Source organism: Myotis daubentonii, chromosome 10 (assembly GCF_963259705.1).
Source record: "Myotis daubentonii chromosome 10, mMyoDau2.1, whole genome shotgun sequence".
NCBI lineage: Eukaryota > Metazoa > Chordata > Mammalia > Chiroptera > Vespertilionidae > Myotis > Myotis daubentonii.
In genome coordinates, this window is record NC_081849.1 from 53,623,993 (window position 1) to 53,912,350 (window position 288,358).

General features: G+C 38.1%; 2 protein-coding genes, 1 long non-coding RNA gene and 1 pseudogene across 9 annotated transcripts; 2 read left to right on the plus strand and 2 right to left on the minus strand.

Annotated features, from left to right (window-relative positions):
• Positions 1-40,164: 40,164 nt before the first annotated feature.
• On the minus strand, positions 40,165-46,693 carry NDUFA4 (NDUFA4 mitochondrial complex associated). The gene is made up of 4 exons (XM_059712427.1): positions 46,534-46,693; positions 45,485-45,573; positions 44,727-44,787; positions 40,165-40,384 (listed from the first exon to the last, which is right to left on the minus strand). Exons 1-4 carry the CDS (start codon positions 46,573-46,575, stop codon positions 40,328-40,330), a joined length of 249 nt encoding a protein of 82 aa, XP_059568410.1. The 5' UTR covers positions 46,576-46,693; the 3' UTR covers positions 40,165-40,327.
• A 15,198-nt stretch (positions 46,694-61,891) lies between these two features.
• On the plus strand, positions 61,892-230,473 carry PHF14 (PHD finger protein 14). 7 transcript variants are annotated; one of them, XM_059712435.1, is made up of 19 exons: positions 61,892-62,382; positions 62,841-62,951; positions 70,844-71,625; positions 78,962-79,106; positions 93,339-93,498; positions 98,850-98,961; positions 99,457-99,594; positions 102,236-102,382; positions 103,021-103,291; positions 103,596-103,702; positions 104,792-104,887; positions 109,498-109,601; positions 112,304-112,435; positions 117,387-117,555; positions 132,642-132,692; positions 132,818-132,939; positions 172,760-172,789; positions 173,524-173,641; positions 214,148-214,349. In XM_059712435.1, coding segments are annotated over exons 1-19 (2,871 nt in total). In that variant the 5' UTR covers positions 61,892-62,381; the 3' UTR covers positions 214,223-214,349. The 7 variants fall into 7 exon arrangements, with proteins under 7 accessions (XP_059568418.1, XP_059568416.1, XP_059568417.1 ...); XM_059712429.1 differs by lacking the exons at positions 172,760-172,789; positions 214,148-214,349 and adding an exon at positions 229,971-230,473 and having other exon boundaries at positions 61,894-62,382; XM_059712428.1 differs by lacking the exon at positions 172,760-172,789 and having other exon boundaries at positions 61,894-62,382.
• LOC132211499 (uncharacterized) lies at positions 143,185-146,477 on the minus strand. Its single transcript, XR_009447461.1, has 2 exons — positions 146,107-146,477; positions 143,185-143,246 (listed from the first exon to the last, which is right to left on the minus strand). It is a non-coding gene; the product is annotated as an uncharacterized LOC132211499 (long non-coding RNA).
• On the plus strand, positions 143,290-145,553 carry LOC132211284 (pleckstrin homology domain-containing family G member 5-like; annotated as a pseudogene).
• Positions 230,474-288,358: the final 57,885 nt, after the last annotated feature.

Sequence of the window (288,358 nt, forward strand, 5' to 3'; positions counted from 1 at the left end):
TATTATAAGATAAAGTAGACTTTAAGAAAAAGAGTATTGTTGGCGTTGGTGGTATAGTGGTGAGCATAGCTGCCTTCCAAGAAAAAGAGTATTACCAGAAATAATGACAGATGATTCATAATGATAAAAGAGTAATTTAATTAAGTTCCTACTTAAGGCCCTTGCCTTTCAAGGAAGCCCATGCCCAGTCATAGTCTGATTGAGGCACAATGAAATTGAGAGGAATCAGGTTTACCTAAATTACAAAGCTGTTGTATTTCCTTTAATTCTCCCCTTCCTTTCATGCACTTGTCCATTAAGCCCTAATCAAATACTATTTAATGCATCATGTCTTATTATTCATTTTAATTAATACTATATTTTGTAGCAGACTAGGAATCTAGTCTCAGGAATCAGCTCTCCCCTAAGGATCCCATCAGTTAATCTATAACCTTTCAATACGCTGTCAGACCCATTTTATACCTGACCATTTTGTGGGACAACTAATATAAGTAGTTTTGCAAGTTCTTTGTACAACTCCTAATATTCTGGAACTATCTTGAATATTTCAGTTGGAATATCAGGATTATTCCAATTCCCTATATCAACCCTCCTATATTTTCACAGAAAAAGAAATATATCTCTATGTTGCATAGACATAGCTTAATAAGAGGAACGGAATACCTATATATGTCTATACAAATGATATCACATCAAGATCCCAGAAGGAGTTGCACACTAAATGTGGAATTCCTTTTCTTGGAGAGTGAGAAATGCTTTTATAAATGTGTTTCTCCGATTTTTTTCTTCAGCTACAAATCGCTAGTAGGCTGTTTTGTAAATGGATTCACCTCAAAAGAAAAATATGGCAAGTTGCTTTCTGCTGTATCCAACAAAAATGTTGCTAAAAGATAACAATATGCTCTGGGAGGAAGGAAAAAATGCATCCCTAAATTCTTATGAGTCATACCAAATTGTAACAAACTATTTTGGAAAGGAGAAAAACATCAAAGAGAGGTTATCAGAATAGAATACTGTTAGATGCTATATCCAGATTAGAAGATATCCACAGAAGATAAATAGATAAGTTTCTCTTCTGTTTGTTACAATTTAAAAGTAGTGAAATTTACACTATTATAGACATCAAATGAAAACTTATCTTTGCCACATCACTGGTTTCAAATCAATGTTTTTAGACCACCCTGTGTGCCTATAAGTATATATGTACACATATATGTATTTATATATACATGCATATATATATATATATATATATATATATATATATATATATATATATATATATATATAAGCCTAAGTGACCGTTAAGACCGAATGACCAGAACAACCAAAACGACCGGTTGACCAGTCGCTATGACATGCACTGACCACCAGGGGAAAACGCTCAATGCAGGAGCTGCCCCCTGGTGGTCAGTGCACTCCCACAGCCAACTTCCCATGGTCCCTCCCCCTGGCTGGTCCTTCCTCCCAGCCAGCCACCTAATCTGCCCCAAGCAGGGCTGGCCTGCCAACCTCCCACGGTCCGCCTCCCCTTACCCCCCGACCCCGCGTCCCTCTCCCAGGACTAGGCAAGATGGCCCCAATCGGCCCTGATTGCTGGCCAGACCTAGCGACCCCACCCATGCACAAATTCATGCACCGGGCCACTAGTATATATATAAACACACACAGGCATGCATTTCTCCCCTTAAAAGCATAAATATACACAATTAATCCATGTACATCCTCCATCATACATTTTCTACTTTCTCTGTCACGTAGTTTTCCACAAGGGACAGTGAAAATAAAACTTGAAATTTTCTGCTAAAACTTTGTTGGATTTCTTTTACATTCATATCAGTCCCAATGTTTCTAACTTTATTTCAGGGAATCAAATGTTTAAAACAATAAGCCATCCTGTTTTGCACATAAAAAGATAATTAGAATTGCCTAGCTGGTGTGACTCAGTAGTTGAGTATCCACCTATGAACCAGAAGGTCACGGTTCCATTCCCAGTCTTGGCATATCCCCAGGTTGTGGGCTTGATTCTCAGTGGGAGGCATGCAGGAGGCAACCATTAATGATTCTCTCTCACAATTGGTGTTTGTATCTCTCTCCGTTTCCCTATCCCTTCCTCTCTGAAAGCAATAAAAATATATTTTTTTAAAAGACAATTAGATTTAAGTGGAAGTGTCTACAAAAATAAGAAAAAGGACTTTCCCTTTATAATTATGCACCTCATTGTCAAATTGATTATTTAAAACACAGATAGCCTTAGCCAGTTTGGCTCAGTGGATAGAGTGTTGGCCTGTGGACTGAAAGGTCCCAGGTTCAATTCCAGTCAAGGTCACATGCCTGGGTTACAGGCTGGATCCCCAGTAGAGGAGGTAGCCCATCAATTATTCTATTTCATCACCGATGTTTCTCTCTCTCTCTCCCCCTCTCTCCCTTCCTTTCTGAAATCAATAAAAATATATTAATCTTTAAAAAAACCTGCGGTAAGGTGTACGATGCAGATTTGGCTATTCAAAACCCGTTCATTATGGTCACTTTCTCTAACAACTTAGCTAGTCCTGCAAGAATTAACATGGATCAGGGTTAAATTATTGAATCAAGGGGGTTCCAATCTATTTACTTCATCAATATAGCCAAAAGGAGTATGAATGAAAAAAAATGAAAAGGACAAAAATAATAGTTTCTGTTTTACTTCTTTTTGTTTCTTTGATTTCACTTGAGAAGAAACTTTGCTTGCTTTACAAAAAAAGAAAAAGTTGTGAGTCACAATTTACTTCATGTTCCTCAAAGGAAAGCAATCTACTAATAACCAAGATACAGTCTAAATGGATTATTATCTTGCTTCTTCATAACCAAAGACATCCACTGTAACTCATCACCACATGCAGAGTAAAACAGGTCCCTCCAACATGAAAGAGAAGAATATTCTTAAGGAACCAGATAGAAGCTATTAATGTTAGAAGTTCAAATAAAATGTACTGACTTGCTAGTTTTATGTTTAAACCACAAAAAGTGGGCTTTCTTGCAGTACTTACACACATTTGATCCTTAACACACACACACACACACACACACACACACACACACACACACAGTGCATGTGCGTGCACACCCTTTAAGCCAGTGGTTCTCAACCTTTGCTGCACATTAGAATCACCTGGGAATCTTTTTAAAATCCTGATTTCTGGGCCTCTTCCTCTGGAAATTCTGTTTCTTTGTTATGGGGTGAGGCCACAACATTAGTAAAAAAGTAACAGAATTTCCAGAGGATGAGGCCCAGAAATCAGGATTTTAAAAAGATTCCCAGGTGATTCTAATGTGCAGCCAAGGTTGAGAACCACTGCTTTAAGCACTTCACTTGCTCAAAGTGAGCAAGGGCACATTTCTATTCCCAAACACCAAGGAGAGTTTTAGGAAGTAAACTCTCAGCAGGTAATCTCTCCAGCTTACTTCTTTCCCCCCATTCATTCTAAAATATAAAAATGGTTCAACAACTATTTCTTGAATATCTATACATGCCAGCCATTGGAAAAGGCATTGGAGTCCATTGATCAATGTTTTCTGGTACTCATGAAGGTTGGGTACTCAGCAATCCTCCTTCTCTTTGCCATGTAAAATTATATACATATAAGCAGCATGACCATTTCAGCTCTCACCCTGTGCACTCCTTGATCCCATCTCAGTGCATAATACTCCCAAAATAAAACTCAAACTCAAAATGGAGATTTTTAATCAAATTCTTCTCAGAGCCCCATCAATCCCTGCTGGCTCTATTCCCCTCACTACCTTAACTGACACACTCAAAATCTCCTAGCTGATACCCTCTACTCGTCAAAACAAGAGCCCAACAGCACACAAAGCCTCAGTGGTTAGCCCAACTCTAAGTAAGTACTATTTTCCTTCCCCTAAAATAACGTCAATTATCTATACCTGTATGTCTGTATCATATCTATCTATATCTGTACCACATTTCTTCTAACACAGGCCACTGAACTGATGGCTCATGAGATCTTTTCAGCCTGTCATTTACTTGAGTATATGTGCACATGGTCAAAAATCCTTAATTTAGAAAGAGAATGTCTTCTTGAAAGCATAGAGCATGTCCAAGCTACATACAATCTTGGTTCCACTTTTCTGTTCAGCCTTAAACCAGTCCAAAGCAGAAGTCCAAAGTGGGGCACCAAAGTCAAAATTGTTTAGTTCCATTACCCAAACACACTGGGACTGCAAACAGACACGTCCACGGGTGCCTGTAGAGCCTCCTGTCCACATAAACCCTCCTAAGTCCACCCATTCTTCCTCCAACAACTCTTTCCTCAATCCAAAACCCTATCGGACTTGCCCAGCTGCATGTTCATTCTCTCTCCGAAGGATCCTATTCTTAGGTGCAGAATTAGGAGAAATAGAAGCTGAACAAGTAAGTGAAAAAGGGCAGGGGCATACTGCTTACTTGCCTGCAGAGGCAATTTCTTCTCACTTTTTCAAGTCATCAAAGATGAACATGTTAAGTTGATAAACAGCAGGTAAGTCCTCAATAAATATTCATTGCTGTTACAGTTGTTGTTGCTAATATTATTTCTATTTGTTCCTCTGTCAACCATGGGGAAAGATAGCCAAATCAAGTTCCTCTTAAAAAAAAAAAAAACAGACACTTGCACTACAAGCAAACTGGAAGGAAGAGTGACTATCCTTGCCAAGGACAAGTTTTAATTGATGACAGCTACAGCACTAATGAGGCTGCCTCCCATCGATATGGCTCCTGCTCCTAAGTACCCCTCTGAGGGGCAGCCGCGGAGACACAGAAACAACCCACTCTGTTGCCAGAACCTCCCATGTGGCAACATCAATAATCAGAGCAGCACTGATCCTCCTCCTTTAAACCTGTGTTGTTAGCTCAGAACATGCCTAGGAAACCAGACTATCCAAGAAAATACCAGTAAAAAAAAAAACAACTAGCTAGAGACTAACCCAGTGTTACTCTAAAGTGGTTCTCATGGTAGGTGACCAGTATGTTATTACTAGAAAGACTAGTGACATGTAAAACTTTTTTTCCAAATGTTCAATGTAAATTTAGCAATTTAAATAAAAACATGTCTGTGTAGTTTTAGTGTTCATGAAAACAAGATATTTTTAAAGGCAGATACTAACTTGGGAAAAATATATGAATAACTAAAAGTTTTGAACTTGATTAGAATAAAATTAAGGCAATTCACCCCCAGGAAACCTCAAATATCCAGTTACCGGAGATGATCTTTTCTTGTTACTTTACTATCTAGTTTGTTTTTTGAAAATGCCCATTTTAAGAGCATTTGAGATCTTGCTCAGTTTGGCTCAAATAAATGTTTCTAAGAAATAAAAACATTAAAATAAATTTATTTAGAGAATAATAGCTGCAATAGGTGAATTACCTTATTTATTAGTCACAACTTTCTAGACAGGTACAATTGCAAATGAGGAAGTTGAGAGAGAAGCAATATTTCAAAGTCACATAACTAGCATGTAATTGAACTAAGATTTAATCTATGCAGTCTAGTTTCTAAACTTGCTCTTATAGCCACTAACTTTGCTGCCTTCTTTTAATTTATATGCTCAAAATAGAGTTTACCAGATAAGTTTATGTCTAATTAAAAGTAGAAAGTCCAACACTTATAGACATTTTGTCATCTTTTTCGTATTTTCAAATGAAATCTAGACAATGTACATTTTAATATCACATAATTTTATTGCATTTTATATATCACAGGTCTCTGGGCAAAAAAAAAAATTGGATAGGCATAATGCTTTCTAAAACTCATAAATTTAGCCCAATAGTCCCATTTTATAAATAATTTTAAATTTTAAATTAAAGCTGAAAAACTTTTTTTATTTTCTTTATTGACTAAGGTATTACATATGTGTCCTTATCCCCCCATTACTCCCCACCCCACCCCCGCTCATGCCCTCACCCCCCTGGTGTCTGTGTCCATTGATTATGCTTATATGCATTCATACAAGTCCTGTGGTTGATCTCTCCCCCTTACCCCCACCCTCCCCTGCCTTCCTCTGAGGTTTGAAGTTCTGTTTGATGCTTCACTGTCTCTGGATCTGTTTTTGTTCATCAGTTTATGTTGTTCATTATATTCCACAAATGAGTGAGATCATGTGATATTTATCTTTCTCTGACTGACTTATTTCGCTTAGCATAATGCTCTCCAGGTCCATCCATGCTGTTGCAAATGGTAGGAGTTCCTTCCTTTTTACAGCAGTGCAGTATTCCATTGTGTAGATGTACCACAGTTTTTTAATCCACTCATCTGCTGGTGGGCACTTAGGCTGTTTCCAGATCTTAGCTATGGTGAATTGTGCTGCTATGAACATAGGAGTGCATATATTCTTTCTGATTGGTGTTTCTAGTTCTTGGGATATATTCCTAGAAGTGGGATTACTGGGTCAAATGGGAGTTCCATTTTTAGTTTTTTGAGGAAACTCCATACTGTTCCCCAGATTTGATTTAATGGAAAACTGAATAATAAATAGCTTTAAGCCACTAATGTTAAAAATACTAGAAGAATGAAAATTACTTTTACTAATTAAGGAACACACTGAACGTATACTGCATACCTTGCTTGTATGAGACACCCTAACTCATTTTTCTTTAATTAGACAACATTTGAACACCCTTTACTTAAGATTTACCCATGCAGTTAAAATATGTACCAAAAGTGACTGAATTATAACAATATTTGCTTAATAAAAGTTTAAAGCACTCTACAAAGAATAGCTCACCTGCCTTTTCTCTTATTTAGTAAAAATCTGCTACATTTAGTGGATTATAGCAAAGGGGAGACACCAAGTTCTTTTTTAAACGTAAGAAAATATGGTGTCTGTTACCTTTACCTTTTGAAAGTTGCCTGCTATCCCGTATTTGGCAAGACAAATAGAATTACATACTGTGAGTGACTCAGAACAGAACTTCACTATCAATCATCTGTCTGGCTCTGCACAAATTCTGTAGGGCATTCAGGACATTTTGATGCCTATGAATATTTTAGACAAGAAGGATCCCTGAAAGCTTCCTGATGGATTAATATGAGAAAGGAGGACGTTTTCATGTTTTATAGCTATTTGCTAAAGTACTATGGCCATTACTACACTCCAATGAAAAGATGCCTCTTTTAACAAAAAGAAGCAGCCCCATGGAAGAGTTCTGGCTCCCCTTATCATAAACTGATTTCAGGGTAATGAGATATAATATATAAATATTGCATGCACTCCTCTGCAGAAAATAAAGTGCTGTACTGGTGCCAATATCTCTACATCTAGCAGTAATAGTGGGAAAAAGAAAAGGACGAAAGAAAATGTATGAAAGCCATTGAAGAAAAGAAGTTTGGTCACGTACCTCTTTAGCATTGCCAATAAAATAAAAAGCAATTTATTACCTTCTCTATCATTCTATTGTGGGATTCACACCCATGAATAAACAACAGGTACCATTCTCAATAGCACTTCACAACTTCTCATATAACACTTATACTTTATTTTAAAAGCAACAGAAAATCTGGAAACCACAGGAAAATAAAACAAAGAAAAAAGTGTCGCTTGTGGGCCCATTACTATTAATATTTTAAAGTTTTCTTTCACTTTTTACATGTGTTTTTATATGTAGTATTCTGTATCTTACTTGTCCACTAATTTTTTTTAATATTTTCCCATGTTATTATAAAGTTTTCATAAATATTTTAATGGCTACATAACATTTCCTTAAGAATACGTAAGTAAGTTGATTTAACATTTGTCCATGTCATATATGAGGAAAGTACCCAATATTTACTCTTATAAATATCACTGTTCATTTTTTACTAAACATTTTTTGTCTAAATTAAGCAATATCTCTTCCATATAGAAATGGACAATGCACCCAACTCCCCAAGCACATAATAGGTCTTTCTTTTAACAGCTCTTCTATTACTAAGGACAATATATAGAAAGTATATATTTAGAGAATACATTAATGATTACCAATTATAATGTGCTTTACAATTTATTAACATTCTCATAACTACCTTGGGATGTGTAATTATCTCACTTTTTCAAATTAATAAATTGTAGACAAATGAGTTTAATTGCCCTACTCAAGTGCAGAATAATTAGTAAGCCACAGGGCTGATATTTTACTCCAGGCTTTTCCAACTTCAATGGCCACTCTCTTCTCAACATATTTGCTGGGCAGGAAGCTGGGAGGATGTACTGTGTAGTTGTTACACACATGAGCACTCAAATCCAACAACCCTGGCCCAGAACCCACCTCTGCCATTTATTCTCTATGTGATCCTGTATAAATTACTTATCTCCTCTGTGCCTTAGATTTCTAATCCTTTAAACTCTGATAGTTATGAAAATATCAAAGCTAGCAAATATTTATTCAAAAATTAAGTGAGAAAATTAAAATCTGCATTAGTTTTTTACCTGTTAGTTTAAGTTTTCCATACCTTTAATTAATAGAAACTTTAATTTGACATATAACCCATATTGCCACACTTTCAAATAAACAACATATACTTCACCTCCATTAATTAAAAATAAATATGAAACAAAGCCACACTTCAACATCATCACCCAGTGATCTAAAAAAATATATAAAACAGATTACTTTAATCAACCCATATTCAGATACATTGCTTACATTTGTTAAGGGTTCAGATTAACTAAGCTAGCTATATGTCCAATAAGGGTGCAGTACAAAAATATATTTTATATAGTTCAAATAAAATTGAGATTATCTTATTACTACAACTCTGGTACTACAACCTCACATGACTTTGTACAAGGTCATCAGCATAATGAGCTTTTAAAAAATAGTAGGTAAGCTATGATTATAGTTTTAGTGATGCTCAGAATGCACTAGAATCAGAACACTGAATAACCCTAAGAAAATTAATTTAGAGTTTTTGCCAATAATTGAAATCAACTTTATTTAGAATAAGATGTCTTAAATTTGCAAAAAAAAAAAATCATAGTAATTCATGACAAAGAATAAACAGCAAAGGAAAAGTTATCAGAACAAGTTTCACCATGAATAATTGAATCAGTATGGGTTCAACGAGGAAACAGGCCACCATGAGTTATGGGCCAAGAGATTTACTACAGGAGTTAGATCTCACACAATTAGAGAAAGGGCTGGGCAAGAGGAAGTTCAATAAGGAATTGGAAGCTGAGAGTTAAGAGTAACCAATCAGGCAATCTGAGAAGCGCATTCAACCACTGAACCAGGGCTGTGAAAGAAGAGTTCACAGTGAGGTCTGTGGGAAGTGGGCTCCTGTGCAGCTGCCGCTTCTGTGAGTCCACCACAGGGAGTCCAGGAGTGGGCCTGGAACCACTGTGGGTCAACAGGATCAGCAATCAGAAAGAAAGGCTGGATGCAAGGCCTAGCTGGAACCTGCGACACCTGCCTGCACTTCTGAATCTGCCACTGCATCTAACCATGTAGGCCTCCTAGGGAAATGGTTACTGCTTCACTTCTGCCTCCCAGATCTTTCATAAGGTCCTTTCCCCATCCCCACCCCCGCCCCTGCCAGTGCTAACCTAAAAGCACAAAGGGAGAAGCATTCTAACACACATGGTTCTAGCATAATTGACACACTAGAGCACGCCAGGAGAGCTTGGATATAAAGGACAGGTAATTAGCAATGTAATACAGCATGCCTCTTCTAACAACAGCTCTTGCTATTATAGAAAGAAAAATCATCAAGATGCTAATATCCAGGAAAATTGCAATATTAATGGGAGGGAAAAGCAAAAGCCTTCTTTTCACACCAAAACTTTGAGAGGTAAAATGGGAATAAGCAAGTAAAATTGTCTAATTTGCATGTCTGGGGAGAAATGCCTTAGTAAGATTATTCTTCTCAAATTAATAAGAAATTATTTCTTCATTAATCATCACCATCATTAGACAAGATTCAACTGGAATCTTTGTTGCTCATCTATTATAACTTAAAAAGACAATGAAAGACTTAAATGTTTTTCAAAATTTTTGAAGGGAAAAATAAAACTTAGGGGGTCAAACATAAAAAAGAAGAAGGCAAGAGAAGTGCTAAATGATTGCATTCCATCAATTTGAATGGGACTGATGGAATGTGAAATAAGTTCTAGGGAAAAAACATGCCATGAACAATAGGAAATGTCAAATATTATTTATTTGTTTAGCATTATAAGGCACAGGTAGAAAAGGAGAATTGGAAAGAAAAAGTTTTCTTTAAATAAAATATTTTGGGAACTGAAATGTGCTCTACATCCCTCAAATAAGAAAGGTAATGCCATTGTTATTTTGAAAAAAATACATATTTTACTAAAGAATAAATTATAATGATAAGTATGGAATATGACAGTGAGATTAGTTTACAAAAGCAAACTGAAATAATACATAATTTAGTCATAGAAAGATTGATGAAAATGATGAAAAATATTATCTGAATTACTCTAATCCATTGTTAAAACAACCAAAATCAATTATTTGTTATTACATACTAGAGGTCAGGTGCACAAAATTTGTGCATGACCTGGGGGAGTTCCTCAGCCTGGCCTGCACCCTCTCCAATTCGGGTCCCCTCAGGGGATGTCCAACTACCTCTCACAATCTGGGACCATTGGCTCCTAACTGCTCACCTGCCTGCCTGCCTGATCGCCCCTAAACCCTCTGCCTGATCGCCCCTAACCACCTCTGCCTCAACCCGCATTCTGGACCCAGGATTCCTTCCTCCGGCTGGTCACAGGCACCCAGGATCCGGGCTTCCCTCTCTCTGGCTGGCCACAGGCACCCAGGACCCAGGCCGGCTTCGCCTGAGCCAGCCGCAGCCGCAGGGGACCATGAGTGGGTGGCTTCACCCGGTTCGCAGCTGCAGGCACCCAGGACAGCAGCGCAGGTGGCTTGTCTCTCTCTGAGGTCGCAGCCACAGGCACTGGCACCCGGGACCGTGGGGCGGGCGGTTTGTCCCTCTCCTGGGCTGCAGGTGCAGACGCAGCCGCTGGCACCTGGGATCGCAGGGTAGGCGGCTTGTCCCTCTTCCAGGCCACAGCCTGGCTGGTCCCCATTCTTCTCTCGCGAGCTCATTTGTGCCTCGCTGGTCCCCATTCCTCTCTTGTGATCTCATTTGTCCTGGCTGGTTCCCATTCCTCTCTCCCCAATGTTGAGTGTCTGAGCCATTTTGGCATGATGGCGTGAGGGCATGATGACCATTTGCATATTAGCTCTTTATTATATAGAATGTGCTACTGCTCCTACTGAAGGTGCTAAGTAAACAAAGATGAATAAGTTACACGGGTGGAAATCTGCCATTTGGATTAATTTTCCAGAATCTGAACCTCTTTCTATGTTGTATGGAGGATCTGCACTCCATTATCTTGGTGGAAAGGCAAAAGCTTGTTCTTTCATAGGAGCTGAAAATATCAGACACTCATATTCCCAGTTATTCTTACAGATAGAGAATAATCTAGTGAGCAAGGTTGTAACCATATCTGACTCTGACTCAGCAACCCTGCCTACAGATGCAGTATCGGTAATGAAGGCTGCAGGGTCAAGGCACAGAAATGGCATGTGGTGGCAGCTGTGGTAAGTTGAGATGTCAGCACTAAAGAAGCAGCAGTACAGGTGTAGCACCTGGTCTTCTGTCATGGCTTCCACACTGACCACTTCTGACATAGGATTTGAGGATTGTTTCTAAAAACATTTTCTCATTCCTACTATTCTAGCCCAATATTAAGCCTGGGAGGTATCTTTTCAACAAACTTCATTGGAGTTAGTGCCTGCTGCCTCGAAATAAAACTTTGAGTGATATGATATGTATTCTAGCCTGCAAAAGTCCACAGTCTCTAAAGAGATATTAAATGATAACACAATATAAAGGCATATCTAATTAACAATCAGCATCTTCACTGTGAAGCCTCAAAAGTACTTTAAACTTAAAATGTCCAAAACTAGAACTCCAACTGGGCCTTCTGTCATTTTTCTCAGAGTCATTGGTTGGTACCATGCTTCTAGTTGTTCGTAACAGAAACCAGTAAGGACATTTTGCAATCACCCTCTTTCTTATTCTCAATATCCAGTACATCACCAAGTCTTATCAATCTTGCTCCTAAATATCTCTCTAATCATTCACTTCTCTGCAGTATCATTCCCCAATGTTTTTAATCTACATTTTATGGTGACCTCTAGCTTTTATATATCCTATATTTAAAACAAAGGCTGGCTTACTGGGTACTAACATTGATATCATAATAACTCATAAATTACCATTATATTCCAGGAAAATATAATCAAACAATAATCACTGAAATCTTTTACTATTTAATGTGTGCTAGTAACAAAAAATTCAGTTGACTGAAAAAATCATCATGTTTCATATATCAGGACAACTTTCAACATATAAAATTTCATCTACCAGGTGTAAATGTAAAATGATTCCCTATTTTCTAAAATTCCCATTGATCCATTGTATAATATATCATGCTTCATGCTGTTTTACATTATGTAAAATAAACAATGAATACAGACCCTGGGTTTTAACGCCTGAGGTGTGAAATTAGTTCTCTGCCAAGTGTGTTTTTGATGGCTAGAGATTTAAAACATTCCAAAGTGTGTCAGTCTAAGACAACATTTCTTCAGTTCACTTAAAAGAAATGGAAAAGTAATCTAGATAAATTAAAAGAAGAGAATGAGACTGTGTTATAGCGTGTGCTGGATTGTGCTTTTGTACACAGTCTTTGGTATTCATTAGATTTTATGCATACTACTATTTCAGGCAATAATAGGTCACAGATTCAGTTTCCCTAATTTTTCCTCTGAGACTCCTTTACATTGCAGCTATCACAAATCCTCCATTATAACAAGATCATCTTGTTTACAAAAGTATAATCTCAAAAAACATTTGCATATCTAATGTAATTAAGTACATGTTCACATGATAATGTGTCCTACCTAATCGTCTCTTTGAAATTTTCATATCTGCACAATGAATAGAAATACGTTTTCTGGATAATAAAAACCTTTGAGGACTTTTGAGCTAAGATGGTAGAATAAAACAGCTGCTCAAAATTTCCTTTCCCAATATCCAAGTCAATGAAATAAAAATAAAACCCAGGAAAAATTGAGCAGTAACAACTAAGTAATCCAATGCCAGGAAACGCAAGAAGTGGCAGCCAAGAGGGGGAAGAGAGTAGAGTGGGAGGTATTTTCTCATAAGGCACCCAATCTCTCACTCAGCCGTCTCCCTCAAAAGCCAGATAGTGAGTCCTTTCTGAATACCCCCAAATTAGGGAAAACAAACTGAGTGATGTTCTGATGGGAAATGGTGGAAAGAGCTACAGGGAAGAAACAAGTAAAGTTTGGGAAGTGAACAATGAAGCTAAGAAGCTGTAATGAAAGTAAAACCTCCAGGGCAACACATAATGATCAATTGCCCTGTTCCCTCAGTAAGGATAGAGCATGTATTCCAAGGAGTTTCAGGGAATCTTAGTGTGGGATGTTTGACAAAAACTCAGAATTGAGATCAGAGTCCAAATATTTGATCAAAGCCTGCACATAATGGAGCTCAACTCTCTTCCCAACTCCCCTCCCCACAGCCCTTCACTATGGAAGACAAGAAATATGCAGCCATCAGTCTGATCTCTGAATCTATGAGTCTCTTTCTATTGGGCTGGATGAAACGGGTGAAGGGATTAATAACTACAAATTGGTAGTTACAGAATAGTCAAGGGATATAAAATAGAGCATATGTAATATAGTCAATAATATTGTAATAACTATTAATGGTGCCAGGTAGGTACTGAAAATATTGGGGAGGACACTTGGTAAAGTGTATGATCATCTAACCACTATGTTGAACACATGAAACTAAATACAATATAATATTGAATGTAAACTGTAATTGAAAAATAAAATTGAAGCCTAACTAGTTTGGCTCAGTGGATAGAGTGTCAGCCTGCAGACTGAAGGGTCCCAGGTTCAATTCCAGTCAAGGGCATGTACCTTGGTTGCGGGCACATCCCCTGTAGGGGGTGTGCAGAAGGCAGCTGATCAATGTTTCTCATCGATGTTTCTAACTCTCTATCCTTCTCCCTTCCTCTCTGAAAAAAAATCAATAAAATCTAAAAAAGAAAAAGAAAATTAAAAAATAGTAAAATAAAAATATGTGCCGCCATGGATTGTAATTTGTTGAAGAAAATCATACTCTCTCATAGAATCAAAAATTCATCACCTCTGATTTTATTTGAGTCTCTTTTTTTCTTCGTAAATCTGACCAAAGGTTTGTCAATTTTGTTTATCTTTCTAAAAAAATCCTTAGTTTGGCTGATTTTTTCTATTGTTTTTCTATTCTCTGTTCATTTACTTCTGCTCTAATATATTTTTTATTATATTTTTATTGATTTCAAAGAGGAAGGAAGAGGGAGAGAGATAGAAACATCAATGATGAGAGAAAATCATTGATTGGCTGCCTCCCGCATGACCCACACTGGGGATTGAGCCCACAACCCAAGCATGTGCCCTGACCTGGAATCGAACCATGACCTCCTGGTTCATAGGTCAACACTCACTGAGCCACACAGGCCAGGCTTTACTCTACTCTTTATTATTGCCTTCCTTCTCCTAACTTTGGGCTTAGTTTTTTCCTTCTTTTTCTAGTTCCTTATGGTATAAAATTAGGTCATTTTTTTGAGATTTTTCTTTTTTTAAGGTAGGCATTCATTGTTATACATTTCCCTCAGTACTGCTTTTTTCAGCATCCCATAAGTTTCAGTATGTTGTCTCTATTTTCATTTGTCTCAGATTTTTTTTTATTTCCTTTTTTTATCCCTTCTTTGACCCATTAGTTGTTTAAGAATGTGTTGTTTAATTTTCCAATAACTGTAAATTTTGTAGTCTTCTGTCTGCTGTTGATTTCTAAGGTATGTGGAAAGATGCTCAATGTTACAAATCATCAGTGGAATGCAAATCAAAACAATCATGCATCATCTCCCATGTGTCAGGATGACTATTATAAAAACAAACAAACAAACAAGAAAGAGCACTTTGGCTCAGTGGATAGAGCATCGGCCTGCAGATTGAAGGGTCCCAGGTTCATTTCCAGTCAAGGGCACATGTCTGGGTTGCGGGCTCCATCCCCAGTAGGGGGTGTGCAGGAGGCAGCTGATCAATGATTTGCTCTCATCATTGATATTTCTATCTCTCTCTCCCTCTGCCTTCCTCTCTGAAATCAATAAAAAATATATTTTTTAAAAAAGCAAATAAACAAGTGTTAGCAAGGGTGTGGAAAAATTGGAACCCTTGCTCAGTTAGTGGGAATAAGCTAATGGTGCAGCCACTATGGAAAATAGTCTGAATTATTTAATTCAAAAAACTGAAAACAGAACTACTGTATGATCCATCAATGCCACTTTTGGGTAATTATTCAAAAGAATTTAAATGAATATCTTGAAGAGATATCTGCATTCTCATGTTCATCATAGCACTATTCACAACAGCCAAAATGTGGAAACAACCTAAATATTCATTGACAGGTGAATGAATAAAGAAAATGTGACACACACACACACACACACACACACACACACACACACACACACACACACTGGACTATTTTCCAGCCTGAAAAACATTTATGTAATATGTGACAACATGGATGGACCTTGAGGACACTACGCAAAGTGCAAAAAGCCAATCACAGAAGGGCAAATATTGCATGAGTCCACTTTACAAGGTCTCTAAAATAGTCAAATTCATGGGATCAAAGAGTAGACTGGTGGTTGACAGGGACTAGGAAACCTGCTCATGTGCTATTCAACTCAAGGTGTCTGGACTGTAGATGCTGACAACTTCCTTATGATGGGATGATGCATATAAGAAGAATAGGAAATTCTCTACAAGCAAAGTATATACATGAACACTTCCTCTTTGAGTTAAGAGAGGAATGCACACTAAGAAATAAATATTTAAATAAAATAGTTGGTTAATTATGCCCTGTTAACTCCTATTTTGACTTCAAAAATGGGGATACCATAAACTTACATTCTGATATTTTTCATTAGTTTGAAACTGAGAAGAATAGAAGGGAAAAGCAAATATCCTTCATGTTTCCTCCACTTTGGACTTGGAGCCTGATTTTACAGACCAGGACTCCACGGTTCAGACCCAGAAGAATTAAGATGAAAAGAGAGCAGTTATCCAGGCCAGATCTCTGCCATGCACTCACTCAATAGATGAGGCCAAGTCACAAGGGAACAGCTTTGTCCTCAGCCTAAATATTCTCTAAAAGAGAGCAGAACTTTTTTTTAATGAATTCATGAAATAGAGGCATAGTGAGTCATTTGAGTAAAGGTGGGGCTATTCTCCAAAAAAATGGGGGTATGTCAGCAAGGCCATTAAGAAAATTACTACAAAGAAATATAGCTGGAGTAATTGATCTGGATCACTAAGAGGGTCAAGTTGAACATATCAGTATTTTGTGATCCTATTAGTCAGTCAAAGATAAACACAGCACTTTAATCAAGGGTAACTGAATTATTGCTATAAGTCCAAGTCTTAATACCATAGCAAAATACCAGTTGAACCACAAAAATTCCCCTAAATATTTAGAACATCTTTAAAACCATTCTGTAAATTAAAATGAAATTATTTTCATGTTTATTCACAAATGTCTGTCAGAGTACTTATGGGTATGGTATATACCATATATAGAGAGAGAGGCTGAAAAATAATTTATGGATATTTATAAAGATAATATATGCATGATTTAGAAAAAATATATAGTCTGAAAAAATTATTTGTAAAAATGCACATACAGTCTGAAAAATTGTTTCCTCATTGTTCAACATAACAGAATTCCTTACTTTATGCTTTATAATTATGCTTATTTCAAATCTTTACAAATAGAAAATTTTACTGTAAAACAGCTTAATTTTCCTTTGTTTTTTAATTAAAGGTGAACAATAAAAAATCCATAGGAAAAATAAATTTTAGCCAGTTCTTTTATGTACACAACATATGTACATTTGTATATCTCCTTGATAAGTTTTAGAAGCCATTCACCTATAGTGTATGTAACACAATGAAGATAAAACATGGGTTACAGATGTTATTGTAATGTGACTTTCTCTTCTATGTTTCACATTGTTTGTCTTCCTTTCTCATAATACTTTTCTAGCAATTGTTAGCTGCTAATTGTAAATTTCGAAAAACTCCCAATCATCCAAATAGACATGTAGACACTGGTTTGTATTAAAATAGAATTTGTGCACTTTTGGCTTTAGTAATATAAATGTATAAAAATGATTGCTAATCTATTAATGTTTAAATTGTGTAGATTAATATGCTCCTGCTGTTACAACTCATGGGTGTTTTGAGAGGTAACCAAGTTGAATACACCATTCCTGCCAATGCAAGGATACTTTTATTACTGATGATAAACCAGACTTCTCTCTAAATATAAATAACATAATGATTTGAAAGAGTTAAAATTCTTTAAAAATGCAGTAATTAATACTACATAAATGACCTTCTAAATCCCTTTCTAAGCAAATGTTTAACTGTTTATGAGATACTGGAAATCAAGATATAGAAAAACTAACCTGCAAAATGGAACAACCTCACTCTAATTTGTGGATTACAGCTCCTTCCTGATCTATACCAACAGATTATTTTTAAAGAGCTCATCACTCATATGGGAAAAAAGCATGTATTGAAATGAAATTGTGTAGAAGAAAACCATCTTCATAAAATGAAAAAAGCACTGGCTTGCTAGAGAATGACACAGAATCTATCAGTAAAATAAAATACCTGTCTCGGAAAACAAAGATAAAAGCTGAATGCCTTCATAAAGTAAAAAAGGAGATGAAAAACCATGCTATGTTATTCAAACTCATGAGTCCTGGAGACAAAAGAAAGGTCATTGACAGATACTATACATCAGCTGTGGTGGAGGTAGTTATCCAGACTGAACACTGAGGTCCAGGGAGTCAACGTTGTCCTGAATGGTTTCAGTCCAAATGGCACCTGATCAGAGATGTTTCCTGGCCTCCCTCTCAACTCATTCGCCCAACCCAGTAGCAACATCCTCTATCCTTAGACCCTGTTAATTTCCTTCAATACACTTAGAACTTTACCATTTCCCCCACTGCTCCAGGAGAGCAGAGTTCACTTCAAATTTGTTCACTGCTATATTCCCTGCATCTACCATAGCGCCTAGCATATAGTAGCCATGCAAAAAAAAAAGAGTTACTAAATCAATTTACAAATGTTCTACTGCCACAGGGGAAATGCCTAGGCCGGACTGGCCCTAAAAAGATAGGGCTTAATTCCCTAAGGACAGATTCTTGATCTTTCACCTCATCATCACAGTGCTCATCTCAACTGACTTCACAGTATCACTGAACTCAACATTGTGGAAAATGTTAACAGACTTTTAACAGGATCACAAAATTAAACGCAATAGTTCTCCAAAAATAAAAAGCTGGCCTCAAATTCCAAGGAGAATATATGATTCTGTGAGACGGGTTTTCTGTATCATGGATATGCTAAGATATTATAATGTTATGGAAAGAAACATTCCTTTACTAATGAACTTCAGGTGTTTTATACTTATTGCAGAAACAAAAATAAATTGGGCTGCCATTTGTATTTCAAATACAGGTGTAATATTTTTTAAACTCCTATTAAGTATCTAAATCCTAATTAAATGTGATTAATTTATCAAAAAAAATCTGAAGAGAGACATGAATTAATGTACTGTCTCATTAAAATGTTTTATGCCTTTAGTAGTCAAAATTCCAACAATCCTACTTGGAATACTTATGTCCTAATATATTAGTCTAGGGTAGGCCATACGTAGTAATAATTATTATGAAATAAGAACATACTATCCACTAGGCATATAAATGTACACACACACACACACACACACACACACAATGTCATTAGAGTCTCATAATTTCATGAGATGACTGTTTAGAGCCCCGTTTTACATTTAAGAAACTTGACTCTGATGAGTTAAAAAAGAAAAAAGAAAACTTTGTCTAAGGCCAAGTGGCTTGTAAATGGTACTTCGCAGTTAAGCATGACTCTATGGAACACACCACAATGAAATGCTTTGATCAGCCAAGCAATAGTCTAATATCAGAAAAATATATATAGCCAGAAAAAATAAGGAAGAAAAATCATCAGTCATTTTTAGATACTGAACATATAGGTTCCACAAAGCAAAAAACATAATTCCTCCACACTTTGTGCCTCAGATAGCTTTGTTAAACTCAGCCTGAAACCTATCCCATACCTCTTTTCTTTGAAAAAAACATCTTTTCGAAGTTCTGACATCATATCTTAAACTGTGGCATTAAAAAATGTGAAAAAAAGATTGTAAGTGATTTTATTATTATCAATAAAACTCCAAATCCCAAAGGTGCACTGTGGACTACCCTGTTGTTGGGAGGTTGGCTGCACACCTATTAAGGCTATTACAGCCCACAGATAACCAGTATTGTGAAGGTAGATCCTGGAAAGTGGGAACAATTCATACAACATTTAATTTATTTTCTTTGTCCTCCCAACCTGCTTGGATTGAATGTAGGGTTTTTGTTAGTTTCTTTTTTCTTTTCCTTTTTTTTTTTTTTTTTTTTTTGGTGCCAATTTCATTGCTCTTTTAAACACATCAGCAAATAGACACTTCATATCCTGTAACCATTATACATTCATTGAAGCAGCTTTTTCTTGAGTCCAACAAAATGGTCTTTTTTTTCATTTACGATCTTACTTGTCTTGAATGAACATTGACTTTGTGTCCTTCCTAACAGATGACCATGAAGCCTGACACAGGTTGCTTAGCAACTGCCTTAAACCCAGAAGTAGAAATAACTCTTTGATATACTCACTATGTGTATTTCTCCTGATTTATTTCATTTGTGTTTAACATGGTAGATCAAACAGACTCATTAGAATTCTACTAACACCCCCAAGGGTAGCAGAATTCCTGGTACACTTTAAACTAAAGTACCCAGAGATCAAAACATCTTACAAGTCATCACAGAATGGTACTGCAGAGTAAAAGAACAATAAAATACACTGTGCCCATTACCAGGGACAAGGTGCATACATTCTCATCAGTGCTAGCACCATGATATTCTTTGAGACTTGAAAAGAATTCTCAAAATTGTTATTGTAACTCTCACTTTTTGCAAAATGATAAAGGACTCTATATTTCCCATTATGTTCTTTGCTAAAACGTCTTTGATATCCTGAAGGACAATCCATTGTTCTAAAGCATGATGTAGTGTAATTCATCATGCGGCAAGAACAATACTAATCACCCCTCTTGTTTGCATCAACCATCACTCTTCAGCCCTCATCGTTCCTGATCCGATCTAAATTCATTTATATTATTCGTGACTTGTTTACATAGAAAGAAGTCAACCAAATGTGCAGTGTACTATACCTCAGAACAAAAATCCATGCAGAAGGGTCCTAGATCTAAAATTCAAAAATTAAGAACTTAAAAGCTGGGTTAAAGTTGAATATTTTGGCACGACGGCTCCTACCTCAGCAAGCTGCGCATCACTTGCGCCCAGCCGGACCACCCGGGCATGTACACCGGCCTGGACGCCAACACCATGGCTGCGGCTTCCGCAGCCTCTTCCTCACCCTGGGGCCATACCCAGAGTCGCTAGGGCCACCCGTGGCCCCCTCGTCCTCAGCCATGAGGCTACTGTGGCCCGTGCTCATCCTGGGCACCCATCCTGGGCACGGCGCTCCTGTGATTCTGCCAATCCAAGAAGAAGCCGTGCACGCCTGTCCCCGCGCCCTCTGTGCCCACACACCGCAAACCAAACACTGCACACCAAACACCTGGGACCTCCAGAGACCGCGGCAGGAGCAAGGACCTGCCCCTGTCACCAGCCCTCCGGGGGTGTGTGAAGAGTTTAGGGCCCGGCGGCACCCCAGCACCTGCTGGGCCCTAGGTCAGCTGCCGGCCCCAAGCTTTACCCCAAACGCTACACGGACATACACGTGTGCACATACACGCACAAGCACACACACTCACACACAGTTGCACACACTGACATCTCACAGTCACACCTACACACCTGGAACTGTAGCTTCACGTATTTATCTTGTTAAACAAGAATATGTGCATCCTTTTTCTCTAAAAAATATAATATTTTGATTCAAATATGTAATTAATATTAGAATGTTAGAATGTAATGAATATTAAAACTTATAATATCAGTAAAAGTTAGAATTTTTTATTAAGGAAATCAGATTTTTATAAGCCTTCTGTTTTTAGCACAAGTTTAAAAATTTCAGTGTTCTGGAAACCTGCAAACTTTTTTATTACCAAAGTAAATAACAAGTGAAAAATCTTTTCAAATTGTAAAAAGTCAATTTAGAAACTATAAAGTTTTTAAAATAGAAATATCAAGGCAAAAAATTCACCCAGTCACAAGAAAATATTTAAGGGGCTATTTTATTTTAGACAATGATTTAAAAATCACCCAAATATTTATGAAATACAGACTAAATAAATATAGCTTGATAAATTTAACAATTATATAGCGGAATACTCTGCAGGAGTTTTTGTGTGTTTTTTTTTCCTTTTGTTAACGATGTAGATCTCTACTAACTGATATGAAGTCATTCCCAAAATGAACTGCAAAGCGAATTAAATGGGGATAGGGCATTGTGCTATTATATGTTACATTTGTGTTCAAAAGGGGAAGTTTCATATGTGTATGTTAGTGTAATTCTATATAATATATGTATGTTATGTATATATGATATAATCTACACTAATAAAAGAGAAAAATGGTAATTGGCGTACAACGCTACCCTTTTCATTGGCTAATCAGGGCTATATGCAAATTAACTGCCAACTAAGATTGGCAGTTAACTGCCAACAAGATGGTGGTTAATTTGCATATGCAGGCACAATGCAGGGAGAAGAAAGGGAAAGCAGGAAGAAGCCCCCTGCCACTGACAGTGATCGGAAACCCAGGGGGGAGCTAAGAGCTGGGGCGCAGGGCAAAGGCGGCCCTGGGGCCACCTTTGCCCTGCCCCCCAGCCATGATCCGAGAATCAGGCGCCTTTGCCGCCCTGGCCAGTGATAGCAGGAAGTAGGGGTGGAGCCAGCGATGGGAGCTGGGCACGGTCGAAGCTGGCAGTCCCAGGAGCTAGGGGTCCCTTGCCTGGGCCTAAAGCGAAGCCCACGATCGTGGGGCCGCTGCAGCTGCGGGTCCCCGCTGCCCGGGCCGGACGCCTAGGCCAGAGGCGTTAGGCCTGGGCAGGGGCGGAGCCTGCAACCGCGGGGAGCTGGGGGTCCCCTGCCCAGGCCTGACACCTCTGCCGGAGGCCTCAGGCCTGGTCAAGGGGCCGATCCGGTGATTGGTGATCGGAGGGTGATGAGGGTCAACTCCTCTGGCCGAGGCATCAGGCCTGGGTGGGGGGCTGAGCCGGGGATTGGGAGGATATGATGGTCCCCTTGCCCAGGCCTGAAGCCTGGGTCAGAGACGTCAGGCTTGGGTGGGGGGTGGAGCAAGCGATCAGAGGGAGATGGGGGTCCCCTGCCCAGGCATGATTCCTGGGCCAGAGGCCTCAGGCCTGGGCGGGGGCCAGAGCCAGTGATCGGGGGGAGATGGGGGTCCCCTGTCCAAGCCTGACACCTCTGGCAGAGGCGTCAGGCCTGGGCAAGGGGCCGATCAGGCGATCAGAGGGTGATGGGGGTCTACGCCTCTGGCCGAGGCATCAGGCCTGGGCAAGGGGCAAAGCCAGCAATCGGAGGGGCCTAGGGGTCCCCTGCCCAGGCCTGACGCCTGGGCCAGAGGCATCAGGCCTGGGCTGGGGGCAGAACCAGTGATGGGGGGAAATGAGGGTCCCCTGCCCAGGCCTGACGCCTCTGTCAGAGGCGTCAGGCCTGGGCAAGGGGCCGATCCTGCGACTGGAGGGTGATGGGGGTCAATGCCTGAGGGCTCCCAGTATGTGAGAAGGGGCAGGCTGGGCTGAGGGACACTCCCCCCCACACACACACCCAGTGCACGAATTTCGTGCACCGGGCCCCTAGTCCTATATAATAAAGAGCTAATATGCTAATGGTCGTGACACCCTCATGCTGTAATATGTAATGACCAATCAGCAGGAGGCTGCGTGCATGGCAGGCGCAGGTGGGTGGGGACTTGACCCTGTGTCCCCACCCAGTGCCGGCTGGGGACATGATGCTGCGTCCCCCACCGTGAGGCTTGATGGGGGTGGGGCCAGTGAGTCTGGGTGGGGCTGGCTGGGTCTGGGTCTCTTCCCTTTTAATGTGGACAAATTTTGTGTACTGGTCCACTAGTATATGTATAATATAATATCTCCAGTATATATACATAATCTATATATATAAAACCCTAAGCCACCAGACTACAGGATAACCACAGGACCAGCCAGTAGTTATGACATGCACTGACCACCAGGGGGCAGATGCTCAACACAGGAGCTTCCCCCTGGTGGTCAGTGCACTCCCACAGCAGGAGGGCCACTCAGCTGACCGAACAATGGGTGCCAGAGACCAGGCTCACAGCTGATGAGCACAGCTGCTGCAGTGCCAGCCTCTCCTGCAGATACTCCCTCCTGCTTGCCCCACCCCCCTCCACAAGCTGGTGGGTAAGGCAGGGCTGCGGCCGCACAGAGGTCCACTGATCCCTGCAGGCCAGGCTGCAGGACCCCACTGGTGCACGAATCTGTGAACCAGGCCTCTAGTAATAACAAAATATCTCTAGAAGAATATACAAGGGACTGGTAACAATTTTTGCCTTTGGGAACTAGAAATATGGATAAGACAAAAACTTATTTTTCACTATACATTCAGGGAAAACATTATTCCTCTTTTTGTTATGGTCATGTGAGATGTCAACGACAGAAAGGTGTACAATTTATTTTACTTATTGACAAAGAAACAGTACATAATACATAGTGCCCACTAGATCCCAAGAAATGCATGGGTTTATCAAGAAAAACACATTCACAGTAATAAAGCAAGGAGCCAAGGGAAAAAATTAGATTATGTCGTTTCCAGTCCAATCTTCTACTCACTAACCCAAATGCCAGCAAACAGAATTAATGAGATTTCAGAATATTAAAGAATAGTACTTTTCTATGAAGTATTATTTCTCTTGCAACTGAAACTTGGCTTTTCAGAACTCTAACAAAGGAGGACTTAATAAGGAATTATTCTAAATCAATGCAAAAGATCAAAATTTATTTTCAGTGAGCTAATTATCACATGTGGCTTGACTGGGAACTGAACCGTGACCTGCAGGCTCATAGGTCGACACTCAATCATTGAGCCATGCTGGCCGGGCTCAACACTTATTCTTGAAGGATGCTATAAAGAAAACAACATAAAGACATTACCTTGGAACTTATTTTCCAGGAAATATACAGAACTTAGTTCCTTGAATCTGTGACTGGAGATGTCACTTAAAGTTAGATTTGTTCAGTTAAATGTCATCTAAGAAAAAACAAAAGAGTAGTCAACCCAAATTTCTAGAATAATTTTTTGGATAAGTATGAACTTAACTTTATTCATTATCATAAGCTGTAATGATTAATCCTAAAGAAAAGGAACACCCAACATTGTAGATAGAGCACTGGACTGGTATCATTGTGACCCTAAGCAACTGATTGAATTACTTACCTAAAATTGAGAGAGGTAAGGAAAAGAAGTAGCTCCCCAGAGTGAGTCCATAGGAGTCCTGGAGCTTTTTTTCAATATTTTAAAACTATAATAGAATTAATGTATGTGCTCATAGTGAGTCTGCACTAAACAGTAGGATTTTTTTTATTTGGCTGAAATTTATCATCTCAGGATGGTATCATTGCTGAACTCATGCTAAAGAGAACAGCAGTTGTATGTGTTTCTCATTAATTTCAAATAATAAATCCAATTATAACTTTTTTTAATCCACATCTGAGGATATATTTTAGAGAGAGTGGAAGGGATGGGGAGAGACAAAGAAAGAGAAACATCAATGTGAGAGAGGCACATTGATTGGTTGCCTCCTGTATGTACCCTAACTAGGGCCAGGGATTGAGCCTGCAACCAAGATACATGCCCTTGACTAGGAATCGAATTTGAGCTCTATCCACTGATAGAGTTAGGGCTAAATCTAACTATAATTTAAGGAATGCTTTTGTTGGGGAAAATTAGACAAACTATTTCAAAATATTGAATCACTAGAGAAAAAATAATTCAAAGAGCTCTTGGCAATTGGGGAAAAAGGAGACATATGTAAGAAAATAAATAAAAAATAAAAAAAAGAACTTTTGGCAGTATACCACAGTGTTGATGATACATTTCCACTTTAAAAATCAGTTTAGCTATGCATCATTTTTAATATTTTTGAATTTTTGTATAAAATTAGATGAAAAGCAGATCAGATTTTATTTCTAAGCTGCTTTAAAGTTGCTTGACAATTTTAAATGTCTACATTTTCTTTCTACTCACAAGAGAGTAGGTTTTTAAAAATGCTCGTACTCTAATCACTATAAACACCCTCCTTAGATTTATCTACTTAGTAAATTTTTCCATAAAGGTATAAAGTTCAAACAAGAGTAACTTCTAATTTAAAATACAGTTACAAATAGATTTAAAAGAAATTTGAGCTGCCGAAACCGGTTTGGCTCAGTGGATAGAGCGTCAGCCTGCGGACTGAAAGGTCCCAGGTTCGATTCCGGTCAAGGGCATGTGCCTTGGTTGCGGGCACATCCCCAGTGGGAGATGTGCAGGAGGCAGCTGATCGATGTTCCTCTCTCATCGATGTTTCTAATTCTCTATCTCTCTCCCTTCCTCTCTGTAAAAAATCAATAAAATATATTTTTAAAAAAAGAAAGAAAGAAAGAAATTTGAGCCCTAGCTAATTTGGCTCAGTGGATAGAGTGTCGGCCTGTGTCTGAAGGGTCCCAGGTTCAATTCTGTTCAAATGCACTTACCTGGGTTGCAGGCTCCTTCCAGCCCAGGCCCTGGTCAGAGCTCATACAGGAGGCAACCAATCGATGTTTCACTCTGTCTTTCCCTCTCTTTTCCACTCTCTCTAAAAAATCAATGGAAAAATATCCTCAGCTGGAGGGGAAAGAAAAAGAAATTTGGGGAAAAAAAGGTCTGTAATCATACAGTGATAGGGAACAGGAGATGATAAACACTTTTACAATGTATTTAACATTATCTAATAATACTTTAGAATTCAAAAATATAAACTGATTTAAAAAATCAAAAATATCCCAAAGGTCCTTTAAAATTTTATTAACCCTATGACACTGTCAACATCTGAAGACTGTGAACTTCAGTGATTTTTGTGTGTGCATTGTTTTACAATTTCTTTAAAGATTTCACAAATATACACACCAGTTTATTTAAAACAGGATCAACACATCCTGGGAAACCTTGCTGCTTCTTTTTTTTTTTACATGAATGTGTGGTATGAAACTTCCAATAGTCTAGCTTCTGTTCCTCTAAGTACAAACAAGAAATGGTAGGATTGGAACACTCTCTGGCTATCAAATTAGGCAATTCAATAAGACCAAAGAAAGGAAAGACTGATTCTAGACTGTTCTCCCACTCTATCTACACAGTATAACTAGGATGGTTTTTATTAAACTAATCACCAAGTACTCTAGCCCTAGTATTTCAGATGTACTAGGTATCTTAAATCCTGCCCCCACAACTTACCCATAGAAATCAGAAGCCCAACAAAGGAAAGTGATCTGCTCACCAGTTAGAGCTAAATCTAGCTCTCAAGATACCTACCATAAGTTAGAAATAGTCTTACTAAAATGTTACCTCTTCCTATAGGTTCTTATGCCCCAACATCTACTCACCTGTTGCCCTCACATGCGGCTTCTTCCAACGGACTGTCTGCTCAGATGAAGTTAGAGCCATGTTGTCATGGGCTCTGACATCCTTGGTTCACATACAGACATCTTGCTTCCCTGATACATGCCCTTCAGACTTTACCACAACTTTAATTCTACCTTCTCCTTCAAATGGATAACCTGGTAACCCATGGTTTTTGGCTTAAACTTGGAGATTCTTCCTAGTCTTCATTTGTTTGATTCAATCCTCCAAAAGGTAAGTGCCTATTGAGTACCCAAGCCTTTTAGCACTCTTGTAACTTCTTTATTTTCTTGGCCTCTCAAGTTACTGAACAGATCTGTATTACAGACTTCTTGAACCCAATCTTCTGTCTCAATCCTGAACAGATGGCTCCTCAGGCCTGGGCAGAACCCCTTCAGCCTGTTCAAGATATTGCTTTTCTTGCCAGTTCCTGGCTTCTGCTGCCCTCTGGCAGCCATTGGTAGCATGGCAGAATTTGAAATAATAAAGTCATGGTTTTACTGAATTTAAATTACTCCATATGTTGTTTCAGCAGCATGTAAGTAAAAAAATTGACATATAATTGGTGCTACTGTTCTATGATGTCCCCACACCTAGGCCTGAGTAAGAACCTGGGCTATAACAAGGCTAATGACAATGTCTGCACATGCAATAGATTCTTTTACCTCAATTTCTTTGCCCACATCTGATGCCTTTCAAGAATCCAATTCTTTAATCCCTTCACCTGCTCAATTAAAATCCTGACACAAAAGCACTTCAAAGGAAGAAGTGACAAAAATAACCTAAATGTCCAAGAGTCAGGGATTACTTAAATAAATTTTGATAACTCTTACAATGGTATATTTGTGACTATTAAAAATTATTTTTAAAAAACTCCAAAACTATGGAATTTTTCACATATGTTAATAAATAATATGTTAAATGCAATAGCAAAACATTAAAAAATAGTTACACTAAGATTCCAATAATAGAGAAAGAAAAGAAGTGGTCTGAAATGCTAGTTGGTAGTTATTTTTGTATTATCCAATATGCCCGTGTAACATTTTATAATCATAAAAGCTGCACCCATGAGTGCTAAGCTGAGGGTCACTCATACCTGGCTGTAACACTGAATGAACCTCCAAAAATAACTGTGGCCTGTGTAGGTCACCATAGTGATGATAGCGGTATCATCATAGCCACGGACATGGATAGTATTAGTTACCTCATTTTTTAGTCTAGATTTTAAAACTGGGGTGGGGGCAAGAGGAGGGAAGCTACTAGATTTGAATGGACAATTTTTTTTATCTTTTTCTATCAACCGTACCAAAGTTTTCAACATTCCTAGGGAAAATTTAAGTCAAAACATCTTGTTAAATCATCTACTGGGATTTTTAAATGTTCTCTGAAAAAAATCATATGAAATTTCCATTTGAAAGAATAGAATTAATCTGAAGTAAAACTTTATTTTTTGTATTTTCTTTATTAGCCATATAGTTCTCCAAAATATTGTTAAATTAATATGAGAATATTATGGGAGGCAGAAGGAATAATAATAGCATAAGAATATGAGTCATGTAGTCAGAAGCACAGCGACTCACTCCAGCTTCACCAATATGCAATAAACCTAAATGAAGGAAAATATACAAACTTGTGTTTTTTTCCTTCTAAGTTTCATTCTGGTAAAGTTATACAACTTGAATCTCATTTTCTGTAACTCACATTAACATATCCTTGAAAATGATATCATAGTGTGATATAAATATAAATATATTTTTATATAAATATAAAAATGACTTTGCATTGTTAATATTTATGGGAAGCTCAAATTGTATTTCAGCTTGAAATTGATTTGTATAATATGACATTTCATTTTCATTTGCACACATTTTGTCTCTCACTGATTAAATAATTTCCCAAATCAGCTTGAATTTCTCATATCTGTTTATAGCTGAAGGTAACAAACAAATTGTTTTGGGACTAATTTACATAGTAAGTATAGTTGAATTTTTATCCTATATAAAGTATCAGATACAAACATAGTTTAACAAAATGCTAAAGAATTTAATAATGTAATGACATAATCTGTATACATCTATATTAAAATCTCATTGGAATTTTAAAATAATAATTAAAAAAGTAAATGTTACATGGGCTGTTCCTTTCTCCTTTTCAGTTAACATGGTTTTATAAAGTTAGTCCCAATTGCTACTAATTCACTTAACTATAAAGTTAGGTAGCAGATATTCACCCACATTCTCCAACAAAACAACTGGAAAAGCAAACAAATAAATAAAATAAAACAAAAATGTTAAGTAGCAAAGTATTTCCAATTCTCAGATCTAGTCTTGAGTGTCAATCCTTCCTTGAAAAGAATTTTGTTTTCCAACAAAATGTTTCTTGGTGCCAGTATACAAAAAAAAAAAAAGAGTTGAATGATCCTCTGGTCTAAATAAATATTGCATTTTGGAGTTTTTATATGGTAAAAGGTTGTCTTGTAGACATAAATCAAGATGAAGAGAGATCATTACTTTGAGGAAATTTTGTTCCACCAGCAGTAAAATATGAAGAATCCTAGCTCTTCGTCAAAGTCAGCTCTGATAATGACAACCGTTCTTCCCTCCAGGTTCATTGTCACCCTCCCTTTGAGCCTGTTGGACTACTAGATTCCTGGACTGTAGTCTCTCCTTTCTAGGTTCTATGCTCACTATCATCTTCGGTTAATTTATATCTAGAGATAAGTAATATAATTATAAACTGGTAAATTTTCTATTTAGTCTGGTATATTAAGCTGCAATTTAATTATGTCACCACTGTTTATAGTTAATATGATTAGCTTATGCCTGGAGATCTTTATCTACACTCCCTGTCTCAATTTCCTCATTTTCCACTCATTCCTCAGCCTACTCCATAGAGATTGCTCTTGTTGCAGTCTACATGTTGCCAACATGGGTGGCTATTTTCTGTCCTTTACTTATTGAACTTTTCACAGCAAAAGCTCAATTAACCACCACCACCACTTCTTGGAACAGTCTCCTCACTTCATGTCCATTATGCACATTATGCCTCTCTGAGCCGCATCTTCTCAGTCTTCTTTCCTGTTCTGCCTCCTCTACAAAGTCTCTAAATGTTGAAGTGCCACCAGAACTGTCCAGAACCTTCTTACTTTCACCTCCTCCCTATATGTACTTTTTTTTAAAATATTGTTCAGATTATTACAGATGTCCCTCTTTTTTTCCCCCAATAGCTCCCCTCCATGCAGTTACCACCCCACCCCAGGCCCTCACCACCCCACTGTCCACATCCATAGGTACTGCATACATGCATATAAGATCTTTATCCAATCTCTCCCCACACCCGGCACACCTCCTTTCCCCTGAGAATTGTCAGTCTGCTCCATTTCCATGCCCCTGATTCTATTACATTCACCAGTTTATTCTGTTCATCAGACTTTTTATTCATTTGACTTTTAGATTCACTTGTTGATAGATATGTACTTGTTGTCACTTTATTGTTCATACTTTTTTATCTTTATTTTTTCTTCTTCCCCTTCTTAAAGAATACCCTTCAGCATTTCATATAATACTGGTTTGGTGGTGATGAAATCCTTTACTTTTTCTTGTCTGTGAAGCTCTTTATCTGGCCTTCAATTCTAAATGATAGCTTTGCTGGGTAGAGTAATCTTGGTTGTAGGTTCTTGCTATTCATCACTTTGAATATTTCTTGCCACTCCCTTCTGGCCTGCATATTTTCTGTTGAGAAATCAGCTGACAGTCCTATGGGTACTCCCTTGTAGATAACTAACTGTCTTTCTCTTGCTGCTTTTAAGAGTCTCTCTTTGTCTTTTGCCCTTGGCATTTTAATTATGATGTGTCTTGGTGTGGTCCTCCTTTGAAAACACCCAACCAGAAGAGCAAAAAGAAAAAAGAATCAAAAAATATGAAGATAGTGTAAGGAGCCTCTGGGGCAACTTCAAGCATACCAACATCCGAATTATGGGGGTGCCAGAAGAAGAAAGAGAGCAAGATATTGAAAACCTATTTGAAGAAATAATGACAGAAAACTTCCCCTACCTGGTGAAAGAAATAGACTTACAAGTTCAGGAAGCGCAGAGAACCCCAAACAAGAGGAATCCTTATATGTTCTTAACCACCACTCTACCTTTAAATGCCATCAATAAGTTGATAGCCAGAAATGTGTATCTCCAGCCCAACCTTTTCTCCAGGCCTCCAGACTCACACATGTCCAAGTGCTTATTTTATACAAACACTTGGATGTCCAAAAGTATATCAAACTATCTATCCAAGCAGAAATCTTTATTTTCTCACAGATCTTATTTCTTTCCAAGTTTTCCATAAGTCAGTAAAGGTTACATCCACTCAAGTTGCTCAAGCCAAAAACTATAGAGTTCTTCCTTAATCCTTCTCTCCTTCCCCCTTGCATCCATCATCAAGTCCTATTGCTGCTATTTCCACATTATATCTAAAATCCGTTCTCTTCTCTCCAACCCCATTGCCACTACCCTAATCCAAAATGCATTATATCTCACCAAAATTGTTAGAAGTGGTCCCAACTAGGCTCCTTGCCTTCGCTCTTGTCCTCTTCATCAATTCTCCAAAGAGCAATCAGATTGTTCTTTGTAAAACAAACAAAAAAAAAGATTATCACTTACTTAATAAAAATATTTATATTACCATAATAAAGTACAGGTCAGAGTACATATCTAGGTGGTGGATTTGATCCCCAGTTGGAGCATGTATGGGAGGCAACCAATCGATGTTTCTCTCTCTCCCCCTTCATATCAATGGAAACATATCCTCAAGTGAGGATTTAAAAACAAATACCATAGACTGGGTGGCTTAATCAATAGAAGTTTATTTTCTCACAGTTCTAGAGGCTGATGTTTGAGATTAATGTGCCTGTGTGGCTCAGTTCCTTGTGAGAACACTTTTCGTAGCTTGTGACCTTCTTTCTGTTATCACATGGCAGAGAGAGAGAGAGAGAGAGAGAGAGAGAGAGAGAGAGAGAGAGAGAGAGAGAGAGAGAGAGAGAGAGAGAGGAAAACTCTCTTGTATCTCACTTTATGAGGGCACTAATGCTTCAACCAACTGAGCCACACAGCTGGGGCAGTCTATGCCATTTTTTTATGGCAGCTCAAACTGACTAAGATATGAGGATTTATCTATTTTAATAATTAATATTTTCCTATAAATACATGTAGTGTAAATTATTTTTTAAATGGTCTTTAGTTAAACTTCCTGATTTCAATGTCTTCCCTCTCTTATACAGCTATATCAGATTGATATCCCAAAACCAAACCTCTGATTATGTCTATCAGAAATACTGCTCTTCAACTACCATATAAAATTCAAGCTTATCTTTTCTTCCTTTCTTGGTCTGTCCTCAACACACATTTTCAGTCTTATCTCTTACTACCAGCTTACAGACACTATGCTATAAACCTTATACCTTATATCCCTATTTATCACTACTCAAATATACTTCTTCTTTTCCTCCCTCTCACAACATATACCAAGAGCAAGTATGAACCATGAGACAGAAGGGAACTTAAAAACTTGCATTTAAGTTTTATCCCTTATCCCCAGCCACCTGCCCACAGTATAAATCACCAGGAGGTAATGAAACCTGTGGTAGGGAGGAAGGATTATGTAGTTCCTTCTCCGTGAAGCCTGGCATTTTAGCACAGTGGTTAAACATGTGTGCTCTGGAGTTACCCTGCCAGATTTCAAATCCCATTTCAGCAATTTGTGTTCTGTGTAACCAGAGGTAATCTACTTAACCTCAATACTCCAAATTCTTCATCTGTTAAAATAAAAATAACCCAAAGGCAATGAAAAGAGCTAGCTACAGTTAAGGCACTCCCACTAGGTTTGCAGGTTTGTAAAGCCAGATCATTTTGTAAATGGCTTTAGGACTCAAAATTACTGGCACTTTTCATGAGCTGCCCTGACAAGCATATTTGCAAGTAGAATCTTGCCCCAACAACAGGCATGGTATATTGGAAAGAAAATGAACTTTCAAGCCATGTAAATTTGAATTCAAATACCTACTCTAATAAGATAGTAGTGTGACTTTGAATCACTTATTCAACCAGCCTCTTTGCACTTTGCTTTTCCTATATGGAAATGAGTTAAATAATAGCAGCCCAATAGCACTGATCCTATATCATAAAAACCTAATACGCTAAGTGTCCGGTCATCCAGTCGGCCATTCAACCAATCGAAGTGTAATATGCTAATGATATGCTAAGGCCACTCAACCATTCACTATGACATGCACTGACCACCAGGGGCAGTCGACTGGTCTACCAGTTGCTATGACGTGCACTGACCACCAGGGGGCAGATGCTCCGACTGGTAGTTTAGCTTGCTGCTGGGGTCCGGCCAATTGCGACTGAGTGAAACAGGCCGGACACACCCTGGAGCCCTCCCATGGTCCCTCCCTGGCCCTGATCATGCACTGGCGGTGTCCCTCGGCCTGCGCCCTCTCACAATTCGGGACCTCCCAGGGGATGTCAGAGAGCCGGTTTCAGCCTGATGGCAGAACGGCTGGTCACTATGACACACACTGACTGCCAGGGGGCAGACACTCAATGCAGGAGCTGCCCCCTGGTGGTCAGTGCACTCCTACAGGGAGAGCGCCACTCAGCCATAAGCTGGGCTCATGGCTGGTGCGTGCAGCAGTGGTGGCAGGCCTAAGCCATCAGTCAGACATCCCCCAAGGGCTCCTGGACTGCAAGAGGACACAAGCCGGGCTGAGGGGAACCCCCCCCCCCACACACACACACACACCTGAGTGCAAGAATTTCGTGCACTAGGCCGCTAGTGTGAGGATAAAAAGTGAGATAACCCATGTAAATAGCCCTGTACATTGAAACAAGAGCTCCCTTCTCTCCCTTTCTGACCCATTACAGAAGCACAAGCAAAATTAATCCTCTTAATTCCTGAAGCTTTATTTTTTTTTATTCCTAGCAGTCTGAGTATTTAATGTTTTTCCATGCTCTTTGCTTTCTAAGCATTTCTTTCCTAACACAATGTTTTATTAGGTATGTACTCTTAAGAAGCAATATAAATTAGCTCAAATGTCTTTCTGTTTTCTTTCTGGTGAACTAATTCTCACTGCATTCTAATAAATAAATAGCATTGTATTTCCTGCAACTATGTTTTATCTTTGTTCATGTCTACATATTGATATGCCAGCAAATACTATGCTCATTTTCTTCTACTGAAAACAACATTTATTTGAACCCCCCAATTATATTTATTTGGAAGTCAAGTTCAAAACTAGAACTAAAATTATTTTTGTAACAATACTGACCAAATAATATGATCTAATATTCTTGCTTGTTTATGGACCTAAAAATTAATTATAGGCATCTACTTGTTATTTCTCCATGGAGTAATTTATTCTCATTATTTATTAGGCCTTCTGCATTTTTTGTCTGCAGTAAGCAAACTAGAAGAGGGCACTGTCCTAGGGGGTTTGGCTCAGTGAATAGAGTGTCAGCCCATGGACTGAAGGCTGCTGGGTTTGATGCTGGTCAAGAGCACGTACCTCAGCTGCAGGCTGGATGCCCAGCCTGGTAGAGGCGCATGCGGGAGGCAACCAATTGATGTGTCTCTCTCACATCGATGTTTCTCTCTATCTCTATCTCTCCCTTCCACTCTTTCTAAAAATCAATAGTAAAAATATCACCAGGTGAGAATTAACCAAAAAAAAAAGAAGGCATCTCATGTTCATAGTCATTTTGCTTCAATCTGAAAAACAAGTTTATAAATTTACTCATGACTGTTAGACACTGTAGGATTCTAATAAAAAAAGACGGGGTATATCACCATATTATAATAAACTACAAACGCCTATAAACATTATTTTTCTAGAGTAATTCAAATTAATAGTTTCCATCTAGAAATGTCTTATAAGGTGTCAACATGGTAAACAATTGCCACTAATTAGGGTTTTTCAACTGTGATTTTAACACTGTTTTATATATGATCTCTTCAGTGTTTAAAAAAATTCACTGCATTTTATTTTAATTTTAATAACCTGTAAGGACTTGTGTTTTTTATTCTAAACATTTATTCAAAATTCAGCTACCATCTATAAATTAAGTTGTACTGAGAAAGTGTCCGTAAATCAAAACCCTCTGCAATCACATTATGTTCTAAATATTGAATCAATGAATACTTGTGGGCCTATTAATTGTAGACACTTTCAGGTCCTAGAGATATATAATAATGAGCAAACCAGACATAGGTAGGCTCTGTTCTCAGATACACAGAAAACCTCAGTGCTGCCCTTAATACATGTGAAATGGGAAAGTAGATTTATGCATAAAGCTTTTGTAGCCATCATAAATATTAAAACTACTAGAGGCCCGATGAACAAAATTTGTGTAAGAGTAGGTCTTCCCCCCGGCTGCCCTGGCACCCAGGACCTGGGCTTCCCTCGAAGCCCTGGCTTCATCCGGAAGGTGGCCCAGAAGGACATCCGGTCTAATTAGCATATTATGCTTTATTTATTATTATAGATGGCAATGTGTTACTAGAGGTCCAAGGGAGAAAAGAATTGCAGATTGTCTGGAATTCACATTCTAAACAATTTTTAACCTTCTTTTCTTCTTTTTAAAAAAATTATGATTTTATTTTTCACTCAACCCTTTGCCATCCAGTCCCCAACTGCTGACAACCACTGAACTTTATACTATCTCCATAATTTTGCCTTTTCCAGAATGTCATATAGTCAGAACCACATAGTATGAAGCCTTTTCAAATTGGCTTCTTTCGCTTAACGATATGTCTTCAAGGTTCCTCCATGTCTTTTCATGACTTGATAGTGCTGGATAGTGTTCAATTGTCTGGATGTACCACCATTTATTTTTCCATTCACCTACTGAAAGACATGTTGCTGGCTTCCAAGTTTTGAAAATTATGAATAAAGATGCAGTAAGCACCCATGTGAAGTTTTGTGGGGGCACAAGTTTTCAGCTCCTCTGTGTAAATACCACAAAGCACAATTGCTAGATTCTACGTGAGAGTATTTTTAGTTTTATAAGAAATCCATCATGCTGCTTTCCAAAGTGGCTGCATGCAACTTTTTGGGGGGCTCTCTAGTCTGTTCCATTAATCTATTTCTTTGCTATTTTGCCAGTACCACACTGTCTTGACTACTGTAGCTTTATGGTAAGTCTTGAAGTTAGTGTTCCAACTTTGTTCTTCTTCAATATTGTGTTGGCTTTTCTGGGTCTTTTTCCATCTCCATATAAATTTTAGAATCAGTTTGTTGATATTCACAAAATGACTCATCAAGATTTTGATTGATGGTAATAAGTACTAAGGTGAAAAAACAAAGAAGAGAAAGCAGATTAAAAAGTAATGACGTTGAAGTAGGATGTGCATTTTTGGATATGGAAGGATCATTGGAAGAAAAACTAGAAAAATACTTATGAGAGAGTGAGCCATGCCAATAATACTTGGGGAAGAGAATTCCAAGCCAGACAAGGGCAAAGCTGTGAGACCGGAATATGCTTCTATTGGTGAAAGATTAAGGAAATCCAGTCAGTTGAGGTGTGTGAGCAAGTGGAGGATAGTACAAAGTAGAGTCACAAAGTTTATTGATTAAACGGGGGAAATGTTGGCCTGCTCCCTCCTGGAACACACCACCTTTCCTATTCTCCTCCTCTTCTCCCAAGGCGGGTTACCTTTACCCTCTCTCCTAAGCTCCAAATGCCTCTTCTTTTGCTTCTGTAATTTGTTTCCTAAATCTATTTCTTCTAGGGATCACTTCCACCTCTGTGACTTTCTAAACTTTCTTGCCCTTGGCTGGTTTGGCTCAGTGGATGAAGCGTTGGCCTGAGGACTGACGGGTCCCAATTGGATTCCAGTCAAGTGCACATGCCTGGGTTGCAGCTCGATCCCCAGTGTGGGGCAGGCAGGAGGCAGCCGATCAATGATTCTCTCTCATCATTGATGTTTCTGTCTGTCTCTGTCTCTGTCTCTCTTCCTCTCTGAAATCATTAAAAATTAAAATAAAAAAATAAACTTTCTCTTATGGTTTGAAAAATAAAATGTAATGGGGAAATGTTGGTGGGTTTTAAGGAAAGAAATGTCATATTGGGACTTATGTATTAAAGATCATTTTGGCTACTGTGTTGAGAATATATTGAAGACAGGGAGATCAGCTAATAGATTATTTTAATAATCCTGGTTAATGGCTTAAGACCAAGGTGATGATAGAGAAATTATGTGTTGAAAACAGTGAGATTCTAGGTATATTTTGAACATAGAGCAAACATGAACTGATTTAATAAGCATGACTTATTCATTTATTGATTGGATATAGGGTGTTTTAAAAAGTTAATAAAAAATAAAAGAATTTTTTCAAGTTAATAAAGATTTCAAGGATTCTGGCCTAAACTACTTCAAGAATGGTGTTCCTATAAACTGGAAACAGTGGGACATAAGATTGTAGATATGGTGATTGAGATGTTCACAAGTTCAGGATTGGACATGTTAAATTTAAGATGCCATTAGACATCCACATGGAGAAGTGAACAGCGATATATAATGTGTGTTGTGTGTGTGTATACATATACATACATGTATGGAAAAAGACCTGGTCTGAAAATTAACCTTGGACATCTAAAGCTTGGTATTTGAAGATATGAGACTGGGTGAAGAGACTGCAGAGTGAAAAGGTCCGAAGTGTTTTTCCTTCCTAGCTTTCCAACATTAAAGGATAATGAAGATGAAAGTGTACCACCAAGAGACTAAGTAGAAAAGCCAGTGATGTAAAAACAAAAACAAAAACAAAGATACTATGGCAGAACAAGGGATGAAAATGTTTTGAGGAGCTCTGTCAACTGTTACTGTTGGGACAAAGAGAGTTGACGCGATAGACTGGCCTTAACAGAAGCATTTTTAGTGGAATAACAGGGTAAAACTTGAGTGAAGGTTTTAAGCCTGAAAGTAAAAATTAGTTTAATATTTCCTTGTTTTTCTTTTCCAACTACCTACTGGAAAGCATTTATAAATTCTTAAAACTGTAACTTTACAAATACACATAAATGCTAACCCAAGACATCTGTATCTAAATGCAGCTTTGCCTGGTGACCTCATTAAGATAGGAACTGACAAAGCATTCTGTTGTCTGATTACTAGTAAATAAGCTCACTAAAAATACAATTCCTAAACAAATTCATTTAAGGAGAAAAAGAAAAAAAGAGCACGTTATCTTTCCTGGCATCATTGACACGTGATGCATTCCTAAGTGACAATCTACTTCACTGCCATTGTAGTTTCTTAAATTGTAATAGGATCTCAGTTCCTCCAAAACTACATTTCATGCCAAATTTAACATTCATCCTTTACGAAATTCCAGGATTACTGAACACAAAGGGGATGCTATTAAAGTTTAAGAACCTTTAAGGACCCATACAATTGTTTTCAATACCAGAAAATGTTACTACTAATTCCTTTAGTAATGTAGCACTTATTTGGAATTGCTTAGTGTTTAAATAAAATGTTTATCAATTACTTACATACCTATAACTTTGGCCACCATGTCTTCTTTTTTAAAAAATATATTCTATTGATTTTTTTACAGAGAGGAAGGGAGAGGGATAGAGAGTTAGAAACATCGATCAGCTGCCTCCTGCACACTCCCTACTGGGGATGTGCCCACAACCAAGGTACATGCCCTTGACCGGAATCGAACCTGGGACCCTTGAGTCCGGAGGCCGATGCTCTATCCACTGAGCCAAACAGGTTAGGGCGGCCACCATGTCTTTAGACAATTTTAAACATTGAGGTCATCTGTACCAATGTGTCTACAGCAATTATCAACAGGGGCAATTTTCCCCGCCAGGGGACATTTAGCAATATACCTGGAGGCATTTTTTTTTTTTTTTTTTCACAACCTGGGCAAGACAGGAATGCTACTCACCTTTAGTGGTAGAGGACATGGTTGCTGCTAATATGCTAAAATGCAGACAGGCCACTATAAATTATCTGCCTTAGAAAGTCAATAGCAGCAATGTTGAGAAACTATGCTCTAGGAGTCGAGGGGCTGAAATTACGCAAGAGACACAGAAGCTTAAAGTAACTGAAATGTACTCTACACTGTAGAGTCAAGATTACCTGGGTTCAAATATCCACATTTGAATGAGAATTTAATTCATCCACATCTGAGTTTTCTTAACTTAAAAAAAAATAAAATGTGTATTTGAGATAATCCATGTTAATTCAAACATTTAGTTCAGTTCCTGACATGTACAATGTGCTCTTACTAACAAAATTATTTATATAGTAAAATCCAAAATGTTTTATGATCTAATGACTTACACACACACACACACACACACACACACACCTATATGAAAACTATATATAAGACATGGTTAATTCTTGAATAGCCACCACTGAAATGTTCTGCTCACTGGATAATTTGACTTGGCCAGAAGGTCTGAGCCACATAACAGGAAATGTCAACATACATATTAACATTTTCAACTGAATTCCAATTCACCCATTTTGAGAAAGATAACTCTCACATTTTCCCCACCTGAATATTACTAATACACTTCCTGGCTTTTAAAAACCTGCCAAGAGTCAGCAGAAATTCCCAAGATCTGTTCTTGGGCACTAGCTCCATGGTTAGTAGTGATAGACTCAGATCCAACTAAAATCCCCAGCTAGACCAGCGACTGATAACCTTGAAAATCTTCAGCAGAGAACGCCATGGTTAAAAAACATAATTGCACAGCTTCGATATCAGCCAGTAACAGATATCCAGAAGTTCCCATTTTGCCAAAGAAGCTTAAATATTCTTCCCAATCTGTCTTTGTATTAACTTCCAGTTGCAGTTATTATGCTCTAGTGAAGTTAAGGCCTATACACAAAATAAAAATGTTTTATTGAGCAACTTAAAGTCTTATTTTTAAATTATACACATATATATAAACTCAAGAAATTCCTTCAATTCTGATATTTCCCATACCCTAGTTATAAAATTCAGAGAACATTTTCAGCATTAGTGAGACAGCCCTAGCAGGTTGCTCAGTGATTAGAGCATTGGCTCATGAACTAAAGGGTCGTGGATTCGATTTGTCAAGGGCAAGTGCCATGGTTGTGGACTTGATCCTCTGCCCCAATCAGGATGTGTGTAGGAGGCAACCAATTGATGTGTTTCTCTCCCATCGATGTTTCTCTGTCTCCACCCCTTCCCTTCCAATCTCTAAAAATCAATGGAAAAAAATAACCTTGGGTGAAGATTAACAACAAAATAGTGAGACTTATCAAGTTTCAAATATTTATTGATCAGTGTAAACCCCAACACAATACACCAACATGATTTCGTGCACTTGAAGGGGAAATATTTCCTGGTTAAGTGGAAAATTGTGCGGATGGCTTCTGGAAGACCTTCATTTTAAGCAGCTTTATAGTGAAACATTTCATTTAGAAGTCTGGACCTTCTTTCTTCAGTTTGCTGTAATCTACATTCACTGCGTAGAACTTGAAAAAGAAAAAAGATATTTACATAATCTATCGAATACACAGAGATGGTACAGAGTTTTAGAATTATTCTTATTCAGCTTTCGATAGTAAAGATAACAGACATGATTTTTTTCTCAAGCATGTTTTTAAATTTATCTTTATTGTTGAAAGTATTACAGATGTCCCCCTTTCCCCCCCTCCCACTGACCCCTCTACCCCCCCTCCCTAGGCCTTTAACAATGTGAAAGTCATTCAAAGACACTAAAACTCCAGTTCTTTAATAATGATTTTGTAAGGTCAAAATACTCAGTCTACCACAGAAGAGCAGTATTAGTATAATCTGTCAGTCAGAACCCATTAAGAAATTGTTTCCTAGGGGTAAGAATTCCTTATGATACATATTTCCAATTCTTACATTTTTACTTCCATATCCACTAAGTATACAGATGAATCTCCAATAGAGGGATACTAAGCATTATCATCCCTACTTTGGTTAGATAGGAGAGATTTATACCAACCAAGATAAGCTAGTAATATGGTAATGTTTTGTTGTATAGTTTACATAACTTTTTAGACAGAAAATGATTTGCCTTGATGGCTTTTTTTCTATTACTTTCCTAACCCAGACTGCATCAATATCAAACTGATCCCTGACCACCTCTGGTACAAAAGCTTTTAAATAGTACTGTGTTTTTGCTTTTAAATAATACTGTATTTAAATAATATTGTATATCTGGAAATTTTGTAATTATATTCAATTGATTTTAGAAATCTTACTATGACTGCTTAAAACAACTGCCTCTAACTCTCAATAACTTCTTTTTAATGGTTCATGTTATAAACTGCTCCACACTGAGTAAGCCCAAATAAGGCTATAATCTTGAGTTTACTCGTTCTTGTGCCAAAAACACTGAAGAGTTGTGCTATAATTACTTGAAGACTACATAAACTCCAGAAAAACCAAAATTACAGAATCATTAATATGTTCTTCAGGGGTTTTAAGCAAGAAGCTCATAAATCTGTATCCATTATTTCTTCAAGCTCTTTGCCTTATTTCTCCAAACATACCCTAACTTTTTTTAATCTAACTGAAATATTCTTGACTTCTTAAAAAAAAAAAAATCCCAGGTAGTAAAACTTATCCTGAGATATATAGACTTTCATAAACAGAAAAGTGTGAATGAGCCCTAAAAAGTTTTCTTTGTTTTGACATATTCTCTTTTGAAGCAATTGAACCGAAATAATGAGTTAAGCAAAGCTGTGCTATCCCTAACAAAATATTACAGGATCATTTATAAAAGGAACTGTAGGTTATATATTAAGAAGAAAATAAATTTTGTTGGGCTCTTTTAATTGAAACCAGGCACTGTAGGCAGAATGCTTTATTTATATTAATTATCACAACCATACATATTCTTACTTTATTAAAGAGTCAATTGAAGACAAAGTTGCTAAAACACTGAATAAGCAGGATCAAGCCCTCACACCCATGCAGAGTGGGAAGTTCATGGAATTGTTGCCAATTTTCTCAAAACTAAGCAGGCTTCTAATGCATTGGTTTCTATTTGGTGCCAGGATCAAAATTTTGTTGAAGAAATTTTCAAATCTGCTTTATTTTTCAGCTTCCATGTCGCCATTCTTTTTCTCAGTTTAATGGTGGCTACCTTGAAGGTCTTTGGAACAGTTGGGAAGGCACAGCATATTCTGATCTTGGTTTTGGCTGTTTTATTCAATTGAGAAGTGTTGCTGGGCCTTTGATGCTTAAATCCCATTTTAGTACCTTTTCTGGTTTGTATTAGTTAGCTTTTGCTAGATTGTAAAGTGGAACAAATAGCCTGTGGCTTATAACAATAATGGTTTAATTTAAACCCCTCACATTACACATCACTTACAAACTGACTGCTCCAATGTTCTCCTCATTCAAATCCTAGTAATCCTTAGCTGTCAATTGTGGTTTCATGATAAATGGGAAACAACAATGGGAGCAACCACACACTGGTTCAGAAGTGGCAGATATTACATTGCCCCTCTTATGATGTGCCAGAGCAAGCCATGTTGCCGACCCTAATGTAGGTGCACCAGAAAACCAAATTCTCTTAGGTGAAGGGCAGTGAGTGACAGAATCATCTAGTCTACCTCACTGTTTGGGTTTAGAACAGTAGTAGGCTTTGTTCATTTTAGGCTCACTAGTTTCTGGACTGCTCCCTTTTTATTTATTCTTGCAAATCATCCTATTTCTTCTACCTGCTTATCTCTTGGCAAATATAGCTAGCAGTAATAGCCCACTAACATCCTGTTTTCCAAAATCTCTTTCTATAGCAGCTCTTCAGGTACAGGGTCCACCTTCCAAGTACAGCAGGTGACACTTTACCAAATATTTTGCCATTATATGATTCATCTTTCCAGTTTCTAATATCAGTGTCACAGCCACTCACAGCCCATTCCATGCTACACACATTGGATTTCTGTTGTAGCAACATTCTATTTCCGAATTTACATGGCCTCATCCTGGCACGTGTTATCGTGTCCCAGAGCATTGGTAACTGGCTTCATTATCAGAATCACCTGGGGAGCTTTATGAACTACACATACCCAGAGACTCCAATATATTCTTTGGTGGAAGGATCAATACCTGTGTTTTTTTGTTTTCTTTTTTAAACTTTATTGAGTGTGACACAATTTTCCCTAGAATAGACTTAATTTAAACAAATTTTTAAGAGAGAAAAATAAATCATGATGCCTGTTTATCATTTTATTGAGGCAAAATTTAACACACAGATCAGATGGCTCACTTCAGTTCCACCGATGCATTCTTATTTGTTCCTTGTAGGGAGATCTTTTTAGAGATTTGGAAGCCAAATTATAATCTGAAGGCTGAGTGCAAAGCTTAGAATCAGCAAAGGGTGATAATTAGCTTAAAGGTTGCTGCTATCAATGATGATAGTATCCCCCTCCATTATGGAGGTTTATCTCCTAAGGGGTTGTAGACACACTCTGGTCAGAGTACCTCTTCTTGAAAATACTTAAGCAAACTGCTATTTCTCTTTTGATGAAGTAGTCAGGAATAGCAGAAAGTGCATGGATGAGTTATATACTTTAAACAGGTAAATTGTATGGTATGTAAATTATACCCCAATAAAGCTGCTGGGCTTTTCGTTTTGTTATTTTGACATTGCAAGGGTTTGTTTTTATATACAAAAATTTTACACATAGGAAAGTTATGTTTGGGGAATCAATAAACGGTCCCATATTTGCAAGGACATATGGACCCTGAGGGCATTATACTAAGTGAGAGAAGTCAGAGAAAGACAAACACTATATGATATCACTTACATGTGAAATCTAAAAAACTGAACATATAAAAACAGAGTAGAATGGTGGTCTCTAAAATGTGGAAGAACTGGAAGATGTTTAAGGGTATAAACTTGAAACTAGTACATAAGTAAGTTCTGGAGACCTAAGGCTCAACATAGTGATTACAGTCAACTGTATTATAAATTTCAAAGTTGCTAAGAAACTAGATCTTAATTGTTCTCAACACAAAAGAAGAAATGATAATTACGTGATGTCATAAAAGTGTTAGTTAACGCTACTGTAGTAATCATATTGCAATATATCAATGCATCAAATTAACACGTACAAACTTACACAATATTATATGTCAATTATATCTCTAAAAAATAAGTAAATGGTCTCAGTCCATGAAATCATTCTTTGGACCACTCTTCAGAAAAAATGTTAAGTTTATCTAGAAAGTTCATGGTAAAATTTCAGTTTCAACTGACTTCCATTTGTTCCTACTCATCTTCACATGAAATATTTCAACCACACCAACAAGGAAGAAGAGCTAATGAAAATATCCACTAGATTAGTGCTACTCAAAGCGGGGTTCATGGATCAGCAGTGTCAGCATCACCAGAAACCTTGTTTGAAATGAATATTCTCCATCACCACACCAGAGCAGCTGCATCAGAATCTCTGGGGGTGGAGCTAAAGAATTTGTTTTCACAAATTCTCCAGATGGTACCTATGTACACTGAAGCTTGAGAAAAACTACACTAGACGAAGATATATGAAAATGGTAACCAAGAGCTATACTATTGCTTCTTTCTTCATCAAGTCAGTAGACCTGAGACATTATTTTAATTTCACATCCAGAGTCCAGTCTGTGAATAAAATCCTTAGCAAAAAATACTTATTAGAAAAATATACCATTTTAATTTCACAGAAAACTTAGCAGCTCTTCAAAGTGCTTTATAATTAAATTTTGGTTGTACATCCAATTTCAAAAACAACTACTCTACGAGAAAATTTATTAAAACACACTTTCCAGCAATTCTGAAACAATGTTGTAGCTTACCTTGTATTGCTCATTGGGAGCCACTTTGTTCCAGGGTTCTGGGTTATTCTTTCTGTCCCAACTAAAAATAAGACATTATAATCGTTACAGCAATAGAAACTACTTAAAATGGTTTCCTACTTCTTTAAAATCTTATGTTTTGAATAGATCTCATTTATTATTAGGTGAAGTATGGTGTTGTTTTCATTATAAAGTTGAAATGGTGATTGGATCCATAATAAGCAATCCATATTATCAATTAGATATAAGGTAAACACAGAGCCTCTTGGGCTAGTTGTCTTGTCCCTGTCCCTGGGCACAGGAAACTTTATACTTGGATGTTTTCTATTTCATCAATGAAGTGTTATAGAGAAAAATGCATAAAATAACAATGAATCGATCTTTTTTCCTTGCCTGTTGTTTTCCAACTTCAACAACAACAAAAAAACACATGTTATTGTGGGAAAGCAGGCAAAAAGCATTTACATGCCCCAGCAACCCTAATTAGAGTATCGTACAGAAACACTGATCCCAATCTTTACAACATTACCAGATAGGTGTCAGCAGTTCTCCTCCACCAATGAGAAAATGAGACTCAGAGGAATGTAGAGGCTCTCATGAAGCAAGAAAATGACGAGTGCAGCACCGCGATCTGAACTTACTGTGTGACTACAAAACTCGGGGCCTTCCTATTACTTGATGCTGCCTCCCCAGAAAGACCGCGGCGCCCACACCAGATGAATAAACCCGCGAAGCCCCACACGTGTTCCAGGACCTACCAGACGTCCGGGTTGAACAGCGCCAGGCGGGTGACGTACAGCGCCGCTCCAGTCCCCCCGGCTCCGATAAACACGAAGAGGGGGATCAACTAGAATCAAACACAGGACAGGCAAGAATCAACAGTCATCCTCAAACACCGCGGCACGGAGAACGGAAAGGCTACAGCGATTTCTACACGGTGACCCCCACCTTTCAAATGGCTGCTTTTCAATTCTGTCTTTAAAAACATGTGGTCTGCTTCACCTTTTTATGCATCATTCCCAATAAAATGTCCAGCTCCTTTTACTTCCCAGCTTGGAAAACAAGCTCTTGACAAATTACTTACGCTTGCCTCGATATATCCGTTACGAAAAACACACTGAACAGCCTGAATGAGCAGACAGCAACACACCTGATACGAACGTTAGTTTTAGGCACAGGCCTGGCCTCTGAAAACACGCTGCTACCAACTGCATTTGGGATAACGACTAAAGGCTGCGGGATTGAGTCTTTCAGCCACAGTACGTGGAAGTGTGTGCGTGGCGGGTGGGGAACGCGATTCAAAATAATTTAATTGCAATTAAACTCTGCGTTATCCAACTCCCCAAAACGTCACGGCGTCAAGACAAACGGAGGATGCCAAGGTCCTAGGCCCTCACATTTGCCACAAGGCCTGGGGACGCAACGCAGCGTGTGCAAGATCCTTAACAAACAGCACAAAACCACGGGTCCCCTAAGCTTCCCTGCCCCGTACCCCACACAGCACACAACCATCCCTTAGTCCGAGCGACCTGCAGGAAGGCGGGGCCGCCAGCTCCTTCCAGCACTCCCCAGTTCACTTTCCCCCAGCGTCTCCGTCACCTTCAGCCCGCCAGCCCCCCAAAAACCCACAATGCACAGCGTGGAAGGTCAGCGTCCAAGGGCCTGGAGTGACCAGCAGGACAGGGCAAGGCGAGGCCAGGGCCAGCCTCAGGGAGCGAAGGTGGCTGTCAAGGAGGAAGCTGCCCGGGGCCGGGGGCAGCCGCAGTCCCACCCCGGACAGGCCCCTAGGAAAGGGTCGCGGACTTACGCTGGGATGCTTCTTGGCCTGGCTGAGGATCTGGCGGAGCATGGTCGCGGCAGAGGGCAGGGGAGCAGAGAAAAACAAAAACGCAACGCCGGCAGCAGGTGCTCAGTGCGCCGAGGAGGAGCGGACGCCCAAAGTCACCCAGGACCTCCTACCTGAAGGACCCCTGGCTCGGAGGGCACCCTGCGGCGGGAGGCCCGGATGCGGCTGTCCATCACAGTGCCTGCCTCCCCCAGCGCCTCACGCGGCTGCTCCAAATTGACCAGACCTTCAGCGCCCACTCCAAGGGAAGCATTTTTATTCCTGGGCAATGTATGTTCCCGAAGGGTAATTTTTTCCCGTCATAACTGGAACACTTGTATCGACTAGACAGGCGCTTTCTCAGGAGGCCACGCGTTCAGCGACGGAGGCGGCGGGCGGACGGGCCGGCGCGCGCCCAGGCCGCAGGGTCCTCTTGCGCGACGCCCGCCGCCGGTTCCGCGCATCGAGGCCCAGGGACGCGCGTGGCGGGCGCGCGCCGGGAGGCCGTGACCGCCGCTGAGGGAGCCGAGCGGCGCCTGCAGCAGCTGGGCGCCGGGCGCCTGCAGGGCAGGTCGCGTCTCTGGCGGCTGAGGTCGCGGACTGCGGTTTGAAAAGACTGCAGCTGCTTCCTGTCCCTTTCGGCAGAAGTTAAACGCCATCGAGAGCCATAGCCTGTCAGTGTGAGCTCTACGCTCTCAGGTCCGGGACCTCAATTCACGGCCAACACCACAGGCCTTGGCACATTGCCCTCTCCCTGGACCCCACATTGCCTTCTTCCGGTGTGTTTTCAATGATCGTGCCTTACACATCTTTTCCACTGTCCCAGTACAATTTCATTGATCTCTTTATTTTTTAACCCAAAAGCCTTCCATGGGTCAGATCTTAGGGACGCTAGGGATCATCGGAAGTAAATCATTAAGGAAACGATCGCACAAGAAATTGGGTGCGAGAAGAGTCGGGAAAAGGTTCCTCCGAAGAAGTAACGGAGGAGAAGATGTTAACCGACTGGAAACCCTGAAAGCCGGGGTGCAGAACAGAGGTCATAGGTGAGGAAAGAGCGGAGGGAAGCTGCAGCCGGAAGGTCCAAACAGGTTGGAAGGCCCATTGCCGCCGCTCCCGGTGAAGGGGCAGTTCCAGTGAAAGGGCGGGCGGGGGCATGGCGGCAGCACGTGCCGGTTATTCGCTATAGTTGGAAAAGATACGGACTCAACAATGACCCGGCTGCCAGCTGTGCTGGCAGGGAACGGAGCGCCTAGTCGCTGGAAGACTCGCCTCCGGGGAGGGTGGATTCTCATCTCCAGCTGCGAAAGACGGAAGTGAGAAGGGGTTTGGCCACAAAGGTCACTCAAGGTCACGGCCCACTCAAGAATGTGGCCATGGCACCTTGGTTGGAACACGTCAGTAAGTGAAGGCGTCTCCGTCAATCAGTGGTGCTCAGCCTTCTGCCCTTTAAATACGGCTCCTCATGCTGTGACCAACCATAAAATTATTTTCGTTGCTACTTTATAACTGTAATGCTGCTACTGTGATGAATCGTAATGTAAATATCTGATATGCAGGGTGGTCTTAGGCGACCCCTGTGAAAGGGTCCTTCGGCCGCCAAAGGGGTCGCGACCCACAGGTTGAGAACCGCTGAAGGAAGAAAGAGGTACTGGTATCTCCAGCAAGAACTGTGAGTGTGGCCTGCCTTTGATGGACGGAGTTTCCTGGAGTGAAATGAGAGAGAAGCGGAGTTCCTGCTGAAAGAAGCATCCGCCTTGGAATGGAGAGTCTCTGACCGCGGGGGATGTGTGAAGGCCCTGGACGCCTCAACCGCCTGGAGAGGAGACGCCGGGCGAGAGGTGTGGGTATCGCCCACGGAAGTCCTGTGCTGTAACATCCTCTTTACTGGGCCTCAGAGGAGACCCCCCAGAGGGCGGGCAGGAGCCCCAGGGCAGAGTGGACTAGAGCAAATCCCCAGATGGGAAATCGGGGCCCCATGGAGGCGTGCTCCACACCGCCAGTCGGCGGCGACATCTGCCTCGCCTCGCAAGATTTCAGGGCCAGGGTGTGCCTCCCAGTCTTCCTCCTGGTGAACAGGACCATTCGTTGTGGGTTTCCCATCCCTGTTCCACCGTTGCCTTTTGCACGTGCTGGGGGCAAATCACTTGCTTTTGTTCCTTCATAGCTGTCCAGATCCAGAGGAAGCACGCCCAGAACAAACACAGAGACTGCGGCCCGGCTCGGAGATCAGCGGCCCTGAGCTGCGAGAGTGCTAATGCAGGACTTTTCCGTTAGCTCCCTTGGTGAGGAGGGGGAGTGTATTTTGACACAGGAGGAGAAAGATTGGCATGGGTGCCATCAGCAAGAGCAGACTGTGGTAGATTATCTTTTTGTTTATAAATAGTTAACATCCTAATTGAGAGAAGACGATATTTGTACCTCCTTGTTTATATCAAGCTTAGCCAGATGACTTGATTTGGGCAATAAGGGTACAAAAGTAAGAATACTGATAACACAGAAAGAAAGAAGACTGTGGAGCATACGGAGAACTTAATGAAGACTATGACCTTTGCGGAATGATCAGGCCAAAAAAGAGGGAAATTTGCACTCCATTAAAGATGAAATACCCTGAATAAAGCAGAAGAAATGAAAGTTCCTAGTATAAGTACATAATGTGTAGAAAGAACTGAGATGAGGTTAATGTGGTAAGAGCTTATGTTGAATAGGAAGGTGTTATAAGAAATGAACTGGGAAAGATTAACCCAGATTTTAAAGAATTTTATTTTTATTTTTAATGCATTTATTGGGGTGACAGTGGGGTTTTTTCTTAAATTTTTTTTATTGAATTTGATTTTAAAGAATTTTAGATTTAGAACTATTCTTTAGGCAGTGAAGACTCATAAAAAGTTTTGTACCCAAGCATGGGCTAATAGCTTAATAAATGAATTGGAGCTGTTTTTTATCATCCCACTCTGAGACTTGTGCTCTCTTGGGCGGGTCTTGGCCCATCCTTTGCACCCCAGCCTGGCCCCTCCCCCTGCAGCCCCAATCCAATTAAATATTTGGAGTTCTTATTCTTTTGCTTGATTTAATTTTGTGGACAATTTTAAAATATAAAAAGAAAGTATAAATATTAGTTGTCCAAATTAAATGTTGTATAGTGAATAGCTCTAAAAAAAATCTACTCAGTATATCAATAGGACTAACCCCCCCCCCCCCAAAAAAAGGAATTCTCTTACATAATTTCTCTAAATATTAAAGCCTAGAAATTTCTGGAAGGTATAGTGATTATGTGCTGTTATTAATGTGTGACAGTAAAGAAATAGCTTCTTTGGAGAGAAATAATTTGATAAGTGAGCCATGGAGTACAATTATATTAATGCAAATTAAAGGCAGAATCTTATATTTTTTACTCTAAGTGCATTAGGCACTTAATTATTTTTCTAGCAGGTAAATTGATAACTGGAGTTGTTTTTCTGATCATACAAATACAAATTATACCTTCACTTGTTAATAAAGATTCTGCAGCTATCCTTAATCTAAAAATAAATATGCTCCTCCATTAGTATCATAGTTACTTAGCATAAACTGTATTTAATTACAAAATTTCTATTAGAAAAATGAAAACATATTTGGTCTGTGAAAGTTTACTTCCACGATTATAAATCTCACAGCTTTTTAAATCTCATCATTTTAAATTAAATACTTGAAGCACTTTATGTGCAAAATTCAATGAATACTAAAAAGTAAAGAAACTCTATCAATTTTAAATAAGTGATACTTCTTGTCACTAGAATCTTAGAGTTAAAAATAATATTTTAGGGTAACTCTATTTGCAGTTTATAGAATATTATACCATACTAGAGGCACAGTGCACAAATTCGTGCTCCTTGAAAGTAACTACAGGCTGCGAGGCTGCGATGGGCAGAGGGGCAGGTCTTGGCCCATCCTTTGCACCCCAGCTGGCCCCTCCCCCTGCGACCCCAATCCCCTGCTTGCCAGCAGCTCCGCTCCCGCCACCACTTCTCCCACACGCTGACAGTGCCAGCCGTGCTCGAACCCGCTGACAGCGCGGAGTGATTGGGGCTGGCACCAGCAGTGGGTGCAAACAGGGCCAGTGCTGTCAGCGGGTACAAGCAGCAGCTGCTGCCCTGATTACCCCTCAGGAGCAGGGGGAGGTGGAGAAGCCCTCAGGGGCAATCTGGGCTAGTAGCCGCCACTGGCACCTGCTGATGGAGCCAAGTAATCAGGGCCAGCGCTGGCAGCAGGTGTGAGTGCCCGGTGGGACCGCAGTATGCGGAAGCAAAGAATTTTCAGTAACCACCAGAGTCTTGCCCCGATGACAGCAACCAGTGCCCCGCCTTGGTCTGGCACCCCCACTCACCTGCTCCACCATCCCGCCAGGGCCAATGCCAGCCATGTTCCATGCTTTGCTGCCTGCCGCCAACACCCACCATGTTCTGTGAGTGCCCCCTGGTGGTCAGTGCATGTCATGTGACCTGTTGTTCGGGTGTTCCACTGTTCAGTCTATTTGTATATTAAGGTTATATATATATATATACATATATATATATATATATATATATATGTATATATATATATATATATAGAGAGAGAGAGAGAGAGAGAGAGAGAGAGAGAGCGCTAAATTGTCAGGTTATAGCTTTTTTAGAACTCTGCTCTATTACTCTTCTATATTGTCATTTACTATCTCTTGGCAATTTCTATCTTTTCTATTAATCCATCCATTCAGTCATTTGTTTGTTTATTCATGTTTTCATTTATTAAACATGTATTAAGTGCCTACTATGTATTGTTCGGCATACTGAGTGCTTAGGATAAGAAGAATAACATACCAGTGTCTTTTTTTAACACCTTGTAGTCTAGAGGGCCTGAGGGTATAATTACAAAGCTTTATGATAAGTGCTAAATAGACACTGATATATAGCTTAGGTTACCTACTGGGTGTATAGTGCCCATACCAAGATCAAGAACATGAATTTATTTTTGGAATTTTGAGTCTAGGATACCTATGAAATATCCAATTAGAAATATGCTGAGTACTGGCAGAAAATATCACTCAAGAGTTAAGTTGATCTGGGGTACAATTTAAAAAGAAAAGGGATATTGGTGAGCTTGTCTAGAAAGAATGTCTAAACAGAAAAGTGTAAAGAGAAAGAAGAGAATTAATGTTAAGACCTAGAAAACATGAAAAAACGAGGACCAGGCCAGCAAGGAGGAGTCAGAACAGAAAAGTTAGAATAAGTCAGAAATGTAGGAAGATATCCTATCTAATAAAAGAGAAACATGGTAATTAGCGTACAACCGCTACCCTTCCCATTGGCTAATCAGGGCGATATGCAAATTAACTGCCAGCCAAGATAGTGGCCGGCAGCCAGGCAGCTTGAAATTAACATGAGGCTTGCTTGCTTCAGTGACGGAGGAAACCAATGTTCCCTGCCTGCCTTGCCGGCCTCTGAGCCTGCAGTTTGAAACATTGTAACAAATATAGAAGCTAAACAATACATCTGCCCCCTGGTGGTCAGTGTGTGTCATAGTGACCAGTCATTCCCAGTCGTTCTGCTGTTAGGGTCAATTTGCATATTACACTTTTATTATATAGGAGTGCCTGGCCAGCCTGAGTGAGGGGCTGATGGCTGTTTGCAGGCTGGCCACAGCCCCTTCAGGGTGGGGGTCCCCACTGGGGTGCCTGGCCATCCTGGGTGAGGGGCTGAGGGTCGTTTTCAGGCTGGCCACAGCCCCTTCAGGGGCTGGGGTGCCTGGCCAGTCTGGGTGAGGGGGCTGAGGGCCATTTTCAGGCTGGCCAAGCCCCCCAGCAGGGACCCTCACCCCATGAGGGTGTGGCCATTCTGGTTGAGGGGCTGATGGCTTTTTGCAGGTTGGCCACGGCCCCCAGACACCCAAGCTCCCAGTGGAGGCTGGCTGGAAGCAGGTATCTGGGATTTATTTATCTTCTATAAGTGAAACTTTGTTGCCATGAACGGAGGCCACAGCCAGCTCAGGGAAGGTGGGAAGCTTGGCTTCCTCCATCACCAGGGCAACCAAGCCTCCTGCTTGCTCCAGCTCCGTGGCTGCCAGCTGCCATCTTGGTTGGGTTAATTTGCATATAGTTGCTCCAATTGGCTAGTGGGCGTGGCTTTGGGCGTAGCGAAGGCACAGTCAATTAGCATCTTTGGCTTTATTAGTGTAGATGTCCCAGATCACTGGAATCCTAGAAATATCACTGAGGCCACAGAACCCTGATCTTTTTATTAGATTTAGTTGGCCTACAATTATCTTACCAATATGTCAAGAGTACTGGTTACTTCTTTCTTACTAGGTCTATTCAACATGATACCATCAATGTAACTGACCATCATGATTTTCTGTGGAATTAAGAGATGATCAAGGACCCTGTAGGAGGGCTCCAGAGTTAATGTATCCCAGGTATGACAGTCAAAATATATAACTAGTCGACAGAAAGCAAACTACTTTCGATGGTCTCTAATAACAGCTGTAGATACAAAAACATTCACCAGACCAAGATCAAGGTGCCCTCAGATTTGGTTCCTGATGATAACCTTCTTGGATTGCAGATGAAAGCCTTATCACTGTCCTCACATTGTTTTCTCTCTTCCACTCATAAGGACACTAATCCAATAATAGGGGCTCCACCCTCATGTGTTCATCTAAACCTAATTACCTCTGAAAGGCTCACACCCAAATACTATCACATTGGGGGTGAGGGCATCACTGTATGAATTTTTGCAGAATAAAAACATTCAATTCATAACATCTATCAAGGCTTCAAGGCATAGATAATTCTGATGCTATTAAATTTGTCCCATAACATTGAAAAAAGGAGTCTTCCAAATTCACATTAAAAAGCAAGTATTAACCTCGTAATTAAACTTGACCTGAATAGTCCACTCATGTTTTCTTTAATCCCAACCAGACTAATGAGAGCAGTTTATCAAATAAATATCAGATCCCTCAAACTGTGGAGCTCTAGTAAAATATTTGATTTAAAATTACTTGATTTTAAAACTGTTCACAGACTTCCACTCCAAGACTGGCACTCTAGATTACTTAGACAATGCAGACTATGTTTTTCTGTTTCAAGACATTGAAGAATATAGTGGGTGGAACAGTGTCCCCTGAAAAATTCATGAACACCTGGAACCTCAGAATTTGAATTGATTTGGAAGTAGGGTCTTTGCAGAGGTAATTGGTTAAGATAATATCATACTGGATTAGGGTGACATTACTCTAAATTCAATGACTGGTATCCTTATAAGAAGAGGAGCAGACACAAAGACAAAGACACAGGATGAAGGTCAGGTAAAGGACCCAGAGATTGGAATTAACCCCTAGAGTGCCAGGGAGCGCGATCGCGCGCCTCCTGTCTTTTGCCAAAAGTGCCCGGAGCGCTATCAAAGCTTCGAAATGGCATCCAGTTCTAAGTCTGCTTTTATTAGTGATGATGATATTGCTAAATATGTCAATGTAGTAAAGGTTTCCTTAAGTTTTTGAATATGTAACTTCATTTACTTGCAATTCATAATTCTTTTCCTAAACTGCTGTAAAATCAGCAAAAATGTCTTGGCAATTTTAGCATGGTTCCTAGGATATTGGCTGGCACTTAAAGGGTTAAGCTACCAAAAGTCCAGGAACACCAGGAGTCACTAGGAACTGGAAGGGAAGAGTCAGGGAAAGATTTTCCATAGAGCATTTGGAGGAAGTGTGCCCTGTTGATACCTTGATTTCACATTTCTGACCTTCAGAACTGTGAGGAAATAAATTCCTATTGTTTTAAGCCACCCAATTTGTAGTAATTTTTTTGTGACAGTCCTTGAAATCTAATACAGATTTAGGTACAAGAAGTGAGGTACTGCTATAACAAATACCTAAAAATGGGGAGATGTCTTTGGAATTGGGCAATGGGTAGAGGTTGGAAGAATTTTGAAGCACAAGATAGAAAAAGAGCCAAAATGTTGATCAAGGGTAAATGAGTAAATAAATTGTGGTACATTCAAGCATGTGTTTCCATAATGCAAATGAACTACAACTACACACTGACATAGATGACCCTCACAAGAAAAGATTAATCAAAGAAACCAGAAACAAATCAACACATACTGTATAAATCCCATTTATATGAAATTATATAAAATAGTGTTATACCCAGGATAATGACCATGTTTATAGGCACCAAGGGAGTATTAATGGAGGGGGCTTAAGAGAGGCTTGTTGGGGGTCTTGGTATGGATAATATTTATAAGGGTCTTTGCTTCTGGATGATCCTTTGATCTAGGCATTTCTTATTTTTCACTTTTCTCTATTTACCAAAATTTTTCTTTTGAAAACGAAGTTATCTAGATTTAGAACAATGTTAGGGAGTTTACTTATGATTTGCCATTAAAGATCTGATGGGTTAAAAAGAATAGAAGGTATCATTTCCGCATTTTTGTATATTTGAAAGCTTTTTTCGCCTTTTGAGCTGATGACATGAAACCTCCTGTCTCTAACCAACCTCACGTGCCTGTCTAACATATAATATTGTAAACTTCAGGATGTTGCTCCACTGATGCTGTCTTTGCCCATCTGCTTTGCTCCTTTGGGACTTGCCCCTTGTGAAACTCAGCCCCTAAGACTGCCATTCATATGCACGGAAACATGACAAAATACCTTGGCTTGTCTAAGAGATCTGTCTAGTAAATAGCTACTATGGAAAATATTGAGGTACTCACCTGTCATTTTTGTTTTTTCTTCATGCAGAACAAATATTGATCACATTTTATAGTACAATGTTAATTTAATAATAAGCTATATTACAATGTGGATGAAGCATGAAACCACTACACTAGCATAAAGAAGCCAGACACATAAGACCACTCATTTTTTATTCCATTTATATGAACTGTCTAGAATAGACAAATCCACAGAGACAGCAAGTAGATTAGTGATTGCCAGAGGCTAGGAATAGGGAAAAGGAAGAGTTACTGCTAACCGGTATGGTGTTTCTTTCTAGGGTGATATAAATGTTCTAAAATTAAATAGTGGTGATAGTGGTATAAATTATGAATATACTAAAAACCACTAAATTTTACAACATGGAAGGGTGAGTTTTAAGTTATGTGAATTAAATCTCAATAGAGCTGTTAAAAAAAACTCACCCCAAGCTAAGTAACTTTTTTAAAAAAAGTTATTCTTATGTCTAAAGAGATGACTGACTGGCTAGGGCACAAAGATCAGATTAAAAAATGTTTTCATGATATTCATTTGTTCAATATAGAGCTATGAAAAACTTAATTGGTTAACAATTTTTTTCAGTATTTTTTTTGTAATATATATGAAAAGTTTTTACTTATATAACACTAGAGTTGATCCTTACTGCCTAAATCCTTGAAGAAAATTCTGTAGTCAGTATATTTTATATAACTTGAAAATGGTGATTACCAAAAAACCCATTATTAAAAAACATCTATAATAATAAAAGCATAATATGCTAATTAGACCCGACAGCTGAACAACCTTCCAGACGTCATTCTGGACATCCTTCCAGATGAAGCCCTAGCATCAGGGGCTGAGGCAGAGGCAGAGGCAGTTAGGGGTGATGAGGCAGGCAGGCAAAGGTGGTTAGGGGCAATGAGGAAGGCAGGCAAAGGTAGTTAGGGGCAATGAGGCAGGCAGGCAGAGGTAGTTAGGGCTGATGAGGCAGGCAGGCGAGCTGTTAGGGGTGATCAGGCAGGCACTCAAGCAGCTAGGGGTGATCATTCAGGCAGGCAGAGTGGTTAGGGGCAATGAGGCAGGCAGGCGAGCAGTTAGGAGCCAGTGGTCCTATAAACCAGTCAATGGCATGAATTTCGTGCACCGGGCCTCTAGTTTAATAATGTTTAGATGCCTGAAGTTCCCAGCCATCCAAAGTTTCAGTTAGGAACTTGATTTGAACCTGATTCCTCTTCCTTTGTAGATAGCCTGTCTTTTTTTTTCCCCCACGGGAGCATTTGAGATTCTCATGAAGTTCATAAATTTCAGCACAACCTTTTCTTACTTCATAAATATTGTTTTCTCTTGAAAATCTCTGAAAATACTAATTACAGTGAGAGATCAAATGAGCCATGAACTTTCTGCAAAAGATATCCTTTAGGGATTATAAATGACAGCTGTTTGGCTAGCTACTGGCTCTAGCTCTGCTCAGTATTTCTTATTTCCAGCTTAATATTCTATCAAACACTTGTTACCAAAGGCTTGCCTTCAACAGGCACCTCATTCCAGGTGATTACATTTGACTATATAAATAAATGTTTTACCATCATATGCCTTCAACTACCAATATTTTATTTTCCATTGGTAATGAAGTTATCACTCTTTTGACCCACACCGAGTCAAACAATAAATCTTAAATTCCTACCATTGAGGTTTTATTTTATGAACACCTTTCTGTACCAACTACTGTATCAGAAAATAGTTTAATAGAGGAAATAGAAATTCCTCTGGGTAGTTTATATTGAAAAGAAATTTTGGTGCATAAAAGAGCATTTGAACGGCTGGAGGAGTAAAAGTCAGGGCTATAATAAGACTTTTAGTTTCAAGATCATACAATGTAGCTGTGATCTAGAAGTCAGAAATTGAGTGCAGCTATTGCTGCTGACCTTTTCCAGAACTGCTCCTCCACCATCCACCATGACCTTATACCTTTTAAGGTAGAAACTAGAAGGTAGATTCTATTCTCATAGATAATGCAGCTTTCTTTGCTGCTCCTACAGCTCAGAAAAGGTCTCTCTCTCCCTTTCACCTTCTAAATCTCATGATGTACATAGGAGACCTGATATATCTGAATCATATAATTGTTTTAAAGGTCTTTAAAAATTTAGTTCTTCTCATGTTGTTAGTTTTTCTCAAATATTTAATGATTCTCAGTTGCCTATATGTCTGTATACATAGATTGTGTGGTATTGGTAGCCAGAATTTATATACCTTGCCTAAATAAGAAGCCCTGTTCACCTGGTAGACATGAATGCAAGTTCTGTTTATAGATATCCTTGCTCTGATGGTTGTGGTGGGTGGGAAAAGAAGGTTGGTGGTATAGGGAGAATGCACATGAGAAGTCTCTCCTTTATGGTCTACTAGAGGCCCAGTGCACAAAATTCGTGTGGGGGGTGGGGGTGGGGTAGAGGGGCTCCTCAGCCTGGCCTGCGCACTCCGTTGCATGCTTCAATGTCTTTGGATCTATTTATCCTTACACTTACAATAAACTGATTTGCACTTTCCTGGATGCTTAAAAAAATTAATCAGGATCTACATCTTCTCCCTCAAACCAGGTAAGACAATTCAATTTTTGTTTTCATTTCTTTTATTTGACTTGCCCCAAGCACCCTATCTCTTTACCTCCTATGAGCCCTGGCTGGTGTGGCTAAGTTGGTTGGAGCATCCTTCAGTGCTCCGGAAGGTCGCAGTTTCAATTCCCAGTCAGGGCATGATCCCCAATCAGGGTGGGTTCAGGAAGCAACCAATCAATGTTTCTCTCTCACATGAATGTTTCTCTCTCTCTCTCTCTCCCTTTCCCTCTCCATTCCTCTCTCTCTAAAATCAATCAGATATCCTTGGGTAAGGATAAAATAATAATAATTGTTACAAGTACTGTTATGGAGCAATGTCCTGAGGGCATTAGAGGAAGTCCAACTTTTGAGGAATCTGACTAGTCATGCTGTCTTAGACCTGGGCATTTGCGCATGTCCTGTCCATGGTCTGAAACACCTTTGTCTCCTTTCTTCTCTTTTCCAGGCAAGTTCAGACACTTTATGTCTGGATCTAAATAGAACTTTCTCCAGGAAGCCTTCCCTGAGTGCCTTCCCTGTATGGATGTGTACTTTCTCGCTGGCAGCCCTTTTCACAATATACAGCAACTGTTTATTGACTGGTTTATAGCCTCAGCTCTATCCTAAGCTCTGGAAAAAGAAAAGACAACTGTCTCACAGAAAGTCTAACCTCTCTGTAATCCTCCCATACATTGCACCACATAAATATGAACTATTTTTCAAATTTAATGTTATATAATTTAATTCCAGTTTATAAAAAGCATTAAACATGTTTCTTTAAAAGTAGGCTCCACTGTTGCATTATATTATTTGACTAGAGGCCTGGTGCACGGATTCATGCACTGGTAAGGTCCCTTGGCCTGGCCTGTGCCCTCTCTCATTCCAGGACCCCTCAGGATTTTGGACTGCTGGTTTTGGCCCGATACCCACTGGCCAGGCCAAGGGACCACAACGGTGCATGAATAGCTACTGATTGAACAGTTGAATGGTCGAATGGTTGCTTAGGCTTTTATATATATAGACTAGAGGCCCGGTGCACAAAAATTTGTGCACTCGGGGGTGGGGGGGTCCCTCAGCCCGGCCTGTGCCCTCTCGCAGTCTGGGACCCCTCGGGAGATAACAACCTGCTGGCTTAGGCCTGCTCCCGGGTGGCAGAGGGCAGGCCCAATCCCTAGGTGCAGCCCCTGGTCGGGCTCAGAGCAGGGCCGATTGGGGAGTTGGGGCGCCGCCCCATGTCATGCACAGAGCAGGACAGATTGGGAGGTTGTGATGCCACCCTCAGTCACGCTCAGGGTAGGGCCAATTGGGGGGTTGGGGCACCATCCCCTGTCACACTCAAGGCAGGGTTGATGGGGAGGTTGTGGCGCCACCCCCTGTCACGCACAGAGCAGGGCCAATCAGGGGGTTGGGGCGCTGCCCCCATCACGCACAGAGCAGGGCCAATCAGGGGGTTGGGGCACCGCCCTCTATCACCCACAGAGCAGGGCCGATCAGGGGTTTGGGGTGCTGCCACTCTCACACTCAGGGCAGGGCCGATGGGGAGGTTATGGCTCTGCCCCATCACACACAGAGCAGGGCCCATGGGGGGGGGGGGGTTGGGGAGCTCTCCCCTATCAGGCACAGAGCAGGGCTGCTCAGGGGGTTGGGTCCCCGCCACCTGTCACACACAGAGCCACGGGGCGATCAGGGGGTTTGGGCGCTGCCCCCTGCCACGCTGATCCCGGTGCAGGGAGGCATATTACCCTTTTACTATATAGGGTAGAGGCCTGGTGCATGGGTGGGGCCGGCTGGTTTGCCCTGAAGGGTATCCTGGATCAGGGTGGGGGTCCCCACTGGGGTGCCTGGCCAGTCTGGGTGAGGGGCTGAGGGCTGTTTTCAGGCTGGGAGTGACTGAAGTTCCCAACCGCTCCTTTTTTTCTTTTTAATTCTGGGCCAGCTTTACCTTGAGGCTTGGCTCCAGCTCTTAGGCCTCCGCAGCTGAAAGTAGGTTTCTGCCCTTTGCTTACAATGTTGCAAATCTGCTGGCTGAAGTCCAGCGGTATTTGTTACAATGTTTCTTTAACTGCCCGCTCAGAGGCCTGCAGCCGCAGGCGGGGAATGTTGGTTTCCTCCAACGATCCTCCGTCCTCCGTCACTGAGGCAAGCAAGCCTCATTTTAGTTTCAAGCTGCCTGGCTGCCGGCCGCCATCTTGGCTGACAGTTAATTTGCATATCTCGCTGATTAGCCAATGAAAAGGGTAGCGGTCGTACGCCAATTACCATGTTTCTCTTTTATTAGTGTAGATTCCTACATATTTAATTTACGGTCTTTCATAACACTGTATTTTCCCATGTAACAAACATTGCCACATTATTAATGTATACTTATAGAATAAACCAATGAACTGTACCAGTTTCATGCAAATATTTCTCTAGCCTTGATATATAAACATTTTTAAAAGTATGAATACTGCTCAGATTCTAACATTTCAATATTGTTTTTAAAAGTAGCTAACCTGTATGTAAATAAGCATGGCATTTGTAACTGTTGAAGGTGTAGACACCTAAGAAAGAAGATACCCATAGAAAAGGGTTCCAGTAGTGAACTGGACTCAAATTTAAAAGCAGAGCCAAGCAGCCCACTTCTAAATAGGGGCCTCTATGCAAACCACACTTCAGGGAGAAGCCTGCACTGAACTGCCTGCCTGCTTCGTGTTCCTGCCATATGAGCCAGCCCTTATAAAGGAGTTCCTGAAATAGTATTTCAATCAATAGGACTGAGGCTTTCCACATCCAATCCAACTGTACATCTATATCCCCCATCAGATTCTTCACTGACCAATCAGAGAAGCTTCATTTTGACCAGTCAGGACAATGCTTTTTTGGGCCAATCAAACTGTGAAGATTTGGAGCCCTCATTTGCAAAAGTCCCAAGGGTGGGGACTCCTGTCTATATGTCAGCAGTTCTCACACTGAGCAAGTGCACTTTCCCTTTCCACCGGAGACTGAAGACAGTGTTTCCCTGGCTGAGCTCAAACACCAAAGATGTCACGAAGATGTCTCACTGGAGCAGAGAGGAGCAAACCAGGAGCAGAGCTGTCTAGCCGGAGATGGGCCTGGCCCCAGGGGCTGCCTCCCGGCTGTGCTGCTTTGTAATTGAGCTGTACACTATCAGGCTATTTCACAGCTGTGCTGTATCACCATTGAGCTGTTTGCACTGAATAAAATGTCTTTCTTCACTGCACCCCAAACTGGGGATTCCTGTTGGGATTGAATTGGCACCAATGACCATCCATTGACAGAAGACTGCCTTGTCTGGTTGTACATTCTGTCCTCATGTTTTTATACTAGTAGTGAATTTATTAGTATTAAAATTTCACTTTAATAAATACATTCTCTAACTGGATACAAGGCACTCTTTTTCATTCATTGGACATACATCATAAGTTAATGCATAATATAGAGGAAATATTTCCCCTAGGTTTATTATCTCTTTTTCTCAGCAGAATTAAATACTGTGTATATTTTATTTATGCGAAGATGTCTGTCCCAAGTACAATCGTTCTAACAATAGTCAATATAATTAAATGAATGCTTTCCCTCTGTTAGAGGTGTAATGATCAAAGCAGCAAACAAGGTCTATCTAATGCTATTCTCACATCACCCGCTTCCAGGAAATAAAATTTCCCCATGTTCCCAGGTATTTTAAGGGATGCAATTTATGGAAGAAGCAGTGGAAGAGATGGTCTTGTTTTTTGACAGTAACTTAAGTTAGCAAACGTCCCTTTGTGGAAATCGTATTGAGTAAATCCTTAAAAAAGAAAAACCAGAAACAAAAATGGGCCCCTACAGATTTGGACTGTAGGTGGAGCCTCGGGGGTTTGTGGGCGGGGCCACTCAGGATCTGGGCGGGTTCTAAGTTCTCGCCCGCACTACCGCCCTGCGCTCGGCCGCTCCGGGCTCTGTTCGGCTCCTTTCGGCTCCGTTCGGCTCCGCTCGGGGAGGAAGCGCGGGGACGAGTTTGGCGCAGGCGCCCTGGGGTCCTGCTGCATTAAGGACTTGGTCTGCCGTGTGTTTCTACTTCCTTGTCTTCCGAGCTGTATCCGGGTCGTTGCTTTCCCTATTGTCTCAGGCAATCGGTCTTGGACTGTGCAAATTCTGGGTCTTTTGTTGCTTCTGGTGCAGGCTAATAAAGTTTTTCTTTCTTTTCTTTTATTTTTTTTCTAACCGTTTTAACGAGGGAGTTAACTCCCCAGGGCTGCCAGGTTGGCGGCGCTGCCTCGACCGGAGGGCGCCCGCGCCCGGGGAGCGCCGGGGAAGCTCGAGCTTCTGGGGCCGGTTCCGCGAGGACTAAGGGGCGGGTCAGGGGGTGGGGTGCGCGAAGGGGCCGCCGGGCTGCACCTGGGACGCCCCATCCGCTCGGCGGCACCGCCGATTTTAAATAGCATCTTCCGACTGGGTCCCGCGGTCTCAGCCCCCGACCTCGGCGCTGCCTGGGCTCCCGCAGCCTCTCCCTAGGTCTCCCACCGACCACCGCACGGATTCCTTAGTAAGTGTCGGAGGCCTCCGCGGGGAGGAAGGTCCGTTCAGCCCTCGGAGGAGGCAGAGCCGGTGGGACAGCCGGGCGGGGGTGGGGCGCTGCGTGGACGCGTCCCCCTCGCGGTCCGCGGGAGCGATCGCGACTTCTTTTCTTCCCTGGGCCTGGCGTGTGCTTTCTGTTGACGGTCACGGTGCCTCAACGAGGGGTGACGACCGACCCGCGGAAACATCACAAGATGTGCGGGAGGGTCGCCTTCGCCGACCGACCGACCGGCGGTGCAGCTGCCCACGTTGCTCCCGGCCCTCCCAGCCCGCGTTCCCACCCTCCTTCCCCAACCCCGTTAGCCCAGAGCTGAGTCAGATGAAGATCCCTAGCGGAGGTCTTCTGCACCTCCCGCAGCACCACTGCTCTGCCCTGTGCTTTGTGTGGTTTTGAATGACGCTGTATATTTTTTTTTCCCTTAACAGTGGATCGCAGCTCCAAGAGGAGGCAGGTGAAGCCTTTGGCAGCTTCTCTGCTAGAAGCTCTCGATTATGATAGTTCAGATGACAGTGATTTTAAAGTTGGAGATGCCTCAGGTAAATGTTTCTTCCCTTTCCCAGCTCTCTGAAGTTGGGTTTATTTTCCGACTTTTTTTTTTTAAAGAATTGGTTTTTATTACAATGCCAATTTAAAGTTAAAGCACATAAACTTCATTTATTTTGTACAGTTGATTTCCCACATTTCTCTAAGATCCTATCACTAGGTCCGATCATTGTTATCCGTTTTTGTTGATTCTTAATGAACCTGCCAGAGGACTTTTTCCAAAGATGCAAAAACGTTTTCTCTATTCTTTACTTGGAAATACAGTTATGCTTATTTGATGGCTAGAGGGGGAAAATTGAGAGATATCACAAGGTAGAATAATAACCTGAGAGTAATGTGAGCCATGAACTGCTCATGAGCAGGGTTCTTCTCTTTTCAAATCACTGGCGCACCCTCTGGGGGGAGTTTTACTAAAGCTGACCAGAGAAAAAAATTGTGTTTCGTAGTAGCCACTGGACCTTGCTTGTGGTTTGGACCTTTCAAAATTCTCTGAGATGTAAAGCATGAATGCTTGCTCTATGTTTTGTGATTTAAAAAAAACAATAAACTTTTTAAAAAAGGTCATATATTCACATTGTAAAAATTGGAAAACATAGAAGAGTATGGTTTACTTTGTTTCTTCTGTTCATTGTAGCTCATATAAAGATACATATAAAATCTTAATTGTAGGAATCTGAGAAATGGATACAAATTATGTTTAAATATGTGAACAATAAACACTACTTATTATCCCCCCTCCCCCCTTTTTAAATATTTTTTACTGATTTTTTACAGAGAGAAAGGGAGAGGGATAGAGAGTTAGAAACATCGATGAGAGAGAAACATCAATCAGCTGCCTCCTGCACACCCCCTATTGGGGATGTGCCCGCATCTACATGCCCTTGACCTGAATCAGATCTTGGATCCTTCACTCAAGCGATGCTCTATCCACTGAGCCAAACCGGTTAGGGCTATTCTGCCCCTTTTGAGTAGAAATTTAAAGAGAGAAATGAAAGCCCTTACAGGTGACCCCCAATTTCATTGTTACAAATTGAATATAATTAAAGCATAGTGATTAATCACAAAAACAATATGTAATTATATATGTGTTTTCCGATGGTCTTAGGTGACCCCTGTAAAAGGGTCCTTCGACCCCCAAAGGGGTCGCGACCCATAGGTTGAGAACTGCTGCCTTACAGTTTCATCCTTTTAACAGGCTTTAGAAATACTTTGAAGATTTATTTATTGATGAGAGAGAGAGAGAGAGAGAGAGAGAGAGAGAGAGAGAGAGAAGCATTCATTTGTTGTTCCACCTATTTATGCATTCATTGGTTGCTTCTTGTATGTGCTCTGACCGGAGATGGAACCTGAAACGAACTGAGCTACCTGGCCAGGGCGCATTTCTCTAACAGATTTTAAGTATTCTTCCATAGAATTTTCTATGCTTAGTCTTTCTCCTTTCTGTTTTTTTTTTTTTTTTTTTTTTTTTCCTGCTAGGGATGATCAGGAAGGGATGAAGTTAGGTTATGTTACTAGTATTACTTTTAATAGCATCAACAATCAGAATTCATTTGTGACTTACTGAGAACTTTTTGTTCCCATAATCTCATTTAATTTTTAAAGTAACTTAGCAAAGGAGATATTTTTTGATAGTAGGGGAACTGAATTTAAAGAACTTGCAATAGGTCACTCAGGCCATAGTGGATTCTCATCCATGTCTTTTGATTCCAAAATTTACAGTCTTTTTCTCTGCTTAGATCCTAAACAGAGATAAGGATATAATCTTAAACCAAAACTACTTGGATGGTGTGCTGACTAATCAGGTCACTCCCAGTAATCAAAAGTTGTTAAGTTTATCTTGATTTTTGTTTGTTTTTTAACCTTCTCAGCTCTTTTACCTTCCATTTAGTTGATTCACTGGTGCTTGGTACCAAAGAAGGGAAAGAAAAGGAAGGGCAAGGGGGTAAAATCCAAATCTACTTTAGTTCTCTTGGTGAAACCTTGGCAGATAGAATATTCTTGACTCGAATGTTATTTTGATTTGTTATGGTCCACATTGTAAAGTGTTATTAAAATAGTTGGATCTCAGAAATTATTACTTATTTGAATACCATTATGGGAAAAATTCCAAAGCTTAATTTCTTTAAATGTTCCATAATTATTTTTTGGCAATAAATTCTGATTTTGTAACTTTTTTTCTTTTTGCTTATTAAGATGGAGTCATTCACAAGTATCACTTATCTTTTACAACATTTAAAACAATTTAATGGTACAAACTACTTTCTCAAAATAATTTATGATATCAAGCTAAGTAGAGATTCCTGAACTTGTTAAATTTTAATCAGAGTTAATGGGAATTATCTATTATTTGTGGTAAGTGGTAGGATGAGTTTTATTAGCTGATAATTAAAAGAAATTTTAAAAGCACTAAAAATCTGTATACTTTCTGTTCCCTCTTGTCATAATACCTACTTCCTTAACCTCTGGGGAGATTAAATTGTGTCCCAAAGTCAAAATTTATCTGTGTAGTTCTTGATGTTATTGTAAATGAGAGTTAGTAGAAAATGATTTTCTTTAAAATAGTTCATAGTCACTAGAAATTGAATATTTTCTGCTCTTGGATTAGGTGCATTGGTGTCTCCCATGGCTGAAATGTTGGCTTATTCTAGATTACCAGTGATTCCTATTTACATCTTTTCTCTGTCTGAGATAGTTGGACTCTTACAGGAAATAAGACATTAATTAAACTTATCACTGCTTTTTAAACATTCTGACGTTGTGGAATCCAACCTTATCTATGAATAGATTAAACCGAAAGTGGAGAAATAAAAACCATTTCTTTCCAAACAATTTCTAGGAATGACTCCTGACTTTCTTAGAACTTAATGTTAAAATGCTTAGATTGATTTGTCTCAATTTTTATCTGATTCTCTGCATCAGTTTCTTCTGATCTTCATTTTGAAATCTGAATTCTGACTACAAAGCTTTATATTTCTGTTTGGCTTTAAGGATAAATATTGAAAATTCTCTAGATAAAGGTTATATTTAAGACCACTGCAGATAAACATAATTTTATTCATGTTTCTCAGATGATAAAATCTAAAAAGAAATATTGTTCAAAAATTATCTGACAGTGATTATTGACAATAATTATAAGCCTCTACCATTCAAAATAATGAACTGAATATAGATTACCTTTTATCTCAAAGGTGAAAATAGAGCTAAATTTTTCACTTGTTTTCTTTTTTTGAAAAATTATCATTTCTTTATCTATTTTTTAATCTTTATTGTTGAGAGTATTACAAATGCTCCTCCTTTTCTCCCCCTTGTCCCCTACCACCTGGTCCTCCCTGCCCCCCAGGCCTTTATCCTTTCCCTGTGTTCATGGGCAATGCATATACACATATAAATTCTTTGGTTAATCTCTTCCCCCGACCCCACCCCTAAATTTTTCACTTTTGATTGAGAGCCAATAAATAAATTTTAAAATTAATAAATCCTAAAATGGGATATAAGTGTATTAGAATTATTGTGATACCACCAGAAAAGACATATGTAGAAATGTTAGGTGAAGCTCTATAAAATGACCAGTTTTATAGGTATAAAACTGTCAAATATTGTCAATTCATGTTTTGGCCTAAAGTGGTTATATTTGAGACTTGGACCTAAGATTAGGGCTAGGATAGATTCTTTGAGTAACCTGCTATATAAATGGAATCTTTTTGAAGAAAAGGATATATATTACCTTTATTAAATAAGATAATATAACAATGCTGTGTCCCCTAACCTTCTGGCCAAAGTAAGAAGGTTAACTCATAGTTTAGTTAGGTGAAATTGTCAGAGAGTAATTTAGCTGGAAGAGTTAGGCTGAGACTTTGGTTTGGTAATATTTGTGCTTAATTTGACTTTAGCTTAAGTGGATCAAAATGTTTCTTGATCATCTGTAGTTTTGTTTCAAAGTACTTTTCTGGATGTTAGGGTGAATTCACTAAGAAATAGTGATAACATTAGAGTAATTAGATAAAATAATGAATAGATGATACAAAGCATGCTTGATCACTTATGCAGTTTAAGTCTCTCAAAGGACACAGGTCTACTCTAGATGGATTGATCTAGGAGAAGTCATTGAGATAAGAGTTAAATTAGAAACTGAAATCTAGATGGAGAAACATTAAGTGTTGAAAGTGTAGAGGTTGGAAAATGTTTATTAATCCTGGATCGTGACTGAATAAAAGAATAGAAGGGATGAACCTGGGAAAGTAGAATGAGGTCACCTTGAGGCCTTATATGCTAGACTAGGGTTTCTTAAACTCAGCACTTTGGACATCTTGTGTTGGATAATTCTTTGTTGTGGAGGCCTGTGCTGTGTATTACTACACCTGGACCCTTTATGGCCACCTTTCTCTCTAGACACTGCCAGATGTCCTCTGTGGGACAAAATTGTCACAGCTGGAAATAGAGGATGAGTTGTGTTGACTGATTGGCTTTTTAAAAAGAGCTTTACAAGATTTGTCAAAATGGTCACAAGATAATAACAATCAGCAGTAGACGGTGATCTGTTGTCTGATGTGCATATTTATAATTCTAATCATTGTTAGACTGCATCAATGAACAGAATAAATACTTAGATTTGATGAACAAAGATGATTCTTTATATTGCAGAGCTAACATAAAATTCTGATTTAAATCATACTGTTTCATTTTTGGTTTTATTGTTTGATATTTATCTTGGGGAAAACTTAAGCACTGAATATTGTGAAGGGATTCTTGACGGATTTTTAAAAAATTCTGTAATTCTGTCTGTGAGTTGAAATAGCTATTGATTGGAGAGATTTTGATAGAGTGTGTTTGAGAAAGGTTATTTTTTGTTTAACTGAGTAGGAAGTATGGATTTCAATTTTAAAACTTTTTTCTAGTGTCAAAATTTTTATTATAGACTTAGAATTATCTGGTTCTTATGCCTAAGATTAGCTGTATTTGAAGTATTTGGATTACTTCTCTAGTCTGTTCTTTTTTTCTTTGAAGAGTGTAAGAGTGATAGATTTGGAATATGGCAGAGAGTCTTTGTTTGAATTCATAGTAACATGAAATACTTCTTTGCAGCCTATAAAAATATAGATAGCCAAGAACTCTGATTTTCTCATTCTCATTATTGCCAAGTTACACTGTAACTAAATATTTTTATCTCCATCCCTCAAGTGCATATGTACTAAAAAGAAGTGATGACTAATCAGATGAAGATGTTATTTTTCAGAGATCAAAGAAAAATAAAATTTGATATATTCCTGATGGCTGCAGTTGGAGTATGGCTAATATGTTATATTTGGAGAATGATGGGTTGGGTAAGCTATTAGGATTTGTATTTGTGGAAAAAACTCACATTCTTCTAATGACATATTAATAAATGTAAAGCATTTAAGTTTTTCAAAATTGCTTTTTATTCAGGCGTGATTATAGAATTAAAACAGAATTAAAGTATCACTTTCCCTCTACTTTGAAAAATAATTAATTGATTGGTATTGGCAACAACAACCAAACTAAAATTATAAACATACTTTATGATTTGTAAAATTTACTAATAGCAAAGTTAAATTCCTCTCAGTTTTGATCAGGTACCCACTTTTGTGACCCAGTTAATCTTACATTGGAATCTATTGTTATTTTATTATTTTAAAAATATTGATTTCAGAGAGGAAGGGAGAGGGAGAGAGAGATAGAAACATCAGTGATGAGAGAGAATCACTGATCAGCTGCCTCCTGCACGCCCCACACTGAGGATTGAGCCCACAATTTGGGTATGTGCCTGACCACGAATCAAACTGTGACCTGGTTAACAGGTCAGTGCTCAACCACTGAGCCACAGGGGTTGGGTCCTAGTGTTATTTTTCATTGGTAAAAATAACTAGGAGTGCTTTCTAAGTATTTGTAAAATGGCTTCTAGAAGATTAATCCAGGACAAAGTACCTTTTGTCCATCTGCCAGCTCTCTTAATTATTGGCTTGCTTGCAAGATGTTCCAGTTTTCTTTAGTCAGTCTGCATAGAGATTCTTTTTTTGCCAGAGGTTTTTTGTTTTGTTTTGTTTTTGTAAGTTGGGTTTAATTGTGAGTGGTCTAAAAAAAAATCATAATTTTCTTAGTGATTTGAGAGCTACTGGACTGAAAGAAGTCACCTATTTGTGAGTGAAAATTGGGTCCACACACTTTTTTGAAATCCGAGTAGCCACAAATTCACAGGTCTTTCCTAAGTTTGACATAAACTGTTTGATGGTAAAACCTGATTGGTACTGATAATTTATTTGTAGTATATATTTATCATAATCATAACTATTCATACATTTTACTGCAAAATTATGTGTTTGACTATAGGGCAGGTGCTAGTGTGATATATTCTGCATATACTACGCTACCCTTCTAAAATTTAAAAAACAAAGTCTCACTTCTGAAACATCTGCCTCCAAAAATTTCAGACAAGGGATTGTTAACCTACACAATTTTGTGTCCCATGCAAGAATTTTTAGGATGAGAGTGTTTCTCCACAACAGTCCTGAGTAAGCTGTGAGTATGATAACCTAGGGACTGACAATGATTTTATAAGGTCAGTCAACATTTGCTAAATGTTAGTCTTTTTTAAAAAAATGTGATTTAATTAGCAGGACTTAAGTTTTATCAGCTATTTATAAAAGCATTTTGAGCTATTTTAAATACTAGATATTAATCATAGATAATTTCTTTACATCTAATGCCCAATTAATTATAGAGGCTAAGGCTGGTTCAGTTAACAGAAATTAAAATGATATAGAAACATAAACTTTTTCATAATTTATTATTACCCTTTTCTTGGTTATAGGTATAAAATATTCATCACCCTACAGATTTTATTACTGTGGCTGGCTATGATCTAACTATGACTGCTTTGCTTCCCACTTCCTTTTCTCTCCTCCCTGTGTCCCTCTCTACAGATACTTAGAGTTTCATTTGATCAGGCATAAAGATGATTAGGTTACTGAATAGTGTTGACTTAAGAGTGCCTGGGCTGTGCTAGGCAGCAACGGAAGAAACTTGCTAGAAGCCTTATAGTCCTATGTGAACTATTTGATATCCTTCGCCTATCTTTTTAGTGACTACTGTGGTTGCTCGATGGCTTAGTTTAAAAAAATTTTTATTAATTTCTTCATTCTAGGAGATACAGCAGTTACTGCCTAGAATTTTTGAAAGTTTAGGTGATTCTTTTATTGATACTTAATAAGCAGGAAAATTGATAACTTCTTTTGCAACTTCCATTTTCTGTGCCATTGCTATTGTCTCTTTTCATCTATGTACTTGGTGCTCCTAAAATTGATGGGTGTAGTAGGAATGTGGTATAAGTTGACTATCCTAAATATCTATGCCTAATTTTGCTGGGTAAAGCATGAGACAATGAAACAAAGTTCTTTTGGGCCAGGATTTTCTTGTTCTGAATGTGACTCAATGTTTATAAGTCTATATAGTTTATGAAAGGAAGATGTAAGGGTAGAAGACTATGGTGCATATTCTATTATCATTAAGTTAAAACCACGTGCCCAATTTATACAGAATGACATTTACTTTTAGAAAAAATTGCCTTTAGGGTACCAAGTAAAGCATGTGCTATATGACAAAACAGTGCTCCTCTTTTAAAGCATATTTTAATTTAGAGTTACATATATTCGTCTTCATTAATGCTATATTGAAATAAAACCATTACACCAACTTCATTGATTTATTATTTAATCAGGTTAGTAATGTCTACCATCATTTGACTTAAATTTGTTTATATTGTTTTGCAAGTTACTCACAGATTTTGGTGGTTTCATTTGTGTCAGCGTTGTGTGTGTGTGTGTGTATGTATATACATATGTGTGGTTTTTTTTTCTCATATTTTCAACAGATTCTGAAGGGAGTGGTAATGGAAGTGAAGACCCCTCAAAGGACAGTGGAGAAGGTTCCTGTAGTGATTCTGAAGAAAATATTTTAGAGGAAGAACTAAATGAAGATATTAAAGTAAAAGAAGAACCACTTAAAAATTCTGCAGAGGAGGAAATACTGTCATCAGAAAAACCGTTAATTAAAGTGGAAAAGAAGGAAGAAGAAAATGGAGAAAGACCTAGAAAGAAAAAGGACAAAGAGAAGGAAAAAGAGAAGGAGAAAGAAAAAGAGAAGGAGAGAGAGAAGGAGAAAGAAAAAGCAACAGTATCTGATAATGTGGCTGCTTCTGCTGCTGCCACCGCACCAGCCACAAGTCCTCCTGCTGTTAACGCATCTCCTTCAGTCCCTACTACAACTACTACAGAGGAACAAGTCAGTGAGCCAAAAAAGTGGAACCTTCGTCGAAATCGACCACTTTTGGATTTTGTGTCCATGGAAGAACTGAATGACATGGATGACTATGACAGTGAAGATGACAATGATTGGCGACCTACTGCAGTAAAGAGAAAGGGGAGATCTGCGTCTCAGAAAGAAGGAAGTGATGGAGACAATGAGGATGATGAAGATGAGGGGAGTGGGAGTGAGGAGGATGAGAATGATGAAGGCAATGAAGAAGATCATAGCAGCCCTGCCAGTGAAGGGGGTTGCAAGAAGAAGAAGAGTAAAGTTCTTAGCAGAAACAGTGCTGATGACGAGGAACTGACCAATGATAGCCTGACACTATCTCAGAGCAAGAGTAATGAGGTAGATCAACCCAATTTTTATGATATCTGTCTGTCTGGGGAGAGGGAATTCTCTAAACCAGTCTACTCCTTATATTAAGTGGCTTCCTTGAAATCCTATTTATAGACAGTTGTAGGAGTGAATGAACTCCCTAACTATAGCATTTATTCATTTGGCCAGCCAACCTTTATTGAGTACCTACTCTGTCACCGTTCTCAAGGAGCTCACAGCATCGTTCTCAAGAGCTCACAGTCTATCTAGGTAGAGGAATATTTTTATATCCTTAGGCTTGGGAAATAGTAGGGTTTTTCTTTTACCTTTCTATCCTCTCACCCCATTGTTCATAGGACTACTAAATTGTGCTAATTGGATTATGAGAAAGGTCACCCTTCTTTCAACTTAGTTATATTCAGGTCCATATAAAAGTTGAGGCTTTTAGAATACTTTAGCAGGGCAACACAGCTTAACGATGGTCTCAGACTTTTAGAGATTCATTTTCAAGGTTAATTTCTTTACCAGCTGCAGCACCATCATTTGAATGGTCACCAAATCTTTGTTTTAGATGTATGGAAGTAAAACTAAACTATATGTTTACATGTATTTAGTGAATAAATTCTCTCTACAAAGAAATGAAAACAAACATTTTTATCATAAAACTACAGTAATGATTCAGTTCTTCCACCTGAAGTTCTCCTGAAAGTTAGGTTTATATCCATTGGGCCCAAGATGCAGCATTCAAGACTCTTCAGTCAAACACATTTGTGTCTTTTTGTCTGTGTGTTTATGTACATGTTTTTCTTCAAAAGAAAGATTGAGTTGTCTTTTCACATGTAGATGTATTTGTTACATCACATGTAGAACTAGAATAATTAAGTCTGTCATTTTGTTAGTGTGTTTATAGTCATGAAAATTCACTTCGTTCACTTTATCAAGCACTTATTTTTGTTGTTTTTTCATACCATTGACAGGTTAAACTGGTAGGATATTTTTCCTTTTATGCTTTATTTGTTCTTTTACATTTCTTTTGCTTACAAATTTTATATACCAGTGCTTTTCCATCCTAACTAAGTGTCATTTATAATTTTGGTGATGTTATTAACCAAATAATTTATAGTAGTCCATAAGGGTTATGTGTCAGTAGAGATGAAACAAAGTTTATATTTTAGATTTTAAACATTTTTTAACTTCTAGTGTGCCCACTTTCATAGGAGGATGTTGCTTACCTCAAGTGCTATCTTAATTCTTATCTTTAGGTAAAGAAAAATTGTCATTTGGAGTATAATACTGTATTTATAATGTTGTAGCACAGGCAATTCCATATTTTCAATGCCAATTTATGGGGATAGAAGTATGGAAAATCCAGTTATTCATATTTGATTTTTAGGTATGTATCCAGTTTATTTTATATCACTTAGTATTCCATCTGTATTTACTGAATAAATTTGCTTTTGGCAGCATCACCTCCTTCATTTTTATTAGCCTGACATTCACAAAAGTAGGCTGGCTGATGATAGAGGCAGTGTGGAGATACCATATGTTTAGAAATTTGCCACATTATCCGTTTGTTAATAACATGTAATTAATAATATATTGCTTATGAGGTTGTAGGCTATTTTTAGGATGCATTTAAAGGCCACATGTGATGTTTTTTTTCTTACCCAGAAGAGACTTTAGTAAATAATGGGACTTACGTTTTTAGATTAACAGTCCCAAGGAAATGAGATTTCAGAACATTTCTTGGAAAAGTGCCGTGTGTTTTCTTAAGTAAATAAATTAATTCCTCTTCTGTTATTTCATGTTAATTTTCCTTTTGCTCTATCCTGTGTTGAAATGTAGAACTTATAGAAAGTTAATTTCCCATCAATAATGTTCTTTCTGAAAGCTTGATAACTGTTTAACCCAAGACTGTTACTCAAATTAGATATTAAATTTTAATAAAAATGAATCAATTGAGATTATTATTTTATCTTATGCTTCTAAATTTCCTATTCATATGATTTTGATTTTGTAAAAAGGTGACTAAAGGTAATCCTTGTTGCCTGATAGCCAATGTTTGTATCTTCCTGACTATTGAAGGTAGTTATATCTTGCCAAGTACCCATTAGTTAATTAAGTATACATTTGGTTATATTTGAAGTTTAATTTTTCTCTGCTTTTACTTTAAGTTTTCAAATACTACTTTGTAGTAGAGATAGCTAAAATGTGGCTTTAGAAATACCTAATAGAATTATATTTAATTTATAAGCATATAGACTTTTTTCTTGGCTCTATGTCAAGTGCTTTGTAGGGAAATATTTTGTGTGTCATGTAAATGATACCCAGGAACTTTAATAATTTGACATTTCCTTGAGCAGGGACCTTTTATAACTATTGGCTGTTAATGGCCTGAACATATCTATATATGCTAAGGGAGCGGTTCTCAAACATTTTGAAATACTCTAGAGCAGTGGTTTTCAAACATTTTGGTTTCAGGACCACTTTATGCTCTTAAAAAAATTATTGAGGATACCAGTTTTTATTTATGTAGGTTATATGTAGATATTTACCATTTCAAATTAAAATTCTGAAATTTCAAAAAATAAGACATAGAAGAACATCAGTTGTCAGATCAATAATGCCATCCCTTATCATGTAGCTTGTGAAAAACTTTACCTTGCACCCATGATAGAGAGTGAAAGAGGCACATAACCTTGGTATTGTTATGAAAATAGACTTTACCTTGTGGATTTCCCTAAAGGAGACTTCCTAGACCACATCTTGAGGACCACTGTGCTAGAATTGGGCATTTTCTGCATAGGGGTACTTGCCTTTGTTAGTGGTATTATGGCATTTTGGAATTTGGTGCTATTTGAACAATCCCCTCAGAATATGGTTATGTCTTTTCAAACTTCTATCCTGAAGCTTTACAATCCCCTCAGAATATGGTTATGTGCCTTTTTAAACTTCTATCTTGAAGCTTTGGGATTTCCTAAGGTTATCTTTCCTTTTAGTTTTCTGAAGTATACTCTTTGGGGAGGGCTGTGTAGTCTTTTCAGAGCCTGGTTTCCATTTTTAGGACTTTAAGACTAGAGCTTTGGGTAAATATATGACAGAAAATCATATCAATAGAAATTTTCAGATGGAAGTTACTCTTTTTGTTTTAAAATAAAAACTCATATTAAATGGATATTAGTGTCTTGCCATGTGAGGAAATGGCAATTACCATCTGATTTGCTAATTAAAATGTAAAAATTTTGCTGAAATTTATAAATAGTCACTGTGTTTAGGGCATTTTAGTTATAAATCAACTAGAAGCCCAGTGCATGAAAATTCATGCACTGGAGGGGACGTCCCTCAGCCCGGCCTGCCCCCGCAAACAGTCCAGGAGCCCTCAGGGGTGGGAGGAGACCCGGCGATCAGGGGAAGGCAATGCCCCCATCACACCTCTGCTGCTGCCACTACCGGCAGCACAAGCCTCCGCCAGCCCTGGTTACCTGAGCCTTGGGTGGCCCTGCATGGCTTGGCAGCTGACATCTGAGGCTTGCCTGCACCTCAGGCAATGGCTGGGCAGCCGATATCTGAGACTTGCCTGAGCCTCAGGCTGGCCCTGGGTGGCTGAGGAGCTGAGGGGACTGGGGGACTCCAGAGGCAGGTGCGCTGGTAGGGCAGAGGGGACTGGGCACCACCATCTTGTGGCTGTAGGCACCACCATCTTTGAGGGCGGTGCAGTCAATTAGCATATTCCCTCCTTATTGGCTGTGGGCGCTGTCATCTTTGAGGGTGGGGCAGTCAATTAGCATATTTCCTCCTTATTGGCTGTGGGCGCTACCAACTTTGCAATGGCATGAGGGTCAATTAGCATATTCCCTCTTTATTAGATAGGATTGCCTTTGTACACATTTCAAAATAAAACAAATTTCTCCAAGGCCTAAAAGATCAATTTATAACACTGTAGAAAAATTACTTCAGATTCATAAGAATTTAACCTTCTTTAAAAACATGGAGGAAGAACTATTGGTCAAACTCTTTGGTATACTAATTTTTTCTCTTCTTCAAGGCAATAGATTCCTTAAATTCTTTTTTACATGTACTGTGCTGGAATTTCCTTTTATTAAAAATACATATAACTTAGAATTTACCATTTTTACATATTGTTTATAATCATCTATTTGGCATATACACAAATGAACATTAAACATATTTTAGAGCCACGAGACCACTGGGAAATATTAACATTTTTTGGTATAAATTTCAAATCTCAAGGGGAAAATGAAATGATATACTGTAATGTCCCATTTATTTTTGAAGTTACCATTAGAATCCTTTAAATTATTCTATAATATTAAGGTTATATTCTAGGTGATACTCTTGTGCCATTCAAACCAACCTTCCCAATTTCTAATTTTATGTAAAAGTCATATTTTCAAATGATATATTCTGTGGTGAAAACTCTAGCTTAACTATTTTGTCCAAAAACTTGAAAAATGATATACATCTTTAGAAATATGCTAATAAAAATTGGTATTAAATTGACTATTATATTCTGATTATAAGCATGCTTAAACCCATGTTTGATATATTAAGGACAAATTGGAGCATAATTTTTATGAGACTGTGTTATTCAGATTTTTCCATTAAAGCATTGCATGCTGTCAACCATTGGATTTGGTAGTATTATCTTAGGGCTCTAGTTCCCCTCATTTTTCTCTCATTTTTTCATTACATTGCTAGTAAGACATTCTATTGATAGGGAACAGGGGGCCAGAGATACCAGTTAACTTTGTTCTATCTGCCTCTAAATGATAATATGTATAGAGAGAAATTGGTGCGGAGATATAATTTAGCCATTTACTGTTTCCCTGAGCAAAACAGAAAAATAGGAAACTAATGGAATTAGAGATACCTGTTGATATTAATTTTTCTGATCCATAGAAATTTACTTGTTTCCCACATGGATAAATCTTTTCCAAGGTCTGGTTAGTTGTAATTCCACGAGAGAAATATTGTCACAGCCCATAAACTTGAGTATCCTCTCAGTCATCAAACTAGTTGTTTGTTAGGTCTTTTCCTAGTCTATGATTTTTAAAACCTACATGTGGTATTCTAAGAAAAAAGTTTTTTGAAATTGATGCAGAGAAAAAAGTCTTTCGGACTTAATCATGGGAGAATATCCTATATAATAAAAGCCTAATATGCTTAGTTTCCAGTCATCCATTTAACCAATCAAAGCGTAATATGCTAATGATATGCTAAGGCCACTCAACCGCTCACTCTGACGTGCACTGACCACCAGGGGGCTGAAAGTCTACTGGTTGACCAGTCGCTATGATGTGCACTGACCACCAGGGGGCAGATGCTCCCACCTGTACATTAGCTTGCTGCTGGGGTCTGGCCAGTTGGGACTGAGAGAGATGGGCCGGACAAACCCTGGAGCCCTCCCACGGTCCCTCCCTGGTTGGCCAAACTCCCGTGTCCCTTCCCAGTCCCGATCATGCACCAGTGGGGGGTCCCTCAGCCTGGCCTGTGCACTCACGCAATCCAGGATGAGGGACTCCCCCCCCACCCCCTTGAGTGCACGAATTTCATGCACCGGGCCTCTAGTATATAATAGTGTGGTCATTGAGGCTTATAACTTTTCTTTTGGGGTTCCAAGGAAGATTCCCTTGTGTAATAAAAGGTCATCTCAATGTTTCTCTTTTGACTCACCTACAAGAAAATACAGGGCAAAGAAGAATGGGAATGAACATTTATTGAGTACCTAATATGTCTTGGGAACATTTTAACATACATTATGTTATTAATTCTCACAACAACCTCATGAGGTAGGTATTATTTTTATCATCCCATTTTACAGGTGAGAAAAAAACTGCAGCTTCAGGTTCAACAGCTATTGAATAAGAGATGAAAGTGAAACCAAACAACATTTGACTAAGTCAAATGCTGTTACATTTGAAGCATGGCTAATGGGATGGAATCTGGGCATATTTTTATTTTGCTCACTGTACCAAAGTACTGTAAAACACATTTTCTTTTTAGGAAGGTTTTAGCTGTACTTGCCTGCTATGTCCAAAGCCCCTCAGCTACTTTGCTTTTATAAAAAAAAGAAGCAAACTTAATATTTTAAAGTACTGGAATTCTTAAGAGATACGGCATACCTCTTTTGCACTGTTTCCTTGATTTGTTTTATAGATCTATTGCAAGTTTACATGTATTACACAGAAATATATTGAAAGATTGTTATAAATTGTGACATTCAAGTGTCATTCAAATGTTAAAAATTGCTATTGAAATGATACCTAAATGTTACCTTTCAATATTAGTTTAAAAGAATATAAAAATATAAAAATTAATATGAAACAGTATTTAGTGAATGTAGAATATAGAACTAGTTTATTAATTTTGTTTCTGAATATGGTTAGGTTCTTAAATGAAAATATATAGACTCAAATGCCATCTTTTATTATGTAACACTAAGCCCAATCTGTGAAATATGACAAGAATTATTATCTTGTTAACTTACCCTTTAAAGTTTAAATCCATAATGCAGAAGGTTTAAATGAAAAGAAACAAACTCTTCCTTTCTTGAAATTTTATCTTTTTATATTTACCTATTAATATATCTTGCTCCTTTTACATTACAATTAGCTAGGTATCTTTCTTACCAGTTTACACTAGATATTTCTTGACATAAACCTAATATGAATGCTCTGCCTGTTCTAGCAACTAGTCAACCTGGATCTTTTTTTAGACGGTTTTCTGTACCTGTATACACAGATATACCTAGGTAGGTACTCATGTATCTGTCATCCAGTAGTTGGATGAACCTGGTGCTCCTAAATTCCCCTTAACACGTAAGGATTATATACAGGATATTCCCTTATAACTATGCCATCACATACATAGCTGCTTACATGTTACCTTGAATTGGTTTTTTCCTGTTTAACATATGTGTGTCTTGTCTTCCGTAGCTAGGATTGTAAGTTTCCAAAGAGTAAAAGCCTAATGTTGTATACTTTGTAAACCAATGTATAGGATGTATACTTGTGGGTTAATTTTCCCTTTCTTCTAGTTTAAGGGGTTAGACTGTAATTCAGAATGGAAAAGCAGATGGAGATTTGTTAGTTGCATGTTTGATTTTTCATTTCCTAGAGAAGAAAGTATATGGGACTTGAAGAGAAGTGAAAAAATAGAGGGCACTTATAGGGTTCTTTGACAAAGAGGTGTACTTCTCAAATGTAGCATACTCTGAAATTACTAAAAGAATGGAGAATGCAGCATAATTATGGAAATGCATATAATAATTTTAAGTGAGAATTTCATTTATTAAAATTATCTTTTAATATAAATATGTGATTTTCTGATATATTTTAATAATTAGGACTCGCTGATTCTTGAGAAGAGTCAAAACTGGAGTTCTCAAAAAATGGACCATATTATGATTTGCTGTGTTTGTCTTGGAGATAATAGCGAAGATGCTGATGAAATAATTCAGTGTGACAATTGTGGCATTACAGTTCATGAAGGTAATTTTGCTTTGTTTTTTTCTCTTTTTAGACATGGCAGATTGACACTGCATTTACAAAAGTGAAATTAGTTCTTTGACATTTGTACTATTTTTAAGATTTTCCTGTAGTTCATGATATTTCAAGTGATGTAAGACATACTAAATCCTTAAAGTACGATGGTATTATTTTTCAGATGTTAACTTTAAACGTTTTTTTTTTAAAAATTTATTACTGGGGTGATATTGGTTAATAAGATTATGTAAGCTTCAAGTGTATAATACTATAATACATCATCTATATGTTGTATTATGTGCTCATCACACAAAGCTTAGTCTTCTCTGCCATCATATATTGGATCTTCTTTACCCTCTTCAACCTCTCACCACTCTAAATGTGTTCTTAAATAATTAAAATAGAACTGTTATGATGTGGAAGCCACAGTATTTCTTTGATGGTCAGTGTTATATTTTTTCTTCATGGTATTATTTATTTCTAGTTTTCAAATAAAATTCAGATGTAGAAAAAGTCTTACAAGTTAATCTAGTAGAATGCATTGCAGTATTTATAAAGTTTGCAGTATTTATAAAGTTACATTCTAAGTTAGTGATTAATATGCTTTCTTCTTTCATAGTTATTTTTTTTTAAAAATATATTTTATTGATTTTTTACAGAGAAGAAGGGAGAGGGATAGAGAGTTAGAAACATCGATGAGAGAGAAACATCGACCAGCTGCCTCCTGCACACCCCTCAATGGGGATGTGCCCGCAACCAAGGTACATGCCCTTGACTGGAATTGAACCCAGGACCCTTCAGTCTGCAGGCCGACGCTCAATCCACTGAGCCAAACCGGTTAGGGCTGGGAGTGAATTCTTTAAATTCCATGTAGTTGAGATTCTTCTTGATCATCTTTTAATTTTTGGATTACTCTCTTTGTTTGAAAATTCGTAACTTTTTTTTTTTTTTTTTTTTATTGCTTAAAGTATTACAAAGGGTATTACATATGTATCCATTTTATCCCCCCGCCCTAGACAGTCCCCTAGCCTCCCCTATCCCCCAGTGTCTTATGTCCATTGGTTATGCTTATATGCATGCATACAAGTCCTTTAGTTGATCTCTTACCCCCCTACCTCCTGCCCCCCAACCCGCCCCGGCCTTCCCGCTGCAGTTTGACAATCTGTTTGAGGCAGCTCTGCCTCTGTATCTATTATTGTTCAAAAGTTTATAATGGTCTCTATTGTCCATGAATGAGTGAGATCATGTGGTATTTTTCCTTTATTGACTGGCTTATTTCACTTAGCATAATGCTCTCCAGTTCCATCCATGCCGTTGCAAATGGTAAGAGTTCCTTCCTTTTTACAGCAGCATAGTATTCCATCGTGTAGATGTACTACAGTTTTCTAATCCATTCATCTACTGATGGGCACTTAGGCTGTTTCCAGATCTTAGCTATGGTGAATTGTGCTGCTATGAACATAGGGGTGCATATATCCTTTCTGATTGGTGTTTCCGGTTTCTTGGGATATATTCCTAGAAGTGGGATCACAGGGTCAAATGGGAGTTCCATTTTCAGTTTTTTAAGGAAACTCCATACTGTCTTCCATAGTGGCTGCACCAGCCTGCATTCCCACCAGCAGTACACAAGTGTTCCTTTTTCTCCACATCCTCTCCAGCACTTGTCGTTTGTTGATTTGTTGATGATAGCCAGTCTGACAGGTGTGAGATGGTACCTCATTGCTGTTTTGATTTGCATCTCTTGGATGATTAGTGACTTTGAGCATGTTTTCATATGTCTCTTGGCTTTCTGGATGTCCTCTTTTGAAAGGTGTCTATTTAGGTCCTTTGCCCATTTTTTGATTGGATTGTTTATCTTTCTTTTGTTAAGTTGTATGAGTTCCCTATAAATTGTGGAGATTAGGCCCTTATCAGATATGTCATGGGCAAATATGTTTTCCCACACAGTGGGTTTTCTCGTTGTTTTGTTGATGGTTTCTTTTGCTGCGCAAAAGCTTTTTATTTTGATGTAGTCCCATTTGTTCATTTTTTCTTTAGTTTCAAGTGCCCTAGGAGCTGTATCAGTGAAGAAATTGCTTCGGCATATGTCTGAGATTTTGTTGCCTTTGGATTCTTCTAGAATTTTTATGGTTTCCCGTCGTACATTTAAGTCCTTTATCCATTTTGAGTTTATTTTTGTGTATGGTGTAAGTTGGTGGTCTAGTTTCATTTTCTTGCATATATCTGTCCAATTTTCCCAGCACCATTTATTGAAGAGACTATCTTGGCTCCATTGTATATTCTTGCCTCCTTTGTCAAATATTAATTGAGCATATTGGTTCGGGCCGATTTCTGGGGTCTCTATTCTATTCCATTGATCTATATGCCTGTTCTTGTGCCAGTACCAGGCAGTTTTGAGAACAGTGGCTTTGTAATACAACTTGATATCTGGTATTGAGATCCCACCTACTTTGTTCTTTTTCAGGATTGCTGCAGCTATTCGGGGTCTTTTTTTATTCCAGATGAATTTTTGGAGAGTTCGTTCTAGATCTCTGAAGTATGCCGTTGGTATTTTAATGGGAAGTGCGTTGAATTTATAGATTGCTTTGGGTAGTATGGACATTTTAATGATGTTGATTCTACCAATCCATGAACACGGTATGTTCTTCCATCTGTTTATGTCTTCCTCTATATCTTTTTTCAACGTCCTGTAGTTTTCTGAGTAGAGGTCTTTTACCTCTTTAGTTAAGTTTATTCCTAGGTAGCTTAATTTTTTTGGTGCAATGGTAAACGGGATTGTTTTTATAATCTCTCTTTCTGAAAGTTCACTATTGGTGTATAGAAATGCCTCAGATTTCTTGGGGTTAATTTTGTATCCTGCTACATTGCCAAATTCATGTATTAAGTCTAGTAGCTTTTTGATGGAATCTCTAGGGTTTTGTATGTATAATATCATGTCGTCTGCAAATAAGGACAGTTTTACTTCCTCTTTTCCAATTTGGATGCCTTTTATTTCTTCTTCTTGCCGAATTGCAATGGCTAACACTTCCAGTACTATGTTGAACAGGAGTGGTGAGAGGGGGCATCCCTGTCTTGTTCCTGTTCTTAGGGGAAATGGTGTTAGTTTTTGTCCATTGAGTATGATGTTGGCTGTGGGCCTGTCATATATGGCTTTTATTATGTTGAGGTATGATCCTTCTACTCCCACCTTGCTGAGAGTTTTTATCAAAAATGGGTGTTGAATTTTGTCAAATGCTTTTTCTGCATCAATTGATATGACCATGTGGTTTTTTTCTTTCAATTTGTTTATGTGATGTATCACGTTTATTGATTTGCGGATATTGTAGCATCCTTGCATCCCTGGGATAAATCCTACTTGGTCATGGTGTATGATCTTTCTGATGTACTGCTGGATCCGATTTGCTAAGATTTTGTTGAGGATTTTGGCATCTATGTTCATGAGGGATATTGGCCTGTAATTCTCTTTCATTGTGTTGTCTTTACCTGCTTTTGGTATTAGGGTGATGCTGGCTTCATAGAATGAGCTTGGAAGTGTTCCTTCCTCTTGAATTTTTTGTAGTAGTCTGAGGAGGATAGGTTTTAGTTCTTCCTTGAATGTTTGGTAAAACTCCCCTGTGAAGCCGTCTGGTCCTGGGCTTTTGTTTGATGGAAGCTTTTTGATGACTGCTTCAATTTCTTCCATAGTTATTGGTCTGTTGAGATTTTTAGATTCTTCCTGATTGAGTTTTGGAATGTTGTATTTTTCTAGGAATTTGTCCATTTCCTCCATGTTGTCTAGTTTGTTGGAGTAGAGCTGTCCATAGTATTTTTTAACAATCATTTGTATTTCTGTGGGGTCTGTTGTTATTTCGCCTCTATCGTTTCTGATTTTATTTATTTGGGTCCTCTCTCTCTGCTTCTTGGTGAGTCTGGCTAGAGGTTTGTCAATCTTGTTTATCCTTTCAAAGAACCAGCTCTTGGTTTCATTGATTTTCTGTATTGTTTTTTTGGTCTCTATGTCATTTATTTCTGCTCTAATCTTTATTATCTCCTTCCTTCTGCTCACTCTGGGGTTTTCTTGTTGCTCTCTTTCTAATTCTTTGAGTTGTAGAGTTAGATGATTTACTACCATTTTTTCTTGTTTTTTGAGATAGGCCTGTAGAGCTATAAACTTCCCTCTCAGGACTGCTTTCATTGTGTCCCATAGGTTTTGGATTGTTGTGTTTTCATTGTCATTAGTTTCCAGGATGTTTTTAATTTCTTCTTTGATCTCACTGGTAACCCAATCAATATTTAATAACATGCTATTCAGCTTCCAGGTGTTTGAGTATTTTGGGTTGTTTTTATTGTGGTTTATTTCTAGTATTATGCCATCGTGGTCTGCGAAGATGCTTTTTATGATTTCAATCTTCTTGAATTTGGGGATACTTTGCTTGTGACCCAATATGTGGTCTATTTTTGAAGATGTACCATGAGCACCTGAGAAGAACGTATATTCCCTGGCTTTGGGGTGAAGTGTTCTGAAGATGTCTATTAAGTCCATCTGATCTAGTGAGTCATTTAGGATTGCTGTATCTTTGCTGATTGTTTGTCTATAGGACTTATCCAGTGCTGTCAATGGTGTATTAAAGTCCCCTACTATGATTGTATTGTTGTCGATCTCTCCTTTGATATCTTCCAGGAGTTTTTTATGAATTTGGGTGCTCCTACATTGGGTGCATATATGTTTACCAGGGTTATATCTTCTTGTTGTATTGATCCCTTTAGTATTATGAAGTGGCCTTCCTTATCTCTTGTTAAGGCCTTCACTTTGAGGTCTATTTTGTCCGATATAAGTATTGCTACCCCAGCTTTCTTTTCCTTTCCATTTGCCTGAAAGATATTTTTCCATCCTTTCACTTTCAGTCTGTGTGAGTCCCTTCTAATGAGGTGGGTTTCTTGTAGACAGCAGATGTATGGGTCATGTTTTTTTATCCATTCAGCCACTCGATGTCTTTTGGTTGGAGCATTTAGTCCGTTTACGTTTAAAGTTATTATTGAAAGGTACTTGTTTGTAGCCATTTCTTTTTGTGTGTGTGTGTGGCTGTTTTCTTTCTGAGCTTTTTATTTCTTCTTTTTATACCAGTCCCTTTAGCATTCCTTGCATTGCTGGCTTGGTGGTGACAAACTCCCTTAGCCTTTTTTTGTCTGTGAAGCTTCTTATTTCCCCTTCAAGTTTGAATGATAGCCTTGCTGGATAGAGTATTCTTGGATTCAGTCCTTTGCTTTGCATCACTTTGTAAATTTCAGTCCATTCTTTTCTGGCCTGATGTGTTTCTGTTGAGAAATCATTTGACAGTCTAATGGGAGATCCCTTGTATGTAACTTTCCGTCTCTCTCTTGCAGCCTGTAAGATTCTCTTTTTGTCCTGAACATTTGCCATGGTGATTATGATGTGTCTTGGTGTGGGTCTTTTCGGGTTCACCTTGTTTGGGACTCTCTGGGCTTGTGTGACTTTTTTCTTCCCCACCTCAGGAAAGTTTTCTGATATTATTTCTTCAAGTAGGTTTTCTAATCCTTGTTCATCCTTCTGTTGTTCTGGTACTCCTATTATTCGTATGTTGTTTCGTTTCATGTTGTCCCAAAGCTCCCTTAGGCTCTCCTCCTGTCTTTTAATTTTTTTCTCCAATTGCAGTACATTTTGGGTGTGTTTTGCTTCCTTGTCTTCTAATTCACTAATTCGGTCCTCCGCTTCTCCTAGTCTACTGTTGATACTTTCAATGGAGTTTTTCATTGCAGCTATATCACTCTTCATTTCTTCTTGGGTCTTACTTAAGTTGTTGATTTTTTCATCTGTTTCTTCTAGCTTCTTCCATATGTTATCGATTTTTTCATCTGTTTCTTCTAGCTTCTTCCATATGTTATCGATTTTTTCATCTGTTTCTTCTTGCTTCTTGAAGAGGTTGTCGATTTTTTCCTCCATCCGGTTTATGCACTCTAGGACCCTTATTCTGAATTCTTTATCTGTCATGTTGCATGCCTCTGTATTACTTAGCTGCTTTTCTGGAGAGTCCTCCTTCTCTTTCCTTTGGGGGTTTCTTTGTCTACCCATGTTTGATCTCACTGACATATCTAGATGTTGAGTCGTTCAGTGGTTGCTCCCTGGGTGGCAGTGACTCCTTGGTCTGTGGTTGCTCTTCGGGCGGTTGCGGTAGCTGCTGCTCTTCAGTTGGCAGCAGCTCCTCTGGTGGGTGCTGTTCACAGCTGTGGTGGCTCTTCTGGCTGGTGGGGCGAGGTTTCACGTACAGCTGCTGTTCCTCAGCAGAGGATGAGGTGCTCAGCAGGTTGCTGTTGCTTGGATCTGCTGCGTTGATTTAAAGGCACAAAATACAACACAACAAGGCACCACGTACCAGGCACTATACACAAATATATTCACGATATTAATAACTCCAAATAAAGGTGACCACCTGAATTAAGAGAATTAGGGGATAAGGAAGAAGGAAGAGAAAAAGATAAAAGAAAAAAAAGAAAAGAAAAGTAGGGACCAAAAAAAGGAGTGCAAAAATAAAATCCGGAAAAAGGAGGGGGGAAAATAAAAGCGAGAAAAGAAAAGAAAAGAAGAAAAAAAAAAGAGCGAAAAGAGAGAATGAAGTGGAAGAGGGGAAGAGACTTTTTATATGAGGAGAATACTCCTATAGAACAGCCATTAATCTCAACAAATTCCAGCAACAGCTCCCTGGATATGAATGCAAACTAGAAACAACCAATAATATAACAATGAAAATAGAATGGTGAACACTAATCCCAAAATAAAATAAAGAGAAAATAAAATGGCACTTTAAAAAATGGTAAAATGGTAGCAGTAATAATACTGGTTAAAAAATAAGAAGGTAGTAATTAAAAGGGTAAAATCAGGTGATGGAAAAAGAAAAAAAAAAAAAGAACAGAAAAAAAAATAAAATAAAAAAAAATTGATTTCTTAGTTAAAAAGTGAAAAAAGAAAAAAAAAATGCAGTAGTGAAGGTCCTTCGGTTCTTCTATTCTTCAGTGTGGCTCGCCTTAGACCTTCCAGGTATTCAGGAGAGTGTTGAGTTTCCCTGCGATATACTGTTCCTCTGTGTTGTGAACCACAGTCCTTATTTTAAAGCAGGTCGCATTTATTTCCCAGACTGCCTTATTTTGTGTTTAGCAAAGAGTCAGTTTGTGGGTCAGCCTCTGGGTGGCAGTGTTCTGGGGTTGGCCTCTGGGGCTATAGGGCTTCTCTTTCCAGTGGAAGTTCACTGCCCAGAGCTGACTGCGTAATAGTTAGTTACCTGCGCTATGTTGTTGCTGGGATTGAAAATCCCTCTATAGGCCAGACCCTGTTAACTCCCAGGGACTGATAAGGTTATTTTAATCCTTGATCTCGTACAGGGTGGAATCTGGGTGTGGCTGTGCTCCTTGCCTGGGGGCCGGGGGGAGGAGCCTCACTCTCTGGAGAGAGTGGCTGCCCCAGTCTTGGGCTCAGGGGTGTCTCAGCACTCAATTCGCTGCCACCTCTCCCGGCTCCCCCTCTCTCCCCAGTCTCTCCCCAGATTCCACTCCTCCGCACACTCTCCCTCTCTTCAGCACAGGTGAGTGTCTGTATCCGAAATGTCCCATGAACAGGATTCAGTGAAAACAGACAAACAAACGCCGGCCGCAGAAACGGGGAAGGCTTGGTTTCTGTAAGCTTCTTCTCTTACCGGGGCTGTATGGTCAGGTCAGCTCTTCAGGCTGCCCCCTTTAGGCTCAGTCCTCCACGGTCACAGAACCCAGCTCTCAATTTCCCTGGCGGCGCCAGGAATCCCGCGGTTCTCCTTTCCCCCCCGTCAGGGGCTGTGCCTGTCCCAAGGGACGCGGCTGTCTGCCACGCAGTCTCCCTCCGACTCTCTGGGCTCAGAGGTCTGGCAAACTTTCCTGCCCAAATCCCTGGTTTTTTTTTACCTTTCCAGGGGAGTTCTGCTCTTCCCGGCTGCAAACCCTCTCACCAGCTGAGCAATTTCGCCAATTCGGTGTGGGTGTTACTAGTTTCAGCTGTTCATTCCATTTGCTCCGGGACACGACCTGGGACGCGTCTGCCTATATCGCCACCATCTTGGTTCTCCTCATAGTTATTTTTAATTTTTAATTTAAAAGGAGAATATTGGAAGTATTTTTTCTGATTATAATTTTTGAAGCTTATTTGTTATATATATATATATATATTTTTTTTTTACTTAAAATTTTTATTTTAATGTAATTTCTGACTTACAGAAAAGTTATGAGTAATACAAAGAATTCCCCATATTTTCTTCACTCAGATTTTATAGATGGTAACATTTTACTACCCTTGTTTTATCTTCTCTCTCAAATAACATTTTTTTCTGATCTCAGAGGGAGTAAACTATAGCCGTAGTGTGTATTTCTTAAGAAAAAGGGCAGTCTGTTCTTACAGAAGCACATAATTATCAGTCAGCAAATTAGCACTGATAGAATCCTATTATCTAATCTACCAACTGTATTTACATTGTAGCAATCATCCCAATAATGTCAATTCTAGAAAAATAAAATCCAGGATCCCAGATTGCATTCAGTTGTCTTGACTCTTTAGGCACCTTTAATCTAGACCATATCCTGAGATTTTTGTGTTTCATGCCTTTGGTATTTTTGAAGAATACAGGTCAATTCTTTTATAGAATATCTTTATTTAACATTTATTTTCATGATTAGATTCAGGTTATGGGCTTTAGGCAGTAATTCATAGTAGTTACATTGTATTCTCAGGGTATCATATAATGTTTATTTGTCCAGTGGCTGGTGATGTTACTCTGATCACTTAGTTGAGAAGTTGTCTTCTAGGTTCCTCTGTGGTAAAATTATTTTTTCCTATCAGTTAAAAAATATTATTTTTTTTTCTATCAGGGCCATGATTTCCACAAAACAGTATTTCTACGGCCTTGCCCTTAGCTTTCTTTCTGGTATTACAGCCCTCCTCCCAAATAGTTGTGGGAGTCTGCTGGTCCTGTGGGGCCTGTGCTATTAACCCATCCTCTTGCCTTTATATGAAGCTGCCGTCTCCTGCTACTAAGGCTCACTGTTGGAATGTCTCCTCTTTCTGTTATTCATTCTTTTTTTTTCCAGTAATGTTTGTTAAGTACCTATCATGTACTAGGCTTTCTGTAGGTTTTACATATGTAAAATAAACAGAATATAGAAATTGCTGACTTCATGGAGCTTAAAGTTTGGGGAGAGAGACAAACAATGAAAAAAACAAAATAATAAATAAATATATATTAGGTGGTGATCTGGAGGAAAATAAAGCTAGACAAGGAGTGTTTGGAATGCTATGGTGCAGGAGGTTGAATAGCTAGGTATAAGGTGGGAATTAGGGGACAGTTTAGGGAGGCCATTGCAGTGATCCAAGAGAGGAACAGGTTTGCAGGTAGATAGTGGAAGTATGATTTTTAAACTGTGGGTGTAGGTAAGATGTTGGGACTAGAGATATGAATTTGGGACTCATCAGCCTGCAGATATTTTTAAAGCTGTGAGACTGGATGTGTTCTCTAGGGTGTAGTAAAGTGGTCCTAGCCCTTCAGTGGTTGGGGAACACAGGGCTGGCTAATGAGATAGGAGGAGAACCATGGGAGAGCCTCCCCCATGAAATCTGAAGCTGACCCCTTCAGCTGGAGGGCAGGGAGCCACGGAAGAAGCAGGCAGATCACTCCAGATTCGAAGATGGCAGGTTTACTTGCCCAGGTCCAATTCCTGAGCCAAACCTGTGAAAACCCTTCCCAACTGGCCTTTTGCATGTTAATTTGTAACTTGCTGTACATTTCCATTGTCATTTCTGAATAGGTTATACTTGTCTTTTTCTCATTGGTTTATTAGAATTCTTTTTTAAGTATTAATCCTTTGCCTGCTGTATGTTACAATTATTTTGCATCTTTACAAATATTTTTTCCACTCTGTCCTGTACCTTTTCAATTTGTGGTATTTTTCACTGTTTAGAATGTTCTTTTTTATACAATCACATTTGTAGATCTTTCTCTACTAGTTTTTAAGTCCTTAAATGAATTTTCATCTTAATTAATCCAGAGAAAGGGAAATTTTCTAAAGCACAATAGGAAGCTAGTGTTGTTAAAGCTTGTTTGCTTTTTAAAAATTCAGGTGCTTAAATGACAGATTTTCATATTGTAATTCATCTATGCAAAGCTCCCTTAAACATCCCATGGTTAAAAGTGAACACTTGAATAAATGCTTTATCTTAGAAACAAGTTGCCCATCATAATATAATATACTAGAGGCCTGATGCATGAAATTCATATGCGGGGGCGGTGGGGGGGAAGGGGGTGTCCCTCAGCCCGGCCTGTGCCCTCTCGCAATCTGGGACCCCTTGCTCCTAACCAATTGCCTGCTCACTCCTAACCACCTGCATGCTCACTCCTTACTGCTTGGCTCACCACTCCTTACCACCTGCCTGCTTGCTTCTAACCACCCACCTGCTCTCTCCTTATTGCCCACCTGCTTGCTCCTTACCACTTGGCTCGCCGCTCCTTAGCGCTGCCACGGAGGCGGGAGAGGCTCCTGCCACCACCACTGTGCTCACAGGCCGTGAGCCTGGCTTTTGGCTGAGCGGTGCTCCCCCTGTGGGAGTTCACTGACCACAAGGGGGCAGCTCCTCCGTTGAGCGTTTGTCCCCTGGTGGTCAGTGCGCATCATAGTGACCGGTCATTCTGGTCGTTCCACCATAATGGTTGCTTAGGCTTTTATATATATAGATGAGCATTGAATAAATGTGGGAAATAGAGAACAGAGAGAAGAAAAGACATTTCTAATAGTCCTAATATCCAGACAACTATAGTTAGTGTTATGGTGTATTTCTTTTCTCTTTTCCCCCCTCTTCTTTTCCTCCTCCTTATTTTTAAACACACTCCTAATTAATCACAGTTAAGAGAGATTTTTAAGGTGAAGTTTTGCTAAAAGATAGTACTCCAAATGTTGCTTTTTAAATGTATGATTGTCTGATTAGTTTTCAGAGGACTCACTTCATCTACATGTAGATAAATCTCTTTTCTTTTTGAAATAGAAGGGTTCCAAACTGTCAGTGTAAACACCTTTGTGACACGATCTTGTAACTGACTTGTAATACCAGGGTACCCCTGACTGTGTTGTCAGTTATCATGATACACTGATTGCACCATGTCTGGAGAAAATGTCAGGTCTGTTGTCAGTGGGTGACAGCATTAGGTAGTGCACTTACCAGCAATTACTCTTCAGTTCAGTAGCTGTGCATTAAATCAGATTAGGTCTGCTAAGAGATGTTTTCCTCCCTTTTGTTTAGTTTTCATTCTGCTGTTTTTGCTTAGCCCTAGACCATTTTTATTTCTTAGTGTGTGCAGAGTGTTTACTGGGTAGGAAAGTTGGTTCTTTTATGCTTTAGGATCTATTTCTTTCTTTCTTTCTTTTTTTAAAGCTGAACCCTATTTTTCTTTCATATAGAAAAATTTAATGTATTTTACAACCCTAATGAATTGCATTACATAATAATACAAGAATTCTTACAGTAAACTGTATTGAAAATTCTAAACAATTCTTGCCATAAGAAGTTAGGATCTATTTCTGACAGGTATCATGTATAAGTTCCTTTCTCATAAATAACAATATACAGTGTCCCCAAAAATGTATATACACACTTTGAATAAAGGCAGTGCTTATTAAAATACACTTAATTTTCAAAATGGAGCTGTCAGCTGTTAAAGTGTCTGTACATGTTTGACACCCTGTATTACTGACTTTAAAATCTTTCAGTGGATTTTGTAATCAGATATTTAGTGATAGGATGTTAAATAACTAAGAATTGTTTTGAGTTTTTAAATGGAACTTTTGTGTTTCTATTTTATTCCCTCTCTATGCTGAGAAATAATTAGGATAGATATAATTAAATGCATACTGCAGATGAGGTAATTCAGTCTCAGAGATGCAGTTTGCCTAGTTATATAACCAGAAGGTAGAAAGCTGCAGGTCTTTTGGTCCCTCGTGACACACTGAATGGGGAAAATTTCCACTTATTTGTACTGTCCATGCCCTTGCATAATTCAAAACAATTGTAAACACATATTATGTTATTTTTCCTTAACTATGATTTGTGTAGGTTGTGTGTGTTACTTAGATGTTGATCCTAATTAGATAGCCATAGAAATATGTATTCTATGTTTACTCATTTGAAACATTATTAATCTATCTGAAATGTATTTTATGTCTGTAATTTTTTTATGTTTACCTATATAAAACAAACTTTTTCCATGATCATATTGGAGATGCAATTTTTGCATATTCTTAGAAATAGGTAGGTAAAAGAGAAGGAACATTTCTTTATGATAGTTTAAACTCTATTTTGTATGGAAGAAAGAAAAAAGATTTAAAAATGTATTCAGCCAAAACCGGTTTGGCTCAGTGGATAGAGCGTCGGCCTGCGGACTGAAAGGTCCCAGGTTCGATTCCGGTCAAGGGCATGTACCTGGGTTGCGGGCACATCTCCAGTGGGAGATGTGCAGGAGGCGGCTGATCGATGTTTCTCTCATCGATGTTTCTAACTCTCTATCTCTCTCCCTTCCTCTCTGTAAAAAATCAATAAAATATATTAAAAAAAAATGTATTCAGTCACTAAAATGTGTTAGAGCAGATATTAAGAGCAATAACTTTGGTCTAGAACTGAGTAAACCCAACAGGTGTGGCAAAGAAATATGGGAAAGTGGCAGATGAAAGGCAAGGGAAGAACTCTGTAAAGGTGATTATACAGTGTGGGTTATTTTTCAGGGGCAGTGAAGATGAAGAAGAAATATCAGTCAACTTGCTGATTGTTTTTTGAGCTTGCAAGATACTAATCTTCTAACTTACAAGTAGAAATTTTCTAGGAAAGGCTCTCAGAATTCATTCTGGAGGTTGTTCCTAGGTGGTTAAATCTCTGTGCAAATGTTTGCTATGTGTGTAGTATATTCTTCAAAAAATAGAATTGAAATTTTGCTTTATTCTAAAAAAGGGAACTGCTGTGATTTACCTTGATTTGGGTGAATGAAAAGAATAAAATTGGTAGTCCCTTCAGAGCTTTATTATTTTTGTTAACTAGAGGCCCGGTGCACGAATTCGTTCATGGGTGGGGTCCCTCAGCCTGGCTGGCTATTGGGGCCGATGGGGGCCCGCCGGCAGGGGAGGGACTGCGGGAGGTTGGCTGGCTGGGGAGGGACCGTGGGAGGGCTCCGGGGCATGTCTGGCTCATCTCGCCCAGTCTTGATCCTCTGGACCCCAGCAGAGTGTCTGCCCCCTGGTGGTCAGTGTGCATCATAGTGACTGGTTGAGCAGTCGATGGAACGGTTGACCGATTGTTCAGACACTTAGTATATTAGGCTTTTATATGTACAGATAGATAGGTAATTGCCTTCTTTGTGTGAATACAGATGAAAGAATTGGCTTCATAGGGAACATTATTTTGTAAAGAAAATAGATTCCCCCTTTGTATTATTGCACAACCCTTTGAGAAAGCAAATTGACTATTTTTATTTTGTTTTATGATTTTTCTTTAAATACAATATTTTGCTTATTGTTGCTTTTACTGAAAAGGTGGCTTTTACTGATGACAATTAATAATAACTGCTCCTGAGGAAATTGTATTTCCTTTTAATTTTATGACTATTTCATTTTAAAATTGTATAGCTCAACAGAAGTGATGAGGATGATGATTACCAACTACAATTCAATGATATTAAAGAAATTAATGAATTTTGATTACTTTACTTATCTTGTATACTAGTGTAGGTTCTTTAAAATCTTTTTTTTGGCATTATTTTATATGACTTGTTTTTTAAAAAAATATATTTTATTGATATTTTACAGAGAGGAAGGGAGAGGGATAGAGAGTTAGAAACATCGATGGGAGAGAAACATTGATCAGCTGCCTCCTGCACACCCCCTCCTGGGGATGTGCCCACAACCAAGGTACATGCCCTTGACCGGAATCGAACCCGGGACCCTTCAGTCCGCAGGCCAACGCTCTAGCCACTGAGCCAAACCAGTCAGGGCTTTATATGACTTTTTTATTGCATATACTATGGTAGGTGGAAAAGCATTTTTTAAAAATGATTTCATCTTTGTGTTTTGATATTAATGTCGTTATTATAAACTATTTTTCAGAATGTTCTCTATTTCCCTTTCTCTTTTGTGAATTTATAAATAGAAGTTTAAAAAATAAATTATTAATCATACTTTTTTTTTTTTTTTTAGGTTGCTATGGAGTTGATGGAGAGAGTGACTCGATTATGAGTTCAGCTTCTGAAAACTCCACGGAACCTTGGTTTTGCGATGCCTGTAAATGTGGTGTTTCCCCTAGCTGTGAACTGTGTCCTAATCAGGATGGAATTTTCAAGGAGACAGATGCTGGAAGGTTGATGTCATAATTCTGTTGAGTGAATATGCATGCTTTATAATGTGTCTGCTTCTGACTATTTTTTTTACTCTGACTATTCTTTTATTCTGGTTTTTTGAGTTACACCCTTTCATTTGATCACCTTTTTGTATCTTCTTAGCATAGAGTAAATGAACAGTAGGCTAAGGGTCAGGGGGAGGGGAGACCATTTTTTGAATATCTACATTTGCCTTCATATCCATTATTCTATTTAATCCTAATATTAACTCTATGGTGAGACAAGTTATAAAGTTTCTGACTTAGTACCTAAGGCTCAGTTCATTTAAATACTTTTAATTTTCTCAAAATCACAAGCTGGTGAATAGTCAAGTTTGAACTCATGTCTTTTTTATTCCAAGAATATATCACAAAGCCCATATAGGGATTTAAAAGAAGAAGTTTAATTTTAAGAATGATTAAGCTCTGATAAAAAAGTTACTATTAGATATAAAAGAACTCTTAAAAATTGGAAGGATAACCCCTTCTCCCAGGCTGGGGTTCAGACCTTGTAGAAAGAGAAGGTGTAGTTGCGGCCTACTGGATGACGGAGTAGTTTGCTGGTTTGGCTTGGCCAGAACTAATCTGCTTGCAAGTACAGATGGCTGAGCACAGGTAGCAGGGGGAGCCGGGGCCCTATATGTGGTGTCTGTATTGCGAGGGCCACAGAAAAGTGATCTCCAGGCTTGGCCTGCAAGGTCACTGAGGGTGATGCATGTGACTGGGACAGGGCTCTGGCAGATGTCCTCCGCCTGTCATCGATCTCTGCTGAGAAGCCCTTTCCTCTGACCAAGTCCTCTAAGAAAGCTGAATATCATGCTCACTGTAAAGCAGCAATGCTTGCTGAAGGGCTCCATTACTGCAGAGCAGATATGGAAATGTGGGTTTGGTGTTGAGAGGCAGAGACCTATGTTCTTTTCACTGTTATACGCACACTCATCTTTATCACCACATCTGAGCAGTTGTCATCAGAACAATGTTGACCTCTCTCATGTTTTTTCTCAAGAGACTACCATCTGGGATGGGTGACTGGAATGTAAGAGTAGTCCCTAACCTTTTGTGTTTTGTGGGTTACTCCCCCAAACTACCTCCCACCTTCACCCCTCCATATAAGAGGAGGTGCTCAATTTTGTATTTTGCCACATAAAGGCATTTCAGTATTTTTATCAAACATGTCTAATCCTACATAATAAAAGGCTAATATGCAAATCAACCGAATGGCATGACGCGCACTGACCACCGGGGAGCAGATACTCAAAGCAGGAGCTACCCCCTGGTGGTCAGTGTGCTCCCACATGGGGAGCACCGCTCAGCCAGAAGCCCTGAGCTGGGTTCACGGCTGGCGAGTGCAGCGGCTGTGGTGGGAGCCTCTACCACCTCTGCTGCAGCACTAAGGATGTACAACTGCTGGTTTAGGCCCGCCCCCCACGGTTTAAGCCATCAGTCGGACATCCCCGAGGGCTCCTGGACTGTGAATGGGCGCAGGCTGGGCTGAGGGACCCCCCTCCCCACCAAGTGCACGAATCTCATGCATCGGGCCTCTAGTATTTTAATAAGAATAAAACAACCTATACAAGTTATCATCATCATTTCTCATATTTTAGCATTGGAAAGGCTAGGATACATTCTGTCCCAAAATAAAGGATAGGATTTTAAATTGAATAAATGTTATTTTAGTAAAGTAAAATGTATTTTTCCTATTTTATTATTTCTCATTTTTGCCTCAATTGGTACACAGGCTCTAGAGAAATGTTGCTATCTAACATTGTTGGGACGTACTCTACCATGAATTCTTGGAGAACCCTGTGTGTGTTGATGTCTAGGAAAAAATGGCTAAACTTCTTACCTCTTCTTCCTAATTGCACATTCAAAATATAAAACAAAAGAAATATATAACAAAGGATTTGATGTATCAACATGAGTCTGTGGTCTATCATAGACATGGGCATTATTTTATTTTTGGACTGACTTTGGCCTAGAATTAGGGAGCTTAGTTACTGCATTTTTACTGTGCTTTCAAATTGGACTACCTATATTTGGATTTTTGTATTTTCTTAGTAACTGTGACTTTAGTCAAGTTATTTAATCTTTTTGTGCCTCATTTTTCTTAGCACCTTTGAGAAGATAAAATGAGATGATTCATGTAAAACAATTATACAGTTTTGGAAACATATTAAGTACTCATTAAATGCATCCTTGGTTTAGCTGTTGCTGCTGCTGCTGCTACTAGTACTTTCTTATTAAAAATATTATTCTACTTATTTAAGGTAATTATAGAGTATCAGCTGCTTAAATTCTTTCTGGTAACTCTTCAGTTCTGAGAGTTGAAGTTGATGGTGGCAAATTGTGGTGCATAAGGAAGCAACTTTGGAAAACACAGAGCTTCCTTTTAAGGAGGATAATTTTTGTTTTGTTAATCATTTGGAAGTTCTATTGGAAAACTTTAAAGTAGCTGTCTCTTCATGGTTTGACAATCCACAAAGCAACTGCTAAGTTGTTTCTGAATGAAGAGAAGGAGACCTCTTTAACCAATCCACAAAGCAACTGCTAAGTTGTTTCTGAATGAAGAGAAGGAGACCTCTTTAACCAATCCACAAAGCAACTGCTAAGTTGTTTCTGAATGAAGAGAGGGAGGCCTCTTGAACCATTTAGATTTACTGAGAGATCCGTATCGACTCCTGTGGACCTTACATATATAGGCACCTCCCTTGATTGTGCAGTCTGGCAAAAGGTCTTTTATACTGTTTGGACAGTTTCTATGTTATGTCCATCCTCATCTATAGGCTATAATGGAAATTTTAGGTCTTGATAAAGTTTAAGGGATGTAACACTAGCTTGATCCAAGGGGGGAAAAAAAGCCAGGAAGATTTGACAAGACCTTTAGTATTTTAGCTTCACATGGAAAACAGGGGAAAGAATAAAAAAGGTTTTGAAATTGACCTCTATCACATGGACTAACTAGACTTAGTTCCTTGTTTCTGATGGTAGCCACCAGTTCAATACAGAAAATGATGTGTTTGAATGTGAGAAAAACATCAGTATATTCTTGTCATTAAATTTTTATTTCATTTCTTAGAGTATTTTACCCTGTCTTAAGTGGTTTAGTAAACCTGACTATGGAACATATTAGATATACTCTGATATCTAGAGATAGTGTGCTAGGCACGATGCTGCAAGCATTTCACATTCATTATTATGACTTCCAAAATACCTGAGGTGCTCTGTTCCTGGTAGATACTTAGTAATTGATTAGTGAATGAATAGATGAAGGACTGAAAAGAACATCTGGAAGTGAATTTCCTATGTCGAAAAGGCATTACAAGTTCAAGGCATTTAAGAATCAAATTTGATTGATTAATGTAGTTCCTATTCTGAAAGAAAGCATCTTTCTACTTAGTTTAATTTATTAAACTATGTGAATTTAAAAGAATCTAGCAGTAGTTTCTATACTAGAATGACAATTCTGACTCTGTTTTTTGGTGGTTTTATGTGGTGCTTGTTCTCTGCTCCTTTCCCCCATCGACATCTGTCATCATAGCTCCAAGCAAAATGGATGGTAAAGTAACACGGAAGATTATTCCTTTTTGATTTCTCGACTTGCCTTAATTACAAAGTTCTAAAGCTTGTGCAGCTAAACAAGTGAACAAAAAATTATTCACAGCAGGTATTAATAAGGACCAACATTGCCTTAGCTTGATGATATGCATTTGAATAAAGACTCATGTTGGTGTCCTCTCATGGGTGGTTGGGGAAAATGATACACTTGTGTGCCAATCATACTGAAATGGCAGTTTGTTTCTGTAGTACTTGTGTGACTTGTACTAAGACATTTTAAGAAGGTCAGTCTGAAGCAAGCAGCCAGCTGTTAGGTTTATCAAAGATAAACTCCTGTAGAGTACAGCAGCATTTAACACACCAGTGGAGCATGAAAGAACTGCGCAAATTAAATTGAGAAAGCTGCTTGTCGAAGATGTGTATCTTTATATTGAACTCCACAGGATGCATTTGGGAGGTTGGATTAAAATACTGTATCAAGAAAAATCTCAAACCTTGAATTTTTTTCCAATAAAAAAGATAATTTTTAAAGATTTGTAGCTACTTTCCCCAGAATCTCTATAAAATGATTCATAGTTTTGTTTTTTAAAAACTCATAGTGCATCACAAAACAGAACCATGTAGCAATCATAGCCCCTTATGCTGTGATAAAGCAGAATTTATTGTTAATATATTCACAAGGTTAAGAGAGATTTGCCATCTCATTTTTTACCCTCTTTCTTACAGAAGTGATATAGATCTGTTTAAATTTCAAAATCCAGTGATCCATCTTTTGTTTGGTTGTAAGCAAACAGAGATGGAGCGTAATATATTTTTAAAAGTTTAGTGTGGCTCAGTGATTGAGCTTTGACCTATGAACCAGGAGGTCACAGTTCGATTCCCGGTTAGGGCACATGCCTGGGTTGTGGGCTCAGTCCCTTGCAGGGGGTGTGCAGTGGGCAGGCGATCAATAATTGCCTCTCGTCATTGATGTTTATTTCTCCCTCTCTGAAATCAATAAAAATATATATTTTTAAAAAAGGTTCAGAGCAGTTAAAAAACACACAACAGAATTAGAATCAACTTGTGTTTATTTGTTCTTTTTAGTGTACTGAAACGTTGAGCATTCTTTGTTTAGTGTTGCAGCACCATTCAGACTTTAAAAAAATTTTGTATGTGGGGGATATAAATTTTAATACATAGGTTATATGGTGAAGAGAGAGTGAGAGAGATACGACTTATCTTATTATAACTGTTCTGTACAGTTTACTGGGAAGAGAGAGTCAAGATGCATACCAAAAATTGTTTTAAAATATGTCCTCAGAGGGTTATCCAACAGCCTTTAGAAAAAAAGTAACAAGAGTAATTTTACCTAATTATTGCAGAGTAACTTCATAGTTCAATTAGTATCCTTAATTCTCAAAGTACTTACAATAATGAATGTGAATACTTTTTCACACATATGAAAATAATGTTTTGTTTTATTTGAGTAATGGTTTTGTGCAAATATTTAAGACTAGCAGATAAGTGCCAAATGTAGTGAATTTTAAGTGTAAGGCAATTATAGTTGTTAACTCTCAGCTTTGGCTGAGCGGCTGGACAAGTAGTGCTAGTTGCAATCACTCTTTCTGTAACTGAATACATGTTCCATAATCTTCAGGTGTATGACTGAGATTTTGAAATCTGACCATAGAACTCTTTCAGTAGTTATTCGAGATAGTATATATTTTATGTCTATTTTCCATGTGGACATTTTACAAAAGGGTTTGATAGAAAAATCATATGTTCTCTCCTTATAGGTGGGTTCATATTGTTTGTGCCCTTTATGTTCCTGGAGTAGCATTTGGAGATATTGACAAATTACGACCAGTAACACTAACTGAAATGAATTATTCCAAATATGGCGCCAAGGTGAGACAATGTTTTTGATTGTCTAAAATAGGAAGTTTTTTCTTACTAGTTTACATGGCTTTTTACCTACTGGTATATTGTTGACTATAGAGATGCTTGTTAGTAATCAAACTGTTTGTATAGCAGTTAGCACTAAATCATTTATTATTTATAGTAAAGTTTTCTCATATCTAAAATGGGACTACTTATAGTACCTCATTCACATATTAGTGTGGAATATTGTTCAATGATATTAATATGTGAAAAGTGCTTAGAATATTGCCTAGCACATGGTAAGCCCTCAAGTAATATCATCATTATTATGTCTGTGGAATTTTGGTTTATTTGAATCACATAGAGAATTATTGTTTTTTCATATACACTCTTGGCTTGCCTACTGTTGTTTGTATTGATATAATATTGGTTCACCACTTGTAGTTTGTGGATGCTTTGTAAGAGAATGCTATCTTCTAGAAATATTTGTACTCTGAGCTCTTTCCTGTTATTCCATTGTAGGAGTGTAGCTTCTGTGAAGACCCTCGTTTTGCTAGAACTGGAGTTTGCATTAGCTGTGATGCAGGGATGTGCAGAGCCTATTTCCATGTGACTTGCGCCCAGAAGGAAGGCCTGCTTTCGGAGGCAGCAGCAGAAGAGGTAGGTTTATTTAAACCTATAGTTGATGAATATGTTCATGAAGCTTCTCATGACTGTTATATCCTACATCAGGTATGCATCATAAATTAAACTTATAAGTTTATTTGCCTAGATCACTGGTCTAAAACATCAAGAGTTAACAATATATATGAGTTTTTTTCCAGTTTCAAAGCAAGTCAGATGCTTGGAAAACTTGTTAAAATTTTGGTAGTGAGATCTGATAGATGAAATGAAACATAATCCAAAGTGTTTTAAAGCATTAAAATGTCAGCATATTTTATATGAGAGTCTGAAATTGTATTTGGGCAATAATCTTGCTCTGTTACTCTCTAAATAAAATCATTACCTTGTCTTTAGAATCTGCATTTCTATCTCTTTATAATTATTTTTAATTCTATAATTTCCTTCTAGGTTTATTGGCTGTAGATTAAGCAATCAGTTGTTTTAAAAGTGTGTTTTGGAAGCTCCTTAATATTCTAACAAGGGGTCTGTAAGGTTAAAGCTATTTTCATGATGATATGAAAATGGTATATACTGCATTTATTCTTAATTCTCTCATAAGCAACACTGAAGATATCCAGAGATAATATAACATAGTAATATGATCAGGATAGTTTATCTCCACTTTGACTGGGTTCCACTCCATTGGAAGGAGGAACAAGGAGAGTAAGAGTGGGCAGCTTTCTTTCAAGGGCATGGAAATTTCACACCTCATTGGCTGGACCTTATCATATGGTCATATCTATCTGCAGGGAGGCTGGAGCGGAGCATTTCCAATTGGATAGCCATGGATGCAGTCAAAACTCAGAGGGTTCTAGTACTGACGGAAGAAAAGGGGAGAATAGGTATTGGAAGGCAGTGGTTTTTACAGTAGCTAGTATTTGCCTAATATATCTGTTTCATTCTCTAAACAATGTTCAGTCATTCTAGCTTTAGAATTAGGGTTTATTGTCCCTCAATCCAAAATTAACATTAAAACAGAACAAAAATTACTTGGGCTACTTACTCACTTTCAGATATCTTTTAGAGCAGAGAAGATTGATCTTTTTCCTAAGTCAGGCTTGGTCCTAATGTTTAACTCACTCATGCAAACATGAATCCCACCTGATAATTCAAATTCAACCTTCCCTACTTTAAAACAATAGAATAATACTTCAGATCTGACCATGTGGCTAAGGTTCAATATAATCTATATTTCCATTTCGCATTTTCTGTCACCAGGATTTAAAGCATGTCATGAAAAAGGTGTGTGTGTGTTTGCACTCTTGTAGCTACATTTTTGTATTTTATTTTTATAGCCATATGAAATAGTTATTATTAAGTCCATTTTACTAGTGAATTGTTTAGCAACTTGTTTCAAGCTGCAAAACCAGTAAATGATAGAGCTAAAATTTGTATCTAGGGCTTTATATTTCCAATTCTGTGACCGTATCCACAGCATTACAGTATGACATCTGTTGATACCATCCTACAGAATTACATTGTGTGTTTTTTTCTATGTTAAGGACACCTTAGATTCTTTTTTAGTTATTATTTCTCTTTATATTCTTTCTTATTTGTTTCTTTCTTTTTGTTTTTAATGTTATCGTTTTCCTTTGGGCTATAAAACCCCACCTTACTAATAGACCCTTTTACTATAACTTAGATAAAAACTTTATGGGTAGCTTATCTTTATTTCTCCTCCTTACGACTTCTTGTTATTTCATTAGCAGTCACATTGTAGATTACTTTTTTAGGCTATTTAGTTAAAAAATATTTCTGTTTCTGATAGAATAAGTTGTTTTCTTTCTTTCTTCCTCCCTTCCTCCCTCCCCACACTACTTCCCTCCCCTTCCCTCCCTACCTCCCTTCCTCCTTCCCTCCCCTCCCTCCTTTCCTTCCCTTCTCCTTCCTTCCTCCCTCCCCCCACCCTTCCTTCCTTCCTCCTTCCCTCCCCTCCCTCCTCCCCTCCCCTCCCCTCCCCTCCCCTCCCCTCCCCTCCCCTCCCCTCCCCTTTCCTTCCCTTTCCCTCCCTCCCTCCCTCCCTTAAATTAGGGGGGGAAAAGGCTAGTACTATGAAAGCTGGCTGTGAGAGCATTGTGTTTCCATATGAAGTTTTAGGGTTATATAAAGAGTTAAAGGGGATACTTAAAGTGTTTTATTGGCAGGACCTGGTCTTCCTAATCCATTTTTGTCCTGGTAGAATCTGTCCGTGCATTGGTAGCTAGTTGGACATGTCCCACTTATCTTGTTGGCTAGTTCTGTATTTTCTTAATATATTGTTGTTTTATAATCTTAATCTATATATGCATAACTTTGATATTTAATGATAATTTCTATTTAAGGTTATTAAAATCTTATTTATTTTAAACAGAATTTTTAATATTTAATTTATGGATCAAATATACAACATACGAGTTGATTTAAGTATATTTAAATCCATAAGTCCCTTTAAAGAAAAATATTGTTAATTTGACATTGACATGCAGAATTAAGTTTCTAAAGAAGCAGATTTTATCACTATGTGTATAAATTACTTTTATAATTTATTTTAGAAATAATAATGTTGGAGAGTTTTTTAAAAATTATCTCTTATGTTAGGTTTTCTATAACCTTTTGGAGTAAAAAATGTTTACTTTCTTTCCCTGTTTTTTTGATATAGGATATAGCAGACCCATTTTTTGCTTATTGCAAGCAACATGCAGATAGGTTAGATAGAAAGTGGAAGAGAAAAAACTACTTGGCTCTACAATCTTACTGTAAAATGTCTTTACAAGAAAGAGAGAAGCAGCTATCACCAGAAGCACAGGTATGGAATTTATGCCAAACTCATGTTTATTTGAGGTTATGTATTTCAGATCTCATGTGTGTTTGCCAATGGCATATGAAATATAGTGATGAAATTTGGTTAGTTATTTAGGAAATGGGTTGTCATTAAGTTAACTGGAGAGTATAGTTTGTGGCTAAATACATTGTTCCTCATCTAGTCAACAGAGCAACCATTTATAAAGCATGTTTCCAAATACACTGAGAAATGTGGCTTAGAAGAAATTATCCTATCCATGCAATATGTCCCCCACATCTTTTTCAGTCTGTTCTGATGTTTATGCAAAGGATTTGATCAGTTTGCCCATCATTTAAAATGTATTTCTGTGTAAATTAAGTAAATTTATGGACACTATTGCAGTTATTAAGAAGAGAAACTTCAGCTTAATCAAATTAGTTTATGACAACTCTGATCATAGAGTAGGACAGTTATTACTAGGGGTAGACGTAATTTACTGTAACCCAAGAATTACACAGTATATCTTAAGGACCATGGATAGCTATTCTTGCCTTGACATAGGGAATTCAAGTATCTGTACTTTCTCTAAGCATGGAGATAAAATTTTTAAGGCGTATATTCCATTTTAATATCTTTTAAAATTTGTATACATATTTTTATAGGCAAGGATCAATGCCCGGCTTCAGCAGTATCGTGCCAAAGCAGAACTAGCTCGATCTACCAGACCCCAGGCCTGGGTTCCAAGGGAAAAATTGCCCAGACCACTCACTAGCAGTGCTTCAGCCATTCGGAAACTGATGCGGAAAGCAGAACTAATGGGGATCAGCACAGATATCTTCCCAGTGGACAATTCAGATACTAGTTCTAGTGTGGATGGAAGGAGAAAGCATAAGCAACCTGCTCTCACTGCTGATTTTGTGAATTATTATTTTGGTCAGTATAGACACTGATGCATGCACATTTTCAGTGAAAACAATTTGCTAATGAAAATATTTGATATTTTTAATTTATTAGTCATGCTGCATGTATCAAGCAGAAGCATGTTTGTTTATTTTCCTAATAATTTGTGGGTTGTTGTAAAATGCTAGGTTCATATCTTTGTGCATAGAGTTAAAAGCGTTTTAAACAATGTAGGTTTGTCCATGTGACATTTCGATGGCTGGCTTCTTCCTTTGTGTATTTTGTATATCAGCTTTTATTTTCCACTAACGTAAAATTGGATATTTAATTTAAATAGAGAGAAATATGCGTATGATTCAAATTCAGGAAAACATGGCTGAACAAAAGAATATAAAGGATAAATTGGAGAATGAACAAGAAAAGCTTCATGTGGAATATAATAAGGTAAGTTGGCTGTAGGACAAATAATATAATTGATCTTATTGATGATTTTTTTGGTGATTTTTACAGCATTACTTCTTATTTTTCATTTTGAAATTCTTCTGGAGTTTTTAGGCCCTTCCCTACAACTCCCATCCTTCATTGTCTTCATTATCATCTCTAACACTTATTGGGCACTTGCTATGTTATGTGCCAGTCACAATTTTGAGACCTTTATATGTATTTATTCATTTAATTCCCACACAGCTGTATAATGTGGATTATGCCCATTTTCAGAGAAGGAAACTCCTAAACAGGTGAAGTAATTTGCTTAGGCTTATGTAGGCCTTTGAGTCATAGAGTGGTGTTTGAGACCAAGCAGTTTGACTACATTCTTTATTCCTAATCCCTGAACTGTGGAACTTCTCTAAGTTTGTAGAAAACTTGGAAACTTCTTATTAAATTACTATTTTTATCTTGAATTGTAATGTTACTTTTGATTAAAAAAAATACTTCTCAGTTAAAATTTTTATTCTACCTCCTCATTCTAATGATGAGGGAGCTCAAAAAGAAAGATCATATAAAAGCAAGATGTGGCTAAAATGTTAGGTAGTAAGTAACATGAACATTTGGTATTGACTTATTGTTAGATAACATTTTAAGTGATAAAAAATTAGTAGGAAGAAATATCCCATAATTAGCCACACAACAGTGAAAGAATACTGAGATTACATTCAGAAGACCTGGGAGTTCTTGCTAGTTCTGTGATCTTGGCCAAGTCAACAAAACCCTATGTTTCTTGGTTTCCTCATTGGAATATGCTAGAAATGCTTTTTGATAGTCACAAGAATTAATTAGCAAAATGTGTGTGAAATTATATAGTAAAATATAGCAATATATAAATGTAGGTATCATTGTCATTAGGAAAATTGCTTACATTTTGTTGAGGCTTCTTAACTAATTGGATACATCTCTCAGTGGTATGTAACTTGGATATATTAAAACTATATGGAGTATAAATATAAATATTTTTGATATTGATAAATAATTTATATTTTTGCATATTTTACTATACATTTTAATGGTTTACTCATTTGAATTATTGCATTGTAGCTATGTGAATCTTTAGAAGAACTACAAAACCTGAATGGGAAACTTCGAAGTGAAGGACAAGGAATATGGGCCTTACTAGGCAGAATTACAGGACAGGTTAGTTTCTTTCCATTTGCTATCTTCTGTTCTTGTTCTCCATTTTCTTTTCAAAACTCAGATCTCTGATACAACTGTCACTTTGCTAATTGAAGAATTTGGTTTGATTAGGGCCAACTAATCCTCTTGGAGAATGATTTCTGCCTGAAATACATCTAGAGCATTAAAGCTGCCTCCTTAGAACCTGTAGGTTAATTTGGTTGTTTTAACAGCTGTCTTGTTTGCAAAATTTTTTCATTTGCTCTGAGTGACCTGTGCTTGTGATGAAGTTAAGATTTGAAGCATGGGAGAACCAAGATGGCGGCATAGGTTAACGCCGGAGTTTGCTGCTTTGAACAACTACTTCAAAAGTGAAACCAAAAAACGGAAGGGACATCACCCAGAACCACAGGAACGCTGGCTGAGTGGAAGTCCTACAACTAGGAGGAAAGAGAAACGCACACGGACACTCAGAGGAGGCGCAGTGCTGAAGTCAAATTCTGAGGTGCAGAGCGGGCTGGCGGTGAAGGGCTTGGTTGGCGTTTTCAATCGGGAGGGAGTCGCAGACTCTGAGCTCCAGATACAGGCGAGTCTTTAGGGACCCAGACTCAAACGGGAGAAGCGGGACTGTCTGGCTTCGGTCGGAGCGAGTGCAGCTTTCTCTCCGAGCTTTGCAGCGGGTGCTGGGACTCAGAGAGGCAGAGCCCCTGGGGACAGGACTGAGAGCCGCCATAACTGCTCTCTCCGGCCCACCCTGTTGATCCTGTGCGACCCGCCCCGCCCAAGCCCTGCACAGAGGCATTTGCCGGATAGCCTCAGGCAAAGGCTAGATTAGCACCTCCCTAGAGGACAGAAGTTCTCTCACTGCTGACACAGCTGATTCTCATAGCCACTTGGCCTGGAGGTCAAACCCTCCCTGGAATTAGCTACAACAATCAAGATTTAACTATAAGACTGTGAACAAAGACCACTAGGGGGTGCACCAAGGAAGCATAACAAAATGCGGAGACAAAGAAACAGGACAAAATTGTCAATGGAAGATATAGAGTTCAGAACCACACTTTTAAGGTCTCTCAAGAACTGTTTAGAAGCTGCCGATAAACTTAATGAGATCTACACGAAAACTAATAAGACCCTCGATCTTATATTGGGGAACCAACTAGAAATTAAGCATACACGGACTGAAATAACGAATATTATACAGACGCCCGACAGCAGACCAGAGGAGCGCAAGAATCAAGTCAATGATTTGAAATGCGAGGAAGCAAAAAACATCCAACGGGAAAAGCAAAATGAAAAAAGAATCCAAAAATGCGAGGATAGTGTAGGGACAGCTTCAAGCGTACCAACATCAGAATTATAGGGGTGCCAGAAGATGAGAGAGAGCAAGATATTGAAAACCTATTTGAAGAAATAATGACAGAAAACTTCCCCCACCTGGTGAAAGAAATGGACTTATAGGTCCAAGAAGTGCGGAGAACCCCAAACAAAAGGAATCCAAAGAGGACCACACCAAGACACATCATAATTAAAATGCCAAGAGCAAAAGATAAAGAGAGAATCTTAAAAACAGCAAGAGAAAGAAACTCAGTTACCTACAAGGGAATACCCATACGACTGTCAGCTGATTTCTCAACAGAAACTTTGCAGGCCAGAAGGGAGTGGCAAGAAATATTCAAAGTGATGAATACCAAGAACCTACAACCAAGATTACTTTATCCAGCAAAGCTATCATTCAGAATTGAAGGTCAGATAAAGAGCTTCACAGATAAGGAAAAGCTAAAGGAGTTCATCACCACCAAACCAGGATTATATGAAATGCTGAAAGGTATCCTTTAAGAAGAGGAAGAGGAAGAAAAAGGTAAAGATACAAATTATGAACAACAAATATGCATCTATCAACAAGTGAATCTAAGAATCAAGTGAATAAATAATCTGATGAACAGAATGAACTGTTGATTATAATAGAATCAGGGACATAGAAAGGGAATGGACTGACTATTCTTGGGGGGGAAAGGGATGTGGGAGATGTGGGAAGAGACTGGACACAAATCGTGCACCTATGGATGAGGACAGTGGGTGGGGAGTGAGGGCGGAGGGTGGGGCGGGAACTGGGAGGAGGGGAGTTATGGGGGGAAAAAAAGAGGAACAAATGTAATAATCTGAACAATAAAGATTTAATTAAAAAAAAAAAAGATTTGAAGCATGAGTTAACTCCTACCACATTCCCCACCCTCCACCCTCAATTTAGCAGTTTTAAATTCTTTGTCATATTTTCTTCTGACTTGTTCTTATATTTAGTCATTTTGTGTTTTAAAAACATATTATTGATTTTTTTTCTAGAGGGAGAGGGAGAGAGAAAGAAACATTGATGTGAGAATTTTTTAAATGTAAAATTTAAAAGGCTAATGGAGAGATGAGATTCATTTTCGTATTGATTTGCCTTTGAGCTGTGTAAGAAATAGTTTTTGAAACTTTAAAGTATAGTTTTTCCCCTTCAGCAGGTATTATTATAGTTGTGAAAAAATTACTTTACCCTTGAACATTTTTAGCTTGTGCTTGTGTTGAAAAGAAGAATCATTGCCAAATGGATTTCTTTGAATGTTCTTTTTTTTTTAGTACAGTGTATATAATTCATAAATTAAGAATTCATTCAAGTAATTTCAGTTATATTTTTTAAGGATGATGGAGACACAGTGGTACTTTCATTATGAAAGTAGTTTTATTTGTGAACAGTGACTTTCAAAGAAAAGATATTTTTCATTATACTCATTTCACAGGTGTACAAAGAGTCAAATTCATCATACAATGTGTGTAGACATATTATTTTAGGAAGCAATATACACTGATATGTATTGTGACATGCTAGTTTTGAGGATGCATCTGTGAATAGAATGTATGTGGCTTAACTATTTATATAAAAGCCAAAGTGACCGTTACTACTGAATGACCAGAATGACCAGTCGACTAGTCACTATGATGCACACTGACCACCAGGGGGCATATGCTCAACGCAGGAGCTGCCCCCTGGTGGTCAGTGTGCTCCCACAGCCAACCTCCTGCGGTCAGCCAACCTCCCGCGGTCCCTCCCCCCAGCCAGTCCACCAACCTCCTGCGGTTCCTCCTCCTACTCCTCCCCCCAGTTGGCAGGCTCCAATCAGCCTGGTCCCGATTGTCCCGGCCCCGATTGGCTCTGATCGCAGGACAGGCTTAGGGACCCCACCCGTGCACGATTTCATGCACCAGGCCCCTAGTAATGAATGATACAATTTAAAAGCTGAGAATGAATACTTGCTTATGCAGAACTGACCTTTGTTTCTATCCATAGGTTGTTGATGGATATTTGGAAGATTATGGTGTTTTATATATATACTAGAGGCCCCGTGCATGAAAATCGTGCTTTCGGGGGGGGGGGGGGCGTCCCTCAGCCCATCCTGCATCCTCTCGCAGTCCAGAAGCTCTTGGGGAATGTCAGGGAGCAGGCCTAAGCCATCAGTTGGACATCCTTAGCACTGCCATGGAGGCAGGAGAGGCTCCCATCACCGCCGCTGCGCTTGCCAGCCGTGAGTCCGGCTTTTGGCTGAGCGGTGCTCCTCCTGTGGGAGCACACTAACCACCAGGGGGGCAGCTCCTGCATTGAGTGTCTGCCCCCTGGTGGTCATTGCATGTCATAGTGACCGGTCGTTCTACCTTCGGTTGATTTGTGTATTAGCCTTTTATTATATGGGAAATTGATTGATTGATTGATTGAGAGAGAGAGATAGAGAGACATCGATTTTTGTTGTTCCACTTATTCATGCATTCATTTCTTGTATGTGTCCTGACTGGGGATAAAACCCATAATCTTGGCATATCAGGATGGGATGATGCTCTAACTAACTGAGCTTCCTGGCCAGGGCTGGTGTTTTAAATTTTATATTTAGAGAAGTTAATGTTGAGTACAAGCCTATTACTAGTTTATTTGCCAAGCTAGCATTATCTTTTGGCTTGATTTGCAAGTTAGTCTCGTAAGAATCTGCTATAAAAAGGCATTTCCATTTATTAAATGACTTTTAACAGAAGCTCCGATTTTCTTGTGCAAATATAAAATGCATAGCAGAGGTAGAATTCATTTGTACTGCTTGCATGACACTTTTTTCCAGTTGGTTGAACAGATGCCGGCCCACTGGGCCACTGAGAAATGACTTTGATAGATGGTTGCTGTCTGAGAAGCCAGCGTACTACAGATTAGTAGAAACCCAAAGAGATTCTCATTCGCTTTGTGGAGAGTTTGGTCCAATAAGATAATTTTTCTAATTAACCTAGGGAGCACCAGTGTACTTGGGATATTGAGGAAAATAAACGGCTTCAATATTCTTTTTGTCAAGGTACTGTGTGTATTTTTTAAAAATGTTCTTAAATGCTTGTCCTTGTCTTTCACTTTCTAAAGCTAAAGGACAAGTTTAATTTTCATGTTTTAGTGTTCCCCTGAAAATGATGGAAGTAGCTGCGAAACAAAAACTCATTTTAATTCTTTTTCCCGGTGTAATAGCTAGTAAAACATTCCCCCTCACAATCCTAGCACTTTCAGTTGACTTGAGTGGCATAGAGGGGAAAATGTTGCAATAAACTGCATTTGTTCAAACCAATAGAAGTTGAACATACCGGCAATATTGCGGGCACCCAAGGAGCGAAAACCAAGTAAGAAAGAAGGAGGCGCACAAAAGACGTCTATTCTTCCTACAGTACTTTATAGGCAAGTAATGAAATTATGGCAGATTAATATTGTGTGCTTTTAAGCTAATACTTTTTAGTAACAAGATATTTCAAGTATTTGAGAATGAATTATGTCCACACCAGAATTTAAGTTAAATGCATTTAAAATTATTTTTATTAATACCTTAATCAAAGATGTTTTCAAGTGTAATGTTAGAAGAGGTTTTTACTCCTCGCTTAATAAGATATATGAAATGACTTTTTGTATTTTTTAAATAACTGAGGATATATGTGCATAAGCTTTATGGAAATGAACAGTCCTCTTTGGGGAATTGGAAAGTGACTTTAAATAATGTAGATTATTATTTTTATAAATTATTAAACAATACATTAGATAAATAGGCATTTTTATTTTCCTTGAATAAGTTTTAGAATTCTGCATGTGTTTTTAGGTATTGATGGCTATTATATATATATATATATATATATATATATCCTGAATTATTGCCTTTGTACAGTGGTGGGTAATGAAGATAAGTTTTAGATTTGAACCTGTCTACCTACATTTTTCTCTCTCTATGCTAAGCTTTAATACTTTTGATAATTTTTTTTCCAGACGTATTTTGTTTTTTAGTTTTTTGGCTCAATATTTTACAGTGTCCACCATTATAGTAATTTTACATAGTCAAGACTACTTTCCATACCTTAATAGGTTACAATATATTCTTTTCCCTCCCTCCCTCCTTTCCTTTCCTTTCCTTTCCTTTCCTTTCCTTTCCTTTCCTTTCCTTTCCTTTCCTTTCCTTTCCTTTCCTTTCCTTTTTCCCTTTTTCCCTTTTTCCCTTTTTCCCTTTTTCCCTTTTTCCCTTTTTCCCTTTTTCCCTTTTTCCCTTTTTCCCTTTTTATTGAATTTATTGGGGTGACACTGGTTAAGAAAATTATATAGATTTCAGGTGCACAATTCCACAACACAGTATTTGTGTTCACCACCCCAAATGATCTTTTTTTATTGTTAATCCTTACCAGAGGATACTTTTCAGAGCGATGGAGGGAAGGAGAGAGAGAAAGAGAGAGAAACATTGATGTGAGAGAGACACATGGATTGGTTGTCTCCCGCACAGGCCTTGACCGGTGTCCAGGATTGAACCTGCAACCCAGGTATGTGCCCTTGACTGGGAATTGAACCCTCAACTCTTTGGGGCTCGGGCCTGTACTCTTATCCACTGAGCTACACTGGCCAGAGCTCAAAGGATCTTTTTTAAAATATATTTTTATTGATTTTGGAAAGGAAGGGAGAGGGAGAGAGAGTTAGAAACATCAATGATGAGAGAGAAACATTGATTGGCTGCCCCTTGCACACTCCCTACTGGAGATGGAGCCTGCAACCCAGGCATGTACCCTGACCAGGAATATAACTGTGATCTCCTGGTTCACAGGTTGATGCTCAACCACTGAGCCACACTGGCTGGGATTTTTATTTTATTGTAACTGATTAAATGAGAAAAGTTTAGAAGATGCTAGACTTATTTGTGTGTATATATACATACACATATGTGAATATTCATGTAAAACTGCATATATGCTTATGTGATACATAACTATGCCTACAACCTCTTCCTTTTTCAGAAGTAGCAGCTATAGCCACAGTAGCAATCTTTATACTTATTTTCCATTCCTGTTTGAAGGCTCCCTCCATAGGTAATAGCAAATAACTTACTTGAAATGTGGAAAAAGCCCCATTAGTGTCTGAGTGTACTGTGTGAAGACTAACATTCTCAACCCAGCTTTTCCCAAACAAAACTTATTCATTTGGAACTATTCTAAGTTTTATCTCTACAGTTAATTTTTACTTTTGACTATATTTAGGTGATAGTTAGGTGATTTTTTTTTTTTTTTTTTTTTTTACTCTGGACAATTTTGTGTATGACCTTTTTTTTTTTCTAGGATTATTTAAAAAATTCAAAAATCATTGCTGTTTCTGTACATGGATAGCTCTTTTAGATTCTCAACAGCTCTTCCCTTAGTCTTTACATTCCCAGTATAAATAATTATACCCTAGATTTTCAGGACATGGTGCATGTGCTCTCAGCAGTTGCCTTTTTGCACAAGAAAAGTTAGATTCCTTAAAAACAAACAAAAATCCAAAATAACAGTAACACCAATAGTAAAACTCCTCATTCTCTGCAGTAAATATTTATAGTATATTTTTAAGATGCAAAGTCTGATTTTGAAAAGAGACTTATGTATATATGTACCTTATTTACATGTTGGAGGTTCTTTCAAAGATTTATAGTTAATGGTAGGAAAGAAACTGAATTTTGTTTGTAATGATACTTCCTTTGTAGTTTTAGAGAGGTAGAAAATTTATATTTTTTGTTTAATAATGTATATTTTTAAAGAAAAATTTAGCTAATGTTAAATGGGTTTTAAGTGATAATTAAAATTAAGATAAAGATGTTGAGAATAAGTATCTCCTATAAGCCCTGCTCCAAAAGGTTTGTCTCTAGCACTATTTAAATTTATATTAGATCCATGCTATTTTTCTATATTTTCAAAAGTATTTAGAATTAATAATTAGTTATTGACATTAAAAAAAGTTTTATTTTGAAAAAATATTTGACTTCAACAAAAGAAATAAATTAATCAGTACAAAATTTTGAAATTTAAAAACATTGCTATCAATTAACTGTTCCACTATGATAATTATTATTCTAATACTTTATTTGCTGCCTCTATTCAAAGTTGTGGAATTTGTAAGAAGAACCATGATCAGCATCTTCTTTTGCTGTGTGATACCTGTAAACTCCATTACCATCTTGGATGTCTGGACCCTCCTCTTACAAGGATGCCAAGAAAGACCAAAAACAGTTATTGGTAAGTACAATGGAGAGAATGTAGATGTTAGAATTGGGTTGGCTTCATTTCAGCAGTGTAAGATGACGTCTTATATTGCTTTATAATAAAGTGTGTGGCACATTTTAAAATTGATACTTCCATAAGTATTTTTATTCAACTCTATTGAGGTATAATCGACAAAAATGGAATATATACTTTAAGGTGTACAACTTAATGATTTGATTATAAAATAATCATCACAACCAAGCTAATTAACATATTCATAACCTCACATTGTTATTGTTTTCTATTTTTGTGATAAAAATGCTTCTGACATACATGTTTATAATAGTATCATGAATAACACAGTAATAGCTTATTTTTGAGAAATGAATTTTAAGTTAATGGAGGCTGTTTTGGTATTTTAGTGGATTTTTAAGGCATGAATTCTGTCTAGTGTGTTTATAAATTTTCTTTTACTTCATTATAAGAATTTCTCAAATGCTCTATTTGTTTTGAAATGGAATTAATTTATCAAGAATTTGCCTCCGTATTCATGCTTTTATTTGTAATTTACTATTTTATTTCTAAATTAGTGTCACTGAAGGCTTTACATCTGGTATTTGTCATTTGTGCTAGTTATATATAAGTTAAACTATTCTTTGCAAATCTAGAAACATTTGGCATGTTTCTTAATTATTTTTTTCCCTTAACCTGGGCATATTGAATCACTACAGATGTTTGATAAAAGTTTATGATCCTTATGTTGAGTTCTATCCTTTTCTTAATTTTAGTCCAAGGGACAGATGTTCAAATTTTAATAGGTTGATTCAAAATAGGAAGAATATGGGACAGAGAAATCTTTGGAATGGACATGATATTTTTTTATACAAATTACCTTTCTAGTTTTAGAAAAGAATGAACCCCAAATTCTTAAACGGTAGTCTATACAAAAAGTCATTGTGTGTTTCTTAAACATATTAAACGTGTTTTACTCATTGTTGTATCTCATGAAGCTACCTCTATTCATTGTATTAGGAAACATATTTTTTTCACCACTATACAGGATTGATTTTCATAATGTTCTTTTGTCAGTTTGTCATAAGACACTCATACTTGTCTGCCCTTCTCGAATATACTGGAGTGTATTTCTTTTGATATTTATGTGCTTTTGAAACCAGATTTTAAGAAGGTACTGCTATATCTTATTGGAATGCCAGCAGTATTAATAAGTATCCTAAGTGAGTTTCTAAAATGAAAGCCATTTTATTAGTCTCCAGGGCTAGGGTGCTTAAGCCATGATCTTGGACATGGAGATGTGTAGTTCTCTCCCTAAGTGGGATTATGCACTTGTCTGCAAGCTCTGGTTTTAGTGGATGAGAGTTTCTGGAATAACTTTAGATGAAAGAGCTGGGTCATTGAAGCAAACAATGTCCCAGAAGCTGGGACCTTGGCTTCCACTCCTCAGGACTGAGCCCCCAGGGTTTACTCTCTTTGCAACCAGCCAGGACATTAAGAAAGGGACTGTCTGCAGCTCCGAAGGGAGAGAGGCACTCCAGAACCCATAATAGCCCTATCTGAAAAAGACTAAAAAGGGCCAACTGGTGGTTCCACCTGAAAGATATCTTGTGACTATAAAAGAACCCCAGGTGACTCAGCATAGCAGGTGAAAGGTTAATTTTTAAAGGGACACAAGAGTCACCTATTCGGTCTTAACAGAACATATGAGACCCTTGACATCCTTGGCTTGTACCAATATAAGGGAAGACAGGCAGCCTAAAAAACAATATTTTAACCCACCTCTCAGCTGCCACCTTTAAGACTGTTTAGTTTCTCAACAATTCCTGGTAATGCCAGGATATCCTGCTTCCTTAATGTGAAGTGATTTAATGATGGCCCTAGGTATTAATATCCAGTTTCTTAGTTTAACCCAGAAAAATGACCACTCTGTAACCAAGACTCATTCAACCCTCAGTTAGGTTCCATCCCATCCCATATATAGTCTGCTGTCAACCCAATAGTCTGGGAGAAGGTACTACTTGGAAGGGCCACCCAGGTACCCCCTGTATAAATTAAACTGAAAGAAATGGCTGGATACCCCCATAAATGACAGTACCCTCTGAGACCAGAGGCCCATAGGGGACTAAATCCCCTCATTGACAAGTTCCTTCAGCATGGACCCAGTGCCTTCTGGCCTCCAAAGTTTCTGATAAGAAATCTACTGCCCGGCCGGTGTGGCTCAGTGGTTGAGTGTCAACCTATGAAGCAGAAGAAATCTACTGATACTCTCATTGAGGATTCTGTGTGACGATTCTGAATTTCTCTTTCTGCTTTCAAGAGTCTCTCTGTGTTTTTTTCTTTGCAAAATTTAATGATAATATGTCTTAGTGTGGGATTCTGAGTTTATCTAACTTGGTGTTCACTGAGTTTCTTAGATATTTGTACTCATGTAGTTCCATCAAATTTGAGTCTTCAGTAATTTCTTCAAACATTCTCTCTGTCCCTTTCTCTCTTCTCCTTCTGGGACTTCCACAATGCAAATGTGGGTTTGCCTGCCGATGTCACACATGTCCCTTAGGCTCTGCTCTTTTCTTCAGTCTTTTTCTTTGTGTTTGACAAATTTGATAATTCCCACTGATTCTTATGCCTGCTTAACGTTGCCTTATTTCCCACAAAAAGTGAATTTTTCATTTCAATTGTTTTCATTTCAGCTCCAGATTTCCTTTTGCTTTATTTTTTTGGCTTCCTCTTTATTGATATTTCCATTTTGTTCATACATTGTTTTCTAGACTTTCTCCACAACTTCCTTTAGCTTAGTGAACATCTTTATAACTGTTGTTTTAAAGTCTGTCTTATAGATCTGCCATCAAGTATCCTGACACTGTTTCTGTTTACTTAATTTTTGTTCCTTAAATGGACTATACTTTTGCCTTTGTAAGCTTTGTTTTTTTGGTCAAAAACTGGATATTTAAATTTAATAATGTGGTAATTCTGGAAATGAAATTCTCCTCTATTTCCAGGGTTTGCTGTTTTGTTATTATTATTTATTACTAGAGGCCCAGTGCACAAATTCGTGCATGGGTGGAGTCTGGCAGGCCCGCCTGGTGTGGTGGGGAGGGGTGGGATAAGGGACACAGGAGGTTGGCCAGCTGGCCCTGCCCCCTGGTTGAACTCCTGGTCGAGGGGAAACTTTACATATTAGTCTTTTATTATATAGGATTATAGTGGGATATCTTTGCCTGAGGTATAAACTTATGGTCTTATGTCTTTCCTGAGCTTTTCCCTAAGCAAGCATGGTCACTTTCTAATTTTTATTTTGCACTTATTTTTGAATGACCTAATCTTTAATGTATGGTTCCCAAAACGGGAAGAAGAAAAAAATGAAGGCGGAGGGATAAAAGATGCCAGTCTTTTAAGTTCTGGAAGTCACTTCAGATTGAGTATCTTGCAGTAATAGAGGGAGGTCACTCACCTCTTTGTCCATGCTTCTATGATCAAAAGTAGCAATCAGAGCACAGAACCCAGTATTTGAAGTTAGGGCTTGTTTTGCCCACCTTGGATCTGAACTACTGTGTGCAGCTAGTGCAGGAATATGTGCACAACTGCCTGCCATGTGGCTTGGGATGGGCATTGGACTAGCTGCTAGTAGGCAAGAGCTGAAGTTGACTGGAATTAACAGTTTGCCTGTGCAAGCCTTTCCTTGGAAGTTGCAAGTCTTCAATAGAATCCAGAGTTCCAAAATAGTTACATCAGGTAGATTTGGCTAGTGCAATTATATTCCAGCTAGAGAAACAGATTCCTGTTGCATGCTACTCTGCTATCTTCTTCCCATCCCCATGTTTTTAAAAATGCTTCATCAAATTCTTTTAATAAGTTTTTTAAAAAAAATATATTTTATTGATTTTTTACAGAGAGGAAGGGAGCGGGATAGAGAGTTAGAAACATCGATGAGAGAGAAACATTGATCAGCTGCCTCCTGCACACTCCCCACTGGGGATGTGCCTGCAACCAAGGTACATGACCTTGACAGGAATCGAACCTGGGACCCTTGAGTCCGCAGGCTGACGCTCTATCCACTGAGCCAAACCGGTTAGGGCTAATGAGTAAGTTTTTATATTTCCTCTTTCATAAATGGTATGGGTCACTAATAAAAAGACCCATTCATTTTTTCAACATTTTTTAAAATATATTTTATTGATTTTTTACAGAGAGGAAGGGAGAGAGATAAAGAGTCAGAAACATCGATGAGAGAGAAACATCGATCAGCTGCCTCCTGCACATCTCCCACTGGGGATGTGCCCGCAACCCAGGTACATGCCCCTGACCGGAATTGAACCCGGGACCCTTCAGTCCGCAAGCCGACGCTCTATCCACTGAGCCAAACCCGTTTCGGCTTCAACATTTTTTAGAAATGATTTCTACAGAGTTTTTTAGTTGGCTTATCATTAAGCTTATCATTAAGATTAAAGGATATGATCGCTATAACAGGAGTAGAGTCATGGTCAATAAAAGACTGATTTTCAGGTATCACAGTACATGTCACTTAAGGAAAAGTCATGATTTTCAAAGGGAAACCTTTTTGATTAATGCTGAATTTCTTATGTTAGTTCCTTCACTTAAACATGCAGCATTATTATATATCTATATTATGAAAGGCCTGTGGCCCCAACACTGTAACAACCAAAGACTGGCATGGGTGGGTGGGGCCGCACGATTTTGCACACTGGGTTTTTAGTGTTCTTATAACATTTATAGGGGTACATGGAATTACCTTAAGTATATACATACTGTTGCCATTCTTATTGGAATGTATATGCCTTTCTGTATGTATAGTCATTATATACCCTGTGACCACATATACCAATGTATATTTTTATATAGTCTTCACAATGTATGTTTTTATATATTCTGAATTTTATATTTGTAGAAACCAATGCTAACACTAGGAGGTAAAAATAAATGTATGAACTTATATTTTTTCTTTATATAGGCAGTGCTCAGAATGTGACCAGGCTGGGAGCAGTGACATGGAAGCAGAGATGGCCATGGAAACTTTACCAGATGGGACCAAACGATCAAGGAGGCAGATTAAGGAACCAGTGAAATTTGTTCCACAGGATATGCCTCCAGAACCCAAGAAGATTCCAATAAGAAACACGGTAATTTATTCCCTATTTATTGTATTCATCACAAAATTCTGAGGCCAAAACTGAAGAGGTGAGAAAGACAAAGCATGAACATATACATAGGAGCCAAAGAAAGAAACATGTATATTGCTGTTGGTCATTTTTAGGACCGTATTGTTTTACATTATGAAATATACCATACATACCTGAGAATTTATAGTTTATTTATTCCACCTAAAGCATAATAATAATGAATACCTGTTATTAATATAATGAACTTACCAAGCAACTTCAAAAATAGAGCATTACTAAAGCCTTTGGAGTCCACTGTGAATTCCTGGGCAATCATATTCCCATCCATTTAGCACAGAAGTCAGCCCCTTCCTCAAATGTATATTTCTCATCTATTTTTTTAAATTACACTCCAAATGTATGTATTCATAAATAATAAATGGTTTTTCTGGTTTTGAATTTTGTATGAATGGAGTCACACTTTTTTCTTCTGTTATTGATACTTTGACCAACAATATATTGATTTGATTCATACATGCTGGTCATTTACTTTCACTAAGGTGTGATTTTCTTTTTTGAAAGAATAGATCATTATTTATTTTATTTTTTGTTCTGTAGATTGCCAGTTTTGCTGTTTGCATCTTGCTTTTATAAACAGAAAAAAGTATTTAAGTATTTTTGTAAATGTCTCCTGCAGCACGGTAACAAGGAGTTAGAGTATATACTAAGATGTGGCTTTGTTTAACTATAGGATATTTGCCCCTTCAGTTTTGTAAGATAATTCCACTGTTTCCCAAACCAGTTTACACTCATACCAGTCATATATAATGTTACTATTGCTCTCAAACTTGTATTGTCCACTGTTATTATGCTCTTTAATGTTATACATATAAAATGGTATATCATTGCTTTATTTTGCATTTCCCTCAGTGCTAATGACGTTGAACATCTATTTATTTATATAATTTGGTTGCTTCCCTGTGTTTGTTTCTATGTATTAGGTAGAACACTGTTTCCTGGAATTGGTAGAGTGGCCTTGTGCAATAGGTGACCTGTGGCTGCGCTCACAGTTCTGTAGTTGAGCCTGGATTGCTGTTGGCATCTTGGGGAGGAGTTGACCTCTAGGCCAACTGGCTGTGATAACCAGCTGCAACTACAGTGGGAGAGTTGCTGTCCAGGAGGCCAGGCCCAGCTCTGAAGCAAGGCAGGCTGATGCTAGTGCTGTGTCTTGGGTCTTTTATTGATAGGTTTGGGACATGCTGTCACTAGCTTGTTTGAAAGATTTTAGCAAAGTCTGAAGCCTGAACCAGGACAGGCCAATGATATGGAAAAGCAGCTATAAATAGCTTGGTGGGGCTGCAAATTAGATTGGGTGGGGTCTCAGGGAATCCTCAGGTCTGAACAAATAGTGTGTTCCAGGCTGTTATGGCTGCCAGTCAACCCTGGGAGAGGGGAGGTCCTAGCTCAGGAGCAGTGGCCCTTGCAAGCACCTCTGTATGGGAGAAAGCTGCCCCTGAGTTCCTGCCCCGGTGCCAGACAATCCAGTTCCTACCAGTATGTGTCTTGGTCCCCTGTGCTGGAGCTTGGAAGAAGCTGGACTGTGTAAGTTTGTGCACTGGCTCTTTAAGAGGGACACCTGGGATTCCAGCAGCCTCTGTGTCACTGAGCCACAATCCCTGCTGGTTTTTAAGGCCAGAAATTATGGGGACTTCTCTTCCCAGCTCTGGAAACCTGAGCTGGGGGTCTGGTGAGGGGCTGGGACCCTTTGTATCTCACAGGCAGCCTCCACAGAGACGATCTCCTTCCAGATTAAAAAAACAACACACTTGGGTGCCGGACCTGCATGTTCTGCACCTCCATGCCTCCTACCAGTCTCATGTGCTTTCTTCTTTACTTCTCTGGTTGTAGGACCTCCATTCAGCCAGTGTTCAGGCGGTTCTGAATGATGGTTGTTTTCTATTTCAGTTGTAATTTTGATGTAGTTATGGGAGGCGGCCAATATAAGCATTTACCTATGCTGTCATCTTGGTTACTTGTTCTATTCCCATTTAAAAAATTAGTATTTAACTATTATAACCTCTATTTTATTCAAAATCATACTAAGGAACAGATAGCCTGAGTAATTTACCTGTGATCTTATAGATACTAAGCTAATAGAAATAGGATCCAGATAGCCTGATTAAGAACGCATCTTTACTGAGGTCTGTAGAACATTTAGGCGAGGTACAAATAGAGTTGTAAAATATTTGGTTATTATGTAGCATAGTTGGGAATGTGGTGTTCTAATCTGACAGCAGAATGTTCATATGTATTTCCACAGCATAGTGTCATGGGAATGCAGGCACACGTCAACTTACTGTCTCATATAACTGAGTTCATTCACATTAAATATAGATTCAGCACTCTTTTTCTTTGTACTCTTGAGTGTGAGCAGTTTTCCTTTTCAAGCTTGCTCAAGAGCATCAGCATCACTCCTGTCAATCTTAGTGCAATAGTGTGGAAGTTAACAAAATGCTTGAAGGTATTCTACGTTGAGGAATCTGACATTAAAAAAAATCAAACTAAAAGAAAAGAAAACATTTAGAAGCAGCAAATTAATAAGTACACCGACAGCATGCATATAGATGAGCCACAAGTTTTTTCTGTTGTTCTATGTTGGTTTGCTTTTGCTTCCTCGAAGTTGTGAATACTGTGAAACCTGCTGTGAGGGGAAAAAAAGAGTGTGTGCTTTTGAATTGAGTGAAATTGAAAAAGTTCATGGTTTTCTGTCCTATTTTTTTTCTTTCCTAAGTAGTCACTCCAGATTTATCTAAAACATTTAGCTTATTGAATCTCAACTTTTTGATTAAGCAACGAATATCTTTTTTATTTGATCACATGCTTTGATCATTGTTAAGAGAGATGGGCCCACAGAGTCAATCTTTGTGCTCCAGTGCCTCCTTTGTGCCATCCAAGGCTGCTATTAGAAGAATGGCATCCACTTTTTCCTGCTGACAGGCAGTTCCCATTTATCATGGCCTGAGAGTACAATGGGGAATAGAATACAGTAAGCCTTACTATATTTTTATTATTTGGATACTGAGGAAAGTCCATTTTCATTTCATTTTACTCTGGTTTCCTTAATAAGGATTTATAGAAACCTGAATGAATACAATATATTTTGAGACATCCAATTCCATAAGATGTAGGTGCTCTTCAAAGTGAGTAGTCCCAGAATTACATTTTTCTCTTAAATTTTTTTCTACTTGAAGGTGATAAAAAGATTAGTCAGAAAAACAACTTGAAAAAAATTATATCACTAAAGATTAGATGTTTAAAAATAATGGGCCAGAATCCGAGGCTCCACACACTTCCAGCAGCTTAGTGACTAAGGGTTGGGTTAGGAAAATGAAAAGTCATTGTGGAGAATTAGGGACTAATGATGTTAAGAAAGCTGTCACCATAGGTTGGGGAGCTCTGCTGAACATCAGAGAAATCGTCGATGAAATATTTATCCTGAAGCATGGAGCAAGTGGGGGGAGCTGGCATCAGGTCAGAGAACTTGACAGTAAAGATCTCAGCCTGACGAGCCCTGGTGAGCTGGTGGAAAAGGAATTTGTGGGGAAGTGAGCAAAGCCACCCAGGACTGTGATGTGGAAGTTAATGAAAGGTCCACAGGCTGGAGCAGCTGACAAAGCCAAGCAGCAGAGAGGCCCAGGACCTCCTGAGAAAAGTGACCTTCACCTTCCCTCTCTGTTTCAAATCTGAGGTTACTGACATGGGGCTATACAAGGAAGGAAGTTCCGGGAAATGAGGTGGCTGTGGTCGTGGTGGAGATGGATGTGTGCCAGACTGACCACAGGCACTCTAGCCTAGTGCCTGACTGCTGTTTTCAGCAGTCACTAACGTAGTGCTTGCTTGTCACAAGGGTAGGTGCTCTGAATACTGACATTTGTGAACTCCTTTCTGCCGCCCCTTCTCTTTCCTCTTTGAGGACTGCAGTATTGTCTTTTTCATTCATACTGTCCCAGCTCTGAGCATTGTGCAAGGCAAGCAGTGAGTTCTTGATAAAGTGGTTAAATGAATCACTGACAGCATGAATGCAGACAGTGAATTGAAGAGTGATGAAATAGCAAGAGGATGTTACCTGAGTGTAAGCCAAAGGAAGTGAACCTGGGCTTTTTCAGGCCCAGCTGTATTTAAAACGGAGAGAGGGTTAACTCCTTTCCTAGCTTGCTGAATATACTTTCAGCTGAGCCTTCACAATGTTTGCCATTCAGTTATGACTGAATCCCAGGTTTTCTCTCTCTCATTTTTCTTCTTAAAAAAAGTTAATTAAAAGGGAGTAACATGAATGAAGTAAAAAATCTTTAAAAATAAAGGTTCTTGCGATAGATGGTACGTCAGCTTCTGTTACCCCAGTGACTTCCTTTCACTCTTCCTCTATTTATAGAAGCTACACAAATGAGTTCAGGACTTTTCTCATTAGAGACTTTGGCAGAGAGAGTCCCTTTTATTTTGACTGCATTAAGCAATTCCTTCACAATTCCTATAACTTCTGCCATCGGTTGCCAGTGTTTACTTAAAAAATTGGCTTTGGTATAATTTATTTTTAGTGGTTGAGCTGATTCTTTGAATCTACATCAGTTGATATAGTAATATCACTTTATAAAATAATAAATTTCATGTCTAATTATACATTCTGGAGAAAACTAGTAGTTTTAACTTCTGCATTGATAGCCATTGATAACAAATGGGGATAATTTTTTATACATTTTTCATTTATTATAGAAATGAAAATGTTTAGTCTTTGGGACTAGAATCTCATCAACACTAATAAAAGAGAAAAATGGTAATTGGCGTACGAGCTACCCTTTTCATTGGCTAATCAGGGCTATATGCAAATTAACTGCCAACTAAGATTGGCAGTTAACTGCCAACAAGATGGCGGTTAATTTGCATATGTAGGCACAATGCAGGGAGGCGAAAGGGAAAGCAGGAAGAAGCCCCCTGCCACTGACAGTGATCGGAAACCCAGGGGGGAGCTAAGAGCTGGGGGGCAGGGCAAAGGCGGCCCTGGGGCCGCCTTTGCCCTGCCCCCCAGCCATGATCCGAGAATCAGGTGCCTTTTCCGCCCTGGCCAGTGATAGCAGGAAGTAGGGGTGGAGCCAGCGATGGGAGCTGGGCACGGTTGAAGCTGGCAGTCCCAGGAGTTAGGGGTCCCTTGCCTGGGCCTAAAGCGAAGCCCACAATCGTGGGGCCGCTGCAGCTGCGGGTCCCCGCTGCCCGGGCCGGACGCCTAGGCCAGAGGCATCAGGCCTGGGCAAGGGGCCAATCCTGCGATTGGAGGGTGATGGGGGTCAACGCCTGAGGGCTCCCAGTATGTGAGAGGGGGCAGGCTGGGCTGAGGGACACTCCCCCCCCACACACACCCAGTGCACGAATTTCGTGCACCGGGCCCCTAGTTTATCATAATACAATTCAACTTCTTTTGTACTGGGAGAATTGCTTTCCTTCTCCCACATGAGAGCTTTTATAGGACAGTGAATTCATTAATATACCTAGCCCACCTTTAAATATAAGATCACCATACTTCAGCGATTTTCAACCAGTGTGCCACAAGAATTTTTAAAACATGCAGTACCTGACTATTTAGTCAGGGGCACTGACCTCTTTTCTCTTAGACTGTCAAATAAAAAATGACAACAGCCACTACAATAGCCATGCAGTGTGAATGAGTCACAATTATACTTATTTCTTTTGTCCATGTAATTTTTGGCAGAAAGTGTAATTTTTGGTGTGCCACAGAATTTTAGTAACTAGTTTATGTGTGCCATGAGATGGAAAAAGTTGAAAATCACTGCCATACTTCATATATTACTTGGATTAAGAAAAACTTTTTCTTGAATTAGTAAACTGTTATGTGATTCTCATCTTCCAATTATGAGTTTTTTATTATAGTACTTCCATTTCACTAGTTTCAAGTACTGTATTTTTCCTTCCACCTTTCCAGGTTGTTTCTTTATCATTCAGCCAAAACAACTCTGTAACTCCATTGATCTTGTAGTTGTTGTTTATCTGAACTGGGAAGCATTCACTGTCTAGTATCACATAGTCCATTTTATGATTTTATAATATTCTAGTTTTAAAACTTAATTGTTTTATTTTTCACATCTTTGTAGGTGGCAGCAGTTTACAGTTATTTCATTTACTTTGATTTTGCAAATTTTCAGCTTTATCTCACAGTACTTAGAGGGTAGATCATAACTTCTGATGCATGCAACATAATTCTTAGCTTCACTGATTTGATCGTTAGTGTATTTTGTCTTCTTGGATAAACCTTCAGAGTCTAGTAAAGGGAAGATAGTACTTGAAGGTGAACTTTTGTTTATAATAGATAGAAAAATGGATTTATATTATGTTTTCTTCACAATTATCAAAATTGTAGGCAATTATCCTTTGTCTGAGTGCTTTGGTCATATTTATTCCTGAGTTGAATAATAGTTCTTTTATTTTTAAATTGGATTGTTTATATCTTGTTGAGTTTTGAGAGTTCTTTATATACCCTAGATACAAATCTTTTAGCAAATATATGCTTTGCAAAGATTTTCATAGTCTGTGGCTTGCCTTTTTTAAATTTTTTAGCAGATTTTTTTTTTTAAATCTTCACCTGAGTATTTTTCCCTCATTAATTTTTTAATATATTTTTATTGATTTCAGAGAGGAAGGAAGAGGGAGAGAGAGATAGAAACATCAATGATGAGAAAGAATCATTGATCGGCTGCCTCCTGCACGCCCCCTACTGGGGATCGAGCTCACAACCCAAGCGTGTGCCCTTAACCAGAAATGAACCCAGGACCTTCCAGTCCGCAGTCTAATGCTCCATCCACTGAGCCAAACCAGATAGGGATGAATAATAGTTCTTTATGTTAAGTAGTAAAAATTGGATGCTTGAAAATCCAGGTCATTATATATATACTCTGTAATCTTTGCTTGTGACTGCTTGTCCTACTCTTGAACCATGATCAAGTTAATTTTTTAAAACATATTTCTGTTGAGCAACTATAATAATGTAAGGCACTGTGCAACAGATGATGAATAGAATACCAAAATGAAGACATGTTATATGCCTTCTAGGAAATAGGAAGTTGACTGTCAAGTAAATGTAATGTAAATTAGAAAGTACAGTGTCCGTATGAGAGATATAGTTAAATTCCCTAATGGGTAACATGATTGTACTGAAATAGAAGAAGAAAGAGAGAAGATTGAGGTGAGCCACAAAGACTAATAGTTGACTGTTATTGTTGCCCAAAGCATGGGTATTAGTAAGATAAAATTTTTCTTTTTAATATATTTTATTGATTTTTTACAGAGAGGAAGGGAGAGGGATAGAGAGCTAGAAACATCGATGAGAGAGAAACATCGATCAGCTGCCTCCTGCACACCCCCTACTGGGAATGTGCCTGCAACCAAGGTACATGCCCTTGACTGGAATCGAACCTGGGACCCCTCAGTCCATAGGCCAACACTCTATTCACTGAGCCAAACCAGTTAGGGCAGTAAGATAAAATTTTTAAAGTAACAGCAAGCCAGACACTTGTAAAAGCACTGGAAACTTTAGCATAAAATTTAGTGTAAAAATTTTGAACCTGTAGCCATCTTTCTTACAACTTTTTTATAATAGGCATTTTGATGGCCTCAGCCTCTCACATTACTATCTTGGCAAAATTTTGAAGACGTTAATGGGATTAAATCTTAATAATTTAGCCTTGGCTTGTGTGGCTCAGTTGGTTGGGTGCCTACACCAAAGAGTTGCTGGTTAAATTCCCAGTTAGGGCACAGGCCTGGATTTTAGGCTCGATCCCCTATAGGGGGCATGCAGGAGGCAGCCCATCTTTGTTACATGAATGCTAGGATAAATTCAGACAGTAAAACTGGGCCCAACAATTAGAACTATCTTATAGTGGAACATGCTGCTTGTTCTTTGGAATAGTTAAAGCTATCTGACTATAAGGGATATTTTTTAAAGGGTTTTCTGCATTGGGTAGAGAAGATTAGATGAAATAAATTTTTTTAATTTTAATATTAAGGTGTATGTGAAATAACCTTGATAAGAATCAAGATTCCTTTGAGCTCAGGATGTTGTGGGGCCTTCTTAACATTTCTAGTCCAATAGTTATCTTTGTTCTCATAGTTACCCAGCAACCTATTTACCCCAGTACCTTCTGCTATCACTTAAAATTCTAGTATCTTATATGGATCCTCTGTATAGTCATTTTAATAATGCTTTTGCTACCATTCTTGATTCTTTTATACTCTTGCTAATCCAAACTCATTGAGGTTGTCAGCATCACACTGAAATGTGTTCCTTTGAGATTTATTTTGTTTATTAGGCATTTTTTCTATATCCATCTTTAAGACGAATGTAGAGTTTTATATCATTATGAAAGGTATTAAAATTTGATTCTTAAATTTAAGAACAATTTTTATTGTGATTTTGAAAGATCTGAGCAGTATGATTTTATTTTTTTTATTTCACCTTAGTTGCATTTATGATATTTATAAGTAATTATTCATGTAATTATTTGTTTGGTATCTGTGTAGACTCATAGACCTGAAACTCCAGGGACAGGAGCTGTCCTGTTTACCACTCTGTATCCATGAACTACCACAAGGTTTGGTTCACAGCAGGTGCTTAGTATTTCACAAATAAATTCTTCCATCTTCCACCATGGCTATGCATTTGAAGCCACTGTACTGTGGAAGACTTTTTTTCTAGTCCTTTATTGTTAGGAGGAAATTGGTCCCTTTCTTCTTGTATGTTAATCATATTTCATTGGTAAAACTAGAGAATTACTGTAAAGGCAGTCTGAGATACTTCCAATTAAGTACCCATTATTTAGACATTTTCTCTGTATTTTTTATTTGGAAGCTTTTCACTCGCTTTTAGGCAAGTAAATTACTTTGGAAGAAAATACAAATTAGCTTACACATGTCCCCTTTGAAGTTACTTTAAAATTGATGTTTGTACTTTTGGGCATATTTTCGAACAACTTTAATGTAACTTGAAAGCTTTCAGGTTTTCTTTTCATTTTCTTTGCATTCTGTGTCATGTGGTAACTTTTCATCTTTTATACAAGTGCCAAAGGACTTATTGGGACCTATCTTTCCATAGTCTTTTACACACATGCATCATCTTCTGTTGTCTTTGAAGTTGTCAGATCTTCCTATCTTAGATATTTTGTCTCTTGTTTGTATATATCCTTTTTTGGAAAATAAATACACTAAAAAGTCAAAATATTTTTTAGCAGCTTTGACTGAAACCATGTTGTTTTTCAAGATGTACTTTTTCTTATAGATCATTATTTTGGAAATAGACTTGAATCTCTTTTCCATCTTACTTAACACTGTAAGTCAATAATCTGTTCCAAATGGCAGTCTTCACTTGAGAATCAAATATCCTAGAATCTACTCTTACTACATTTGTTGTTAAATTAGTTATACAGATACAAAGGGGCATCCTATTTAACAAAGTTAGAGCTTAAGTCCTAAGAATTTGAAAATCTGGAATATGTTTATTATATATTTTTTAAATTTAATTTTAACTTAATTATACATACAATTTTTTGACGGATTCATCCCTACTGAAATGACTAAAGGTTACTAAGTATTGTGTTCTTTTCTTAATTTACTTATTATTTTATACTGTTTTAATTAAATTATTATAGTTCTGTGAAGAAAGTTTTATTTGGAGGCTTCACATATCAGTTATTATTGAGTCTATTGTGAGACTCAAGGTGACTTTTGAGACATTAAACAGATTATATAACCCCTGTCTTTCATCCTTAGAAGAAATCCTGTCAAAATTTTTGTGGTGGAACTGGACCATACTTAACTCACTTTGGCTCACTTGGAAGAGATTCACTGTGGGTTTTAAGGAATCTTATTTGGAACCCAAAGGCTTCTACTGTGTTTTTTGCCTCTTGGAAATCCATCATTTTTCTTTATTTCCAAGAGTATGGAATAAAGAATAGGCAAAGCTTTAGGATTTTATTTATTTTGAATATACCATTATCTGTGAGAAGGGTTTTACAGGACTACCTATTATATAAAACGTATATTTTATTTTATATTTTTAGGTTTGTAGTTATTTTAATTTATAGTGTTAACCCAACTGGTCATGATTTTCTTTTGCTTCTTCCACATATTTTCCTAACCCTGTTAATATAAATCAAAATAGATAAAAATAAACCCTACAGCCAATGGATAAGAAGGGAAAACACTCACTTTCAGTGCTCACTACTCCATGTGTTGGATGCCAGCAGCCAACAGAAACAGATGGCACTTTATTCAACCTGATTTATATATGTAACTAACATTTTTCTATTGCATATTTCATGAGTTTTATATAATGTATGATTGTTTTCAATATGTTCTATAATTGGAAAACATACTTATTTTTTAGACTATATATGTAAGCTTTATATATGTGTATGTATACATATACTGAACAGCTGCCAGATAGCTACTGGCATTTATTCCTTAGTATAAATCTGAAGATATTTGGCTTTACAGAGGTTTTCAAGGTTTGATTTACTTGTCCTAATTAACATTGAATTTGAAATTTTGCTCAAGAATAAGAATTTATATGTATAAATTACATAGCAAGTCATTCCTTATGTTTTATCTGGCTACATTATAGTTTATTTATTTATAATATATTTTTATTGATTTCAGAGAGAGGAAGGGAGAGGGAGAGATAGAAACATCAATGATGATAGAGAATCATTGATCTGCTGCTTCCTGAATACCCCATACTGGCAATCAAGCCTGTAACCTGGGCATGTGCCCTGATTGGGAATCGAACCAATACCTCCTCCTTGTTCATAGATGGACGCTCAACCAGTGAGCCATACCAGCCTGGCTCATGGCTTACCTATTATTGTTGTTTGTGTAAATGTTGATTTATCATAAAAAAGGTAAATTGTTAGGCACAGAGAAAACTGCACATATGAATGCATAAAACCCATCCTATGATATTAAAGATGAAGATATGGAGATACTGTCTTCTAGCTTTAAAGTTAGTTCACTTGTCAAATGAATCATTCTAACCTGGGAAAATCATCACGCATCAAACAATTGCAAATTAAAATAACCCCAGTTCTAAAGAATTAATTTAAATTTGTTACATGTCTTCTAGTCCAAATGAAGTTATTGAAACATTTAATTATTTGTTTCAGATAAATAATCTACTAAAATATTTTATTATTTGCTAATACCATTTCATTCTCTTGGTGGATGTTTTTATCACCTCCTGTTTTCAAGTAAATGTACTATACAGAGATAAAGAGCCAGGTGATCTAAGCAGCTCGGGTTGAATTGTTCTTTAGGTAAATAAAGTTCTTAAAATATGACAAACCAAAAAAAAAAAAAAATAATAATAATGTGTCAAGATTTGGAGTGAGTTTCAAACTTTCCATTTGCTTTTACTAGCTTAATAATTGCAAAAAGAACCACAATTTGGAATTGAACCTTCAGTTGATCATTTGGAACTTCTAGGTAATGTGTCTGCTTTATTTTGTTTCTAGAATAGTGTCAGCCTCAATGTATATCATAAAATTGCCACCTGGTTTTGAATACATCTATACATCTAAGATGGGGCAAGTTCTTTGATAATTGAAATTTGCTGGATGAGCCGAACATGTTTTTGTTTTTCTTTCTTTTTACTTTTTTGCATAATTTCTCCCACTTTTTCATTCCCCTTACATTTTCTAATTCATTCAGGGGCACCATGTGTAAGATATGTTCTGTTGTGATCATAGGCAATTATGACTTGTCGTGACTATTTCATTGAAACTAGAAAGAAACCAATAGCTCTCAGCATTTTCTTGGAGGAGTTGGTATTGTCAAGAGTTGTGTTTGGATTAAATCAGCTTATATTTTTTTCTTTGTGAATATTAGTGATGTGATAAATGCTGAAGACGCTTGCTATAATTTACTTTGGTAATGGATCATGGTAGTCACTATACTGTCTAGGATAGCAAATTGGGTAGAATACAGTGTTAATTTGAGATATTGAGGTCTTCTCTCTATTGGGTACAATTCTCTAACTTGTTTAGAAACATAAGAATTCATGTAGGCATTATGATGGTACAGCTTAAGTATTCAAGTGAGAGTTAGATATTTCTTTTCTCATGATAATTTTGCTTATCTCTATTTGGGATTAAATTTATTAATTTGGATTTGGCATGCAAGAAAAATTACCGAATTGGGAGTTGAGACACCTGGATTGGAAGTTTACCTCTGTTAATTATCAGCTATGTGATCATCAAGTCACTTCCCTGGACTGCTTTTTCAAAGCTCTAAGACAATGTCATTTCATATTCTTATAGTATTTTTCTTACTAGAAATTGTTTATGTTGCTTATGGTTAGTTATTTAAAATTACTACAGCAATACAGCAATGATTACTACTTAGTAATAAGTAGTAATTAAATGCACTTAATTTAAAATAACTGTTTTAGATACTTATAAATACACTTACTCATTTTAAAAATAGCATTTAATTAAATATATGCATATTTATATAAGAAGGAAGTTAAAAATATAGAGAGGTGTAATTATGCCATCGTTTGTTATGATCATTTATTGGCATTATTGTGCCTTTTGATACTAATTGCAGTATGAGTATGAAAAACTTTGAATTGATGGAGTCATTCCAGATGCTTGAAGATTTAAAGTATTAATTATAAATTGTAAATAATTGTATGTCTTCTAAAGAATTGAAAATGTGAACTTGGAGCTTTCACCTATATATTTCAAAAATCATTTCACTGATTAGGTGATTCAAAAACTAAATGATGCATTTGCTATTTCATTACCTAAAAGTTGGGTTAAATGAAGAGAAATGTGGCAGTGTGTGAAGGCGTTGTGAGCATTCTGGCATTCTGACATGTTTATAGAACTACTAGTAAAATGAGTAATTTGAATATTTTCCCTTTGATATTGGTTATTCTGGTCACCTTAATTGAAATACCTTATATGCAAAAATTATGCAAATTGAGAAAATAGCTTATTAGAGAAGGAAACAATAGTTTGTCCTTTTTAAAAATTGATTTCAGAGAGGTTGAAAGGGAGGGAGGGAAGGAGGGGAAGGGGGAGAGAGAGAGAGAGAAACATCAATGATGAGAGAGAATCATTGATCAGCTTCCTCCTGCACATCCCACCCTGGAGATCAAGCTGGCAACCGGGCATGTGCCCTGACCTGGAATCAAACTGTGACCTCTTGGTTTATAGGTTGATGATCAACCACTAAGCCATGCCAGCCGGGCAATAATTTGCCCTTTTGGCAATATTTTATCATTTATATTTTCTAGCATAATCATTTATGAGTTTCAATCCAACCACTTATTTATTTTATTCCAAAAATTTATTCAGGCTTTGTAATACATATCTTATTAAGTTTAATTTGGTTTAGAAAAATGAGTATTACATGACCTTACCAGTTTGGAGAGGAACTGTGTTGGAGGACAGAAATTGAAGCATAAAGGATAGGCATGTCACAGAAGGGAAAGATGGATATGTAAAGAGATAGACATAAAGTTTGAGTTAGAACTTAGATAAATGTTGTCAATATTAGGGACTCTTTTGTGCTAATATTCTCAAACTTTAATGTGAGTGTGGCTTACTTGGGGATCTTGTTAAAAGGCAAATTTCAATTCAGTATGTAGTAAGAATTAGGATTCTACATTTCCAACAAGGTCCTAGGGAAGGCCAGTGCTTATGAGCCATGAGTGGTATTTTGAGGAGCAATGCTCAGTACTGTTCTTTGGGATTAAGAATAGATGTAGGGTCTGCCTTTAAAGACTTTTCTTGATACAGTCTTACTTTTCCTAATTCCCTACATAATGTGATTAAAACATACTAATTGGCAGTACAAATGTAAATGAATACATAGTTTATAAATATACTTATTTCAAATGACTAGTCCAGTAAAGTATTGGTTATCTAAAGGCAGATTAAATAGTATGCAATGAGCCATGGTATTACAATAACAAGGGACTCAGTATTATGAATTGAAATGACAGTACTTTAGGAAAACATCAATGTATTATGTTGAATAGCAATTCTTTTTAGAATTATTTGGTAACCATAATCTGGGAATGTAATTTGTGGGAGTGGTGCCGCCTTTCTCTTCCATTCTCTGAAGAGCAGTGATCTGCACATGGAATTGTAGGTCTACAGAGGCTGTGCTATGTGGGTGGAGATTTTTAACATATTGGCTGTAAATACTTCTGTAGTTCATACTTTATTACTCTTAAACCTTTGGATATTGTCTTTCAAATGGTAAATGTGTTCTGAAATACATATTAAATGAATTTAAAATAAGTCATTTATATCATATTTTGCTTAGTTTTATTTTAACTAGAATTTGCGGACATCTGAGATCTTTTCCTCCCACTTTTTAAAAAATTGATTATTGCCCTAGCCGGTTTGGCTCAGTGGATAGAGCTTCGGCCTGTGGACTGAAGGATCCTGGGTTTGATTCCGGCCAAGGGCACATGCCCTGGTTGTGGGCTCTATCCCCAGTAGGGGGCATGCAGGAGGCAGCTGATCAATGATTCTCTCTCATCATTGATCTTTCTATCTCTCTCTCCCTTTCCCTTCTTCTCTGAAATCAATAAAGAAATATATATATTTTTTAAATTGATTATTTTTGTTGTACAAACATGCATCCATACCCACATACACGGGCATACAGTCGATGTAGTATGAGTCTAGGTTTAGCATTTCAGCTGTAGAAGTCGTATAACTTATGAAAATTTAAATTTTCTGCGTAAATCATAATTGTATATGAATTATTTAAAAAATATTCAAACTAATTTTGGATAACTTTGTTTTCCTCTCAGATACTTGTGCTATTTAAAAGTATAGAACTATAAAGTGTTTAATTTTTCATGTTTTTTTTTTTCCATGAGACATAAATAGTGCAATAGAGCTATACAGCATTACTTAGAAATACTAATTTTCTAAGTGCTTAACCTAAGTGGTAACATTTAACAGAGAAAACTGTTTTTATCATTAATTAAACATTAGATATTTTTGTGGATTTCTTTTTCCTTTTTTTAGAGAACCAGAGGACGGAAACGAAGCTTCATTCCTGATGAAGAAAAACATGAGGTTGGAATAAGTTAAGCATTTTTGGACAGTCTAAACTTTGAAAAACTTTTTTGCTAAAAATTATTTCTGTTTTCCTCGTAGCCTGATTTTGTTTTATGTTTTGTTTTGTTCTCCTGGGATGGCAGGAGAGAGTTCCTAGAGAGAGAAGACAGAGGCAGTCTGTGTTACAGAAGAAGCCCAAGGCTGAAGATTTACGAACTGAATGTGCAACTTGCAAGGGAACTGGAGACAATGAAAATCTTGTCAGGTAAGTTGAATTCTGAGCCTTTGTCTTTAGGGGATTAAGGCTGCATTTTCATCTTTTCTCATCACAGATATAATGGGGAGGAAAAGCACAGTGCAGGACCTTTTATAAAACCTACCACACATTGGATATTCTCTGGAGCTAGATCTAATTAGGAGCGATAATCTGAATTTTGAACACAAGAGAAGTTGACAGTACTCTGCTTATAGAGGCCACAGAAAGAGTTTGTACTAAGATTGTTTTATCTCATTAAATACTGAAATTACTAAGTTCTCTTAGCATGTTACAGAACTTAAACTTTATTAGCAATAATGATAAGGTAGAGGTACTTTTTATAGATAAGAGCTCCATCAGTAGTTCTTTACTGTTTACCAAAACAAATGTGTTGAATGCTTCTCTCTTGTGAAATAAAGAAAGGTGAAAAGATGGCCTAGATAGATCTTACCTTGTTTTTTTGTTTTGTTTTGTTTTGTTGTTTGTTTTTGTTTTGGTACCTTTTTTTTAGCAGACATAATGCTAATCAGGAATCTCAGTTGATATTGCTATTCCTGATGGTCCAGACACTTCTAAATTTAGCCATTTGCTTCTTTTTCTGAGATAAAGGAATTGCTCAAAGCCTTCAGGGAGATAGAGAAGTGGGTGGGTGAACTAAGGAAAACTCATTTAAAAGAGTTATCACCTTTTCAAAGGACAGTGACATAAATAATCTTTTAGTATGTCAAAGGAATCCCTTCTGATTTCTTGCAAACTTGTCTTTCATAAAAACCCCTATTAAATTACATGAGGGCCCAGAAATTAAAAATTTCAAAAGCAGTAACTTGATAACACATGTATTAGTTCTATTATATGATTTTAAATATTTGCTTCCAAATGATGTCATTTAGTTGTCATTAAAATTATTTGTTTTAATTTCTCATATAAAAGCAAGAAGTTTGGAATTTATGAGTTTTTTATACTATAATTGAGGAAGATTAGGGGAAAATTAAAATTATAGTGAAAAAATACAAAGTGCTTCAACAAAGTCCAGGAAGTCCATAACATGTGGCCAGTGTTTCTTGAATGTCGTAAGAGCTCTCCTTGAGGTTAAACTCATTTAAATTTAGGATAATGTAGTTCTAATGATAGAAGATACCCATGAATAATTCTGACCACAATGTAATTTTCTAATTTATTAAAAAAAAATTCCAAGCAAAGCATAACATGATGGAGTGAATGAAACAATAAAACAACAAAAATGAATAAACAAAAGGGGAAAAAAAACCCATAAAAACAATCTTATATAGTGGACAAAATTCACTATAGGGGAAATTTCCTTGGGGTTGAGGATGGCATTACTGTGCATGATCAATTTGGAGAGCTGGTTATCTCCTTTTTAATTAATTGAACCTATAGGAATATCTATTCTCTTATTTATTTATTTTTAACTACTAGGTTCAGGCCTTTTTACTATAAGACCTATACATTTTTACCAGGTTTTTATTTACTTATTTGATCATGTATTCGAAAAAAATAATCCAGGAAATAAATACAACTTTTATTTAAAAAACTACTTTATAATTAGAGCTCTTTAACACATATTTTAGTTGTATTTAAAAAATAGGTACCATTTTTCTTGTATTCTTGATAATATTTTTGAGTAATATTAGTCTTTCATCTCACTTATTTAATTAGTTTCTGTTATAAAGTTTTCATTCCTAATTGCATTATTATAGCATGCCCATGTCTGGGATTCTGTGAAAGACTTCTTAGAAGGTAAAGATATTTTTGTTACTATAGAAATGACGGTATACAAGCCTTCTTCCATGGTTTTACCTTGTTAAGAAGATAACATCACAGATTTTCTTCAAAGGATTTAAAGAGATAATGAAGAGGACTTAAAAAGTTTTATAAATATTATATATTAATGTATTTGAGAACAAAATAAACTGGATATAAAGCAATGCCATAAAATGTTTTATGGTTATAATGTGGTTGCTCCATAAAATGAAAATAAAAAAATACACATTCAGTTTAAGCACTATTGCTTTTGAGTTCAAGAAGAATTACAATTCATGTAGAATTTAATAGGTTTAAAAAGGTAATCTTATAAGCTAATATCTGCCATTTCCCTTAACATCTCTTTTGTTTTGTAACTGGCACCATCATTGTTTACAAATTCCCTAAAAGTCCACACATTTATGATTAAGTTGCATCTTAATAATGTACACATGAAATTTTTTTTGTAACATTAATTTTAAGACTATTTTCTCTAAGGACATATTTCAGTGCTTGGTTAGGATTACATTATACTTATATATATGTCTATTAGGTTCTCATAAAATTAAATTTCTTGGGTCATAATTTAATAATCTCTTATTGAATACACCACATTTATTTCCCAAGTTTCTTTGAACAAGCAGATATGACTCACTAGAACCTGCTGTTTAGCAGCCATGATTTTGAAACCACACTTCTCTATGTAATTCAGGCTGTATAAAAATTCCTTCTTAATTATTTTCCTTGCTTTTTCGGTTCTTTGTATATATGTATATGTCAATTTACATGTATAATTTTTTCTATTACTGGGGAATTGCATTCAGTTTATTAGTCAGTTGTAATAGTAGGTTCCAACTGTTATTGTTTGCCTCTTTAGCTTTCCTCAGGTCTCAGTTTTTCCCTTTATTGTTGTACATGGCAAACATCACATTCTGCTCTGGGGACTGTTAATAATTGCTGAGTGATAGTAAATTCTTTCCATATAAAATAGTGCAGCAGTGATATAATTTAGTAATACAAAGGAAACACATATATGTGGATTCTGAAATAAAGGTTCCATTTGTTAAATATGTTCCAGTAATAATAAATGCTTAATTTTTTTACCTTTCAGAGAATGTGTATGTTCTGTTTTTGTATATAATTATTTCTAGAATATGTGGGACAAAACATTGAATTTGTTGAAACTCATTCTTCTGAAGTGATTAGATTGAACTATTTCCATTAGACATGGGAAATGTAAACATTGTCAAGATCTTAAAGAGAAGATGGTTTTACACCATTTTATGGACTTCTTGAAAATGGTGTTTCCTTTTTTTGCCATTTACTTTTTAAATTTAATTAAAAATTACCTGGGAAGTTTCCAATTAAAATATGTAATTCTTTATGTTACTTAGTATTTATCTCTTTGTGGTGGATGTTGTTAATTGGAGGTAGTTTTGGGCCCATTTATGTCTATCATTTGTTTTTATTTGCACAGTTCCTAGCACATTTACTAGGTGTACCCGTTAATAATGCAGATTAACTACTAACTGGTTAATAATGCGGATTGCCTGTTAATCGGTTAAAAATGCAGATTAATTATTAACCGGTTAATAGTGCAGATTACATATTAACCTGTTAATAGTGCGGATTAACTATTAACCAGTTAAAAATGCCACAGCTCCATTAGATTTATTACTATTTCTGTCCAGGTTGAGTTTAAATGGTCTTTTTTCTCAAGTAAAGGCTTTTTATAAGTTAGGGACCTTTGGACTGTGATAATGGAAAACCTAACTAAAAGTTTAGGTTTGAAATAACCGACGATTTATTATCTCACATAACAAGAAGTCAGATCGGTTAGCACTGCAATGATGTCCTCAAGGACTTGTTGTCTTTCCATTTTTCTACTCTGATCACTAGTGCCTGATAAATTTAGTGTCTGTCTCCTCAAAATTTCAATATCTCAATATCTCTCTTTCTCTGAACCAGGGAGAGGATAGGGGCAGGCCTACAAACCGCTTAGGTCTCTAGGTACCTAAATAGCTTTGCAAGTTTTATTTTGTTCGAAAGGAAAGGAGTCAATTGCCTTTGAGTGGGCAGTAATGGCAGTTGAATAGGCAACCAATTTTCAATTCTAGCCTTGATTTGCATTTCAGTCTTGTTAAAATACCAGTATACTAAATAAATGGTTGATAATGCGTGATTGCTCCACATAAAAGTAGTGACTGAATATTCTTTGGTGAATTAATCCAAAATTTTTAATATCATAATTTATTCCTAGAATAAATTGGTCACTAACTACAAGTATTTGATGAAGATGTTTAAATTGTTTAATGAAGGAGATTTCCTTTTGTGTGACTAAAGAATAGTGGATTTTTTTTTTTCTGGATATTAGGTAAAGAAATAGGAACCACAGATTTGAGATGAGTTAGTGAATTCTTCATTGTAAAAGAGAAATGAAGTAATTCCTCTCCTTGAACATATTTGATGTTTAAAAGATAGATTTTAGTGTTAGTGAGCCTTTTTTTCTCTATAAATCCTTATCAGACTATCACATTAGGAATAAGACCAGTTTCAGACCTCAAATTTTATCTTAGCTGTGTAAACTCATTGCGACACATTTTCTTAATGGAAGATATGGGAGAGAAAAATTGTTTCCTACAACTAAGAACCTAGTGTCTTTAATATTATTTTATATTGTGGCCAGTACTCAGAGGACAGGAAATGATCTATGAAGCTATATCACTTTTATAGCTAAATCCAAACTATTAAATGCCTGTCATATTATCCTCCTTATTTGAATATACAGCAAATTATATAGGTATTGAACCATTTTAGTTACAAGATTAGATGTCTGTTTAGTCTCTTAACAAAGCTATTACCATTTTTATTTATTTCACATTTTAAACATTTGGCCTCTGAGTACTTTACTCAAAACCAAATTTGATTGTATCATCAGTTAATAGGAATACTAGCAACAATTCATATTCATAATATTTTTATTTCAAATATTAGTCTCTGATTATTCAGATTTTTTTATTTTTAATTACCTCTTTTGTCCATAATTTGTATGGAGGTTTCTAGATTGCCTGGATCATAGTTGAAGGGGTGTTTTTCTCCCAGAAATTTGATCAGATTAAGAGACTGAAGCTAAGATTAGTTATAACTTTAGTTACTATATTCATAGAACATCAGATCACTTAAAATGGTTTGTTAATTTAAAAAAACACCTAGTTTTATCTCTATTAAGATCAATTAAGACTCATTTGATGTATTTCTTCAAATAGAATTTTATATTTTATATACTTGCTACTTTATTTTTTCTTGTGCAGTTTATCACATAATTACTATTAATAAAATTTGCATATCATATGCTTGTGAAGTGATGGTGCAAATATATATTATTTGAATACATAAAAGTTAAAACTTATAAAGAAATATAAGTTTTAAAATGATTTGTGTTTTCTAATAAATTTCAAATGTATTAAAACCAGACATTTTCTGCACAAAGACATTTCTGGATAAACTTCTGTTTCTATTCTTTACTCTATGAGCAATTTCAAGGATAGGTTTGAGGGTTTTGTTTTACTTAGTTTATTCTTGTATTCCTGAGTCAGTGATTAGTATAGTGCAATTACTGTATTCTAAAGGATTGTTTCTAAAGCTTGGATTTCTAATATTTCTTATGTGTAAAGTGTACCCCTCATGTCACCCTGACAGCCTGTGTAATATACCTGTTTCTTCAAGTTTGGCTACTGTTATATCTGGTGTATGTCTAATGTGGCTTTTCTCTTTTGAAAGTATAACCACCTTATCCTTATTTTGCTCTATGTTGTTCAACTCACTGAACAAAGAGCCCCATCCTGGTGGTTAGTGACTCACACACTTTATAGGAAGTTGCATTAAGGAATCACTGGCAAGATATTAAATCTTCATAATTTTTATGTTTGATTTAATTTTTTTAAAAGGCAGAGATAAAGTAGCGTATCAGGTGCCTCAGAAGACACATGGACTTCCTATCTCTCTTAGCCTTTATAATTTTAACTTCTATATTGAGATATGTCATTCATCTGAAATTAATTTTTGCTTATGGGCTCAGGTAGAGTTAAGAAAGCTTTGTTTATTATTTCATGTGGGTTTCCAGTTTTCTAGCACCCATTGATGAAAATACTTGTCTTACCCAAATAAGTTGCTTTGGTACTATTGCTAAAAATAAATTGATTTTTTAAATGTGGGTCCATTTCTAGACTGTGTTCTATTTCATTAAGCTATGTATCAATTACATTGATAGTTGGTGGCTAGAGTAAGCTCTTTTGTTATTCCAGATCATTTGTATTTCCATATTAGTGTCAAAAACAGCTTGTCTATTTTCATTATAAAAGAAAATATGATACCAGAAGAAAAAAACCCACAAGCAGCAACCACAAAAATAGATAAATTGGAATCATTTTTGTGTAGCAAAGGACACAACAAAAAAAGCGAAAAGGCAACCCACAAAATAGGAGAAAATATTTGCAAATCATATATCTGATAAAGGATTATCAAGAGTATATAAAGAACTAAAACTCATCATCAACCAAAAAAACCTGATCAAAAATTAGCAAAAGATTGAATAGACATTTCTCCAAAGAAGATATGAAATAACCAATAAGCACATGAAAGGATGTTCAACATCAGTGATCATTAGGGAAATTCAGTGAGGAACCACCTCAAACCATTAGGATGGTTATTAGAATACAAAAATTAAAATAAACAAGGAAACCCAGGAAATAACAAGTGTTGGTGAGGATGCAGACAATTTGGAACCTTTTAGCACTGTTGGTGGGATGGTAAAATGTTGCATCCACTATGGAAAACAGTATGGCGGGTCCTCAAAAAACTAAAAATAGAATTGCCATATGATCTAACACAGTGGTTCTCACCCTTCCTAATGCTGCGACCCTTTAATGCAGTTCCTCATGTTGTGGTGATCCCCAACCATAAAATTATTTTCATTGCTACTTCATAACTGTAATTTTGCTAGTTATGAATCATAATGTAAATATCTGATATGCAGGATGTATTTTCATTGTTACAAATTGAACATAATTAAAGCATAGTGATTAATCACAAAAACAATATGTAATTATATATGTGTTTTCCGATGGTCTTAGGCGACCCCTGTGAAAGGGTCTTTCGACCCCCAAAGGGTCGTGACCCACAGGTTGAGAAACGCTGATCTAGCAATTCCACTTTTGGGTACATACTCAAAAGAATTGAAAGCAGAGACTCAAAGAGATATTGTATATCCCAATATAGCAGCATTATTGGCAATAGCCAAAAGGTGGGAGCATCCCGTTGTCCATTGATGGATGAATAAACAAAATGTGATAAATACATACAATGAAATACTGTCCAGCTCTAAAAAGGAAGGTAATTCTGATACATGCTATGACATGGAAGAACCTTGAAGAACTTATGCTGAGTGAAATAAGCTAGTCATAAAAGGACAAATATTGTATGATTCCCTTTGATATGAGGGAATTGGAATAGTCAAATTCATAGAGACAGAAAGTCGAGTGGTGGTTGCCAAGGACAGGGTGACTGGGCAGTTCATGTTTAATGGGTACAGAGTTTTAGTTGGAGAAAATGAAGAAGTTTTAGAGACAGATGGAAGTGATGGTTACACAACTGTGAATTTACTTAATGCCTCTGAACTATCCACTTAATGGTTAAAGTGGTAAATTTTATGCTATATGTATTTACCACAATTTTTTAAAAAGCCTACTTGGGTTATGGTTAGCTTTGTTTTGAACACATGGATGAATTTGGAGAGCACTAACATCTTAACAATTTTGTCTTCTAATCAATGAACCTCGTATATTTCTACATTTATTCATATATTCAGATATCCTTTTCTTTTCCTCATCAGTGTTTTTGTAATTTTCACTGTAGAAATCTTGAAAGTCTATTATAAAATGTACTAGAGGCCCGGTGCACGAAGTTTGTGCACAGGGTGGGGGGGCGGGGAGTGGAGCGTCCCTCAGGCCAGACTGCACCCTCTCTCAGTCTGGGAGCCCTTGGGGAATGTCTAACTGCCGGCTTAGGCCCGCTTCCAATAGGGAGCGGGCCTAAGCTGACAGTCGGACATCCTTAGCGCTGCCGTGGAGGAGTGAGAGGCTCCTGCCACTGCTGCTGCACTCGCTAGCTGTGAGCCTGGCTTCTGGCTGAGTGGTGCCCTCTCTTCCCCTGTGGGAGCGCACTGACCAGCAGGGGGCAGCTCCTGTGTTGAGCGCCTGCCCCCTGGTGGTCAGTGCACATCATAGTGACCAGTCATTCTGCCATTTAGTCAATTTGCATATTAGCCTTTTATTATATAGGATTCCAAAGTATTTAATATTTTTTGATGCTATAGTATAGGAAAACTTTATATATATATATATATATTTTTTTTTTTTAAATCCTCACTCGAAGATATTTTTTCGTTGATTTTTAGACAGAGTGGAAGAGAAAGGGAAAGACAGAGAGAAATATTGATGTGAGTGAGAGAAACACATCGATTAGTTGTCTCCTGCATGAGCCCCATTCAGAGCCTGGGCCGGGGAGAAGTGTGCCCTTGACCAGAATCAAACCAGGGACCCTTTGGTCCTCAGGCTTAGGCTCTATCCACTGAGGCAAATTGGCTAGGGCTAAATACAAATTTTAACGGCTTATGCAAGTGTTGAGAGCTGCCAGGTGTTGAGGGGTCACTTAGGATCACAAACCAAACTGTTAAAATTACTTATTACAGTAGCATAAGCAAGAGGCCAAATAGGAATGTTTGCTGGCTCCCCAAATGTTCCATTTCCCCCACTAAATAGAACTTGGTAAAGTCAAATGGATCACTGCAGACATTGAGTGAGGTATAGGGCATTAATGTCTCTGCTGACAGAGCCCTGAACAAAAGGCTCTTGCTGTTTTATGGGCCCAGGGGCTGGGGGAAGGAGAGGGGAAGGGTAATGAGGTAGAACTGAGTCAGTGGATAAAAGTGTGTTTTAAGACCCCTCCCTCAAGGGGGGGGAGAATAGGGGGTCTTGGGGAAGATGCATGAGTAGTGTTTTAGTCCAGCTCTTTCTTCCCCCACAAAAGGAGGCCTTATAATCCTGGAATAAATACCTTCTGATCATGAGTTATGGTCTCTTTTATATATTTTTGGAATTTATTCGCTAATATGTTGATAAAGGCTTTGTGTCTCTATTCATAAAAGTCTTGCTTTGTTAATTGCTTTTCTTGTAAAGTCTTTATCCAGTTTTGTCATCAGGTTTTACTGGGCTTCCAAAAGGCCTTAGAAAGTGTTCCTCTCTCCTTTTTTTTCTTTTTAAAAAGAATTTGTTTAAGATTGATATTATTTCTTCATTGAATTTTTGTTAAATTCCCCAATGAAAACATGTGGACCAGAGTTTTCTTTGTTAAGTACATTTAACTTTAGTATACACTTCTGAGAGTTAAACCTCAGAAATACATAAACTCAGAATTACATAACCTTAAGGTGATCTTGTTCAATATTAAAGTGTGTATGTGTGTGTGTGTGTGTGTGTGTGTGTGTGTTTTAAGTGGAATTTGAATAGAATGCTTTCACTTTTGTATTTTATGATTAAGGATAGAGAAGAGAAGCTATCAAACCTCATTTTTTCTCCTTATTTTACTTTATTCACTCATTTTCTCCATGTGGTATGTGTCATTAGTAAACTAATTTTCCACTGAATATTGTTGTTGTATATGGAGAGATTGTTGATTAGGAAAACCGTAATTATAACTTAAGTAACTAACCAGGAAAATGATGGGGCGGGGCGGGGGCATGGGACTGAAATTGAAAGGCTGGAATTTTAAACAAGAGGCTGTATCACCATGAGGTATGTAGGTAACTTTTCTGGGAACCAGTTATTTCATTCATAACACAAGCAATGTATTAAGTTGATTTGCAGATCCCTTTAATTTTCACATTCTATGACTTTATACTACTACTAGAGGCCTGGTGCACAGATTTGTGCACCAGTGTAGTCCCTTGGCCTGGCCTGTGGGGATCCGGCTGAAACCGGCTTTCCGACATCTCCCAAGGGGCCCCAGATTTCAAGAGGGCACAGGACAGGCAGGGGGACCCCACTGGTGCACGATTCCATGCACTGGGCCTCTAGTATGCATGTAAGATCTTTGATTAATCTCTTCCCACACTTCCCCTCCCCCCTTCACTCTGAGATTCATCAGTCTGTTCCATGTTTCCATGCCTGTGGTTTCCGCTCTTGCATTGAGCATCTGCCCTCTGGTGGTCAGTGTGCGTCATAGCTACCAGCTGGTCAGTTGGTTGCTTAGGCTTATATATATATATACTAGAGGCCCGGGATCAGCGGAGCCAAGAGGCCTCTGGGCCCTGGGATCATTGGAGCTGAGAAGCCTCCCGCCCCAGGGATCAGCGGAGCCTGATGGAAGCCCTGTGTGTTTATGCACCCTGGGGGTGCAGAGGTCCCGTCCTAGGCAGAGGCCAATGGCGAAATCTCAGACTCCGAGAAGCAGCCTGGGGGCTGTAAGGCGGCTCCTCTGACCTCAGTGCTGGAGTCCCACTGCTCCACCAGGAGAGGAGCAGAGAAAGGCCGGAGCCTCCCTCAAGATGACCCGAAATCCCCACCCACACCAGGCAGGCTGCTGGGACTGTTCGTGGAGGACTCACTTTCAAGCCCAGCCGGTGGCCCTGCCGCAGCCATGGCACTCCTGGGTGCAGACCGTAGCGGGACGCGGGGTGGCGGCGGGGGCGCCGTGAGTCCTGGGCTCCTTGCCTGCCTTCCAAGGCTTCCTCCTGCTTTAGGGCTTTGCCCTCTGCCAGCCTCCTCCTCCCCAGCTCCCAGAGCAAAGGACCCACCGAGGGCGCTCCCTGCTGGACGAGGGAGTGAATGGAGCGGTGGGTACTCCCGGGTGAAGGGTCGCCCTGGGGAGGGGTCCCGACACCTCCATGCCCCGCTCCTGGAGCGCTGCCCAGGCCCTGAGTGCAGCGTGGAGCCCTGCAGGCCTGAAGGGCACGGGTGGGGGCGGGGCACATGCGCCTGGTGCAGCAGGACTTGCTGGGGGCGCCGCTTGCCTTCCGGGGCCTCCTGCTTCAGGGCCTCGCCCTCCGTGGTCTCCTCCTCCCCAGCGCCCAGAGCAGCGGACCCACCGAGGGCGCTCCCCGCTGGCCTGGCCGAGGGGGTGAATGGAGTGGCGGGGACTCCCGGGTCAAAGGTCGCCCTGGGGAGGAGTCCCGACACCTCCAAGACCCGCTCCTGTTCAGCAACATCCCCAAGATCGCGCGTCTGCACCGCGGGCTGTGGGGCAGCGTGATGGCGCCGATGGTGGAGAAGGCGCTGCGCACGCGGGGGCTGCTGCAGCCCGGGACCTCCTCAAAGGCTTCAAGATGTGCGGCTCCCTCTTCAAGCCCTACATCCGGTGCTGCATGGAGGAGGAGGGCTGCATGGAGTACATGCACAGCCGGCTGCGCGACAACAACCTCTTCCCGGCCTAGGTGACGTGGGCCGAGAAGCACCAGCAGTGCCAGCCGCTGAAGCTGAGCGACATGCTCGCCAAGCCCCACCAGCGGCTCACCGAGTACCCGCTGCTGCTCAAATAGGTGCTGAGGAAGAGGGATGAGCCATGTGCCAAGGAGGCCGTCACCACCATGATCAGCTCCGTGGAGCGCTTCATCCACCACGTGAACGCGTGCATGCGGCAGCAGCTGGCCGCCGTAGTGAGCTGCCTGGACGCCTACGAGGTGGTGGAGGGTATCAATGACGAGGTGGACAAGCTCCTGAAGGAATTTCTGCACCTGGACCTGACCGCGCCCATCCCAGGTGCCTCCCCAGAGGAGACGCGTCAGCTGATGTTGGAGGGCAGCCTGAGGATGAAGGAGGGAAAGGACAGCAAGATGGATGTGTACTGCTTCCTCCTCACGGACCTGCTCTTAGTGACCAAGGCAGTGAAGGAGGCTGAGGGGACCAGGGTCATCAGGCCACCGCTGCTGGTGGACAAGATCGTGTGCCGGGAGCCGCGGGACCCTGGCTCCTTCCTCCTCATCTACCTGAATGAGTTCCACAGCGCGTGGGGGCCTACACGTTCCAGGCCAGCGGGCAGGCTCTGTGCCAGGGCTGGGTGGACTCCATTTACCATGCCCAGAACCAGTTGCAGCAGCTGCATGCATAGGAGCATGCGGGCAGCCAGCAGCACCTACAGAGCTGGGAGGAGGAAGAGGAGGAGCAGGAGGACGAGGAGGAAGAGGAGAAGGAAGAGGAGGGTGGGGAGAGTAGTACTTCCGCCGCCAGCTTCCCCACCATCCTGCGCAAAAGCAGCAACAGCCTGGACTCCTAGCACTGCGCCTCCGACAGCTCCCCGGAGACCCTGGCCGTGGTGGTGCTGGAGCCCGGAGAGACGCTCTCCTCTACCGAGTTCGAGGGCGGCCCCTTCAGCTCCCAATCGGAGAGATGTCCCTCAGTACCACCGCCTCATCTGTCACACTGACCAGCGGGCTGCTGGCCCCGGGCCCCGGGGAGGGCAGCTCCTGCTCCATGGACTCCGCCTTCGGCACCCTCTCCCCCACCTCCTTGCAAGACTTTGCGACCCCAGCCCCTGTGGTGGAGCCAGCGCCCCGGCCGGCCCCTAGATTTACCACAGGCCCCTTCACCCCCGCCCTTGCCCCGCCTCCGCCGCCGCCCCCCTGTCCAGCTGCTGCCCCGCCTGCCCCACCTGCTCAAGTCCAAATCTGAGGCCAGCCTCCTGCAGCTGCTGGCAGGGGCCGCTACCCAGGGGGTGCCCCAGCCCCCAGCCGCAGCCTGTCGGAACTCTGCTTGGCTGCCACAGCCACCGGCGCCTCAGGACCACCCTGCTGCTTAACTCCCAGTCCCTGAGCACAGTGTGGAGCCGCCATGTCTGGAGGGTGCCCTCTGGGGCGGGCGCACCTGTGCCTGGTGCAGGGGGACTTGCTGGGGAGCCACCCGCCTTCCCGGCCGGGCCTCAGGCCTGGCGCCCAACGTGGAAGGGCCGCAGTGCGGCCACCAGGCCCTGAAGGCTGCCCTGAAAGTCACACAAAGACAACCTTCTACTGGAGGGCAGGCATGTGGTGCTCTGGGAAGATTCCGGAGGTAGGGAAGGAAGGTCATGGAAGGGAACAATTGCAAGAGGAGATCCCGAAGGTTCTGAAAGCAGAGGACCAGCTCCTTGCAGACCTGAACTCCGTGTGGGCATCTTTCTCGGCCTGTGGAAGCGGTGCGAGACACAGGAGGAGGTGATGGACCGGGGCTGTGCCCAACGAAGACTCAGAGGAAGCAACGTGTGGACAGGGCCAGGCGGAGCAGGCAGGCCCGTGCGGATCCCGCTGGAGCGCAGCCCAACCCCAAGGTGACCACCAAGCCAGGCCCCAGAGAGAAGCGAGCAGAGGCCACTCCACTCTCTGGTGAAGACCATTGAGCAGAAAACTAAAGAAACCGATTTTACATCATTTCCCGGGTGGAGAACAGTTGGCATGTAAGCCCCCGACCAGTGCCCAGCCTCTCCTCTGTCTGTCTATCTCACTCTTAGGTACCATGTTCTTTGTTCTCTCTTAACTGCAACTAATTTTTAAACTAGATTGCTTTTAAAAGAAGACTAAGTAAAGTTTCCCTTAAGTTATTTAGGCGGTGCTGGGGCTGCTGGGGGTATCAGAGACACAAACCCGCAGGACCGGCACCCAGCAGACCCAAGGCCTTCGCGGCAGCGCTAAGGAGCAGCAAGCCGAGCGGTAGGAAGCAGCAAGCAGATGGGCAGTAAGGAGGGAGGGGTCCCGGACCACGAGAGGGCACATGCTGGGCTAAGGGACCCCCCCCACCCATCCCCAGTGCACGAATTTCGTGCACCGGGCCTCTAGTGTGTGTGTGTGTGTGTGTGTGTGTGTGTGTGTGTATATATATATATATATATATATATATATATATATGATTGAAAAAGAGAAATTTGGAAATGAAAAGTGGTATCCAGGTGTAAAGAATTCTGAATAATTTATTGCACAAATCTCCCACTGTTAGCCCATAATATTTTTTCTAATTTCAATTTCAGTTATATATTTTATAAATCATAGCCTATCACAAATATGTGAGTTAATTATTAGATAGCCATTTTTCATTTTTTGCTAATTGAGATGTAGGTTTATGAGGGATGGTTTATAGTAGTTTACTTTGAAATGTTTTTTGTTTTCTTCTTAATTCTATATAACAAAATATTTACTGAGCTTTTAAATAGGCTAAAATATATTTGTAGATGACATGATAGCTGAGTATTTATAGCATTTTCATTTATTCAATTGTTTTGCATATATGATACAGTGGGGCCTTGACTTGCGAGTGTCCCAACTAACGAGTTTTTCGAGATACGAGCTGTCTCTTGGCCGATTTTTTGCTTTGAGTTGTGAGCTAAAATTCGGGTTATGAGCCAGCTTCAGATACCCCACCGCTAGTTGGCGCAGTGAACGTCACAGTGAATGCCACAACATCAGCCCAGCATCACGTGTCTCACTCGTTCACTTTTTGATTTGACATATGAGTAATTTGAGTTACGAGCTCCGTCACGGACAAATTAAACTCGTAAGTCAAGGCCCCACTGTATATGGTTTCTTTTCATTTTAATTCTTAATAATTTTTCTTTTTATTTTTAATTCATTATAACCCTTTTTGTGAAACAGTTTCAAGGATCAATTACATTTATCCTAAACTGAAATGAATTAAGATTATCAGTTTCTGAACTAGCTTTCCCTATTGCCCTGTACTTAATAGGATTTAAAGCTAAATATAATGTACTTATACATAAAGCATGTTCCCACTTAAAAGGAGTTTCCTCTAATTCTGTCTCACTTTCTAGACTGATCTCGTGTAATATTAAGAAAATACATAATCAAGAATTGGTTTGACATTGTGAGATGACTTGGTAGCTGACTTTTACCGTTGCACATAAACAATGCACTTATTCTCAATCACAATATCACTTTCAGCCAGATAACCACTAAAATCACTGCACTGTGGTTTTCTGAAAATGCCATAATCCTTCAAATGCCACATTAAACCGAGAGAGAAAACCATCAGTAGTGCCCGCACAGTTATGTAGAAGAATGGGCCATGAACCAAGTGAAAAGATGTTCTGGAAGAACAGTAACCTTTCCCTTGATGTGTGCATTTCCCATTACGTTTTTGACACAAAATGTTGCAAAATGATTTAATGGTGGCATTTTGTTTTGCTGACTCCTTTTTTTCATTAAAAAGAAGCCCAAGTTAGGATAGGAATGTAGGGGAAGAGTGACCAAGCACTGAATTCTATTATATGAATCTGTTTTCAAATTAAATAAATAAAATATTTTTTAGGAACATGGCTTTGCCCTTTTTACACGTTAACTGTGATAAACAAATAAATCACTTAGTTGTATTTATATCTTCACAACGATGTTATTTCTTTAAAGTTAATTTTTTCTCCATTTTTCTCTATTTTCTTCCTAGAAACCCCCTGATTATAAAATGGCATGTCAATAAATCAGGAAAGCTTGGTTTAGTAATTACATAGACCTCACCTACTACATGTAACTCAGTAGTGTCCTACTTTTTACTGTCACTTTGTATGTGTAGCTGATTATGCAAGAAAATAAAGTAGGAATAAACTCAGAGGTCCAAAAGATTAATGCCTGCTAACTTTGACAGGATACATTTCTTTGGGGAATCAAGTCATCATGTTGTCCCACATAAAACTAGTACAAAGCTATGTACTAGCAATATTTACTGTAAACCTATATTAAGGATAACTGTCCTTAATATACTATATTATTTTTAAATATATCTTTATTGATTTCAGAGAGAAAGGGAGAGGGAGAGAGAGATAGAAACATCAGTGATGAGAGAGAATCATTGATTGGCTGCCTCCTGCATGCCTCACACTGGGGATTGAGCACGCAACCTGGGCATGTGCCCTGACCTGGAATCAAACGGTGACCTCCTGGTTCATAGGTCAATGCTTAACCACTGAGCCATGCCAGCCATGCTATTTTTTTTTTAATCTTTTTCTGTTTGATTTCTATTCAAAGTGAGTTTGCTAGGACAGAGTATATGTGTATTTTACATTTTAATAGATAATGTTATTTCATTTCCCAACAGACCCAAATATGTGACAATGTCATGGCACAGATTTTAACAATTCTGGTGAATAGAAATTGGCATTTTGATTATATATATATATATTTTTTTTAAATATATTTTATTGATTTTTTACAGAGAGGAAGGGAGAGAGATAGAGAGTTAGAAACATCGATGATGAGAGAAACATCGATCAGCTGCCTCCTGCACATCTCCTACTGGGGATGTGCCCGCAACCCAGGTACATGCCCTTGACCGGAATCGAACCCGGGACCCTTCAGTCCGCAGGCCGACGCTCTATCCACTGAGCCAAACTGGTTTTGGCATGATTATATTTTGTGACTACCTATGAGGTGGAATAGTTATACATATGTTGATTAGCCATCTGGATTTTCTCATCCATGTGTTGTCTTTCCATGTACTCTGCTTCTTTATTGAGGTGTTTTGCTTTCTAAAAAAAATGAGTTTATCACATACTTTTATTCTTTGACATTTATTTAGTCTGGTCACTTCAGTGTAATTAGTGATCAATTCTTGGTACATTTCTTGAGCTTTGATCTTCACAGTCATATCTTTTTAAATTCTGCACCCAGCATAGCAGTAGTATTATATCTCATATATAAAACTGTTCGTTTTATACATTTCCTAGACCTTCTTGTTCTGATGTTTGGCTGTCTTAAATTCCTGAAAACAATTTTTGGTAACAATGTATAATTTATTGATATCAGATAAAATTGCTAACTGTAGGCTAGTTTTTCAGTGTCATTAAGTCTTTTTTTTTTTTCTTTAGAGTTAGATCTTTTTATTTAGATTCCACAGTTGTTTTCTTACTTGATTTCACCCTTGGAACGATCTGATCCCATCCAATATTTGGAGTTTTCCATGTTGTCGCATTCTCTTTAGTGAAAGCAAGAAGGGTTTGGTCTTCTCTCTCTTTCTCTCCAGCAAGTCTGTTTTTTTTTATACTGGCAAATAATAACTCAATATATAATATAGAAATATTTATGTATATAAATAATGACATTGCTTACTTTCTACTTCATTGTTTGACTATAGTACTCTAAGATAAGATTAGTCTTGGAATTAGATTATATGTCCTCTTCTTGATTATTTTATTTATTGATTTGAGAGAGAGAGAATTTGTTGTTCCACTTATTTATGCATTCATTGGTTGCTTCTTGTATGTGCCCTAACCAGAGATCAAACCCACAACCTTGGCATATCCGGACTTTGCTCTAACCGAGTTTCCTGACTAGGGCCAATTGCTGTTTTTATCAATACAATTTTTATTTACTCTAACTTTGTTAGTGGCACTAGAATTAGAAACTAGAACACAAATAAGTGACATGCCTTATCATGTATTTCAAAAGATTTATTTACTGTTAAATCTGGATTTTTCTCTTTAAAACCTTGCATGTTAGAAATGTTCCTATGATCTTTATTTTCTTGTATGTATTATTACCTGAAAACTAAATGATCGATTCCAGGATTTATCATTTCTCTCTAAAACAATACCTTTTCTTATTTACCCACATTGGTTATTATGCTATTTAATTCTACCTTAGACAAGGGTATGCTGTTATCTAACAAAAGTTTGTTTTATTATACCCTTACTTTAGTTCTTTGGTGAAAGAGAGAAAGAAATTTAAACAATTATTAAAAAGTGAATAACACAGTTCCTTCAGCCTTTCTTTCACAGGTCCTATATTATTTAATGCTTTATGGTTTTCCTTTAAACTGCAGATAAATGCTCTGGAAAAGTAACTTTGGGAAAAGTATTATGGGTAAAAAGTGACAAGTTAGAGGTTGAATATTACTTCATGACTATACTACTAAGAATGTAACTGTATGACTTGACTTTAGTGTAAAATTGTCCATATATTCTGTGTATGTCATTTTTAAATACAAAAATACATGAAGCCAAGAACTCTTTAGTGTGTCTTAGTTCACAAAGAGCAACCACTTGAGCACTGTGAGAACTGATAGATTGAACTACAGAAAAAGTAACTCTTTAAGTATGTTTCCTCTAAATAATCGCAAGTGGAGGAGTTCCGCCTTGAATGAAACTGTTAGGCACTCCCTATAATTGCTCAGTAAATCAGATGGACACAGACAGCTGCACAAGGCAGATAGGCCTACCAGAGACTAAATCAATGGGATTCAGTCCCATCCAAGTGAATTACATCAGTCAATAACTGACTGAAACTTCCAGATGCAAATTTCTCTTGCCAGATTACTTATTTGTGTCAATTATTAAAGAATTGAAAAATTGCCTGATTATATCAAGGACCTTCTGTGAGATGGCCTATAAATGTAGATATTTTTTAAAAGAGAAATTGAATTTCATGTAGAGCATTCAGCACTCTGACAAAAGATTCTTTGACTTTTCTTTTGACGCTTTCATTTGTAAAGAAATCATAGAATCAATTTTTCCCTATTTTTTCTTTTCTTTTTAAAAATCTTTATTGTTGAGAGTATTATAGATGTTCCCCCTTTCCGCCCCCCCCCCCCCCATACCCTCCTCTACCCAGTTCCTGCCCAACCCAGGCCATTATCACACTACTGTCTGTGTCCATAGGTAATTACTTCTCCAGGAAATCAGTTTTTGTTCTTAAGGCTTTCAACTGATTGGATAAGTCCCACAGACATACTCATACTCTTCACATCCTGCCCCCCCCCCCCGCCCCCCCAGCGATTCCTCAATCTGTTCCATGCTTCCATGCCTCTGATTTTGTTTTATTCACCAGTGCATTTTGACCATTAGATTTTTTTTTCATTTATTTTGATTTTTAGGTTCAATTGTTGATAGATATGTATTTGTTGCCATTTTTATTGTTCATATTTTTATTTCTCCTCCCCCTCCTCCTCCTCCTTTTTCTTCCTCTTCCTTCTTCTGTCTTCTCCTTTCTTCTTCAATAATACCCTTCAACATTTCATATAATACTGGTTTGGTGGTGATGAGCTCCTTTAGCTTTTTTTTTGTTTGTGAAACTCTTTATCTGACCCTCAATTCTAAATGAGAGCTTTGCTGGGTAGAGTAATCTTGCTTGTAGGTCCTTACTATCTGGCACTTTGATTATTTCTTGCCATTCCCTTTTGGCTTGCAAAGTTTCTGTTGAGAAATCAGCTGACAGTTGAATGGGCTCTCCCTTGTAGGTAACTAAATGCTTTTCTCTTGATGCTTTTAAGATTCTCTCTTTGTCTTTAGCCCTTGGCATTTTAATTATGATGTGTCTTGGTGTGGTCCTCTTTGGGTTCCTCTTGTTTTGGACTCTGTGCCTACTGGACTTGAAAGTCTATTTCTTTCACCAGGTAGGGGAAGTTTCCTGTCATTATTTCTTTAAATAGGTTTTCAATATCTTGCTCTTTCTCTTCTTCTGGCACCCCCATAATTTTGATATTGGTACACGTTTATGCTTAATTTCTGACTGGTCCTTTTTCATGTCTTTGACATTCTCACTAGGATCCTTGAAAGTCTCATGAAGATCTTTGAGTAACCTTATACCTATGGTTTTGAACTCAGTATCCAGTTTGCTTGCTTCGATTTCTTTCATATGTGACATGTTTCTTTGTCTCTGCATTTTGGCTGCTTCCCTGGATTTGTTTCTATGTATTAGGTAGAGCTGCTATGTCTCTTGGAATTGGTAGAGTGGCCTTGTGTAGTAGGTGTCCTCTAGGGCCCAGTGGCTCAGCCTTCCCAGTAACCTGAGCTGGGCACTCTAGATGCACCCCTGTGTGGGCTGTGCTCATAATCTTGTAGTTGAGCCTGAATTGCTGTTGGCATCTCTGGGAGGAGTTGACTTCCAGACCAATTGGCTGTAATGACCAGCTGAGACTACAGTGGGAGCGCTGCTGTGCAGGAGGTGAGGCCCAGCTGTGAAGCAAGGCAGGCTGGCACTAGTGCTGGGTCTTGGGTCTTTTATTGATAGGTTTGGGGTATGCTGTCACTAGCTGCAGCTTGTTTGAGAGATTTTAGCAAAGCCTGACGCCTGAGCCAGGACAGACCATTCATATGTAAAAGCTGCTACAAATAGCTTGGGAGGGGCTGCAAATTGGATGGGATGGGATCTCATGGAATCCCCTGGGCAGAGCAAACAGTGTGGGTTCCTCCTTTCCCTATTCTTTTATTTATTTATTTTTTAAAATATATTTTATTGATTTTATACAGAGAGGAAGGTAGAGGGTTAGAGAGTTAGAAACATCAATGAGAGAGAAACATTGATCAGCTGCCTCCTGCACACCCCCTACTGGGGATGTGCCCGTAACCAAGGTACATGCCCTTGACCGGAATCGAACCTGGGACCCTTCAGTCTGCAGGCTGACGCTCTATCCACTAAGCCAAACCAGTTAGGGTGAGGCATTTCATTTTAATATATTTTATTGATTTTTTTACAGAGAGAAAGGGAGAGGGATAGAGAGTTAGGAGCATCGTTGTTTCTAAACATTGATCAGCTGCCTCCTGCACACTCCCTACTGGGGATGTTCCCGTAACCAAGGTACATTCCCTTGACCAGAATCGAACCTGGAACCCTTGAGTCTGCAGGCCAACACTCTATCCACTGAGCCAAACTGGTTAGGGCTCCCTATTCTTTTAAAAATAAGATTCCTAGGTTGATTGTCTTCAAATTTATTTTCCTAATTAATTTCATATTCATTAAAGATATTAAAATCCATTCATTTATTCATCCATCAAATTATTATGTGATGTATATGATATCCTGTATATATATAAAAGCCTAAGCGACCGTTATGGCAGAATGACCGGAATGACCAGTCGCTATGATGTGCACTGAGCAGACAGGCAGGCAAGCAGTTAGGGGCAAGCAGGCAGGTAGGCAAGCGGTTAGGGGTGAGCGGTCCCAGATTGTGAGAGGGCGCAGGCCAGGCTGAGGGACCTCCCCTGCCCCCGGCCTCTAATATATATATATATCATAGAATTTAGAGGATCATGGGAATATTTCTAAAAGGAATCTTTCTATTAGAAATTTCTATTAAACCAAGGTGACATTTGAGTGGATCTTGAAGTATGACCAGATTTCAAAAGATGAATATGGCAGGTAGCAAATCCTTCAAGAGAATGAATGACAATGAAAAAGATACAGAGTGGAATTAGAGTCATGTGATGTAAGTTTAAGGTAGATTGGAGCCTGGATTCAGACTAAAGATATTTATAGTCTAATGGGGATCCACTGACAGCAAGAGATAATATGGTGGATAATGCTTTAGAAGGTTGATATTGTGGAGGCCTGTGTAGTAAATGAATGAGCAGCTGGAAGTAGACCAGTTTGGAGGCTGATGGGAAAATAAATGAAGAGGATTCAGGAGACACAAATTCACACTGGAGATTGTAGCAGATAATTAACTAAAATGGGGAAGCAAGGAAGAAAGGTGAATATTAAATGATACCGGCTGACTTTAATATAACTAAAGATTTTTCTCGATATCTGAAAATAGAGTGTTTCTGTGAAATCTTTCAAAAGCAGAAATTGTATAAAGTGAAGAAGCAATTGCCATTAATTTATATGGAAAATTTGTTGAGCATTCCCAGATCCCAAAAAGAATCAAATAACATAAAACTTAAAATAACACTAACATATAATAAAAGCAGAAACAATATGATAGCTATGCAGTCTGTATAAGGTAGAAATAATGTATGTACAGTGTAGTTTCAACCAGAATTGGGAAGGCAGGGGGCTGAGAGCTGTGATGCTAAGCTAAGTTGATAGAGTTTGGGGTGGTAGGAAGTTCAGCAGACTGGGGTGTAGGAGAGAGAGGAAGAAGGTTATCTATTAGCATCTTATTGTTGTTTGAATCCATCAGGGCATGCATGTCACTAACACCTACGTCTTCTATGTCTGCCTGACTTGATGTTGAAGGTCGCTGATATGGAAGACTTGAAAAATGACAGTATGCTTGATGTCTTTGCTTCATGCATTTTTCTCTCAGTTCTTTGTAGGCACTCATAACATCCTCAAAACCTGCCCCAAACCTATGTGCCCTTTCAAAAACTCAATACTTGGTGTGGGTGCAGGAAAGTTCAATGCCTGCCCAGTATCCTTATTTCATTCACCATGTTTGAAAACCGTAATTATGTCCAGTATTATGCTAAGTATAACACCCTTGGGAGTGCTCTTAGGCTTTCTGATACCTTAGAACACATCTTGCTAACGGGTACACAAAACAGAGATAAAGCACAGACGCTCACAGACACAGTTCAAAGCTCTGGGGGCTCGATGCTGAGTGTTGTTCTAGGGAAAGGAGCTTGGTGGTGTCACTTTCACTGCTCAAGGTGCATGAACAGTTTGCTGCAGAACAAACACTGAATGCTATTTTTGCTCTTCATCTTTTTAAAGCAAAACTCATCTTTGAATTTATTTCTGTTAGTGAAACAGGTACTAATGTAGGTCTTTTGTAAAAGTGCAGAAGTTTAACCTGAACTTTTGAAAAGTGGGGGATACCTGTAACTGGAAAGAATAGTGATAGTGGTAACAGAAAGGTTTGTAGCTATATTTATATTTCGGAGACAAATACAAGAGATGAGTGGTGTCATAGGGGGTTGTGAGGTTTCTTTTTAGTTGTGTTTAATGAGAAATTTCCAGAACATATTTAAAGTTTTGGGATTATAAATACAGAGCAGAATCCAACTCAGATTATTTAGTAACTGTTAGAGATTTGTTCTACAAAACTCGAGCATCAAATCCTAACTCTCCTACCTGAAAGTAAATGACTGTGTCTCTGGATACTGAAGGTTTGTCTGATAGGAAATCGTCTATATCTATATATATAAAAACCTAAGCGATTGTCCGTCCATTTGACTGTTTGACCTGTAGCTATGATGTGCAATGACCACCAGGGGGCAGACACTCAACACACAGGCATGGAAACATGGAACAGACTGATGACTCTCAGAGGGAAGTGGGGGGAGGGTGGGAAGAGATTAACCAAAGATCTCATATGCACACTAGAGGCCTGGTGCACGGATTCGTGCACTGGTGGGGTCCCTCAGCCTGGCCTGCGGGGACTGGGCCAAAACTGGCAGTCTGACATCCCCCAAGGGGTCCCAGATTGCGAGAGGGTAAAGGCCAGGCAAGGGACCCCACCAGTGCATGAGTCCATGCACCAGGCTCTAGTATTCTATAAGAATGGAGGCAATGAAAGAATTGGGTTGATGTCCTTGGTTTAATTGGGCTAAGTCCAGAGAAATGTAATGACAAGATAGGAGAGCTTTAAGATAAGATTGCTTAGTACTCTGTGGGGTTTTTTAAAGCTTTGTTTTGGTGAAGAAAATATCTTTGTGTGTAAATAATATTTGTCTCTGCTTAGTTGAGTGTTAGCTGGTTCACATTAAGTAAAGCTGTGGGACATTTGTAATTTGTCTCCTACCCTCTTTATTAATTTATCTGTGTATTTATTTCGTTTTTAGCTTTTGCTTCCATGCCTCTTTCTTTGTGGTGCCTTCATGCCAGCTGAATTTGCCCTACTTTAAGTAGAGCTTCTTAATCTTTAGGATACATTCAAATCATCTGGAAGTCTTATACAACCACAGAGTTTCTGTTTTGGACGTTATGAGGTGGTGCCAGAGAATCTGTATTTCTAACAATTTCTCAGTTAATGCTGATTCTGATGGTTTGAGGACTACACTTTGAAAATCATTGCTTTGTCCCAGAAGTCTTTTAGCTTAAGCCCTATGATAGTGGCATTCAGCTTGGTTGCAATTCATCTATAGAAAAAATTACAAATAACAAAAAGCCCACTGTTTGAATCAATAGATTGTAAATTTATGGAGTGGAGTTTGGGCATCTGAGGTTTTACAAAGCTTCACAGGTATTAGGTACCTAGTAGTAGCTATGCCAGTTCTCTCCCAGTCCCTTAGCTTTACTCTTTTAATATACTAAGTTCTAACAGTTTGGGGAAGACTTTAGAAAAGCATTTATTTAGCAAATAGTTATTGTATATTAGAGGCCTAGGGCACAGATTTGTGCACTGGTGGGGTCCCTTGGCCTGGCCTGCACCCTCTCACAATCCAGGACCCCTCAGCGGATGTCGAACTGCCAGTTTCGGCCAGATTCTCGGCCAGGCCTGATTCGTGCACCAGGCCTCTAGTATGCATATACCGGTAAGATCTTTGGTTAATCTCTTCCTGCCCTCCCCTCTTCCTCCTTCTGTCTGAGAGTCATCAGGCTGTTCCATGTTTCTGTGCCTGTGTGTTGAGCATCTGTCCCCTGGTGGTCAGTGCACATCATAGCTAATGGTTGAACAGTCGCTTAGGCATAGATATATATATAGATACAGATATAGATATAGATATATATAGATTCATTTGCGCCTGATCCTGAATTTAGTCCTCCTCAATATACACAGGTGAACAACATAGGAATGTACTTGAGAATGTAAAAATCCCTTTTTTTTTTTTTGCATCTGCTTACATATTTACTGATCTAAACCCAAGTGAGTGGGCCTTTTGGAAGTCTTTAGACTGGAGCTGCGCTTATGTAGGCACCTCATAACACCAAGAGCCCTGTTAGCTGTTAGCTGAACCTGATCATTGACTCATAGAGCTAATTTTAGTGAGGAGACTCAGTACTCTTGGCCAAAATGGTATAATGAAATGTTGAAGGAGGGATGCAGATAATTTCAGAATCATTTAAAGCTTTGCATCCAAAATGACAGGCCAGTTAAAAACATGTTTTTCCCTAACAGTGACCCATGAACCAGATTGACAATAACAATGGCTCTAGACAGCTCTGAAATAGTGCAATATCTGATAATAGCTTTTACAGACCATGACCTGATATTTAAATTTTCTTTTTTTACTATAATCAGAAAGTGCAATGCCGCAGTCCTGCCCAACAAAACTTTCAGGTTTTAGACTATAAGCTTTTATTTTCCCTTGTGACTTTCTCTTTAACTACTGGGATATTTTGAAGTATGTTGTTTTATTTTCAGATATTTGGGGGATTTCCCATTTGGCTTTCTGTTAATGATTTCTAGATTAATTCAACTCTGGTCAAAGAACATATTTTGTATGATTTTGTTGAAAATTTCTAAAACATATGGCTGTTCTGTATTATTTGAAAATGAATTCATTGAGGTTTGTTATATGACCCAGATTAAGGTCTATCTTGGTGCATGTGCACTTGAAAGGAATGTGTATTCATCTGTTGTTGAGTGGAATATCCTATAAAACTAGGTTGACAGTGTTGTTCAGGTGTTTTTATATACACTTACTTTCTATCTAGTTGTAATTATATACACTTACTTTCTATCTAGTTGTAATTACTAAGAGAAGAGTATTAAAATCTCCAACTATAACTATAGATTTGTATGTATCACTTTGGAGTTCTATTAGTTTTTGCTTTATACATTTTGAATCTCTTTTGTTATTTCTTTTTGCTGATTTGACCCCTTTATCAATGTAATGTCCTTTTTACCCAGGTAATGTTCTTGCTCTGCAGCCTACTTTGATATTACTATAAGCGCTACAGCTTTCTTTTGATTGCTGTTTCCATGGTATATCTTTTATTCTCCTTTGTTTATCTGTATCTTTATATTTAAAATATTTACATGTGCACACACAGGCCACATTAAAGTGGATTGGATTTCTAGTAAACAGCGTATAGTTGGAAATTGATATTTTATACAACCTGAGAATCTCCTTCTTTATCTGAATTGGTTCCATTACTTAGAGTTAATGTAATTATTGATACAGTTGGGTTTAAATCTACCAGCTTGGCATTGTTTTCTTTTTATTCCATTTGTTCTTTGTCATTTTCCTTTCTTTTTCTGCCTGCTTTTGCATTGAGTATTTTTATGATTTGGTTTTGTATACATTCTTGTCTTATTAGTTAGACCTCTTGACCTACATTTTATAATATAAATCCTAATGTATCACTGATTCCCTTCAAATATTATTTTACTACTTCACAAGTAGTATAAAACCTTAAAACACACAATGCCAGAGGCAGAGTGAAGGCTAGCTCAGTCTTCATGTGAAAATCTTTTTCCTCTTCACATTCTCCAAGTTCAGTGTTTATCCCATGTATCTAACTCAGCGACTTGTTCCTTATTGTTGGACTGAATAAGAATTGATGAAGTGTGCATACTTCCAAATCTTGGTATGTTTATCTCTTCCTCTATTTCTGTCTATCTGGCATTCTCCTTCATTTTTCCTTACCCCTGACCTATCAAAGGTGCGATGATGTGAAAATGAAGACTTTTAACATTTAAATTTAAAGAAAGAGTTGTGTGTGGGGAGGAAGAAGTATTTGTGAATCTTTGTATACCTGCTCAGTTTTTCTGTAAATCTACAACTGTTCTAAAAAGTAACACCTATTTTTACAAAAATAAAATCAGGTAAGTGAAAACATATATTTAAAATTTTTATTTGTTATAAAATTATACATACCAAAAAATTTCTAAAATATAAAAAATGTCTAAATCCATATAATTTTGTAGAATTTTCATACATTTTTATTCATGCAATTTTAATGATCTTGTTGAAAATTTCAAAACATATGGCCGTTCTGTATTATTTGAAAACTAAAAATGTCATAATAATTTGGGAACAATTTTCCATCATAGCATTTCTTGATGTCCATTTCCTCTTTGTCACATTCTTGTGGCTTCCTTGAGGCCTTTCTCAATTTTTGTTTCACTATTCTCTACTACATTATTCTGTATACCTTAGCTGCTTCATGATTTCCTCTTGCCTTCTTTCTGTTTTTCTCACTTCTGCTTAGCCCTCTTTGGACCTGTTTGCCTTGACTTTCCTTATTTTTATTGCTAATGTATAACCACATTCTGTAGACTTAATATGTTTTAATTCCCCAGCCTCTGGGTCTTTCTCTTGCCTGATAAATTGATCAAAATTGGAACTCCATTCATTGTGGAAAGCCCTCCGGTATTCTACCTAATATTTAGAGAAGGCCATATGTTCTCTGCTTCTTCATTCTCCACGGAAATCAGCTGTTCTTTACTTTGTTCTTCCGAATAACCATCCTTCCAAGGCTGTCTTGAGCATTTGCTAAGCAATTTAGGGTAACAGAGAGGTCTTATAGCACAGAACAGTTAAAATCTAAAATCAAATGCTTTACATAACTGTTCTTATAAATTACTTGGCCATATCTATCACCAAGAATGTGGCCTTTTCCCATAAATCTGGCTTTATAAAATCTATGGTCACTGATTTAAGTTAATATCATTAGACCTAAACCGATGCTGCATTGTACATCATGAAGAGAAGAGATTCTAAAGGGGAAATTAGAAAATAAACTGGGTCTTGTGAAGGAAACTACTTAAAAGTTATTTTTAAATAGTTTTTCTATTAGTAAAAATTGGGGAAGAGATGTTTAATTTTCAAAATATTTGTATTTATATAATGAAAGTAGCCAAACTGCCACTTAATTTTTCTTATTAAGGTGGTATTCTGATAAAATTTGGGTTAAAAAGGAAATGTTTACTTAGTGTAATTTTTCTTTTATAATTAAGTTGATGATTGTTAGACGTGTGGAATGGTTAGCCTGTCTCACAAATTTAGTATTTAATGTGTGACATCCCTTGACTTTCAAAATCTATTGAAACATTAAATCTTTTAATAACTTTTCATGATTCATAATTTTTTTTGGAAGCCCAAATTTATTTCTACTTAAAAAATGCTCAAGAATCTTTAAAAAGGCCCTAAAGCCCAAAGGTGTCCAGATTTAATTTAAGGCCATCCTGAGGTGGTGTCCATTGGTTTCTCTTTTTGAGGCATCAATTTGATCCTTGTTAATGAAACACCCTGATAATTCTCATTGGATTGCCACTGGCCCATGCGACTCCCATTATCTGTCATAAATGGTCATCAGGTTAGAAATGTAATACCAGAAGTAATCACGAAACGTCTGCAGATTCTACTTGAATATCCTTTTTGCATTATTCTTTGCAACCAGGCCCAGTGATTATTAATTTGAGTAGCGGAGATCCTGATGAGTGTCACCTGCAAAGACTGGTATTGAATGCAGCTCTTTCAGAACAGAACCCAGCAAACAGCCTTCAAGATAAAACACCCTCCTTACTATTTTTCATCTTATGTGTTAACATTTCAATTTTTAAAATTAAAAAAAGTAAAGTTAATTATTAAAAGTAAAGAAAACAGAAGCCTGAACATAGTATACATTAATTACATAGTGAAGTGTGGTATTTCTGGAGTATACAATTTTAGAGTAGTAAACATCATAATTTTAAGCACATATAGCAATGAAATGTTTCTCATTTCACTCATTTGTTTTTAGTAAAATTTGCTTTTGTAATTTAAAAATTATTTTTAATTGCAGTGTGTTAATATTGCTAATTTTTAAAGAAGGGGTTACTTATTATATACTCAGTTGTTTGGAAAGACTGGCACAGTGGCCCCAATTCTAGATGAATGACCTTGAATTAAGTTACTTCTAAAGTTATCTTCTCATTTGTTAAATGCGGGCTCAACCTCATTTTTTCTAAAATTTTGTAACTTTTATAACTTAAAGAGATGCCAAAACAAACACTATACAGTCCTGAAAATGCTCTCCAACTCTGTTATTCCATTATTCATCTGAGACTTGAATTATCTGCCCAGTATCACTACTAAGTGACAAGGAAGGAGTTTCTGTCGGGGATAGAAGTAGGTAACATATTCCATCTGGTGGCAGCTCAGACCATTGGCAGTTTTTCTCTCCAATAGAGCTGACAGGTCTCTCAATAATTTCAGTGCTTGGAATCATACAAAACAAGCATAATCCAGCTTATAGTATTAGAAACCAATTGCTACTGTCATGTCCTCAATAATGCCATGGATAGGTTCTGCGACTTTAAATGAAAGCAAAACCAGTTTTACCATGGATTAATTGATATAAACAAGATTTAAGTTCCCACACATCCTAACAACATTATAATGAAACTATGTTCAATGAAATGTTTTTAGATGACCTGCAGTATATTCTCTTCTTATTTTTCTTCTTTTTGTAAAATCAAACATCCTTTTTAGCTGTTCCTCCTGTAACAATGTTTTGATTTGTATTATTTTTGTATAGTTTTGGACATATGAAATAAAACTAAAGGTGAACAGAAATTGAAAATAAGATTGGCTAAACATTTTGGAGTTGATAGATTTTGATATCTAGGTCATAATGTATAAAAATCTTATATTTTTAATTATAATTAAACCCAGGCATATTATTTTAAAGACTTTATCACCTGAGAATTAAAATAAAGCTAATGTTAGACCTTACTATCTCCCAGACTCTATTCTCTGCTAAGTGTATTAGCTCATTCAGTTTTTTCAGTAGTCCTATGAGGTTTCACATCTCCATTTTGGAGATTAGGTAACTGAGGTACATAGACACTAAACATCATGAAATAAAAATTATTCCAATTACATATTGAAATTATACTATATAAATTATGTATTAGAATATAAATTATGTATTAGAATATAGTCCCTTCCACTGAACACTTCTATAGTGTTTGATAAATCTACTGTTCTTCATATTGGTTGCTGAGATTTATAGAGTGCTTGTTTATTATGGGCCAATGTGCTGGTGCCTTTTGTATTTTATCTCAAGTAATCTTCATAGCCACCCCATAAAATAGGTGTTGATTCCCTCACCTACTTTATGGGTGAGGAAAATTAGAAGGATTACTTGTCCTTGATCACACAACTAAAAATGGCAGCATTGGTATGTGAGTCTAGGCAGTCTTAACTGAGTAGCTCATGCCCTTGAAGGCATACTGCCTCACCAACTATACTGCTTTAGTAGATGTTTCTTCTTAGCAGGCAATTCCAACTATATAAGGTACAGACTACATGTGCATACATCAGAGAAGTCCTTTGAAGTTATTTAATTTCAGTTTTTCTGCATTAATTTGTAAGTAAGCATACTAAGTTCATAGGGAATGAAGACAAAGCTAAAACTTGATCTCTCAAGTACAAGACGGCAAGTCTTTTATCCCAGGATGATAGCAGCCAAGGAAGTCACATTGCTTACTCTGGCTTTAAGGGACATTTGGAATATTAAGTGAAACTTTAGGATGGAAGAATACTATTGATAGCTTTTTATCTTTTTTCAAAGTTAAACGTCAACTTATATTTAATTGGTGGTTAAAGCAGATTTCCTGTTACCCAATGCATGTATGTTCGTATTCCTATCAAAGTTAAATACACGCGTATCTTCAGTGTTGTCTGCTAGTCTCCATCATTTGTGCCTGTAATGAAGCGTTCATTGCACTTCTGTGGTAAATGATGTGGTTGCTTCCTCTTGCCTTGTGCTGACCTGGTAGTGCCTAACCTATAGACAAAGCAATGCTCAGAGTATATGATTCAGGGTGTGCCTAAAGCTCTCACTGAAAGACTGAAGCACTGAGAAAAGTTAGCACATGTAACTATTCAACAAGGGAATTAAACTCTTCCTATCTATTTTCCTGTTATTCAGCAAGCGGATTCAACTCTATTTCTCATGTGTCGATAAGTACATTTCTCTGAAAACTCTGCCATTATATTCTTTATTTTCCTTGTACACTTTTGTTTTGGCTTTCTTTGGCGGTTACCCAGTTCAGCATGGTAGCTGTTCTCAGTAGTGCTGTGTTTGTCTGTGATTGTGCCACTTTTCACTTTCTTTTTCTCAATGAAACTTAGAAGCATTAAACACATCTCTCTAATAGTTAAATATGAAAATGAACTTTTTCTGTGATGTGTGACTACTTGCCAATTTCCCCTCACCTACACTAATATAAATATCTGAGTAAAATGATAAATTTTTATGTTTACCATAGTAAAAAAAAATATTCTAATCACTAAGCACCTAAAATTTCTCCTCTGAAATAAAGGAACAAAGGTAGCAAACGGATATATGTTAATAGGGGAAATCAGTACAAGAAACACTAGAGAAAGTCTTGAGAAAGAAATACAAGTGTTTGAGTTTTGAAAATTTGGCTAAAATTGGTGCATTTATAATCTATGACCAGGTATTTACAATGTGTTGTATTCTCTGTTGTTCTTGTTGCACAATCCTCTAAAATAGCTAGTTAGGGATATAATTTTCACGGTTGTAACCAAACATTTCTGGTATAGTTTTTTTTTTTTTTTTTTTAAAATAGAAGACAGTGTTGGCACAGGGAATAAGAATCACTTGAAAATTTACTCCCTAAGACTCTAGAGTTGGGTAGAACCAGCCCTGTACATATTGGTTTAGGTGTGCTTGTTTTCAGCACAGTTATATGCTTTCTCAAGGGTTGTTAAAATGCTATATTTGATCACAAAAAATAGCACACTGCTATTTTTCAAGACATTTATTAAGCAAATACATGTTTGCTTATGTAAATACAAACCCTTCATCATTTATTTTTGTTTTATCTTAGTAAGATAGACTTATTCTGACAACTAAAAGTAATAATAATTAAAGAGGAGGCAACTCAATGTTTCAAGTGAAAAATTAGTTCCATTTTAACTAGTAAAAACCCTACACAAGATCTTGGCATTTAGGTTTAGGGTATGTATCTTGGACCAGATCATATGTTATTTGAATCTACTGTGGTGTTGTTAGTATGTTTCATAAGACATAGTGCAGAGTGCTATGATCTTTAAATGTTAATGTTCTTTTCTTATCACTTTACTGTGTAGATACCCTTCATGAGACCCAACTCTGCCACAGCTCATCCTCGGAGGCAATCCTGGAAACCTCTTTTATAAGTGTGATTTTAAAAATGTGGATAACACTCTCAATAGAGTACATAAAGTAAAGGAGAACAGCTATCTTGTCCTTCCCATAAGCTTATCACTGCAAAAAGTTGCCTTTGCTTGTCAGGTTTGGATAGAATGTAATTGATTGGTTTGTTACCTGGACTGACAAGGCATTTAATTTGCCTGCGTGGACTTTTTGTCTTTTTTTTTTTTTTTTTTTTTGCACTAATCAGGAATATTTGATATGTGCATTGTTGAAAAATACTAGATAATGTCTTGTCAGAATTGTCCTATTAAGTAATGTTTTCCCCTCTTGCTTCTTTGGCAAATGATGATATACAGTATTTGGACTTACTGAAGAGCTATGGAAGCCTATGGGACTTAACTGCAATGTGCTATTACTGTTGTTGATCACTACCAGTAACAAACAAGAAAGACAATGCATTCCATTAGTCTGCTATTCTGCTTCATCCAACTCAATATAAATATTCATATATGAAATGCTACATTGAGAAACAACTGTAGACTCTTACATTAAACATTATTTCTATTTATCATATTCAGTAGGAGTGAAAGACTTGTAAAGCATATGTATTCTATTTTTGACTCATTGTGTGAAAGCGCTGATATTATTAGCATGAAATTTTTACAACTTCAGATTTGAAGCTCCTAAGTAAGAGTATGTCTGTGTTGATCTCTAGATATTTTTTAGTAATGCCCAAATTTATTCAGTCCTTATTGACATAATACAAACTTTCTGTATTCAGTATAATTTTATTTTTTCAACCTTAAGGATGAGGTTAAGAAATAAGGAGATACAAAGCTTATTGACTATACAAGTTGCCAGCTGAAAGATCTTCATCAACATCTTTATCTTTCCAGAGGTTTACAGAATTAAATTTTGATCTTCAAGCTGTAATGATCGAGGTTTAAGGCAACTACAGAAATTTGTTGATTATTTCATCATTCCATCTTGAACTGACTTAGAAGAGACTCTTTGCTGAAATTGAAATGCACATATACATGTAAATTGTCAACTTGCTTCTTGGAATTTCTTGATCTATAAATGTGGTTTTGGACATCTTTTCAGGTATAGTGGCAACTGAAAATAGTTTAAACTTTAGGAATAGAGTAGGCAATGTGATAGATAATCAAAAGCAAGTGTAACGTTACTAGTAATCTATAGTTATAGTAATCAACTATATTATTGGATAATAGTAATATGTACATAAAATATGTATAAACTGAGATTAAGGATTATCAAAAGATCTTATAACATTGGAGGAAAAGTATAACTAACCTATAGCAAACCAGTAAGCTTTTGTTTTAAGAATAAGAAAGGACTTACTATTTATTACTACATAAGTTTACTAATGTTGATAATTATTAGTATTGCCTGGACTCCAGCTGATTGTAAGAAAAATTACACATTGCCATTTTCTGAAAAGAATGTGCTAATGTGTTATACCCTGGCCCTCCTTTGATATATAGTGAGAAATTGCTAGTGATAATTTTAGATTTCCTTAGAAATCATTAAGCCTTGTGGTTTTGGTATAACCATTAATCACAATCCCTTCCACCTTGGTTCTAATTAGAATACTACATTATCATTCTCTCTCTTGCAGCCTTCAGTGGTAGATAGGCTAGCCCTTAGAATATTTGTCACCCATCACAAATATAAACTGCATAACTCATAATTATTGGTCCTAGAAACAGGTATTTGGAATAAAAGAACTTCTGAAGGGAGTAGAAAACACTTTCTCCAGATAATCTAAATGCTTTCACAGTACAAAATTAATTTTTACCATAATGGTCCAGTTGCTTTTCAAAGAAAATACTAGTATGTGCTTAATAAAATATGGACCAATTCACAGACAAATGTGAGAGAAAACTGCACAATAGATAAATGATGGCTGTTTGTTATGCAACAGGGAAAGAAAAAAAACTAAAATATCAGAAAAGAAATTAAATGACTGGAATTCAAGAATGCCATGGTGGTATATAGCAGTGGTTCTCGGCCTTTACAGTGCCTCAGGATTTCTGCCACATTTCCCGTCTCCTCTGCCTTCTCCCTGCTTTACTCCCTCCTCCTGGCTCCCAGCAGTTTCTGATGCAGTGGGTTTGCAGTGAGGCCTGAAAATGTGCATTCCTATCAATCCCCAGGTGATGCCGATGCTGCCAGCCAGGGACACCACTTTGAGAACCATTTGTATATATTTTTGAAAGAATCATTGTGTTGTGATTGACACTGATTGATTGTTGTTTTAATATCCTTAAAAAGGTCCTTATATTTTTAAAAATATTTGTTTCCGTATAAAAATGTTTGTGGTAGTTTCATCTACAACACATACAATATCATTTCTTCATTTTCATAAATTCAGTTACATGTTTATTTTATACCTATTATGAGGGAAGCAATATTTTAGATTCAGAAATGAATCAAGAAACATGTATCTTCATCCATAATTCACTAATTCTTTTTGAAAAAAGATTTGAAATTAGGATATTTGAACATGAAAACAAAATTTAGCCTTAACCTTTATCCATTTTAAATTTAGAAATGATATTTCTGTATCATTAAATATCTTTGTTAATTATGTTTCTTGAATTTTTATCTAATTTTACATTTATGATATTAAAAACTGATTACTGACCATAAACAATAAGAATATTCACACCCAGTATCGTATTTTCTTGGTTTTATATTCTACTACTAATGAGACCACTCTCTTTTTATTTTTATTTTAATCTTTTATTGTTGAGACTATTACAGATGTCCCCTCTGTCCCCTCCCCCCCATTTTAAGCACTTAATACTCTTTATTTGACAAAAGTTACCACTGTTTTGCTTGATTCACAGTATGGCATATTTTATGAATATTTCACCAAAATCTATTCAAGGAATTTAGAAGGACTCTCTGCAGCAGAATGAAGTATTAACATTGTTAATTTTATTTTCTGAAATAGTTTTTGATGGGTTGTAACTTGTATAAGAGATTCAGCTTTAGTGCTGTATGGCATATGAAGGCAGAAATCTTTTTCTGTAACCTGAGTCAGCACTTTGTTAAGTTTTACATATACTAAGGATTGTGCATAAAAATATTTCTGAGATGGACATGCTTTGCAAATACATTCTTAATAAAAACGTAGACCTCTTTCTCCCAGCACTCGCCCTACGACTTTCTGCAGGTCTGCTGATAAGATTCACTGCTGTTCAGGCACATAAGAAATAATGAAATTGGATGCTCACGCTGGGCTTTGTAAATAAAATAAGATTGACCCCCAGTCATTATCTCATTTATCTGATTTACATTGTAAAATGAAGATCTACACTATTGATTAGGGCATAATTAGTTAATTATGAACAGGTAAATACAAAGTTATGTAGGGCTTGAGCACAGCAGGTTGTACGGCTGAAATATTTCCAGGGGCATGAGCAGATGGAGATCAGTTTATTAAAGAACAAAGCAGACGTGTTTCAGGTATGGAAATGTTGAATCATTCTCTCATGCTGTGAAGAGGTAGTTGACCTTACTATGTATTTTTATATGAATTCTTTGATTTCATATTTCATTTTTTTGTTTCACTTCTAATCTTGTAACCTGGTTGTGCAGATGTAGCTAACTGGAGTGATCTTGTTATTTAAGTTATCATTAAATATGAATTAGGATTTTGATAATTATCCATATATTTTTCCAATTAATATACTTTCATGTATAAAAAATAGTTCTGTCTTTCTTACCACTCTTTCATTCATTACTGGCTGTGATAAAAGTCTATAGTGGCACTAATGAAAAAAGTGTGTAATGCCTTCACATTAGTCTTATATTTGTGAAATATGCTATAAAGACATTTTCTAGTTATTTTGTTTAGAAAATGCTTATATAAGTGGTTTGCACTAAGATTGTAAAATAAAAGAAAAATGTCTTTATTGATATTAAATGTTACTCTAATATTGTAGAATGCAGAATTTTGTGCGTGTTTGTATTATGTTAAAAGTGATTTAACTCATGGGCCACAGACCTGCATCTTCTCCATCTTTTAAAATGAGCAACTGCAGTAATTGGTTACTGTTCAATGAAAGAATCTTTCCCTCCTGGTTGACAGATCTGTGTAGGTGTTTAAGCTGCTAGTAAGATTTTGTTTAAGTAATGTTAATATTCAAGACCAATTCTTTTTATCTTTCTTGTATAGAACTTATACATGGAATGATGGAAAAGTAAAAAAATCCAATCTATGAATTCTCTCAGTATTTAGGGTGGTGTTTTTTTTTTTGTTTATTTTGTTTTCTAAGTGAACAGATGTAATAGTATCTATGTTTAGAGTCAGTATTGTATTTTACTCCATATAGACCTAGAAGGGATCTAAATAAAATGTTCTCATGACATAAAAAATAGCTTGATTATGGATCAACCTGATCATAAGAGAAGTACATTCCTTTTCAAATCACATGTTGGGGATATCGTTTCTTCCTGACATTTATTTTAGTTACAAATTATATGCATAGGACATGCACTTAATTGTTTCTGTTAGTTTAAAAAGTAGTTATTTAGTGTACTCTCCCAGTGAAATTATCAACTGGGTATTAGGGGAGTTAATGAAACCCTTTGGAACATTGGTTTTTAGCCTGTTTCTTGGGTACAGGAGGAAATAAATCAGTTGTCTCTCTTTGAATTGTATGTATATTCTCAGCAATCAGATAAACATGATCGATTGCTTGTTATATGGATCATAGGACATATGAACATAAATCATTTTCTTCCTCTTCTTTGTCTAGGGTGCTATACTTAACCATGTGCTAAGTAAGTATTTTAAATACATATAGAAATATGTTTATTTGCTCACTGCATTTTGTTAAATTATTGTGTAAAAGGCCATATATATAGCTGCTTTATTATCTGGATCCATTATTAATCTGATGCCTAGGAAATTGTATTTAATAAGAATCTAATTAAACAATCAGTTTTCCTTTTATCTTATAAATGGGATTCATTTAATCTCATTTAAAATTGTAATTTTAGAGTGCCCTATAGTGTTAATGTGTACATTATTTATTAGATGTTTAAAAGATACTTGTTTAAGCATCTAGTTTGCATTTTATTAAAAATTTCATAGTGTTTCTTTACAGGTTCGTTTTATATTCTCTTTGAATATTTTAAGACATTTCCATCCTATTTAACATATGTGCTATTGGTATAATAGTCTGTTTTTATTACATAGACATTTGCATTATTTAATAAAGTATATTATTATATCACTATGCTTTTGTGGGTCAATGACTGCTTTTGCAAAAGATTTTTAAAACATTTTATTCACTATTTATTTTGATAAATATATACTATATATGCGCTATAATTACGTATTTCCAAGTATATGTAAGAAGTAGAGGTAGAGACAAACAATAATAATTTCATCACTAACTACTTCAACTCTACATTGCTTTTAGGTAGCAGAATGATTGCAGGCCCTTATGTATTTCTAATTTTTGAGTTTTTAAAATGATATAAATTTGTAACATAGCCAGAATTTGTTCTGACAGAATTTGCTAAAGTTTACCAAATGGTGTGTGTGTGCATAAAATAAGAAACCCACTGTTTTCATCATTTACATTGTTATTTGATTCCTAGGATTCTTAATGATATCTCTTACATTTGTCTGTGGTATATTCTTGCAAATTCTGCTCAAGTTCATTGTGTCATTCAGTATATTTTTACCAGCGCAAAGATTTCTTCAATATTCTAGTGTAGAAAAAAAAAAACAACAGATTTTTTCCTCATGGAAATAATTTTAGTTATTTCTAGAAAGAGCTTACATTTGTATATTTATTTATTAACAAAGCTAATGATTTCAAGATTGAGTTATTTGTTTTTGTTTATTTTCTCTCCTGGATTTTGGCAGTTCCTAAGTGTATTAACTACTCCTTTTTAAAATTTAGTCTTGGAATTGCAGTTTTTTATTTACTGGTGAGTGAGCTAGAACCTGAGATAAGTATCACCCCTAATTCAGACAAGAAAATTCTTCCTCTCCTCTGGGCCCCATCACAAATACATCAGAGCTCCACATGTAGACTAAGTCACTCTAAAATGTGTCACTATTGAAAGAATTAATAAGGATCAGCTCATTTCCAAATGGCATATACTTCAACATTATATCCTAAGAAATCTAGCATATAAACCTTTCTTTACGCTTTAGCATTTATTCTTGAGCTGAAAGATAACTTGATTTTACTATTAACTGAAATCATTTACAAATTGGAACTATATCAATGTAACAAACTTGTTCTTAGTTTATTTTTTATTTTTATTTTTTAAATATATTTTATTGATTTTTTACAGAGAGGAAGGGAGAGGGATAGAGTTAGAAACGTCGATGAGAGAGAAAACATCGAGAGGCTGCCTCCTGCATGCCCCCTACTGGGGATGTGCCCGCAACCAAGGTACATACCCTTGACTGGAATGGAACCTGGGAACCTTCAGTCGGCAGGCCGACGCTCTATCCACTGAGCCAAACTGGTTAGGGCTGTTCTTAGTTTATTAGCTGGAAATTCATAGCTATTCCAGCAAGAATCACCTGCATACGTGAAGGTTAAAAATAATGAGTTAAGATTCACCTTTATATTCATCATGGTGTTTGACTTGAATTATACAATGGAAATCTTAATGTATAAGTTATTTTGACTGTTATAAAGGAAATATGCAGTAATTATGTTGTAATTTGATATGAACTAGGAAAACATTAACATTAAACTCTTCAGCTATCAAGAGCCCATATTATTGGCATTCTGAACTGTAAGGAACATTGCCCAAAAACCTAAAGTTAAGCAAAAAATATAGTCACTGAAAATTGTGTCCATATACTTAGCTCAGTAGAAATTCTCATTTTTGTGTCTTTTTACTGTCAATTTGTCTTAATGAGGTTAATGGTCTGGTTTCTGAATCCATAACAAATTACTGTTGGGGAAATGCTGCTTGAACAAATACACTGACAAGATCAGAAAACAGTGGCTGATACTTTTCAAGCAAGTGAGGACTCTGAAAACATATAAAAATGTTGAGTACAAGAATTCAGACAGAACACCAGATTGATGTTATTCACTCCAAACACAAAAGGCTGATACACTGTTAGACACATAGCAACACCTGTTACCCATACTCATGACCCTGAGATGACAGAGTGTGTAAATTATGTTTAATGTATTTTCTTGAAGTAAAGAATGTGATTCTTTTCAAGTTTCCCTTTCAAAGACGATTGAAATACTAGTTTGTTTGAAGGAATATGGCCTCAGCTATCTAAAAATTTCTACATTCTCATAAACTCAGAAATGTTTATACTCTAAAGGTTCTCATAACCATCCATATGTTTAACAGAAATTTTAAGTATTGAAAGCTAAATAAATTGAATTGAGAGGAAAGAACATAAATTGTGTGGGTTTGTCATTTAGTCTGTATTATATTTGATGTTAGCTAGTATTATCTATTATTTCTTAATGTCAGAACACAGATATTTAAATATTTTAACTGCTTTTAAATTTAATTTGGATGGTTCATTTATTTATAATACTGGCATAGTAAATAAAGTACTGTTATTCTTATTTGATTTTATTTTTTTCCACAGCTAGAATTATCACAGTAAACTTTTTTCCCCCCAACTCCATTTCTTGAGTCTAATAAGGAGACTGTTGTAGAGGAAGACATGCATAAGTTTATGACATATATTTGTGTTTTATGCTTCTTTAAGCCTGAATAACTTGGCTAAGTTGCTAACTTTTCTGAAAACTCTTGATTCCTAAAATGGGTCTTTGAGAGATTGGGTTTTGTAGCATTATATGAAATATTTATTATAAATGTATATTTGTAATCCTATTTATTGTGATTTTAGAAAAATCAACAGTTTTTGTGTGTTGTGTATAAAAATAGCTGTTTCCCCTTTTTTCTAAGAAAGGTTATTAACTAGTAGTTAGTATATATTCAAGTAAGGTGGGCCCTATAATTTTCACCTTGGTTTCTTAGTTGTGGATATCTCAACTTTTAAAGTTTTCAATCAGTAACAGAAACAATATATGAAGAGAATCTGACAGATTGATTTGGAGAAAGTTTTTTTTTTTTTTTTTTTTTTTTTTACTTAAAAAGAGCACAAAGAAAGGGAGGAATATTAGTCTTTCTATAAGATGTATACATCTTTGTTATTTGTTGTTAAATTTTGGTCATGTCATTCCAACTGATAAAATATTATTTTTATAAGACACTGAAATAATACAGATCTTTCTTCATTGTCAGCAGGATGAGATTGTCTGAAACGAAGAATAGGTATGATAGTTTTCTTAGATTTTGTACATCATAGGTGGCAAAGACACTATCAAAACATTTATTAAAAAGATTTAAAATGTACTAGGAAGCCCTTTGAAAACCAAATACACTGAGAAAAAGTGACAGGTAAATTTTGAGAAAATTACATCTAGTTCTTAGAATGATTTTTATTTGCTATAGATTGTGATAGCATGCTATAAAATTTGGAAAGTTTATTTATAATCTACATTAACTTTGAGAAAGAGCGATGAGATATAAATTGTATAGAATTGATTACAGGTTAGTGTACATAGCCTGTAGAATTGCTTAGAGTTCTAAAATTTTTTAGAATAATCATAATGTAGTGAATTGAATTCATAATCTTGAATTATATGTATCATATCATATGTTTTTAAGCTATCTAATGGGCAAATGATTAATTCTTGAAGCTCAAAATCAAAATTGTGTTAGTTTTAAACACATATATTCATTCATATGTCCTTAACATTTCTATTACAAAGTGTTCTGAATGATATTTTTTTTTATCATTTGTTAAATTTGTTATATTTTGTTTTTCCTACCATTATTTTAGGTTTAGATTGTTTTTGTCATAAACGCTAATTTAATAATCTTGTGAGCTAAAGGTAGAATTAACAATGATAAAGTTGAAAGGGGCAATCGTTTGCTATTTGTCTTTGAAAAAGATGCTTTCTAAAATACTATTTAGATATACCTTCAATCTGTTTACCCTGCAGATGTGATGAATGCAGACTGTGCTACCATTTTGGCTGTTTGGATCCTCCTTTGAAAAAGTCTCCTAAACAAACAGGCTATGGATGGATATGTCAGGAGTGTGATTCTTCATCTTCTAAGGTAAGGGGGAAAGCCTATAAGGAAAAGTATTGTTTCCCTTCATTTTGATGGCTTTTCTTTATCTACCATCAGCTTCCTAACTTTAAAGAGAATTGGAATATGAAGGGTTAATATTTTAATCTAATGCAATTTAAAAAATATATTGCCACAGTGATTTTATTGCCCTTAAGTTAAGGAATAAATAGCTCTACTAAATTATATAAATTTCCTCGGTGAAATATTTCAGCTGTTTTGTATGGTCTCTATATTATTGTAATAGATTAAATAGTGCTATGGTAGCCAAAAAAGTCACCCTCTGCTAATTTACCACACCTGGGGAGTAGGGACTAGCAGGGAAATTCTGACTTGAGTCATATGTATAAATGTTAACTAAAAGAATAATCAGCAAAATCCAGTTTTATTTTGTAGATGACTCATCTTAACATAAATAAGTATATTGTGAATGTTTATATGATCTGTATTTTTTAAAGTAGTTTTTATATTCTAAAATTCATTTCTGATATTTTAGCTAAGTAGGAAGGATGACATTTCTGATAAGATCTTTAATAGTTTATTTCAAGAAATAAACTATTAAAGTTATGTCTTTTGTATATCATTATTATACCCTTAAGTGGTGGTAATCTACAGTTTAAGATTATTGTGTTTCTTTAAAGTGTGTGAGTAGCTGGACTCCTAATGCTTTAGTTCATTTGACAGAAAATATTGAATATATTTGAATTAAGACATTCTGGTCATCTGTGGGTTAATCAAATTGTTCTTCCTTAACTGTCTATTGTAATATGGACATCAAACCATCTTTTTTAAAATACCATTTATATGCATTTATCTGTCCTAGAGTAAGTTAAAATTGATACTGAATTCCTATCTAATCAGGGCATCAAAAGTGTTCTATCAATAGTTAAAATTATTTGCTCCAGCTTACCACAGAGGCCATCTGTAAATGTTTATTTATTAAAAATAGTTTTACAGAAAAAAAATATTTAAAGATCTTATAAAGTAACATATTTATTAAAAGTTTATATGTTTGTACAATAATGATTAACATAGAACATAGTAGGCATTTTATTTAATAATAAATAAAACATTTTGCATGAGGTTTTAAACTATACAATATCAAAAATTATTTTCCATTAATTTTATTAAGACCCAGATTTAAGAGGGAGCATATTTAATATCAAAAGGTTTTATTGCATAATTTTAAAATGCTTTCCAGAAATTGAATTTAAATGAACAAATAGTGGCATACTATATATTTTAAATAGTTTTCTTGTGGGACTCTTTGTAGTCTAAAATAATTTTTTAAGTGTGTTTTTTTTGTTTTGTTTTGTTTTTGTTTAGGGTTTCCTCCTAACCTTAACAAGCAAATTAGGAAAGCAATTTTTGAAAAAGGATTTATTGCCTTTTATAAATACGTGTTTTTGCACACATTCTTTTGAAAGGCTCTATACTACTATAAATTTGTAGCATTATATTAAACACAAAGAGTGGCTTTGTTACGTTATATAGTAACGGATACTGAAAATGCACGGGGACATATTTCACGTAGTTTGGGAGTGCCTCATACATTTCCTAAAGGCAGTTAAGTGCCTGCAGCCATGGAGAAGAGTAGGCATTTTTGTTTTTGTTTCTTCCTCTCTACTAGGGATTAAGTAGGTCTTTGAACTCTGAATGGAAACCCATTAGGATGGCACATTGTTAGAAAACGTGCATTGTATTTGCTAAACTGTTTGACCAGGGATTGAAAAGCTATTTAAATATTTTGAGTATTTGAAGACCACAGTCCCAATACTGCTACTTGAGTAATCTTTCAGAAAGTGTATTTGTCACCCCTCTGCTGTACATCTGGTAGTGTGTTTTCATACTCCTACATATCCAAAATATGTCCTCCCCAAATCAGGGAATGAATGTTGACACATTATTACCATATGATCCTCAAACCCCATTCAAGTTTTGCCATTTGCCCAGTAATGTCCTTTATAGCAAAAGGATCCAGTACAGAATCACTTGCTGCATTTAGTCTTCACGTTTCTTTAGTCTCTAATCTTTGTCCGACAATTTTTGACTTTTATTATCTTGCCACTTTTGAAGATTACAGAGCAGTTACGTATCTTTGATGTGCTGCAGTATACTTTCTATCAGGTGACACATGATTTTGATTTGAACCATAGCTGGTGATGTTAACTTGAATTACTTGAATCAAGGAGTTATCTGGAAGTCTTCTCCATTTTCTTCCTCTTTCTAGTTAATAAGTAAATTGTGGGGAAGAACCTTGAAACTATTAAATATCTTATTCCTCATCAAATTTTCATTTTCTGTTTTTCCCCCGTGTGGCTTTATTATTATTTTGATGTTCAAATTGTCCCAAATTTGGTGAATGGCTTCAGGCTGATGTCTGTCTCTTCAACGTGGCATTTGTGTCCTTTGGACATGAACAGCAATCTTTGAGTATATTCTTACTAAAAATGTTCCAGGCTCAATTTGCACTTCCCATCTCTACTCCTGGAACCAGATATTTCTCCAAGGAACTCTGGTTCCTCTTAGTAGAGAATGGTATTTAGAAACTAAGAATATGGGTACTAGATGAGCAACATGGGATGTTGCTCCTACTAGCTCTTCTCCGTAGACAGTGCCAAAGACTAGATGTATGTACAGGTATATATCTCTTGTTATTGCACTTCACAGATACTGTATTTTTTACAAATTGAAGGTTTGCCCTACACTGAGCAAATCTGTTGGCATTTGCTCACTTTGTGTCTTTGTGACACATTTTGATAAGATATGTATATACATTGTAATTTTAGACATAATGCTGTCACACACTTAACGGCTGATAGCTCTAGACTCTATTACATTTTGAAAATGAAATGTATTTTAATAAACACTGTATATACACCGTATAACATTTTTGGGGACACCTTGTATATTCTTACATGATTAATCCCCTGATACAAAACTAATCTCTTTCACCCTTTACCTCCACTCTACATTGATACCTACTTTGTTTACCATAACTTGATGGCTTTTAGACTGAATTGTTCAGGAAGGAGAGAGAGAGAGAGACTAAGGGTGGATGTTTATATTTTTTATAAGCTCCTCAAATTAAAAGCAGTCAGGAATAATAACTGTTTTATGTATTTTATGAATTCTTCAGTTATTAAAGTTTTCAAGCTAAAAAGTAACTTTTTTAGAATTGTAAAACAAATACACACAATGCAAAACCCAAATTAAACTTTAGCTGACACCTAAAAAATTACAATGTATACTTACATATAAGATAGACGATATTGTATTTTTTGAGGTAATAAATTAACTTATTTTAATAAAGTTTATTATTTAAAATTTAAAGGTTATATTGAAAATTATAATCTCAGGCAAAGGTTTTAATTTTTAAAAAATTAAATCTTTATTGGTGAAAGTAATACATATGTCCCCTTTTCCCCCCATTGACCCTTCCCGCCCACCCCACCCCCACATGCCCCTGCCCCTGCTCCAGACCTCTACCACCCTATTGTCTGTGTCCAGGGGTTATGCATATATGTATACAAGTTCTTTGGTTGATGTAGGGCACAGTTCACTATTCAGTCTTTTTCTAGGGTATACTTAATATAGAGCTAAACAACTTCTGTGGCTGAAACACCCAAAAAGAAGTAACTTATTTTGACATGGTTAATGAACATGTATAAATATTTATTTTAAAAGTGATTCATCCAAGTCATCTATATTCACAAGTGCCACTGAGAATTTAAATTTACATCCCATATTTTACAGTGACTTTGCCAGTTATGATTTTACCTTTTCATCCTTGTTTAAGCTCTGTTTTGTGAAAAGCCATAAAGTAAACATGACAGGTCATTATCTGACTAGTACAAGATGAGCTGTCTTAGCATGGAAACCTGCATGTGGTTTGCTTGTATTTGATCTTTCTAGTATGCTACTCTTTATAAGTCATAAATATGCATAGAAATTTCATCCAAATTCCTATGGAAAATTTTCTGGAACTACAAATGCCAAATGAGACAAGTGGTACTTTTTGATAATCATTGTATTAAAAATCCCTGAGTAAGGGAAGTATGGTATTTTTTCATTTCTGTTTTATTTTCCAAATTTTCTTCATTGAACAACTAGAATCCTATAACCTATATACTTATGTTGAAATGACATATATAAATATTTATTTTAAGTAAAATAGTCATTGAGAATTTTGCCTCTTTAAGAATGGAACAGAACAATCTCCAAGGAGTATTTGCTACAATACATTAAGAGAGCACATTTAATTCAACCTAGAAATATTAGAAATTGAATGTCTGAATTTTATGTATTATGAAGATTTGTGAAAAATATAAAATTAAAATGAGTTATCCTTTAAGGTCCTTTGAAATTTGAAGCACAGAACTGACTCATGGAAAAGGACTTTGTAATATTTTAACTATTCATTCGGCCTCTCGGATTTTTTCTGACATTAGGTTAAAATTTAAGTTTGAATTTAGCACAGTTGACAGAGAAGTCATTTTCAGATAAAATTTATACCACTTAACCATCTTAATTCGGTATTCTTCTCGCACTTGTGTAACAAGCAGTAAGGCTTACAACAGTGCACATTATTAAGCTTTATGAGTGATGATTGGCCTTTCCACTGATACAGGCAGGTAAAAATCTGGAGAAAGGTTGTGTGCAGTGCCCTCCATTACAGTCTCATAGAACAAATCTGTTGTGGTTTGTAGACTTACTCAAAGTTTGAGAATTAAAACTCTGGGGATAAACTCTGGTTATCCTTGATGATGGCTGTAGTTAAAAATTTAAACTTTAGATTTCCTCCTTCCTACTGTGTGTGATAAAACCCACAAACTTCCAAATGATGTTCTACCTTATCCTAGACTAAGTTTAAGCTGTGGCCCGTTACTCTGGATTTTCCCTGGCAGGCAAAATTGTATGTCTTTTAAGCCCTTAGTTCCTAAAGGAGTATCATACTTTCAGACTAGCAACAGGATTTGTGAATTCAATGAAAAGCAATAGCTATTCACAAGTCCACTGTGCTTTTTTTTAGAGTATGTTGTTATACTGAACTGAACTTACTACCTATTTGTCATAATAGCCTGCTCACAGAGGTTGCTTATATTATTGTTCCAGACATGTTTATGAAACCTATCCCTAGGTAATATTTTTATCAAGTAACAATTTTCAGCAAAACAAAGATTGTTTATGGTTATTCTTTATAATAGAATTAGAATTTATGCTGATGTGTTTAGTTCTGTAACTTAAGGTAGTTTTCATGGGGCGTGTGCAATATACATTAAGCATATTGGTTTACTTCAATAAATTATGGTCAGGTATTCCTTAAAAACCTTTTAAAATATATGATTTATTTCCTTTGTAAAATTTATCAGTGTTTATGACATACATATTTATATATTTGAACATCATATTCATAAAGAAAATGATTTGGAACCTCTAAAACTAGACAAATGTTTTCTATATTAACATGCAAAATTGAAAAACTAAATTAAGTTACACTTACTACAAACTGGAAAAAACAAGCTATTTTCTAATTTGGATGGCATGTGGGCTTGATGTGTTTCCATAGCATGCTGTGGAATGCCATATGTGATGAGAAACTAAATCACAACTGAGATAATTAATCAAAGTACACTAGGGTGCCATACATAGAGTTGTCTTTCAGAAATATCCAACTTAATATTATTCTGTAGTTTTAAAAAAAAAATTGTTTTTATTATTTTGGAGAAAAAATGGCCCCTACTAAGAATATGGACTTAAGCTGAAAGATATTTCATTACCTCTTTTCAAAAGTTAGTAAGACCCAGTATTTGAAATGTTAAAATGGGGTTTTATAATATACCAATATAAAAATTCAGAGGTGATGTAGACTGTATTAATTATGTAAATTCTTATTCCAGTATTTGTATATAAAGTGTGAGAGACATTGTTCATAATGATGGTCCTAGTTGATATAAGCTAGCCCATTCTCAGAGCTGTGAAAGTAACCCCTGAATAAGAAAGACGCAAATTCTAACTTCAAAAAAGAGAGAGTGAGATTTCATGTATGCTAGATGTAGATACAATTACTTTATTCCTTCTAATTAATTAAACATTTAGTTTAACTATTTCATCATTTTGTAGAATTACTTATCTGTTAAAAATTAACCTACATATTGTGACTTAAGAATTACCTTTTTGCCTACAACAAAAATAGATTTCTTTAAATTTAAGCTTGAAAATTCAAAGAATGCACTCTGATAGTTAATAGAATTGAGTTCTGAAGTTAAATATATTTAAGCATTCTAATCATGATGTCCTGATAGAATCCTTATCAAGATTGATAAAAAATTATAGACTAGAGTTTGGGGAAATAGTGAAAGTGTGTTATACCACGTTACTAACATTTTGACATTTATTTTTTGACATTTCTGAAATTCGGATGTGTATCTATAAGCAATTTATATCTTTAAGTGATAATACTTTTTCCATAAAAATTTGCCATTAAATGTATGGAATTTCTTATAATTTGAGACATTGTTGAATAAGAAAATAGAATAATTTCAAATACTCAGAAAGTATGCAATATGATATGGAGAGAATAGCGTTATGAGCTTTCAAAAGAAATAAACGGGGTTCATATAGTAACTAATGCTGTGACCTTCAGCAAGCTTCACTTCAGTGAGCGTCAGGCTGCTCATTTGTGAAAAGTTTAATGGCAATTCTTAGTAAATGGCAACTCTTCTTATTTTTAAAAATAAGCAAGCATTTTAGTCACAGAGAGAAAAGTTCAAAATTGGTGATAATGTTTCTTTCTTCACTCCCACCCCTCCCTTCTACTCTCTCTAAAAACAAATGGAAAAAAATATCCTTAGCTTAGGTGAGGATTAACAACAACAAAATCTTCCTCATTACTCTGCTTCATCTTTTTGCTATCTCTTTTTGGTAGTTGACACTGTTGATAACTTCCTACTTTTTATAAACTCCTTTCTTGCCTTTAATGAACCCGTTTTCTCCTGGTTTTCTTTTGACTTTCTGATAGGCTTCTCTGGCTTATTTCCACAGACTTCTTATTTTGCAGGTAACAATATCCATATTCAAAGCTCAGTACCACAGCATTTTTGCTCCAGGAAATTTGGGATTTAGATTTAATGATCCATCTACTTTCTTGAGTTAATGTTCATCAAAAGAGAGACTTTCTGCCTTTTTAAATAACCTGTGGTCTAATTATGAATTAATGTAGTGATAAATTTACTCATAAACTCTAGTTGGCCATTTCCATTATATAATAGTCTCCTTTTACTACAGAGTTTAGTATTTACTTTAGCAGGAGAATCCATATCAACTGATCTCCAAAGGAAATATTTTGGAGATATGATTAAATGCGCTATAACTGAGATGTCATACTGTAAGTTTTGTTTAACTTTAAAGCTAGAAAGTAATAATTCAAAACAGTATTTTTTAATATAACAGAACTAATAACCTTATATAAAATCTGGCTTAAAAAAATATAAGTGCTTCTCACTCTTTTTCTCCTTACTTCTTTTCTCTAATTCTACCTCTCTGGAGAAACTTGGAGTTAGAAAAATAAGTCACTTTGTGTATATGTTTTTAAATTGTTTATAAATGTAATACATGGTCATTGTAGAATAATTGAAAAATTCAAAAAAATTAAAAATATTTAAAATTACCTGTAATAATAGCACCTAAAAGTATGACATTTCTGCTCATGTTTTGGTATATTTTACTACAAGCTACTTTTTAATAATTGCAATCATATTAATCAAAGGAAACCATCAACAAAACGAAAAGACAGTCTACTGAATGGGAGAAGATATTGAGCAATGTAGATGTGATAATGTATTAATATCCAAAATTTTATGAAGAACTCATGCAACTCAACACACAAGATTTGATTTAAAAATGGGCAGAGGACCCGAAGAGACATTTCTCCCAATAGGACATATGAAAAGATGCTCAGCATCACTAATTATCAGGGAAATGCAAATTGAAAAACACAACGAGATATCACCTCACACCTGTCAGAATGGCTATCATCAATAAATCAACAAACAACAAGTGTTGGGGATGATGTGGAGAAAAAGGAACCCTGGTGCTCTGCTGGTGGGAATGCAGACTGGTGCAGCCACTGTGGAGAACAGTATGGAATTTCCCCCAAAAACTAAAAATGGAACTCCCATTTGAGCCAGCAATTCCACTTATGGGTATTTATTGAAGAAATCCAGAACACTAATTCAAAAAGCATATGCACTCCTATGTTCATTGCAGATTTATAACAGCCAAGATATGGAAGCAACCTCAGTATCCAAAGGCAGGCAAATGGATAAAGAGGTCGTGCTTATATACAATGGGATATTACTCAGCCATAGAAATGAGTGAAATCTTGCCATTTGTGACAACATGGGTGACCTAGAGGGAATTATGTTAAGTGAAATTGAAATAAATCAGACTAAGATAAGTAACATATGATTTCACTTATATGTGGAATCTAAAAAGCAAAACAAATGAACAAACAAAACAGAAACAAACTCATACAGAGAACTCGGTATGTTATACATCTGAAACTATTAAAATAACTGCATGTCAACTGTAATTAAAATTTTTTTTAAATTCAAAAATTATAATCATATACATTCTGTTTTAATGGCCTTTTTCATGTAATTTTATATAGAACAATTTTTCATGTTAAATACTCTTTTCCAACCAGATTTTCAAGTACTGTGCAGTGTTTCTTGGACACATATACTCTTATTGTAATTGCTGGATAAAAAACAAACAAAACACTTTTAAAATAAGGAAGTCCCATAGTAGTAACAACAATGGACATTTATTGAGTACCTGTATGTGCTAGCACTATTTAAGCACTTAAATATATCATCCCATTTAATTCCCACGAGACTCCTTATGTCCTTTGTCTCCTTCTTGAGGGTTAAAAAAAGTTTAAAGAACTTAGGCAGTGGTCTCAACCTTGGCTGCACATTAGAATCACCTGGGAATCTTTTTAAAATTCCGATTTCTGGGCCTCATCCTCCGGAAATTCTGTTTCTTTGTTATGGGTGGGGCCACAACAGTAGTAACAAAGAAACAGAATTTCCGGAGGATGAGGCCCAGAAATCGGAATTTTAAAAAGATTTCCAGGTGAATCTAATGTGCAGCCAAGGTTGAGAACCACTGATTAAGAATCACACAGCTAATGAGTGGTGCAACAGTGATTTGAACCCACACCTGCCTGGTTTTAGAGCCTATGATTTAGAAACTTGCTTTTATACATATACTAGTAGCCGTGCGCACAAATCCGTGCACCAGTAGCTTGCCAGTAGCTCGCTGTGGCCCTTCTGTAGCTCTCCACCCACTGCCTCGCCCTCCTGTAGCTTCCTCCCCCCTGCCCCCCCCCCCCATAGCTTGCTGTCCTGCCCCCTCCTGTAGCTCTCTGCCCTCTTGTAGCTCGCTGCCCCACCCTCCTGCTGATCCATGATCCGGTCATTACATGGTCGGTCATTACACTTCACGGCATAATGACCATTTGCATATTATATCTTTATTATATAGGATTAAAATAAGTATTTCTATTTCTTTGTTTTAAGAGATTCTCAAATTAGGTTTTGTCCTGAAGCCATTTTAGATTTTCATAATGTAGAAACTCAGATAATTTTTCTATTAGAAGTAAACACTAGGAAAAGGAAAAAGACCTTTTGTTAAGAGGGATCTGTTTTGGGCTTTCTAATGAATAGGAGAATAAAAACTGGGGGTTATTCTTAAAACAAACAGATTGATTAAAGATGGTCCTACTGTAAGGAGTAAAAGATAGATGATAACTCCTCAAGGTTTTTTCTTCATAAAATTCAGTGAAATAAGTATCTGTGTTAAGAGAGCTGCCACTTGACAGTATAGATGAGTTATGTAGAGCCAGCAGAATCTAATATATTATACTTGGAGGGAGGGTGAGGGAAAGGGATCTAAAAGTGAATTTCTTATTAGGCACCGAGCGCTGTATTTTAGTTGAGTCGAATATTTCTTCTTAATGATTGTCATGAGTGTGAAGTTTGAAAACCTTTTTTGTGAAAAGAAACTAAAACCAACCACATTCAATCTCTTTGCAAAGATAGTTTAAGAATATTCTGATTTGTGAAGTGTCAGCCACTTTATGTACACAACTAGAAGATTTTGTACATTTTTTCAATATCAGCATTCTTTTGCAGTAGGAAGTCCCCTATTCAAAACTATACCTTGTTTGTCAGTGGTCCAGATACTAATTATAATGCAGTTTATACTCATTTTAGTTTAATTGTTTTGTATGAAATTACTTCACCTATAAAAAGTTAAAAAATAGTTACCTCCTCCTTTATAGATAAAAATTCATGTATTTAACTGTTTTTACTCTATTTCCACCCATGACCTAGCTCAACCATCTAGGTTCTTTTATGGTTTCAGACTTCTACAAGTTGTTCTAGCCTTAATATATTGTTCCCTTTCCTTTGAATTATATTCATATGCTGAATTTAAACTCTGGTCACCTAAGATGTAATCTATTTTATGTTTTCTCTGAAGGTTTCTTAAAGGTTTATGTTGTAGTGTTAGACCTTCATTGAAGGTAAGTTGGTTTTTGTTAAATGTACCTTCAATAATGCCTACAAATGATTATCTGCTTCACTGGTTTGAAAACTGTTTAAAGTATGCTTACAGAGGTTAAAATTTTTAAGATTCACTTTGAAAAGTTCAGACTGCATCAGAGCATTTTTATTAGTTCACTTTTGTGTTCCTGAGGGACTGGATTATTTCCTGAACTTTTCAGGACAAATAGTATTCTGTAAATTGTTTCTTCTAAAATCAGGTATCTAAATTTAGATTACCAGGTATTTGTGGATCAGTTTCCAAATTACAGATATCTAAGTAGCTTAAAGCAAGTCATAAAGATAAGGTAATTAAGCACTGTTTTCTTATTTTAATAGAGCAGTTTAACATATAAAAACATCAGAATTTAATAACTCAACATTTATTCCATTACCCAGTTACTAGTTTACTTATCACTAATTTTTCCCCACTTCAAGTTATTTAAGATTGTGAATGAAGTAGATATTTTTAGAAAGCATTCTTTTCTCTTTTACAAGCAGGCAACTTGCTATATACTTTAGACATTTTTCTACCTTTTCCCTGTGACAGTTAGTGACATTGTGGAAGTTTTAACGTGTTTACAGCATAAAGACTATATTAAGTATAGCCTTGTCTTCCACTTCTTTGTGCTCCCAAGTCTACTACTCATGCGTCTAATTTTTGGGTGAGGTAAACTTTATCTTCATGATTGTTCCTGAATCCCCAATTTTTCTCTTTTCTACTCTTTCTCATTTTTCCCTGAATTAATGAAAGCAGCATTTGGAGACATGACACTCTACAAATCCTGCAGTCTGCAATTGACACCTTTAACAAAAACCCTTCAAATTAATTTTAAAGGGTACAAAAGGAGACAATAGAAGTGGTCTTATCTATTCTCTGTATGAAATGCTTTAATGACTATTTTTAAAATACTAATCTTCCATTTTTATTCAGATATGAGTAAATATTTTTCCTGAATTCAAGACAAGATGCAAATAAAAAGCAACTTGATACTTTCAGTTTGCTGCCTTTAAACAAACTCTGTTGGATCTTTTCTCCAGTGATACTGGGGCATAGCTCATTTTTTTTTTTTTTTTTTTTTTTTTTTTTTTTTTTTTTTAGTCTCCCTGAGGTATTACTAGTCGTTTAAATATATAACCGAGCCCAGTTTAATGTCAGGGCTTCATCAGGTCTACTTCAGGCTGGGAAATCTAGAGTTTGGAAGGGCCCCCTGGGCTTTGATCTTGTCCCTGCTTCTTTTGCGCGGTGCTATCTGTCATTACTAGGGTTTTCCTACCTTGATGTGAGAGATGCCTTCGCCTGTGGGTTACTTATAACTCATTTTCAGAACTTAAGTTCCTTTCCTCCTCTTTGATTGGTATCACCTCATTCCCACTAGGCTGTCCTCTCTGGTTGGATACCTTTCTAGACAACCAGAGTCTTGCTGTCTTTCACGGGTTGTCATTTGTCCTAAGTAAGCACATGTGAACCCTTGCCTTGCAAGCTCAGAAGAGCAGTCATTCCTCACAGCCCTGCAGCTTTTCTCTGAGTTGCTCTGTCACTATAGCCAGACAGACATGCATCACCACCCCGTCTCTGTGCCCCGCAACCTCCGGGGCACACACTCTCTGAGTTCTTTACAGGAAATCCCCCTCATCTAGGGACTTCTCTATCGTGTCTCTTCTAAAGAAATCCCTCCTCTCCAGCCTCTCCTCTCCTCATTCTTCAGGCTTCTTCCCCTTTGAGTTACCAGCTCAGTTTTTGGTTTGCAATGCTTCAGAGGAAATATTTCCTGAAGTATTTTATCAGTGCATACTAGTATCTTAAAAAGAAAAAGAAAAGAAATTTTAGACCATTTATGAGAGGGTGAGAGAGAAAATTCCACTCACCCCATGTGTCCTTTAAAGTGAGTATGTCAGATACTCTCTCACAGTGACTCAACTCATGATTTTTTTTGAGGAGAGGGTGGGGGACATCCACTTTTTCAAATACTTCCTACCACTTCCTCAGCTTTTCTCAAGACCTCCAGGACATCCTCCTCCTTCTGACTTAACCCTTTCCTTCTTTTTAAAACTATGATTTGGGATTTGAATGTACACTTTTACAAAACATTAGAGGGTCCTCTATTGCAATTCCTCAACTTTCTCTGGAGTCACTGTATAGATTCATCTCAACTGTTTCTTTTCTGGTTAGAAATAACTGGAGGAAACCGTGAACTTAGGTTCACTACAAATGTACGCCTCCTAAGTTAAACTGGGCCTCACTGCCATCATGTGAGCTCCTTATCAGATTTCTTATAGCAGTTATTTCAAATCTCTGCCACCTATCTCAGGTCTCTGCTTTATTTCCAGCACTCCCATTTATCAAGAGGACTCTGTCTGTTACTTTGCTGAGGAAAAAGGGGCCCTATCCTCACCTTATCTCCTCTCAACTTGAGAAACAGCCTTTGTGCTTTCCCGATCTCAATCTCTTATTCCCTGTCTCACAAGAAGAAGAAAAAAAGTCTTTAGTGAACCGGTTCTTTATTACTTTTGTTCTTTATTCCAAAAATCTTTCTCTTCAGAATCTGTTTCCATTCTCATTAAGTCATGTTAGGAGTTTTTTTACAAGTCAATCTTTTTGAAAGATGACTTTTCACATGTCTTTCCAGGTTAGAAAACTCAAGGAAGGAGCGCTCCATTGTCCATTCCATACAGGTGCCAGGGCTTTAGCCCTGAATTCCAAGGCCAGCAGTATAGCCCCAAGCTGCTCGCTCCCCCTCTCTCTCCACTTTCTCCCTCTTCCTTCTCTCACAAATATCATCAGGCTTGTTTTTGTGTGTTTTTTGTTTCGTTTCGTTTGATTTTGTTTTTGAATTAAATACCCAGCTTAAATCCTGGTTTTCTCCATGGTACTTAGGACTAAACATATTTTGCATTTGTTTGCTAGACTGTTCATTTGGCATTTGGTAGATGCTTTTTTTTTATTGTTATTCATCTTTTTATGTCTAGATTCTTTTTGCCAGCTAGATTATAAACTCTCATGGCCGAGGGTATTTCTCTCATACTTCCTTGAAAACACAGAACCAGAATGTTAATACATAATGTTTTCAAGGTAGAGTTAAAATTGCTCTTGGTAGTTCACTGCTAGCCTGTTTCCTGTTAGTTGTTATTGAAATTATTTTTTAAACCTTTATTTTACTGAATTACAGTAGAAGGATATAAGTTACAGTTTTTGCCCTAGATGCCCAAGGATATTTGTTGAAATAACAAAGTGATGTCTGAACAAAAATGCCTGATAGCCATGACCCAAATATGCAGGAAGGACTGAGAGTAAGAGACATGAGAAAATATCTCTTGAGCAAATTTAAAATATTCTTTCTTAGAAGAGTTTCTGTCTAGTTCACTTAGCATTTCAGTTAACATTTAAGAGTATCTGTTGATTATAGTAGGTTTCTTTGAAGTAGAGATATAGTTTTAAATAAAAAAGAAACTGTGTTCTCCAGAATGAAGAATACTGGTGTTGTCGAAGTGTGTAGAACTAATCCCAAAGAAAATGTTGTTTTGTATTTTTCGTACATAAAATTTGAGAAGAAACAGTAACTCTTTTACTTATGTAGGTGTTTTCTTTTTCTTGATGGGCCTAATATGTCTGTAGTAGGAACCTCATTTTATTGAGTAAAAATCTGTATAGTAGTCAAAAGTTATGCCACATTTTCTACTAGGTGCTTGAAGTATCCTATCTAATAAAAGAGAAACATGGTAATTGGCGTACGACCGCTACCCTTCCCATTGGCTAATCAGGGCAAGATGCAAATTAACTGTCAGCCAAGATGGCGGCCGGTAGCCAGGCAGCTTGAAACTAACATGAGGCTTGCTTGCTTCAGTGACGGAGGACTCCAATGTTCCCCACCTGCCGCTGCAGGCCTCTGAGCTGCAAGCAACTATGTAACAAACACAGAAGCTAAACAAAACCCCAGAAACCTGCCCGGCTTCAGCCAGCAGGATCGCAACATTGTAAGCAAAGGCCAGAAACCTACTTTCAGCAGCGGAGGCCTAAGAGCTGGAGCCAAGCCTCAAAGCTAAAGCTGGCCCAGAATAAAAAAAAAGAAAGAAAAAAGGAGCGGTTGGGAGCTTCAGTCACCCCCAGCCTGAAAACAGCCCTCAGCTCCTCACCCAGACTGGCCAGGCACCCCAGTGGGGACCCCCAACCTGAAGGGTATGTGACCAGCTGCAAATAGCCATCATCCCCTCACCCAGGCTGGCCAGGCACCCCAGTGGGGACCCCCCATCCTGATCCAGGACACCCTTCAGGGCAAACCAGCTGGCACCCACCCATGCACCAGGCCTCTACCCTATATAGTAAAAGGGTAATATGCCTCCCAGCACCGGGATCAGCGTGACAGGGGGCAGCGCCCAAACCCCCTGATCGCCCTGCGGCTCTGTGCATGACAGGGTGCAGTGCCCCAACCACCCCTCCCCCCCATGGGCTCTGCTCTGTGTGTGACGGGGTAGAGCCATACCTCCCCATCGTCCCTGCCCTGAGTGTGAGAGTGGCGGCACCCCAACCCCCTGATTGGCCTTGCTCCGTGAGTGATAGAGAGCGGCGCCCCAACCCACTGATCCGTCCTGCTCTGTGTGTGACAGGGGGCGGCGCCCAACTCCCCTATCTGCCCTACTCTGTGAGTGACAGGGGGGAGCTCCTCAACCCCCTGATGGGCCCTGCTCTGTGCGTGACAGGGGGTGGCGCCGCAACCTCCCCATCAACCCTGCCTTGAGTGTGACAGGGGGTGGTGCCCCAATCCCCCAATTGGCCCTACCCTGAGCGTGACTGAGGGTGGAATCACTACCTCCCGATCGCCCTGCTCTGTGTATGACAGGGGGCAGCGCCCCAACTCCCCAATCAGCCCTGCTCTGAGCCCGACCAGGGGCTGCACCTAGGGATTGGGCCTGCCCTCTGCCACCCGGGAGCAGGCCTAAGCCAGCAGGTTCTTATCTCTAGAGGGGTCCCAGACTGCGAGAGGGCACAGGCCGGGCTGAAGGGCCCCCCTCCTCCCTGAGTGCACAAATTTTTGTGCACTGGGCCTCTAGTCTAGATATATAAAAGCCTAAGCAACCACTCGGCTGGTCACTATAACAACACACTGACCACCAGGGGGCAGATGCTTAACACAGGAGCTGTTCCCTGGTGGTCAATGTGCTCCCACAGCCAACCTCCCATGGCCGGCCAACATCCTGCAGTCCTTCCCTCCCTCCACCCCCCACCCCCAGCTGGCCAACCTCCCAGGGGCAGACACTCAATGCAGGACCTGCCCCCTGGTGGTCAGTGTGCTCCCATAGCCAACCTCCTGCAGCCAGCCAACCTCCCACAGCCATCCAACCTACTGTGGTTCCTCCCCCCGACCAGCCCCAATTGGCCCAATCGGAACTGGGCTAGATGACCCCATCACTGGCCAGGCCGAGGGACCCCACCTGTGCACGAATTCGTGCACTGGGCCTCCAGTACTAAGATAATCAGACACGATCTGGTAATTAAAAAACTTACGTTCTAGAAGGACAGATAAGACATGTATGCATATAATTATAATACAAGGTTTAAAGTGTTAAATGTCATTAGAAGATGCAGATAAGCTACTGTGGTAATTGAGAGACTAGGAACATTGTTTTCAACTCCAAGAATCAAAAAGAGATTGTGAATAATATGTCACTGGAATGGGATTAGAAAAACTAGATCGTGTTTGATGGGAATGTAAATCAATGTAGGTTATACAGCACAAACAAATAAAATACCAAATTTTTGGTGGATTAACACTTGTTTATTTCTCATGCAAGTAACATGTCAATACAGGTTGGAAGAGCAAGTCTGCACATTTGATTACTTGGGGACCCAAGCTGATGACAGTTTTATTTCAATATAGGTCCAAGGCACTGTAGGAGGAAACATGGCAAATTGCAGAATGACTTTTAAAACTATACATGGAAGTTAACACATGCCATTGCAGCTTACATTCTACAAAGTGCATAGTTAAACCTAACTTTAAGAAGCCAGGGAAGTATAATGCTACCATGTGCTACCATACGTCATAAGCCTTTCTGGTACTTGAAGCATCATAGGGGAATCCTTGAAGAAAAAGAGTATGATAAGTGCTGGCGAGGATGCAGAGAAAAAGGAACCCTCATGCACTGCTGGTGGGAGTGCAGACTGGTGCTGCCACTGTGGAGAACAGTATGGAGTTTCCTCAAAAAGTTAAAAATGGAACTCCCATTTGATCCAGTGATCCCACTTCTAGTTTTGCATTTTATATTTAGATCTTTGATCCATTTTAAGTTAATTTTTGTGAAAAGTGTAAGGTCTCTGCATAGATTCTTATTTTTATGTGATGTTCAAGTGTTTCAGAGGTTTGAATTTGTTAGTATTCAGAAGTCAATTGCTTTCTTATAATCCATCAATGAACGATTGGAATAGGCTACAAAACCACAATATCACTTTAATTAGCACATTTTATAAATCTAATAAAATATGTATAAGATCCATATGAGGAAAATTATAAAATTCTAATTAAAGAAGTCAAAACCAAATGGAGAAATATTCTATGTACAAAGATAGGAAGACTTAATACTGTCACAACTTGAACTATAGATTCAGTGCAATTCCAATCAGAATCTTAGCAAATTATTTTGTGGATATTGACAAATTGATCTAAAGTTTATATGGAAAGTCCAAATTCCCAGAATAGCCAACACAATGTTGAAGGAGAACAGAGTTGGAAAACTAAAACTTATCTGATTATAAGACTTACTATAAAGTTCTAGTAATCAAGACAGTATGGTATTGGCTAAAGAACAGGCATAAAGCCCTAGCCGGTTTGGCTCAGTAGATAGAGTGTTGGACTGTGGACTAAAGGGTTCTAGGTTCGATTCCAGCCAAGGGCACATGCCCAGGTTGCAGGCTCAGTCCCCCTCCATGCCAGTAGGGGACGTGTAGGAGGCAGCCAATCAATGATTTTCTCTCAAATCAATAAAAATTGATTTGAAATCAATAACAATCCTATATAATAAAAGTGTAATATGCAAATTGTCCCCTCGGGCAGCCGTTTGACCAGGAGACCGGGAGTTCGAACACTCGCTATGACATGCGCTGACCACCAGGGGGCGGCGCAGTGCTGGCAGCAGGTGCTCAAGTGCCAGGCGCCCACAAGGAGCCCGCCCCATACCTGCATGGCCTCTTCAGGGTGCCCACGGGGTCCAGCTGCCCTCACTGCATCTCCGTGTGGGTACTCGGGCACCATGACTCAGGCGGAGGGGGTGCAAGGGGACCCGGGGGCCCAGGTGCTGCCCAGGGCCCAGAGGTCATCTGGGACCTGCCCTTCCACACCAGATGCTCATGTTTCGATTGCTGGTCAGGCCTAGGGACCGCAACCATGCACGAATATCGTGCACCGGGCCTCTAGTAAATATATATATATTTTAAGAAAAAGAATAGGCATAAAGATCACTGGAACAGAATAGAGAGCTCAGAAGCAGAATAGGAATACATACACACACACACTTCACTGGGTTTTGGCAAAAGAGTAAAGCCAATTCATTGGGAGTTTAGGTTGAGACCATATAATAATGGATTATAAATATTATATCATGAATCTGTAACTACTGAAGTTCTGTTTGGAGCCCTTAAGATGAAAAAAAAAAAAACACCCGACAAAAGACTAGTTAAGGATGAGAAGAAGAGGAGATATCATTTAGACCAGTGATTTGCAAACTTTTTCAATCAGATTTATTCTATATATTTTGTTATAACTTAAAAGATTTCATGGAATAAAATAATGCTTAAAATTCCTGTTCTTTTCTTTTTGGATTAAAAAATGCTGACTAATCTTCGCTAAATTGATTTCACTACCAGGTTAAACAATTTAAAAATTTTTTATATAGTCAAATTGCTTTATTTTATAGAAAGGAAAGTGATACCCAGAGAAGTAAGCTTAGGGTTACACAGTTAGTTAATGACCAGGGTAATGCTAATCAGTGCTCTTTCTATAGTCATTTATTATTCTATCATTGAGCACTTTGGAAATATTGTATATTAACATTAAATCTGTTCAGTGATTAAAAACAAGTTTAGATGTATAAAATCGTTTTTCATAAACATGAATAAAAAGTTGTAGAAGGATACACAGGAATGATTAGGTAGAGCAACATATATTCCTCTAAGCAAAATCTGTCAAAAGATTGAAAGCATTTCTGCGTTCTTTGTGTGTTTGATGAGTACTTGCACATAAACATGCAGAGTTCTTTGTCCACTGGCATGGAGACCCAGCTCTTTCTTCACTTGACTTACCCATCTAAGGCCTCTAAACTTGACTTTATGCCTTCTCTCATCGATGTTTCTCATTACTCATTCTGGTACAAACAATGTTTTCCAAAAAATCAGTCTCTTAGGTGTACTCAATGTCCCTGTACTCTTAGTCAAATATTCTACAAGAATACAGACTTAGAATCCAATTGTCTAGGTAGCTGTATAAACTTGGGGGTGACTTATTCTCTCTGTGCCTCATTTTCTCAGTAATAAATACCTTCTTATTCACATTTATTTATTTATTTATTGCTATTTTATCTGTGTTTTAGAGTGTTATTGATGCTAAGCCTAACTAGTACTTAATTCACTCTTCTATTTAATCGCATGGCCACAGGAAATGGAAATGAAATGGTTTTCACAAAGATAAAAATGAAATATACACTTATGTCTGCTACTTCCAAAATACTGAGAACAGCACATCCATTGTGCTGTTATTCTTTCCCATATTTGAGGACTACTTAAAATTATTTTAATAGAATGTCGGCTTTATAACTTTTTAAAACACTCTGGGAATGTGTGTTTTTTCCCCCATTGAAACTCCATCTCTGTGAAGGAGTAACGAGTTCCTGCATTGGTAATGTTAAATGTACTTTAGCTCTCGATTCATTGCTGTGGTTATGTTTCTAGAGCCTGCTGTAAGAGATAAACCCATTGCAAATGAAGACAGCATTCATTTTCTTCCACCTCAGGCCACACAGAATTGATTGAGGTAATAAAATGACAGCACCTTGTAATATACTGAAGGCTCTTTAATTCGAAAACCAGTTCTAACCTGATTCACAGCTTGTTTAAAGCTAATTTATAGCTTGCATAATTTTCAGCTGGCCGACCAAGGTAAAGGATGATATATGAAAACTGATAAAGAATTAACTTATGATACATTCAGACCTGTCTTGTTAAAGTCAACTGGCATTAAAAAACAGGTGGTGGGGAATGGTAGGAAAAATAATTGGTAAGCTTTTGGTGCACCTAAGTAACATTGTTAACAACAGCTTAAATTTTCCATCATCTTATTTCAAGCCTAGCTTCTTGTCCTTTCTTTCTAAAATCAGTTCTGTTTGCATTTCTAATATTTTAAAGTCCTTCATTTTTCATCACATATTAAGGTAGTGTGAGGCTGGGTGCAGTTAGCAGCTGCTGTGACTTCCACAGTGCCAAATCTATTGTCTGCCATGGTGGCCGTGCTGCTGCTAAATAGTTCTGTCAGCATTTTAATTACAAATAATCTTTCTCAGGATGCAAGTCAAAAGGAGTTAGAGTTCTTCAATTCTGCCTTGTTGGCTGGTTTTATCTCTTTATTCTAGCATATTTATTCATTTTTGACCCACAAATAATGCAACTACCATAGTAAACTATTCTGTATTATGAAAGAAGTCAGATTTTCAGAAATTTCATGTCAGCATTCACAAGCAAAACATGGATTACATTTTCCTTCTTTATATTTAAATCTTTGCATGGTTATTTTCCCCTTAACGATTACTCAGCAAATGTAGTTACAAAGTTGTTCATATTAATAGCTTTTAATTTTTGATTTAAAATTATATTTAGTCATTCATAATCTGTGTCAAATAAAAATTGAGCTTCATTTTTACTCTTTTTATATATAAAGTACAAGTATACATAAGCACGTAAACAGATAGATATACAGTATATATGTGGCATTAAAATTTCATGGAGAATTTAGGAAAAAAGTTCTAAAAAGACTCTTAGGGGGATGTTTATAAAGAAGTTGAGAAACACTGGCATAAACGACTTTTATCCTGCTTTTTCTCTTAACATTACATAGTAAGTAATAAAAATTACTTTTAAGCAAAGCCCATGGGCATACTATTAAATTAAGAAGTAGATTCCCTTGTGTTACCAGCATCAGTCATTATAATCAATTTCATTTGCGATTTCATTTGTGATAATAATCCAGAAATGCTAGCAATCTACAAATATCCACTGGATCACTTTTGTGATTGATGGAGACAGAGAATTTATTTTTACAGCTTGAAGACTTGTGTTTTTTATAGTCAGCTCTCATTTTCATTTAGTTTACTGTTTGTAAAATTTAAACTCCTTGACTTGAATAGTATAAAATCTTATTAAAAATTTTATGTTCTCCTTTTTAAGTGAATTTGGAGCCCATGTAACAAGTGATTCTGGAACCCACGTAATCTGCCCAAACACGAACATGTGGTTGTTATATATTTCTTGTTTTTATAGCTTGAAGAAGGTATTGTTTTTTGGGACAAATATTTTACTTTTTTCCTTGTATTCCTTTTTTGTTAATCTAATAAAAGCAAAGGCTATGGAAATATTCTTACTAGAAAAATCTCAGGGAGCAGAGATATCTGCAAAAAGTATGTGTTGTTTTTCATATTAATATTTATATACATAAGCAAAATTTTGTTTTATAGCCAATAATTTTTAGATATGTTCTTTCAGTCCTACTGGAATTGATAATAGGAAGCAGTTAATTTTGAGTAATTTAAAGCAAAATTTGTTCTTAGAATAGGACTGATTTATTTATAAATTTATAGACTTATTAATAAGAGATATATTTTTTAAAATATTTAAATAATTGGTATTTTTCACCCTAGCCGGTTAGGCTCAGAGGATAGAGCATCAGCCTGCAGACCAAAGGGTCCTGGGTTCGATTCCACTCAAGGGCATGCACCTTGGTTACAGGCTCCTCCCTGGCCCAGGCCCTAGTTAGGGCTCAAGCAGGAGGCAACCAATGAGTTTCTCTCACATCAGTGTTTCTCTCTGTCTTTCCTTCTCTCTTCCATTCTCTCTAAAAATCAATAGAAAAATGTCTTCGAATGAGGATTAACAAAAACAAACAAACAAAAAATAAATAAAGGTGATTAAATATTTAAAAGTAAATAAATAATTTATATTTTTCTATTTTAAATTAGACATTTATCTATATTAAACATTTTAGAGCCACTATTTATTTCAATGTATACTCACTTGTTTCTTCTGATATTTGGAGAGTATTTAATACATGGCTCAGTGTCATGCACATTACATAGGAACATTAATTTTACAAACTGCTCTCAATTTGAATAACTTTACATATTGACCTAGAAAAATAGCTTAATCAAGTTTGCCTAATTAGTTAACTAATTGTCACACTCTGGTGAACTTCATATTGAGAGGAAATTAAAGACAAATAGAAATTATCAGTCTTTGGTTAGAAATCAAATTGAAAGGATTTTTAAAACTTGTTTTATATTTAAATGAAGAATATCTATTTTTACACTAACCTTATAGGCAATTTAAAAAGTTAAGACAAATATCTGGTGTGTGCCAAGCATTTAGCTTTGTTTCTGAAAGAAAGAAAGAAATTACAAAAATGAAATGTATATAGGTAATTTTGGTACCTTCCAAAGGTATAGTAGGTATAGAAAAAGCATAGTAAATATTTCTAAAATTAATGAGAGTTGAGTAAAATATTCCACAGGATATACTTAATGTACTATTGCTAATAATGTACTAATACATCTTTTTGATTAGCAAGTCCGCATTATAATAGCAGGTTAGTGGAGATAACCTGGCGTATCGTGCCATTTATTTGGAGCAGTAACTTTCAAAGATCTCTGACTGGGACTCACAATTCCCTACACACTCCTACATACCATCCTACACACATCCTTATAATTGCCCCTGTTCACATTCTTATACATGACTCCATACATACCTCATTATAGCAACCTTCTCATATGTAAAGAAACTAGAAGTTTGAGCTAAGACGCTCAAATGATAGGATTGAAAGAGGCTCATATAATATAAAATTGAAATTTCTATACTTCATGTTAAAATGAAGGGCTTCCTGCCAGTCGAATGGCAGTAGGTTGCATATTTTGGCATTATCTTAAATTATTCCCAACTGCTTGCTGCTACTGAGAAGTGTTTAGTTCCTGGGAAATATCTTTTGATACATTGTCAGTCTTGTCACATAAATGTCAAGAAGCCAATATTGTTTCCTGTTATACTTATTATCTGTAAGGTAACCTCTTCTTTTATATGTCTATTTATATAAAATTGAAATTAACTGAAATATACCTGAAATATATATGAGGTTTATAGTCAGACAGATCTGGATTTGAATACCTACTCCTGCACTTAATAGCCATGCCACCCTGGGCAAATTCCTTAACCCTTCTGAGTTTCAGTTTCCTCATTAGGAAAGATAATTCTATATAGGCATGTTCTGGAGATCAGAGCACAGCATATGCAGAAACCCACTAAATGTTCCATGAATGACAACACATACCGTGATTATTATTATAGTTACTAGGGGCCCGGTGCACGAAATTCGTGCACTGTGTGTGTGTGGGGGGGGGGGGGGGAGTGTCCCTCAGCCCAGCCTGCCCCCTCTCACATACTGGGAGCCCTCAGGCGTTGACCCCCATCACCCTCCAATCGCAGGATTGGCCCCTTGCCCAGGCCTGATGCCTCTAGCCTAGGCGTCCGGCCCGGGCAGCAGGGACCCGCAGTGGCAGCGGGGGGGGGGGGGGGAGGGGGGGACGCGCCGCGATCGCGCGGGCTCCGCCCCTGCCCCTGCAGGATGCCTCTGGCTGAGGCGTCCGGCCCGGGCAGTGGGGACCCACAGCTGCAGCGGCCCTGCGATCGTGGGCTTCACGTTAGGCCCAGGCAAGGGGCCCCTAGCTCCTGGGACTGCCAGCTTCGACCGTGCCCAGCTCCCATCGCTGGCTCCACCCCTACTTCCTGCTATCACTGGCCAGGGCGGAAAAGGCACCTGATTCTCCGATCATGGCTGGGGGGCAGGGCAAAGGCAGCCCCAGGGCCGCCTTTGCCCTGCCCCCCATCTCTTAGCTCCCCCCTGGGTTTCCGATCACTGTCAGTGGCAGGGGGCTTCTTCCTGCTTTCCCTTTCACCTCCCTGCATTGTGCCTACATAGGCAAATTAACCGCCATCTTGTTGACAGTTAACTGCCAATCTTAGTTGGCAGTTAATTTGCATATAGCCCTGATTAGCCAATGAAAAGGGTATCGTCGTACGCCAATTACCATTTTTCTCTTTTATTAGTGTTGATTAGTAATGCTGTTAATATCACATTTATTCTGACTTATGAGCAAAGTCAAGCTATTTCATTGAATGTATGTTTGATGTTTCATAATCCAAAGAATAAGAAATGCCTAGAGTTTGGTGATGGTCTGAGCAAAGGGGAGTGCAGATTGGGTGGAAGTGGGCAAAGGGTGGGAAGGTAGGGAAATATGTTAAAAAGAAAAAAAAAATGCCTAAAACTTTATAGTAGCTCTTTATATCATTGTTACCAGCAAAAAAGATTGCTTGAGAACAATTGTATCATGTATAAATTTGATTACAGATACCTTTCCCCTCACTTTTAGCCTATTGTTTCTGGATTAATATGAAATTAAAGCATATTACTATTTCACAATTTTTTTCAACAGAAGATTACATGAATACTGTATTTTCTAAGCATCTTTCAAATCATGCCCTTGGTGTTGCTAATTATTGCTAATAACAGAAGTCAATAGGTAGGCATTATGAAAACAAGTAATGTCTCCCTTAAAAACTCAAGTTTATTAGAATTATAAAGTTAACACAGGGAGAGAATTTTTTCTCCCAAGGTTATTTGAGGAAAATACCAGTTTCACCTTAAATTTTATTCATAACAAGGCCTGGTGCATGAAATTAGCGCACAGGTAGGTTCCCTAGGCCTGGACAGTGATCAGGGCTGATCTGTGGGGCGACCGGTGGGATGATTGGGGGGTCCCCCACTGGCACCCATCTTAGCTGGCCTGGCACCCCTGCTCACCGGCCCCACGTGTCTTCTCCCCACCTCCCCCCACCGCCACGCTAGTCGCCTCCTTCTGCGGCACCCGCCTTGGCTGGCCTGGGGTCTGCAACCTGGGGGCAGCTCCTGGGTTAAGCGTCCTTCCCCTGGTGGTCAGTGAGCATCATAGCAACCGGTCATTCTGCCATTTGGTTGATTTGCATCTTAGGCTTTTATTATATAGGATAGTGTACTTATTCATTGAGAGTAGTTGGAATCAAAATTTAAGTAATATAGAAGTGACTTTATAAATCAACTCAAGGTTATCTCTGTGGTTAAGAAACCTGGTGATTGTGGGAAGGAAGGGGGTGAGTGGAGGTAGAAGAGGGTTTAGGGAGGAGAAATGGTGATGGAAATAATAAAGTAAAATACCAAAAGTAAATAAAATTTTTAGAAAGAGAAAGAAACCTAGAATTTTAGGAGATTTGTGAAGAAATTGTCAAAGACCCATAATAAGTACCAGGGCCCAGATAAGGATTTGAATTTCTGTCTACAAGCCCATTGGTCTTCCCCGATGTAGTATTGATTGCCAGTGCTCATTTAAGTACATCTGTAGTTAAATCCCTTTTAACCTCAGATTCCCCTTATGTTGTATAATCTCAGTGATTACCTAAGTGGGCTTATTTGACTTATGTAGATAAATACTTATTTTGATATAAAATAAGTTATTTTAAAATTTTCTTTGCATTGCATTATGTACAGACAGTCCTTGGGTTATGTCAGACTCGACGTACATCATTGTTTCATGGCTACGTCGCCATCTCCCATCCTATATAATAAAGAGCCAATATGCTAATTAGACCAAACAGCCAAATGACCTTCTGGACATCCTTCCGGACGACCTTCTGGATGAAGCCAGGGCTGTGAAGGGCTGTGAGGGCTGGCAGGGGCTGTGAGGGGCTGCGAATTTCATGCATCGAGCCTCTAGTTTATTTATAAAAAAAAAAAAGTTCCATCATTTCTATATATGTACATATGTTCTTTATGTTTTTTATTATTTATTTACCACAAGTAAAGGTCAGGAATTTTTATCTTCCTTTTAAATTCTTTTTACTGTTTCACTTCATTACTGCTGTGTTTGTGCTCCATGTGAGTGACGTAGGTGCTTATGTAGGTGGGGTCCAACTTACGGTGAAAATCACATTACATTGCACCATAGGAACGGATCTCCCACGTAACCTGATGACCTACTGCAATAGTCTCAGTTTCATCAAGAGCATAATTTTTTCTATATATTTCCCATAAAGAGATTTAATCTATATACAGATTTGTTTTTTGATATTACCAACTTCATTTTGCATCAGTGGTGTATGTGAATCTCCTGCATGTTTGTGCTTGATATTTTTTAAATTCCTTGTTGTTTAAAGTATTACATGTCTCCTTTTCCCCCCACTGACCTCTCCCCAGCCGTTCCCACCCCCTAGCACAGTGATGGCGAACCTATGACACGCGAACTCATTTTTTTGGTTGATTTTTCTTTGTTAAATGGCATTTAAATATATAAAATAAATATCAAAAATATAAGTCTTTGTTTTACTATGGTTGCAAATATTAAAAAATTTCTACATGTAACACAGCACCAGAGTTAAGTTAGGGTTTTTCAAAATGCTGACACGCCGAGCTCAAAAGGCTTGCCGTCACTGCCCTAGCACATGCCCTCACCCCGCTACTGTCTGTGTCCATGGGTTATGCTTATCTGCATGCATACAAGTCCTTTGGTTAATCTTTACTCCCCCTCCCCTGTGTCTTGATTTTTTTAAACCTAGTTTCAAATAGTTTGTTTCTAGTACCTGTAAGTTATGCTTATATCATGTTAGTAGTGATATTCCTGTTTCTACTTGATACTTGCTTTTCCTTATCATGCAGTCTCCTGTAAAAATACTTCATGAAAAAAAAGAATACTAGCATATTTTCCTCAATTTGGGAATTATTTGCCTACAAAATTTTAGGTAGCCAACTTTTGAATATTTAATATCAGAAATAGCAAAATAAAATGAATAATTTGCTTAAACAGATTTACTGATTATTAGTTGTACATTAGAATTTCTTAGACAAGTTTTTAAACAAATCGTTTTGAGTTTTCTCAAAAGTGTACTGTAGACAACAATGTTAAATTTATTATCAATGCGAATTAATGAATCCCAAACACATAAAATTACAGCTTTTAAATTTTCTTAGTAACCTAAGGAATCCTCAAATTTAAATACTTGATGCCCTTTTGTGTTTTCATAGTTGTACTCATGGCAATTATTCATTACTACATACTGGATCATTTTTATCTACATCTTGTGTCTGTTTTGTTTATATAGAATAAATATCTGTGGTTTCTCATTTTTCTGAGAAAGATTCAGATAAAATAGGTTTGAAATACTATCTGTAATTCATGGCTTGAAAAGAAAGGCCTTATCCTGGTATTGTATGGAAGAGAAAACTACCTAAATCATTTCAGCAGCAAGCTTATAACCAAGATAACATCAGCATTTTCCTTCTTAAAGGAAAAGATACATGTTTTCCATATATTAAAGTAAGGGAGCATTATTTTATTAAAAATAGTATGATAAGTTTAACCTATCAGGATCTCAAACTAGGCTTAAAGAAGATTATGTTATTTTTGATAGGGAAAACATAATGGTAAAATTTTTTTATTTACATTTTCACTGTATATGCAAGACCATAAATAAAACTCCTAAAATATAAAAAAAATACTTGTTAATAGATCATAATTTTCTACTTTAATTCTCAAAAAAATTATCCCATGTAAATATAGTGATAAACTAATGACATAATGACTAATTAATAAAAGTTGTCAATTTGAAAAAAATCTAGATTTTAATTTTCTTCTCACACATAAAATGTGGCCTGTGCCTTAGTGTTGCTTGTGGTTTTGTTTTGTTTTTTTACAAAGTTTAATATTTGCATAAAATAGAAACAAGCAAGCAATACATTTGATCTGTATTACTTAAAACTTAGGGATAAGAAGGGTTTTAGTTATGTTAGAAATATTTGACATGCTTCAGGAATCCAGATTTTCATATCTTGACTTTGACTAGATATTGCCTTTTCCCACAATGAAAAATAAAACTTTATGGAACTATGGTCTATATTACTAAAACGTGCTTTAAACAATTTTTGAAGATTATATGCGATAGTAATTTATAAATAAGGTATATAAACTTCATTTAGCAGAAATTTTTTTAAAAATAACCATGCAGTATAAATTTATTTTAATTATTACTTTTTTCATGTTGCTACTTTTCTATGGTATATTCAGTAAGGAATTAAATAGGTTAATTTAAGAGCTGCATTTAAAAATCTATTAATTACTTTGTTTTCCTTATGTAAGTACTACATGTTCTTTATAGATCATTTGGAAAAGTAAAAAAATAGATAAAGAAAACAAAAGTCATAACCTCCCTCCAAGAGATTACCACTGTTAGCTTTCCTTCTTGCCTTCATTTAACAAACATTTACTGAGCATCTTATAAGGGTAAGGCCCAATAACAGTTGTTGGGTGTATGAGGTGTTCATGGCAGGATATAACCGCTGCCCTCTTGATGCTTACTCTAACCCCTGTCCTTTTGATGCTTATAGTCTATCAGAGAATATAGACACATGAGATAAAAGCTATGGAAGAAGAACCCAAGGTACTGTTAAAACCAGAAGCAGGGAGCTAACCTGGTTTGATGAGTCCCAGCAAATATTCTTGATATTTTGTGAATGTGGTAAGAGTCTTCCTTAGATTACTATACTATTATAGATAGACTAGAGGCCTTGTGCACGAAATTCGTGCATGGGGAGGGTGGTCCCTCAGCCTGGCCTGTTCCCTCTCACAATTCAGGACTGCTGGCTCCTAACTGCCTGCCTGCCTGCCTGCCTAATCGCCCCTAACCACTCTGCCTACCTGCCTGATTGCCCCTAACCACCTCTGCCTGCCTGCTTGATTGCCCCTAACTGCTCACCTGCCTGCCTGATCACCCCTAACTGCCTTTGCCTGCCTGCCTAATCGCCCCTAACCACCTCTGCCTGCCTGCCTGATCACATCTAATCGCCTCTGCCTTGGCCTCTGCACCTGGGACCCAGACTTCCCTCCTCTGGCCGGCCGCAGGCAACCAGACCCAGGCTTCCCTCCCTCTGGCCAGTCACAGGCACCAGGGATGCGGGACGGCCTTGCCTGGGCCCTGGCTTTGTCAGGAAGGACGTCTGGAATGACGTCCAGAAGAAGCCCGGTCTAATTAGCATTTTACCCTTTTATTAATATAGATCAGCGGTTCTCAACCTGTGGGTCGTGACCCCTTTGGGCATCAAACGACCCTTTCACAGGGGTCGCCTAAGACCATCGGAAAACACATATATAATTACATATTGTTGTGATTAATCACTATGCTTTAATTATGTTCAATTTGTAACAATGAAATTGGGGGTCACCACAACATGAGGAACTGTATTAAAGCGTTGCGGCATTAAGAAGGTTGAGAACCACTGGTATAGATGTTCTCACTTGCTCTCTCTTTCCCTTTCTGATATTTTTTAAATTCCATTGGCTATTTCAGTGAGAATATAGGAGGAAAAACAATTATTGTGTGCATGTAGCCTCCATCTCTGAAAAATTCACATTATTTTAAAAACCACTATGGTATCATTATCACTGCTATAAACCTAAGTAGACTGAAAATGGGTAAATCTCCAAAATGTCTATTAGGCAATTAGTTCCCTATAGGCAGGAAAGAATTTAGCATTACCAAGTTATTTTTATTATAATATAAAGTTGCCGATTCACTTGTTATATTTTATGGAAGTACTTTATTTTACCTGGTTTTAACACTATTCTTGTCCTAAAGCAGTTATTATAGTTTCATAGCAATTCTGTTATAATTTTATATTAATATGCTTAATTTAATCAAACTATTTAAAGACCTATTTTTCTAATAAGAAATCATGTGCCTTGTTTTTATCATTGTGATCTATGCTAATGAATATGAAAAGTAGTGTGTGTTGTAGATATATGTAATAGTACCATAATCCTATTTCATTAAAACAGTAAATTAACAATGTCATAGGATACTAAGCCTTGAGTTTGAACTCTCAACATTCCCAAGAGCCCTCAAGAGTCCTTCATGGACCTTATGAATCTTCTTCTTAAAATAGAGGCTAACTTTTTTTCTTTCTGGGAAAGTAAGCTTTTGTGTTAGTAGCTGCCAAAGAATTGAGGAAGCCATGACCTTGATGATAAATCCTCCTCACATGAGCTTATTTGAAGAGCAGTCATCCCAGGGTAATGGCAATATTTTATGTTGCTCAGAAAGTGATTTTTGTAACATTTTCCCAATACTTCCTTTTGTCCTTAACTATTTCTGTATCCTCACGAGATTTAGGAAATATAATGCACCAAATCCTGAATATTGTCAGGCTGCTTGAAAAATGAAAAGCAGTATGTGTGTTCATCAAAATTTTCATAAGTAATCTTTGGGGAGCAGCATTCTTGGATTTGAAACTGCTTATGGAACATGGGCTCCTCTAGGCAACAAAATATTTTATTCACCTTTATTATTTCTAATACTTTGCCCAGTGTCTGACACACAATCATTGTTCAATAAGCTTTTGTTGAAGGAACATAGGAAGGATTCTAGCAATAGAGTTTACTTAAAAAGTTAAGATCTTTAAAAGATTAAATTTAGTTTAATGTTAGTCAAGGGACAAATGTATTCTAGACTCTTCTAAAATGAGATTATTTGATCAGTACTGCAAGATAGACTTAGGACCTTTTTGTGTAACTAAGTCATTAATGTGTTCAATATCTATTGGACAAACATTGAATTGTTTTGGAAAAGTATATGAAGCTTTAAAATGTATTGATCATGAGCAGTTCTAATTGTCCACATGTTATACTGGAAATGGAGTCCAGCAGAAGAATGCATAAATGGCTTACATAGCTCTCTGAATATGTTTTCTTCATGTAGAATATTTTTAAATGACACTATATGAAATATTTTTCTAATGTCCTATAGCCAAGATTATGGAATACTGAGAAATATTTCATATTTATAGAATAATAAGTTCATAGAAAATATTGGTTAAATGAATGCATTATCAAGGGAGCTTTGTAAGTCATTTGGGACTTGCAAAGTAAAGTAGCCTACTCTTTTGAATAATTTAATAATATATCAATGCATGGTTTCATGATAACAGTTTAAAAGAAACAGTTTCAAATATTGAATCATCTTTTTTTAAAACAAAATAGTCTCTAAGTGAAAATATATAAATTTAAGATGTGGAAATATGGCTATTTTGACACTGATTATGAAATATTATTAGAGAATAATAGTGTGGTATTTTCTAAAATACTATTTTTAATTTTTTTGAAGCAACGTCAACTTTTTTCATGCATGAAAAACTAATGTGCCATAGGAGATGTGTGACTTAGACATCTAATGAGCAATTTATTTCCAATCAAACTATGAAGATTAATGGGTTCACTCAGGGAAAAATAGCATTCAACTTGAAATAGAGATATTTGAGGCAACTCAATTTGTTCACTTGGGAGTAAAGTTTTAAAAATTCACTTTCCAAACACAAGTTTATTTCTGAAAGATACAGTCCTTAATGTTGGTTATCTTAATAAAATAATTATAAAGTATTTGTTTTAAATATTCATAATATTAACCTTCGGGAATGTAGAAGGGTATACTATTGTTATTCCATAGACCACTATGTAGAATATTAATCATCAAAACAATAAATTGCCCTGACTGGTTTGGCTCAGTGGATAGAGCGCTGGCCTGTGGACTGCAGGGTCCCAGATTCGATTCTGGTCATGGGCACCAAAAATAAAAAAATTAAAAAAAACCCAATAAATTCTACTCATGTGTTGTCATGGTTGTTTTCTTCCTTATCACATTTATATGCCTGATGGACTTTGTTATATATTTTCTCCATTGCATTGTAATTCTATGCACAGCTATCTACCACTTTGGAACATGGGCTCCTCTAGGCAACAAAACATTTTATCATCTTTATTATTTCTAATACCTTCCCAGGGTCTACACAGTCATTGCTCAATAAACTACTGTAGGAGGAACAAAAGAAGGATTCTAGCAATAAAATTTACTTAGAGTTAAGATCATCTTTAAAAGATTAAATGTTTAATATTAATCAAGGGACAAATACATTCCAGACTCTTCTAAAATGAGATTAGTTGATTAATATAATCAAGTCTGTCATTGGGTTACCAAAAAATAAAAATTATTTTTTAACTTTTGATTTACTCAGTTTCATTTTGTTTAGATATTTGTACACAATTAAGTCAGTCTTACCAAATCATGTTTCTATGGAGAAATTTCTTGTGTTAAGCAAAAGTACTTCTAGTCCTCTAGATAACAGACTTTATTTTGAAACCCCTGATTAAAGGCACTGAAATAAAATGTCAGTATTAATAAGCACATCTGCTCCCCCCCACCAAAAAAAGAAAACAAATAAAAAAACCTCACTACAATATGAAATAATAGAAACAGATCTTCTATATCTTACTATTTTACCAGTTGAATATTGTTCCAATGGTTCTTATACTGCATGAATCCCAGAAATATGACAATGAATTTCATGTGGGAAACATCACTCAGTATTGCTGAATAACTACGAGTTGTTCATATCAGGGAAGTTCTGAAATCTCATTATCCATAACTCCTGCATACTATCTTGGTGAGAGACTTTATAGTATTTGAAACCATACTATACTTATTTCTAAATCATTTAACAGAGGTTATTTGTTTTCTTGTCTTTTTACATATTTTTGATGAGATAACTTCAGATTTTAAAAGAATTTCAAAAATTGCATAGAGAGTATTCAGCTTCCTCTTTTGTTAACATATGAGCATAGAACAATTATCAGTCCTAAACCTTAGTATAGCATTATTAATTAAATGATAGAATTCATTTGGGTTTTACTGATTTTGCCAAACATGTCCTTTTTCTGGTCATTTTGTCATCGTGTCTCCTCCAGTTTCTGACAGTCATGCCTTTCATGATCTTGGCTCTTTTGAAGAGTACTTTGCATTTATCTTGTAGAATATCTCTTAATTTGGATTTGTCATTTTTTCATGATTAGATTGAGGTATGCATTACTGGGAAAGATACCAATTCTAGTGCCATGATTATTGCTTATATTAATGAATAAATAAAATATGGTATACAAAAGGTGTGGTTTTTCATGTTTATAGGACGATTATAAGCTTATAGAATTGGGTTTATGCTCATTAAGAGTCTACCCTAACACACCATCCATCATTCACTTTACTTCCTTTCTTTTATCCTACCTGTTGTGCCAGACTCTCACCTTCCACTACCACTGATCTTCATTTCCTTCACTGTAACTATACTCTCCCTAAGTGGCTGGGCAAATCCTTACAGTCTTTCTTCTCAGGTCAAAGAGATTCCCTCTTGATCCCAAATCATACTTGGGAAATCCAAAGTCTTATCTTTAATTGCCCCATTTCCATGCCACCAAAGCCACCACAAAGAAATAAAACACAATAGGAGGAACTAAAGACATCAAAAAACAAACCTATTCTACTAGATCTGGTTCAGAATGACAAATGGGAGAGATAAGTGATTGGCCAACAAATGAAATAGAATTATTCATGTATTCTTATACATGAAATTGGAAATTCATTATCACCCTTTATCTATCTTACTTGCTATTAAAATAAAGGATATGATTTTGTAACATTAACTAAAGGGAGCTTTTTAGATTAGCTGTCTTTTGTTTGAATCATCAAGTAGAGAAAAAAAGATAGAAATGTATGAAATAGCTCCATTCTGTTTAATGACATATGTACTTGAACTAGGTTTACTAAGAACCTCCATAGTTACTTTAATTTTACAATATAGCCCTAGACTTCCTAATTAAATATGCATCTCCTGTCATAAGAAAAAAAACCCTCTTATGCTTTTTTACAGTAAATTTAATTAAGCATTTCTTGTAAGTTCATTTCAGTATCTATCATGGCCCACTAAAGTTGGAATTCAGTTGTAAAATGGTGGATTAATTGCCTTTTGTATTAAATGAAATAAGAATCTCAAATATGCAAAGTCAGGAAATTTAATTGTGTTCTTCAATTGCTTATTCAATGCATTGGAAAACTGAATGCAGAAGTATGGAAAAAAAGGCCAAAGGTTGTTAAATGTAGCACATCACACGCATTTTGCACTTTACTTAATGATCCGAGTATTTATTACTATGAAGTAAATGTACTATTTAAAGAATTATGGTGGAAATGTAAAACGTTAAAACTCTAATTAATTTTAGTCTGAAGCACGGAGCGTGCTCATTTTGCCTAAAACATTTTCATTATCGTATTTTCCCAGTTATTAAGATAAATTTTTCCTCACTGTGCAGCACTAGCATATTTTCTCTATTCAAAGCACAATCTTAAATACTGTTGTGAATTATATCTAGTATGTGTTTTAAATGAACAAAAGAAAGTTAACCACAGGTTGGAACAATAACTACAGATTAAGTGTGTCTACATATTTTTCACCAAAATATTCATATACTAACAATTTTAAAAGGTTTATTATTAAAGCATACAGATAATTATGACTTCATTTGAATCCAACTACAGTAACTCTTCTTTAATTCATCAATGGAATATTTAAAATCTAAAGAAAAATACAGGAAAATAGGAATACTTGTGGTGTTTAGCTGCATCTTCTCTCTTCATTTTACTGTTGTATCCCTGTGTGGTTTTGTCTGCTGTGAATAACAAATTCAGTAAAATAAAAAAAAGCTGACATCATTCTCTTTGAAAACATAGACCCCCATTAGGCTTACTTATTTCTGAAAATAGTTCAAATGGACAAATTATAAAGGGATTTATTAAAAGAAAGCTTATGTTTTCTGATTGAGAAAGTAATCCATGCTCAGAATAGAAAAATAAATACATGAAAGCCAGACAAGAAAATAAAAATTAATAACATAACCTCTATGAACATTTAAAGTACTCAAGGAAGGAATTTTAAGTAGAACCATGGAACACAAAATATTTATTTTAGTTGTATTATTTCAATGTAGGGGCTACAGATGCTTCGGGTGTTTTCTACATAAAATCTTTGAGCATATTTTGTATTTACTTTGAATTTAGAAAACTTTGGTTAAGTAGCCATTTATTTTGAAATAATTTTAGACCTACAGAAAAGTTGCCAAAATAATACAAATAATTCTCATTTGTCCTTCATCCAACCAAAAGGTTAATGTTCATATGGATCACTGGTTTACCTTCATCACTTGGGTAAAGTTGTGTTTGACAGGTTTCTTCACTCTAAATGTACTTAAAGCCATCTTTAAAGATATGAAGAAACAATGAGGAAAGTTACCCTTTGTATAATTCTACTCTTAAGAGAAATCATTTAAAACTTGGCCATCTACAGGATATAGTCATCAGCAGTTCTCGTGGACTGTAATGCTTTTATGTTTTATTAATCCTCACCCCTAGGATATTTTTCTATTGATTTTTTTTTTTTTTGATAGAGAGAGTGGAAGGGAGGGGGAGAGACACACAGAGAGAAACATTGCTTGGTTGCCTCCCACACACTCACACCCTATCCAGGGCCTGGGTTTGAGCCTGCAACCAAGTTGTGTGCTCCTGACCAGAATTGAACCTGGGACTCGTCAGTCCTTGGGCTGGGGCTCTATCCACTGAGCCAAACTGGGTGAGGCTGTAATTTGAATCTGAATATTACGTGAGCTGTAGAAATCCCAGCTGCTAAAATAATTGGGATTTGTCTGGAGTTGGTTACCTCCTTAAGAGAAAGGAAAAGCTGGATGGATAGGTTTTATTAATTGGTCTCCATTCTTTTAACTGATATTATGAGAAATAAGTCAAATTTGTAAATAAGGAAAAATAGAGGGCACTTCTCTTGCAAATTGATGGTTGAAATGAAAGCTGAATGACATTTAAACAAAACCTTGAAAGTTTTATTCAGTGGTAAGGGGGATTTAGTGTAGATAAACATGGCAGTGTTTTTACTTATTTCTCTGTTAGAATAACTATTTTAGTCTCAGGTCACCAGAGGCATTAGACCAAGCATGTCAAACTCACAGCCCGAGGGCTGCATGCAGCCCACAGGAATATTTTTGTGGCCCAGCCAATATAACGGTATGTAAGAAACGTTTTAATAAAAATTTCATGACTTAATTTTTACAATATCCTGTTTCACATAATTATTAATAACTAACTACAGCGTTCGCTAATGCCTGATTAGTATAATCGTGTTGCATTCATTTCCCTTATGCGCCTTACACGCAGGCGCACCATTTCTCTCCACTAATACCAGCAGCGAATATTTTAGCAGCCAATTGCCACATCATTACTCTTGTACTGACTTGTTTGGTGTGCACAACAGGAAATATTTTGCTTTCAGAGAACAAGAAAGATAGGTTTATTTGCATTACACTTATTAATTTGCGCAGTTATTCAGTGTCTGGTAAGTTAATGTTCAAGAAAAAATACTAATTTTTATTATTATTATTTTTTTAATCTTCTTTTTATTTTATTTTTTTAATTTTTTTATTGCTTAAAGTATTACAAAGGGTATTACATATGTGTCCTTTCCCCCCCCCCCCCTTGACAGTCCCCTAGCCTCCCCTATCCCCCAGTGTCTTATGTCCATTGGTTATGCTTATATACATGCATACAAGTCCTTTGGTTGATCTCTTACCCCCCTCCCTCCTGCCCCCCAACCGTCCCCGGCCTTCCCGCTGCAGTTTGGCAATCTGTTTGAGGCAGCTCTGCCTCTGTATCTATTATTGTTCAAAAGTTTATAATGGTCTCTATTATCCATGAATGAGTGAGATCATGTGGTATTTTTCCTTCATTGACTGGCTTATTTCACTTAGCATAATGCTCTCCAGTTCCATCCATGGCATTGCAAATGGTAAGAGTTCCTTCCTTTTTAGAGCAGCATAGTATTCCATCGTGTAGATGTACCACAGTTTTCTAATCCATTCATCTACTGATGGGCACTTAGGCTGTTTCCAGATCTTAGCTATGGTGAATTGTGCTGCTATGAACATAGGGGTGCATATATCCTTTCTGATTGGTGTTTCTGGTTTCTTGGGATATATTCCTAGAAGTGGGATCACAGGGTCAAATGGGAGTTCCATTTTTAGTTTTTTGAGGAAACTCCATACTGTCTTCCATAGTGGCTGCACCAGTCTGCATTCCCACCAGCAGTGCACAAGTGTTCCTTTTTCTCCACATCCTCTCCAGCACTTGTCGTTTGTTGATTTGTTGATGATAGCCAGTCTGACAGGTGTGAGATGGTACCTCATTGTTGTTTTAATTTGCATCTCTCGGATGATTAGTGACTTTGAGCATGTTTTCATATGTCTCTTGGCTTTCTGAATGTCCTCTTTTGAAAGGTGTCTATTTAGGTCCTTTGCCCATTTTTTGATTGGATTGTTTATCTTCCTTTTGTTAAGTTGTATGAGTTCCCTATAAATTTTGGAGATTAGGCCCTTATCAGAAAAAATACTAATTTTTATTAAAATTTTCTATTGTTTTATGTTAATGATTACTCATTTATTTCAGCCCTTTGTATTCAGCATGTCTCTATCGAAATAAACTTACGTTTCTATGAAAATTGAAGCTTTTGTTTTTTTGCGGCCCACATGAACTTAAACCTATTTGGCCGTGTTAGCCTTTGAGTTTGACATGCTTGCGTTAGACCATAATTACATGGTCCATACGTGCCTAGAAATTAGTGTCCTCGCTACAACAATGCCAATAGTGTGAAAAGAGCAAGATGGCTAAGGGATCACATTTAGTCTCTTGACCTTATAATGTTGTTATATGAGTGGGTATTTTTGAAATTCCACACATAAGTAGCAGATCTGCAAGGATGTTACAATCAACACTTTTTTGGGGGGGGAAGTATGAATTAACAAGCTTAAACATTACGAGGTAAATCTGTCTCCTTTCCAGCAGCCGCAAAGGGTACATTTTCTTGCTGACTGCTTTCAGAACACTTCATGAAACACATGTCAAACCTGTCAGGGCTGTCACCAAGAAAATGATCCATGTGGCAAGGGTCTTTCCCTGGGAAACACACAGATGTCTTTCCTCAGCAAAGAGTGACATAACCCTGCCATCTATTAGAGAAATGTTCGCCTGCCTTTCATATCCAGTAGTGAAGAAATTCTTTGGTAAAATGGCTTCCTTTTTTGCACTCTCATTCATTATTCAGTCATTTGTCAGTGGTACTTGATTTGCTGCCTGAGCTATTTTAATGTTTTTATTAATCCTGAATTACAATTTTCTTACAAAAAGTGATCTGCAATGTTGGAAACACAAATTAACACTTTTAAAAAAAAAAAGAAGAAGCCAAAGCAACCTCTAAAATCCTTTCTGAAGCTTTACTGTCTCTTAATTCATCTATTACTGTTATTTGGATCATTTTTATGATGCTAATCTATAGCAGTTATGATGAATTACACTCTAGCAGTAAGGGTTAAATGCCTTTTCCACCCCTCCATAATTCTTTTCCCACCCAGGTCACAGTTACCCTTGTGCAAAGGAAGAAAGAGATTGGATCTTGTTACTTAGTCAACTGTTTTAAAAGCATAGAAAGGCAAGATATTTTAAGACATGTCTTCAGCATGAAGGAGAGTGTGCAACAGATTTTGCACCTGTCCTGAACAGAAGGCAATGCTAGAAGAGGCGTGCATTTACAAACCATATTTTCTTACTCAGAGAAATTTAACAATAAAAAGGCTGGCATTATATTAAGAACGTTAGTTAAATATGAAAGTAAAGCATATAGATACTTCCTAGCTCTCAGGGACATTATTAAGCCTTCACATTCCTATTTTGACTTAGAGCATCATTGAAGGTTGCTAGGAAAACTGGATAACCAAGCTTCTTAAACCAGTGAGTCATATTGGTGGGGGAAGTTAGTAGACTCCACATGATAACGGCTCCATTCTTGTACATACTAAAGGATATGAACTAGGTAATAGCTATCTTGGCTGATTTTGCTTCAAGTATTTTTGCTTATTAAGGCTTTTAGTACTGTTCTAAGCTAGCAGTGTGACTACTGGGTAAGAAAGAATATTACGCTTTTCAAAATTACATATTAGTTTAGGCAGAACTTTCTCTTATTCAGTTTTTACTCCATTGTTTCACATAGCTCAGAAAACATTTATTCGACTCTAATTATATATTAAATGTGCCCTGTTTGATGGTAGGAGTATATGATAAAAAAGATAAAGCCCTGCCTTGAGGAATATATAGGCAAACTCAATGCTAATTAACAAAAATTTCTTGCCACTTTTATCTGCTGATTTAATACTTTCTGTCAGTGTCTTGCCTGAAGAAGTCAGTGGAAAGTGTAGAGTAGTATTTACTTTTTATTATGATGTAATTAAAATGTAACCTCTAGAAATTTTTGTCTAAAAGTAGAAACCACTGGTTCATTCATAGGTTTTCATGAGGCAAGGAACATAATATTTACAGTGGCCTTTTATGCTTAGAGAAATATATTAAAATTACATAGCCAAGATGATATTTGAAACACCATCCCTTACATAGCTATAATATTTAGTTTGGTTGATAATATTGATAGTTTCTCTACTTTCCTGGTGTCGACAAAATCTGAATCACTAACGCTGTTGAATTTAGAGATAAAATATATAAAGGAAGCTTTCTTCAACTTAATGTTTACGGGTAAAGTGTAGTATTTCATGGAAAACAAATATGTATACCATGATCTGCATTTGCTTATATGATCAGTTTACTAAGCAAAGCTCAACAATGATTTAACTGAATTGAATTTTGTTTTACAAGATACAGGGTGATGCATTTGGTGATACCAATATTATTACTGTTATCTAGAGATACTTAAGAAATTTCTACTGCTTTAATGAACTCAGTCAAGAGTTAGGCAATGCTTTTACTTCCGTTAAAATGAAAGATCTTACCTGATAAATAAAAAAGTGTTAGAAAAGCAAGACTGCTTTGTGCGTGGGTATTGTTGAAGGAACAGGTATGATGAGATGGGTTTCAAATTGTGAGATGAAGTATTTTTCCAGACTCTCATTATTTATACTTTGGAGGTCGCCGTTTAATAATGAACACCAGAAGCACTTTGTTCCTATGGAACCAGACATGATGTCACTTCATTTATTCGCCATGTTCCACAGGCACCCGCTCTGAGTTATGAGGCCACCACCTAGAATCAAAGCTGTAGGCGACTGTAAGCTTTCTCTAGTCTGTCATGCCCATGTTTCCTATTTTAGAGCTGACTGATCTTCAGATAACATATGGTGGTGCAAGTAATTGGAAAATTGGCAGAGCTGTCAAGAAAGTATGCTAGATGACACAAAAATGCCATGCTTGGAGCACATAGTGTCTCTGAAGTTAAATTTATTGTTTTTCATCAAACGGTGAAGTAAAACTACCCGATTCACCCCCTTTAAAAGGACACTTTTTAGTGGCAGGTATGATTTCAAAAGACATTTTTAAGTAGTTGATAAAACAAGTTACTTTTAAAAATACAGGAATTGTTAGTCAACGTGTAGTATAAAACAGCACCCAATATAAATATTTAAATGTTACATAATTTTTGCATTTTGTTACAGCCTTTTCCCTAGGATTACTGGAATCATAATAGTCAATTCTTCAGAGAAATAGAGTTAAAATGTATTAAGTATAGCCGATAAAAATGCCCTAAAGTTTTTATTTTAATGTTTTCTAAAATTTATTTCACAGGAAGATGAAAATGAAGCTGAAAGAAAAAATATATCTCAGGAGCTCAGCATGGAACAGAAAAATCCAAAGAAATAAAGGATTTTCTGTAGTGTTTTGGAAAGTTTGCAACTTATGTAGTAGTAGATAAAATTTCTAATTGTAAAATGTTAATTGTAAAATCTTAATCTGCAAAATGTTCTGAATAAAGTTGTTGAAAATGAAATAGGAGCTTGCATTTGAAATTTGTATGTTTTTAGAGCAATTTAAACTTTTATATAAAAGTTAGGCCTTTAAAATATATATTTTTAAAAATTCTTAACTGAGATTTGAGAATAGAGACAGAATTTTTCTCTAATCTGTAACCTAAGTGTTAGCACATCTGAATGACCTGAAAGAAAACAGTCTTTTATCCCCTTACTAGTCTCTGTTGTCTTCTTCAAGGACCTTAACAGAATTCCAGTTAATTTATAAAGAGAAACCAGCATAGTTCAAAAGTGAACAAGTGCATGTGAAAACACTTAAAATCAACCAATGCTACAAGATGAAAGACCATTTTCTGATTTCAACATATATTAATTTATATATTACCTAATATCCTAGGATTGCAGGTAAAAGCGAAAAAGAAATGATTTAACATTTTCTGTGGCAGAAGTAGGGCCATAACTTTTGATTCATAAAATATTTACTAAGGACCTACTATGTACACTTTTTCTGGACATTTCAAGAACAGTTCCCAACTGTTTGGCTTAGGGATTCTGTAAAATTTCTTTGATTCCCATCTTTCTCAGCAACCAGCCATTTTTCTTTCTGGTTCTAATTCCCAAGCTATCATTTGCCAACTACAGTAGGAGCAAAGAATCTACTTGCTATTTGCAGAGCCAAATGTTTTTGATAGATGTCTTTGTTTGATTATTTAAGGCAGACTTTCTTAAAATAAGAGATAGAACTTTGGAAGGCTTATAAGAGAATGTCAGAAATACAACTTCCTCCCTGTGAGAATAGAATCCATGGACTTGCCCTGTGGCCATAGTTTTATCACATGTGTCTGACAAGCTCAATGAAGGTGTGACAGTCGGACATGCTGGCAGCTATGATACAGTGGGATGAAGTGGGAAAACTGCAACTAGGCAAGATAGAAAATTCATTGCTTAAGTCCCAAATAATGCGCCACATGTGGATATCAGGAAAACAGCTGTACCCCACAGACTAGATCCCCTCAAAGAATTTAGGAGCAAAGACAGACTAGGAAAAGTCTGGGAAAAGTTGGGTCAAAGTCTGCAGAGGGCTTTCACAATTAGTAAATACAAAATAATTTGACTTTCCCCTATTTTTTCCATTTAGTGTCACTTTTGAAAAGAAGCAATATATGATTCATATCATAGTTTACATGTATTATAGTTACTATTTGCAGGCACTATGCTAAATGCTACTTAGTATGCATTATGCCACTAATCATCCCAATGAACATATACTATAGTTACTATTAACCTTCCCATTTTATCAATGATTAATCTGAGGCTTAGATATGGGAAATAAGTTAACCAAGGTTACGTAGCTTGTAATTTAATTGGCAGACCCAAGCAGTCTCACCCCAGAATATCACATTTTCTCACTGTGAAATTCTTAATTCCATACCTCCTCAATTCACTATTCTCCCCTTCTTCTTAGCATCTCATTCATTACCTGCTACCCCTGCTTTAGTTCTTTCTTCCCCCCCACCTTCTTAGTACACTTAATTCATTTTGAAGACTAGCTTGAGTGAAATAAGTGAAACAATTATAACTACTATTCCACCTGCTCCAGAACATGAATGCCCTGCTTTACCTTTTTACATTGAGTTATGATGGAACAACAGGTATGAAGGAATCTTATTGCTTTTCTGATTTTTCAATAACTTTATGGCCATATTTTTCAGTAGAGTGCTCATTTAATTATTAGTATGCTGTCATCTCAGCTCTTAATTCTTTAATTTCTAAAATAAGTTTTAGGTATGAGAGGCACAGTGACACTCAGCCATCTAGCAGGCATGTTATTTACATTTAAGTGATACCTTTAACCATTCAAAAACCAAGTTCCCTTTCTAATTTTCTTTTCTAAATATATACCCCTTGATTTAGGATAGTGAGTAGGACAGTAGAACCACTGTAAATTTCCTTTAGGAAAAATGCACCATGTGAGTTTCTCAAAGTTTTAGGATCCATACATTCATGCCATAAGTACATATAAATCTTGCTATAATGCTAAAGTTGCCCACATTATGTGAATGATTAAGCTAGTCACTTAATTTGAATTAAATCATGCATATAATTTATATTATTAATATGCATAATCATTGATTATATTAATGTTAATTAATATATTATTATAATGCATATAATAACTATAGAATATTAGTTATTATTTTAGCTCAGGTTGCCATAACAAAATACCCCAGGCTGGTGGCTTAAATAACAGATATTTCTTTTTTCACAGTCCAAATGCCTCTTTTATAACAAATCTGAATCATGTTAAGGAGTACTAGAGTGAAGTCCCAATGAAAGGCTATGGCAATAGGGATTATATATATTTAGGGTCCTTAGAAAAGTTTATAATTAGAATATAATCTAAAGGTTGATTTCTAAAGAAGATAAAACACTGGACCTGTTTTATTTCTATATCTCCATGACCCATACTAGGTGTAGTACTGCCAACAGAAGCCAACCTATAATGATATAAAATATCTAAAGGACAAAATTCCCTTCTACTTCATGATTCCTGTATAATTTCCACCCACTCAACCAAAGTGTACTGTCTTCATGTTAGTTACTGAGTTATATTTCTTCACATTTTCCAAGAATTTAAAAGCAACACAACTTTTAAAAAAATATATGCTTTTATTGATTTCAGAGAGGAAGTGAGAGGGAGAGAGAGATAGAAACATCAATGATGAGAGAGAATCATCTATCACTGCCTCCTGCACATCCAGGACCCTTCAGTCTGCAGGCCGACGCTCTATCCACTGAGCCAAACCAGCTAGGGCAGCAACACAACTTCTAATCAGCATTTTTCTCTATCATTCTGAAGAACAGCATTTTCAAAAAAGTATTCAGAATTCTCTTTCCTCATGTCTATGGAACAAACAACAGAAATCGCAAGAGGTGTTATGTTGTTCTCTAATGGAATGTACTGGGCATTAAGATGCCCAAATTCTTAAATTCATTCAACAGAACTTTTTAGGACCTACTCTATGCCATGCACGGTCTATCACTGGGGATTCCATAACAGACAAACTTCCTCTGCTGTCACTGCCTTGAAATTCTTAAAAATGCTTAATTTTTTAATAAGGGGCCTCACAGTTTTATTATGCAATTGGCCTGCAGAGTACATAACAAGTGCTACTACCATGTACAGCTTTTATCGTTAAATCATTATTATTGGAGTATGATTTCCATACAAAGAAACACCCATTTTAAATGTGCAGTTCAATAAATTTAGTATATATCTATGTAGTCATCAGTCAAATCTAAATATAAAGTATTTCCATCACTTCTAAAAGTTTTCTTGTAAAATTTTGTAATCACTAACACATTCCTACGAAAGCCACTGATCTGCTTTCTTTCTTATTTTGTCTGCTCTAAAATTTCATACAAATTGAATAATTTTGTATATGTTGTTTTGAGTCTGGCTGTCTTCATTCAGCATATTTTGAGTTTCATCCATGTTACAGCATGAATCAGTAGTTTATTCCTCTTTATCGCTGAGTACTTTCTCATTGTATAAATATACCAGAATTTGTATATCTACTCACCTATTGCTGGACATATGGACAGGCATACAAAAGAAGATATACAAATGGCCAGTAAGTACATGTAAACATGCTCAACCTCATTTAGTTATAAGGAAAATGCACATTAAAACCACAATGAGTTACCGCTGTATATCCACTAAAATGTCTAAACTGTGTTGTCCAATATAGCAGCCACTAGCCAAAGGTGGCTATGAGGCACTTAAAATATGACTAGTCTTGATTGAGATGTAAATAAAATAAAGTACATGTCAGACTTTGGTGACGTAGCATGAAAAATGGTAAAACAGCTCATTAATTATTTTATTCTGATTACATGCTGAAATAATATTTGAATAGATTTAGTTAAATAAAATACATTAGTATAATACATTTAAACTATCTTCACTTTTTATTATGGTTCATAGAAAATTTGAAATTACATATGTGGTTTCCATTTCTACTGGACATAATTATTCCTAGGCTACAATACAAAGTGTGATGATAATTCATTAGCTAAGCCATGTCCAGACTATAAATCCATGAAAATTGGGAAATAATTAGTATGTATTGTTATCAGCTGCTAATTTTGTGGTAATGTCCATGCAGCAATAGAAAACTAATAGAGATGTCACATAAGAGGTTGAGGATAGGCTGCTGCTGCTAGCAAGTTAGGCATTCAGCAGAGTTAACCAAATCAGTCTTCGGAAGTAAACATTGATGTTATTAAGTCCATTCATAACCTTTCTCCCTGAAGAATGGCCATTTTGTTAATGAGCTTATTGAAAAAGCAGTGTGTGGCCATGGCAAAAAGCCGACTGACAGCTAAATGACTTTGTCATCCTGTCTACCTGATTACTACTCAAGTATAAAATGGTACACCACTTTGGGAAAGAGTTTGAAAGTTTCATATGAAATTAAACATACCCTTAATATATGACCCACTAACTCCACTATAGATTTTTATACAAAAGAAATGGTAGCCAAAAACTAGAGGCATCTTCTTTGCTTTTTAAATAAAAGTCATATTACTTCATTGTGGTTATTCTTTTCAGAATACACTTGTCACACTTAGTAGTGTGGTTCACAAAATTAGTATTTAATCTTTGATTTTTCTTTCAGGGAAATTGGATGTGTTATGCAATAGCATTTGTAACAACGGTGTAAACACTAGAAATAATCACTGCAAAAGATGCTAATGAAAGTTTTCAAAGAAATTAAAATACAAAAAAATTCAACATTCAAAAAATAGTGTGATGTCTATTGAAAACATTGAATGTAGTTAAAGCTTCTTAATGATTGCATGTTCTGTTTTAATGATTTTTTAATGGCCTTTGCAGTTGAAAATACATTTAAAGCCAATTAAATTTTTTTTTATATCATAACTATATCTTCTGGACTATTTCTATCCATTTCCCTTTGGGCTAAAAAGCTTGAGGGAGGAGAAAAGCAAGATGTGTGCCCAGTTACTACAAGTTTAAAGGTTTATGAACTGCTTTGAGTTTCATTCCCACACACACCAAATAGGACATGCCCTTCCTGGGGTATAACAGTTTTTCATTTGTAATTTTTTGATCATCCAGATAAAATTATGTAAGACTAAGTCATTTTGCTTGCTTAGTTTTTTTTGGAAAGCAATAATTATATTCTTATTGCTCATCTTGTATATGTTCTTCCTGCACAACAATCACTAATACCTTTCCCCTAAGCTTTAACAGTGGCAGGCATCTGATATATCTGATTGTCCTATATCCACTATAATTTTTCTCGATTTTCCCAAATGCAGCAAGTGGTTGCTTTTTAAATTGAATGTATACCCCCTCCCCCCAAAAGGAGAATGTTTTCTAAAACTGCATCTCTCACAAGGCTATGTAATGTTTATTCTGAAGTTCATTGAGAAAGAAGAAACAAGTTCAATTAACTGCTATGACAGTGGGTCTCAATGCCTTGGGTCCCTGAGGCCTGCACACATTTCTATTGGTTTGGTGCTAACACCATATGGGCAACTTACATTGCCTGATCGTGGCTAAAAGGATTCACTCTGATTAGTGAAGGTTGATTAGAAACTTACTCCCTTTCATATTAACTCAAGAAAACCATTTTTACATAGCCATGAATGAGCACATTTCATTTCCACCCTACTCTGTCCTGAGCAATCATAGTAGGTAATAAGTGTCTCCCAATAGTGAATTCAATGTGGAGTCCACCGTTTTGTTATCTACAGAGGAAGTTAAGAGCTAAAGACAGCAGCATGAAAACACATGCAACTATGGCATAATTCTGATTTGTTTCAGAAAAACTATTAATTTCCTTGTTACAAAGCCAAGTAAGAACAACCCTTTAAAATTATTGAACCATGAGAGCCATTTGCCTTAAGAGTTTTAAATTTGGAAACAGACTCTTGAAATTTATAGCTTTAATGAGATATTCTTTGCCTGCAGTCAAGATGAGAGCTAGATCATTGGTTTCCCAGCATGACACCTATGTGTTCTTGTGAACACTTGATATCATTAGGCTCATAATAACACAGACATCATCACATTAACGTCTGAAAGGCTCACTTTTGTCTCTTAGTTTATGTCTTTCACTTACACCTACAGCATGCTAAATATCTCACTCTAGAAAATAAGATATACTCGACCTTTATTGATACTGTCAGTGGAGTGAAAACGTCACTGTTTTCCTATGCATGTTTCAAGCCACAAACAATCAATAGATACGGTTTCCAGAAAACGATAGTTAACTGAATCATGTATGGACGTGATATCCTTCCTTAGGGATACATAAGGAGCAGGAAATGTGGCTCTCCCTGATTCATGTCAGTTTCAACCGTTATCATGTTTAATATTCAGTCTAATTCTAAAGGTGATGCCAGATTATTGCTGCTTTTAAAGATGGAGGAACTCTCTCAGGATATTCAGATTTCAGGGCATTGCGGAAGGCAGCTCATTAAATAGTATTAGAAAGAGGTAAGGACCATCGCAGGAGTCTGTCATTGTGCTCCAGGATGAAATAACATGTGCAAGAGCTCGGGAGACTCAAACCTATTTGCAAAATGTCATTATTTTGGACCTTATTTTTTACATAAATGAAATTCTGCAATTATGGAACCAAATACATTAAGCTGTGTCCTTAGCTTTGTGCAAATGTTTGAAGGTATTTATCTGTAAGTTTATGATCTCTTTACTATTTATCATCAACAACATCAGACGCACGAGAGTGGGGAGAATGCCATGTACTCATAACAGATGCAGCAAGATTATTAAGAGTTTGCTATGCTTGCTTTATCTATATATTTTTCCCCTTAGCTCCCAGACTGCAATGCTTTTTAACATCTATTTTTCTCCTTTCAACAATTCATTTCTGATTGGATATGTTTAATGCATACATGTTTTTCTATGACAGGTGCACGTTTTGTTTTGATTTTTGATATGGTTTTCACTAGGTTAATATGGATGGTATGGAAGATTGGACCATAGTATATTCTGCCTCGTGCATCTCAGGCCACATTTTCAGTGAGATTCCAAAGATACTTGCTTTGAATTTTTTTTAATGGTGATGATGAAAGAAGCAGAAATGACACAGAATCTCAATGCATGTTTGCATTTTGCATCTTAGGCAGAAAAACAGAACTAATCAGAGCTGCCAATCACAAAGGAGAACACATTTCAACCTCTTGAGCACTGCTGAACCAAGACATCTTTCTGATTTTACCCACAAGGGGACAAAAATGGTGTATCCAGTAGCGCCTTCAAAAATACATCTTGTTAGTAAAAATCAAATTAACAAATGGAACATCTGTTCAGGATCATGATTCTGATTTTTTTATAGACTGTATATTTTTGGCAAGTATTGATTTGGGGTTTGACATTTACATTGGATTATGTCTAATTCTAGAAGTCAGGAACCGTCTTGCTGGTATGCTAAGGTTTTAGTGGGCTGTTTGTCTTCAGTGCCCAGTTTGTGAGTTCCTTCTCCTCTCATCCCAGCCCAGGTCTGTCTTCCCCGAGAACAACTTCTGCTCAAGACCTCTCCTTCACACCTGCTACCTTCCTCAGACTCCTCTAAATTCTCGTTCTCCTCTGCCTTCCCTCAAAGCCAGCATTTCTTTCCCATGAGGTTTCACATTCTCTTTTTCACCCTGAGAGAGAGAGAGCAGGGGAGGGGGGATATGTGGTGAAAGAGACAAAAACAGACACAGAAAATAGTCATGATTAAGTGCTTGAACAGAAGTTGAAAAAGGGTGCTATCGATCACAGAGGGGAAACCCAGGGGTGTGAAAAGCACTCCATGAAGGTAATACTGGAGCCTGGCTCTGAAGACATGGGATTTTACCATAAGTAGTGGGATAGTGTTTCGGAGAGGTGAATATACATAAGTAAAGAGTTTTTGAAGGTTAAAGATGATTCAGCATGCCTGGATCCAAGAGAACGCCAGGCAGGCAGTGATAGGAGCTGCCTCTGGGAAGACAGAAAGGTTTTGGGGTTTGCTAAGGCACTTGGACTTAGTTTATAGAACTAGTTATTTATTAAAGTCAAATAGGAAGGGAAAATAGTGGTGATGACTATTCCATATTGTGAATGTAATTTTTGCCATTGAATTACACAATTTAAAATGGCAAATTTCATGTTATGTACATTTTACCATAATTTAAAATATATAATTTAATATAACTTTTACCATTGGATTGTACATTCTAAATGGCTAAGTTATATGGTATGTGCATTACATTTCAATAATGCTTTAAAAAAGACTTAAGCCTAAAAAGATAATAAAATCACACAAGGAGCTTTTTAAAAAACTGACACTTGAACCCCATCCAAGGATCAATTAAATCAGAATTTCTGCAGGTGGGCCGAGCATCTGGCAACTTGAGAAGTGCTCTAGGTGATTCTAATGTGTGGTCATGTGCGGAATCCCTGCTGTAGGCAATAAGGAACCAGTGAAGAATTTTAATCAGGGGAATAACATGATCAGAGTTGCATCTTAGAAACATATATCCCTGGCTTATCTGCCCAGATCTTTCAGTAGCTACAGGAGCATATATACATGGCAGGCCCCCCTTATGCACGAGAGATGCATTCTAAGACCCCCAGTGGATGCCTGAAACCATGGTTAGTGGTATGTGTATATACCACTCTCTCCTAGGCATACATTCCTATAACAAAGTTTATTTAGGCACAGTAAGAGATTAAAAACAATACCTAATACTAGAATATAATAATTATAACAATATACCATAATAAAAGTTATGTGAATGGAGTCTCTTTATTTTCAAAATATCTTATTGTACTGTATTCACCCTTCTTGTGATAATGGATATGGTAAAGCGCCGTATTAAGTCAAAACTTTTCCCTTTTTCACTTAAGGGAAGCACTTTACAGCTTCTCTCTGGCATATCCAAATTGCCAGCATCACTGCTCTTGTGCTCTGGGGCCACTATTAAGTAAAATAAGGGTCACGTGAACACAAGCACTGTCATGACAGTCAGTCAGTCTGATGACGCAGATGGCTGCTAAGTGGCCAATGGGTGGGCTGTGTATGCAGCGTGGAGATGCTGGGCAAAGGATGATTCGCTTCCCGGTGGGAAGGGGTAGGACTGTGTGAGATGTCATCATGCTACTCAGAGCGGTGCACAATTTAAAACTTATGAATGGTTCATTTCTGGAGTTTTCCACCTAATATTTCCAAACCATGGTTGACCGTGGGTGACTGAAACTGTGGAAAGCAAAACTGCACATAAGAGTGGGACACTATAGAGACTTTATTCATAATTGCCTGAACCTGGAAACTCAAATGCCCCTCAACTGGTAAACTGATAAATTCTGGTATTTTCAGACAACAGAATGCCAGTCGGCAATAAAAAGCCCGCCACCTTGACCCATATGCAGTCTCTGTATTTCTGCTGTCTCGGGTTCTGTCTGCCAAAGCAGAATTTTACCCTGTTTCTTGTTGGGCTTGTCTGCTGCCCAGCTAAGCCTTCTTATGAGCCTTAGCAATGGCACTCTCCAGCTGTCACTGAAGCCAGAAACCTCATTGACTTTTCCCTTATTTTTAAAAGTTATGATTCACATATAGTAAAATTCACACTTTTAATGTACAGTTCTGTGTGTTTCTGACAAACCATACCATCACGTAATCACTACCCCAAGTAAGATAAACAGTTCCTCCACACTTCCAAACTCCCTTGCTCCCTCTTACAGCCAACCCCCAACCTCTGGCAACTACTAATCTGTTTTCTGTCCCTATAGTCTACCTTTTCAGAACATCATATAAATGGAATGAAACAATACATAGGTTTTTGAGTGGGGCTTCTTTCACTTAAAACTGTTCATCCATGGTGTGTCATGCACCAGGACTTCAGTCCTCTTCATTGCTGAGTGCTGTTCACTCTGTGGATGTGCCACCGTGTGTTACGCATTCCCCGCTGGGAGACATTGCAGTGGTCTCTAGGTTTCGGTGATGATGAACACCGGCTATGTACAGATCTTTGTGAGGAAATAACTTCCCTTTCTCTTGGGTAAATGCCATGGAATGGGGTTTCTGGGTCAAATGGTTAGTGTATATTTAACTTCGTAAGATGCTACTAAAATGTTTGCGGAAGTGATTGCAACATTTTACATTCCCACAAGCAATGTGATGGCTACAGTTGCTTCATAGCTTTGCATTTTCACTAGCACTTGGTGTTTTTTTGTTTTGTTTTGATTTGTCTTTAACCAGTCAAATGGGCATCTCATTGTGGTTTTAATTTGCAATCCCCTAATGACTAATGATGGTGAACACTTTTTTTATGTGCCTATTTGCCATCCAGATATAATCTTTGCTAAAGTACCTGTTCAAATCTTTAGCCTGTTTTTTTTTTCTATGAGGCCATTTGCAAAGTTGTTTTTAATGTCCTCATCGCCTTTCTCTATGACCAAGGCAGTCCGTTGTTCCTCCATTACAATAATCACATTTTTCTACCAGTAAATATCCTTCTAGAACAGCCGTGGGCAAACTATGGCCCGTTTGAAATGAATAAAACTGGAAAAAAAAAAAAAAGACCGTACCCTTTTATGTAATGATGTTTACTTTGAATTTATATTAGTTCACACAAACACTCCATCCATGCTTTTGTTCCGGCCCTCCGGTCTAGTTTAAGAACCCATTGTGGCCCTCGAGTCAAAGAGTTTGCCCACCCCTGGTCTAGAACCTGCTTTCTGGAACTGGTAGCATCCTCCTGTTAGTCCTATTTCAGCCGCCTCCCTTTACCTGTCTGAGGCCCTTCTCTCCCAAAGCTGATGTCTCCAAACTCCCCTCTTCTTCTAAATGAAGCTTACGGCTATTTTGCACTGTCATTCTCCCCCATCCCACCCCCCATTCCCCTAAGTATCCTTCCCCTCTCATGTTGAAGGCTTTCCTCAGATGTCTGGGATTGTTGACTGCTCACTTGTACTTAAAGGCAGGCGCTACGTACACAGGGCAGCTTCTAGGCCTCAGCCCAGGAGGCTTCCATAGGAGACTCCTCCCAATGCCCACACCTATTCTTTTCCGTGCGGCTGTGCGTTTCCTCCAGGCAGAACGCTGCAGCCTCCACCCCGGGTCTGTGTGTCTCAGGACAGGCCGTGTTCCAAGGATGAGGGAGCCAGGGCTCCGGTGGGGCTAGAGAGTCCCATGAGCCCACAGGGAAACTCACACAACCTCATGGTCAGTGGGAGCCTCCCCTCTGGCCTCGGGGGAAGCTGCTGTCCCTCCGTCGGAGACTCTGGCCTACTTTGGGCAGGGAATGAGCTTCCGTTCTGTGGCCTGACTGGACAGGTTGGAGAAGTGCACCCAGGTGTCTGTTCCCATGCATGTTCCTTTTCAGGCTCATTCCAGCCTCCCATCACGCCTGTGGTTCCAGTCTGAGTTTTTATGGGGTCTGAGACATGTACTAGCCTGATTCTCATCCCCCCTTTCAGGCACCTGGGCCTCACCTTCCCTGCTTAGCTAAGACAGGAACCACACTCATCATGCTCTCTTCCCCTTGTTCCAAAATTTGACTTCATTTTTCTTCTTGTCCCTGTGATTACAAATCCTTTCATTTCTTTACTGCACTGTGACTGGTTCTTAGAGAGGCAGCAGAGAAAAACAGGGCTCAGTCCACTATTTTTAAAAGAAAAGTCAGCCCTAATTTTTAAATATGATTTTTCAGAGGAATGTTGTAAAATTTCTTAGTCAGTTAGTTTGTAAAGACTAAAAATCCACTCAAGCCTACTTATGTAAAAGGCACAGTTTTGTGTGTGAGCACAGGGATGGCTCACAGAATCCAAGTGCCAGAAAGCCGCAATGGGGAACTAGAAAGTCTTTAAGATGTGGGTAGCTAATTGTCAGCACTCTTTTCTGTAGTCTTCCACCTATTTTTCTTAACTAGGATGGCTTCCTCTCCCAATATCTATCTATCTCTCCCTCTCTCCCTCTCTCCTCTCTTTCTGATTATTCATCAGCATAGGTTTTAAAGTAAGCATAACAGGCCCCTGATCTAACTCTAGGAACTTCTAAAGAATTCTAAAGCCTCACATGAGGTAACCTGGCCCAGTTCCTGAGTCACATGTTTCCCCACATCCAATCAGCTGTGAGAGTGGTAGGCTACTGAGCAGAGACAGTCAGGGCCATTAGCAGAAGACATGTCTCCCGGGCCAGGGTCACTGAGACTCACCTGCCACATGAAGTTGAAATAAGTATGAACATGACAGTGTTCTGGTACATGATAGAAATCAAGTAACTTCTTTTTCTCAAATAGTTTCAAATTCATGGAAATATCTTCTCTAGCTCACCCTTTAAAATGTCATTAAAACATTTTATTCCCAAATAAGCTTAAAGTCATTACAATCTAGTAAGACTAGAAAAATAAAAGCTAGTAATTTTAGCCAAGTGGCTCAGGGAAGCCACACATAGTGATAAAAACTGGAAGCATGAAGAATATGACTTGTCTACATAGGCCCTGCATGAGAAACGTAATTAATATGCAAGGGACTAGGCCAGAACCTACGACTTGATGACCAACACTCACAGCAAGACCTAAAGCTTTTTAACGTGATGAGAACAATGCTAACGTAAAGAATCTATAATGAAATAAAAATATAAAGGAAGTATTCCACATGAAAATAGTTTATTGAAAAGCAGGTCTAAATATCAGGAGGGACAAGCCTATCTAATAAAAGACCAATATGCAAATTAACCATCACTCCATCACTCTGTCACAAAGATGGCAACGGCCACGGAGCTGGAGCAAGCAGGAGGCTTGGGTTGCCCCCGGCGATGGAGGAAGCCAAGCTTCCTGCCTGCCCTGGCTGGCACTGGGCTCCGCTCAAGGCTACAAAGTTTCAATTATAAAAGATAATTAAATCCCAGAAAAAAGGAGAGGCTGGGGTTTGGGTTGATGGGGGGCTTGGCCAGCCTGAAAATGGCCCTCAGCCCCTCACCCAAGCTGGCCAGGCACGCCAGCGGGATCCCCACCCTGATCTTGGACACTCTTCAGGGCAAACCAGTAGGCCCCCAACCATGCACCAGGCCTCTATCCTATATAATAAAAGGGTAATATGCAAATTGACCCTAACAGCAGAAAGACTGGGAATGACTGGTCACTATGACACACACTGACCACCAGGGGGCAGACGCTCAATGCAGGAGCTGGCCCCTGGTGGTCAGTGCGCTCCCACAGCAGGAGCTCTGCTCAGCCACAAGCCAGGCTTATGGTTGCCAGCACAGCAGTGGTGGCGGGAGCCTCTCCCACCTCCTCAGCAGCACTAAGGATGTCTGACTGCAGCTTAGGCCTGCTCCCCGCTGGCAAGTGGACATCCCTGAGGGCTCCTGGGCTGCCAGAGGGATGTCTGACTGCCAGCTTAGGCCCGATCCCCCGGGGAGTGGGCCTAAGCCAGCAGGTGGACATCCCCTGAGGAGTCCCAGATTGTGAGAGGGCACAGGCCGGGCTGAGGGACCCCCCTGAGTGCACAAATTTTTGTGTACTGGGCCTCTAGTGAAATATAAAAGAAAAGGCAAAAATCTACATATAATTTAATTTTAGAGCTATTGTGGCTTTGTATCCAATCAGCTGAGGGTAGGGAGTGCATATTATTTCTAGGAATCATATTTTCAAGAATACTGTATAATGGTATTACAGTAACAAAAGTGATATAGTTTTGATTAGTAATGATAATACAAAACTAGGGAAATAATTGTTGATTTAATATGCTCTTGCAAAACCAGAACTAATTATTTTTTTAAAAGAGAAAATCTAGTGGAATATTATTTCCAAAACTTTGAGAACAAAAAAGTTAGACACAGGTTGGTCTTTAAATATTCTAGGCTCACACAGGGAAGATATATTAATCTGGCTTGTAAAGGTTTGCATTTTCTGCAGTTCACTGAACAGACAACATGTCTCAGCTCTTGATGCCCAAAGTTTATATTATAAAACATAAAAGGAGCTTTGAGCTTCCCTTGAAAAACAAAACAACACACCACCACCTACAAAACCCTCTTGTTCTGTAGTCATTCAACACCTGGTTAATGTCTTTTCCTCCTGGTTTAGTGCATCATGATCCACAAATCACATGTACTCCTTGAGGAACTGGGCTGGAGGTTCAGGCTTGGAGGGACACAGGGGAACTGGCTCCACAGAGTCAGAGGAGAAACATCTGGTAGACAGAGACCCACTTCTCACTGGAAACCACAAGAAGCAGGACCCTGCTCTTTGGTTGACGATGGTCCTGAGTGGGGGAGACCAGAGGGAACACATTTGTGGCCACCACTTCTAGATCTAACACAGCTTCAGAAATATTCTTTAACAGAAGGGCTCCAACAAATATCCCAGAACCATGTGTGCCTTCGCTTGGCAAACATAGTTCCTACAGAGCCCCAATTCCAGCCCCCCTTTGTGTTTTGTCGGTTCTTCTAACTCGGGCTTGAGCTGGATGAATGGAATATTTGCCTGCTCAGGATTCTCCTTCCTCCTCAGGGGAAAAGAGTGAACTCCCATTGGGCTCCACTTGGGTACTGCACCATTACTCCCCACTCCAGCTGGGTTTCTGTCTTCCAGCAAGGCTGAGACTATTTTTATTCCTTCCCAAAGTGCCTAAAGGTAACCACGCATTACCATCAAGAGAATTCATTTCCACCTACTAGCCATCCAGGCTAGTCTATGTTACAGAGCCAGACCCACAACCTGTGGTTCTTATCAATATCAAAGTCCCCTTGTGCTTTAATTTTTATTCATTCATGTTAAAACAATTACTACCCATTAGGAACATGTCTATTATATATAAAAGGAGAAATACCCAAGCTACTCTACAAACACATAATCCACAAATGCTCATTGAAGCTCAGCATTGCTGAGGTAGATGTGTTAGAATGGAAAGCAAAATGATACCAAAACCTCTAGGTAATTGAGGGAGATAAACTCTTAAGGTTGCTCCTGTCAAAGAAAACAGAGCTGGGCATTTGTCAAAGGTGGCAAGACAGATTTTATTCAGGCTACAGTAGGGGAGAGACACGCCAGTATAAACCGAGTTTAACTCTCTGAAGCCAAAAACAGGGTGCCTTTTCAATGCTGGGTGTGCTAACGCAAAAGTACTAACGGATGCTGTGAGGGGACCTGGTCAGTGTGACTAGGCCACCTGTGTCTGCTAACTGGCGCTTATTGAAGCTTGGCTCCTGTCCTCCCACAGAGGATGGGAGAGAGAGACCCTGTCTTTCATGATGATCAAATTTAAAGGAATGGCTCCCAGGTCTTTGAGGAAGACATTCCTAGGTTGTAGATGATACAGCTCAAAGGGTCAGAGAAAGGATTTGCAATCGCAAGTTTCCTAATGTAAATGCTCAATGAAAAGGGAGACGAGGGTTTCTATTCAGGTTTTAGCTAAAAGAGCTTTCTCAGGCAGCCGTTTCAAGGGGTTGGGATTATCATTCTGGGGACACAGCCCTGAGTTTATAGAAGATATGCTAGAATGTTCGTGTGGGTGGTGGAGGAAGTCATTTGTATGAAGAGTTTGCAGTTTTACCTGTATGATTCCTAACTCTTGATTTCCATGCCTTTGTGTAATTCTTTCCCTGTGAGTGTAGGTGAGACCTATGACTTGCTTCTGATCAACTGATTTCGATAAGGATGATGGAAAGAACATGACTACATTTACATAATTCCGTTACATAAAATGGTAACATACATCTTGGGAAGACTCTCTGCTCACTTGTTGGTTTTGATGGAAGGAGACCCAAGTGGCAAAGAACAGCCAGCAAGAAAATGGGGTCCCCAGTCCTACAACTACAAGGAAATGAATTCTGCCAACAACCTGATTGAAATGAACTATTTCCCAGTCAAACCGTCAGATGAGACCCATCCTCGGGCACCTTGAATGCAGCCTTGCAGAAAACAAAGCAAAGGGTACCCAGACTCCTGACCCACAGAAACTGTGAGATAATAAATGTGTGTTGTTTGAAGCTAAATTTGTGGTAATTTGTTACACAACAATAGATAGCTAACACAGTCAGTACTTCCAAAAGCATGTTTAGTTGAACACTTTTCTCATACCAGGCTGGATGAAAATAAAGTTTACACTTCCAAATCAGTTTGGGCAATGTTGCATTCTATATCCTCTACCACCTTGGAGAGTCACAGTGCATTCTGAGAAATACAAAGGAGAATCTTTGTTAAATTAAAGTTACCTACAATTTTTTTTCCACTATGGAGCCCAGTCCCATGTTAATTTTTTAAATTTCTAATGATATCTTATAAAACTAGTTTTCAAATGATCATACCACAATGAGTGGTTGTGAAGAACAATAGCCTTCATGCTGGGGAACACATCTCATAAGTGGATCAATTTTCAGATTCTCACTTCCTAATATTCTTTACCCCAAATTAATACTCCTGGAGAGGAGTCTTTAAGTTTCTATTTCCTACTTCATTAAAAAAAAAATAAATTTCTAGATGACACACCAGAGAACAACTTGAAACCTTGGTGCCCATGTTGAGACAGTGAATGACCGTAGACTGGATATCAAATCCTTTCACAAACCCAACTTTCCTTTCTTTACTTTCACATTTCAGAAGAGTTTATGGGATGGAGAAATTGCTGTGGCCATCTTCGGAAAATACTGTCTGCCACAAAAGGGCAAACAGATTCACAAATGAGTCTCCTCATAGGTAATTAAAGCAAAATGAACTATGTTCAAGGATAGGACGAGGACGTCCCCTGGGATGAAGTATAACCTACAGCCTGAACTGCTGCTGCTGAAGCTCGTCTGAGCTTGGTGGCTGTTCAAGAGGAAAGAAAGAAGCTTAAAACCCTGGGGTTCACACACAGAGAGTTAATGCCCCTGCCATGCCAGACCTGTTCACAGTGACTCCTCACAACCACTGGAAAGGTAAGGGCATGTAGTCCCCATATTCTATAGGTACAGGAAACTACACTTTAATGAGTTACACAACCAGGACTTGAACCTAGACTTGGTTCTCCAAGTCCAATGTGCTTTTGTTTCTCCTCTTCAAGGTAACACTGTAGTTCCTTTTATGGAGATTTCACCGCTCTAAAGGGATCTGGGGAGAGTACTGGGCTGCCAGGGCGATGTAGATGTAACTCGAGCCCTTGAACAGCCTGTTCAAGTTGCATTCTTAACCTCTAAGCATAATGGCAGGCCTTTTTTTTTAGCTCATGAGATGTCTATTGAAAGACTGATGAGATTCTGGTGATCAGAAAGTACTTTTGTAATAAATAATTATGAGGCTGAGAAATATTTGTAGAAACTGAAAGTTTAGTATCACATTATATAAATCATTGGAGGAACTGAGACACACAAAGTTGACCTTACTATGAATTTGTTTATTCATTCCTAAAGTGTATTCTGTAATTACATAGGAGGCCATGGATAGGTAGCTCAATTGATTAGAGCATCATCCAAATATGCCAAGGTTCTGGGTTCGATCTCTGGTCAGGGCACATACAAGAACCAACCAATGAATGTATAAATAATGGAACGACAATTTGATGTTTTTGTCTCTGTCTCTCTCTCTCATTCTCTCTTCCTTTCTCTCTCTCTAAAATCAATCTTTTAAAAAGTTACTTAGCATATGAACAGATTAAGTAATAGATAAGTACTTCATTGTCTCTACACGAAACATGCCAGGAAAGAACAATGACAAAGGAAATTGTAATTTTCCCCAGAAATTTCTCTTATAAGATTAAATACAGAGGCATGTATAATCTATGTGTATAAATTCCTTTTTTATATCTGGACTATTCCCTAAAGAATTAAGAGATGGGCCCAGCTGATATGGCTCAGTAGTTGAGCATCGACCTATGAACCAGGAAGTTACGGTTCAAGTCCCAGGCAAGGCATATGCCCCGGGTTGGGGGCTCAATCCCCAGTAAAGATTCTCTCTCATCACTGATGTTTCTATCTCTTTCTCCCTCTCCCTTCCCCTCTGAATCTCTAAAATCAGGAACAGACAAAATATAAATTAGGAACCAAGGTCAAGATGTTACTGGAGGAAACAGGTTCTTCAGCAGTGTCATGGGAAAAGAATTCCAGGGACACTCACGTAGGAGGAGTTTTGAGTGATAGTGGCAAGATGTATTAGAGTGAAAGCAATAGTACACTCTCGGAGAGACAGAGGGCAGGCTGGCTATGTAGGGCAATGGCTGTGTGGACTCAGGAAAGGAAGTTGCAGAGGCAAAAGGAGAGTCTTCTGCTGCTGTTCCCTGCGCCCCTGCTTGCAAGTCTCCGGGGGACCCTTAGAGTTTAGGAGAAAGGAAGGCAAAATCTATGTGCCTAAGGGAAGGTAGGGTGCTCTAGGAGGGTGCACACTCGGCTCTTTGTCTAGCTTCCATATATTTCCTTGGGTTCCAGAAAGAACAGGCTTTCTTTCAAACTATCCAATCTCTTTCCTGGATTTTCCCGGGGCTTGTGCCCTTCCTCAATCTGATCCCTTCCCCAGACTTTCCCAGGCTTTGCCCTCCCCCTTTATGGTTGTTTTCTCTGTCTCCCCCGTTAATCCAGCTGAATAATGACAGTTACCCCCCAGGGTGGCTGTAAGGCTGTCGTTCCTGCCTAGTCCACTGGCAGGACATTGTCTGGAATCATGACAGTTCCTCCCTGGGGTGACTATGAAACTATTGCCTGACTTGATCAGGCTTAATTTGTTCCCTTCTCTTTTGTTAATAACTAACTGCCTATGCTGTCAGACTGGAGCTGAGGTAGAATGCAAACAGGCAGGTTCTACTGAGTTATTACAGTCAAGCCACAAATTTGGCTCTGAGCTTCCTGGAGGCTAAGCAGCTAGAAATTAATGAACAGACTAACGGATTTTGATATATCAGTAGGAAAAATATATTTGCCATTAGCTACCTAATTCTATAATACTTCACACTCAATATTCTTTGCAGATAAACTTAAATATGGAAATTTTTGTGCAAAATAAAGGTTTTGCTAATTAGGAGGAAATGCATAAAGGAGTGTGTTTACTAAAGTGTTTCTCATTATGAAAAGCGATAGTTTCAAAAAATGTATTACGAGATAAGAAAGAAATTTTCAAAGAGTTCCCAGGTTAATCAGGAAAAGTAACCAAGGGCCTGCTGCTTTGAAGGTTTAATCCAAGATGCTTATCCAACCTCTTTGTTGAACAAATCTTGCAAATAAGGACTTCTCAGAAGATCCACAGCATTTTCTGTGGGAGTTTGAAATGCCAGCAGAACAGGCTTTCTTATGAGACGATGCTGGCATAACAGCCTAACAGCTGGGGTGGGGATGGAAATGGAAGATAGCAAAATTGTTTCGTTGCCTGATTTTTATGCAATACCACATAACAGCTTTTCTGGCAATGACATAACATAGGCATAACATAATGAAAAAACAAAACAAATAAACAAACCAAAGAAAGAAAACAGAGCTTGACAAGAGCCACAAGCTCTTTGCCCTAATGACAGATCTTTCAATGGCTGCCTTTAAACCTAAGACTAGGTGCCCTAGCCAGTTTGGCCCAGTGGGTAGAGCGTTGGCCTGTGGACTAAAGGGTCCCAGGTTTGATTCCGGTTAAGGGCACATGCCCCGGTTGCAGGCTCAATCCCCAGTGGGGGGCATGCAGGAGGCAGCCAATCAATGGTTCTCTCTCATCATTGATGTTGTTATCTCTCTCTCCCTCTTCCTTCCTCTCTGAAATCAATAAGAATATATTAAAAAAAATAAAATTTAAGCCTAAAATTAGGGCAGTTGGTGAATGGATCAGATTAGTAAATGTCTGGAACTCAACATCAGCAAATCCTCAGTACTCAATAATTACTAGTGCTAACAGGTAATTTTAAAAGTAGATAAAATTATGACTCTTATGAAGATTAAAAATGAACACCCATGAAAGATTTTTGTTTAATGCATTGGTTTTTTTTTTTAAAAAAAAGATTCTAGAGAAAAAGGGGAGAGAGAGAGAGAGAGAGAGAGAAATACCAATTTGTTGTTCCACTTACTTTATTGGTTGTTTTTGTTTGTTTGTTTGTTTTTGTTAATCTTCACTTGAGGATAGTTTTTTCAATGATTTTTAGAAAGAGTGGAAGGAAGGGAATGAGTCAAAGAGAGAAACATTCATGTGAGAGAGGCACATGGATTGGTTGCCTCCTGCACGTGCCCTGACCAGGGCCAGGGATTGAACCTGCAACTAAGGTACATGCCCTTGACTGGAATCAAACCCAGGACCCTTCAGTCCCAGGGCCAACACTCTATCCACTGATCCAAACTGCTAGGGCTGTTATTCCACTTCTTTATACATTAATTTGTTCCTTCTTGTATGTACTCTGACCAAGAATCTAATCTGCAAACTTGTTATATTGGGATAACGCTCTAATCATCTGAGCTACCTGGCCAGGGCTATTCGTTAACAAAGGAACCAGACAGATGTTATAACCAGTTCAAAGAAGAACCCAAAGAACAGATACATTTATAGATGAGAAATATTGAAATGAATTTCCAAATGGACTCATCAGAGAGAACTCATTTGCATGTGCATAGACATGTATGATTTGCTTTGCCATTGATTGTAAAATAGCTCAAAGGCAATAAAAGCTATAATCCTGGAAAGGTGCCTATAACAATGCATAGTTTTCCAATGGAGACTCCCTGTAATATTATTTCTTTATTCTCAGTTTCTTTACACTAGTACATAAATGTGAATTCAACCCTGGACACTCCACTGACCCTATCAGTGCCACCGTCAGGGCATTCTGAAGCACATGATGCCCTTTATCTTATGTCTTGAGATTCATCAACAGAACAGTTGCTGCTGTTATTCTTGGCTTCCTCTGTGATGTGCTGTTTCTCATTAGCTTTCCATACAGGAGGGTGGCCTTCTTAAGCCAGCAACTTCCATTTCTTGGGTTCTGTCCACTGGCTACAGTATAAAGCACATCCTATTAGGATCATGCGTTTGAAGTCTGAACATGAGCAAGGTGCGTTCAGTCCAGTGCAGCCAATGCTGAACATGTCCTTTTTCAGTGGTGACAGGCTCAGATGAAACCTTGTGCTATCTAATCTGGAGAGCTTTAGAGTGCGGATTCTGCATTGCAAAGCTGTTATTCATACCTGCAGATGACCAGCCATGGTAAATGTGTGACATTAACTGCCTCTCACCCGCTTTGTCGCTCCCTGGCTGACACTGGGACACTGGTGGGCAGCTCGCTGAGCTGGGCTATAATTAGCATGTGCCTAGAAATGCAGGTTGTTCACAGATAGACCTTTGCAGGGAATTGCTCATTATTCCTGTGATTTCAGGAAATAAAGACCCCAATTAATTTCCAAGCCCAGGAAAGACAGAAGAGCAACAAGCAGTTTTCCTCTGGCAACAAGAAGGAGAGAAGCTGATCAGACCCAGGTAGTCCACACAACTGGATAAAGTGCATTTGTCCTTGCTCATCCCCATGCCTGGCAGCAAGTAGACAGACACAACCCCCAGCCTGCCCAGAGGAAAGTGACGGTGCGTCCCAGTGGGCTGCCCTTTCCAGGCACTAAAAGCAACTGCCCTTTGTCACACCACGAGCTGAGCCAGGAGATGTGCTGGGCAGAGGAGGGAGGTTTGTAGTGCTAGGATAAAACGATTCACCCTGAGGAAGAGAGGAACAAAGAAAACATGCAGTTCTCCCTGCAGAGTTAAAATACTGCCAGTCATAAGTGTAGATATATTCTCTGGATAAATACAACATTTTCATCCGGGAATGTATGTTTGAACATGGGTGTGTTGGAGTGAGGACAGGGAGGAGAGGAGGATATCAGTTGGGTGCAGTGGCCTAGAATGTTCTAAATCCAATACGTTGCTAAATGTCAGGAGCATCGGATCATGTGCACGACAGGTTGTCCTGGTGCCTGGCTGTTAGCTCATCAGAGGTGAAGGGAAGATGTCAGCAAGCTCAGGCATCTCCGCATGTCCACAGAAATGCCACTGCACTCACTATCCTCGGGGAAATGCTGCCTTCTCAGACTGGGAGGGCGCTGCAATGAACTCTGGGGACGCTGTGATCAGACAGACCCGTGGGCCTGGCACCTGGAGCGTATTCCAGTGGCCTTGCCAGACATGATCAATTGCTGTTTCTGAAAGATCTTGATTTTAGGTAAATTTACTTTCCAATCATGAGCACCATGCTACCAGAAAGACAAATTAATTTAACCTGAGTGACTTACTGCTCCCTTATGAATTACTTTCCAATTGTTTTTAATAGCCTCTCTTTATCTCTAGTGCAAGAAAACACAGTTGACCTTTAACAGCCTCTTTTATAAATGGACCCAATGCAGTCCAGCTTTTCCACTTTCAGATCCTTATCTCCCGGCGCTTCCAATCCAGACTCATCTGAATGCAGGTCCAGCTGCCTCTCTAATGGTATCTGTCCATTAATTAAACACTCGGTGCGTAACAGCCTGCACACCAGCAGCTGCAAAAGATGAGAAGGTAGTTCTCCTTTAATCTACAAATATTTACTTTCTTTGGGGGATTGTTTGGGAAAAGATTAAGTGTATAGGAGGATAACCAGCTGATGGAGAATGTGCGTGTGTGGAGGCTCCCAGCCCTGTCACATCAGGTGCAATTAGTCAGCAGGAAGGCTGGCCCCTAATCCCGGCAAACACAAACTACACAGCGCTGGTGAGAAAAGCATCATCTGAGGATCTTAGTAATTGCATGTCCATGAGTTTGCAGAGAGGAATGAATCTAACTTACAGAGAATCGGACTCTGGTATTTATGGGATCCCATCTGCACAAAAGCTAGTCCTGGCTTGTATATTCTTATCCGGCCCACAGTGCATTCTGGGACCCTCCTTAGCCCATTTACATTTTTCCTTGTTTCTCAGACTCATTTATCACTGAACTGTATAGAAACTGTCCCGGAATAACTAAACAACAGGTTGAAAGTTGAACTCAGCATTAGCTTTTTAAAAATGTTCTAAATACAGAAGCAGTGTATGCTGTGGTAAAATATTACAAAATATAGATAAGCAAAACTAACAGAACAAAAAATTATAGAGACTGAATAGTCAATGCTTCAGTGTATATCTTTCCAGATCATTTTTCAAAGGTTTGTATGTCTTTTGGAACATATATGTTACATATATATGTAATACATATAATATATATATTTATAAATTTATTTTTATTTTGTTATTTGCTTCTTTAGTTTACAATGTCTATTTCCCCACTTCACCATATTTTCATCTCCTCAGTATACAAGACCATATTCACATTTTATTATTGTCTCAAAAATGTCCTCTATATCTGGTTTGTCTAAACTAGCATGCAATCTAGAACCACACATTGCCTTTCATTGCTGTCTCCTAGCTTGCTCCCTTTCCATGCACCACTGTACTGGAGAGAGGGGACCTCAGTTTTCTAAGACAAGGCCCCGTGGCTTATTCAGGCTCCCTGAAAGCAGAGACTAAGATAAAGACTTTTGTGGAAGATGATCTCACGAAGTAGAAGTGAGGGAGCAGGAAGACAACAAAGAAGAAGGAAATGCTAACGGGTTGGGGGAGGGGGTGTAATGACATTGCCACGGTAAGGACTTGGGTCCAATTCTGCCAGGACTGCTGAGAAGCAGCTTGGATGCCCCTGGAATTGTCCATCTGAGAAAAAAGATTCTGAAGCATGTATCTGCCAACTCCCCTTGGGTATGGGGGCATTAACTCCCTTCTGCTTCCAGCTGTGCTTGCCCAGGCCTAGAGCTTGTACAGTATCAGAGAACATCTTGGGCAAGAATGCTGAAGAGGCTCACCTAACATCTGTCCACTCCAGCTGTTGTTGCCATCTGAGGTAGGCCAAGGAGATGTGATGTGGGGGTACCTATAGCCCATGTTATGGATTTGTCTGTATTTCCCCCCCCCCCAATACTATACATTTTGTTATTCTATAGAAGCATTTCCTATAACTAATGAGTTATCTAAGGCCAGATATAGTTACAGGAAGCATTTTGGGGAAAAGAATGGCTTGATTACTATTTATATATGACTGCAAAGATGTACTCACACCTTTTATTTTCAAGAGATTAATTCATTAAAAAACCCACCCTAGTTACTGAGTACCAGATATTGAGGTAGGTACCAGATATTGATAAAATGACCTTGCCCTTGAGTTTAGCAAGTGGTAAAATAAAACGGTGCCATGGTACAATTTTGTAGAGTGTGGTGCTGGGTCAGAGGTGGGAGTGATAAATTCTTTCAAGATAGAGAGGGAGGAGGTAGAAGGAGAGAGAAAAGTCTTCTCCATTGCAATTATGCTTGTCCTGGGTTTTGAAAGATGAGTAGATGGGGAGACATGTATTCTAGGCTGAGCTATATTGGGAGCAAGGGTTATAGGCATAAAAATAGAAAACTTGTTTGGAAAACTGAAAGTCATTCAGTATGACTGACAAGTGGTTTTAAAGGGGTGAAGCTAGAGTAGGAGAAAAGGTAGGCACAGATCATGGAGATCTTGTACACCAGACTAGATATTGTCTCCACTACTTATTTCACATGGAACGTTCCTGGCAGGAACACAGCATGTAGGCATGAGTATAAACAGACGTCAGGAAAGTGGAAAACAGGAGTGGAAGGGTCCACACCAGGTCTATTGCTTCTGTGGCTCGGAGACTTATGTTGAGTGCAATAAAGGAGGACTAGTGGCCATGATTAGAGGAGCTATTTCTATGAGGGAGGCAAGGGGCATGGGCAGAGCTTTAGTACCCAGGTGCTGAAGGGCAGTGCTGTGCTGGGGAGAAAAGAATCCCTCCACTTCCTCAAGAATACAGGGCTTCACTATCTCCTTGAAGGCTGGGAAGATCAGGAGACCACCTTCTTGCCGGAGACATTCAAGTTCTCATAGCAAACATAGCTAGTGGGGCGGCATCTCCAAGTGCCTTTTCAGGCAGTAGTTATAGGAGTAGATGCTGCAACATAACTCTGGCTGGAACTAACAACTTGGTATGAGCACTTCAGTGTGATCCCTGGAGATTCCCCAAAATGATTAGGTCAGACTTGTCAGGGACTGGAATAAGTAGATAAAATGAGGTCATTGATATTGGTGTTGATGTAGATATGGTGAGTCCCATCTGATTCCATATGTAGGTAAGGTCGGGAAGATCTGGGTTAAAAGTACTAGTAAATAATGATGAGAGCATACCTGGTTGGGTTTTATGGCTCAGGGCCCGTAGTTTGTACCTAAAAGTCTCTCTTCATGTGTTCATAACCATCATGATAGTGTCCATCTTGTGGTCATACCTTCCAAAATATGTATTATTATTATGATGGATTATAGCATGAAGGTCAGAAGCTCCTCACATGATACAATCAAAAGACCCAGACCTATTGCTCTTGTCCACCCTTTGTTGGCTGTCGTATCTCCATGTAGGTATGGATCACTGCAGGAAAAGAGGCTGTATATTCAATCCCTTCTGCCAAAGTGAGGAGATTTATCGGAGGAGAAGTAATGAAAGGAGGCAGGGAGATGGGAAATATGGCCAGGAATCAGCTACACTCAACAAGACAGTGATGTCTGGAGGAGGCAGTGACAAAAGGGGAAAAATCAGAGCAGCGTCCCTCTGCAGAGCCGGCCAGCAGCGTCTCCAGGTGATGCATGATGATACAGGTCGCCGAGTGCTCCTTTCCTAACTGGGCTGTGCCAGGCTCTCACAAACAAGCGGATTTATTGTATTGTCATTGGTGCATCACTGAGCAGAGACATTGTAAGGAATTATGGGTAATAGGTTTTTGGTTTTTTTTTTTCTGGTTGAAGCCAACACCTGCCTCTTTTATCTCAGCAAGCAGGAGACTCAGAGAGAGCCAAGTGGAATTTACACATACATTGATTATATTCCTATCCTTCTGTTTCATTATGGCATGTGTTTGACTTTTGTTGTTACAAAAATAATATAATAAAAAGAACACAAACTACAGTCATATATAAAGTGTGAAGAATAAGCATTATTGTCTGTCTGGTGCTCCTACATTTTTAAAAGTGATCTATCAATATAATAATTGTCAGCTAATAACATAATACAACTAGGTTCTCCCCCTGCTGCCCCCGCTTGAGGATTAAAAGAGGGAGGGAGATGAATGAAGAAGAAGAGTGTTCATGTACCTTGTTGATGACAAAATCACTTAGTGAACTATTTTGAGGGGCAGTTTAAATAACCAGCAGAATTAAAAATGTGAATTTCCTTTCACCCTGCAGTTTCACTACTAGGAAAATTTCCCTACAGATATACTCATGCAAATGTGAAAAGATAGATGAAGGATGATTCTAGAAGAACCATTTAGAAGTGAAAAATTGGAAACAACCTAAATGTTGGTCAATAAGGGATTTGATTAAACACATTACAGTACAACCTCATGATGAAATATTACTCAGCATTATAATAAGTAGTGTGCATTGAAAAAAAAAAAAAGCAAGTTTCAGAACAGTTTGTGTAGTAGGATTCCATTTTAAAAATATATACATGTATAAATGTGGATGTGCCCAGAACATTTCTGGAAAGAAATGAAAACTAAACAATCATTCTTCTGGAAAAAGCAACTGAGTGGTAACTGTAGAGGTTGAAGTTAAAAACTGTTGTACAAAGAGAAAAAAATGTTGCCAGCATCTTTTATTTATGTAAATTTCAAACACATTTAACAGTAAAAAAAAAAAAAGGGAAGGGAGTATACTTAGCTTTCAGGATTTCTTTTTTTTATCTTTAATTTCTTTATTGGTTAACGTATTACATATGTGTCCTCATCCCCCCATTAACCCCCAACGTGCCCCCCCATTCTTGTTCTCATCCCCCCCCCTCATGCTCTCATCCCCCTGTTGTCTGTGTCCATTGGTTGGGCTTATATGCATGCATACAAGTCCTTTGGTTGATCTCTCCACCTTACTCCCATCCTTCTCTACTTTCCCTCTGAGGTTTGACAGTCTGATTGCTGCTTCTCTGTCTCTGAATCTGTCCCTGTTCATCAGTCTATGTTGTTCTCTATATTCCACAAATGAGTGAGATCATGTGGTATTTATCTTTCTCTGACTGGCTTATTTCACTTAGCATCATGCTCTCCAGTTCCATCCATGCTGTTGCAAATGGCAAGAATTCCTTCTTTTTTACTGCAGCATAGTATTCGATTGTGTAGATGTACCCCAGTGTTTTAATCCACTCATCTGCTGTTGGGCACTTAGGCTGTTTCCATATCTTAGCTATGGTGAATTGTGCTGCTATGAACATAGTGGTGCATTTCTTTTTAACACGGACTGCCTCAAGATAGGCGGGCCCAAATGACTAATGGAGGTGTACCCCTACCCCCTGTCGTGTGAACTTATGTCAACTCATCACTCCTCAATGGGGTTTCCTCTCCCTCTTTTCACATTCAGAATGAGTTTTAGCAACTACAAAGTATGTCAAGGAAGAGGGGAAATAAATTGAGTAAAAGTGTTTGGGTGGAATGTTGAAGAAACACCTAGAAAAGGTAGGAAGAAAATCCTTGTTGGCAGCGATCAACCAAGAGGAACACACCATCTACTTTCCACGGGATGCTTCATGTGAGGCTACTGACAATGCTGTATTGAACAAACTCATGGTCATTTCAACCACACTGAACTCCCAAGTTGGGGTTGGAATCCTTCATTTTCTTTCCTGTGTAAGCTGTGGCCATGTGCTTGCAGATGAGGGGAGCCAGCTTATCTTGGAGGAAGAGCATCTCCAGTTCTCAGAAAGAGCACCACACTCTGAGGTGTCACCCACTGTCTGGTGAGCAGGAGTCTGTGCACAAAATCTATACATAACAGGTTAAATGGAACGTCCTTGATCAAATGGCCATTTTAGTAAACTGAGCTCATTTCTACTCCATAGACATCACTGAACACTTTCTATGTATCTGTTCAGTAGGAAAAGCTTTTCCTTCAGAATATTATACAAGGGACAATTGGATTAGTATTGTTCACAAAAACTTATGAAAATTTGAAGCAAAAAGTAGTAGCTATCAGTGAATAAACAAGAGAGCTCTTGACATCATTAAAGACCATTCGATTTTTTTTTCCTTTCCATTCAGAAGTCTTCCACACTTGTCAATTCCACTTACTTTTAATTATACCACATGAATAAATTACACGGGGGGAAAAATAGACCTGTGTATGTTAATTATGTATTGACAGACAAATAGGTCCAGCTGATCAAACTGAACATAATTAATGTGTGTGTGTTCTTTGGTTAGCTCTGTTTGGCTGTTTTAACAAGCAGTACCCAGATTTACTTTAGCTGTTGAGTAAAAGGAGAACAAAGGAATGTGATAGGCAAATCTAGGATTATGTTCAATTAAAATAATGCAATTAAAATAAAGAATCCAGCCAGGATTGTGTGGCTCAGAGGCTGAATGTTGACATCTAAACTAAGAGATCATGGTTCGCTTGCAGGCTCGATCCCCAGTAGGGGGCATGCAGGAGGCAGCTGATGGATGATTCTCATCATTGATGTTTCTATCTCTCTCCCTCTCCTTTCCTCTCTCTGAAATCAATACTTAAAAAAAAAATAACAAAGAGCCCCAAAGTGGTACAACAGGGTTTTTTTTTGCACTGTAGTTTGATATTTGGGGTCCTTCAAGATGAACTGCCTTAGTTTTCAGGCTTTGGAGTTAGCTTCACGCCACCTGCTGGGTGGTGTTAGGATTTGCATATGTATTAGGACAGGATCTGGAAAGACATTTGCATTTGCAGTTAACATCTCTGTGCTGCTGGCTACAACAGAGTACCCTGTTTTCTGGCCTATAGCATTTTCCTATGATTGTGTTTTTCTTTCTTCTGTCTTCACTGCCAGAAAGACTTATAAATTAGAAAAATATCATTTATTTTTCAAATCTGATATGTACAAAACATGGCCTAGTGAACAAATGAGATTAGGGGACAGTGAGTGAATGCACACACCTGAGCCTCCCCCTCACATGCTTGTTTGGTGGTTATGTACTTAAGCTGGGGCCAAAAGTATGTATCCAGGTAAACTGATCTACTAATGTCTCATTTCATTTTTTCCATTCTATCAAATATCTTATAAAATAAAGGTATGCATATTAGTTTTATCTGACAAATGAGCTCTGATAAATAAAAGAGGGAGAAATGTTTTGGTAAAAAAAAAAAAGAATTGAAAAAATAATGAATATTGAAAATACTAGGTTTATAAAAAATCAAGACTTGATATTATGACTGATAGTTTCTTTATTATTCTAGGATATCTGGACTGACTTTGAAATCAAATGAATGCCTAAACACCTTAAGAAAGTCTGTCACAGCCTGGATGGTATAGCTCAGTGGTTGAGCATCAACCTATGAACCAAGAGGTCACCAGTTGGATTCCTGGTTAGGGCACATGCCCGGGTTGCAGGCTTAATCCCTAGTAGGGAGCATGCAGGAGGCAACGGACTGATGTTTCTCTCTCTTTAATGTTTCTATCTATCTTCTTTCCTCTCTCTCTAAAATCAATAAAAACATATTTTTTTTAAAAAAAGAAATTCGGTCACAGAGTGGGATGCATTCAAAGACTCATCATTACATATAAACAAAAGCAAATAAGCAAAGCTGCAAAAAAATGCACAAAATTACTCATTGGATGAATACATGTGAGGTCATGTGTTAGCTACTTGGTGTAGTTTAGATTTTGAAATTGCTGGAGTGCTTTCCTGGGACACAAACATAGCCCTGTTTCCATGGTAAAGATTTTTCCATCATTTCTTTATAGTTTCGTCATTCTGTGTGCATTATGGTGCCTGTGACAGAGTGTTATCCGTATTTCTAATTGCACTTTAAGCCTAAAAACTTGTAGTACTTTCCATTTAGCCAAGCAGCCCCACTTCAACAAGTTAGGAAAAGAAATTTATTTGGAAAACAGTCCCTGTCTTGCAAAATGTGCAGTGTCACAGAAAACAGCGTGCTAGACAGCAAGCTAGCATTTTATTCTTTTGTGTTCGGGATAATAGGTCAGCAGATTGCAGTGTGGGAAAGAGTGCAAAGGTCTAGAGATGAGGGACCTACAAAACTGACAGCTTGCTGCAGTCTTGTTATGCAAGATCAGTTGCTCAAGAACAAATCTGTTAAATCTCACATTTACTTCTCATCTGTCACTGGGGTCGGTCACTCTAACAGATGCAGATGACAAGAGGAAAGCAACTGTAACAAAACAGAGCCTTGCATCTCAGGGAAACTTCTGTCGTTGCCCCTTTTCATTTAATCTCAGCATTGGGTCCCATACAGGAGTCATCCAAACATCTACTTTCTCTAGGCCACTTTGATCCAGAAAAGACTGAGTTCAATGAGACTTTGGGGAATAGAAAATATGTGTGCAAATATCTAGGGGTGACAACTCTTGAATGAGGTCACTTCTAAAACACATTTATTATTACAAGAGCCCCTGACTTATTTAGGCAAGTAACAGGAATGGAAGTACAGGGAATATCTATCTATCTATCTATCTATCTATCTATCTATCTGTCTGTCTAAATATCATCTATCTATCTATCTATCTATCTACCTATCTATCTAATATGCTAAGTGTCCTTCCATCCACTGGGGTAATGATGTCACTTAGCAACACCCGGCTTCCTCTCCCTAGCAATGACTAGCCTCCTTGCAGTTTCTTCAGCCCAGGAACATGACTTGCTTTATAGCCAGGTGCAATCATTTACACCTTAACCAAATGTCTGTGAAACATTTTCCCATGCCTCATCTCATTTGATCCTCACAGAAGTTCTGGAGTCGGTAGATAAGAGACTTGGTGGAATCCTATTTTCTTTTCATTATCCAGAAAACAGAGATTTAGAAAGCTTAGAAACTTGACCCGACTGAAAAGAAGTAAGAAATGGTGGACCTTGAAAATGACTTCAGGTTTTCTCACTGCCCAGAATACTGCTGCAGTTAAATATTTTACCCTTTGTTCTTCCTGTGTGATCTAAAATAATAATCTGCTTTGTGTTGATATTTACTGCTGTGTTGCTGATAATTACCTGAAAGAGAAGTTGGGGTGCTTCACTGGACTGGAAAATGTTTAGCTAGATCAGAGAGCAGGTCTAATTAAGCACATTTATTCTATATCTATAAAAGGCTAAGTTGACTCACACATTCACAATAAATATAAAGCTCTCGCTGGCGCCAATCGCACATGTGTGTTTCGATCTGTCATTGTTGATTGTGAATTTGGTTGACACTTCTATTATAGAGAAAGGGAAAACAGCGATATTAAAATATTTCTTCTAATTAATATCCTTTCAATGTGCACGAATTCATGCACCGGGCCACTAGTAACTTAATATTATACCTTATAAGGTGTCAGGAATTACTCTTTTCCAATTTATTTGGTTTTATAAATAAGTTTTTATGTTTTTTCTACTCTAGTAGATTATAGATAAGCCATCTGCAGCTAGCCTCAGAAACTTTAAAAAATCTTCTGCCTACCTATACATAGGTATATGAGCATATTCATAGTTACTCATTTGTATAATGAAGTAGTGCATATGTTAGAGATCCCTGTGACTACTATTGCTAGGAGTATTCCAATTGGAATATCTGGCTTAAAATTGTGTAAGAAGATCATTCTAAAGAACTTGGAGATCATGAGTTTGACTAGAGCTATGGTTTGAAAAATCAAGGACTGAGTTAGGTCAATAGGATGATGGGTATATTTATCTAATGGGTCTGAGCATATTACTAAGTCAGAATCATTTTCTAAATGACTCAATTGCTAGCATCTTTCATTAAACAACATTTAGAACAATGAACATCATGTGCAAGGGATACAGTGGGATAAAGCCCATATGCTCCCTCAGGAAGCCTATTGTCCAGTATGCATAACAGACTTTAATATATCAGCCTCTAGTAAAACGCATTACATGGTGATTATCCCCAAATGAGAGATAAACAGAGCACTATGAGGAGGTAATAATTCTGAGCAATGTAATTAGGAAAAGCTTTATGGAGAAGATGGCATTGGAACAAGGCTATGAAAGACAGGGGAATAGAACTGTGGTTGATGGAACACACAACTGTCATATTCAGGTTAGAGATAATGAGCTAAAGAAGGCCACAGGGAATTGAGAAAGAATCAAGTGTATTCAGGGGATGCCTATTGTTTGTAAGGTGCTGATGTGAGGGGTTATCTATGATTAGACTTTTCATTTTATTTGAGAGGAAAACAGAAGCCAATTCTGTGTGCCAAGAACGGCAAAGATGGGATCAAAAGCATGGTTTTAGGAAATTCTATTTAGCTTTATATTTTCCAATTCCATATGTCCATGATCTAATGATGATACTGCACTATTTTCCAGTCCCCAGTGATAGTGATAAGGCATATTTTTCACATAATTGCATGGCATCCATTATGCACATTCATTTCCTTCAGATTTTTTAATTGCTGCTAATTGCTCTCTTCACACCAAGGTTCCAGGTGTAATAGTTGGTAGTTGTTCTTAATTCATCAATAATGCTTACTGTGTGGCAGTAATTTGGCCCATGAATATTTTCTGAAAGTCTTTATTAAGTTTCTCTTATTGCTTTGGGAAGACCAGCACCAAGAACAGATCATTTGCCTGAAGTATAATCACTAATTTTGTTCTTCTTGATGAATCTCTGTAACTTTTGCTTTATAAGTTCCCTGTTATTTTGGATTAGGCATAGTCTGAGAAAACATTTAAAAGGTTGAAGTCTGCATTTGGAAAACTTTGTGTACTTCCAATATAGTCTTTGTAAGAATGATGGTATGAATGGTTGTCCCTTACTCATGCAGAGCAATCAAGTTCTGTTTAATAAATACATTGAAAAATACATGTCAGTGGGAATGGAAATAGAAAATGAAACTATTCCTCACCAAAGGCATTTGGCTATTATGTCACAGTGTCAAGGAAAGTAACAAACTCAGGGTACTGCCAGTAAGACATTGCCTCAGAGTAAAGATTAATTCAAGGCTGTGATTATAAGGCCCTATGCTAAGACTTTGGAAATGATTAAGGTTCCTACTAGATCCTCTTACATGGACAAACAAGTTCATACAAAGATTAAGGTCTTGGTTCTATAGATGCTGGAAATCTCTAAAGTATTTGTAACTGAGTCTCTAAAAAGAGAGGTATGTCTCAAAAAGAATCATGGCTACCATATATTTCGGTGCCACAATGTCTGGAACTTACAATGATTTTGAAAGAACCATATTGGAGAAAGCATTGCCAGCTTGAACTAAGAGACTGACATCAGATGAGATATAAAAAGATCCTGGGAGGAACCAGGCTGGGAAAACTGTTCAGTATTAAAAAAATGAAATGTCCTCCAATGCCCTCTTCCAACATGGCCAAGGAGGAGGATGGTAAATGAAGACACCGCCAAGGGCAGAATCATGGAAATCTATGAACTGAGCAATCACTTGCAGGAGCAGCATGAGGGTCTAATCAAGAAACATTTCCCACCCCCAGAGTACTGGGATCTGGCAACACTTTCTTAGCAGGATTTCAGAATAGCTGTGAAATAGGGACTTACAGTGACTTATAGAATAGTCTCCTATTCTTTCTTTCTTTTTTTTTTCCTAATGGAATGTATTGCTTTTATCCTGTACCTGCTCTACCTTTGTACGCTGAGTGTGTTCTGGGTGGCTAACCTATCATTTTAGTAAGAGGTCTCTGATCAAGAAGAGATACATTCAGACCTACTGTAGATCCCAAGGTCCTGGTCTTTGAGCCTGATGTTGTGATTCAGATTTTTGAGGGCCTTGGAATGGGGATGAGTATGTTCTGCATATGGAAGATGTGAATTAAAGAAGAGAGCAGACTATAATAGTTTATGTTTTTGTGCAACAAGTATTCCTTTCTTCCTCCCACTAGCCCATGGGTGCTGGGCCTGTCCATGTGATTGGCTTTGGCCAGTGGATTGTTAGTGAAATGTACTTGCATGGAAAGAACACGCTCTGGGGACTTCCTGGTCAGAGCCAGCCCAGCTTCCCCAAACACCTGCAGCTAAAAGTTGTCACTCTAGCAACTCCAGACCTGTGAGTATGAGAATGAAATCTTATTGCTCTTATGACACTAATTTGGGGGATGTTCGTTATATATCAATAGCTGACTGATCTATATCCAAGGCACCATTCTAAGCAGTTAATCATTTCTCAGCTTTGAGAAGTATATGATTAGTTCCATTTTGCAGAAAACTGGAGTTTAGAAAAGTGCAGTAATAGAGTGTAGCTTATATCCAGATCTGTCTGGCTAGCAAGTCTTTTCTCTTTAACCCCGTCAGTACCTTTCAATGTTCTGTAAAATTCAGTCTGATTCTTTTCCCCCACCTCCCCTGACTCTGCTTGTAAAGGGACCTTGCTTTTGGAAAACATACCCTGCGGGTAGGACAAGAAGGCTCTCTGTCTGCTACCACCGTTTTCCACCTGAGTAGAGATGACACTAACCAAGGCTGGTCTTGGTTTCTAAAAATGTCATTACCAAGACTAAAAGTTTAAGTTGGCCTGCTAATTAAAGTGGCCTCCAAAGAGCAAAACTGTAACCAAATGTTTGTCTGTATGTATAAACAGCAAGATTATTATAACAGGTGCTTAGAACTAAACTTCCAATATGTGAAAAAAATTTAAGTATATTTTTATTTATTTCAGATCGGAAGGAAGAGGGAGAGAGAGAGAGAGAAACATCAATGATGAGACAGAATAATTGATCGGCTGCCTCCTGCATGCCCCGCACTGGGGATCAAGCACACAACCTGGGCATGTGCCCTGACTGGGAATCGAACCATGATTTCCTGGTTCAGAGGTCAACACTCAGATTCTGAGCCCATACCGGTTGAGCCAACATATGAAAGTTAAAAAAGTTGTCCAGGCTGCTTGAGATAACTTGTCCTCTTTGTGGTTCACCCTATTGTTTTCACAGGCTGTGTGTGTGTGTGTGTGTGTGTGTGTGTGTGTGTGATATGGGGAGATAGCATGGAGCTGACTCCATCCTTGGGGACCTCATGTTGCATGATAATACTCGCAAAATGCCAGCATGGTATAGCTACTCAATCAATGTCTATGTCCTTCCTTCCTTCCTTCCTTCCTTCCTTCCTTCCTTCCTTCCTTCCTTCCTTCCTTCCTTCCTTCCTTCCTTCCTTCCTCTGCCTTCCCTTCCTTCCCTTTTCATTCCCTCTGCTCAGAGCAACCATAACTATCAAATGGTTTTAGGGCAAGATTTCCCCCAAACATCAAGATCTTATCCTCACTCTCTGCTCATGATTTTTTACAATTTCCACTTTAATGAATGCTTTTATGTTTTTTACAGAAAGCTGTTCTTTCAATATACTCCATTAATCACAGAATAATTTCTCTCTATCTGTGGCTGGCCTTGCAGGTCATCCGTTATTGAAATTGAATGTGCTTATTCCTGTTCTATGGGTGAGGTTGCACCTATGTGGGGATGAAATAGGTGTGGGTGTTTTGTTCTAAACCCTTCAACTCAAAGAACAACTTCATGGCAGAAGTCAAGCAGAGAATATAGCCCTCCCTACAGGCAGGGGCGTGGCTCCCAGGGCACTTCCTGTCTAGCAACATTAAAGCCTACCCCCGACAGCAGGAGCCCGGTGGTGTCCTTTTCCATTTCATGCCCCCTCTGGTGTGCACAGGCTAACGATCACACTCACTCACTGCAGGAAACATGAACATGGGGACAGATCTCTTCTTTTTGTACAGGGGAAAGTGGATTCTCAAAGAGATAGGTCAGTCTTCCCAAGGTCACATAGCTAGTGAGTGGAGGAGGAAGATTCCTGCTGGCAGGCTGTGGTGCACCTGTGCTCTCAGCACACGTTTCTGTCTCTGCAACACCTCACATGCTGCCTAGGTCCTTACTACACAAAGTATGGACTGCAGGCCAGTAGCACTGGCATTTCCTGGGAACTTGTTAACAGTGTGAACTGTCAGGCGCCATCCCACAATACTAAATCGGAATCTTCATTCTTACTCAGATCCTCAGGTGATTTGTATGCACATGAAAGTTTGAGAAGCGCAGAGATAGGACATAATATGCAGTTACTAAATAAAGGCTTGGAGGGCATGAAGGAAATTTTAAAAATATGTAGGATGGATAAAGAAGTGCTGATATCAGTCACTTAGGATATCGAGAAGAAAGCAGAGAGGATAGATAGGAGGCAATGTGCAAAGAATAGAGGAGATGAATTTCTCTGCATTAAATGCCAGACTGAATGGACTCATTGAGTGCAAAGTAGAATAAAGGGAGAAAGGACAGTATCAACTCACAACTAGATAAATGGAAGGCACATTTCAGAACACTTAGGATACAGAAAAAAACAACAACACAACTTATAACTCCTAGAGAGAAAAAAAAATAGATTAACTAAGGAATGAGAAACAGAGATATAAATTGCAAGAAGAAAAAGGAATAATATAAAAATTCCCAGGAAAAATATATTTGAACCTAGCATTTTATTCCCAGTGAGTCTATTATTCAAAGACGAGAGCAAAATAAACATATAGAAAGGCCACAAATTAATTTGCAATCATCTAGTTTGGTATTTAGGTAGGAAACATCATAATTTACCCAAAGTCACCATATTATGCTTAAACAGTTCAGAGTGTTTTAGCACCTGCAGTTATCGGAGCATCTTTGCTATCTGGGTATTTTGACACTACGGACTGGCTCAGTCCACAGATTTTCTCTTGAGTCTTTTCCCGTTAGATTTACTACTTGAAGGTCTGCCTCTTAGGGAGTAATGGTCAGAGAACACAAGATAGCAACTGCTAAAATTCAGAGCATAGTTAAAGTTTGCATTCCCGTTTTCTTCATTTGAGAACACCCATGTTTTCTAAGCCCCTTGTCAAATGTGACAGACAAGTCGTGGTTAGAAGGATGGGTTTTATAGCACCTACATCCAGGCTCTGCTACTTGGTAGTTAAGTGAACTTAAGCAGGTGGCTTTCCATCCCTGAGTTCCTAGTTTATAAGGTAGGTATAATACAAATATGCAGTTGGCAGAATCAGATAATAAGTGCAGACTGCTTGACACCGTGTTGCCATAAATAATAGTCATTACAATGAAATAGCTATAGTTGTCCTTGGAAGAAAAGATAGCTGGGAGATTTCTTAAATATCTTGATTGTTATTTATCTGTTCATGGTGAATGTGGAGTATCAGGGACTCAGTGCAAGTGGAAAAAGTAAATAAAATAGAGGATTAGAGAAGTGAACTGGAGCTATTCACCTATGAGGACCTCAGTATTGCTTGCAGGTCTCATTGTGGGTATTCTGACAATATGAATCTAAAGCATTAAAGATAGGCTGGGGGGGGGCAGCAATCCCCCTTCCAAAAGTTTTCCAAATGAGTTGATTCAATCACTTGCTGTGAACCAGGTACCCATCTATATATATACTTGGGACAAATTTTACATATTAGAATGGTTACTGTAGAACAATTTATGTAACGGTCCAGCCTGAAGTACACATAAAAATAGAGCTTTTACTTTTCAAATATAGTCTAATTTGATCACTTCTGTGCCAGATTGGAAGTGCAGTAAATCTTTGGGGGCGGGGACGGGTGTTCCTCTGTTCAGAAATGTGCAAGAAGCACACAGGTTTAGTCAATCCAAACAACAACTTCTAAACACGTTGTGGCCAAAGAACTCGAAGACATATTCTGTTTACAGAGATTTCTCATCTGCTATTTCACTGCTGCTCTCCTGAGTGAGTCTGAAACCAGGTCCCACAGGGCAAAGTATCAACCTGACGTCCACAGTTCACAACCCCACACATGCTCAGCGGGCCTTAGATAGAGGGAACTCTTGTTTCCTGAGCATTGTTCGCACAAAGAGAGCGCTCCGTGTCAGAGCACTAATACAGCTTATCTCTAGGCAATGGGATTGTGGGTAGTTTCATTTTTTTCTCTTTGCTAATCTGTAATTTCCAACTTATTGATAAGAATGTGAATTACTTGTATTAACTTTTCAAGTCAAGGAAAGCCTCTTTTAAAATGAACCTTATTGGTTATATTCAATATGAAAGTCCTCTTCCAGAGTGATTGAGAAAAGATTAGGCATAGATATTTATTTAACAAGTAGAGGCCCGATGCACAAAATCTGTGCAAAAGTAGGCCTTCCTTCCCCCAGCTGCTGGCACCGGCTTCCCTCTGGCACTCGGGACCCGGGCTTCCCACGCAGCCCCAGCTTCATCCAGAAGGTCGACCGGTCTAATTAGCATATTATGCTGTTATTATAGATGGCCAGATCAAACTTTCCTCTTAAACATTAGTCTTTTATTCAATAAGTACTTTGGCACCAGGTTTTGAGACAGGGAGACATGAGTAGATAGAAAAGAGACACGGGCCTACACTCATGGACTTGAGTGACTCCTCACTAGGTGCTAGCGAAACACAGGGGGTCGCTTTTGGTTCCTCTGACAAAATGGAATACTCTCTACTCTGGATGTGGTGGCTCTGCCATTAGACAATTACAAATGGCACAAAATCATGTGGCGTCCCATCTCCCTACAGACTCCTTGATATTTACGTTTACTTATCAAATGTCTAGTTCATTTCACTTTCCTTCTGTTGGCATAATCAATAAGTAGAAGATAACTTTTCTAACGAAGAAAGGAAAGAAGAGCAGGAAAGCATATTCTTAACTGAGCAAGCTCCCATTTCTTGAACAATGACCCAAGAATTCATTGGCATATTGTGCTACACCCTTTCATCACAATGAACAATCCCCTGGCCTACTATTAACTTTAAGGGGTCAAATCTACTAGTAAAATCGTCTAGTAATAATATGGCCTTCAGTTAGGAGGTGAATGCAGCTGAATAGTCTGTTCATATCTTGCCCCTCCAGTCTCAGATTTTAGTGACTCTTTTGCCATATCTGTAATTTGTTGATAAAACTATTAATAGAAAGAAGAGGAAAACGTACAAGTGTAGACCTTATTTGCAAATTGCTTAGAGATTTCCTTCTCACTGAACTCCGTGCCCAACCCTGACTTTTTGTGCTTTTGTAATCAAAACAAGGAAGAGCCATTTAGTTTCTCAGGAATATAAAATAAATTAAAAACATATACTTCTATAAGAATGAAAAATAAGCCATAAAATGATCCAGACTGCAGAGACACAAAAAAACACAAAAAATAGAATATCAAATAAATAATCTTTGGAGAGGGCATTTAGAGAATAATCACCATCCACCTTCCCCCAGGTAAGAAAAAGAATAGACACCTCAAGTAAGTGGAATCATGAAATATTTGCCTTTGTGTGACTGGCTTATTTCACTTCGCATAATGTCATCAATGATCATCTATGTCATCGTATACTGCAGAATTTTCTTTTTTTGAATGCTGATGAACATTTCATTGTATTTTGCTTTACCCATTCATTTGTCTATGGACATTTAGTTGTTTCCACATCTTGGCTATTGTGAACAGTGCTACAAAGGTGAACAAGTATGTGAAAAAATGTTCAATGTCACTAATCATCAGGGAAATATAAATCAAAACCACAATGAGATATCATTTCAAACCTGTCAGGATGATTAATATGAAAAAAATAAGATAGCAAGTGTTGGTGAGGATGCAGAGAAAATTAAACCCTTGCACACTGTTGATAGGAATGCAAAATGGTGCAGTTGCTGTGGCAATTGTTCTAGAGGTTCCTCAAAAAATTAAACATAGAACTATCATATGATCCATCAATCCCACATCTTCATATTTGTCCAAACAAATTTAAATCAGGATCTAAAAGAGATATTAGCACCCCCATGTTCTTAAGGTATGAAGGGATGGGATGAGGTCAGACTGAGACCCAGTAACAGTAAAAGTCTCAGGGACAACAATGCCACGTGTGGAGGGCAATCATAAACTGCAGTTTGACATTGTCCAGTGGTTAAGTGAAGGTTAGCCAAGAAGGAAGCAGGCAGAGCGAGGTCACCTGCAGTGGGTGTGGGGACCTCTATAACACATATGGAATGTGGCTTTTGTAACCCAGGGATGGATGTTTACCAAAGCTATTTAAAGAGCCAGTGCTGGGATCACACACACAACCTGGTGGGTTTTGAGAGGACAGATTTTCAGGGAATGAAATAGGAGCTGGAGGCAAGTATCCAACCAGGAATCATGTCAGTGGTTCTGGATGGAGGACATGAGGACATGGAATGAGGCAGGCTGTGGAAGGAAGGGTGGCAAGAGGACAGAACTGAGAAATATTTAGGTTGGTTGGATATGAGGGAGAAGATAGAGGAGGAGAAGAAGTCACTGTGGGCATCTGGGTTTTTTGTTTAAGAGACTAAGTAGCTGGGGGTTCCCTAAACTTGACAATGATTCAAGAGGGTGAACCCATTCAGGGCTGTAGATGACAAACTCCATATTGATGCCCAACTTGAAAATTCCTTGGAATTATGGAAAGAGCTCTAGGCCAGTGCTTCTTAGAAGGTCTGCGCCAGAGGGTCTGTTTTTCAAAAAATTTCAATTCATTATGTACTTAAAAAAACCCTCAATAACTAGAAAAAGTGAAAAAGGCATCCCAAATACAAACCCAAATAACCATAAAAGTGCATAGGAATCTCCTGGGGATCTTGTTAAAATGCAGGTTTAGATTCAGTAGGTGTGGGAGAGGCCTCCTGGTGATGCTTCCTGGGGATGCCGATGCTTCTGGTCTGTGGGCCACACAGTAGGAGCAAGGTCAGCCAACTGTTTCTCAACACTCAGTATGTGCTTTGCAATCACCTAGGGCCGTGGTCGGCAAACTGTGGCTCGCAAGCCACATGCAGCTCTTTGGCCCTTGGGTGTGGCTCTTCCACAAAATACCACAGGCAGGGGCATGTACAGTGCAATTGAAACTTCATGGCCCATGCGCAGAAGTCGGTTTTCGGCCTGGGCGAGTCTATTTTGAAGAAGTACTGTTGATATTTGGCTCTGTTGACTAATGAGTCTGCCGACCACTGACCTAGGGTGATTATGCTGGCATCCTACTCACAGACGTTCTTACTCAGTTGGTCTGGAGATTTTTAAAATGCTCCCTGGGTGATTTGGGGCACTCATGATTGATAACCACAGACCTGCCTCACTCTGTGCCCCTTTTAACCCTCCTGTGCAAGGCAGGATGCCTAGCTTATTCTCAGCAACCCACACTGGCATGGAATTCCCAGAAGCCATAGGTAAAACTTGTAACTGGCAATTTTGTTCCATCTTTATTAAGGTATAATTGGTATACAAAAAATGCACATGTTTAATGTATACAATTTGATGAGTTTAAAAATATGTCTACACTTGTGTTATCATATGATTAGAAATTTTTAAAGATAACAGGTACAAGAACCTATGCAAAGTAGGTTCTAGAAATCAGAAATTCTAGATTCTTAAAAGTAGGGCTAACAAATGTAGTTTGCCTGGGATAGTTTCAGTTTATGGCTATCATCCTAGTTTAAATGTTTGTAGTTGACCCTCTCACTCTCAAAAATGTCTTTATTTGGACAATAAATAAATGGCTGATCTACTTATAAAAGAGGATAATATGATCCCACACATATTCTCTCCTCTAGAATTTCTCCATGTATTGATGGCGGAACATGGGTCTTAGTGGCATTACAGAGCTATGAAAACTTGATTGACTTGACCAGGCAGATGCTCTTGAGCTCATAAACTCAAAGTTTTCCTTTTAACATAATGTAAACACCTTTCCTTCCCATAGGATCTGTCATTTTCTTCTTCAGAAACTCAACCTTAACTACAGTCCCTATGGACCAAAGCATCTTTTACTTTCTGAATCATATTTATCATTTTATAGACTTAATTCATTCTGCTTTTACCCCAGAGCAGAATATCTTACAACATATTGTTCATCTCCTCCTCTCATGTACCACACGTGTCTTTCTAAAATTTTTATCTCTTGTATAAAGCTAATATTTCAATTTTCCACATTCTTCTCTCCAGATTGGTATTACCCATTAAAACCAACACAACACAATACGGTAACCGCAACTGAAATACTGACAGCCCATTGCGTGGATTGTCAGTTACTATTGGTCACAGCTGATGTCACTTAAATTTTTTATTGAGGCCAAGGGAACAAACCTACAAGAAAAATTTATTTGTGAGGGACCAAGTAGACCCAGCTGACTTAGGACAACTAACCAAAGTTTAGCTTATCAACATTGACAGAAGCTATATGAGTGCAGTCTATAGATTTTAAAAAAAGGAAAAGATGACTATTTCAGGTATTTTATGCTGTTAGGTAAAATTTCTTATAGTACAGATTTTACTTAATAGTCAAATTTTATAAAATAGTGTTAAAATTAAGATTTTTGAAATTAAAAACAAATTTCACTGTGCAACACATTTGTGAGTGTCAAGCCACAATTATTTGTAATGAGATATATTTAGGCATGTTACTTCGAAACATCATATTGTTATTGAATTATTGGCTGCTCTATGGGGACTTTCGTAGCGAGTTGAAGCTATTGGCAGTGTTTAAGCAGACCATCTATTTTTCTTTAATTCAGCTTTTAGTAATACCAACACGACTCATTTCTTATGTTAGTGGGCTGGCAACAAATAGGTGTTAAAAAACGAAGAATGTTGCAAGGCTGCCCCAGTCTGAAGTGCTATTGCAAATTGTCTTAAGCATTTTAGGATCATCTCTTTATTCAGTCCAAATTTCTCTTTATCTTGTTGTGTCATAAATAATAACACTGAATTACTTTTTGTTTGCTGAGAACATGCCAGTTAAGCCCTGTGCAGTGTTTCAGGGAAAATATATACTTTTTTTGAAGTCTTTGCTTTATGACTTTGTCAAAGTTTAATCTTATTGGTAGCTACCTCTTCTGTAATCTCAAATGTATATTCCAGAATTAGAGAATCAAACAAATAAACAAACAAAACCCTGATTACTACTTGGGCACCAATTAGGTTTCATATATCCATCCATCCTGGTAAGATAATGAACTAAGTTTATTAAACATTTTCATTATTCCTTGAAGATTTCCAAGCTATTAGTGTGTGGTTCTCAGTTCTCAGTGACATTAAGCAGACAGTAGAGAAATGTTTATTTTTGACATAGAGGATTTTAACATTTCAGGGAAATTATAGGCAAGCCTGATCAATGTAAAGCAATATTCTGAGTAAAATGTGTAATTATTGCAAATAAACTCTAAGAACTCTGTTGTCGTTTGCTATGGTTAGCAACATAAAGCAAATTACCCTATCTTTTGTTCCAGATAGTTTGTATCCCAAATTGTAAGATAACTACATGCTATATTTCTTCCCTGGAACAATTAATATAACCATGAATAGCAGTGGTTTACGTGGCTGTAATTGTCTCTCTTTCATAGTCCTTCCTCAGGATTTGTTCTGACCATGACTTCACTGATCTTATTCTTTTGTTGAGGATAATGGAAACATTGACAATCCTTAGAGCCCTAAGGATTTGATTTTTCTACTATGCTGAAAATGGTTCTTTAGTTTTACATTCTATGATTTGCATGTAAAAGTCTTCCCACCTCTGCCCTTCTGAAGTCTGCAGTAGGTGTTCAATGAGAAAACTGAGGTAAATGCCACTAGTAGAATACTTTTAAATATTTTTTTCTTACCCTGTAAATCTCTCCTGAACTCAACTATTCCTCTCTGTCTTCAGGACTCTGCATCTACCAATGCACCAACAGAGTTTCTAGATATTTCTACCAGGGCCATGACTACAGCCTCCCAACTGGTTTCTCTTCCTCATCTCACTCTCCTCAATTCAATTTTCTGTTCAAATGCCAATTCCTCAGAGAGGAATTCTTTAGTCTTCCACTGGAAAATAACACCCTATCATTCTCTTTTCTATTACCTTATTTTTTTTTTTTCCTGAAACATGTATTTGCCATAATTTGCAAATATATTTATTGACTCTTTCTCCTTTAGAAGGTAAATTCCATGGGTTCATGGACTTTGTTTTCTGCTGTATCTATAGCACACAGAAAAGTCCCTGACAAATAGTAGGTATTTAATGAACATTTGGAATAAAATAATAAACATTGGTAGGCATCAATGGTGTAACACATTATAAGTGAGCATTTCTAAATTACACTGTGCTTGGGCCTAATCACACACAACAACAACAAGACTATGGTTAGGTTTCAGTTTAAGGTGGCAACGTAAGTGATCCAAACTCACCTCCTCCACGCACACACCAAATCTACAACTACATAGGGAACCAGTTCCTCTGGAAACAAAACAACCTAAAAACAGGCTGACCGACTCCCAAGCATCTGGCAAACAAAGGTCAAATGAAACTGGTAGGAGAGACTGGGGCACAATCTCACCATAAACTCCACCATAAACTCCACCCCGCGCAGCAACCCGCAGTGGCAAGGAACTCCACACCTGGAGCTTCTCATCGAAAACCAAAGGGTTTGGCCTCACATGGGCACCCTGACTTTTAAGACCTGCACCTGAGAGACAAGACTCCAGAACATGCAGCTTTGAAGTCCAATGGAACTCATGTCCACGAAACCCACAGGACTAGACCCATCTGACATACGATGCATAAAGGGCTGTGCCCTAGGACTCACCACCGCTGGGCCCACCGGATGCAGCCTCAGGAGGGTGCGGGCCTGGCCTCGAGTTGGAGTGTTGGCCGGAGGGGCAGGCTGTGATGGACACTGGGGAAGTCCGCTGCTGCTCGGGATGGACACTGGCCGGGCCGCCTTGCGTCCTCTCTGCCCTGCTCTGGCCGGCTGGCTCCCTCACTCATTCTCCAGCTCTAGGTTTCTGGTGTTTTTTTTCCCAGATGAGCCAGCTCTGCGCTCTCCTCGGCCATTCCGCAGCCCATGGGCCCGTCTTTGTACTCCCTCTCCACCTTGCTCCACCACAGACACAATCGTTTTTATCTTGTTTTTGTCTTGTTTTCCCTTTTTCTTTCCTGGTGGGAGCCATCTGCTTCACTCTAGTCGATGGGCGCCTACAGCACACCGTGCCTCTGCTTGCTCCAGTCTGTATGCTCTCCTGTCTCACTGCAGCCAGAGGAGCCATCTTTAAAATAAATAAATAAATAAATAAATAAATAAAAAATGACACTCTAGGCTTTTCTTTTTTATTTATTTATTTTTCTTTCCAAGCAGGTGCTCTCCATCTATCTGGATCCAGCCAGTGGGTCCCATCTTTGTCCCCTCTCTCTCTTCCTCTCCCTCTTCCCCCCCTCTTCTTCCCCTCCCTCTCTCCCTCTTTTTTCCTCTCTCTTTCTTCCTCCCTCTGTCCCCGTCTGGCCTCTAAAGCACGAGTATCTCCCCGAGGGGAGCTATTACATGCGTCTGGTGCCTCAGTTTTACACGTGGTGCCCGGATGTGGCGGTGCCTGTCAGAGGAGGCCTCTACATCACCTCGCTCTGGTGTCCAGTGGGGCTGACGGAGAACGAGTTCTTAAACAGCCCCCCTCTCCACGCACAGCAAGAGGCAACAGGCCCAGGAGCTCAGTCTTTCTGCAGATGAGTTTAATCAGCCTGATTGCAGCCTGGTGTGCAGGCTCCTAAGTAAATACGTCTAAGGGTTGACTAAACCTCCCAAAACTCAGAGGGCAGGTGCTGCCTTCCTGCTCTCCCCTGCTCTGCTCCAGACGTCAGTTTCCCAGCGGGAGATTTTGCATGCATCTGAGCCCTGGTCTTTGTGGCTGCTGCCCAGCAGATGCCCGCAAGAGCCTGGCTCTGGTGGCCAGGTGGGCATGCAAGCCTGGGTCCCACAGGACCCCCACAATTGGAGAGAGAGTTCGCAGAACTCTCACCACCCCCAGGACATTTCCCTAGAGCAGCCTGAGACACACCCACAGTCTTTCTTGAAATCGGCTTAATGGCTTGTCCTGGAGGTTTGGCCTGAGGCAGGCTTCAGGTGTGGCACCTCTAGGGCCTACGGAGGAGCTAGCGGGGAATTTAGGCTGGTGCACGCCATCTTTGTGCTCTCTCTCTCTCTCTCTCTCTCTCTCTCTCTCTCTCTCCTACACTCTCCGGTATGTCCCAGACAAAAGTTTATACACTCATCTGGAGCCCTGATTTTTGCAACTGCCACCCAGGGAACGCCTCTAAATCACTTGGCACTGGCGGCTGAGGGGCTCACACCTGAGGTCCCAAAGGACTGTCCCTATTTACATACCTTAAAAGCGGCTGCTTGAGAGTCTGGCTTCCAAACTGTCTGAATCTAGGTGCTAAGATCCTCCCACTTGCTTTGGGACACTAACTGGTCTTGGCACACCTTCAACTACTGGGAGCCATTACAAATAAAATAGGCGGCTGGGATAATCACAGAGGTTTAAGGGACAACTAAGAGCCTACGGCAGGTTTGAACATAAGTCATGGTGGTGTAATGGACAGCATGGTGACTATGTACAGCATGGTGACTAATTGATAACACTGTATTACATATTTGAAAGTTGCTAAGAGTAAATCTGAGAAGTCCTTACCGCAAGAAAAAAATTTGTAACTGTACTTGATGGATGTTAACTGAACATATTGTGGCAATTATTTTGCACAAATACTGAATTATTACAATGTATACCCGAAATTAATGTTATATGTCAAATGTACCTCAATAAAAAGACTATAGTGAAATAGTTGATTTAACTGTGTTATCAAACCACAAAGGCTTCATGAAAGATATTTAAAATATGGATTACAATTTCCATTTAAGTAAATACCTTTTTTATATGAGTATATGTAGGGTTTATGTCTATAGTTTTATGTTAATTTTCTTGGCACTAATATATTTCTAGAGCTTCATAGTTTATATGGTGTTCTGCTAAGTATATGGCAGTTTCATCTTATGTTAGTCACTAATTTACTTGTTAATAAAACTATATGTCCCTTGGTCTTAAGATGCCCATTTCTTTATTTTTTTAACATAAATTTTCCCATTCATATGCCTTATTATGTTTTTGGATTTCAGTGGTTCTCAACCTTCCTAATGCTGCGACCCTTTAATACAGTTACTCATGTTGTGGTGACCCCCAACCATAAAATTATTTTCGTTGCTACTTCATAACTGTAATTTTGCTACTGTTATGAATCGTAATGTAAATATCTGATATGCAGGATGTATTTTCATTGTTTGCGACCCACAGGTTGAGAACCGCTGGATTAGATTATAAAAATTCCCACACAAAAAAACCATTAGAAATTATGGTTTAGTTTGTTTAGCATCCTTTACTGATAATCCAAAATAATATTTTGGTAAAGGACTATCTCAAGTTTCAGGGGGAAATATCCTCTTTGTTACTTACCTAAATGTACATTTATTTTCTAGTTAAAATATATTGCAGTTTTTTACTTTTATCCGCCCCTAGAATTCCTGCCCACCTTATTTTTCTTTAAAAGGACACCTATCCTAAAAGGGTGTTTCTGTAACTGGAGTCTATCTAAATGGGTATCAAAAATTACTCAAGACAATATAAATATAAACATTTTCCATTAAGAATTTCAGTCAGAAGTATTTTTCATCTAATAAAAGTTAGTAAAGAAATACTATAAGGAAGAAAACAAATAATTCTCAGTATTTTCTTATTCCCATAAATTTTATTACTTAATTATAATGTCTTTTTTAGTCTTTGAAGTATTATGCTGAAGGATGAAAGTTTTATAAAAACAGCACTATTGGTAGTGTTATCTTACCAAATTAAAAAGTTTTATTGAGGTATGGGGTGATTATATCTGTACGAAGCACTATTTTCTCTTTGTTTTCTGTACTCCATTAGAATGTGAGTCCAGTTATGATGTCCTCTTTGATCAAAGTAATGCAAATTGAGTTACCTGAAACAAAGCCACCCTACAAAATTATATTCTAATGTTGCAATTCTAGATGACAGAATGCTGCCTTAGTCATTTATCTATAATTCTAAGCCCAAAGTTAACATCCATAGAAGTTAGGTATATCTCATCTCAGTTTAAGTGCCCCAAACTAAATACTTTTATGTTAATCAACCTTCAGCCAGATATTTAACAGTAAAATCAAATCCCAAATTATTGCCCTGTTTAGCAAATAAAACAAAGGCAATATTAATGTGAGCTAATGGGTGCTCATTTACAGTTTGCTTCCTTCTTAATTTTCAACTCATGGCCTGCTTTGTTCCACAAAAATCTATAGGGATGTTTTCCACAATTCAATTTGCCTTTGGGATGACAGCTAATGCTTTCCTGAGAAAGGTGACCTGATGGCGGTTTTATTGGCCTTGTCTTATTTTTGAAACTGAAAAATAGCAAGTTTCCTTGTTTTTCTTTTCATGGGTGAGAATACTAAATGACAGCTGTGTGCACCATGTTCAGCTTTTCATATCAAGAAAACTGACTAATGGACCGTCTGGTAAAAGTGCTGCTACCATTGGAGCATTACAATAGTTTTTCTTCCCCCCAAAAAACATCGAAACATTCATGAAACTTTAAAACTGGAACCAAAAGAACCTTGGTCATTTGGTTCAATAGATAAGTTAACCCCAAATTCTTAACTATTTTTTTGTACAACTGGGCTGAGAAAGAAAAGTATCTGTCAGGGTCTAAAAGACAGAATTGAAAACAGAGTCAAGTGTATAAACATCTATAGCCACAATCTAAAGTACTTTGAGATTTGAGGTTTGTAAAGGACCTGTTTCTTTTTTCTCATATCCTCATGATAATCACTATGATGATTGTTTTCAATGATTTTTATTATCAATGATGACAAGTAATAATAAAAAATAATTATTTCTTGACATCAGCCTTGTACCAGGTACATTTTAATTACTCTAAATACATGCCTTTATTTAATTCTCAGTCAAACCTATACAATAGATAGCCCCATTTTATTGATGAATCGACTGGGTCTTGGAGAAGTTAAAAAACTTTGCTTCTGATCATTTACCTAATAAATTGCAGAGCTTATATTTGAACTATGGTCAATCTGATTTTAGAATCTTAGTTTAACAATTACATATATCAATATAATACTTATATTATTTTGAAGAAGAATTGCCTGAACTTGAAATCAATACAATAAAGTTTGAATTTTCTTTGCTATGATATTTACTTTTAGCTTAATTTGTTGAGTTTCACTGTACCTGTCTAAATATTAATATTACAATTCTGTAGTTACTATAAATGCCTATGTTCAGTGATTTTGCCTCATTAAATCTTTAGACTTATCATCCTCTTATAGATGAGAAAACTGAGGCTTAGAGAAATTAATTAATGTGGGCAAAGTCACATGGTTTAGCAAGTGGTGGTTTTACAATTAGAAATCCTTTTGGTTCTGTTTGAAGCTTAGAATTTTTTTATTTCAACATGGATGTATTTCAAGGGGGATATGATAATAATATCTTATCAGGTTTTGCTTTTAGGAAGATGTTAGAAATCAAGCCTAAGTCTGCAAAGTTAGAAGTAAAGAGCAAAAGGGAAATAAAAGAAAGATATAATGATACTTTATTACATCACAACTTTGTTATGGCCTGAGAACGACTGGTACAAATCCCACTGTGGTATAAATAGTAGAGTGGAAGCATCTGGAATTTCCATTCTCTTCCAAAAGATTAAATCAAGCCGAAACCGGTTTGGCTCAGTGGATAGAGCGTCGGCCTGCGGACTGAAAGGTCCCGGGTTCGATTCTGGTCAAGGGCATGTACCTGGGTTGCGGGCACTTCCCCAGTGGGGGATGTGCAGGAGGCAGCTGATCGATGTTCCTCTCTCATCGATGTTTCTAACTCTCTATCTCTCTCCCTTCCTCTCTGTAAAAAATCAATAAAATATTAAAAAAAGATTAAATCAAAATCAACTCTGAATCTCTGGAGAAATTTTAGATGCTAGTGCCACTACTAAAGGCTTGAGAGATGAAGATGGACGATTCCTATCACATCCCCAGTTAGATTAATGTAGAAGATAAATGTATCTTAGAGGATGACAGTGGGTTATTATAAGATGGTGGGGAATCCAATGATAGCTGCTTTTCCTGATGAGGTCTCCTTAGTTGAGAACATCATCACAGCCTACTGAGTCTGTTATGTAGCTATTAAACTGTTGAATATTTTCCCCATCCCTCTCTAGTAAATAAGTAGCAGAAACAGTTTGTTCTTACCTGGAAGGGAAAACAGTATTCTCTTACTGTTTTCTAGGGTTTGATCAGTTGTCCAGCTTTGTGCTACAAATTTTGACTAAAGGAAATGTGGCTATATCACTGTTTCACTGATATCATGTAGGTTCACCACATTTACACATCCTGAAACTGTGCGGGGGGGGGGGGGAGAGGGGGGAGTAGAACACCCCCTGGAAGCCTTGGTAAGACATTTTATCAAGTACTAGAAGAGGAGGATAAAAACCATGACAATATAACATCCCACCACCTCCTTGAAGTACCTGGGGAATATCAAGATCATTTCTTCAAAGTGAAAAACAATTATGTATTGAGCCTGTTAAAGAGGTATAATTCTTTGGAAATTTTTATTGTGGGTCATTTTAGAGGTAATGCATTTTCTATCAGCACGTGTTCTGTGACCGTGAAGATTTCCAGAGCAAGAGAAGAGCCATCTAACTGGTCTAGACAAACAATGGTGCCACTCCAATGAACTAACAGATACTGCGATGATAACATGGCCTCTGGCAAATTGGGAAATTGAGTGAAAACAAGTCAAGCTCCAAGAGAGGAACCCATAACAAAGAGGATGCAAAATAATTCCCTTTTGGTAAGTAACTGTACTTATTAAGGAGCAGCTTTTATTTGTAACTAGCCGTAGGGGCCATAGGGGATGAAGTGATCTAAGATGCCCTTTATAAATTGGTATTGTATCTGCCTACCCATTAAGTTGGAGGTGCCCAATAGCCCTCCATTATCAAACAGACTGTCAAGCCAGCAGATCCTAAAGACACAAGAAAGTTGCCTGAGTAGGCAGTTCCAGCTCTCAGCATGCCTACTCCTCCTCACTGCCATCCTTTTAGGAACCCACATTCATGGCTATTTGGGGAGTTAGACCTATTTGTTAAAGAGAAGATTCAAGTATGAATTGTGGATGGTGCTGCATGCTATATAGTACTCCTGAAGAATAATGGGAAGACAAATTCTCTGGGTTAGCTTAATTTTAAATATATCATATTGCCCTTTTTGAAAGAAGAAAAGGCTTGAGGTAAAGAAATGTGTGACTCATGGGCTGATCAGCGTCTTGGAAAGGGAAAAGTTCAAGGATTGGTAACAAAAAGGTCTAAGGGAAGATAAATACATTTTTAATTTCCTAGAATGGTCCCGGAAGGAGAGAATATTTGAGTCTTATTTGAATTCTCATTGGAAGCGCCCTACTAGAAAGGATAAGAGGACTCGTCTATGGATGTCAATCAATTTCATTCTCCAGCCATTCCAGTGCCTGTTTATTGAATTAGTTCATTCAACCAAGTCAGTGTTAGACATGTCTTCATAAGGCTCGTCTGCAACAGGCAGTGAAGGAAATGTCACATCTTTTCTGTTATGGTTGAAGGATTAGAGCAGGGATGACTGGAGAAATGTATCCCACCATGGCATGGTAATATATTTAGTTTTCCCTTCTAATTTCACCACCTCTTAAGAGAACTTTACTGTATCAATTAAATAGACAATTTAGAAAGTGATTAAATGATTTAGGAAGAATACATAGTATGCTTTGGAATATTCATTATTTTTAAAATCTTATTTTTAATTGAATTTATTGGGGTGACATTGATTCATAAATTACATAGATTTCAGGTGTACGTCAACTGTCTATATTATTTTGTTCACCTCTTCCTAAAAGATTTAGGGAGATTAGACAGTGAGGTAAAAGGGGGAAGGGATACGGTGGAGCGACAGAATATTAGGAAGTAGCACCTGTGCTTCCTGTCAATGACTTATGCTAGCCTTCTCTTATCAATGTTCTCATCTAATCTCATGAGTACTCTGCAAGAGAAGTATTACTGTTCTCAATATAAGTGAGGAAAGAGATTAAAAAGAATGAAATAATTTGCCCAACTTACATAGTGAATAATAAAAATAGAAGTCAAACTTAGCTCTTCTGGCTCAAATAATCAAAAGGAAAGGAGGAGGATGAAAAAGATCATGAGTTTTAAGTACATTACTGGATCTTATAGAGGTGATTCTAGCAAATGGTCCTAGTAGTCATTCTTGGTGCATTAATTAGGTGGACCGTGAGTGCCCAACTCATGGAAAGGTCCTGCCAAATAAGGAACTGCAAAATGCTGAATCATGAATTCCATCAAACAAGACAAAGTTTACTGAGTGTGTGTGTGTGTGTGTGTGTGTGTGTGTGTGTGTGTAGGACTGAGTGCTCAAATGGCATATTCATTGGACACATGGGTTTTCAACAATAGACCTTTTGAAAAATGTAAGTCTTTGGCTTCGATTTGAAAGAAATTGTTCTACAAAAATGCATTTCTATAGAAAAACAATGGGCATCCAAAAGCGTACCTTTATTATGCTGTGCTGGTGTAAAAGAGTAGGAAAATATAATAAACATAGGTACCCTAGAATTTCTATTGATATGATTGTATGTGTTGAAAAGTATCCAAACAGTTTGTACAAAGAAACCCTTTTTTCCAGTCTGTTTGATCAAAGAACCATTTAACATGGCACACACACAAGCATTTTGAGGAAAACTAAGTTAAGGGAGCACAATTTAAAGAATACTCTAGGCCAATGTCTTTTTTCAAATGCTTTAAAAACTTCCTATTAGCTATGTAAAGCTGAACTCACAGAGAAAAATAGGTAGTTAATATAAAGGGAGTCACAACACAGTCTTCCTCCTGGTACAGATAACAGAGAATAGGTTGTAGTAGACTATCTTGCAGTCTCTTTTTTTTCTCTAGTTTTCCCTCCTTGTGCCTAGTTTCCCCTACTTTGTTGCAGCTGGTGATCAATACATCAAAGGAAAAAAGAATTTCCACATCCATATCTATAAGAAATGAGGATTTTGTGAATTTTATATTTGGGATCTGATTCCTGAGCTGTTTCTACAGTTTTTGAGCCTGGATTCTGGACAGTGGGGAAGGCACTAGGGGGCAGTGAGGAATTCATGTGTAATAGGGTAATAGGCAACTGAATTTCTTCCCATGGACTCAGGGAGAGCCTTCTGTTCAGGATGCTGGAGGGTGTACATGGAGGCTCCAGGATGTGGTACCAAATGGCTAAACAGCATGGGGGATATTGGAGCAACGTACAGTGCAATAGATATAAAAAAACTATTTCTTAAGCAAAATACACAGCCAAAAGTTTACAGAGTGCATTGGAAGAAATTAATAGCTGATAAAAAGCGTATTTGAACGTTCAGACCAAGAACATAAAGGCTTTTGAAATGGATGTTAAAAATTTTTTAAAGCTGTTTAATAAAAGGACTTTCTAGTGTAGATGTTATGAATGACAATGATATGTCAGAAGCAATGGAGAAGTTTACTTTACCCATTCACTTCACAAGTGTTTATTAAGCATTAATTATGTTGCTAGCATAGTGCTGGGTAATGGCCGACTTCTGCCCTAAAGGAACTTACAGGGCACAGCAGGCAGAATGGAATGGCCTAGATAGGCCAGGGGCAGTTTTTTAGTCATACATTACTGAAGTAACTCGAGATTAACTATAGTGTCAGTCTAATTAACTATAGATTAATTAACTATATATTGTTGTGTGTATATACCAAGTGTTTAGGCAATGCATGTAACGTGATGGCCACACTATATAGTGCATAGTAAGTGCTTAAAAATGTCTTGTTTTATGACTATCAGTATTATTTGTTATCTGACCCAAAGAACTGGTAATAAGTTTCAAGTGGCTCAAATGTGCTTGTACAATGAATTATTGAGTAATGTTTTCAATATGGCTTTTGGGTGTATTCAGCCACATACAGTATACCTCTCTCTTTGCAAGATTCATCAGGCCCTGTGTAGTGCAAAGTATGTGAGAACCAGAACATCTTTTTTCTCAGTCTGACAAAAATTAGGTGACTATAGAATAACCTTCTAGTGTTAAGGAAATACCTGTCAGGAAGCCTGGGATGAGGTACATGTTGTTGGCCCCAGAAGAATCATGTGTGCAATGGCTACTTCCCTTTCCTGTGGCACTATTAGTCTTTGGGTGTGGCTATACTCTCAAAGCCTGGAGTCTAGCCTGGGGCAGAGAGGCCTGGACAAGGACACCTGAGGCAAGTTGTGGAGCCTCAGCAGCTAATGAGGAGCTTGGGGGTGAGGTCTGACTGAGGTTAGGCATGTAGAGAAGATTGTCTTCATTGATATACAAGTTTTAGGTCTTGTTAAAGGGGAGAGGAAAGAACTTGTAGAATAGCTATAATAATAAAAGCATAATATGCCAATTAAGCCAGACATCCTTCTGGACGACCTTCCGGATGAATCCAGGGCTGCGAGGGAAGCCTGGGTCCTGGGTGCCAGAGGGAAGCTGGTGCCGGCAGTCAGGGGAAGGAAGGCCTACTCTTGCACAAATTTTGTGCATCGGGCCTCTAGTATGTTTTATAAATCTGTTAGTTAATCACCTTTTGTACTTTAAAGGTTTCAAGATAAGAATCTTGAGGATATCAGAAAAACATCATAATACAATGCCTTTTTTTAAAATCTCCTAACATTTTTCATTCCATTTGGAAGTCATAATAGCCCATTTCTAGAAGCCAGTAAGTCAAAAAAAAAAAAAAAAGTTTAAATTGCAGTTGATTACACTGACCTAGGACTCTCCTAATATCTAATTCTTGCATGAGAATGTAACTAGCAAGATGACTCCTGCTGGCTTATAATATGCTTATTTAAAAAAAAGCCACTCACCAGGCACAGAGCCTTGATGTCGATGTTTGAACATTATGAAAATGAATTCATAAGCCAAGTCTGTCTGTCAGATGTTTTTAATTTAAAAGTTCTGATGAATGATGAGACTCAGCATGAGGGCATCAAAAATTGTCTTGTGAAATTAAAAAAAGTCAGGAAAAGAGGCTAGAAAAATTTGACATTTAGTTCATAATCATGTGCCTATTTGGAATTTAAAGTTTCAGGTCAAGAAAAGTTTTGATTTTCCAAATTTGCCTTTACTACTTAAAAATCAAGAAGTTATTCCATTGCGAGTTTTTTTTTTTTCTATAACAGAGGTTATATATTTTATGACAGATCACCTGTGGAAGGCTGGAGAGGTCAACACAGCAATAACATAAGCACTTTTACCTGAACGTCTAGAGTGAAGGACACTATGCATTTCTCTTTCTAAAGAAATATAGGTAGGCCCAGCCGGTATGGCTCAGTGGTTGAGCAACAACCTATGAACCAGGAGGTCATGGTTCAATTCCTGATCAGGCCACATGCCTGGGTTTTGGGCTTGATCCCCAGTATGCAGGAGGCAGCTAATCGATGATTCTCTCTCATCACTGATATTTCTATCTCTCTCTCCCTCTCCCTTCCTCTCTGAAATCATTAAAAATATATATATTTTTAAAAATAAAATAAAATGCAAATCTATTACTTTTTAAAATAAATAGATAAAAATTCTAGGCTTTTTTTCTAGCATGAGGAATTGGATGGTGTGTGGGAATATTGACTGACATCAGTAGCTGGGAACTATTGAGGCAGTGACTAGTACCAAAGAGGCAAATGACTACCTTTGCCAGGTCAGTGCTTTCGGTCAGTAGACCCTCATTTAGCACCTTGACCCAGAAGGGAGGGCCAGAACATTTCTCTGGTTCGGATCCCCTTTCTCCTGTGCGTCTTGACACACTGCCTTAGCCACCGGGAAAGAAGGAGAGTGCCAGCAAGAGGGACAGCAAGCTGGGGAAATCAGAAAACTAGGCTAAGTCACAGTGGTTTGCCCAAACAGGTTGCGAGCAAGCCACCCACCAAGTAGCACTGTGTGGCGGTAGCAAAATCTTTAGAGTAGAACACCAGCATCGTGCCCAGAACATAGAGGCTTTTCAGTTGGAGTCCAAATGCCGAGCATCTGTCACTGAGTCACTTACAATTAATTCTGCCTTTAAATTAGCAGCTGTCTTAGGACATTTTGCTGGTGGGTGGGTTGGGGACAAAGATGCAATTTAGGGTGTAATGGATTTGAGCTTGTCAGTTTTAGGGTAACCACAGTATCCAAGACTGTGCTAGTCTGAAGGCTGTTCAAGTTTATAACAGTGATAATGACCAGCTTTTGACATCTTTAATATTTCTTGGCAAAGTCTAGCGAGACAGCCATTTTAGTTAAGGATTTAGGATTCGCCCTTTGTTTCTCCTACAACTTGTGTCTACATAATTTGAGTGAAATATTATTTGATTTATGAAAAACAAAAAGACCTTATATATATTGTCTTTCTTTTTTTATTTATCAAATATTTATTTTCTTTAATTGATAATAATAGAATCATCTCCCTTTCAAAAAGATCAGCTCGCTCTCATTTTGATTACAGTTAATATAAAGGTTACATTCTCACTTTTTTAGTTTAGCAAGTCTAGTGGATGAACAAGAGTTTGCTGCAGTCAATTTTTAATGGGTTCATTTTATCTACATTATAAAAGGCCAGGGGCCGCCATGACCTAAATGACCAGATGGATGACCAGTCACCAGGAAGTGCCTGGAGCACCTCTTGGTCCCTCCCTCGCAGCCCACAGGCTCCTATCACAGCAAGACTGGCAGCCGGCGGGCAGGCGGGGCTGTAGGGGATGGGTGGGGTGAGGCCGACTCAGGGCCTGGGCAGGGCTGGAAGCCTAACAACCTCACTGCTGCGGCTGCGGATCAGGCCTGAAGAGAGGCCCAGAGAGAGAGGAAGGGCCTGATCCATAGCCACTGTGGCTGCTGGCAAGGCCCAGAGAGAGAGAGAGAGAGAGAGAGGCGGGGTCTGATCCGTAGCTGCCACAGAGGCTGTGGATCAGGCCCAGAGATAGGCCTGGTCACCAGCTGCCATGGAGATAGGCCCAGAGACGCTGACTGGCATAAAAACCGACCAATCAGAACCAAATCTGGGTGAACTGCGAGGAGCCAATGGCTGCCTAGGAGGCAGAGCTTTTGATGCCGACTGGCATAGAAACTGACCAATCAGAACCTAATCTGGGTGAACTGCAAAGGTAGAACCTAAGGTAGGGGCTGAGGAGGGGTTTTAAGGGAAATAGCTGTTTGGTGTAAGGTGTAAGAAAGCGGTTCAATTTTTTAATGACTGGTTTAGCAGTATAGTGCATATGGCTGGCTATCAGTTCATATATAGGGATTATGTATTTTTGTCTAACAAGATCATCTCCTCCTGATGAAAAAGGCTTGTCCCCCCCATTTAAGCAATCCTATATAATCTATCTATACTAATAAAGGGTAACATGCTAATTAGACTGGGTCAACCGGCCATCTTCTGGACGTCTGACTTCCTTCCGGACAAAGCCATGGTGGTGGGGGCCAAGGCAGAGGCAGTTAGGGGAAATCAGGCCAGCAAGGGAGGGCAATTGGGAACAATCATGCCAGCAGGGGAGCAGTTAGGGGTGATCAGGCAGGCAGAGGTGGTTTGGGGCAATCAGGCAGGCAGGCAGAGGCAGTTAGGGGCGATCAGGCATGCAGGCAGAGAGGTTGGGGGCAATCAGGCAGGCAGGCAAAGTGATTAGGGGATATCAGGCAGGCAGGCAGGCAGGTGTGCTGTTAGGAGCCAGCAGTCCCAGATTGCAAGAGGGATGTCCGGCAGTCAGATATCCCCCAAGGGGTCCCTGATTGGAGAAGACTGGGCTGGGCTGAGGGAACCCCTCCTGTGCATGACTTTCGTGCACTGGGCCTCTAGTCCTATATAATAAAGAAGTAATATGCAAATTAACCCTCATGCCCTCACAAGATGGCTGCCTATGACCAGGCCGGCAGGGGGGTTAGTGAGTGATGACCAAACATATGAAAAGCAGGTGCGTGGGTGACCAGGCCAGCAGGGGGGTTAGTGAGGGACGGTCAAATGACTGAATAGCAGGCTGAGTGGGGTGACCAGGCCGGTGAGGGGTGGGGCAGTTGGGATTGACCAGTCCAGCGGAGGGGCAGTTGGGGGTGCCCAGGCTGGCGGGGGGGGGCAGTTTGGGGCAACCAGGCTGGCAGGGGGGAAGTTAGGGGCGACTAGGTAGGCAGGCAGGTGAGCGATTAGGAGCCAGTGGTCCAGGATTTTGAGAGGGATGTCAGACATCCCCCAAGGGGTCCCAGAATTTTTTTTTTTGTTTAATCTCTTTACTTTTTTCATCCAGCCCCCGAAACTCCCTCCCCTTTGACAGCTGTCAGTCTGTTTTCCATATCTATGTCTGTTTCTATTTTGTTTGTTATTGTCTCTTGATCTTCTAAAAACCCTATGATATACATACTAATACCATCCTACAATTTATAGTCTTAATTTCACAAATTAGTTTACTATTTTGTTCACATCATAAGTAACTATCAGTCTGATTTTATCAGCCAAAAAAAATTTCATGTTTCTTGCTCTTACATTACAGGCATGTGCAACACAGCAGCTTAGGGAAATGAAATACCTTTTATCATGAAATATTATACTTCTCTAAATCAAGATTTATTATAGCTGTTTGAAGCTTTCACCTGGGGGAATTTTCTGTCATACAAGTCACAGAACTTCTATTTGTTCTGCCTAGTTTAGCTTTCCTCTCTCCTTTGCTGGATAAAATAAAAAGATGTGACAAAAGGAGACATTAATATCCACAAACCTATTTCTACTGAAGCAAAAATCGGTAGCTTTTATGATCCCTTTGGCAAGGGGCTCCTTTTAGGAAGGAGTCACAATTATAAATAATACTAATAGCTGTGTTGCTAGTAATAGTAGTCCATTTATCTTAGTACATTTTTTATGTACTTTTACTTTGTCTCTATTATAGTTGTGGTGTAGAGGTGGGTCAGGAAGAAAAGAGTGTAAGTAATTTTCTTGACTATTAAAATGTACCATAAAGGATCATCAAGCATTAGTCAAGTTATAATACTTTTAAAGTTTCCCAGTCTCAATTGTTTCTTGCTGGGGTCCCACCCCAGCAGGTCCAAGGGTCCCCAAAGGTGTGGACGGAGTCGGCGAAGAAGGAATGACACAGAGGCAGCGTTCAGTTGATCAGCATGGTTGGGTTCTCTTGCCTGGTTCTATTGCCAGGTTCTGTAGGTTCTCCAGCCAGGTTCTGTAGCCAGGTTCTGTCCAAGATCTTTAGCCAGGTTCTCTCGCTAGGTTCTGTCTCCAGGTTCTGTGGCCAGTTTCTGTCCAGGATCTTTAGCCATGTTCTCTCGCTAGGTTCTGTCTCTAGGTTCTGTCTCCAGTTTCTGTCCAGTATCTTTTGCCATGTTCTCTCCAGCGAAGTTCTTCTGTCTCTAGGTTCTGTGTCTAGGTTCTGTGTCTAGGTTCTGTGTGTAGCTTCTGTGTCCTGTTGTCTTGTTACATCTGTATTTATACCAGTTGATTCCAATCCTATCAATCTCTATTCCAAAGGTTAGGGCATTTCTTATCTCCATTCCAGGGAGTAAAGATTATGTAGCTTAAGCATGATTGTTCATAGTTAAAGTGATTAATTACCCACCTGGCACTTAATTAAGGGGTTTTATTCCCTCCCTAACTTCAGGGGAAAATCCCTACCTGGGGAAACAACCTTTCTTAGAGAGGTGACCTTGGTTAAAACACATAGTGCCAAGAAGGTGAGCAAACACATTAAGAACAGTATGCCATATATGCCAGGTCCCTTGAAACAGCAAGGATGGACCGACTCCCGGCAGTTTTTGAGCTTGTTTGACCTGGAACAAGACCTTTGGAAGCAATTTTAGATAAAAAGCAGAAAGGTACATAGACCCCAATCTGTTAAAAATGATTACTTTTGAGGACATGGCCAAATCCTTACAAATGAATCCTTCCCAAATCAAGTCCCTATATACTTCTTGTAAGAGCATATTTTTGAAATAACTTAATGACAACTCAACAATAATCTTGGTTAAACATATAAAACATATTAAAGGAATCAACAAATTCAACACCAGTCCATACACTATGAGTTCTCTCACTTTCTATATTTGGATCACAATATAAAAGTAATATGGAATAAAAATGAGGCTTTTTAGAACTGCTGAATAAGTTTTTAAAAAGCCAAGATCAAGGTGAACCACATCTGTTGTGAGAAATTCTGCCATGTCAAATCAACAGTGGATTCCAATTGTTAACAAAGTAGTAAAGTAACTATTAGCTCAGGTATTTTAAGTATTGGGAGGATCAATGCTTTTAGTTAGTCTCTTTGCTTCTGCATGCATGTTTGTTTGCCTAATTTTTGGGGATTTCTCTTAAATAATCACTTTGTTATATAACTAGATCAGGAAGTAATTCAAGATAAGAGGTAAATAAATCTTATAAATAATAACTAATTTTCAGTGAGAGAGGAGAGAGGAGAGGGGGAGAGGGGAGAGGGGAGAGGGGAGAGGGGAGAGGGGAGAGGGGAGAGGGGAGAGGGGAGAGGGGAGAGGAGAGAGGAGAGAGGAGAGAGGAGAGAGGAGAGAGGAGAGAGGAGAGAGGAGAGAGGAGAGAGGAGAGCCTTTTGGCCAGGATGGGGAGAGCATGAGGAGGGGCTTTTTGGTGAGGAGGAGGCTTGGTTGCCCAAGCAATGGAGGAAGCCAAGCTTCCTGCCTGCTCTGAGCCAGCTTTGGCCTCCGCTCATGGCAACAAAGTTTCAATTATAAATAAATAAATCCCTGATACCTGCTTCCAGCCAGCCTCCACTGGGAGCTTGGGTGGCTGGGGGCTGTGGCCAGCCTGCAAACAGCAATCAGCCCCTCACCCAGGCTGGTCACACTCTCATGGGGTGAGGGTCCCCGCTGGGGGGTTTAGCCAGCCTATAAACTGCCCTCAGCCCCTCAACCAGACTGGCCAGGCACCCCAGTAGGACCCCCCCAACCTGAAGGGGTTGTGGCCAGCCTGAAAATGGCCCTCAGCCCCTCACCCAGGCTGGCCAGGCACCCCAGCAGGGACCCCCACACTGAAGGGGCTGTGGCCAGCCTGCAAACAGCCATCAGCCCCTCACCCAGGCTGGCTAGTCACTCCTATATAATAAAAGGGTAATATGCAAATTGATCCTAACAGCAGAACAACTGGGAATGACTGGTCACTATGACACACACTGACCACCAGGGGGCAGATGCTCAATGCAGGAGCTGCCCCCTGGTGGTCAGTGCGCTCCCACAGGGGGAGCTCTGCTCAGCCACAAGCCAGGCTGACGGCTGCCAGTACAGCGATGGTGTGGGAGCCTTTCCCACCTCTTCAGCAGCGCTAAGGATGTCCGACTGCAGCTTAGGCCTGCTCCCCGCTGGCAAGTGGACTACCCCGAGGGCTCCCAGGGTGCCAGAGGGATGTCTGCCTGCCAGCTTAGGCCCAATCCCCCAGGAAGCAGGCCTAAGCCAGCAGGTGGTCATCCCCCAAGGGGTCCCAGACTGTGAGAGGGCACAGGCCGGGCTGAGGGAACCCCCGCCAGTGCACAAATTTTTGTGCACTAGGCCTCTAGTTAAGTTAATAACAATGTACCTACCTATATAGTTTAAGTTTAAAAAATGTGGCTCCCAAAAGAAATTTCAATCATTGTACTGTTGATATTTGGCTCTGTTTACTAATGAGTTTGCCGACCACTGCCCTTCCCCAATGAACTTTATCTTTTAGCTTTCTTAGAAAATGCAATTCTCTTTCCTACCTTTATGTTTTTACTTTGGAGGTTCTCTTAGCTTCCTTCCCCCAATGCACATTCCCTTCTAAGACCTCATAACTGCCTCATTATTTGAGTTTATAGCAATAATTCCTGCATTTGAAGTCTGAGAGTCTATTATTCTCAATTTTGCTGTTATTTTGTGCTCTTCGTTAGGATGGAACCATTCTTTATATCTCTCCTTTGAGCCTATTTTAGGGCCCTTTAGATATCATCTAACCTATTTTTAAAAGTATTCAAATAAAACTACTTACAAGAATTCAATACACTGTATTTATTATTCCAAAAGACTACCTGTAATGCCAGTCTTTCTCAGAACCCAGTGCCCTACCAATACAGAGTTATACCACATATACACTGAGATATGTGGATTATGTGCTCAGAGGTTGTGAGGACTTTTGTTAATGGGACATTTCAGCAGAGCCCTTGATTCTATAGGCCTATTACTGCATATGGCTACCCTGAATGCATAGCAAGGGTAGTACTGTTTTGGATAAGCATGAATCTGAGACAGATTAATCTACAATTGACATAAGTTCAGAGGCCAAAAAAGAACTAGACTTCAGGGGGAAATCTGTCACAAAGACTAAATTAATGAACTTATTTTGGTATTTATTTTGAACCTACAAATAGTACTATTAATTTTTTTTCTGGACCTTTGTGTATGGTTTCAAATGGTTTGGAAATCCCAGTACCTACTAATAAAAAAAAATAGTCTTTCCAGATGTCCCCATAAGTTATCAAAATGTCCCAGAAATTATTAATATTTCAGGACATTTACAGCTCCTAGATAACCTTTTACACATAGAAAATTATTTGACCACCTGCACATATATAGAAAATACGTCATTGTCTATGCTGGATCAGAGGTTGCAAATGTATACGATAGTCAGTTGGTTATAATAGAAAATTTAAAAATAGCTATGTTTGCCCTAGTTGGTTTAGCTCAGTGAACAGAGCATCGGCCTGTGGACTGAAGGGTCCCAGGGTTGATTCTGGTCAAGGGCACATGCCTGGGTTGCAGGCTCAGTCCAACGTGCAGGAGGCAGCCAATCAATGATTCCTTCTCATCATTGATGTTTCTATCTCTCTCTTCCTCTCTTTTCTTCTCTGAAATCAATAAAAATATATTTTAAACATATCTATGTTTTAAAGTAAGTCTAAGTTCAGCTAGACATGAGAAACTAGACCTAAAAGGTAAAAGCAATAGAGAATTGCTTTTGGTTCAGAAATCATATTAGATAAAAATGTCTCATTCCAATAAGTCCCAATCAGTTGTTGACTTTGACAATCTGAAACAGTAAGTCATAATATAACTTACGGTAAATACTGTAATTTTCTGAAATAGAAAAACAGTATAGATATAATATATAGATTAAAACAATGAGTTTATAATGATTCATATGCTGTAGATTTATTTAGTAATCTTTCTTTTGAATGGTTAGTGGGGTGAAGGGGGTGTCAACAACAAGGTGATAGGAAAGTAGTTCTTGGAAGACAAAAGGATCTGTGTTCCAAATCTAGCTCTGGCATATAATAGGCATATATCCTTGTGGAAAACTACCTAAATTTTTGGTATACTAAAATATCATCACTTATAAAATAGGATTGTAATATTTCCTTCATAGAGTGATAATGAAGATTAAATAAAATAATATATGCAAATTACTCAGCACTGCGCCAGGCTCCTGGATATTTTTATTATATTACCTCCTCTTTCTTCCCTTGGTAATAAAAATAATTTAGCTAAAAATTATATTGTGGAAAATAAAGATTTTATTGTTTTTTTAAGGACTAGGTATGGATCATTGTTAACAGCATAATAATATAATATATAGATGTATGTATGACCATTTGCTGCCCCGAAGTCTGTCCAACACACATATAATGCAAGTCACATATGCAATTTTAAATTTCCTAGTATTTCTATTTTAGAAAATTAAAAATAAACATAGAAAATTAATTTTAATAATGTGTTTAACTTAACCTAATATTTCCAGAATGTTATTTCAACATGAAACTAATATGAAATATTATTAGGGAGATATTCTACTTTTTTTTGGTACTAACTCTTTGAAATCCATGCTTTTCATACCTACAGCACATCTCAACTCAGAATAGCCACATTCCAGGTGCTCGACAGCTAACTGTGACCAGTGGCTGCTCTATTGGACGATGCAGACCTAGGTACTTTTTGTGGAAGAAAAAGGGAAGAGGGAGGAACCCTGCAAAACTGAGGACTTACTCTGAAAAAGGTTGTTTAATCTGATAGGAAATTGTTCATACTGGCAGGGACTGGGATAGTGTTGACTGAACAAGGGCATCTATCAGGTTTCTTACTTTCAAGTGATAGAAACACCTGTGGTCAATTTAAGGAGAACATCAGATTTATTGAGACTATTAGACAGTTAATCTCTGGGACTGATGGAGATGGACTTAGAGGCCACCTAGTCCAAGACAAAGTCCATATCATTCTGCAAAACCGGCCCATCAAGACAGCACTGCTGAGAATGGGTCTCTCCGCTGGAACTGCTTCCACGATCATCCGAGAGATGCAAATACAAACAACAGTGAGGTACCATCTCACTCCTGTCAGAATGGCTGTCATCAACAAATCAACAAACAAGCGCTGGCTAGGTTGTAGAGAAAAGGAACCCTTGTGCACTGCTGGTGGGAATGCAGACTGGTGCAGCCACTGTGGAGAACAGTATGGAGTTTCCTCAAAAAATTAAAAATGGAACTCCCAATTAACCCAGTGATCCCACTTCTAGGAGTCTGCAGTCTTATACTCCAGAATTTGCCTGGTATACCGAAGGATGCTTAAGGCATTCACAGTACGACTGGCTCAAGTTGACAGACTGAAATTCTAGCCTGAGATTCCTTGGATAGTTGGTATCTTACAGGTAATTACACACACAAAAATGATACAAATCCAGTAAAATTTCCCAGGCCTCCAGATATCTGGGGGTGTTTACTAAGGCATTCCCCTCAAATTCTAAGTGTTCTTTTATACATCCCAGTATCTTATCAAATTTAAAGGATTATTCAGATCAACTCTTCCTCCAATGCAGTGATCCCTCTTGATCAGAGTCCCACATGGTGTCATTTAAGAGCATCACATTGTCCCTCTGTGCGGGTTCATACGCCCCAAGCCATTAATAAGCCCATGGAGTGCTGTGATCTAGGACACATTCTAGAGTATTTGGGTGGTTCCTACGTATCTTGTGAGTTTACATTATTACACATTGTTTTGCAGTCTAATACATTTTCATCACCACCATTCGATATATGATCAAACAACTAATTTTGAAAAATGCATTTCAGAATAGTTGTGTTATGTTTCCTTTCCCCTTTTTGCAGTGCTAGAATCAAACTCTAGAGTACTTGAAACATTACTTTGATGATAACCAACCTAATAAATATTGTGGGAATCACTTCCCACGGCCTTATGATCCTCTGTTTTGAGGCAGACAGAAAAGTCAGCGACAGTTTTTCCTCATATTTGCTACAAGACAGCTGAAGAAATCGTATTCACACATACGATTAAGAAGTGTACCCATCCTGAGAGGAGACCAAGTGGAGGGCCCTGAAGACTTGAATCTCTTCTCTGAACAGGTGTCACCCAATCTGGGGGCACATTTACAAATGGCATCCTGCTGTCAGCCCATGACACCCGGTTGTTTTTTCTAATCTTCATGGGAAAAGGTTCCATCCGTTGGGATAATTGTAGCTTTTTAACACATTTCACTGCAATTAGTGCATGTGCATGTCAGTGTTTTCTAGCAGATTCCCTGATTGAATTGGAGATCGTTTTAGTTCTCCCCATGATCCGTCAAAGATAAAGAATTTGTTTACTGTAAAGTGCACACCACTCACTCCTATATGCCATCTGCCACACTTAACTGCACAGTGCTACAATCTTCTAATAATAGCTCTTTGGATTTAAGAAAAATAGTCGGAGGTGTTAATCATACACGCTAAGGGAATATTTACCTCGATCAACCAAGCCTTTACTTCTTGGTGGGATTTTCATTTTAGTGCATTAAGTTGACACTGTACTTCTATGAAATAGTGCACAGTCAAGTGGGGCTCAGAGAGGCCCCTAAGGGACTGTCATTTAACATAATTTTGAGAGGTGCAAGAAAAGGTGGAAACACCCATGCTTCAGAAAGGAATTTAGATGTTTAACATGGCTTTATTATTAGGTCACAGGTCAAATCTGTGAAGTCTGCCTCTTCACTGTTTTCTCCTTTTCCTTTCCTCTTTTATGGAAATCTTGGATAACAATGAAGTCCCTCTGGAGCTCATGTTCTTAACTTTTCTTCACTTTCCAATTGGCTCTCCTTAGCTGCCATATTGGAAAGAGTAATAAACAAAATGATTGTAATGCATTATTAACCAATGGGCCTTAAATATCAACAAGGCTTTTTTTCAATGAAATGAGTTGCTGAAATTTATCTATCAATGGCAACAATGGACAGATGCTAGAATGCTTAATTTGGTTAGAAGTGCTCAGAGTCCTTTATACATAATAGCTGCCCTCAGGTAAGCTCTCTATCTATTCTGGGAGAGTCAGGACACTTAAATCTTTTATTTCTAAAAATGAAATAAAACTAACAATAAAACCACTAACTCACAACCTCTTTACAAAGTGCTGCAGTCTATTGCTCCTTGAGAGTTTTGTTTGTTCATTTGGATAACCATAGAGGACACTGCATGATGGAGGAGAGCCAGCTGGCTGGACTTGAAGGGCAGGTTGAATCCCTTTTTCAACATTTAATATTTATGTTCTCAAATATATCCCCAAACATTTGAGGATATTGATGTTACGACTTTATTTTGTTATCTCTGAGTCACTGCGCTGCCAGAGCTCTCACTTAACTAACTGTGATGAAAGAGCATCACAGATAGTCTGTCTCGCAGAGGACACACTGTAAACTTCTCCCTTGAAATTTATCTTTTGTACTTTGATATTTTTGTTACCAAATGTCCCTTGTGCTCACAACCTTTGGATAAAATGAAATTGCATTTGTCTTTACAACCAAATATCATTGGCTTTAAAATCTCACCCAGTTGACTAGCAAGGTTGCCTTTCCCAAACTTTTTCAGGCTCTCCTGGGATGCTGACACATGCCCATGAATCAGTTATCTTAGAAGGAATAGAAATTCAGATCTTTTGTCTGCCCCACGGAGGCTGACACCCAGATAGCTTTACCTATCAGGTACATCCAGTCAATCAGGTGCTTCCAGGTTCATTGGAGACCCATCTCCTTAAGGCAGTGGTTCTCACCCTTCCTAATGCTGCGGCCCTTGAATACAGTTCCTCATGTTGTGGTGACCCCCAACCATAAAATTATTTTCGTTGCTACTTCATAACTGTAATTTTGCTACTGTTATGAATCATAATGTAAATATCTGATATGCAGGATGTATTTTCATTGTTACAAATTGAACATAATTAAAGCATAGTGATCAATCACAAAAACAATATGTAATTATATATGTGTTTTCCGATGGTCTTAGGCGACCCCTGTGAAAGGGTCGTTTGACGCCCAAAGGGGTCGCGACCCACAGGTTGAGAAATGCTGCCTTAAGGCAATGAGAGCAGCCTCAGTAGCCCCAGGAGAGTCAAAGAGATAACACTCAAATGTTCTGTTTCTCCTGGTTCTCAAGTATCACCTGCTGATGCCATTGCTATCACCATTGAACCTCCCACTCTTCTGGATGCTTTGTCCTGCTCTGAGGTTTCCTTTCAATGACAAGAACATTTATTTCTTCGGTACCACGCTCAGAAGGGAAAGCCCCACAGCCAACTCCTGGGGTCCCGATATGTATTAGTTATGATGATTTAACTCTTCGGATGTGCACACACAGAGTCATTTCTCCAGACATACCCACAGTGCAATGGTGACTGAATAAGGATGGGTCCAAAGTTAACGAAGAAGAGACTTCACAAGTAACAATCTCACCTGGAACACAGGTCCAAACCCTTTCTTTCTTATGGCCCACTTTTAGTCAGAAGTTCTCATTGTTGTTTTTTTTTTTTTTATTGCAAAAAGACATGATTTTTAATATGGATGGTGAGTTGGCGAGTGGGGAGAAGAAAAATCATGGTCCAAGTTTATCTACCATGAGACTCCAATTCCCTTATATAAATCTGTGGCATTAAATATATATATATATTGAGGGAGGGTTTTTCCCACTTCCTCTCAAGCCAAGCCATAGGGGAAGGGATAATATCACATTTTTACCACTGATTACATCTGAGCAGACTTTTACTCAAGCAAAACTCATTGTTAAGTTTTATCTGTTTTGGGGACTTAGAATGAATGTATTCATGTTGTTGAAGTATCTGAAAATTTATGATAAGAGGATAGAATGATAGTGTGAAAGCTGGGGTTAGGATCAGAATTGTCATGTAAAGAATATATATGGACAACAGTTTATTTTTTAAAAAATGGGAATAATAGCATTAATTTAACTTAATGAAAAACAGCCTAACTTAAGTGGTGAAAAGATATGTAAATTAGGTTGTATGTTTTTCCTGACCCCTTTACTAACCATGTACTCATTATATGCTATACAGCTAATATCTATTTTAATTTTAATTAGGCTAGGTCATAGAGCTACCTGGATGGATTAGATACAATCTTTACACCTAAGGAGTTCATAATCAGAAGAAACTAAATCAGTTTAGCACACAGATACATACACACACACACACACACACACACACACACATACAGTACATTGCACATTATCAGGAACTCAAAAAGGGTCTGAGATTTTACTCTACTTAAATGCTTAACAAGTGAGTCTGCTACAGTTCTACAGATGCTGACATAAGACATGGGATTCCTGGGTCAGAGAAAAGGACTTTATCACTCACAGCACAGCAGACAGCATGAACTCCATGCTCTCATGGATTCCTTCCTCACCCCCGCCAAGTTCTTTGGGGGTGATGTAAATTGGCCCAGGTAGATGTGTGTGCAGGAGGTTGGTATCACAGTGGAGGAACCCTAAGCGTATGAAGCTCCTAATCTTATACAGAAAGCTGCTAGCAAATTTGTCTCACCTTCACCTAGGTGGGAGACATGATCTTTATGATCAAGAGAGGTAAGGAAAAACCTGCCTTCTTCCCCCTTGAAGGCAGAGACTATCTCTGTCTTCTAAGAAATTTTGACATACAAGCGTCCTTAAAAAAGATGTTAGAAGCAAAACTGCCAGTGTCTTTGCTCAAATGGTTAGAAATACTAGATACCCATGGAGAATTGCCTCTCAACACTTATATAATAACAATAACAACAACAGTGTGATATACTCTCTGGAAGAGTTATGGATACGCCACAGAGGAAGCCACAAGCACGTCAGCCTAAGGGAGTCTAGGAATAAGAGAACATACATTTTTACTTGATATGAACGGGGGGAAAAAAAATCCAGACAAAGGAATCTTCAGAGGCATGGAAACACGCACTGCTGCTCCAAGAGTGCCCTCTAGTGTGTGGAAAGGCGTCGCCTCTTGCATTTGGCTTTGAGGACTCTCTGCAGCCTGGGAGGGTGATCCAGAGCTCCTGTGGGCACTGTGGGGGCTAAAACCATCGCCCTGGCATACACCTGGGAACCTCTTTCTCATGGCTTTAGAATTTATACTACTAAGAGTTTTTCTGACCTTAAAGCCTCCTTGCTGCCTTTTTTGTGTGGGTGTGTGGGTGGGGGGGAGTTTAAGGGAATTGTGCCTCCTGGGGTTGGAGAACAGAAGACCAGCTTACTGGTTTTGATAGTTTACCCCTCACTGCCTGTAGATTTTATGTGTATGACATGAAGGTCGGCCCAAATAAATGGGATTATGGAGACAGAATTTTAGAGCTAACATGTCCTTAGAGTTCTTTAATTGTCCCTCCCGTGTTTTCCTTCCCTATTTCCTTTCTTTCTCAAGCACTTTAACTGCTTATTACCTTTTGTGTTCCATGCTGGGGATACAAAAATAAAGGACAATGGCTTCTTTCCTTAGGTTGCTCACAGAATAGTAGGGATGGAGAGAGATGGTCAATTACAACGAACTAAGGTAAGTTCTAAGGCAAAGGAATTGCAGTGTGCTGCAATTAGGGAACCTGATACAGATAAGGATATCATAAATGAATATTCAGAGGAGATAATTCTTGAACTGGGTCTGGAAGGATGACCAGGGAATGTCTAGGGAAAGAATGGGGGGGCAGGAGGTTAGTCCGTATCAAAGCTGGCTTTTTGTGTCATGCTAAGGAGTCTGGATTTTATCCCAGTTGGTACTAGGACATTTTTGGAAGATATTTATCAAGGAAGTGATATAATCAGAATTTCATTTTAGTGTGATTACTTTGGCAGCAATGTGGAGAATAGATTGAAAGGAAAAACACTGGAGACATGAAGATCAATTCAGTGACCTAGGCAAGATATACATATTGAAAGGAATGTCTAGACTAGCAGTAAATCAATAGAATTGATAAAAGATGGAGGGTATGGATAACAGTGAAGATTCAAAAATGACTCAAGTGTGTGTGTGGGTAACTGGGTAGATGAACTACCATCACACAAAATCTGAAGAAAGAAAATCTGTTAATAGATATAAGGTTAGTTCAAATTTTGACATACTGTGACTTCATCATCTCTGGATCATCCATACAGAAATGATATATTGACTTGGGTTTATAAATAGGGAAACTCGCTTTTATTCTGCCCTTTCATTGCTCAATCAGCATTTATTCCAAAATTGTGTTTCTTTCTGTAGTCTCTTTTGAAGCCATGATGCTCCAGCAATGGACAGCAGTGCTATTGCAAAGTGTTTTGGGTTCTCTCCTTCACTGAGCACATCTCTCATCAGAATGCTCATACACTTAAAGGTAGTTCTTTCATGTAAATCTTTGCCTCATACTGAATGTGGCTGGAATTTATTGTAAGTTGCACATCTTTATTTGAAAGTCATTTAACTCAATGGTTCTGGGTCATAAAAATGTTTTTCAATAGATATCCTTTTCTCTCTCCCTCTCTGCTGGAAGTGTTTCGATTATTTGGCAAATGTGTATATGTATAGCATTGTCACAACTCCTCAGCTGGCCCAATACTTTTTGAGTCAGTGGAAACTGTAGATTCAAGTGATGACAAAAAAAGAGTTTCAATTCTTTGTTACTATTCTGTCTGTGGAATCTGGTTTCTACATTATATTTATTTAGCATGAATTATTTAGGAATAGGACATATCAATAAAGGCATTTTTGACACTAAAAATAATTTTTTGCTTTTCATTTCATATTCACCCTTTGCTCCATGCTGTGCAACACAACCTCTTCACAAATGTAAATGTAAGGTTATGGGTAACTTAAAATCTACTTCATTCTTTGTATTATGCTGACTAGTAAGTAGAGATTAATTTAAAAATATTTTTCATTGTTTTGTAAACTGAGTGGTTCTAAGTAGCCATAGAGAAGGGATATATTTCCATCAGAGAAAAGATCAGCCTTAAGGTCTTCTACGACCTTTTCTGAGACTGTACCTTTCCCTGGGCATGCACAGTCATTTTCTAATTTTTCTATATTTGCAGTTCTTAAAATATATGTAATAGCCTAATCTTTAATTTGGGCTCCCAAAGGGGGAAAAATAAAAAAAATAAAATGGGGAGGAGGAGAGAGCTAGTCCTTTAAGTCCCCTGGAAGTCACTCCAGCTCCAGAGGGAGGGACTTGCAATAATTGGAGGAGGTGCAACAGTAATGGCTAATCACCTCTCAGTCTGCGCTTCTTTATCAGAAGCAGCAGGGTCCTTTTTGCCCAAGGAGTGTCCTGCAAGCCATGCTCAGGTTGCTCTGGAAACTTGGGAACACATTCACTGCTCCCCGCCAGGGAAGGGGAGGGGAGCTGCTACTGTGCTAAGAGTAGAAATAGGCCAAAATTAACTGCCATTTACTGCCCAAGCCTTCCCCTGGAAGGTACAAGACTTCAATTGACTCCAGAGTTCCAAATAGTTATACCACACAGATTCTGCAAGTGCAATTGCCTGGATAGATAGACAGATTTCTGGTCCATCCTCCCTCCCTCCCTCCCTCCCTCCCTCCCTCCCTCCCTCCCTCCCTCCCTCCCTCCCTTCCTTCTTGGCCTCCTTTCTACCTTCCTCCCTCTCTCCTTTCCTTTCTCTTTCTTCCGCTCCTCCCTCCCTTCCTTCTTACCTATCTTCTTCCTTTTTTTAAGAAAAGGGCCAGTTTACCAGTACATTGCCCCAAAGGCTGCTGCTATGTGTTCCTTAGTATAAATTGTGTTGGGATCCTGTGTACAACACATCCAACAGCAACTTGGGCTTACTCCTCACGGGTGGCAGAATACTATGGCCTTCCTGTGACATTACGCCCTGTACATGAAAAAAAAAATTGTATTGGGATCAATTGGACCAGTTGCTCTGATTTCAACTCTTCACAGTGTCTCAAGGCCACTTCCCATTGCTGTTTCAATGCACCAACCCTGGGAGTTAAGTGTAAGTGTTAGCATCTTGTGGTTCCAAGTTATTTTTTAAAATCTGGATCTCATTCTTTTCTTGCATGGGTTTTTAGATATGTCCTTTCCTATCTTTGGACTCTTCAATTTCCTGTATCAACTGCATCATTTCTCATTGTGGGCTGGACCATTACCTGGAGAATGCATGTGTTCCAGGGCTTTCTTCCTATTAAAACAAAACTAAACAAAAACAAACCCTCTCTTGACCCATCATCGCTGTCTAGCTACCATTCAATTTCTACTGCTTGCCTCTATGTTTCACACCTCCCACTTACTTTTAATCCCACTCCATCACTTCAATGAAACTGCCCTTGTCAAAATGACCATGACCTCCATTAGGCCCCCAGATTTAATGGAGTATTAATTGTTGGCTTTGCTTCAAAGCTTGTTCTGGATATATCTTCCTATTTACGGATGTTCCTTTTACATCCTTCAGGTCTCAGTTCAAAAGTCATCCCTTCAGAGAATTTTTTAGTGACCACCCTTTCACCCCTCTTTAAATGCTTTTTGGCAGTTACTATTAGCTGAAATTATCTTGTTTGATTACATATCTACACACTTTAAAGAAACAACAACCTGTGTCCTCAGACTTAAATGCAATTTTATTGAGGTCAGGAAATTTGTCTTATTTACTGTTCTACCCCTAGTTCTAGAATGATATGTAGTACTGGTCTTCATACTGGAGTATAAATACTTCAAAAGGGACATAAACATTGACAGTTTGAAGATAAATCTATTTCCAGTCCAGTTTCCATATTAACTCTTTCTTAAAATTGGTCTGCTTGAGAATCCATCATTCAGATTCTTTGCCAACTCCCTTTTAATGATAATATCTATGCTACTTTTTTTTTTTAAAGAACAAAACCTATCTCCTGCCTAGTGTAGTCTAATTCATTGCTGTAAGATATACAAACTTCTGAGGCACTAAAAATGGGTTCAAGTGGAAATATTAGAGACCAAATTTAGAAAGTGAAATATCCCAATCTCTAGATAACAAAAAGTCTCATAATTTGGATGGCTTCTAGTTGATTTCTTTCATCCAAAGTGGAATTTTTAAAAATGATAAATTCATACCTGGCTTTTTTGGTTTGGTGTATAACTCAGAAATAATACAAAGAATTGGGTGGCATTGCTATAACAAACTCTTCCCATTCACTTCTACTCTTTGATTTTGGAACAGGGCATTAGTTTTACATTATTAATAAAACCAAATTAATACATAAAGTTTCTAACAATTGAAAAGAAGTAGAAGTCAGTAGACTTAAGAGCAGATCATCTTTGTGAGGAGTGTGCTTTGAGCTGACTTACTTAGCTAATAACTTAGTTTGTGCAATACCATTTGCTGGGTGTCTGTGGCAGCTCAGACACCTAGTTAAGATGGGAAGTTGGACTGAACTTCTGGAGTGTGCAGGTAGCATGTGCCAAAAACATAAGCTAAATAGGAGAGGGGAAGGAAGTTCAGTTAGTCTAGAAAGCAGTATTGAATAGGGATGGTATCTTTTACAGCAAGAATTTCCACAAACTCATATGTAGAAAGGCATCACTTTCTTTATTGAAATTTGTATCTGTCTTGTCTTCTCCTCTGTCAACCACTATGTTTATGTGACATGCTATCTCCTGCCTACTTTCCCTGACACCCCTAAGCCATTTGTAATATTTAATCCTGCTCAGAACCTTAAACACCAGCAGGTTTTTTCTAATTTGCTCTACTCACCACGAATTATTCATTGTCCTGATTCTCCCTGTTCAGGCATATGTTCCATGTCACCCTAGGGGTAGTTGTCATGTCACACAACATGTTGTTACTGATAATCCTGAAATTATCTTTTCCTCAAACCAGCGGCTAATCTAATGATTATTTTGATG

Bases quoted from the DNA above. Each gene is read 5' to 3' on its own strand.
- NDUFA4 (XM_059712427.1), bottom strand. From the start codon at position 46,575: ATGCTCCGCCAGATCCTCAGCCAGGCCAAGAAGCATCCCAGC. The intron at 44,788-45,484 runs GTAGGTCCTGGA...TCTTATTTTTAG, and splicing joins CTGTTCAACCCGGACGTCTG to TTGGGACAGAAAGAATAACC. The intron at 40,385-44,726 runs GTAAGCTACAAC...TTCTTTTTCAAG, and splicing joins CTCCCAATGAGCAATACAAG to TTCTACGCAGTGAATGTAGA.
- PHF14 (XM_059712435.1), top strand. The intron at 112,436-117,386 runs GTAAGTACAATG...TTCTTTATATAG, and splicing joins AAGACCAAAAACAGTTATTG to GCAGTGCTCAGAATGTGACC. The intron at 132,693-132,817 runs GTTGGAATAAGT...CTGGGATGGCAG, and splicing joins CTGATGAAGAAAAACATGAG to GAGAGAGTTCCTAGAGAGAG.